Genomic DNA, 288,358 nt, shown 5'->3' with positions numbered 1-288,358 from the left:
AATAATTTAGTAAAAATTAACAATGGATATATCCACATAGGAAAAATAATATTGCAATCTGTTTTAGTCAACTTTTAATTGCTATGATCTGAACACCTGACAGTACAAAGTAGAGGAGGAAAAGTTTATTTTGTCTTATGGTTAAGAGGTTTAGTCTATGGTTAGCTGAGTACATAACTCTGGACCTGAGGTGAGGTAGAACATCATGGTGGAAAGGTGTGGCAGAATAATCAGCTCAGAACATGGCAACAGGAAGCAGAGAGAGTTCCAGTTCTGCTGTCCAGGGAAAAAACATTAGCCCCCAAGACAAGTCTCAGTGACCTATCTCCTCCAACTACACTCAACTGTACAGTTACCACCAAGTTAATTATTATCAAGGGATAAGAATCCATCTCTCATAATCAAATAATTTAACATCTGACAATTCTTAGCATTGTGTCTCACGTTAGCTTTTGGGGAAATATCTCATATCTACATAATAACATTGCACCCCTTGCCCCCAAAGCTCATGCCCATCTCACAATACACAATACATTTAGTCCATTCCCAAGTGTCTCCATAGTCATAATCTTTTTTTTTTTTTTAAGAGAGAGTGAGAGAGGGGAGAGAGAGAGAGACAGAGAGAGAGAGAGGAGAGAGAGAATTTTTAACATTTATTTTTTAGTTCTCGGCGGACACAACATCTTTGTTGGTATGTGGTGCTGAGGATCGAACCTGGGCCGCACGCATGCCAGGCGAGCGCGCTACCGCTTGAGCCAAATCCCCAGCCCATAGTCATAATCTTAATAGTTTCAGTGTTGCCCAAAATTTCAAGTTCAAAGTTTATTCTGAGTCTCAAGGCACATTGTTAGCAGGAGCTCCTATAAAACATCAAAAAGAAAATTATATATATATATCCTGTATATAATGGCACAATATAAACATTTCCATTAAACAAGAGAGAAACAGGGGCATAGAAAGCAGAGATATGACCAAAGCAAGACCAAAATCCAGCTGGGCAAATAAGTCAAATAGGTCCACATGCATCTCATGGAGCAAAGGTCTTATCCAGCTCCAACTCAATGACCTTACTGATTGCAGCCCACATGGTCTTTATCTCTTGATTCTCTCTGCTTGATTCCTGCAGTTTTTTAATAGTACATTTCCCATGTTACTGGCATCTCTTAATCTTGGGCATCTGTACTAGATGTTTGGCTTCCTTCTCACATTTTCATGCCTTACTCACTCAGGGAAAGTCCATAAGTTCTCTGAACCTGAAACATTTTTCTCAGCCTCTCAGGTCTTTCTTTGAAAGCTCAGTGGATGAGTCTTTCTTTGGAAGGTCAGCCTTTCACGATCTCTAATTGCAGTGTTCTGTAGTCCTGTAGAACCAGCACCAAATTGTTGAAACCAAGGTTTGCCAACACCTTGAACAGTATCCAAGTTTCCTGGGATCAGGAAGCAGGAGACTGAGTACCTGGGTGGCTGTGCATAGTGAAACAACTTCTGTGGAAGCAGAGTGCCCCCATGGCCTCTTTTCAAATAATTTTTACTTTTACACACTTAAGCCTAAGATAGGCATTGTCTTGCCAATTCCTAAGATGCCCACAAGTCATATTTTCTATTCTTTCTTATAAAGTACTTAGTATCTGTTTAGTGGCTATAAGGTCTTTAACGACCACAACTTCCTTAACACCCATTTTACTTACACTTTTCTGGATAAACTTCAAGTTTTTCTAAACTTTATGCTCTATTTTCTGCTCCTGACTATTACAGTAACTTTAAACACTGCCAACAATATTCATGTCACTGCCTAAATGCTGTGCTGCATTTCTCAGACAAATTAATTATTCCATCACATTTAAATTGAACTTCATAAAAAGTCTCAGTAAATGGACAAAATGTAGACAGATTCTTTAACAGAACATACAATGAATGACCTCTAGTTCAATTTCCAATAGAATCCTCTTGTCTGAAACATCATGAGCCCAGTCTTTACTGTCCACAGTCCTATTGGCATCCTGGTCTTCTGAGCTCCCACCAGAATTGCCCAATTAAAGTCTGCTTATGTAATTATAAAGCTTTTCCAACTTGCATCCCTAAACTTTTCAAAATTCCCCACTCCCAAGAAAGCAATTGAATAATGGGTTTGACTACAAAAGTAGGGCAATGAAACTTGTCATTATGTGATGGAACTGTTCTATATCTTGATTGTGGTGGTGCTAGTAACACAAATTCCTGAATTTGTCAAAACTGATAGAACTTTATAAAAAAAAATACTTTCTGTGTATAAATAGAAAATCCTCTGGTGAATATTTGTTTTAGCAAGCAATCAATGCAATAATGTAGACAGAAAGTCTTGTCTCATTTGTGGGTAGAAGTACCAATATTAAGCTTCATTATAAAAGCCTTTGTTTATGCTGCTTTGGATCTCTCCCAAATATGTGCTGTTCACAAAAGATCTTAGGGCTTTTGCAGATTCTTTCACAGTATTAGGGAATCCCTCTTCAACTCTGTCTGTTAGGAAACATCTCTCTCAATATATATATAATCTGTATTGGGCTTTGTTGTTGTTGTTCTTTAGACATGAAGGCAGTGTTTCTCTCAGTTTTAGATGACTGAGATTTGTTCAGGATATTCTTCAAGTGGGGTTCCTTATTTGACTCAAAGTTAGAATAAAAAATAGAAAATGCAGGTAATTCATCATGTATGGATCATTTCTGGACTTTGACACTCCCTATTCTGCCTCCTTTTTTTTTGCTTTACAGAGTATTCATGCTATTGATTTTTGTTGTTGATGTTCTGAATTTTACTTATAATCAGCAGGATAAATAGATTTTATTGGATTTATGTTTGAAAATTCTGACAATTTTATTTATCATATATATATATATATATATATATATATATATATATATATATATCTCCTTCTATGTCCAGTTGTTTTTTCTCAATGTCTAGTAGGTTTATTAAAATATGTATTGATATTTCTCACACTTGGATTTTTCTCCCAACTACATACATACATCATGTGGCTCTTTGAATACAGTCAAGTGCCACATGATGATGTTTTGTTCAATGATGGACCACATATATGGCAGTAGTTATATGATTATCTCCCCTCATAGCATAATAGACATTTTTGATGCAATAATAACACATTTCTCAGAAAGTATCCCTTTATTAAGTGATGCATGACTATATAGAGTTTCACATTTTGTTTGTTTGTTTTCCAAAATAGTATACTTGATTTTTTTTCAATACTCGGAATCAAATACATTACCTAATGTGTGTTAGGCAAGCAATCCACCACTGAACTATACTCCAGTCTTTTAATGATTGATATTACCATTTTATACTTTTTTATCTTTGATGTTTCCCCCTTTGTTACTCCTTTTATACATATGTAAGATAATTCTTGTACATCTCTTTATGTCACTTTCTCTTAAAACTTTTTTTTTATTCTTTTATTATTCAGAATTTGTTCCTTACTGAAATTCTTACTTGTATATTTTTAAAAAGAAGTATCCAGACACTACTTTATGAATTTAGGATGACTTCTCAGGACCAGCTACTATATCATGTGGTGAGGACACAATGGAATATGAGAGCCTGGAGTGTGTCATTAGTGCCACCCTGGAGGCCAAGCAGGTACTACTTTCCTTCACTCCCCCACCAGTCAGAAGGAGAGCCCAGAGCTCCAGGTGCTGGAGGTAGACTTGGTTTCCCTGAACCTCTACTTAGAGGATGTTCCACAGAATATGCAGCTGTTGGCATGCCAGGGCAAAGGCAGCTTTCTGTTTAAGACAGTGAGTATGTTGCTGTGGGGAGAGGTTGGACTCAACCTGAAGCTGTATATCTGCACTGTGGTGGAGATGCTGCTGCACTGACATTATTACCTTCAGAGCATGATTGACTCTAAGGTGATACTGCAGATTGTGTACTATAACTTGAGCTCTCAGAAGTTCCCACAAGATGACCAGCTTGCCACCTGCTATGCTGGAAACCATCTTTTATGTGGACGTCAATGTCACCTGCTTCTCTAACAGCTTTTCCAATTTATAGAACTTGTATGTCATTGCCTCCATCCTTCAGAGCAACATATACACCATGTAAACTAGGAAAAACCTCACAATTTGGCCCTACTTTAACCATGTTGTCTGTCCCCCTTGCTGTGACAAAATGTCCTCTACACTGCACATCATGTGGTCTGACCATTCTCTCACTAGAACTAAGGTGCTTCCAGCCTGGCCCCCATCTCCCATCCTTGGCACTGCTGCCATCACTGGCCAAGATCTGAAGCTACTCAGTGGTGACAGTGACTTCAGCTACTCTTACCTCTGTGAGTGCTACATTATTATCAAGAGAATCTTCTACCATTGGCGGTGGCAGTTCCAAGAGCATGAGCAGAAGTTAGCCACCAGCTTCTGCTTCCTGTAGGATAGCTTCCAATGTGGGGGGCATTTTGTGGTTAAAGCATAAAAAAGTTCCTTGGGCCATTCTCACAAGATCTCCCGTTCCACCTACTATGAATGGAAGGGCAAGTTGCTGGTCTCTGGTGCTTGCTCAGCCCCAGCCACAGCCCTGAGTGAGTCCCTAGCCATAGAGGCACTGGAAAAGCTGCCAGCAGAGAGGACTGCTGAGGGGCTGAGGCTCTCCTTACTGATAGTATCAAGTCCAAGTTGTACCTAGAACATTGCATATTTCTGAACACTCTGGTATCAGATCGCTGCTTCAAACACAGGTTTCCTGGCATCTCAAGGTCCACTTATTAAAACTGGTGGCAAAAGAATTATTGGAGGAACCCCAGTTTCAGGACTGCTCCAGCTCTCACAACTATGGAACACCACAGCTAGTGTCTGTCGGGGAAGGACCCCTACTTCATTGGAAGCATAAGATAGGAGAAGGAGCAAGAAAAGGAACAAGTGAGGAACACCCTTCCCTGCTGGACAACTATTGCCTCTTAGGTGCCCTTTTGTCATTAGCAGAGGTACCTGCACAGGGCTATGACAAAGCAGGTGCTGCATGGGCAACTGTCCTTCTGTCACACCCCTCTCTGATACCCCACACCTTTTGCATCTGGAAGAGTCTTTCCTGGAGCTGGCCCAGAGACCTGTCCAAACTTCAAATTCAGACCCCTTCCTTGGGCAGTGAGGGGCAAAGGCTAAGGAGAAAAAGAAAGAATCTGACAGGAATATGACAGCTCTAGTGGCCCTATATACAGGAACTCTACCAATGGAGGCTTATTCAGAAAATGACCTAGAGGAGGCCCAGAGAGGAGTCCCTGAGAGAGGAAGGACTGGCTCCATAGTAGAAGTGTATGGCCTGTCACCCACTACGGCCACTAGTTTTTCTACCAATCAATTCCAGTAGGATGGCTTCCACTGTGGGCTGGTGGCAGGGGTGGCCACAAGCTGATGATCAACACACTTGCCACCAAAACTTTCAAGGCCAGGCCTTGAAAGCTGTTCTTTTAGCAAGATTCCATTCCAAGAGCTTCCCCTCTTACAAGGAGTTCAGAGCCTGGTTCTCCTTCATTGTCCTCTCCACTTATCTTACTTGGGTTCCATAGTGTGTACCCTGACTCAAAGTGTATATTTTTATTATTTTCTAGTTCCAGGTCAGAGAAACTCAGAAATCAGCCATATAGTTTACTTTAGAAAGCTGCAGAAATAAAGATGTTCTCTTTGGTTGTTTGCTGGTTTGCTGGTTCTATTTTTATTTTTGTGTTTTAGGTTTTTAAAATTTTTAATGGGTTGACTAGGACTGCTTGCCAGTGTTGGAAGCTATAAAACTGTATGCTTGTGAGGGATATAGAAAGACTGGTAAGTTAAAGTTGATTTAAGTTTTACCTGGGGACAAGTGGAGTATTAGAACATGGCCATCTGTTCTAGTGGGCAGAATATATATCCTCAGTGATCCATAGGAGGAACCATGGATAAATTCAAATGCAAGGCCTTAAGATACCCGAGGCCACCTTAAAAGGCTAGCCTGTTCCATGAAAGAAGTGTGGAAATGGGTGGTAAGAATACGTGATCCATCCACTGGGTACCCCCAAGGCCTCTGCCAGACTGGATAGTTGTTGAGTACCCTACTTTTTTACTGAGCCTGAGCCCCATTTTCAGTGAGGGACAGCAGGGTGGCCAAGCAGATGGAGGACTGAAATTGCTTTGCAATAGTGAAGTTGGAAACCAAAGAAATAAAGTGATGTTGTACCAATCAATATAATTAATTAATTAAAATAGAGATTGCAGGGCTGGGTATGTGGCCCAATGGTGCAGTTTTTATCTAGCATGTGAAACAACTGAGTTCAATCCCCAATGTACAAAATAAAATTAAAAATTAAAAAGTGTTTATAGATTTAATATTTATTTTCTTGTTAGAGCATTAAGGAACCCTTTAACTTTTAGAAATCTATAATGATTTAAAGCAGTGTGCAGAAAATAATGGTGATCATAAAATTTTGAATAGCATATAAGGCAATGACGTTTTAAGAACTATGTTGCTTGATATGAGTCTAATGTATTTACTAACCATTTTTTAAAATTGTGCTGTATAATCCAAACCACATAAATGTTTAGTAAATCATGATGGCATTGGGATACATATTCATGACTATTCTACCTATTCTTGGAGAAAATAGTGAGTTCTAATTTTCTTTGAAAATTTAAAACCTGAATGAAATAAAAATATCTCTTCATCTTTTATTTCTGAATATTATAGCTATGTTTCTTCTGATTTTAAATTTATTATGTAATAACTTTTTGATTAATTTCTAATTCTTTCCTGAGTTCTATTGTCTCATTTTCTGAGTTCTTAGCTTCTTACACTAAAAACTGAGCATGTTATATATTTTTTAAAAACTGATATATTATATAGTTAAATATTGGTTTCATTGTGGTATATTGATGATGTATAGTCTTATTTATGTCATTTCATATTTTCTATTATTTACTTAATTTATTTGAAGTTCTTTTGAAATATCAGGGTTTTTGAGTGGAAATGTCATTATGGAGTATTTTTTGTTGTATACAAGGTACTTAGTCTGTTTTTTTTTAAACTTTCGCTTTAGCAGTTTGGATGGAATTAAACCCCAATAATTTTCTTTTGATTATTTTAATATATAATTGTTTTTCTGAGTATTTGGTAGGAAGGGTGGGTTAGGAGAGATTTTCCAGCTTGTGGCTCTGGAGCTCCTTCTTATTGTTTTCACAAAGAGATCTTTAAAACTATGGCTTTCTCTCTGATATATACTGTTTGTATTATCCAATTTCACTTTTATCTGGATCTTTTTCACACTTACTCCATTTGTAGATTCTACAATCTTGCAAAAATCTCATGCTCAATTTGAGAATTTTGTTCAATATGGGGTCTTGTCTAAGAAAGGTTTTTCAGATTGCTACTTTGATAACTTCACAGGGCACAGATTCAACCCTTTCAACCTTTCTTTGGATTACTTTATTCTTCTGTAAATTAAAAACATTTCCACTTTCTCCTGTTATTCTCAAATTGGACTAATGCAATTATCATGGAGTGAATGCTGGTTATTTTAGGTCTTTCCAGTTCTCACTTGTTAGATGATCTGTCACTTCCCTCTTCACACTTACTAATACCATATGGATGTATCTACATGTTGGTGCTTTTTTTTCCCAATCTTGAATTTTCAGATTAGTAATACTTTCTTTTCTAGTTTTTAAAAGATGATGTATATGTTTTTTGCTTGTCTGTCTGTTTACTTTCCTAGTCTATCTGTTTTTATAGGTGATTTTGGAAAGTATCTAAAAACTGTCCTGCTGCTATCATAATCACCAAAACAATTTTATTTTTATATATAATTTTATGACTACTTGGATTAGTTAAAAATTATATTTGAAAAAATATTGAGGGAAAAATGAAACAAGTAAACAAAAGTCAATATAAAGTTTTCTTTGAAGAATAAAAAATTCTACCAAATAAATAGTAGTTTAATGAATGTCATAGATTATATATAGTAACAAATTTTTTTCCCATTATATACACCTTAGCAATGAATTACTCCTTAAGGGGTTTCATCTCTGTCATTCTCTATGTCTCTAAAGCATATTCTGTTATGTGTTTCAAACTTCTATTTTAATTGAATTATTAGTTTTGCAGATATTTTCATTTCATCTGTAATATTTATTCTGTATATAAATATACTCAACTTCAGTGTAATTACTTCTGGAGCTATTTTTCAAGAAAATGGCTCCATGTTTTCAATATATATTAATGTACATCAGAACAATACATGATATTTTCAAGATGTAAATATGAAATAAAATAAATTCTTAGCCCATAATTTTCAAAGTGACATTTCACAAACATATTAAGGATATCTTTTCTAGACTATTTAGATGAAGTCTAGGGTCTAATATTATTTCATTAGCAAAACACTATAGATATTTGGTAATAGAACTAAAGAGTAAAGTCAATAAGAAGTGGACCAGACTAATATGTCTTTACAAGGTGTTTTACTTAGATTGGAATCACCATTTCTTTGTTTCAGCCAGGATTTCATGGCTAAAATTGCAGGAAGTTTTTTTTTAAATTTTTTTGGTGGTGTTGGATATCAATTCAAGAGGTTTGTGCATGCTTAGGATGCACTTTGCCCCTCAACTACATCCTTAGCCCATGGTAATTTTATAAGTTCTTTTTTTTCTCCATAAGGATATAAGTAGATTGAGTCTTTTGAAATAAGTTTTAAATTATTTGCTTTTCTTTTTTCTGGTTTGTTCAGTTATGAGATTTTAATTGCATTGTGAATAGTTTTTCAGGGGCAAAAAGACAACATTTATAAAACTAACAACACGGACTGATGTTCTTAGAGATTCTAAGAAGTTCCTCCAAATGTCTTTCATATCTTTAGCAAAAGGGAATGGGTAACTGAATAACAAGGCAGACTGATATTTTGTGAAGATTATCTACAATACCTAAATATATAAGAGGGAACAAGATTGGCATTCAAATCTGGGGTAAAGTGGAAATAGATTTTTTTTGGAATAATGCAGCAACCTAAATGAAAAATGATACAAGACACACAAAACCAAGTACTTATTATATCCAGGAAAATAAATCATATAAGGTCTATGAAGCTAGTTAAAAGGGGCCTGTTGTTAACTTGAATTTGAATTAAAGGTGCCTATGATTAACTAGAAATGGAATTTCTTGTCTAAAATCATTGACATTCAAAAGGTTAAAATGTGTTTGTCATATCAACATTATCTGACTTCTGTCAAATTCAGCATTATAGTTTGTGGATTCTTAGAAAATGACCAGTATCTGAAACATTCACTTAAAGCTTTTAGAGGATTATGAAGAGAATATAAGTGTGAGCTCTGGGTAATCAAAAGATCAGAGAAAGAAGTTTGAACTATTGAATTCAAATTTTACCAGCTTTATAAGTCTGCCTGTTGAGAGCCACAGCCGAAGGGGCCCCAGCAAACTTTCAGACTGCCAGCTGATGATTGGCTCACAGCGGCCCCAGCAACATCTAGCTGATTGGCTCCTCTGTGGTGATGCTCATTGGGCTGTTTCCCCGCCCTTTCAGACTGCCAGCTGATGATTGGCTCACAGCGGCCCCAGCAACATCTAGCTGATTGGCTCCTCTGTGGTGATGCTCATTGGGCTGTTTCCCTGCCCTTTCAGACCACGGAGCTGCTCATTGGGGGACTATTTTGGCTCCGCCCACGCGACCCAGCCAATCGGCCTCAAGAGCAGGAGGATTGAGGGAGGTGGAGAGGCTTGTGGAGGAGAGAGGCTTGTGGGAAGCCGGTGGTGGCAGTTGGGCTCTGAAGGTTTTTCCTGAGGAGCTGTTTTGTTTGGCGTGTGTGGTTCTAAAAATAAAGTTTGTTTCTTTTGACAAGTTGCTCCTGAATTGTGCCCAGCCAGACTGCGGCACAACGTCAAACAAAACACAAAACAGGAAATTACTAAATGCTTTATAAAGCAGCATATCAGCAAGTAAAAATTAATATATGCTAAGAGGTTGCTGAGTATATTTGTGATCAGAATCAGAACAGATTAGTTCAGAAGAGTATGTATAGATAGTGAATATTGAGGCTAGTTATGAAGGAAATAATGAGCACAATGAATGATATATTGAGAGAGCATTGGTAGTAAAAACTTATCCAGATACAGAAAAAAGCAACACCATGCAGTGGAAATAAACTTTGAGTTAATGGTCAAAAATATTTACTTTAGTATTATTTTGCTACCAACTTTCTTTATGGTGATGGGTAATTCAGTTTCACTCTCTAATTTTCAATTACAATATGGAATTCAACCAATCCACGGGTCATAAATGCAAAGTCCTATATTAGCTAAGTAGATAAATAAGTGAAATGTAGGTGGGAACCTGTCAGACTAAAGCATATATGCCATGTCTAAACAGATAGAAATAAATTAACATAAGCTGCTTGTGGCCAGCTGGAAATGGAGTTTCAATAATTGCATTATAATAACACATAATAGTAGAATTCATTATGCCATATTTATAGAGGCACATAGTATAATTTGATCAATCTTATTCCCCAATGCGTTATTACCCTCCTTTCTCCTGATCTGCTTGTTTTAATTTGTTGAACTCCCTTCAATTATTATTATTCTGTTTAGAGTATTATAATGACATAATTTTATATATATATATATATATACACACACACACACACACACACACACACACATATGGGGGGGAGAGAGAGATGGGGAGAGAGACACAGAGGAGGAGAGTGTGGAGGTTCAACATGTTATATTTTTTCTATACCTGGACAGCACAATTTGGTAGAATTCATCCTCTAATACTTCCTCATGCACTCCCTTTCTCCCTTATTGATCCCTTTCCTCTACTCTATTGGTCTCCCTTCTATTTTCTTTTTTTAATATTTATTTTTTAGCTGTAGAGAGACACAACACAATGCCTTTATTTTATGTGGTGCTGAGGATCGAACCCAGGTCCCGCCAGTGCTAGGTGAGCGCTATACCACTTAGCCACAATCCCAGTCCCCTTCTATTTTCAGATTATCTTTTTTCTTCCCTTTTTTCTCTCTCTAGATTCCTCATGAGAGACAACATTCAACCTTTGACATTCTGAGTCTAGTTTATTTCACACAACATGATATTCTTTAGTTTCATCCATTAACCAGCAAATGACACAATTTTATTTTTATGGTTGAATAAAACTCTATTGAATATATACACAATATTTTCCTTACTCTTTTGTCTGTTTTTGAGCACCTAGGCTGGTTCCATAATTTAACTATCATGAATTGCATTGCTAACAACCCAAGTATGTGTGTGTGTGTGTATGTGTGTGTGTGTGTGTGTATGTGTGTGTGTGTGTATGTGTGTGTGTGTGTGTAGGTGTGTGTGTGTGTGTATGTGTGTGTGTGTGTGTATGTGTGTGTGTGTGTATGTGTGTGTGTGTATGTGTGTGTGTGTGTGTGTATATATATATATATATATATATATGTATATCACTATAGTATGCTGAGGAAATAAAACCAAGAATCAATAAATGGGAGGGTATCAAACTAAAAAAAAAGTGTGTGGCCTAGAACAAATTATATAGCTTTCTAAGGTGTGTGTATTCTTGAAGAAATTATATAGCTTCTCTGCACATCAGCTTCCTGTTCTATAAAATGGAGATAATAACAATTATACTGTTGTGAGGATTAACTGATATGATGCATGCAAATCACTTAAAATAGTGCCCAAAGAGGGGTAAGATAAAGCAGTAGAGGAGGTTACTTCCCAAACTACTCCACGGCATGAGACTATGAAAGCAGATAAATAGCTTCTTAGTGAAATGGGTGAAAAGAATGATTTTACTGGAATTAAATTCTGGATACCCAGAACAACTAGGGGACTCAGAAGCCTGGATACAATAAAATAAAATTTTAAAAACCCACCAATACCACTGGTGACTGCAGGAGTTAATACACCATAGGGAAATCAGGCAGGGGGACCAAGAAAACCTACATTTCTGTTGGCACCATGACATGTCTTGGTATAGAGAAATCAGACATCAGGGATACCGTCAGACTGATTCAGAGGGTGAGCTACACTATATCCACGTGTGAGAAAGATGCCCCATGTCTCTTAATTGTCTGTGGAGAGCCAAAGCAGAAGCCATATACCCACTGTGTTGCATAGTGGCTGTGGGATCAAGCTCAGGAGCCCAATCTGTGTAATTGGGACTGGGTCTAGAAATCATACAAGGTAGAGGACCACCACATAACTGAGAGTGTGCTTAGGAAAACAGGAGAAGTTTATGTGTGGAGAGGATAGTGATTTCCCAAGGGAATACTGGCCATTGAGACCCAAGAGATCCCAAGCTCCTCTCACCCTTTGACTGAGGCAGCTTGCAGGACCAGATGTGCTGGGCCAGGAATTTTATCTGGTGGGTGGGAGTGACAGTGCACTTGGGAACAGAGCCCAGGAGCCTGGGAAGGACAGGATATGCAGGTGGTAGAGGGGGAGGGATTGGCTCTTCCTTCACAGGAGTGGAACAAATGGAAGTCTCCTGGGGTGCAGACTTCCAGCAAGGTTTGGCAGCTGCTGGAATCTGGAGATGCACCAAATCAAAATCCTCAGACCAATCACAATTTAATGAAACACCTGGGGCCTAAAGAGAACTAAACCATACCCTCAGAAGTTCCACATCCAGGAACTCCTCTCACAGAATTCTCCAATGACTGCAACTGAGAGTGGAGAAGACAATTCTCCAGATCTCCCCACTCCATACTGCTGAGAATGGAAGCCAAGAATTTTTGAACACAAACTGTCAACTTGACAAGCAACACAAAAAGAAGAAGGTCTTCAGAGCCTGCAGCTACTACTCTTGTGTGCAGTACATACCTCAAGAAAAAATTGAAAGAAAGACATTTGGGAACAGAGAATGAATGTATGTGGTGATTGACAATTTTTGAACCCTGATAATGGAAAAAATTTCTTAATTTATCATCAAGAATCTTTTTCTTTAAATTAAAAAAAATACATTTAAAAAAATTTTGTAGTAGTAGATAGACTGTATTCTTTTATTTTTTATATGTTTTTTTTATGCAGTTCTAAGGATTGAACCCAGTGCCTCAAGCATGGTAGGTAAGCACTCTGCCACTGAGCTACAACCCCAGCCCCCAGAATATTTGAAAATCTTTTAGTTGTAATTTTTCTCACTTTTATTTATCCTTTATCTCTCTCCATTTTTTATTGTTTGGATCCACACACACACGTATCACTTTTTTCATTTCTAGCATTTTTGAAGGCAATTATTTTTTATGACCGTCTTTTCAGGGCTATGGTGTTTGATTAGAATATTTAGATTTTATTTGGCATTATTTTAAACTTGTCTATTTCTCTTTTTTGATGCAATACCTTTGTTTTATTCATTAATTTATTATTATGCCGTGCTGAGAATAAAACCCAGTGCCTCACATGTGCTAGGTAACCACCTTATCATTAAGCTATTATCCCAATCATTGTCTATTTCTCTTGATTCTCTTTCTATATTTCTATATTTTCTTTTGATAACAGCCAAAATTTATTCTCTCATTTCACTCACCCTTTAATTTTTTACTTCTTCTTTCTCACCTCCTCCCTCATAACCATCACATCCTATAGATCTTCACCTTTTGCAAAAGCAAACCCTTTTGCAAACTTACTATCTTAACTGTTGGCTATTGTTCATCATACCATTTTGGTTCATTGTGCCAATTAACATTATATATGTCATAAGTAGTTTATGCTGCATATTGTTTGCATTGGATGGTGTTATTGTTTGTCTCTCTGAAACCATGAGATCCTAGAAATCTTCAGGGACACTACAAGTACATGGGTAGAAGCTCTGCTGCCTCAGATTCATACTAAAAAATGAGAAGACACAAACAATTGAAAATGCAAAGGAAATAAACCATCCCAAACACACCAAAAACCTATTGACAACACAGTGGAGGAAATGTCAGAGAAGGAATTTAGAAAGTTCATAGATAAAACAATCTGTGAGGTAAAATATTATGTAAAGAGTGAAATCAGAGAGAAAATACAGGAAGTAAAAGAAAGAAGTTTGGAGATTCCTTGAAAAACTGGGAATGGAACCACCATTTGACCCAGCTATCCCACTCCTTGGTCTATACCCAAAGGATTTAAAAAACAGCATACTGCAGGGACACAGCCACATCAGTGTTTATAGCAGCAAAATTCACAATAGCTAAACTGTGGAGCCAACCTAGATGCACTTCAGTAGATGAATGGATAAAGGAAATGTGTTATATGTACACAATGGAATATTATTCAGCATTAAAAGAGAATAAAATCATGGCATTTGCAGGTAAATAGATGAAGCTGGAGAATATAATGTTAAGTGAAATTAGTCAATCCCCCAAATCCAAATGCTGAATAATTTCTCTGATTTAAGGATGCTGATCCATAATATGCTGGGGTAATGGGAGGATTAAATGAACTCTAGATAGAGCAAAGGGGAAAAGGGGAGGGGGGCATAAGGGTAGGCAAGATGGTGGAATGCAATGGTCATTATTACCCTAAGTACATGTAAGAAGACATGTAGGATGTGACTCTACTTTGTGTACAGTCAAATATATGAAAAATTGTGTTTTATATGTGAAATGTGAATTTTACTGTATTTTTGTCATATATAACAAATAAAACTTTTTTAAAAAATGAAATATCTATAAGGGAATCTCCTCAGTCAAAAAAAGAGACAAAGATCACTTCAATAAACAGAGATTCTGAAAAAGAACCAAACAGAAATCCTTGAAATGAAGGAATTCATAAACAAAATTAAAAGTTCAATGGGAAGGATCACCAACAGGCTATATCACTTGGAAGACAGAGTTTCAGGCAATGAAGATGAAATATATAATTTTGAAAATATAGTTGACTATGGAGAAAAGAGGTTAAGAGACAATGAACAGAAATTTCACAAAATCTGGGATAACATGAAAAGGCCACATTTAAGATTCATCAGGATAAATGAAGGCTCAGAAATAAAAACTACAGAAAGTCACAATCTTTCCAATAAAATGATTGGAGAAAGTTTCCTAAACTTTAAAAATAAAATGAAAATTTAAATACATTGCATTGAGCTCATTCACTAAAAGAATAGAAAGTCCCCAAATAAATAACCTAATATTACATCTCAAAGCCCTAGTAAAAGAATGAATCAACCCCCAAAAGCAGAAGATAGGAAATAATTAAAACAAGAGCAAAATCAATGAAAGTGAAACAAACAAAAAAACAATTCAAAAATAAATAAAACAAAAAGTTGGTTATTGAAAAAATCAATAAAATTGATTAACCCTTGGCTAAGCTAATTAAGAGAAAGAAGGAAAAAATAAAACCCCAATTACTAAAATTTATGATGAAAAAAGATATATCACCGCAGACACTACTGAAATACAGAGGATAATTAGAAATTATTTTGGAAATTTATAAGAATTAGGAAACCGTGAAGACAATGACAAATTTCAAGAGATATATGACCTAAATTGAATCAGGAGGACACAGAAAATTTAAACAGATCAAATTCAAGTGATGAAATTGAAAATAACATTAAAATACCTTCAAAAAAGGAAAGCTTAACACTGGATAATTTTTTAGTCAAGTTCTATCAGATATTCAAGAAGAAATTACACCAATTCTCCTCAAATTATTCCATGAAATAGAAAATGAGCAAACCCTCATTATCACCCATGTACTAAAACCAGACAAAGACACATCAAGCAAAGAAAACTTCAAATCAATATTCCTGATATATATATATATATATATATATATATATATAATTCTTAGCAAAATATTAGCAAATCACATATAAAAACATATCAAAATGATAGTGCACCATGATCAAGTGGGGTTCATCCAGAGAGGCAAAGTTTGTTTAACATACAGAAACCAATAAATGTAACTCACTACATAAATAGATTTAAAGACAAGAATCACATGATTATCTCAATAGATACAGAAAAAGCATTTGACAAATAGAGCATTCATTGGTATTCAAAATGCTAGAAAAACTAGGCTGAGTAGCAAAATACCTCAACTTTGTAAAAGCTATATACATCAAATCCAAGGCCAACATCATTCTAAATAGAAAAAAAAATTGCAAAGCATTCCTTCTAAAAACTGGTTCAAGACAGGGATGCCCTCTTTCACCATCTCTATTCAAAATAGTTTTTGAAACTCTAGCCAGAGATATCAGGCAAAAGAAAGAAATTATCACATCCATAGACCTAAAGACAATAATCATATGATAATCTTATTAGATGTAGAAAAACTATTTGATAAAGTACAGCACCCCTTCATGTTCAAAACACTAGAAAAACTAAGGAGAGTAGAAACATAACTCAACATTGTAAAAGTTATATATGCTAAATCCAAGGCCAACATCATTCTAAATGGAGAAAAATTGAGAGCATTTCCTCTTAGAACTGGAACAAGACAAGGATGCCCTCTTTGAATATTTCTGTACAATACCATCCTTGAAACTCTAACCAGAGAGATGAGAAAAAAAGAAAGAAATTAAGTGTGCAGAAGCAAGGAAAGAAGAACTCAAACTATTCCTATTTACTGACCACATGATTTGATATTTAGAAGATTCAAAAAATTCAACCAGAAAACTTATAAACTCATAAAATAATAAAGTAGCAGGAAATAAAATTAACACCCCACCCATAAATTAAATGCATTCTTATATACCAACAATTAATTCACTGAAAGAGAAATTAGGAAAACAACCCCATTCAGAATAGCTTCAAAAATTACATATTTGGAAATCAATCTAACGAAAGAGGGGAAAAACTTCTATGATGAAAACTACAGGACACTAAAAAAAGAAATTGAAAAGACCTTAGAAGATGGAAATATTTTTCATGCTCTAGTATAGGCAGAATTAACATTGCCAAAATGGTCATACTACCAAAAAAAGCATTATACAGATTCAATGCAATTCCTATCAAAATCCCAATGACATTCTTAATAGAAATGGAAAAAGCAATTATGAAATTCATTTGGCAAAATAAGAGACCCAAGAATAGTGAAAACAATACTTAGCAAGAAAAAATGAAGCAGAAGGCATCACAATATCAGACCTTAAATTATACTACAGAGCTATAGTAACAAAAAAGTCATAGTATTGGCACAAAAAAAAAAGATATGTAGACCAACGGTACAGAATAGAAGGCATGGAGACAAACCCACAAAAATACAGTTTTCACATGCTTGACAAAGGTGCCAAAAACATACATTGGAGAAAAAGTAGCCTTTTCAACAAATGGTGCTTGGAAAACTGGAAATCCATATGAACCAAAATGAAATTAAACCCCTGTGTTTCAACCTGCATGAAACTCAATTGAAAGTGGATCATGAACTTAGGCATTATACCACAGACCCTGAACCTAATACAAGAATTAGTAGGCCAAAATCGCACCATGTCTGCTTAAGAACTGACTTCCTTAAACAAGACTCCTAAAGCACACAAAGTAAAATCAAGAATCAATAAATGGGAAGAAATCAAACTAAAAGCTTCTTCTCAGCAAAGAAAACAATCAAATATGTGAAGAGAGAATCTAAAAGAAGGGGGGAAAATTCATTACCACAGCCACCTCAGATAGAGCAGTAATCTCCAGAATATATAAAATACTTAAAAAACCTTAACACCAAAAAATCAAATAACCCAATCATTAAATGGTCTAAGGAATGGAATAGACATTTAACAGAAGAAGAAATACAATCAGTCAACAAATATATGGAAAAATGTTCAACATATCTAGCAATTAGAGTAATGAAAATGAAAAATACACTGAGATTTTATCTCACTCCAGTCAGAATCACAATTAACAAGAATATAACCATGAATAAATGTTGGTGAAGATGCTGGGGAAAAGGTGCATTCATATATTGATTATAGGACTTCAAATTGGGGCAAATACTATGGAAAGCAGTATGGAGATTTATCAGAAAACTTGGAATGGAACCACCATTTGTTTATTCCACTCCTCAGTTTATACACAAAGGACTTAAAATCAGCATGCTACAGTGATATAGCCACATCAATGTGTACAACAGCTCAATTTACAATAGCCAAACATGGGACCAACCTAGGTGCCCTTCAACAGATGAATAGATAAATAAATTGTGGCTTATAGACACAATGGAATATTATTCAGCCTTAGAGAAAAATGAAATTATGGCCTTATCCGGTAAACAAATGGAACTGGAGAATATTATGCTAAGCGAAATAGGCCAACCCCAAGAACCAAAGGCAACATGTTTTCTATGATATTTGGATGTTAATTAATAATTAGGGGTTGGAGAATAGAAGTTCTTTGGATTGTGCAGAGGAGATTGAAGAGAAGGGAGGGTGTATGGGATAAGAATGATAGTAGAATGAATTGGACATTATTAACTTTGTGCATAAATGTGTAACTCTACATCATGTACAACCAGAAGAATAAAAAAGCTTCATTTATGTATGTGGTGTCAATATACATTCTACTATCATTTATAATTAATTAGAACAAATAAAATGTCTTTTAAAAAGGAAGAAATTAAAGGGAAACAAATAGAAAAAGTAGAGCTCAACTTATCTCTGTTTGCTGACAACATTTTTCATTTAGAAGTGAAAGTCCACCAGAAACTTCTAGAACTCATTAGCAATTCAGTAAAGTAGCAGGTTCCAAAACTAACACATATAATCAATTTTATTCCTAAAATAACTAGGAATGGAATCCATTATACACTCATGATGAATCAGCTGATACAGAAATTAGGAAAATCATCTCATTCACAATTTAGCCTAAAAATAATATTTGGGAATCAAACTAACAAAATAGGTGAAAGACCTCTACAATGAAAACTCTAGAACACTAATAAATGTTGTGGACGTTGGGGAAAAGGCACGCTTAATATTGTTGATGGGAGAGCAAATTAGTACAACCACTCTGGAAAGCAATATGGAGATTCTTTGAAAAACTAGGAATGGATCTACCACATAATACAGTTATCCATTTCTTCAATATAGATCTTAACACATCATACTATAGTGATACAGCCACTTCAATGTTTATAGAAGCACACTTCACAATAGATAAATTATGGCATCAATCCAGATGCTCTTCAATACATATATAGACCAAGAAAATGTGGTATGTATACACATTGGAGTTTTACTTAGCCATAAAGAAGAACAAAATAATGGTATTTTCTGGTAAATGAATGGAAATGGAGAAAATCATGCAAAGTGTAATAATCCAGACTCAGAAAATCAAGGTTTAAATGGTTTCTCTGAAATATGGAAGCTAGAACAAAATAAAGGAAGGTGGTTCGGGGGATCAGAAAACATTAAGATAAAGGGAAGCTCGGTGGAGAAAAATTGAGAGTGAGGAAGAAAAAAAACAAAATGGGAAGAAAAATGAAATGAATTTAACAAATCATGTTATATTCATATATAAAGGTACCAGTGAGAATTTCACCTTTATGTATATGTAGAAGAAAATCAGTTTATTAGACAAGGGAGAGTAGGGGGTGGAGAAATGGAGGAAAATGGAGTAGAAAAAATTGAAATCAAATTCCTTATATGTATAATTTTGTCAAAATGAATTCAAATATGTAAAATTATAATGCTTAATTTTAAAAACAAAACATTGGTCCAAAAACTTTTCACCTACAGGAGTTGTGTGGTAATAAAAGTTCAAATATTACTTGCATTTTAAATATAACCTCTTTTCTAAGGACAACCAATTCATACTCACAAAACTACAGACCCTGAAGTGCACAGAAAACAGGATGCAGTTCAGAATCTTACAGTATTAATATAAAAAGTGACTTGAATCATACTGTTCATGGAGGAAATGGCATAATTTGCCTTACCTTCATTTTAATTTTACTGGTACTGATCCATGGGAAACTCTGATGAAGCCTGAGATTAGAAATTAAAATAGCATAATAATGTTTTGGAATCTGAACCTTGCTTTTGATTCACTTGCCCTCCAATAGCTTTGTTTCTCACTGGTTACACATGTCAGTAATATTGCCTCCCCGCCCCCCTCCCCCTCTGTGTGTGTGTGTGTGTGTGTGTGTGTGTGTGTGTATGTGTGTGTGTGTATGTTTGTGTGTCTTTTTGTCTGTCTCTGTTTCTCTGTCTCTATCTCCGTCTCTATTACTCTCTCTTTCTTCCTCTTCCATGGAAAAATCATGACCTTTGGGCAAATTTTGCTTTCTACACTGCATTAGGAGTTAATGTTTTTGCAATTAGAAAGAACATTTCCTTGAACAAAAGTAAAAATGAATGAAATATAGCCTTGTTTAATACATACACACAATCACTCAACCCAGACATCTGTGGATAATTTTTTTGCTCCAAATGGGTGATGTAATTAGTTTTGTCTGCCAATGTCATGATGAAAAAAAAATTGGACCCTAGAGACATCCAGTCTTTGGATTTAACTTACTGAATTTGGGATTTAAACAGTTGTACAATTGAGCCATATTTCAAATTTTACCTTATAAGGTATGGCATTTAGAAGGAATAAATTTACCTGAATTGAAAATCATTAAGTCTTTAAACATCCTTCTGTCATTCACATTCATTCACTGAAAAATACAATAATATTTAGTAACCCAAATCTTACAATTCTAATTCCCCAAACTCTCTTGCAATTTATTTTAGCCATTTGATATTTGTTTGATTGAGTTTGGTAGGAAATATTTTCCAAAGGTTTTGTTAGAGAATGTGGTAGGATAGGTCAATTCTTATAGTTATAAATGTTTGTATTCAGGTCATGTAAATTAAATGACTTTGTTCTGAAGATATGTTAATGTTTAAGGCAATGCACAGAGCATGGTGGTGATAAGGGTATGTAGATGGCAATTACTATTTTTTTCATAAATACACAATTCTATATGCTATTTTCAGGGGAAACTTAGGATTAAATGGTAAGCTGATAAAACATGAACTACTGTATATTTTTATTAGGGAAATTTATTTTACAGAGCTGCATGCACATCATTTTTTTAAAAGTCTTTTTTTTAAGAGAGAGTGAGAGAGGAGAGAGAGAGAGAGAGAGAGAGAGAGAGAGAGAGAATTTTATTTATTTATTTTTTAGTTCTCTGCGGACACAACATCTTTGTTGGTATGTGGTGCTGAGGATCGAACCCGGGTCGCACGCATACCAGGTGAGCGCGCTACCGCTTGAGCCACATCCCCAGCCCATGCACATCATTTTTGCTCATAAAATATAGTTTTCTTATATGTATTTCCTACTAAAAGCATGGTTTGAAAGAAAACAATCATATTTGGCTTCTTGTTTATTCAGTCTTAGCCATTAATTTTTCAACCACAGTTTATATAACCACTTATAATTTGTTATTACAATATACTAAAATTAGTATTTATACCTTTTGTCCTCAAGGATTGAGAGGAGATTGTACCAGCTGAATACCAAGCCTTCTAAGCTACAGTTTCCTTATTTTTTCTTAAATGGAGAAAACAATGTCCAGAAAGCTACAACTGATATTTGAAAAATACATGGGTTTGTCATGAAAGCACATGCCATAGTCCAGAGTAGCTTACACCCTGAACAATTTCTTTGATACCAGATGTGTAAAATATCAAAGAAATGGTTCAGACTGGCTTCTTTTGATACCTTCAGCATTCAGGAAAAATAAAAAAGTCCTTCTCCAAAATCCAAAAGAAAAATTTTAAATATGAGTTTCCCTGGACCTTAAGTATGGTATCTAATAAAGAAATTGACCTTGGCTGGGGATATGGCTCAAGTGGTAGCGCGCTCGCCTGGCATGCGTGCGGCCTGGGTTCAATCCTCGGCACCACACACAAAGATGTCCGCTGAAAACTAAAAAAAAAAAAAAAAAAAAAAAAAAAAAAAAAAAAAAAAAAAATTGAAATTCTCTCTCTCTTTTAAAAAAAGAAATTGACCCAAATAATATAACAATACACTATTCTACTTGACAGATGATTGTCAGTCCAGTAAAGTTTATGAATTGTATGCCTCACACTTTTATTTTTAAGTGTACTGTAATAAATATTCCATTTAAATACCTTTTTAAGGTATTGTAGACAATTAGATTTCAAAGATAGCTCAAATATGGAGAATGGGTCAAAATGTGAGTTGATGAAAATAAGAACTACATGTAATTCACAATTCATATCCATAACATCTATTATAAGGCTAGCTTATAGCAAGAACAAAATAAAAATGATAGTGATCTTCAGTAAATATCCCCTTCCTCTGTTCCACATTTTCCTCATTCATAAATAGGAAAAACTATGTTTTAACTCTTCATTTAAATAGATGTAATATAATCTCCTTTCCAATGTTTTTTTTTTCTTCAGCCTGTTCAGAAATATTTTTCTATCCCATATGTGATTAACTAATTATCAACAATGCTAACCAACAGGACATATTCTGTCCAGAAGGAAGTATAATACAGATGAGATATTTAGAACTTTGTAAGGGAAAATATCAAATTAAAAAGATGAAATCTTAAAAAATGCTTAGATACTAAAATATTCTGCTATGGACTGAGTGAAGACCTTTGACAGAACCAAACCATGCTGATACACTGAGTTGGATTTTATAACCCACTGGAGTGTGAAAAATGAATGTTGTATAACCACCCAGTTTACAATATTCTTGTTATAGAGGTCTGAATTTACTGATACCAGCTCATTTATTGAGTCTCTGCTATATTCTAAGTAGTGGCCATTGTAGACAAAATGTTGGAAAACATAGTTATCATGCCTAATTTCATGGACTTTACATTCTGATGGTGAATAAATCCAAAAGGAACAAATAAATGTTTGTAAAACAGTTACTAATGATATTAGTCTGATGAAGAATACAAAAGAGAGAGAGAGAAACATTATGCAAAATGTTGAGAACTGCTCTTAATAGCCTGACCTGGAAAGACATGAGAAGTTGACCTGAAGAAATGTTGACAAACAATTAAAAAGTAGAGAGAAACAGGGTTCTAGGTCTGGTAGGTGCAGAGACCACAAGGGAGTGGGAGGAAGGGGTTTTATTTTGTATACTGAAGGAAACATGAAGAATATCACTGGAGAAGAAGAAGAGATATATTGGATAAGAATAAAAAAGTAAAAGTTATATATGCATATTAGCAGATCATATTACCACATATAGGTGTATGAAAGTATTTTAGGAATTGGAAGAAGGAAAAACAGACAGGAAGAAATTCTTGATCTCTGCACAACACAGAAAGGAGGCAGTGAATGAACAGCTGACCAGAGAGATGGGTGATGGAATAAACTTTCTAAGATCCATTATTAGTCCGAGACCTGGAGATGTTTAAAGATCAGTTGTTGGAGCAGAAAATAAGAGCAGAGATCCCTAACCTTGAACCCGGACCTAGGTCTGAGAAATGGGGAGTGAACATAAAGAGAAAAAGGGAAAGGAAAGACACATAATCTCATTCCCTTAGTTTTAAAGAAAATCAGAATGAATTAAAATGTGACAGGAGCAGAGTGGTCATTGAAGAAGATCAAGTAGATGAACCCAAATTGTAACCAGAAAGTCATACTGGGCATAGCAGCCATTTTGTGGAACCCACAACAGACCAATCACCTAAGAAGGAATTAAATCAACACAGCATCTTCACAGCTCCATATAGCAACAAATTTACCCAGAGGGAGTACTCCTACATTTGGATCTCTTAAGAATCCATCTAGAATGAACACATACAGGGATGGCTACTAGCTTAAAGTTGCTAAAACACTCTTCCTCACGCTACCCACAAAGGAAGTGGGGTGGAGCAGACCCACGTTAGGAAATGCTAGCTTAACCTGGTGCTCTGCATAGGGTGGAGGCAGAACAGACACCTCCAATTCAAAGCAGTAGGAAGTACGAGCTCAGATCCAAGCAGTAAGTCAGTTTCAGTCCCAGACAGAGGAAAGGAAAGGCATCCAGATCATGGCTGTAACTGGCAGGAGGCCCATCAGGACAGGAAACTTCCTGTATCATGGGCAACATTGTGATGTGGTCCCTGGATAGAGACCACAGTTGGTGGGAAGCCAGTCACAGTGGGAAGTGTCTGTGTCCTGGGAAATCTAGGGGGATTGATGGATAATGGCCACAGCTGGTGGGTGTTTTGACATGGGCTGGATCATGCCTTAGTCCAAGTAAATAGAGAGTAAAAAACAGCAGCTGTCTTTGACAACCTCAGGCAATTGAAGCAAGAACCCAAGCCAATTGACTGTCTTTACCCAGTAGTAGGGACAGTACTTCAGTGAGCTTTGTCAGACAAGGGCAACACTTCTGCACCACAAATCATTCACAAAATATCCACAACCAGAGTATCTGTATTTGTAGACAATCACCAGGCTCTATGACACATTGAAAAGGATCCTGTGGAGGGGAGTGGATTCATGGTAACCATTGCAATCAGAGCCATAGCCCAGAGCCCTGCATCCTGATATACTGAATGTGATAGAAACAACCAATGGACATAATGTCATCCTCTGAGTAGTCATCCTCAGGCCCCTGGGCTGAAAAATGAGAACCAGCTGCAGGGTGGCGGTTCCTGGTGTCCCAGAACTTCTGGAGGAATTTGAAACCAAAGAATGATGGGCATATTCTAAAGGTCCCAAATCATAAAAAAAAAAATCCAATATAAGACTCAACACAAATTTTCTCCAACTTGGCATAGTGTGCCATAAATACCTCTAACATCAACTTTGATCACATATATATCAATTTTCATTTGATTTGATAGTTGTTACTCTAATAGTCAACATTTGCTTTCAAACAATTTTATTGTATTTCCTCTAGTGTTTTAATGTATTAATTGAAATCATTCTTTCTTTGTTATCCTAGCTCTTTATACTTGTGATTATTACCCCTCTTTTCCCTCTTACATTGCTTTATACTGCTGCATATCCTCCATCATCTTTTTCTTCCTTTTGCCTAGAGTATGTTATTCTTTTCTATCTTTTCTTTCTTTTTTCCCTGTTTTGCCCAATTTTTATCTCTTCCCCCTTTCAGCCCCTATATAATGTTATAGCATTTTTGCTATATTTAATAACTTATTTTTAATCTATTCCAGAATTTGAACAAGTTTGAACCTGAATCAGAGGAATTCTGGAAAACAAAATCAACAGATTTTTTCATGTTTTATGAGTTAGAATAATGTTGCTTGCCTCTGAAGTGATTGTAGTTAATAGGGTTCAGTGGTTTCTCTCAAAATGGTGCTGATAAAGAGAATAGCAGAGGACACATATTGAGTTACAGTATCAATATCTGGATATCTCCTAGTCCCAGACTTTTAAGAGAATGATATTCATGAAATAGCCTCTTGTATAAAAAAATAAGTTGTATATATCTCAATAGATAGGTACACATACAAGCATCATGAAAAAACAAGAGAACAAACTACCCAAACAGTCCATATCACTTCAACAACTGACTCCATCAGCACCACAGTGGAAGAAATGTCAGAGAAACAATTTGGAAAGATAGTTAAAATATTCAACAAGCTAGAGTTTTTCAAGATGGTAGAATAGATATGGTTGCTTTCCTGGCTGGTCTGTGGTGTGAAACCAAGAAAACAGATAGGCAGCTTCTCAGCAAGGTGGGTGAAAAACAATGGGGTCTTTACTGGGATTTAAGAGTAACACAATTTATCCTAACCTCTGGGACACTGTGTAGGCAGTTCTAAGAGAAAAGTTAATTGCAATAAGCTCACTCACTAAAATAATAGAAAGTCACCAAATAATTAACCTATCATTACATCTCAAATCCCCAGAAAAAGAGGAATAAATCAACACCAAAAGCAGTAGAAGAAGGAAATAATTAAAATTAGAGCTGAAGGGGCTGGGGTTGTGGCTCAGTGGTAGAGTGCTTGCCTCACATGTGTGAGGCACTTGGTTTGTTCCTCAGCACCACATAAAAATAAATAAACAAAACAAAGTTATTAAAAAATTAGAGCTGAAAATAATGAAATTGAAAAAAAAATTAAAAATTGACAATACAAAAAGTTGGTTCTATGAAAAATGTTTTTAAAAATTGATAAAACTCTAGCCCCAAAGACTTCAGTTATCACATGGAGGTGATAGTTCTCTTTATCTCACTACATTATGAGGATTTTATGAGATACATGCAGGTGGAAAGAGATAAAAAACTATTTTTACAGGCACAGCCTTGATACCCCATCAGAGCCTGGTATGATACTACTTCCCTTGGTTAGATCACCAGAAACTCTATACTTGTTAGCAGTTGATATAATGATACAATCTGTCTCTAGTGAAACAGATCCAAACAGATCAAAATGCATGGATATTTAAATGATGTTTTAAAATTACTTACAACCAGAATCATCTATCCTAAAAAGATAGTCATCATGTTGTCTAATATATGTAGTCACTAACTTTAATTCTACAACCACTACTACTGCTAGGATTAGTATATTTACTACTTAGTAAGCTCCAGGCACTGTGCAAGATATATATATATATATATAGTGTTATTATGATTTTTATAATAAAGCCAGAACAAAATTTGTGAAGTTCAAGGAGATTAAACACATTTTCCAAGTTACACAGCTAGCAGATAATAGAACTAACATTCAGATACTAGTCTTATTTTACTCCAAATGTTGTGCTTTTTTATTTTTTATTCTTTTCTGTCCAAAGTACGTTAGGCTAGAAAATACTCAGTCCTAGATACTTAAGGGCAAGGACATGCACATTGTACCTAAAGGGTCATTGTTCCAATTTCATGAATGTCTGAAATCTTACATGATGCAATGGAGAGTCTCCACCAAATTTTTTTAAATAATATTACTTTAGAATGGGTAAACAATATATTGAATAATTTTAAGTAGTGTTGAGGATATTAATGAGCACCTCACATAGGTGAGGCAAGTACTTTAGCACTGAGTAATAGAGGTAGCTCAGCAAATTCCTAAAGTGATTCTCCTGAGGCTTCACAAAAGAGAGCCCTGAGACAAAAAAAAAAAAAAAAAAAAAAAAAAACAAACTTCTTCACTTGAAGAGAGCAGAACAATAGCAAATAATAAAAGCTCTTAAAGAGTTGTTTACAGGACCAAAGGTAGGGCAATGAATTTCTTCTACTGCTTGAATATCTATGTATCCAGACAGGGTTCTTCTCTGAAAACCTTAGCTTCCACAGTTATATCTGAGTTTCACAGTGATGCTCATGAGTCTCTTCCTCAAGCCCATAGATGGCCATTTCAGAAAACTTGGAGATGGTAAACATCTTTCATAGGAATCCACCAGCACCTTCTCTTTAGTGGCCAAATTTCAGGAGGAATACATGAACAAATAAACATAGTAGGTCTTCCCCATCCACAAGGCATGCAGCTGTCTATTCATTAATTTGCCAGCAAGACTGCTGGGAATGTTTTCATTAGGCAGGACACCTCCACAGTTGTATTCTTCTCTCTTCTTCCTGTAACACCACAGAACTGTGGGTATTGCTGGTAAACATGCATGTGGTTCTCGCCTTGAAAGATTATATTGGGAAGAGAGGCCCATTTCACTGCTTCCAAGGGATAATTTCATGTGTTGGTCTTCCTCTTCCACAAGAGATCTGGCAGCTGAGCTCCAGGTGGCCTTTGCACGCAGGTCCTCTGCGCTTTGTCAAAATGCTGAGGTCGGGTGGTTCACCATCTGTTGGCCATATTCAGGTAGCCACTGTCCTTAGGTTCTCGAGTCCCTGCTGGGAGCCGCATCTCTGGTCATCACCTGTCTTCACAGAGGTGCTGATGCCACAGGCCACACTTCCAGCACTGCAGAGAAAGATGCCCACCCTGGGTGAGTCCTCCTCTAGTGTGGCGACTCCCGTCTCCAAAGAGTACCTCTCCAGAAGCTGCTGTCCTCAAACCCAAGGCGTCTGCATCTTTCCTGAGGGGCTCCCAGCACCTATCTCCTTCGGCTTGGGTCCCATAGCAGGCGGCTCTGAGCTCTGGTGGCAGCATTGGCTCCTGCACTCCAGCAGCTCCGATGTTCTGTTGGCGGCATTGGGGGAATCCTGAATTCTGGACGCTATCAAAAAGGTGGTGTTGGGTACGACGCTCTGGTGGCAACGTCATTGGCTCCTACATTCTTATTTAGTTGGTTATTTGGTGCAATTCATCCCTATGCTGCTTTTCATTTTTTATTGCTAATAATAATCTTGCTTTGAAGTTTTTTTGGCATTTTTACCTATTTTGTTTACATATAATTTTGAATAATCATATCCCAGCAAACACAAGCAGAAAAAAATCTTTGATGCTCTACTATATCTTTGTTCAAGGAATGGTACGAATCTGCAAATGAAGATGTAAACCAGAATGTTTAAGTTGAGAGACAACTTCTGCTTTTGGCTGTTGCTTTCCATCAATTTGAGTGGTGAGGTAATTCATTGGCAAGATGAAATAGGACAGCTGCAAAGACTTGAACTAGAGGTCAGGTAGAAGTTCAATAGACAGTATTTTCCAGTTTTGCCTCATTGTTTGATTTGAAATAAATTTCCGGTGCACCAGAGGCATATGTATTTAAATGTAAGACTGATATGTCTCCCAAAACTAAGTAGAAATCATTTTTGAATGATTATTCATGAATGAAGATTATTCATTATTCCTGAATGAAGATTATTCATGCCCATTGTGGCATATGTAGAAGCTTATTCAAAATAGTACTTTTTGGCTTAAAATTTTTTCATTTATAATTTAGAAGTATTTTAATTTTGTGTGAATTAAATTAATTTAATTTAATGATTTTGCAAGACCTGGTACTAGGGAGATGATAAAGGTATTAAGTTTGCTCACCAGTATGCTTTAGTCAATCTTCATTGTATTCCTTCCATATTGAGCACAAAGAGCTTGGTTGTGAGGTATCTTCTCTAAAGTCTCTCTTGGATCTGCTATAGAGCCTACATGTTTGAGTTTTAAAGATCCTACCTGTGAGGATGGAACCTGACAACAAACTAAAAACAAGGAGAAAGTAGATGTGGAAAGAAAAACAGAAATTAATAAACATCAAATAAAACACAAGGTCACCAAATTCCAGAATTGGTAGGAATATTAAGAGTCAATATGATATAATTCTCTACACTATTCTGAAATACTATTACTATATTCTGACAAGTGACAACATAATCTTTGCTTGAATGCTTCCATTAATGTAGAATTGCAATCTGTACAAAGCACTTAAGGTCTCATGACTAATTAGGACTGCTTCTACATTTAAAAAGTCTAAAATCTCATTTTTTCATTCACACATGAGTAAATAGAAGGTGATAAGTTATCAGCTACTATGGTACCCAATTAGTCAAGCAACTATAAAGAGACTGTTTTCTCTACATCCTTAGCAAAGAGTCCATCAACTCTAGAGATTTGGTCTAGCTGACTGGGGATGTCATGAGAGAAGTACACTAGCTGATAAAATTTGCAAATTCACTTGCAGTGAGTTTTCCCACAATACAAAATTTCCCTACCTTTCCAAAGTAGAAGGTTAGGTATTTTGTTAATATGATTATCTGCCTATTATTTGCTTCCTTCATAAGACCTCATCCTACACTCTCTTCATGGAACACATAGAACTTTAAGCCGAGTGGTGGTCAAAATTTTGAAATGTCAGTTTTTAAAAGATGGATACTGAATGTGGAGGCAGTTCCTTAACAGGATTTCTGAAACTGCTTAGAGCAGTGAAGAAGAGTATTTCATATTTTTTAAAAATACTGTCATATATGACTAAAAAATAAATAAAAATTTTAAAAATATCTATTTTTTAGTTGGACACAATATCATTTTTATTTCATTTATTTATTTTTTTTTGTGGTGCTGAGGTTTGAACCCAGGGCCTCACACATGCCCCCAGCCCCAGCCCGAGTATTTCACATTTCAAGGCAAAATTTTGAAGGGATTGACTCTCATTAGATACAAAATTCTGGTTTTTAAAACATCCATAGTTTATTTTAGTCCAAGAAGGAACATTTCTGTGATACTATCACCCTAAGTTCTCTGATATGATGTGAGGTTTGTTTAAGATGTATGGATTGAACTGTTAAATGTCTACTTTGATTAAGCCTGCTCAAAACCCATGCTGAATTAATCTGACCTATTCAGTTTCTTGATTATATGTCACTATAGGTTAAGCTATCTTGGTTTATACCAAAAAATACTTCATAATTTTATATATTTGAAAAATTATATATATATATATATATATGTGTGTATATACATACATATAATATATATACATATATATATATATTTATAACATGTACTGAATACAAACTTTCAATTTTATTACTTTAAATATAAATTTGATTAGTGCTGATATAGTCTATGAACAGCATGATAACTACATCCCATATCAAACATTCTATTTTGATTATTTATTTTTTTCATATTTTATTAGTGCACTATCTTTGTACATAATGGTGGAAGTCATTGTTACATATTCATACATTAACACGATATAACAATATAATTTGGAAAATAACATTTCCCAGTATTTCCCCTTTCCCTCCATTCTCCCTACACCCTAGTCCGTTTTCTATATTCTACTAATCTTCCTCAATTTTCATGTGATCCCCCAAATTTATTTTCCATTTTCCTCTCTAGCTTTCACACATGAAAAAAAGAGAAAACTTTCTGAGCTTGGCTTATTTTGCTTAATATAATGATTTCAAATTCCATTCATTTTCCTATAAATGACATAATTTCATTCCTCTTTATGGCTAAGGAAAACTTTGTTGTATATGCATACCATATTTTCTTCATCTATTCATCTCATGAAGTATACCTGGGCTCGTTTTATAGTATGACTCTTGTCAATTGTGTTGCTATAAACATGGGTATGCATTTGTCACTATTGTATGATTAATTCATTAAGATACATACCAAGCAGTGATATACATAAGTCATATGGCAGTTTCATTCCTAGGCTATTGAGGAACCTTTATACTGATTCCCATAGTAGTTACAGCAATTTACCATCCCCGTGTGTACAATCCATATCATTTCTCCCTTTTCTAACATTTATTATTTTTTGTATTCTTAATAACTGCCATTCTAACTGGTGTGAGATGAAACATCCGTGTAGTTTTGATTTGCATTTCCCTAATTGCTAATGATTTTGAAGATTTTAAAATATGTATTTTTTTAACATTTATATTTCTTCTTTTTAAAAGTGTCAGTTTCATTCATTTGCCCATTTAATAATTGGGTTATTTGGAGTTTTGGTGTTAAGTGTTTATAGTTTTCCATATTAATCCTCTTTCAGAAGAATAGCAAGAAAAGATTTTTCTCCCATTTTTCAGATTCACCTTTCATGTACTTCATTGTTTCCTTTGCAGAAGCTTTATAATTTGGTACCATCTGAATTATCAACTCTCTGCATTATTTCCTGAGGATCCTATTCATTAGGGTCCTATTTAGAAAGTTGTTGGTTACATTTATATTTTAGAAAATTGACCACATGTTGTTGGGGACCACAAATCAAGTCAAGATGGTGCCTGGCAGTTTTCCAGGAGGAGTGGTTTGTGAGGCAACGCCACCGAGCCATCAAGATGGTAGGGATTCCTTATTGGCTGATTGCTGTAACTGGATGATGCTAATTGAGTCAAGCTGTGTGTAATCAGTTAGGTATATATATCTCTGCTGCTTTGCAATAAGGCGGCTCCTGCTACCTTGGGTGCCCGCTACCTTGAGTTCCTGCTCAGTTCCCGCTGAGTTTCCCCGCAATAAAGCAGTTCCCTGCTTCAACCTTCAAGTTACTTGTCACCTCCAGGTTATTTTGCCCAGCCGGACTATGGCAACGTGTTTTCTTCTAGGAGTTGCATACTTTCTGGCCTAATTCCTGGGTCTTTCAATCATTTTAAGTTTGAATATTTTACTTTTTCATATTTTATTTGTGTATTATCTTTGGTGGGAGTCATTGTTACATCATACATTAACACAATATAATTTGGAAAATATTTTTTGAGTGAGAGATAAAGTTCTAGTCTCATTATTCTACATATGGATAACTGGTTTCCCCACACCATTTGTTTAAAAATGGTTATATTTTATCCAACATATGTTTATGGCACCTTTGTCAAGATTGGAAGTCTGTATCTGGGTGGGTTTGTCTCTGTGTTTTCTATTCTATACCATTGGTCTTTTATGCAAGTGCCATGCAGGATTTGTTACTATAGCTATGTAGTATAAGTTGGAGTCAGGTATTGTGATGCCACCACCTTTGCTTTTTTGGCTTAAAAGCGCTTTGGGCTATTTTTTTTTTTTTTTAGTTCTATGAAGAATGTTATTTGTATTTTGATGGCAATTGCATTCAATCTTTAGATTGTTTTTGGTTCTGCCTTCCAAGAACATGAGAGTTCTTTCCATGTTTTTGTGCCTATTTAATTTCCTTTCTTCAGAGTTCAATCATTTTCATTGATGAGGTATTTCACTTTTTGTTTAGATTTATTTTATTTTATATTTTAGGAGAGAGAGAGACAGACAGACAGAATTTTTTAATATTTATTTTTAAGTTTTTGGTGGACACAACATCTTTATTTTATTTTTATGTGGTGCTGAGGATCAAACCCAGTGCCCCGCGCATGCCAGGTGAGAGCATTACCGCTTGAGCCACATCCCCAGCCGTGTTTAGATTTATTATTAGGTATTTTTTCAGGTTATTGTGAATGAGATTGTTGTCCTGTTTTTCTTTTTTTCTCAGCAGATTCATTGTTGGCACATTTTGTAACCTGTTACTTTGCTGAATTTTTATTAGCTATAGAAATCTTTTGATGAAATTTTTTGGATCTTCTAAGTATAGGATTATATCATCTGCAAACAGTGATCATTTGACTTCTTCCTTTCTGATTTGTATCTCTTTTATTTCTTTCTCTTGCTTAATTACTCTGGCTAGAATTTCTAGTGATATATCAAATAAAGAGGTGAGAGTGGGCAACCTTGATTATTATTTTTTTATATTTTAAAGGAAGTGCTTTCAATTTTTCCCTATTCACTATGATGTTGACTTGGCATTTGTCATATGTAACCTTGATAATGTTGAGGTACGTGTCTTTCCTTGCTAGTTTCTTCAGTGTTTTTACCAGGAATGGTTGCTGAATATTGTCAAAGGTTTTCTCTGCATCTCTTTATGTGTGAATTACAGTTTTTAATTTGCATATTGTAAACCATTCTTGCATTTCTTGAATAAATCCAATTTGGTCATGGTGTACAATCTTCTTAATATGTTGCTGTACATGATTTGCTGGTATTTTATTAAGAACTTTTATGTAAGCCTGGCATGGTGGTGCACACCTGTAATCTCAGCAACTTGGGAGACTGAGTTAGGAGGATCACAATTTTCAGATCTGGTTCAGAAACTTAAGAGACTCTGTCCCAAAATAAAAAATAAAAAGAACTGAGGATGAGGATGAGAGGTTAAATTCTCCTGGTTCAGTTAACCCCGAAAAAAACAAACAAACAAACAAAAAAACCCCACAATTTTTCACCTAATTTAATCATGGATATTGGTCTGTTCTTTCTTTCCTTGATGTGTCCATATCTGGTCTGGGTATTTGTGTGATATTTGCTTCATAGAAGTATTTAATGGGATAATTTGAGTAGCATTGAGAGTAATTCTTCTTTAAAATCTCGTAGAATTTAGCTGAGAATTCACATGGTCCTGAGCTTTTCTTCGTACAAAGACTTTCCATTATTGTTTCCATATCATTACTAGTTATTTGACTCTTTAGGTATTCTATGTTATCTTATTTAATTTTTGCAGGTTATATGTATTTAGAAATGTATTCATTTCTTCTAGCATTTCAATTTATTGAAGTAAAAGCTTTTAAAATAATCTTAAATGATCCTCTAGATTTCTAGGATATTTGTAGTGATTTTGCTTTTTACATTCCTAATTTTATTAATTTTGGTCATCTCTGGTTTTCTTTTTATTGGTTTCACTAAAGACTAATCAATCTTGTTCATCTTTCAAAGAACTGACATTACATTTAATTGATCCTTTCTATATTTTTATGTTCAATTTCATTGATTTTGGATTTGATCTTTTATTATTTCTTTCCTTCCACTTGTTTTGGAATCAGTTTATTATTCTTTTTCAAAGGCCTTTGAGATGCATTGCTAGATTGTTCTCTGGGGGGGGTGTTTTATTTTTTATGTGGGTACTTATTGCTATAAATTCTTTTTCTAGAAATGCTTTCACAGTGTCCTCAAAAGTCTGGCATGTTCTAACACTATTCTCTTTTGAATCTAATAATTTTTAATTTATCCCCTGATTTCTATAACCAATTTAATAATTTAAAGTGTATTGATCATTCTCCATGTGTTTCTATAGTTGATTTCTAGTTTCATTCCATTATGATCACATAAGATGCAAGGAATTTAACTTTTCCTCCATGAGACAGGATCAAACAATCCCTCCGGCCTTATCTCTGACTCAGATAAAATCCCCTTTCACCCCTATGATACTATCAAAGATATCCTCGGGGTCCTTCTCCTTATTCTAATCCTAATAATTTGCAGTCAAAAATGTGGTTATTTTGCAGAAGATTCCATGAGTTACTGAGATTAAAGTGTAGTCCACTGTCATTGGATGAAATATCCTATAGACATTTGTTAAGTGCATTTGATTTATAATACTTTTTTAGATCTATAGTCTTTCCTGAGTTTATACATGCATGACCTATCTATTGGTGAGAGAAGTTTACTGAAATCACCCATTATCAGAGTCTCTTGTGTAATTAGGTGCACCAGTGTTTAGGGCTTAAATATTACTATTGTTATATCTTTGTGTTGGATTTTTCCTTTCAACAATATAAAGTGACCTTCTTACTCTCTTCTGATTAATTTTGGTTTGAAGTCTGCTTCATCAGATATGACTGTAGCTCTTCCCCCTTCTTCTGGGACTCTATACTCATGATGTATTTCACAATCAGCCTATGGCTGTCTTTGCCAGTAAGGTGAGTCTTTTGCAAAGAACAATCAGATGTTTTTTGTTTGTTAATCCATTGGGCCAGAGTCCATATTTTATTTACATTCAACATCATTTTAGATAGGTATTTATTAATTCCTGCCAATTTGATTTATTTATACTGTTTAATATGGTCCTATTTTTCATTTGCTTAGCTAATCTTCAGTTAGGATTTGTTCATTTATGAGATCTGGGTTTCTTTTGATTTTTTTTCCATGTAGAGTAATTCTTTAAGTTCTTTGTGCTAGCTTGTTAGTCATGAATTATTTTAGTTTTTGCTTCTCTTGGATATTTTTTAGTTCCTCTTTGATTGTGAAAGATATCTTTGCTGGATATAGCAATCTTGGTTCATGATTGTTTACTCAAAGGACTTGGAAAAAATCATTCCTAGTCCTACTAGATTTTGTACTTTGTGCACAGAAATCAGAAGTAATTCATTTTTATTTTTTTATGTGTTTTCATTAGTTATACAATACCATAGAATATATTTGGACATATTATACATATAAAGAGTATTATTTACCATTCTTGTGGTTGTACATAATGTGGAATTACATTGATCATGTATTCATATATGCCCACAGGAATGTGATGTCTGATTCATTCTACTCTTTCCTATTCTCATCCCCGCTCCCTTCTGTTCATTCCCCTTTGTCTGACCCAAAGTACTTCTAATTTTCCCTTCACCCCCTTATGTGATCTAGCATCCACATATCAGAGAAAACATTCAGCCTTTGCTTCTTTGGGATTGGCTTATTTCACTTACCATAATATTCTCCAGCTCCATCCATTTATCGGTAAATGCCATAATTTCATTCTTCTTTAAGGCTGAGTAATATTCCTTTGTCAATATATACCAAAATTTCTTTATCCATTATTCTGTTACAGGGCACCTTGTTTGGTTCCATAGTTCAGCTATTGTGAGTTGAGCTGCTTTAAATATTGATGTGGCTACATCACTGTAGTGTGCTGATTTTTTAATATTTATTTTTTAAGTTGTAGTTGGACACAATATCTTTATTTTATTTTTATGTGGTGCTAAGGATCGAACCCAGATACTAGGCGAGTGCTCTACCGCTGAGCCACAATCCCAGCCCCTGATTTTAAGTCTTTTGGATGTAATCTGAGGAGAGGGATAACTGGGTAAAATGGTGGTTTCATTCCAAGAGTTCTGAGGAAACTCCACACTGCTTTTCAGAGTGATTGCACTAATTTGCAGTCCAACCAGCAATGTGTGAGTGTACATTTTCCCCACATCTTTGCCAGAATTTATTGTTACTTGTATTTTTGAAAATTACAATTATGGCTGGAGTGAAATGGAATCTAAATGTAGCTTTAATTTGCATTTCTTGAACATTTTTTCATATATTTGTTGACCAATCATAAGAAATCAGAAGTAATTCTGATTGGCATGCTTCTAAATGGAAACTGACTTTTTTTCTTTTTTTAAATTTATTTTTATTTGTTTTTTAGATGTATAAGACAGTAGAGTGTATTTGGACATATTACACATACATGGAGTATAACTTCTTGTAATTACAATCCCATTCTTGTGGTTGTACATGAATTGGAATTTCACTGGTCGTGTATTCATATATCAACATATGAAAATTATATTGAATTCATTCTACTGTCTCCTATTCCCATCTCCTATCCCTTTCCTCCATTCCCCTTTGCCAAATCTAATAAACTCTATTTTTCCCTTCACCAACCTTAATATGTGTTGCTGCAGAGATATAGTGACAATATTATGTTATTGGCATAAAAACAGACATGAAGATCAATGGATCAGAATAGAAGACACAGAGAGAAACCCACATAAGTACAGTTATCTCATACTAGACAAAGGCACCATAAACATATATTTGAGGAAAGATAGCCTCTTCAACAAATGCTGCTGGGAATACTGGAAATCCATATGTAGTAGAATGAAGTTGAACCCCTATCTCTTATCCTACACAAAACTCAACTCAAATTGGATCAAGGACCTAGGTATCAGACCAGAGGCTGAATTTACTAGAAGAAAAATAAGCCCATTTCTCCATCAATTCAGCTTAGGAACTGATTTCTTCAATATGAATTTGTTCTCTTGAGGGTTTTAAAATTCTAATCTTGTTCTGTCTGTTAGGCATCATGGAGAGATGCATCATGGAGATGAACCTGGAGAGATTCTTTTGGATGTTGTCCATTTGAAGTTCTGAATACTTCTGTAATAGATGTTCACCTGATTCTTAAGGTTCGAATTTTTTCTGTACTTATTTACCTGAGGAGGTAATCCTTGAATTAACCTGCATCTCTTAACTCTCCTCAATTCCAACGATTTTTAAATGTGTTCTCTTAACTTTGTCCCAGAGCTCTTATATAGTCTAGTCATGGTTACTTATTTTCTCACTTTTAATAATGTCTGAATGTTCAAGGCCAGCCACTTTGTCTTCCAGCTCTCTGATTCTGTCACCAGCATGGTCTACTCTATCAGAGACTTTTAGCTGAACATTTTATTTGAATTATTATGTCTATCCTTTCCCAGATTCCTGTTTGGTAGTTTTTCAATATCTCCATTCTCATATTGAATTTCTCAGTCATATGCTGTACTGACATCTTTAATTCATTTAGTTATTTTTCTGTGTTCTCTTGTGTTCACTGATCATTTTTATAATCATTCTTTTGAACTATTTATCTGTTTTTTATCTACTTCAATATCTTTGTGGGTTAGTTGGTGGTGAATTATGAACTCTAAATTTTATCATGTTGACTTGTTTTTTCATATTTCTCCTATTCCTGTTTTGGAATTGGGTTTTATGCATGTATTTGGATGGATTTCCTTTTCATTCTTATTTGTAGTCCATTTGAAGCCACAGGCTTCTCTTTCCAAAGTGTTCTATAATGATTTAGACTGAGACATGCTCATAGATGTGGTACCCATAGTATTTGCATTAATTGTTTCTTTCTTTGCTGTATCTTTGGTTTTCCAAGGGTGGGGCCTGATTTTGTTTGGGCTTTTGTCCCTTTTATCACTTATATTAACATATAGCTGATGTTTGAGTGTCATTAGTTTGTATGTGGAGCAAGGTCCAATATCTTTTTCTTGAATTTAGTTCAGCAGTAGAGTCTCTAAACTGTGAACTTGTAATGTCCCTATACTTATACAGCATCTCAAGGAAAGGGGGATGGAACAATAGCAACAACCAAAGCAAATAATATACAATACTAAATAAATGCCCAGTGCGTACATCCCATCTACAACATGTGATTCCAAACTCAAGGGAAAGCAAGTTGCACACCCCTCTATATTTATGTCTTGAATCATCTTCTATGCACATTTTCACTCATTTTCTTCTAGGTACACCATAAGCCACATAGTAGGTCCTTACTAGGCCAGTATGGCAATGTTTACTTGATCTCCTAGACTCCCACAACAGCCCTCCATTGCTAATTGAGAAATACAAAGTATATTTCAAACATCAGTTTATTTTGCAGCCTCTAGATCAGCTAAGTTCAGTCTACTTTTCTTATTTACATTCCATTCCAAATTTGAGCACTCTGTTTCTCACTCTGTGCCATCCTTCACCTCTGTGGTTAACCAGTGCTGCTGCCACTACCACCATGGGCTTTACACTGTTGTACTTTTTCCTGTTTTTTTTTTTTCTTTTTATTTCCATGAACCCAATTTTAGTATCTAAGAGACACTGATTGTCTGATATCTGATTTCAGTGAATTCCCTCTTAAATCCACTGAATTGAGAAGCAGTATTCCTACTGCTTGAATCCCAGGCCATAGAGCAACTGGAAATGCAGCCTTCCTCTAATCTGCTATCTTGAATATCCACTGATTACTTTTTGATGTGTGAAGAGTTTGAATATGGAATGGTTATTTGCTTGCAGAAGTATTAACACTATTACTTAGGTTTGATTTTGCTCAGTGTATTACTGCATTTAGGTTGTAATCGGAGATATGGATATCTCTTATATGGCCATTCCTTGATTATTAATACTAGTGCAGGGAAGTAGTGGCTTACAATCAGAAAAATAATTTCCATATACTTTTGTGGTGTAATTTTAAAATTTCCATTTAATTATAGGTACATGATGTTTAAGCAATATTTGAAAATATTTAAATCAAGGATCTCTATTTTACTCTGTTATTGGCATCCCTTTGCTAGTTCAAATATGATTAATAGCAGAGAAATCCTTTAATTTCAGTTCCTGTCATCAAATAAAATAACTGATCAGGCAGAATGAATATTTGTGCTTCTATAAGAAAATACCTGAAACAAGGTAATTCATACAAAATAGAAATTTATTTCTCAGGTTTTGAGGCTTCAAAGTTCAAGATCAAAGTACCATTAGGTTTTGTATGGGGGAAAGGTCTCTTTCTCATAGATAGTGCCATCTACATGTCCTCACATGGCAACAAGGACAACAAGGATTAAAGAGCAAAAATGGCATAAACTAATTATTTCCAGGCTTTTTGAAAGGCACTAATCCATTCATGATTACAGGACCTTCATAATGTCATCAGTTCCCTAAAAACCATATGTCTTAATTCCACTACAAGGGAAATTAAGTTTCAACATGAATTTTTTAATTTTTAAAATTATTAAAATATCTTCTAATTAGTTATACATGACAGTTGAATGCATTTTGACACATTGTACACAAATGGAGCATAACTTCTCATTCCTCTGGCTGTACATGATGCTGAGTCACACCAGTAGTGTAATCATACATGTATATAGGATAATAATATCTGCCTTATTCTACCATCCTTCCTATTCCCATCCTCCTCATCCCTGTCTGCATAATCAAAAATTCCTTCATTTTTCCCTAAGCCCCCACTCACTGTGGATCAGCATCCACTTATCAGAGAAAACATTTGGTCTTTGGTTTTTTGAAATTGGCTTACTTTGCTTACATGATACTCTCCAACTGTACCCATTTACCTGCAAATACCATAATTTCATTCTTTTTTAAGGCTTAGTACTATTCCATTGTGTAAATCTACCACATTTTCTTTATCCATTCATCTATTGAAGGGCATCTAGGTTTGTTCCATAGTTTAGCTACTGTAAATTTTAAGTTATTTGAGTATAAACTGTGAAGTGGAATAGCTGGGTTAAATGGTTGTTCCATTTAAAGTTTTCTGAGGAATCTCCATATTCTCTTCCATAGTGGTTGCACCAATTTGCACTTCCACCAACAATGTATGAGTGTACCTTTTCCCACAGCCTCCCCAACATTTATTATTCTTGTATTCTAGACAATTGCCCTTTTGATTGGAGTGAGATGAAATCCTAGTTTTGAATTGCATTTCTCTAATTGCTAGAGATGATGAACATTTTTCATATGTTGTCGATCAATTATATTTCTTCTTCTGTGAAGTATCTGTTCAGTTCCTTAGCCCATTTATTAATTGGGTTATTTTTCTTTTCTTGGTGTTAAGTGTTTTGAGTTCTTTATATATCCTTGAAATTAATACTGTAGCTGATGTACATGTGGTAAAGATTTTTTTCCCATTCTGTAGGCTCTCTCTTCAAGTTAATGATTGTTTCCTTTGCTGAGAAGAAGATTTTTAGTTTGAGTCCATCCCATTTATTTATTCTTAATTTTATTTCTTGCACTTTAGGAGTCTTGTTAAGGAAGACAGGTCCAGGGGCTGGGATTGTGGCTCAGTGGTAGAGCGCTTGCCTAGCACAGGTGAGACCTGGGTTCGATCCTCAGCACCACATGAAAATAAAAGGCATTGTGTTGTGTCCATCTACACCTAAAAATAAATATTTAAAAAAGAAAAAAGAAGAAGAAGACAGGTCCTAAGCTGTCAAGAAGAAAATTTGTGCCTACTTTTTCTTCTATTAGGCACAGGGTCTCTGTTCTAGTGCCTAAGTCTTTGATCTACTTTGAGTTGAATTTTATGCAGGGCAAGAAATATAGGTTTAATTTCATTTTGCTACATATGGATTTCCAGTTTTTCCAGCAGCATTTTCAACATAAAATTTGTGGGGACACATTCAAATCAGAGCACCAACTTTAGAAAATATAGTCAAATAGGAAAGTCAAGGCATTTAAACAAAGATCTATAACTTGACAATGTATAGATGTACAACAAAAATGCATAAGATATGATTTTAATTTTAGTTAGCATTGAAGGTATCAGAGAAAGACATTTAAATAGAATTCTGTAATATTATAAATAGTGAATGATATGAAAGAAAGTGCATTCCAGAATGGGGAATATTTGAGGTATGTTGGAGATGTGATTGTATAATCACAAAAGTGTTGATATATAACTTTGAAAGGATCAATAAGAAACTGCTCATTAATGATGACAACTAGAACAGGGTAAAATTTTAGTTAAGTCTGTGAATGAGAGTTAAATATTCAAATATTCTTTTACATGTTGTCAAATATTCTTTTGTATGTTGTCAGGTATAAATATATTTCCAGGTGCCTTAATATTTTATTTCCATCTTTTATGTGAGATTTGACATTCAAGAGAGATGTAATTTGAAATCAGACAATAAAGACCTGAGGAGGGTTGCTGGCATGCACATTGGATTTAATACAAAACAGCAATCTAGACAAATCAGTGGGAACACTTTCATTACTCCTTAAAAAGAAGTCATTGTTTTGCAGGTATTTAATTTGAATGCAAAATTTAATTTAGCAGCGCTGAGTTCTTAAAATCCTAGCTAAATTGATAGATTTATTAATTTATATCAAGTAACAATGTGAAACCTGCTTCTCTGAATGAATTGCTGGTCTGACAAAACTCTTGCTGCTGATGCTCAAGTGGCCAGTTTTCTTCCAAGATAAATATTTGACTTATTGGGCTTTTAGCCTTCAGTTCTGAATCTAAGCACACTCCAATATAGAACATGCTGAATGACCAGAGTTTGAGGGAGTATTTGGCCATGTTTCAGCTCATGTAGAATTATACCCCTGGCTGTGTATATATAAAGACTTTGGATCAAAGTAGGACCATGAATTTCAATGCCACATAATACAATGCCAGATAAATCAAGTTAAGGAAAATATTTTCCAAAAATGTACAAAATAGAAGATAAAATATGTTATGAAAATGGTGGAGATAATGTTGACATGTAACTCAGCTCTTAGAACAGTTGCATAAGCTATCACATTTAATAGTAGCAAGCTGTGTTCTTTTGAAGGAAAAAAATTTCTAACCTAAATTTACCTCACATTTGCTTTTAGAAATCTTTGCATTTTTACCTAAGTTAAATTATGCCTACATTATAAATGATAACTCTAAAATAGATGTAAACTGTAACTTAAAGTTTGAATACATCAAATAAATGAACTTAATGTTCTCACTTGAATACCCCACCTCTTCAGTCAAGTGACATGATTCCTTCTATACAATATACTTATAAAGCTAAAGTTAAAGTGAAAAAAATATTCTTAGGACTTTGGTGTAGCTTAGTGGAATAGTGTTTGCCTAGTATGCACAAGGGTCTAAGTTCAATCCCCAGAACCAACAAAATGAACAACATATTCCTCATAGAGAATACAAATGTGAAGACAAACAATTTTGGAATTATTTATTCCTATGAATGAAATAATCATCAGAGAATATAATATACATGTGTATACATACCAACAGTCCATGGAGTATTTGTACATCAATTTTACTCTTTTAAAATTGTTTTTAATTTGTTAACTTCTATTGAAATATCATTATTCATATTTATGAGACACATAATGATATTCCAATACCTATAAATAATGTAAAATGATCAAATAAGAGTAATTAGTGGACTGGGGTTGTGGCTCAGCAATACAGTGCTCACCTAGCATGTATGAGGCCCCTGGATTTGATCTTTAGCACCAAATTAAAAAAATAAATAAACAAAATAAAAGTATTGTGTGCAACTAAAAATATTTTTTTAAAAAAAGAGTAATTAGTATTACTAAATAGCAATTAGTATTTACATCAACATTTTGCTCTCAGATATTTTGAAATATAAGAAAATTGTGATTAATTATAATCACTGTACTATGTTATCAAACACTATAACTTATTCTTCATATTTCATCAATTTTGTATGTGTTAACTTGAAACACATATAAAACAATGTCTTTTCTTTTTTAGTAGTTACACAATCAATTCTTATCTGGCTTATTCTTTGTAACCTATGGCAATACTGTTCTACTCCTCATTTCAATTAAGTCAACTTTTTGGCTTCCATATATAATTGCCTACCTTATTTCACTTAACATGATATTCTCCAGGTTTATACATTTGCCTTCAAATAACAGAATTTATTTATTTATTAGTTTATTTATTTATTTCTGAAGAATAGCTCATATGTATCTTATTCTCTTAATTCATTCACTGATGGGCACTTTCAATATCTTGGCCATTGTAAACGGCACTTCAATAAATACATGAGTATAGATATATCTTCACCAAACTGATTCATTTCCTTTCAGTGTAAACACAATAATGGTATTGTTGGATCATATGACATTTCTATGTTCAGTTTTTGTAAAGAACTTCCACAATGTTTTATGTAATAATTTTACTAATTTACATTCCCATCAACAGTGAGCAATAGTTTGCTTTTTTCCATATCATTGTCAGCACTTATTATCTTTAATAATTTTGTTAATAGGTATTCAAACTGAATGAGATACGATTGCATCATGATTATGATATGCATTTGATTGATGCTTGGTGATGTGAGAAGTTTTTTCATAGGTCTTTTGCATATTTGTGTGTCCTTTGAACAATTTACATTCAGATCCTTTGACCCCATGCTGTAGTATTTTTTTTATTATTTTGCTGTTGAGGTTTTTTGAGATTCTTATATATTCCAAATATTTATCCCTTATTGGATAAAAATTTTGCAAACATGTTCTCCCATTCTGCATGTTGCTTCTTTACTCTGTGTTTAACTTGATATTCAGAAGTTTTTCTGTTTTATGTCATCTGATTTGTCTATTTTTGCTTTTAATGCCTTTACTTTTTAACTCTTATCTAAAAATTTTTGCCCAAATGACCTAAATATTTAACAGTTTTCTTCCAGTGCTTTCATTATTTATGGTCTTACATTAAAACTTTAATCCATTTTGAATTGATTTTTGTATATGGTGACAGATGGTTCTATTCTTATGCATATAGAGATATCCAATTTCAAGCACCATTTTTCTAAGAGATTGTCCTTTATCCAATGTATGTTATTAGTACCTTTGTTGAATATCAGTTAAGTATAAATGCATAGATTCATTTCTGGCTTCCCCATTCTATTGGTTTATGAGTCTGGTTATATTACTGATTTTTACATCAATACTATTGCTGCTCTGCTTACTATTAGAAGACTATTTTTAAATCAGGTAGGGTGATGCCTCCAGCTATATTCTTTTTTCTTGGGATTGTTCTGGTATTTGAGGTCTTTTGTGGCACATATGAAGTAAGATGCCTCACTATTCACTTCTCAAAGGAATTTTTACTTTTACACCCTTGAGCCTCAGATGGGTAAGATCTTGCCAATTTCTGGGATGTCTTCAAGCCATATTTACTATTTTTAGTAAAGTATTTATTATTTCTTTAGTGACTGTAATGTGTTTAACAACCTTACCTTCCCTAGTTCCAGTTTTACTGACAGTTTTTTGCCCAAACTGTGGGTTTTTCAAATCTGTCTGGTTTGCTTAATGCTTCTGATTATCACAATTATCATGTGGCTAAAAGCATCTAGAAATACTCAGGCTTACCACTTGAAGGCTCTGCTGTCTTGAAATTTCCTCTGCCAGATTAATTATTCCTTCACTTTTAAATTCAGTCTCACAGACTGTCTTGGGACACAAGCAACTGTGTCAACACAACATGAATGACCTTTACTTCAATTTAACTAGAGTCCTTTTTCTCCTCTGAAACCTTCTAAGTCCACTCTTCATTATATACAATCTTATCAGCATTCTGGTCATCTAAGCTCCCAAAGGAATTGCCTGTTAAGCTCCACTTACAATAATCTAAAGCTTTTCTAGCTTGCATTTCTAAACTTTCCAGATTTCTTCCCACAAACTACAAAAATCTCCAAAACCTTCTGAATCACATGGACAGGTTATTTACAGCAATGTCCCCATTTCTCAGTACCAATTTCAGTTTTAGTTAGCATTTCACCACTCTGACCCAAAGACTGACAAGAAAATTTTCTTTAAATATTGTTTTAGTTGTTGATAGACCTTTATTTTGTTTATTTATATGCAGTGCTGAGAATCAAACCCAGCGCCTCATACATGTCAAGCAAGTGCACTACCACTGAGCCACAGCCACAGCCCCTGACAAGAACAATTTTAAGGGGAAAAAGTTTATTTTGGGGTTCATGATTTTGGAAGTCTCTATCCATAGAAGGCCAGTTCCATTCCTTGGTGCTCAAGGTGAGGCAGAATTTCATGGTGGCAAAGTGGTGGAGTAAACCAACCCAAGTCATCACACCAAGAATCAGATAAAGAGCTCTGCTCACCAACAACAAAGGTTGTACTCCAAAGGTATGCCTCAAGGACTCACCTCCTCCACCCACATTCCACTTATCACCTAGTTAATCCCTATCATGGAATTAACCCACTGATTAGGATTAGGTTCTCATAACTCAATCCTTTCACCTCTAAACTTCCTTGTATTATCTCACACATGAAACTTTGGGAGATGTCTCATATTGAAAACAGCACTATTCTTGTATCACTGGGATAAAACCAACTTGGTCATGATGTACTATCTTCTTAGTATGTTATTGAATATAATTTGCTAATGTTTTATTAAAGATTTGTGCATCTAAATTTTTCAGAGATGTTGGCCTATGGTTTTTTTTTTTCTTGACAAGTTCTTATACTGTTTTTGGGTGAATGTGATATTGGTTTCATAGAATTTGAAAATGGTCCAATTCCTTTTATGTCAGGAAATCATTTGGGGAGCATTGGTATTAGTTCTTCTTTAAAGGTCTGGTAGAATTTATCTAAGATTCTTGGACTTTCTTGGTTGGAGTTCTTTTAATTACTGTTTCTATTTCATCACTAATTATTGGTTTGTTTAGATTTTCTATGTTCAAATTTGGTCGGTAATATGTGTGTTGAAATGTATTGCTTTCTTCTAGGTTTTCCAATTTACTGCAATATAAGTTTTCAAAATAGTTCCCAATGATCCTCTGGATTTCTTTGTTGATTTCTCCTTTTTCTTTCTAATTACAATAATTTGGGTCCTCTCTTTTTTCTTTTGGTTAGCCTAAGGACTTATCAATCTTGTTCATCTTTTCAAGGAATCATGTGTTCACCTCATTGATCCTCATATTTTCCACACAAATTCATTGATTTCTGCTCTGATCTTAATTATCCTTCCTTGTACCAGTTTTGAAATTGTGATGCATCATCAGGTTATTTTTGGAAGTCTTTTGATTTGCTTATATAGGTGCTGATAATTTTTCTTTTAGAATTGCTTTTGTAGTGTCCCAAAAGATCTTGTGTGTTATATCACTATTCTAATTTCAGTCTAAAATTTCTTCCCTGATATCTCCTATCATGCAATCACTATTCAAAAATGTATTGTTCAATATTCATGTGCTTACATAATTTCAGTTTTTAGTTTTTGGTGATTTCTAATTTCATTCCACCATGGTCAGATACAATAAAATTAATTATATATTTTTATATATTGTTAATATATATATATATATATATATATATGATTTGCTTTTTGGCATAAAATACAGTCTATTTTGGAGAAGGTTCCAAGAGTCACTGAGAATAAAGTGTATTCAGCTGTTAGATGAAATATTCAATGTGTGTGTGTGTGTGTGTGTGTGTGTGTGTGTGTGTGAAAATTCCATTTGATATTTTTAGGTCCAAAGAGTCCTTACTGAGTTTATATCTGGATGATCTACCTAATAGTGAGAAAGATGTTTTGAAATCACCTAGTACTATTGTACTGGGGTCTATCAGAGGCTTTAATTGGAGTAGTACTTATTTTATTTAGTTAATTGCATCCACATTTGGGGCATAAATATTTGTTATTGTTTTACCTTCTTATTGAATTTTTCCCTTTACCCATATAAGGTGAAGTTTCTTTGTCTCTTCTGATCAATTTTGGTTTGAAGTCTGCATTTTCGGATATGAGAGTAGTTACTCCTTTTTCTTTTGGACTCCATACTCATAGTATATTAATTTCCATTCCTTCACTCTTGGTCTGTGGCTGTCTTTGCCAGTAAGGTGCATCTTTTGCAAAGAACAAATAGATGTCTTTTTAAAATAAATTTTGCCAGTGTGTGTCTTTTATTTGAAGAGTTGAGGCCATTTACATTCAATGCTATATTAGATAGATATTTATTAATTCCTACCAATTTGATTATTTATAATTTTTAATTTGGTTCTGCATGAGATTTACTCACTTTGTGAGATCTGGGGTTTGTTTCTGATTTCTTGCATGTAGAGTAATTCTTTAAGTAAGTTCTTTGTGCTAGCTTATTAGTCATGAATTATTTTAGTTTTCACTTCTCTTAGAAGGTTTTTATTTTGGTTTTAATTTTGAAAGATAAATTTGCTGGATATAGCAATCTGGATTGACATTTATTTTCTCAAAGGACTTGGAAAACATCATTCCTAGTCTTATTGGATTTTACACTTTGTGCTCAGAAATCAGAAGAAACTCTAAATAGGAACTGACCTTGTTTTCTTGAGGTTTTTAAAATTCTATCCTTGTTCTGTATGTTAGGCATTTTAATTATTATGTATAATGAAAAGATTTCTTTTGGATGTTGTCTATTGGGAGTTCTGAATATTTTATATACATATATATAAGGATGTTCACCTTATTTTTTAGGTTTTGATTTTTTTTCTGTTATTTCCCTGAAGAGGTTATCCTTGAATTAACCTGCATCTATTAGCCCTCCTCAATTCCAATGATTCTTAAATTTGTTCTCTTAACTTTGTCCCAGATTTCTTACATATTACAGTCATAGTTACTTATTTTCTCATATTTAATACTGTCTGAATGTTCAAGGCCAGCCACTTTGTCTTCTAGCTTTCTGATTCTGTGTGTCATTAGCATGGTCTACTCTGAGACTTTTAACTGAATATTTTATTTGAATTATTGTGTCTTTCCTTTCCAAGATTTCTGTTTGATAGTTTTTCAATATCTTTATCCCCATATTGAATTTCCCAATCATATACTGTACTTTTAATTCATTTAGTTATTTTTCTGTATTCTCTTGAAGTTCATTGACCATTTTTATAATCATCATTTTGAACTCTTTATTTGGTATCTTATATCTGAGGGTTAGTTGCTGTTGAATTTTGAACTTTAGGAGTCATCCATGTTACCTTAATTTTTAAAATATATATTTTTTTGTGTTCCTGTATTGGAATTGGGTTTTAGTTTTATGCGTCTGTTGCTATATACTTCTCTTTCACTTTTGTATGTGAGCTTTTGAAAGTAAGACACATTCTTCTCTTGCCAAAATGTCCTAGAATAATCTAAATTGAGACCCCATTGCAGGTGTGATATTTATAGCCTTTGTTAATTCTTTCTGTGTTTGCTGTAGCAGTGGATATCCATAAGTGCAACCTTAGGGCCCTTCCCTAGCTATTCTCACTTGGGACCTGATAATTAATTGAGCTTTTTGTCTCTTTTGTTCTTTGTATTAAAATATACCTGAATGTTGAGTGCCATTAATTTTGTGTGAGGTGAGGTGCATTGCATTTTAGCTGGGGTTAGTTCATCAGCAGAGTCTGTAATCTGTTTGTAGCATTCATGTAGGTTCACATTACCTACATGAATAGGGGTAACCAATTATAGGGGTAACCAATAAAACAACTGTTGCAAATAACATTCAGCATTAAAATAAATACCGAGTTCCTTCTATGGCATCTACAACATTAGTTACCACACACACACACAAAAAAAAAAAAAAACACAAAAAAACAGGAATTTGGTCAATAATTGCCAACAGCAAAAACAAGAAATAACTATGTACTAAATCTGGCATTAAAGCAAACAGCAGATGTCAACTATATCATCCACAGCAGTAATAATTGTGACAACATCAAAGATGATAGCAGGAGTGGTATAAACAAATTGATTCTGAAGGATGGTAAAAATAGTTTAATAAGAGAAAATAAAATGTGATAAAGTGATAGCAGAGAGATTAGAATGTTCAAAATTTGAACAGAGAGAATGCAGAATAGACATAGCAGGTGATCTTTATAAGGACAGGGAAGGAAAAGAAGAAAATAGTAGAGAGAAAAAAAGAGAGAACATGAAAATTTGACTATTAGAGGGAGAATAAATGAGAAAAATAAATAAGAGAAGCAAATAAACAAAAACAAAGCAAAATAAAATGACAATAAGCAAACATTAACCCTCAAAAATGAAGAAAAATACCTATATTTTTTAAATGATAAAATCGGCAAATAGAGATGAATATGTGTATTTGTCCATGAACCAATCAGCAGAGCAAGAACACATATACACAAAGAAATAAAGAAAAGAAGGAAGGAAGGAAGGAAGGAAGGAAGGTAGGAAGGAAGGAAGGAAGGAAGGAAGGATTGTCAATGAAAAATATAGGAATCATCTCCATTGAGGAAGTAAAAGAGTCAGAGACTGGATGGTTACTGACTTTCCAAAACTGTCCTTCTTTCCATTTCTAGAAGAAAATGAAAATGGGCTATGTATAGAGAGAGCAAGATAGTGAGAGAGAGAGAATGCACAGGGACTGAGGTTTGTTTCCTGTTTTGGGTTGCTCAACAAGCTGCCTGCCACTTGGGGTGGCCTAAGAGTGAAGATGATTACAATGGCTCTCCTTATCCCTTCTCACTAGTATCAGGTATGATATAATGAGAAGTATTGTTGATTGGAATTTTGTCTACCCAGACCAGATCAATGCATTACCATAGTGGGGATGCTGCAGAGTTCTGGGGTGGGGGAGTTCCACTTTCTGGGGCTTAGGTATAAGCCTAAGGGGTTTTGTTAAGTAGTATCTGCTCTGGAGAGATTTGTTCAATACAATCCTAAAGCCTGACAGTTGTGGATCTCTTCTGTGAGTCTGAACCTTAGAAGCTTCCAAAGAAAATAACTCATAGGCTAAGGGAATAATTTTCTCACCTATTTTCTCCCATTCTGATGCTCATGGATGCTGCCTTCCCAGACTTATTCTGATGTCACACCTGCCTGTTCAGATTTCTGACATTTTTCAGCTGATCACATGAGCCACCAGATTCAAAGAAAAAGAGAGTTGAGCTCTCCTTCCCTTTCCAATTTGAATTCTTCTCTATATAATCTTCTCTGTGCCTGTTTCACTCACTAAAAAGGTGCAACATGGGCCACATGGAAGGCACTCATGTGGCCCATCATGCTGCTGGTGCAATGTGACCTACTCAAGATTTCTTTCACCTCAGCTCTACATTATCTGTTTAAAAACTACAGAGGATGTTTTCAAACACCAGTTCATGGTACAGCCTCTGGATCAATTAAGTTCAGGTTGCTTTTCTGATAAATAGGATTTTTCATACCAAATGTTTTCATTGTGTTTCTCTCTGTGTATTATCCCTCCCTTCTGTGGTGAATCAGCCCTGCTGCTGTTGCCAGAAATGACTTCAGTGTACACTTTCTTCCTAGTTTAATACACTCAAATTTCTGAGACTCTAAGACACTCAGACTGTCCAAATTGAATTTAAGTGAAATGTCTTTTTACCCACCTCACTGAGAAGGAGTATTTCTACTTCTTGAACCTTGAACCATGGAGCAACTAGGAATCAGTTATTATTTTTGATAATAGCCATTGTGACAGAGGTGAAGTGGAATCTCAATGCAGATTTGATTTGAATTTATTTACCCAATGGCTAATGATATCAATCATTTTTTTCATGTTTATTAGTCATTTTTCCTTCTTGTAAGAGCTGTGTGATCATTTGCCCATTTCTTGATTTCATTACTTGTAATTTTTTAATTCCTTATATATTTTGGATATTAATCTTCTGTCAGGTGAATAACTCACAAATGTTCTTTGCATTCTGTAGGCTCTCTCTTCATTATTTTCATAGTTTTCCTTGCTGTGCAGATTTTAATTTTGTATAATCTTATTTGTTGAATCTTGCTTTTATTATCTGATCTATTGGAGACCTATTTAAAAAATTGTTGCTTGTGCCAATATCTTAAATTGTTTCTCCTATGTTTTCTTCCAGTTCTTTCAAAGTTTCAGGTACATTGAGGTCTTGAATTTATTTTGAGTTTTTTACAATGTGTGTGAGAAAGAATCTTTTACATGTGGTTATCCAGTTCTCCCCTCATTTTTTGAAGAATCTGTTTTGTCTCTAACATATGTATTTTGTCATTCTGTCATGAATCAGATGAGAGTAGATTCATGGGTTTAAGTCTGTGTCTTCTGTTTCATTCAGCTATATGTCTGTTTTTATGTCAAAATCATGAAGCTTTTGCTACTATGGCTCTACAGTACATTTTGAAATCAGTGATTGTGATGTCTCCAGTATTGCTGTTTTTGTTCATGTTTGCTTGGACTATTTCGCTTATTTTGTGTTTCCACATAATGTCTCAGATTTTCTCAATTTCTATACAGAATGTAATTGGTATTTTGATGTAGGTATTGAATCTGTAAATTGTTTGGTAGTATGACCATTTTAATAATAATTCTCCAAATCTATGAGATTGGGTGATCTTTTCATCTCCTGGTATATTCTTCAATTTTTTTCTACAGTGTATTATAATATTCAATGTAGAAACCTTTCACTTCCTTTGGTGAAAGATTTATTCACAGGTAATTTTTGAGGCTATCGTTAATGAAATTGCTTTCCTGATTTCTTTCTCAGTAAATTTATTATTGATGTAGAAAGAGGCTTCCCAATTTTGTATGTTGTTTTTGTATTCTGCTATTTTTCTATATTTGATTATCAGTTTTAAGATTTTTTGCAGGAGCTTCTATGGTTTTTCACGTATAGAATAATATCATTTTCAAACAAAGATCATTGCACTTCTTTCTTTTAAATTTGCATCCCTTTTATTTCTTTATCTTACCTGATTGCTCTGGCTAAAATTTCATATGATGTCACACATTTCTCATTCCTGAGCTTGGAGGAAATGCTTTCAATTTTTCCCCACTCATTGTGATGTTGGCTATGTATTTGTCATATAGCCTTTATTATGGTGAGGTATGATAATTTTATCCTTGGTTTCCTCAGGATATTTATCATTAGTGGATGTTGAATTTTGTCACAGTTCTTTTCTGAATCTATTGGGATGATCATGTGATGTTTATCTTTGATTTTATTTATATGTTGTATTTCACTTATTAGCATATGTTGAAATATTCTTGTATCCCAGGAATGAAACTAATTATGATGTACCATTTCCTTTATGTGTTGTTGAATTTTATTAGCAAGTATTTTATTGATGATTTTTGCCTATGTTTATATCAAGGCTATTGATTTCTGGTTCTCTCTCTCTTTCTCAATTTTTCATTGTTGTTGTTTTTCTCTTATCTGAATTTGGTAACGGGTTAATATTGGCTTCATAAAATGTGTTTGTAAGTGTTCCATTTCTATTGAACAGTTTAAAGATCATTGGTATTAGCATTTCTTTAAAATTCTTGGCAAAATTCAGCAATGATTCCATCCAGTATTGGGCTTTACCTTGTGTGGAGACATTTTATTAATGCTTTAATCTCATGGATTGTTATTTCTTGATTTAGGGGCTTTAAATCCTCTTTGTTCAATCATGACAGATCATATATGTCTATATTGTTTTTTATATTTCTTTCAGATTTTCCAATTTATTGAAATATAATTTTCAAAATAATCCCTAATGTCCATTTGAACAATATATATTTTAGAATTACCTAGTCTAGGCTGGGGTTGTAGCTCAGCAATAGAGTGCTAGCTTAGCACATGCAAGGCCCTGGGTTCGATCCTCAGCACCACATAAAAATAAATAAATAAATAAAGGTATTGTGTCAAACTACAACTAAAACATAAATAACTCACAAAAAGAGAGAATTACTTAGTCTATTTTACCTTTAAAAGAAAGTTGGGGGGCTGGGGTTGGGGCTCATGGTAGAGTGCTCACCTAGCACATGTGAGGCCCTGGGTTCGATCCTCAGCACCACATAAACATAAATAAAATAAAAGTATTGTGTCCAACTACAACTAAAAAATAAATATTAAACAAAAGAAAGTTGGGCATTTTATTGTACCTATTCACCAAAGTATAGGATTGAAGATTTTACAATGTTAAAATTCTAAAGGAAGTTTTATATTTTTTGCCACAAAAATAATCCATATGTTTATTAACTTTACTTCTGTGTGTTTTTATAACATTTATTTCTTCATATTTTACTTTTTGGACATAGCTAAAAGTGTTTCTTTTTTATTTTGTTCAGTAATTTTATAGAATAAAATAATTTGGTTGACTTCAATTGCTTCATTTCATTTCCATAAGCTTTATTAAACTTTTCTATTAATAGTGCCAGTATAAATATATATTCTTGTCAGGCATGGTGGCACATTCCTATAATCTCAGTGGCTCAGGAAGCTGAGACAGGAAGACTGCAACTCGAAGCCAATCTCAGCAACTTAGTGAGGCCCTAAGAAACTTAGCTAGACTCTGTCTCAAAATAAAACATAAAAAATACTTGGGATGTGGCTCACTGTTAAAGTGCCCTTGAGTTCAAAGCCTGGTATCAAATATATTATATATATATTTGATAATATATGATCAATATATTATATACCATATATTACATAGTATTATATACCATATATTACATAGTATATGTTATGGTATATAGGCTAAACATATTATAATATATGTGAATACATTATATGTAAGAAATATGTTACACAGGTTATCAATATATAATTTATATAATACATATCATATATATAATATATAATGTGAGATATAATGCATTTCGTATTATGTATTATATAAATATATCTGTTATATAATATATAAATATATAATAAATATATTTAATATATAAATATGTATATATTTATAATATGTAGTTATAATATATTATATATGTTTACATACTTATATATGTTTACATTTTTAATATTTTATATATATGTTTACATATATACATATGTATGTTTCAAAATATACATGTATATCCTTTTGAATCTTCTACATACACAATTGTACTATGAACAAATAACTAGTGTTTTATTTTTTAGTGCTCTTACATTTTCATATTTTTCTATTCTTAATGAGAGACAAGTGCTTTTCTATATTATGCTGACTTTAAAATACAAGGGACCTGTCAATGAGTACGAATAGTAAGATGAGAAGAAGGAGTCAGAAGAGATTTATACATATATTTCTTGCTTTGAAACATTTCCTATATAGTGTGAAAATATGGAAACAAACTATGAAAATAATCATTGCTTTCCTTCATTCATCATATAACATTTTTCTAGAATGATCATCACCACTTTCTTCCTTGAGTATTCACTAATTAGCTTAAGTCTTTTTAAGAATAATGTCCTGAAATGAGCAATGGAATGTACTAGTTTTGATCCTTATAGAATCATGAACTCTAAAAGTGGAATATATATTTAAATCTTTTCATGAAGTGTTCTTAACACATTCAAATAGATTTTTTTTAAAAGAACTCTAATTAAGATCTAAAACAAAAGAGTAAATTTAAGCACAATCTGTCACTTAAACCAGCTCTACAAATACTACATCATATGAAAAATGATTCCAATCACAGTAGCAATGAATAATAGCACTGAATTTTACTTCTTGTACAAAATGCTGATTTCCCAATTTGAGGACAGAATTAAAATTGTTACAAGGGACATATTCTTACTATTCTTTATTTAGTTAAATTCAGGAAATCTAAATGCAACTATTTAGAATATTTAATGCAACTTTAAATTTTAATTTAAATGTAACTACTTAGAATATTTAGTAAAAATTATTTAGCTGTAGTGATCATGGCACATTTAGATTGGAACATTAATTTTTAATCTTTTTGAAATTTAATGGATGGAATGCAAGATGAGTATATGCTGTCACAGGTTTTAATTTATTTCTGGTGTTTAGAATGACAAGGAACTTACGAGGAAATAATTTCAAATAAATAAATTTAATACAACATGGTGTTTTATATTTTTATTTATGGAAAAATTATTAGTTTCATAGACACAATAAAAATAATATCAACAACAATTTAGAATGAAAAGTTATATACTGTTTAATTTATGTAATTATATAAACATTCAATGATTTTTTTTATTGAGGATAAAAATTTATCTTAAGTAGTTATCTAGAATGAGTGAAATGTGAGAATGGCTTTTTAAAAAAAGAATAAAAATAACAAGTGCTGGCAAAGATGTGAAGAAAAATTAATGCTTGCACACTGTGGAATGGAAATTATACTATCCATTGTGGAAAACAGTATGTCAATTCTGTAAAAAATAAAATAGAACACCATATAATCCAGCAATTCCACTACTGGGCATATTTCCAAAGGAAATGAGGTTAGTATGTAAGAGGGACATCTGAACTGTCCTCTAAGTACATTACAACACTATTCACAATAGACATAAAAATAGAAATAACTTAAGTGTGCATCAATTGACAAATGTATAAAACAAATCTGGTACATTCACACTATAAAATACTATTCACCATGTAATACTATTCAGTCATAGAAAGAATAAAATATTCAATTTTTTAACATCATGGATAGAATTAGAGTTCATCAGGTTAAATGAAGTAAGCAAGGCACAGAAATACAAGTACTGCATGATCTTACTTAATGTGGAATACAAATATCTGATCTTGGTGAAATTGATAGTAGAACATTGGCTATCAGAGGCTGGGGAGAGTCAGGGGAAGTGAGAGTTAGGGTAAGGTTTATCAGTGGGACTCAGTTACAGTTAAATAAGAGCAAGAAGTTCTAGTGATTAATTGCATATTAGGGGGACTATAAATAGCAATCATGTGCCAAACACTTCAAAAATGTAAAAAAATGATTTAAAAAGTTTTCACCATAAACAAAGATATGTTTAGATATGTTTAATCTTATTTTGACATTATGCAATATATACATGTATTAAATCATCATATGGCATTCCACTTTTATCTTCCATTTAAAAAATAAATGATTTTGCCAGGTGCAGTGGCACAAGCCTGTAATCCCAGCGGCTAGGGAGGCTGAGACAAAAGAATCACGAGTTCAAAGCCAGCCTCAGCAAAGACAAGGCACTAAGCAACTCAGTGAGATACTGTCTCTAAATAAAATACAAACAAAATAGGGCTGGAAATATGACTCAGTGGTTGAGTACCCCTGAGTTCAATCCCCAATACCCCCTGAAAACATGTATTTAGCAAAAATTTTTGAAAACATATATATGCTAAGGGGTAAATATTACAAAATATAAAAGAAATATGAATAACTCAATAGCCTGAAAGCAAATAACACAATTCAAATATGACAAAGGACTTGAAGAGACATTTATGAGGAGACATAAAAATATCCAATAGGTATACACACAATAAAAAGTTGCACATCATTGATCATTAGGGGGATAAAAAATAAAATCACACTGATATATCACTTTGAACCTATCCAAATTGCTTGTCTCAAATATATGATTAATAATTGTTAATATTCAGAGGAAAGGAACGCATACACATTGTTCATTGGAATGTAAACTAGTACAATCATTATGGAAAACAATATGAGGTTTCTAAAAAAATAATATGACTACAATACAACTAGTCAATCACACTTTGGGACATATACCCAAAGGAAATAAATCCGATATATTGAAGGGATATCTGCTGTCCATGTTCATTGCTTCACTATTCACATTTGCCAAGAAATGGAAACAACCTAAGTGTTCATCAACTATTGAACGAATAAAGAAAATATGTTATATATACACACAATGTTCAACCATAAAATAGAATAAAATCTTGTGATTTGCAGCAATACAAGTGGAACTAGAAATCATTATGTTAAGTGAAATAAGCCAGGAAGAGAAATACAAAAACATAATATCACTCTTATGTGGGAGCTAAACATTTGATCTCATAGATGGGCATGGTGGAGCATCCCTGTAATTGCAGTGACTCAGAAGGCTGAGGCAGGAGGATCACAAGTTAAAGGCCAGCATTAGCAATGTAGGCCCTAACCAACTTAGTGACACCCTTCCTCAAAAAAAAAAAAAAAAAAAAAAAAAAAAAAAAAAAAAGCGAGCGGGTTGGGGAAAGATGTAGCTGAGTGGCAAAATGCTCCTGGAGCTAATCCCCAGTTTCAAAAGACAAATTTATATTGTAGAAATTGGGCATAGAATGGTGGTTACCAGAGGATGGGGAGAGTACAGAATAGTAAGAGAGGGAGAGGTTCATCAATGGGTACTAAGGTATAGTTAGATAATTGAAAGAAGTTCTGTTGTGCTATTGAACAATGGGGTGACTATAAATAACAATAATGTACTATACATTTTGAAAAGCTAGAAGAAAGGATTTTGAAAGATTTCATCATGAGAAATTTTTGAGGAGATAAATAATCCTTTATCCTGATTTGAACATTGTCTGGTTATACATATATCAAAACATTACATGAAAAAAATGTTCCATATCACTGGTCTTTAGGGAACACAAATTAAAATCACAATGAGAAATTACTTTACACCTGTCAAAACAGCTTTTGTCAAATAGATGAAGGATAAACGTTGGAATGCAGAGAAAAGGAACTCTTGCATATTCTTTGTGGAATAAACAATGATATGTAAACTAGTACAATCATTATGGAAAACAGTTTGAACAGTAACATGTGCAATTCTTATGTTTTTTTATATTAATTAAAATAAATTAACATAAAAGAAATATAGGAGCACGATAAAATTTGAGGAAATGATGAATATGTTCAGTATCTTGATTATATTAATTGTTTCATCATTATATACCTTCATAAAGGCTTACCATATATTGTACTTGAAATATATACGATTCATTGTATGTAAATTATTTTAAAAGAAAAAACTTTAAATGAAAAAAAGTGTGGTCAAAGTTCAAATGACAAACACTGGTTTTATTTGTGGAAGTAAAAGAACTATTTATCCTAAGGAAAAGACTAAGCTAATAGTTTCATAAGCATCTGCTCTACATGTCACTTTTTTCCTCATCCAAAATAATTCCTTTGTCTCAAGTTGTACTATTGAATAAAGTTTGTATGCCATTTAAATGATTGAGGACAATGTCAACCACACATTTGTACAAGAATTATCTGAAATATATGTTTAATAAAAGAAAATGCTGACTCCTCAGATATTCTTGGGACAGGAACTTTTACATTATATACTATGCAATGTTGCTAATATAGTCTTCCTATATACATAGCCTTCCAGGAATGTTTCATAAAGGAAGGAAGACCTTAGAGAAAATTATAATGAACTTTTCAATATTTATATCAAGGTTAAATCAGATGAAAATATGTATCTATCATGCTAAGTGAAATAATCAGTCCCAAAAAACCAAAGACTGATATATGGATGCTAACACACAATAAGGGGAGAACAGAAATTCATTGGATTAGACAAAAAGGAATGAAGGGAAGGGAGAGAGGATGGGAATGGGAAAGACAGTAGAATGAGTCTTACATAACTTTCCTGTGTTCTTATATGAATACACCACCAGTGTAAATTCACATCTTGTACAATCACCAGAATGGGATCCTAATTAGAATAAATTATAGTTCTTATATGTATAATATGTCAAAATACAATATTCTGTCATATAACAAACATTAAAAGTAAAAAAGACAAATTAAATGGGGAAAACAAATTTATAAAGCGTAGTGCAGTCTGTACAGAGAATATTGGAGCAGAGAAAAGAGCAAGCCCACTGCAATTTAACATTATGGAAAACATTAATAACCAGAAACTCTGACAAGGGTTTTCATACATATTATTTTATTCTCACAACAATGCTGTGTTCAATCTTATTATCTCAATTTTACACATGAGACAACCAACTTAACCACTTGATCATGATTATTTCCACTAGTTGCTATAAGAGAAAATGAGGTAAATGTGTTATAAGATAACCTGTAATGTGTGCAAACATTTATAATCCTTTATGATGAATTCAAAATAAATCTGACTTGTTTCAATCACTAGAATATGGCAAAAGTGAAGAGCCTTTGCAGATGGAATTAATGTTCCATATCAGTTGATTCTGAGGTAATTAAAAGTAGTTTATCCTGGGTAGACCTGACGTAAATAAAAACTTTAAAAGAGGCTCTGGGACCTTCACTGAGTTGGAGAGGTTGGAGGCTCTTTTCTGTAGACCTTAAAGGAGAAAACAAACATGTTTCTACAGCCAGAAGGAAATGTTTCTGCCAATGTCCTCAAGAAGCTTGGAAGTAGATCTTTCCATCATCAAACCTCTGATGAAAATGAAGCCTGGCCAACACCTTAATTGCAGTCTTGTGAGACCTGGAGCAGAGGATTTATCTAAATCCACGTCTGGATTTACTGATCTATGGAAACTGTGAGATAATGTGTGTTGTTTGAAACTGCTGCTACTTCATTAAGAGGAAATAGAAAAATAATGCAGCCAATATTGTGTATCCAAGTGGTATATGAGCAATTAAATTGTTTTGTTTTGTTTTACAAGCACTAGCTGGCAGACTTGTGTCTTTTCACAACAATCAGCCTTTTTTTAAGCTTTGGAATATTATTTTTGTTTATAATATTTATTTGTCTTTATGAGAGGGGGAATACAGAAAAATTCAATAAAGGGAGCCCTTCTTGATTGTTTGCCACATATTTGTAGTGCAAAAGCATTGAGCAAGTGGTTTAATGTTCAGATTCCTTGTGGTCCTGAGAGAGCATTAGACAGAGCCACTAAAAAGGATCATATTCAGGCATAATAAAATTACATTAAAAAGAACAACATCCAATACTCTGCTACTGGATTTAAAAGCAAGAGAGAAAAAAATAGTTTAAGAATTCACTAATGATAATGATAAAACTTACGGCAGAGATTCTAAATAAAGAACTGTGGAAAAGTAATTATTATTACCCAAATTAAGCAAGATTGATAAACTTACTTAGAAGCACTGATAGGACCATGGACTTTAATAATTTTTCCTTAAAGAACATAAAATATTTATGGTTCTTTAGTATAGTGGTCAATTTTCACATATTAGCTTATGAATTTTCTGTTTACCCTACACATAATAATCAAATAAGCAAATGATCAATCAACATCCATTTGGTGGATTTCTGCAAGTTTCTTAGAACAAACACACTTCTAACATTTTTCTCACAATCTGAACACATAATCAGAAGCAGACTGTATCTGGATGGATGTCTATTGGCATGGAGAGTTAGGGTCTTTTCCATCTCTGAAAAAATCTTACAAACAAATCTTTCCTTGGCAACATTTTAGAAAAAAAAATAAAGTCCTAGAAGAGTAACATTGTGTTCCAGCTTGTAATTGAGGGACTGTGGTTTACATTGTACTATACTTATGAACAAATATCTTACCACTGACACATTAGTCTCCTTTTTATCCTGAATTGCCTCTAGAATAGCAGGAATGAATTCTGCACAATGTTGACTGTGTCTCTACCAATTCATCATAACTTTCTGGCCCCAAGTATCCATGACAATCTGACCAAATGCATCTGTGAAAAGACTAGGTTAGGTTAAGAGTTCAGTTGTGCCTCAAGAATGAAACAAATTTAACTCATCTAATCACGAATAGAGCCAAAGGTTTTGGCTTTATAATAATTGTTCTATCTCACTGTGCTAGCCATTATATGACTTGATTTTATCTCCTTGTTATCTTATTAGCTGTAACTCTTTGCTTTGCTGTTTTATTGGTTGCAGAATTTATAGTTTGCTTCTTGAACCTACCACAATCTACTTTCAAGTGTTATACCACTTCATATATAAGAATTTTATCTGTGTACTTTTATTTTCCCTCCACAGTCTGAGTTATTTTTTGTCATGAAACATGGTATATTTAGAGATATGTGTATTTACATATGTATATTCATTGTATATTAAACATATGCACTAACATATGTTCTAAATTCCATACTACTTTATTGCTATTTTTATTTATATATGGAATTTTCTAAGAACAAGATTTCAATAATTCACAGTACTGCACAACTATGATCACAATCAATGTAATAATATTTTAATCTCTTCAAAGGGGATGGCTGTGCCTATAAGGAACCATTTTCCATTTCTCCCAAACTTCCCTAGGCTTGATAACCACTAACTCACTTTCTGTTTTTATAGATTTGTCTATATTGAATATTTCATATAAATTGAATCATATGACATGAAGTCTGATGAGTTTGGCTGCTTTAACCTAGCAAAATGATATAAAGTTTCATGTTTAGTGTATACCAGGACTACATTATTTTATGGATGAGTGATATTCTTTATATGGATGTAGTATATCCTATCTTTCCAATAATAATTAATGAATATTTGGGTTGTTAATACTTTGAACATTCATGTATAAGTGTTTTTGTGGATGTTTTCATTTTGGGGGGGTAATATTCCCAGGAGTAGAAATGCCAAATCATCTGGCAATGTTATATCTAACGTTTTGAGTAAATATATAACTTGTCAAGGGAGGTTCAATAAGCAAAAAGTTTTCAATGTAACTTACTATATTATATAGAATAAAGTTACAGAAAATGTACATGATCATCACATTAGACACTGTAAAAAGTATTTGAAAATTCCAATAGACTCTAATGATAATAACATTCCACAAACAGCATAGAAGGAAAATTCCTCAACTTAATGTCATCTATGAAAAACTCAGCATCATATTTAATGGCAAGAGACTGAAACATTTCTCCTCTAAGATTAAGAAAAAGATAACATTGTTTGTAATCACCACTTCTAGTTAATATTGTAACAGGTATTCTCGCTGGTACAATGCAAGAAAAATGGCATTATGATTAGAAAGGAAGAAATAAAACTGATTTTACTTGAAAATGACATTATCATCTATTTTGAAATGTCTATAGGAACTAACAAAATTATTATTATTAAAATATGAGTTAAATGGAGTATCATAATATAATATCAATATATAAAAAATCAACAGTGAGGATTCTAATAACAGACTAAAGGAACCCATCAGCTGATTGGTAGAAAAGCTACCAAAAAGCAGCTATATTGGGTAGCTGCTTTTTGACACTGAATCAAAATAACAGTTTCATGGTGGCACATTGAGGTAGGAAGGCTGTGGTTACCCACAAACTGGGTAGTAATTAAGAGAACTAGACAACCAGATGAAAATCAGAAACATTGGTTTTTAGAATAGAGAATTAATAAAATGACTAAATTGTAGAAGCACCAGGCACACCATGGCTGATTTGGGGAGGGGAAGCTCCCCCACTGTGAGCTGAAAGAAAATGTTCCCATAAATTCAAGAAAAGCAGGCTCCACTGTCCAGCAAGTTCACAGTATGAGGAGAGAAAAAAAAGAGATATTGTAAAGTGAGATAACACAGGAGGGAGATTCCTGGCACTTCCCGGTGGAGTTAATGAAAGTAGAGAATTGTCACCAGTTTAAAAAGACTCTTCATTTGCACTCATTGAGTAAGGTATTAGAAATCCCTGCAATTTTCCTTTGCTTTTCATTTTTTCCCCTCTACTTTTTTAATATTGTTTTATGTCTTGTTCTAGGTATGGCTTCTTTTTGAATGCATAGGACCCAAAGCTTCTTATGTTTTTATTTTCATCAGAGTGGTGGGTGCCCAAGTCATGTGTCAATATGGGTATAAAAGTGAGTCTGTGGGACAGAATTGGGGAAAGCTCAGGGTAGCAATGAGGGCCACAGCTGCCAGTCAGTGGATCTATAGACTGGAGAAAATTGAAGGATATTTTAATTTTCAACTTAGAGTCTGAACTCTTTGATAAGCAGTGAGGTCAAAAGGGAGTGGATCTGTGGTGGATAAATGTTGGGTGGATAGCAGCAATCCACAGCAACCTACTGTGGGCCCCACTCAGAAAGGTAAGGAGGATCTCCTGCTATGACCTGTCAACAAATAAATGACCTAACACTACATCTTAAAACCTAGAAAAAGAAGAATAAATCAACACCAAAAGCAGAAGACAGGAAATAATTACAATCAGAGCTGAAATTAATGAAATCAAAACAAAAGAAACAATTGATAAAATTTACAAATCAAAAAGTAGATTCTTTGGAAAGATAAATGAAATAAAATAGATAAACCTCTGGCTGTGTTAAAGAAGATAAAGAGAGAGAAAACTCAAATTGTGAAAATACAAGATGAAGACGGAAACAGCAAATTCAACACCTCTGAAATACAGAAGATAATTAGAAACTATTTTGAAAATTTATACTTTATTAAAATAGAAAATATCAAAGACATTGGCAAGTTTCTAGAGACATATGACTTACCCAAAGTGAATGAGGAGGAAATACATGCTTTCAACAGATCAATTTCAAATAATGAAATAGAAAATGTCATCAAAAGCCTACCAACCAAGAAAAGCCAGGACAAGATGGATTCTCAGCCAACTTCTACAAAACTTTCAAAGAATAACTAACACCAATACTCCTCAAAGTATTCCATGAAATAGAAAAGGAGGGAACCCTTCCAAACTCATTCTATAAGATTGATATCACTCTGATACCAAAATAAGATAAAGACACATCAAGGAAAGAAAAGTTCAGACCAATATCCCTGATGAACATAAATGCAAAAATCCTCAATAAAACTCTAGCAAATTGCATATCAAAACATATTAAAAAGATAGTGCACCACGATCAAGTGAATATCCCAGGGATGCAAGGTTGCTTCAACATATGGAGATCAATGGACATAATCCATTTACATGATATTCTCCAACTTCATCCATTTACTAGCAAATGTCATAATTTCATTCTTCTGTAAAGCTGAGCAATATTCCTTTGAATATATGTACAACATTTTCTTTATCCATTCATTTATTGAAAGATACCTAGGTTTGTTCCTAAATAGCTAAAATCGTTTAACTATTGTGAATTGATCTGCTAAAAACATTGAGGTAGCTGCATTACTATAATATGTTGATTTTAAGTCCTTTGAGTATAAACTGAGGAATGAGAGAGCTGGGACGAATGGTGATTCCATTCCAAGTTTTCTGAGGAATCCCATACTGTTTTCCATAGTGGTTGTACTAATTTGAAGTCCCACCAGCAATGTATAAGTGTACCTTTTCCCCCACATCCTTACCAACATTTATTGTTGTCTGTATTCTTTTTTTTTAAAGAGAGAGTGAGAGAGGAGAGAGAGAGAGAGAGAGAGAGAGAGAGAGAGAGAGAGAGAGAGAATTTTTAATATTTATTTTTTAGTTCTCGGCGGACACAACATTTTTGTTGGTATGTGGTGCTGAGGATCGAACCCGGGCCGCTCGCATGCCAGGCGAGCGCGCTACCGCTTGAGCCACATCCCCAGCCCAGTTGTCTGTATTCTTGATGATTGCAATTCTGAAAGGAATGCTCTAAAAGACTTTAAAAGAAGAATTGACATTAATACTTCTCAAAGTATTCCATGAAATAGAAAATGAAGAAACCTTTCCAAACTCATCCTATGAGAATAATGTCACCCTGATACCAAAACTAGTCAAAGACACATCAAGGAAAGAAACTTCAAACCAATATCTGTGGTGAACATAGATGCAAAAATTCTCAGTAAAATTCTGGCAAATTGCACACAAAAACATTAAAAAGATAGTGCACCATGATCAAGTGGGGTTCATTCCAGGGATGCAGGGTTGGTTCAACATACAGAAATCAATAAATGTAATTCATCATATTAATAGACTTAAAAACAAGAATCATATGATCATCTCAATAGATGCAGAAAAAGCATTTGACAAAATACAGCACACCTTCATGTTCAAAACACTAGAAAAACTAGGGATAGCAGAAACATACCTCAACATTTTTAAAGCTATATATGCTAAACCCAAGGCCAGTATCATTCTAAATGGGGAAAATTAAAAGCATTCCCACTAAAAAATGAAACAAGACAATGATGTCCTCTTTCACCACTTCTATTCCACATCATCTTTGAAACTCTAGACAAAGCAATTAGACAAAAGAAAGAAATTAAGGGGATACAAATAGGTAAAAAAAAGAACTTAAACTATCATTATTTGCTGATGATATAATTCTATATCTAGAAGATCCAAAAATTCGACCAGAAAACTTCTAGAACAAATAAATGAATTCATCAAAGTACCAGGATAAAATATCAACAGCCATAAATAAAATGCATTCCTATACATCAGTGAAGGATCCACTGAAAGAGAAATTAGGAAAACTATTCCATTCACAATAGCCTCAAAATAAATAAAATATAATACCTGGGAATCAATCTAACAAAAGAGGTGAAAGACCTCTACAATGAAAACTACAGAACATTAAAGAAATTGAAGGAAACCTCAGAAGATGGAAAGATCTCTCATACTCCTGGATAGGCAGAATTAATATTGTAAAAATGGCCATACTGCTAAAGGTGTTATAAAGATTTAATGCAATTCCTATTAAAATCCCAATGACATTCTTCATAGAAATAGAAAAAAAACAATAATGAAATTTATTTGGAAACAGTAAGAGACCCAGAATACTTAAAGCAATCCTTAGCAAGAAAAGTGAAGCAGGAAGCATCACGATACCAGAGCTTAAGCTATACTACAGAGGTATAGTAACAAAAATGGCATGGTATTGGCACAAAAATAGACTTGTAGACCAATGGTACAGAATAGAGTACACAGGGACAAACCCACATAAATATATATAAAAGGATGCCAAAAATATTCACTGGAGAAAAGACAGCCTATTCAACAAATGGTGCTGGCAAAACTGGAAATCTATATAACAAAATGAAAGTAAACCTCTATCTCTCACCCTGCACAAAAATCAACTCAAAGTGGATCAAAGACTTAGGCAATAGAACAGAGACCCTGTGCCTTATAGAAGAAAAAAATGGGCCCAAATCTTTACCACTTTGGCCTAAGATCTCACTTCTTTAACAAGGCTCCTAAAGCACAAGAAGTAAAATCAAGAATCAATAAATAGGATGGATTCAAATTACAAAGCTTCTTCTCAGCAAAGGAAACAATAATGTTGGGCTGGGGTTGTGGCTTAGTGGTAGAGCGCTCACTTAGCACCTTCAAGGCCTAGGTTCGATCCTCAGCACCACATATAAATAAAAAAATTAATAATATGAAGTGAGAGCCTATAGATTGGAAGAAAATCTTTATCACATGCCCATCTGATAAACCATTAATCCCTAGGATATACAAAGATCTCAAAAAACACCAAAAAAAAAAATCAATAAATGGGCTAAGGAACTGAATAGACACTTCACAAAATAAGAAATACAATTGATCAACAAATATATGAAAAAATGTTCAACATCTCTAGCAACTAGAGAAATGCAAATCAGAACTACTCTAAGATTTCATCTCACTCCTGTCAGAATGCCAGTCATCAAGAATAGAGGCAACAATAAATGCTGGCAAGGATGTGGTTGAAAAAGGAACACTCTATTGCTGGTGGGACTGCAAATTGGTGCAGCCACTATGGAAACAGTATTGAGATTCCTCAGAAAATTGGGAATGGAACCACCATTTGACCCAGCTATCCCACTCCTTGATTTATAACCAAAGGAATTAAAATCAGCATACTATAATGAAACAGCCACATCATTGTTTATAGCAGCTTAATTCAAAATAGCTAGATTATGGAACCAACCTAGGTGTCCTTCAGTAGATGAATGGATAAAGAAAATGTGGTAAAAATATTCAATGGAATATTACTCAGCTTTAAAGAAGAGTAAAATTATGGCATTTGCCAGTAAATGGTTGGAGTTGGAGAATATTGTGCTAAGCAAAATAAGCCAATCCCACAAAACCAAAGGCCAAATGTCTTCTCTAATATGCAGATGTTAATTCACAATGAGGTGGGGGAGGGGGCACTAGGGAAGAATAGTGTTACCTTAGATTAGGTAGAAGGAAGTGATGTGAGGGTATGGCTGGGAATGTGATGATAGGAAATATAGTAGAATGAAACAGGCATTATTACTGTATGTATATATGTGAGTACATGACCAATATGATTCTGCAACATGTATGCTCAGAAAAATGAGAAATTACATCCCATCTATGTATGATATATCAAAGTGCATAAATGCATTCTATTGTTATGTATAATTAATTAAAATAAATAAAAAATTTTAAAAATTAAAAATAAAAGAAGATCTAACAAATAAACTAAAGGAGAAAACACAGGATACGAAAGACTTTCAACAAAGATAGAATGTGAAAAAAAAAATTAGAAATCTTTGAAACAAAAGATGTGTGGGCTCTCTCTCATCCAGTGAGGAGGTCAACAGAATAGGGTGGGGGAGAGTGTGGCTGTAGAGTTGCTAATCAAGACCTCCAGAGATCAAGCAGGAAGCAGGTCTGATTTTATTGCACAGTTACCATGAGTGTATACTCAGGCTGTAGCTAAACAGATTACAAGCAGCCACCAATGCAATTTCTGCTAACTGTCCTTGCAGGGACTCATTGAAGAGTGGGCTATGGAGCAAGCACAGGGACTGTAACACATGGCCTCACACCAGGGCTGTGCCTATGGGGAAAGTGGCCTGCTGCTCATGCTCATAGCACGAGTGGAGTGGCCTGCCATTCAGATGCCCTTAACATATACCATGTATGCAGTTCTTCATGCACTTGTTCCCACAGAAAAGTTCAATAAATGAAAAATTCATGCAGGGCTGGGGATGTGGCTCAAGTGGTAGCGCGCTCGCCTGGCATGCGTGTGGCCCAGGTTCGATCCTCAGCACCACATACCAACAAAGATGTTGTGTCCGCCGAGAACTAAAAAATAAATATTAAAAATTCTCTCTCTCTCTCTCCTCTCTCACTCTCCTCTCTCACTCTCTCTCTAAAAAAAAATTCATGCAAAAATGTCTCCAATAAATTACATCAAGTGGAAGACAGAATTTCAGAACCTGAAGAGAAGGTATCCCACCCTGAACATTCAAATATTATTTTTTAAAAATAAGAAGCTATGATCAGAATATACAAAAAACGTCTGGAAAACACTAAGAGATCAAATGTAAGACTCAGAGGCATTGAGGAAGTAGCATAGATTCAGGCTATTAGCATTGATTACAAATTCAGTGGAATAAAAACAGAAGATTTAACAAACCTTGGGAACAAATTTTGCCTCCAGATACTGTAGACATTTGGAAATTCAAACAAAAAAGACCAAAAGAATGTATGCACAACACATTGTAAGTAAAATGCAAAAAATCAACGTGTAGCAGGGGAAAAAATATAGACTACAAGAAAGAGACAACAGACACCATATTTAAAGAAAATCCAATCATAATAGCAACAAATTTCTCAACATACAACCTTCAATCCTGGAAGTCTTGAAGCAATATATTTCAGGTCCTGAAAAAATGAATGCTAGGAGAGATTGCTATATCTGGCAAATATATCCTTCAGAATGGAAAGAAAAGAGGCCTTTCAACATAAATATAAACAAACAGAATCCATGCTTATTAAGCCAAAATTGCAAATGATTATGAAAGAAAACTTACAAACAGAAGTAGACAATAATAACAACAAAGAATTTTGGGGAAAATATTAAGATTTATCAGAATAATAGAAAATAAAATAAGAATGAGGGTCAAATCAAAAGTGAGAAATAAATAAAAATTGCAGGAAATAACAAACAACTTATAATTACACTGACTGTTAGTGTCAGCTCTTTAATTAAAAGAAATATACTGGCAGATTAGACAAAACAAATCGACAAGTAAACAAACAAGATACAACAATGTGTTGCCTGGAAGAAAGGTACCTCATAGAAAAGATATCCACAGGCTGAAATTTCAATATCAGAAAATGATATGCTATGAAAAAGAATCAGAAAGTAAACAGAAGTAACTATCCTTTCATTAAAAGGAAAAAAAAAACAGAATTCAAGCCAAAATTAGTCTGAAGAGATGAATAAAGTTACCAAATAATGGTAAAAGAAATAATCCAACAAGAAGATAAAGGTGAAGTAAATATGCCCCAAAATATTTGTGTCCCTAATTACATAAAAATACAACTCTACATAAAGGCTTAGATATATGCTAATGAAATCTAACAGTTGGTTTCAATACACCTCTTCTACCAATTGATAGGTCATCCATACATAAAAGCAGCAAAACACATAAGACATAAAACATATTATAAACAAATGGATTTAACAGATATACAGGTTATTTCATTCACCAACAGGTGAATATACTTTGTTCTCAGATACTCATGTGGCTTGCTTCAAAATAGATCATATTTTAGGCTACAAAGCAAGTCTTATCAAAGACAAGAATTAATTATAAATTAATATAATTCATTGCATTTTATAAGAACATATGGAAAGAAATTAGAAGTCAACAGCATGAAAAAACCTACAGAAACTTCCTACTCTCATGGAGATTGACCAATACACTTTTGAATGATGAGTGGGTCATCAAAGAAATTAAGGTATCAGGTTTAAAATTCTTAGAATCAAAGAATACAGATACAGCATACCAGAATCTTTAAAATTAATGATCAATAAAATATAAAAGTTGCCAAATAGATAAGACTATCATGCTAGGTGAAATAAGCCAATCCCCCAAACACAAATGAATGTTCTCTCTGAGATGTGGATCCTAGCACATTACAAGGGGGGAGGGGAAGAATAGATTTTCAGTGGATTAAAGAAAAGAGAATGAAGAGAAGTGAGGGGGATAGAAATAGGAAAGACAGTAGAATGAATCTGACATAACTCTCCTAAGTACATTTATGAATACATCACAGTGAAAATCTACATCATGTACACCTCCAATACTGTGTACATGATTAGAATTAGATATACTTCATGTGTGTATAAATATGTCAAAATTTACTCTACTGCCCTGTATAACTAAAAACAACAAATATAAAATAAATGGAAACAAACAAATTCTGAAAATATGAGGAAGAAAATAATTAAAATTATCACCAATATTAATGAAATAGAGAAGAAAAAACAACACAAAGAATCACTGTTACAATAAGATGATGTTTGAAAGGATAAAAAAGTTACAAACCCTTAGCCAATCTAACTAAAAAAAAAAGAAAAAGAAGTCCCAAATAAATGAAAGTAGAATCAAAAAATGATATATCACTACAGACAGCACTGACATTCATAAAATTATTAGGGACTAATTTGAAAATTTATATTCCAATAAATTGTAAAATGTAGAAGGGATTGATAAGTTTCCAGGTACATACAACCTACCAAAATTGAAGAACAATATCTAGAAAACTTAGATCAATGATAAACAATGAGATTAAAGCATTATAGATTCTCTCCCCTGAGAAATACCAAGACCAGATGGATTCACAACTGAATTCTATCAGAATTTAAATAAGAAGTAAAACCAATGCTCTTCAAATTACTCTATGAAAGAAAAATGGAAGGGATGCTTTCAATCTACTCCATAAAGTCAATATCACACTGATACCAAAACCAGATACCAACACTTCAAGGAAGGAAAACTATAGACCAGTATCTTTGATGGGAATAAATGTAAAAATCATTTAAAATACTAGCAAATCAAATTCAGCCACACATTACAAAGGATATATGCTATGATTAAACTGGTTTCATTTCAGGGGTATAAAGATATTTCAACATACACAAATCATTAATCATAATACAGCATATAATAGAACCAAGGACAAATCTCAAATGATTATTTCAACAGATGCAGAAAAAGCCTTTGACAATATTTAGCACCCTTTCATGACAAAAATCCAACAAAAAAATATGGATATGAAGAATATACTTCAATGTTATCAACATCTTGATGAATGGGAAGAAGATAAAGCATTTCCTGTATAATCAGCAACAAGTTAAGGATTTCCTATCCCATCCTTCTTACTCAATATAGGAGTTGAAATTGCAGCCCATAAAAAATCTTTGACCAAAAATAAAACAAATGGGATGTGAATAGAAAGAATGAAGTCAAATTATTACTGTTGATAGATATGATTCTACGCTTAAAAGATGCTAATATTTTGACACAAAGACTTCTGAAGCTAATAAACAAATTCATCAAAACAGCAGGATCTGCGGGCTGGGGATATAGCTCAGTTGGTAGAGAGCTTGCCTTGCATGCACAAGGCCCTGGGTTCAATCCCCAGCATAATACACAAATATAGCAGGATCTAAAAATAATGTAGCTTTTCATTACACTAATGATGACTTCGCTAAGAAAGAGATCTGAAAACCAAGTCCATTTGCAATATCCTCAAAAATTACTCAGGTATGAATCTAACTAAAGAGGTGAAAGTCCTGCACAATAACAATTACAGAGTCCAAAAGAGTTATTCAAGGACTGGGCTGTAGCTCAGTGGCAGAGCACTTGCCTAGTATGCATGAGGCACTGGGTTGGATCCTCAGAACCACGTAAAAATAAACAAATAAATTAAAGGCATTCTGTCCATTTACATCTACTAAAATAAGTTATTAAAATAAAATAAATTATTAGAAGATGGAAAGTATCCACCCGTTTGTGAATAGGAAGAAATAATATTGTTAAGTCATATTAACAAAGGTGATCCACAGATTCAATGCCACTACCAACAAAATAAAAATGGCATTCTTCACAGAACATGAAAAAAAGTCCTAAAATTAAAATGGAATAATGAAATATCCAGAATAGTCTTTTACTCAAAGGAATTCTTAGCAATAGGAGAAAAGCTGGAAGCATAACAGTACACAGTTTCAAAGTATATTACAGAGCTATAGTAATAAAAACAGCATGGTAGTGGCATAAGAACAGACATGTAGACCAATGGAATAGAATACAAGATAGACAAACCCATCCACATATAAACACGTAATCATTGGTAAAGGTGCCAAAAACATGTTGAAGAATATAGTCTTTTTAACAAATGGTACTCGGAAAACTGGATATACATGTTTACAGAGGATAAATATTTAGAATATATAATATACTGAAAAAATCAACACCAAAAAAGCAATCTAATTGATAAATGGGCAAATAAATTAAATAGTTTTCAAAAGAATAGACAAAAATATATGAAAATAGATTCTCAGTAGAATTTTACTGATCTTTGAAAAAAAAAAAAACTAATGACAGTCCTCCACAAATTATTCTATGAAATACACAGGGAGGAAACACTCTTAAAATTATTCTACACAGCCAGTATCACACTGATACCAAAATCAGATAAAGACATTTTAAAGAAGGAAAATTAGACTGTTATGGTTTAGATATCAGGTTTCCCAAAAAGCTCAAGTGTGAGATAATGCAAGAATGTTTAGAGGTGAACTTATTTGTTTATGAGAGTCTTAACCTAATCAGTGCACTTATCCACTTGATTGGATTTACTGGGTGCTAAGTGTAGGATGGTAGGGTATTGCTAGATGTAGGTCAATGGGGATGTGGCTTTGGGGTATATATTTTGTTCCTGGTGAGCAGAACTCTCTGCTTCCTGATTGCCATGTTCTGAGCTGTTTTCTTCTGCCATGAAGTTTAGCTTTATCTTGGGTCCAGTGCAGTTGAGTGAGATATCTAAGGATTGAGACCTCTAAAATCATGAGCTCTAAATAAATTCTTTTTCTCTAAAATTGTTCTTGTCAGGTCTTTTGGTCACAGCAGTGAAAAATTTGACTAAAGCACAGATCCCTGAATAACAAAGATGCCAAAATCCCTTATAATGTAAAAGACTGCATCCAAAAACACATTAAGGACATTGTATAGTGTGATCAAATTACTTTCATCTCAGGTGGGGTTTTTTTGGTGTTAATTTTTTTGAATTTTTAAAAATATTTTATTTTGAGTTTTAGGTGGACACAATATGTTTATTTTTTTTTTTTATGTGGTGGTGAGAATCAAAGCTAGGTGAGCATGATACCACTTGAGCCACATCCCCAGCCCCTTTTGAGTTCTTTATATATTCTAGATATTAATCCTCTGTCAGAAGAGTAGCTAGCAAACATTTTCTCCTATTATGTAGTTTCTTTCTTTACCAATTGCTTTCTTTCCTGTGAAGAAGCTTTTTAATTCAATGTCATCCCATTTATTAACTCTTGGCATTATTTCCTTGGTTTTAGTGTCCTATTGAGAATGTTTCTGCCTGTGTCTATATGCTGGAGTGTTGACCCTAGATTCTCTTCCAGGAGTTGCATAGATCCTTGTCTAATTCCTACATCTTTGATTCATTTGGGGTTGATTTTTGTGCAGGGTGAGTGATAGATCCATTGGTTAAAAAGGCTGTCTTTTCTGCAATGTATGTTTTTGGTAACTTTATCAAGCATCAGATGCCTGTAGATGTGTGGGTTTGTCTCTGTGTCTTCTGTTTTATGCCATTAGTCTATATGTCTGTTTCTATGCCAGTATCATGCAGTTTTGTTAATATAGCACTGTATGTATTAAAATATGAATTCAGGTATTATGATGCCCCTAGCATTGCTGTTTTGGCTTAAAATTGCTTTGGCTATTCTGAGAATTTAACTCTTCAAAATGAATTTTAGGACTTTTTTTTCTAGTTTGGTGAGGAATGTCATGTATTTTGGCAGAAATTGCATTGAATCTGTACATTGCTTTGGGTAGTATGGCCATTTTAACAATATTAATTCTGCTTATCCATGAACATGGAAGCTCTTTAACCTTCTCAAGTCTTCTTCAATTTATTTCTTCAATTTTCTATGGTTTTCATTGTAGAGGTCTTTCACCTACTTGGTTAGATTTCTTAGATATTTCTTTGAGGGTATTGTGAATGTAATTGTTTGACTTCTTTCTTTCTCAGCAGGTTTGTTGTTGGTATATAGGAAAGCTATTCCTTTTTGTATGTTGATTTTGTAATGCGCTACTTTGCCAAATTTATTTATTAGCACTAGCAATCTTTGTTTTTTTAATTGAATCTTCTAAATATAGGATCATATCATCTTCAAACAGTGATAATTTGACATTTCCTTCCTCTTTTTATCCCCTTTCTTTTCTTTTCTTCCCTAAGAATATTGTAAAAATCTTTAATTTCTTGTTCCATCTTTGTAGAATCAGCCCTAGAAATCCTAGATAATAATTATGTTGTTTTATATAAACTAAACTAAAACCACACTGTGATCCTATTTTCACTGTTCAAATGAGAAAAACTTGAGTTTGAGTCATTCTGTGATGATGATGGTGCCAGAAATAGGCTGTCTTGAATGATGCTCTGGACTGCCCATGGTAATGACATCTAAAGATGTCAGATCACATCTATCAAAGTTACAAATGCACACACTTCTGATCCAGTATATGCAGCATATTCACACCCTGCCACATATGTGGTTTACTGCTACATTTCTTAAAATGGCAACAGGTTGGGCACAGTCTAGAGAATTGGTCACATAAATTATGGTTTATCCTTGCCGGAGAGAACTATGTGGCAAAAGAACAAGGATTCTCTTTAGAAGCTGACATAGAAGACATACTGTAAAGTGAAGAATAAAGGTATAAAAGGACATGTGAAATATACATGCACATACATTTCCTGGGGCATACATAAAATATCTCCTGGGAGAACATACAAGAAGGACATTAGCCACCTCTGGTAGAATAAAGCTTTTGTCTGCATACCACTTCCTTCCTTGTGAACATGGACAAGAATGCTAGCTTGTCTAAAGATGAATAAATACTTTAAAAGAAAAAGAAAGTCTTTTTCTCTACAGCAAAATACTGGCAAATGAATGAACTTTTGTATATTTTTATTAAGATATATTTGTATATGGTTTTTAGTTGTACTAAAAAATACTTTCTAAAATATTATCAACCAACTGTTAGGAGTCAAATTTATTGAATAAGAGATTTTCTACTAGAGTTGTTTAAATATTTATTCTCCTGCTACAATGAAAACTTTTAGGGAAAGTTCTATACCCAACCACTTCATTTCTCATTTTCAAGTATATATGTTTGCATGCACACACATAATTATGAGAACCTAGTCCTTATCAGGCCCTTGGCTAGTATTGAACACAGAAAGATAAATTAGGCATATTTCTCTTTCTCATGAAGTTTATAATCTACTGCAGGTGACAGCAAATCTTTCTGGAAAGCATCAGATAGTAAATATTTTAGAATTTGTGAACCACATATGGTCTGTATTCCATGCATTGTTTATTTTTTTACAAACACTGAATAGTGCAAAAAACATTTTTAGTTCCTGGCAGCCCATGAACTAGATGTGGTTGAACCCTGCTGTGGTAAGTAAGGCATACAAGCAAATTAACAGTTACTCTAATTTTGCAAGTTATGACACAGGTACATACAGGATGATGGGAAACAGAGGAACAACTCCTAGCCTCAAATTGGAGAAATGAGAAGTGGAAAATGAGAGGTAAAGCATAAAATGAAGATTAAAGCATGAATAAGGAAGGATTATGTAAGATGGGATAGGGAATCACCTTTCTGATAAATGTAATAATACCGGATGGAAATGTTTGAAAGAGTATAATTTTGAGAATAAATTATATAAATGATGACCTTGTTGATTACTAGATACGTAAATTGGGCAGTACTGAAATGATACCAGCATCAATTTCCTCATGCACAAAATGAAAATCTTAATGCTTATGTAGAATTATGTGAAAGATCATGTACATTTTCTGGTAAATGCTATTCATGCTATAAATGATACATAGTGTTAATATCACTGTTCTGTGTTATTCACAAAATAAGGCTAAACATATAGAACAAAATTATGAAGGGCTTGTGTGTATTAAATAATTTAGATACTATATTTGAAATACTATTCAAAGAACTGAGGATATATCAATGAGCAAAATGCCCTCCTGACATAAAAGATAAATGATAAGAAAACCAAGAGGGTTTGAAGATTGTTTGCATATAAGACTTAGAGACAAGAGTCTAGAATGACCAAAAGATTCTATTGGGTAACTAAAACAATGTTATTACCATTCACAAAGAAAGGATTTAGAAAGTCTGAGAAAAGAGAGCAGGACATTTATTCAATGAAAGAATAATGAAAATAACATAATATATTAAGTCAAAATAAAGAATTTTACAAAAAACCAACACCATGAGAACATCCTGGAAATATTTCAGTAGTAGCATATTTTTGGATCTCTCAAATTTCTACCATTACAAAAGACAACTGGAAATCAAATTAAAACCCCATGGAAAACATATACATTTAAACTAAGTAACATGATAATTCTAAGAACCTCATAATGTTACCAGGAAGAATAACTCACTAACAGCCATAAGACCTGAATAGTATAATTATTTGTATATGAGAAAGCAGAGGTAAGCACCAGGGCATCTGACATATGTGAAACAGGAAAATGACTCACAGGTGTTTATGGGAAAGCACACTGAGCCAAATTGAAAACAGCAGCTGAAAGTTGGAACAATTGTCCCAAATCCAACAGCAAATGAGTACAAAGGTCCATGGAGGGGTCTAAATTAGTCCAGCATTTAAGCTGCTATGAATTTTTAAAAATGAGTAACTTCTTGTCCCCACTTTAAGGAGAAATTCCTGTGAATGAAACTGAATGAAGGAAAAAAAGAAGGAAAATCTTTTAGTCAGTTTATCATCATTGTAAACAAATTATCTATTAAGAGCAGCTTAGAGGAGGAATATTTTATTTTGGCTCGTGGATCCAGAGGTTTAGCCCATGGTTTTCTTGAGTCCATTGCTGCAGGCCCAAGGCAAAGACGAACATCATGGTGGAAGGGTGGAGTGGGAAAGTACTGTTCCTTTCATGGAAGCCAGGAATCTGAGAAGGCAGAAAGGAGGAAGGGACCTAAAGGTAGAGTCACCCTTCCACCCTGCCCCCATTGACCTAACTTCTCCAGCCATGCCCTACTTGCATACAGTTACAACCCAGTCAGTCCATTCAAACTAGAATGGACTAATTAGGTTGTAGCTCTAATAATAGAATTATCTCACCTCTGGATAGTCCCACATTAACACTGGAGCTTTTGGGGGAATGCCTCATATCCTCATCTAATAACAGAAAAAAAAATCTCCAGATAAATGTGACTAAGGAGTACAGAACCAGAAAATTTCAAAAAGAAAGCCAATAAACTTTTGAACATTACACAAAAAAGAGAATGTCTAAGAAGTTAGAAAAGTTACATTAACCATATTTCCTTCTAAATGCTTAGAAAAACAAACTAATCCAGGTCTGGTGGCACAAACCTGTAATTCCAGCTACTCAGGAGACTAAGGCAGGAAGATCTCAAGGTTGAGAGCAGTCTGAGCAACTTAGCAAGACTCCACCTAAAAATAAAATTTAAAAAAAGAAGAAAAAAATCACATCACTCTTACTACAAAAAATTCCACATAAACTCACTATAACAAAAAGGATGAAAATATGCCAAACAACATCCTTGTAGAAATTCTTGGAAAAGAATAAAAACAAATATTCAACTTATGACAATCTCTGAGACAGTTTGAAAGCAGTTCTGAGGCAAATTTATAGCACTGAGTACCTACATTAAAAATTAGAGGCTGGAGTTTTAGCTCAGTGATAGAGTTCTTGCCTAGCTTGGGTCAAGCACTGTGCTCAATCCTCGGCACCACAAAAATAAATAAATCAATAAAATGATTTATTAAAATTAGAGATATACCAAATAAATGAGCTATGTTCCTCCCTCAAGGCCCTTGAAAAAGAAGAACAAAATAACTCACAAATCAGTAGAAGACAGAAAATAATTAAAATCATAGCCAAAATAAATGAAATTAAGAATAAGAAAACAATACACAAGATCAATGCAATGAAGAGTTGTTTCTTTGAAAAGAAACGAGATTTACAAACCCTTAGCCAAGCTAACAAAAAAATAAAAGAGTGAGAAGAAGCAAATCAATAAGATCAGAGATGAAACAAGAGATATCACCCAGACCTTTCTGAAATCTACATGATGATCATAACCTATTTTGAAAATTTATACTCCAAAAAACTGGAAAATTTGGAAGACAATGACAAATATATAGACACATATGACCTGCCCATACTGAATCAAGAAGATATAGAAGACCTAAACAGACCAATATTGAAACAAAAGTTTTGAGATGAAGCTTGATTCACTCTTCTGCTGGCAGGTGTGGTCTGCACAAGCTGCAGGCCTCTATAGCCAAGAAGTGTTACAGCTCTTAATGGTGGGCCATGCTGTCCAGTGTTGCAGCAGATCCCAGCATCTCACCATCAATTTCTTCTTTCAGGGTTCTTGTGAATTTGAAAAATGGAAATTACAGAAAAGAATGAATGAATATAAGAGTAGAATTTATTGAATAGAAACAAAAACAGAACTTTGGCAATGCAAGAGGGGACCTGAGAGCAGTTTTTTTCCACCCATGTGTGATAATCTAGGGGTTTATACAGCACTTGAGTCACTGCTATTGGCCCAAATATATGCTAATTAAAGTTTGAAAAATGCACCAACACTATTGGTTCAAACTTATGCTAATCAGAATTTGGATACATACTAATGCTACTGGTCCAAATCTATGTTAATTAGGGTGTGGAAACTTACTAAAGTTATTGGTCAAATCTGAAGTCCTGGCTTTCATTTAGGTCTGTCCTACTTGCATTTTCTTGTTGCTAGTCAGGAAATGAGAGGTTGAGGTGGTCAGATGAGGCAGCAGTGCTGCACCGAGTAGGCTTCTATAGCAGGCATTCATACCTTGTGTAGGCCTGTCCACCAGAAGATGACAGGTTGTGGCACTCTGGCTAGCCTACTTGATGATCACCTTGCCTCTGGCCCGCTGCACCTGTATGTCCAGTTCCATGTGTTGGGTTATGCTTGCCACCTGCACTCAAACCCATTCAGGCAGCCACTCCACTGCTGTACCCCTCCACTGCTTTGCTGTTGCTTCTCGGCAGGGACCACAGCTGGCTGCACAGCTTGGCAGCTGGGGAGCCATGTCATTATATTAAGTAATAAAATTAAAACAGAAATTAAAAGCCTTCCAAAAAAGAGAAATCCAGACCTGATGGATTATTGGCTGAGTTGTACAAGAACTTTACAGAAAAACTAACACCAGTCTTCCTCAAATTATTCCATGAAATTGAAAGACAGGGAACACTCCCAAATAAATGTTATAAAGCCAACATAACCCTGATATAAAAACAGACAAAATGCATCAAGGAACGAAAGCTATAGATGAATATCTCTGATGAACATAAAAGCAAAAATCCTTAATAAAATATTAGCAAACGAGATTCAAAAACACATCAAAAAGATAAATGCAACATGATCAAATAAATGAGCTTTAGTCCAGGGATGCAAGATTGTTAAACATAAGCAAATCAATAAATGTAATTCATAAGTTAAGTAGAATTAAGGACAAAAATCACGTGATTATCTCAATAGATGAAGAAAAGGCCTTTGATAAAATTCAACATCCATTAATGTTAAAAATGCTAGAGAACATAGGGATCAAAGAACTTACCTCAACATCATAAAAGCCATTTTTGACAAATTCAAAACCAACATCATACTAAATGTGGAAAAACTCAAAGGCTTTCTTCTAAAATCAGGAACAAAACAAGGGTTTCCACTCTCATCACTCCTATTCAATATAGTCCTCAAAATATTAGCCAGAGAGATCAGGCAAGAAAAAAAATCAAACAGATTCAAACAGGAAAAGAAGGTAAATTAACTCTGTTTTCCAGTGAAATGATCCTATAAGACCCAAAAACCTCTGTTAGAAGACTTTCAGAACTTATAAATGAGATTAGAAAAGTAGCAGGATACAAGATCAACACCCATAAGTCAATCGCATTCCTATACTCCAAAAGTGATTCAGTTAAGAAATCAGGAAAACCACCCCATTCACAATAACCTAAAAAAATTAATTCTTAAGAAATAATCAAAGGAAATAAGAGAGCTCTACAAAAAATATAGAACACTGAAGAAAGAAATTGAAAAAGACCTTAGAATATGTGATGACATCTTGTGATCTTGGATAGGCAGAATCAGTATTGTCAAATGGTTATACTACCAAAAGCAATATACAAATTCAACACAACCCCCATCAAAGTACCAATGACATTCTTCACAAAATTAGAAGAAAAGCCAATTCTTAAATTCATTTAGATGAATAAGAGATCCAAAGTAGCCAATGCAAGTAAGAAAAGTTAAGCATCATGATACCTAATCTGGAATTATACTATAGAGCTGTAGTAACAATAACAGCATGGTATTGATATTAAAATAGACATGAAGGCCAATGGAACAGAATAGAAGACACAGAGACAAATCCATGTACTTGTAGATGCCTGGTTTTTGACAAAGGCACCAAACTATATATTTAGAGAAAAGACAACAAGTGCTTCTTAAAAGAAAAAAATATCAATGGCCACAAGTATATGAAACAATGTTCAACATCATTAGCAATCAGGGAAATGAAAATCAAAACCACACTGAGATTTCTTCTAACACTAAAAAGAATGGCAATAATCATGAATACAAATAATAATAATAATAATAATAATAATAATAATAATAATAAATGCTGGAGGGGATGTTGAGAAGAAGCAACAATTTTATATTGTTGGTTGCATTGCAAGTTAGTACAGCTACCCTGAAAATCAGTATGGAGGTTCCTCAAAAGACTAGCTATACCACTCCTCAGTATTTATCCTGAAGAACTAAAGTCTTCATACTATTGAGTATATAAATGCCCACATTTATAGCAGCACAATTCAAAATAGCCAAACTATGGAATCAGCCTAGGTGTTCATCAATAGATGAATAAATGAATAAAAAATGTGGTATACATACACAATGTAGTTTAAGTCATCCATAAAAAATGAAATTATGTCATTTTGGGGACAATGGATGGAACAAGAGACCATCATGTTAAGTGAAATAAGTTAAACTCAGAAGATCAAAAGTTATATGATTTTTCTCATATGTGGAATCTTGAGAGGGAAAAGGCAAAGAAAGGTTGGGACAGGTTTCAGGGAAATCAAAGGGAACTCAGTAGAGGAAAAGAACCAAGTGGAGAAAAGTGGGGAGGGAGGGAGCAAATGCTGGGGAGTGATATTGAACAAATTATATTTTTATATTGTGTTTCTGTACTAATATGTAAAAACAAATCCTATAATTATGTACAACTAAAATGCACCAATTTTTTTTAAATTTGGGAAATAAATAAACAAAAATGAAAAAAATCAAAACAAAGGGAAATAATGAAGGGTAATAACAAATCCTTATAACTATAGTATTAAAGAATATCTCAGAAATGAAAACATAAATTCAGATTGATCATCACCAAGACACATACTTAGAGAATTACTGAACTATTAAGAAAATAAATTTTTCTTCAGAAATTTATATCACAATGGTTTGTAACTAATGTTAATTTTGTCCCACAGGAACACATTATGATGTATGGAGATATTTTTGGTTGTTACAATTTGAGTGCTATTGCATCTACACATAAAGACCATGAATTCTGCTAAATATTTCTGGAAACACAGGACACAACCCCACCACCACACTCACTCACTGATGAACTAGTGTGTGTGTGTGTGTGTGTGTGTGTGTGTGTGTGTGTGTGCATGCTTAGAGGGGGGACATTCAAACTGAATCCTTAGAGATAAGGCAGCTAGCTATGGGAAGTTTATCCAACACAAAATATTAATAGTGCTGACATTTAGAAACCTCTTTTCTAAGCTGTGTTCAGTGACACATGCCTTGTAGGCCCAGATATTCAGGAGCTTGATGCAGAAGAAAACTTGAACCTGGGTGTCTAAGACCAGCCTGAATAACAATGTGATATATCCAATAAAAAGATCTAGACAAAAACAGTGACTTACAAAGAAAAGAAAAATGAGATAATCATAATCCTTTCTAAGAGGAAACTTTCAAGCCAGGAGAAAATAGACACATTTATGATGTGCAAAGAAAATATAAGCCCAGTTGTTAAAACTGGTAGTGAGGATTAAATGTATAGAACAATGTATTTACTGTAGGAGTAATACCAAATGCAAATTTAAAATAAAGAAAATATAAAATTTGAAGACTCAAACACTATAGATACTGTGATATACCATGCCTGAATATTTTTTCCTTTTCATAATTTTTAATCCAAAATGGATTAACAAGAACAATCAACAAGGATGGGGGTGCCAGATGGAGGCAATAAGGTAACTAGAAAATATGCTTAAGGAATGTTAGGAAGTCTCATTACTATCTTATTTTACAAACTATAAGCATTGATTAGCTTTTTCTGCCATATCTACAAACTTCCATAGCTAGCTGCCTTGTCTCTAAGGATTCAGTTTGAATGTCCCCCCTCTAAGCATGCATACACACACACACACACACACACACACACATACACACACACACACACACACACACACACACACACACACTAGTTCATCAGTAATCTCAGTTAGATGGATCTCATAACTATATGGTCTCATTCTATGTTCATGTCCATGACTGACTACATTCATTGTTGTGTGAAATGGATTCATCCCCTGAAAAGATGAGAACTTTAGGCAAAATGAAAAATACTCATTCACAAGGAACAGTCAATTGTCCTAATTGTCCTAACCTCTTTTAAAAGCAGTCAGGAAAAAATGACAGACTAGGAACAGAACATTGCTAACTTTGTACTGTTGGAATTATTGTCCATTAATTGATTATTAACTAATTGTCACTAAAATTAAATACAGAGAAATTAAAAGCAGAATACTCTAAAAACATAATAAAAAACAGAAATTTGTCTTTTTATGCTCAGGAAGTCCCTCCCATTCCCAAGTTTCATAGTATGTTGTCCTTTTAACTCCAAAATTTGCTTTCTACTAGAAATGTCCTCTTGTTGATCTTTCTTTTGTTCCAGAGCCATCTTGCTCAAATGTTATCTTTCTGTAGTCATTTAAAAAGCCTTTTAAAAAAAGCTTCAATAATACCTGTTGATGAGAGGCTGCTGCCTAATGTTTTCTCCTGTTCTGTTGTCTTTATAAGCCAGGAATTTCCATTTTAAATCTCCTTTCAATTTTCATGAGGTCCATCACATCTTTCTTCAACTTTTTCATCTCTAGCTTCCAAATATGAGACAAAACATACAACCCTTAACTGACTGAGTTTGACTTATTTTGCTTAATGTCCTCAACTCCCATTCTTTTTACTATAAATGACAAGATGCTACTTTTCTTTATGGCTAAAAAAAGTCCATTGTGTATATATACCACATTTTTTTTTTATCCATTCAACTATTGATGGACGCTTAGACTGGTTCCACAGTTTGGATATTCTAAATGATGCTGCTATAAGCATGGGTATGAAAGTGTTGCTATATTAGGCTGACATTAGTTTTTAGGATAATTTGGTCAATTTCATTCTAAAATTACTCCACTTTCCTATTCCTCCTCAGAAATAGTGAGTAGTGTAGAGTGTAGCTGGTTCATATGGTAGTTCCATTCCTAGTCTTTTCAGGAAACTCCATACTGATTTACATGTGGTAGTTCTAATTTACAATCCTACCAACAGTGTAAAAGAGTTCCTTTTCCTCTATATCTTCTCTAGCATTTATTATTTGTATTCTAGATGGCTGCAATTCTAAGTGGAGTGAGATGAAATTTCAGTGTGGTTTGCATTTGCATTCCCCTAAATGCTATTGATTATTAAACCTTTTTCATATATTTTTTGGACATTTACATTTCTTCTTTTGAGAAGTTTCTGTTCAGTCCATTTGATTATTTATTAACTGGGTTATTTGTTTTTATGGTTGTTGTTGTTTTGGTATTAACTTCCTTATGTATTCTAGATATTATATAAATATACCACAGTGAATTACATCTTTATATTTGCCTATGAAGCACCAGTTGAAAAAAATAAATAGAAAGAAGATCAGTAAAGTAGAGGAAGGGTATCAGGGGGAGGGAGAAAAAGTGGGCAAGTGATAGTACTAGGAATTGTAATGGAGCAAATTATATTTCAATCATGTAAGAATGTGCCAAAAGAACCCCATTATTATGTATAACTACAATGTACTAATAATAACATAAAAAGATAGAATGAATTTCAGATTCTTTTTTGCCCTTTCCAACATTTTATGTTATAAGACTTTAATTTTTAAATATTTATTTAGTTGTAGATGAACACACATTATCTTTATTTTTTTTATTGATTGTTCCATACATTACAGAGCTCTTGATAAATCATCTTTCATACATTTGACTCCATTGGGTTTTGAACTCCCATTTCTACCCAAAATACAGATAGCAGAATCACATCTGTTACATACTCACATTTTTACCTAATGGCATATTAGTGACTGTTTTAATCTGCTACCTTTCCTATCCCCTACTATCCCCCCTCCCCTCCCCTCCCACCTTCCCTCTCTGCCTCCTCAGCTGTTGTTCAATTCTCTCCCTTTTTTTCCCCCTCCTCCTTGCCCATCATAACCTCTTATACCTTTGTGTATCATTGAAGGTCTCCTACCATTTGCATATCCTTTCCCTTCTCTCTCCCTTTCTCTCCCCCCATTCGTCTTTGTTTACTGTTAGACTTTTCCTCATGCTCTTCCTTCCTGTTCTGTTCTTAGTTGCTCTCTTTATATCAAAGAAGACATTTGGCATTTTTTTTTAGGGCTTGGCTAGCTTCACTTAGCATAATCTGCTCTAATGCCATCCATTTCCCTGCAAATTCTATGATTTTGTCATTTCTTAGTGCTGCATAATACTCCATTGTATATAGATGCCACATTTTTTTTTTATCCATTCATCTATTGAAGGGCATCTAGGTTAGGAAAAAACCCAGTGCCTCACACATGTGAGGAAAGCGCTTTACCACTGAGCTACAGCCCCAGCCCCCAAACTTCAATTTTAGACATTCTTGTGTGTTAGATTGCTATCTCATTTTGGTATTTTTTTCATTTTTGATGAAGTTTGTGAATTTTTTCATATGCTTATTGGTAATTAACCTATCACCTTCTGTGAAGTGTCTATTCAAATATTTTTTTAAATGGAGTCTTTTGTGATTGAGTTTGAGGACTTCTTTATACATTCTAGACTCCATCCTGTCTCACTTATATTTTGTAATTACTCTTATTTTGTGGTTTGGTTATTCATTTTCTTAATGATGTCTTTTGATGTGTATTTTTATATTTTAGATGTAATCTAATTTATGTTTTTCAGCACAATGCCACTATGGGTCAAGAGGCAGGGATTAGCTGTCAACAGATTATATCATGCTATCAGTAGGAATAAGAAAGTACCAGCAATGATGAGGCATCATTTTGCCACTTTGGCGAATGATACCACTAAAATTCTATGTTTAAATATTTGCTCACAACTGCAGAAATAAAAGGGCATGTATTAGATGGGGGAGAGTGTTGTGGATGTTTAAGTCCTTTAATAGGCACACAATCATCCAGAGAAACTTATTATCTAATTATGTTCTTACAACTGAAATTTTAGTTTTTATATGTCTCTATAGCACATCAGAAGTTCTCTACTTTTGCTTAATAACTTCATATGTAGGCAGCCAATTGGAAGTATGGATTTTTGTTCATATATCAACATTATGCACAGATTGAGATAAGCCTTGCTAGTCACTTGTTAATAGATAATGATATGAGATTTTTCTGCTTGTTGAATGAACTGATGTCACAGAGCAGAAGCAAAATAGTAAGTCCATAAATGGTAAAAATAGTACATTTCTGTTTTATTGATATAAAAATGTTCAAAATTTTGTACGCACATAAACTTGAAAAAGACCACTAGGAGTCCACAGAATCATCCAAGGGATCTATGAGGTAAAAAAATTTCTAAAAAATACTGAGAAGTCAGCCTAAAGAATAATGAAGTTATGGCATTTGCAGATAAATGGATAAAGCCTGAGAATATCATATTAAGTGAAATAAGTCAACCCCCCCAAAAAATGCCAAATATTTTATCTGATAAATGAATGCTAATCCATAATGGCAGGATGAAGGCACTTTAGATTGTGCAGAGGGAATAAGGAGAGGGATGGAGTGTGGGGTTTGGAAGGATGATAGAATGAGTTGGATATTATTACCCTATATGCATGTATGATTACACTACTAGTGTGATTACACCATGTTCAACCAGAGGAAGAAGTTGTGCTCCATTTGTATGCAATGTGTCAAAATCTGCTGTCATGTATGACTAATTAGGACAAATTAAAAAATAAAAGCAAAAAGAAAAAATTACTGAGAAGTTATTTGCCAATTTCTTTCCTATTGTCTTCTTAGAGTACAAAAGAGTTTTCCAAACGTAACAAAACATATGGTTCTGCAACAGATTGAAAGTACAGATTAAAGAACCAAATTATCTCCAATTATTAAGATAAATTCTAAAGAAATTTGCAAATATGTAAACCAACATCATGCTTAAAATTTTACTTTTCTTTCTGGAATATTTATCTATTCCATTATTACCATGTAATGGTTCTATTATTTCAATTTTAAATGCATTGATATATAGTTATTTTAAACAATTCTCATCACTTTTTCTTTCACTTTTGTAATGGAGCAAAGCTTAGTATTTTTCTTTTTTTTAATACATGACAGTGGAATGCATTATAATTCTTATTACACATATATACCACAATTTTTCATATCTCTGTATATAAAGTAGGTTGACACCCAATTTGTGTCTTCATACATGTACTTTGTATAATAATGTCCATCACAATCCACTATCCTTGCTAATCCCCTACCTCCTCCAATTCCCTTCCTCCCCTTTTCCCTATCTAGAGTTCATCTATTTCTCCCATGTTCCCCCTCCCTACCCCACTATGAGTCAGCCTCCTTATATCAGAGAAAAGATTTGGCATTTGTTTTGGGGGGATTGGCTAACTTAGCATTATCTTCTCCAGTGCCATCTGTTTACCTGCAAATGTCATGATTTTATTTCTTTTATTGCTGAGTAATATTCCATTGTTTATATATACCACATTTTTAAAATCCATTCACCCACTGAAGGGCATCTAGATTGGCTCCACAGTTTAGCTATTGTGAATTGTGCTGCTATAAACATTGATGTGGTTGTGTTCCTGTAGTATGCTGTTTTTAAATCCTTTGGGTATAGTCCAAGGAGAGGGATAGCTGGGTCAAATGGAGATTTCATTCCCAGATTTCCAAAGAATCTCCATACTACTTTCCATATTGGTTGCACCAATTTGCAGTCCCACCAGCAATGTATAAGGGTACCTTTTTCCCCACATCCTCGCCAACACTTATTGTTGTTTGTCTTCATAATAGCTGCCATTCTGACTGGAGTGAGATGATATCTTAGAGTAGTTTTGATTTGCATTTCTCTGATTGCTAGAGATGATGAACATTTGTTCATATATTTGTTGATTGATTGTATATCCTCTTTTGAGAGTTTCTGTTCAGGTCCTTTGCCCATTTGTTGATTGGGTTATTTGTTTTTTTGGTGCTTAGCTTTTTGAGTTCTTTATGTACTCTAGAGATTAGTGCTCTATCTGATGTGTGAGGGGTAAAGATTTGCTCCCAGGATGTAGGCTCTCTGTTAACTTCACAGATTGTTTTTTTTTACTGAGAAAATCTTTTTAGTTTGATTCCATCCCATTTATTGATTCTTGGTTTTAATTCTTGCTCTATAGGAGTCTTATTATGGAAGTTGGGGCCTAATCCCACATGATGAAAATTAGGTTTAATTCCTAGATCCTTGATCCATTTTGAGTTAAATTTTGTGCATGTGGAAAGATATGGGTTTAATTTCACTTGTTGCATATGGATTTCCAGTCCCCAGCACCATTTTTTGAAGATGCTATCTTTTCTTCAGTGCATGTTTTTGGCAGCTTTGTGTAGTATAAGATAATTGTAATTTTGTGGGTTAGTCTCTGTGTCCTCTAGATCATCTTAATAGACATAGAAAAGCGTTTGACAAAATACAGCACCCCTTTATGTTCAAAGCACTAAAAAAACTAGGGATAACAGGAACATATCTCAACATCATAAAGGCTCTCTACGCTAAGCTCAAGGCCAACATCATTATAAATGGAGAAAAATTGAAGGCATTCCCTCTAAAAACTGGAACAAGACAGGGGTGCCCTCTTTCATCACTTCTGGTCAACATAGTTCTTGAAACATTGGCCAGAGCAATTAGATGAAAGAAATCAAAGGGATATGTATAGAAAAAGAAGAACTTAAATTAGCACTATTTGCTGACAATATGATTCTATACCTAGAAGATCCAAAAAACTCCACCAGAAAACTTCTAGAACTAGTAAATGAATTCAGCAAAGTATCAGGATATAAAATCCACCCATAAATCACAGGCATTTCTGTATATTAGTGACAAAGCCTCTGAGAAGGAAATGAGGAAAACTACCCCATTCACAATTACCTCAAAAAAAATAAGATACTTGGGAATCAACTTAACAAAAGATATGAAAGATCTACATAATCAAAATTACAGAACTATAAAGAGAGAAACCAAAGAAGACCTTAGAAGATGGAACGACCTACCTTGCTCTTGGATAGGCAGAATTGATATTATCAAAATGACCATACTTCCAAAAGCACTATACAGATTTAATGCAATTTCAATCAAAATTCCAATTACATTCCTCATAGAAATAGAAAAAGCAATCATGAAATTTATCTGGAAAAATAAGAGACCTAGAATAGCTAAAGCAATCCTTAGCAGGAAGAGCAAAGCAGTTGGCATCACTATACCAGACCTTAAACTATACTACAGAGCAATTCTCATCATTTTTAAACAATGTTCTTTGAGTGCCTCAATAATTTTTAATGTGAAGAAGACTGAAAACAAAAGTTTTAAGAACCACTAGACTAGATCATCTTGTAATTCCTATCCAGCTCAAATGTTCTGTGACCTCTGAGTTGAACATAATAGAATACTGTGTTAAGCTGATAAATATATTATTATTCCAATTATAGCTTTTTCTTCTGTGACCATCAATTTTCAAAAAGCTCAAAGATACTGTATAAAGGAAATGCTCTTAGTTCTATCTGTAGAAATGAAAATTGACTATACTGATAGTCTTTTAAAGGCCTTCTAGTTACTCTATATTTCCAACTCTCTCTCAGTTAAGCCTCCTTTCTCCATTTTCTTCTACCCTGAGTATGTGATTGCTTCCTTGTTTAACATTTAAGGGCTGCATGTTTGTTTAACTAAAATCTAAACCCACATAGAATGATTGTGCCTAAAGAAAGGACAAGTATGGAAAAGAGGCAACTTCTGGATCTTGGTCATTAAAACTCTTCAGAATTGGTAGGTTTTCTAGATACCTCCAAGGAGAAAAGCACTGTCAGAAAGAATTTGTTTAAAAATACCTTTTATTTCTTTTAGATACATGAATATTCAATATATAATATTTGTAACTATGACTTGATGAATGAAAAAATGGTATTTATGACTTGTGAGTTCATATGCATTAAACATACCGTATCCACTATGATGGCCTATCTTACTACAACATCTGTGAAATTTCCTGAGATATGTATGTGAATACAGTGTGCTTGGTGACTGTGTCCAATGAATATGCATGCATGTATATTCAAAGAGATAGTCATGCTGGTTTCTTCTATCATGACACTTCTCTCAGTTTTTTATATATCCTACAATTCTTGCCTGGCAGAACCAAATTAGTAACCAAATTAAAGTCATAAAGATATAGGTATAGTCAGACATGATCACCACCAACAGGCAGCATATTAAATTACTAAACTTAGTTTTAAACAACAATGACATAATTCAGGATATATTTGGCTACCACTAAGTCAAGAGGTATATAAAGAGGTTCACAAGACAAATGAAAAATTTGTTTTATGGCCTTGATATGGTGATATCATTCTAAAATACTATAAGAAAGAACAAATTATAGTAAGCCTATAGTCTAACAAAATTCATATGTGAATCCCTTTAACAACATTCACTGTCAACATTTACCAATAACCATTATAAATTATACTTAGAATGTCAGTAATTCTTTGCATCTAATGATATAATAGCTTATCTTTTCTCTATACATTATCATGTAGAGGTCATCAAATTGAAAAATGACTACTCAGGAGTGGGTATTATTACTAAGTAGATTTTTAGCACTCAAAATTCAAAGAACATTGAGAACGAAGTTTTTTAGTGTGAATCACATACCTTCATATCAAAAGTGGGAGTGAAATAATCTACTGAGAAGAGACTAACATCACCTTGGTAGAAAAAAAAACAAACATTTCATCTGTTTTTGGCACATTTGTCACTCCTGTTTATCTTTAAGAAACCCATATAGAAAAAATGTCAATTTCAACGTAGAAGAGTGATGATGAGGAAAGGAAAGGTGCTGGGGGACAGGGGAAGTGGGTGGAAGGTTGGATGTATATAATCAGTGCAGGCTATATGCATGTGTAAATATATCACATTGAATCCCACTAATCTGTAAAATTAATATGTATTAATTTTAAGATGAAATCTATAAAGAAACAACATAATAGCACCAAGATATTTTGTTTGGAATGTGTTTGCTAACACTGAATTTTCCACAGTGTGCCAAGCACCATGCAAAGTACATTTCTTAATTTGTCTAATTCAATCCTTGAATAGATCTAAATATTTGGTAGTCCTGTTTTACAGTTAATAGAGCTAAGATTCAGAATGGCTACTGAATGACTTGTACGAGGCCACTTAGTTAGTAAGGGCCAAACAGAGATCTAAATCCATTCTCTTTGACTAACAGGAGAAAATTGTCTTCATATCACTTGTATTCAGCTTTTTTTACATGATATTATTTATACAAATGTGCCCAAATACCCTATGCAATATATGGTACATGATAGATGCTATTTTAAGAATGAATCAATGTATGCATAATTATTTACTACATTATTTATGTTTCCCTTATGACATATTTTTATGAGTTTATTCACATAAGCACAGTGGAGAAGGATGGCTTTAAATTGTGTTGGAAAAGGTGAAATCCTCTTTAGAATTTTGGAATGAGATTGATGTGCAATTTCACTTTCTAAGTGAAGCTGATAGTTGGAAGAGTAGTCTCCAATTACATTTGCTCCCATTTGGTACACTTCCTATTTGCTTAATCATAATGTAATTCTGCTTGGATACAAACATAGCAACAGTAATCATGCTTCACTTCTAACTTCTAATTGAGTGTAAAGCAATAATGACATGCTTTAACTGAACAATTCCCAATTGCATATGTAACATATCATAGCATTCCATTCCTCTTATCAGTGGTTTTGTACTTACTCTTATCACTGAAGCCAATTTTATTATCATATACTGTACTTGCAGTTTTACTTGTAGGTCAACCTATTCTCACATATAGTCCTAAAACACTGTGTGAATTTTTTCCCCTTTCCCACCGGGGTTACCAGCCTTGAAATTATTAAGTGCATTCTGCTCCTTTTCTCTTTTCCATGTAGGTTGCCAAGGATTTTAAAAATGCTATGAATTAAGGCATATGGCAGATAACTGAAATCTGTCCATACATGCCCTATTCAAAACCTACTTGTGGTTGGTTGAACAAATATTAAGAATCATTGGGGCTGGGGTTGTGGCTCAGTGGTAGAGCACTTGCCCAGCACATGTGAGGCACTGGGTTCAATCCTTAGTACCACATAAAAATAAATACATAAAAAGGTATTGTGCCCATCAAAAAATATAAAAATATTTTTTAAAAAATCATTAGAAGTACTCTGAGTGGCAGGAAAGAATATTATACTTATCAGTGGAAACAGAATGCTATACCAGATTCTGACTTGTACAATTTCTGTTACCTTGGACAGGTCTCTAAATTCTTTGAGCTTCAGTTTGCTTGTCTAAAAATGAATATGTTAAATTCTCTAAATTCCATGTCCCTCAGAAGACATTTTATCACTGGTTTGGTGATAAAGATGTTGAAGATGATGATGTTAATGATAATGATGTTGATGATGATATGGATGTGTGTATATAATTATTTACTTAATAGTTGTTGGATTTGGTTTCCTCCCCCTAATACTCACTTGATAAAACACTTGTAACAAGTAGAGTTGTAAAGAAATCATACATAATTTAAGACAGACCTAAAGCCACAGTTCACAGTAAATGAAAAAAAATAAAAATAAGATAAGAAGTACTTCTGTGGTTTTACTAATACCAGGGGATGTGAAACAGTAGTAGCATGCTACGAATAACATGTTTTCTAGTATTGTGGGGAAATTCAATAGGACAGTGATTCTTAGAAACTTAAAATATTCAGTAAAACAGTCCTTAGTAATTCATAAAGAATGTACTTATTTTTATCAAGCTGTCTTTTCATCTTTTGAAGATTTCTAAGGCTAGAGAAGTTTAATTTACTTCTCTATAAAATTTTTGAAATCAGAAAAAATGCACACTTCTCAGATAATAAGATGTTAGTTCAAATTCAAGTACTGGTATTCTTTCAAGCCTGAAAGTTATATTTAAATGTTTTGTTAATGGATTTTTTTCAATACTGAAAAGTCATTTCATCTTCATAAAGCATTGTGTCACAGTGGCTACCCAGCATGATATTAATTAAAATTACTAAGTGAGAAAAGTCTGTGAAATATCCATATAAATAAAATTATGTCTATATAACAAATTTCAAACTTATTACTCAGGTAGATGGCATATTATCTCATTTGCTGTTTGAAGAAGACCCATCAAATTATTATTGGAACAAGTGATACTCATGGGAATCCAGACTTGCATAAGTGACAAGAAGTGGGTCATTATAGTAATTGACCACTTGGGATTGGGAGGAATGCTTGCCTTAATTATCCAACTATTTTATATAAAGGATTTCCTTTGAATAAGTAAAAAAATTACTGCATTTTTATTCTTTAATGTGAAAGTAGAGAATAGTTCTATCTGAAATTTAAACTGTTCAACTATCTGGGATATGATAAATTAAAACCCAATATGCCTATTCTATGAAAATTCTAGTTTGTAACCTCTCACACTTTAGTGAACCTGGCCAACTATTGAATCAAATGGATTGCATGATACATCCAGATGTGAGGGAAATTATTGTTTAGATGAACTATACAAAGATATGGTTCAATAATTGCTTAAACATTTGTTGGTCACATTTGTAGTAGTGGAGAACATGGTGTATAGACTGGGAGACTGCATCAAGTTAGATCTTTGAGCTTTAAAAGCTGCAGAATCCATTATTTTTTAAAAAAATGGTAAAATCTTGAATAATATAATTACTTTCTGAGGAGTCAATTTCCTTATCTAAGTAACTGTGTTTATTGAATGCCTTTTATTTTCTTTATATCTCTAAGTTTATCTCTGCATATACAATGAAGTCAAGCAAATTTATTTGGAATTGGTGAAACTTTAAAATTTAGGTTGTATTCTCACACTTATTTTATTCTCAAAGCTCTTTAAAATATCATATTCAGGCTGAGTACTGTGGCACGCACCTGTAATCCCAGGAGCTTGGGCAGCTGAGGCAGAAGAACCACGAGTTCTAAGATAGCTCAACTACTTAGCAAGGCCCTAAGGAACTTAGCAAGACCTTGTCTCTAAATAAAATATAAAATAGGCTAGAGATGTGGCTCAGTGGTTAAGCACCCCTGGATTCAAACACTGGAACCAAAAAAATATCATATTCAATCAGTTCAAAATTTACATATAGAAAAGAATCATTGAGTGACTATTTTGATGCATAGTCAATTTTTCCTACATATTTGGGTACTTTAAGAATAATTGTCACTAAAGCTATTAATTTCAAATTTACTCATCAGTGAAAACAAACCCACCTATAATTTTGTCTTGTAAAATAAATAATCACAAATGTTTTAAAATTAAATGATGAATATGAAAAGAACATTAATTTTCGTTATGCACATCTAAGCAAATTTATTGTAGGCATAATTAGCTGTGAAGAGGTAAAATTATTTGCAAATGTTTAACTCTGTTAGCATGTATCTTATGGAAAAATGTGAAATTTCCCAGAGTACATTTATATTCTAGTAGGAACAACTTTTTCTCAAATTCTTTTCCATTTGTCTTTTGCATAAAAATATGAAATGTTTAAGCAAATGACGTAATAATGCTAGATAATGTCAGTACAACTGCAGTGGTGCCCTCCAATTTGATCAAATTCTAGGCATCAAAGTATGGTGCATTGAAATGATATCACATGATTGTTTCAAAGGAGATTATCTCTACTAGCAATAAACATGGAAACTGAAATTAAATACAATATTGTTTACATTCACTTCAAAAACCAAAAACCTAAGTACTAGTCTATTAAAATAGGTACAGAATCTGAATCCTGAAAATAACAAAATGCTGGTGAAAGCAATAAGATAAATGGAGGGATGCCAGCAAGTTTACAGAATAGGAGAGTTCCCTTACTTGTATTCTCTCACAATTCTGCACCCATCCACAGACAAAAGTCTCTTTGTTGGAGCTTTGTTATTTAAGTAGGAAGTTGAAAAATCCAAGTGATGCCCAGGTTGTTTTGAGAGTAAAGACCAACACTGAAAAGGCAGACCTACTAATTATATCTGCAGCTTCAAACTCAGAAATGGCCTGCTCTCAGATGAACTAGGCTACAATTCTGTTTGTCCTTAAGCCTACAAGTGAAACCATTTTTCAATGGGCCCATAAAGAGTCACACATATTAGTGCCTTGGTACACATATTTATCTTCCCAATTATATGGATCTCAGCAATAGACTCAAAAGTGACTATTTGACTTCAGCATCCTTCAGCTGTGGTCCCAACTTAGTAATACTTACACCAGAATCCAGAGGGAGACTTGCCCATCAGAGCCAATGAGACTGTTTTTCTGGCCTATGTCACACAGCAAGATCCATAAGGTTCCCTGTCTTGGTTCCAGCCCCTCTCCATCATGAGAATGATCCCATCCACATAAATACCTGCTGGTAACTCACATATCTGAACATGACAAGCTTGCCAGCCTCTATCCCACATATATCCTAAATAGGTCCTGGAGCTCAACTCCAACCCTTCTAGGGTATAGTCAGGGAGAAATTCTGACAGCATAGGAACCTGTTCAGAGTTGCATCCATTTGTGAAAACTGGGGAGGCTTGATGCCTTTCATCACACAACAGATCCTGAAAGGGGCCCTGATTCTAGCAGCTATTGAGAAACTGATGTGACTCCATTTTTTGAAAAATAAATGAGTAACAGCAGCTTCTACCTCAAGGCCTGTCCTAAGTAAGGAGGCGTGACCCTTGTCCTTGGGAAAAACTCACAGAGCACTCCTAAGCACATACCCACCCAGCTGAGTTGTTTGTCTGTAAATAACAGAAGAGGTCTGCTTCGCCAGGTGTCCCTGACTCAGTCAGACTAGGTGGGGACCCATAGCAACCCCCTAGCAACCACCAATCAGCATAAGACAGGGAAAATACCTGGGATGCCAGATGACTCCCAGGTAGTTTATGGTGGTTGATAATAAGTTGGGAAACCATGCACGTACACCCCTCGTGGCCTAAACCAATCAGTTCAAACGAATCCCCTTCTTGTACTAACCAATCACCCCTACCCAACTTGTTCCCTCCAGTGAATGTGCTAATCAGTGTTAAGAGTTGTTTGATTTTCCAGTGGTATGGAATGATTTGCTGTGTGATGTAGTGACACATAGAGTATCCCCCCAAAACCTATAAAATCTCACTGAACAAAGGACCGGGACTCACTCCCTGAGACTGCTGCATCAGGAACGGTTGTGAGTCCAGGATGGAACTTGCAATATAGACTCTGTGTGATTACATCGGATTCAGCTCCTGGAGGTCTATTGGGGTCCCACGAATCTGGCATAACACTATAAGCAAACAAATAACAGGGAGAATGAAGATGGCAGGACAGAGCTAGACAGCAATTCCAAATCACACCCCACCCCCACCACCAACAAAAAAAAGGAGGCAGTGAAGAAACAACAGATCTTAGAGGTAAGTAATAAAATAAATGCTCTAAAACTCAATATTACAAAGTTTGAGACCTGGGGAGACTTGAAAATTGAATACCAAAGTAGAAAATTAGCACAGTTTCCCAACCCCAACAGATAAATGGATAAAAAAATGTGATACATATACACAATGGAATATTAAGTCATAAAAAGAATGACTTTTGCAGGTAAAATGCTAAGTGAAATAAACCAGTCCCAGGAAAACCAAAGGCCAGATGTTCTCTCTGGGAACAGAGGGTGGAGAATAGAAGTTCACTGGATTAGACAAAGGGGAGTGAAAGGAAGGTGGGTGATGAAAATAGGAAAGACAGTAGAATGAATCAGACATAACTTTTATATGTTCACATATGAATAAATTTTTAAAATTAAAAAAAAACTTTGTCGAATCTGGATGAGGATGGAGGAAAAAGGAAAGAGACAATAGAAAAAGAGAGAGAAAGATGGAGCAGAAAAACAAATATTATCACCCCCCCAACAGCATTTGGGAAAAAAAAAAAGAAAAAATTAAAACATGAAAAAAAGCAGCTTTTCTGAGGAAGATCAAGCAATATAGAACCAAATCATGAATATAAAACCCTGTTGGACTTCTCAGCCATTTTGTGAGGCCCACAGATTATCAGTGAACCTGCTAAATCAATAGGGTATCTCTTCAATTCCAGAGATCAACAAATTAAACCAGAGCACCAAAGGAGTGGGTTCTCTTAAGAATCTGGTAGAAATAATTTGTAGAGGGATCACTACTAGCTGAAAGTCATTGAAACCTCATCTCCCTCACTATGAGTAAGGGGAACAAAGTGGAGCAGCTGGGCCCAGAGAAGGGCTTGACCAACCCAGCTCTTAGCACAGCTGTTTAGAAAACAATAGCAGAGACGGAGCTGACACCCACAATTAGGGTTGGTGCAAGTCAGAACTCAAGTTTGAGCTACAATGAAGTTTGGGCACTGAACAAAGGAAAGAGGAAAGGGGAACCATTAGAACCACTGCCACCCCTATTGACACTGAGGGCAGGTATGGTGGGAATTTGCTTGAGTACTAAGAAACTTAGAGGAACTTTCCCCCTGATCACAGTCCACAGTCTTCATGGGGAAAACACTAAGGGAATCTTTCTGAATATGCAGCAACTTTGACATAGAGGGGTGGTTCTCCAGATCGTGGCAGCAGGTGGTGGAAGACTGTAATAACCAAAGGGAATGGATAGATGAGAATGGTGGGAACATGAGCTTAAAATAATACTTCTATAAAATGAGCCCACTGTGCTGATGACCTATATGCTTTCTTTGCCAGAAAAACAATCTGTTTACAGCACCTCCTGGCCTGATTGGACAGGATATGTCACATTCCTCAGCAAACAGACAGGGGCTAAGGTCAGGCAGTCAGTGTGGGTAATGAATGACGGGATCTAGAGAGAATGACGACTGGTTATCACTGGTTATCAAACAGAACAATGGATTGTTAACCTCTGTGCTGGTGCTTCTGGGCATTCTGGGTTGCTAACAATTAACCTCCACATCCCTGCTCCCAGGCACGTAGTGGGAAAGAAAAGAGAAGGAAATTATTAAAAACAGTATTCTGCAACCTGTACACTCAGAAAAAGGAGAAATTATACCCCATCTGATTCAAATGTATGATGTCATGATTATTATACTGTCACGTGTAAACAAAATAGAATAAATATTTAAAAAATTAAAATTAAAAAAAATAAAAACAGAGTAATTCTAGAGTCTATAAAGAACTAGACACACCCCCTCCCAGGGACACCAAGCTCTGGGACCCCTTCTCTTTGGAGAAGTCTGTCACTATCACTTTCTTAAATAAAACTTGCTTTCTATACTTCCCTTCATGTTTCCTGGTGTTTAATCTTCTAACACTGGGAGAACAAGGACCCTTTCCTGATCTCCAAGACCCTTATCAACGGGGGATTCTCCTTGAACCATCACTCACTAAGGCAAGCTCCTCTGCACCTTACATTTTTCTGAGTTGCATCTTTCTGTTTCTCTTCTTTCTGGAGGACAATTCTGGATTCCCATCAGCCATTTAAATATAATCAGTATAGGCTGCCAAACTTAAAACTCAGGTAAAAAGCCTTCATGGCTTTTTGTGGCTCCTAATCACCTGCTCTGCATGTCAGACATTTTTTTCTCTAATAAAGCCCATTTCCTCTTCTCCTATCTTGGCTTGGAGCATGTCTGATGCTAGTATACAGCAGCCCCTAACCCCAGTCTGCCTTTGGATGCAAGGATTTGGACAAAGTTAGGAAACAATTATTAGGCAGTGCTTGAGGCCACTCCTAAGTGGCCTCAAAGTTTCCCTCTCTGACCTCATCTTCCAATAGCCCTCTGGGTATCCTGTGGTGACTGGTTGACTAAGTGGTGCTGAGTGAATGCCCCAGCAACATATACACTTCCATATGAGCCTACCACACTTTCCTCTCTCTGCATGCACCCCCCAAGCTCCCCCACTTCCTGTATCAATCAGACTAGCCATTGAGAAAGAGATATTGTACTTGGAGTGGTTCATAAGGAAAAGCCTGGGTCTTTCAATTGACCTCTTTAGATTCTTCCAGGAAAAGGGTGTTAAATGTTCAACAACCACTAGGTGTCCTCCTTCCCTCTGGAGATTACTTTAGCCCACAGCATGCATAAACTCTTTAGTCCAGCCTTTACCTCTAATGACTCTGGCCTTTCAGAGACTTCTTGGACCTTGCTTAATAGAAGGAGATTTGGGGCATCTCATTTTGAATTTTTATAGTGGCCAGGTGGATACCAGTAAGCGCCAATAAGTCTGGATCCTCCCTGATCTTTGGCATGTGGCAAAGCAGAGACCCTCAAATTCTTCCTGGTGATGCAGCAATAAATCCAGCAGAAAATGGGAAATGAGAGTTGGGTTTGCCGACCATGACAAGCTCATTAAGGTAACATCCTTAACAGAATGGACAGTTTCTCCGCCTGAGTTCTGTTATCTCATATTCAGATAAGAGCTTCAATCTCAACAGTTATGCAAGGTTTGCCACTAGCCCACATACTGAAAACTTAGGACAAGGTTGACCCACAGATGCCCAAGAAAAAGCACTTTATTTTCTTCTGCTGCCAAGCAGGGACTCAATACAAATGCTCTGATGGGGAATCATGGCCATCATAGGAAAATATACATTTTAATACAATTCTGTAGTTTAGCCCGTTTTATAAAAATGAAGGAAAATAGTCCAAGCTTCCCTATCTATATGTAAGGATAATGGAGAAACCCAAATTATGCCCCCTAAAATATAGACTAGATTCAGCTATGATTCTTCATTCTGAGTGAGCCTCCTACCAAAAAGTTCATTGACTAATGGTAGGCTCAGCACAGAAAGACCAGGATTTATTGCAAGAAAGGCATCCAAGGGTTTCATGGTCTCCCAACATAATAAGTCACATGATAAGGGTGGATAATACAGAGGCTTGAACCTTTTTCATGGCCATCAGTGAAGGAGGAGATAAATTATGACCATACTGGTAAGGCACCAATTAAATCCAGAGGTCATATAAGGAGGGGCAGAAATTGTTGATCACTAGAGGCTTCTGTATCACAGAGATGTCCCCTAGCATGTTTCCTCCAAGCAGGCACCCATGTTCTGTTATCTTTTGTTTGTTTTATTTATTTTTTGTTAAGAAGGGAGCCCTGTCCTCAAAAGTAATAATAAAAGATGACCTAATCAGAGTTGAGAAAAAGGAGATGCCTTATATATTTCTACTTTCAAACCTGGCCAGATTACCAACTGGGGGAATGGAAAAATGGTCTCCAGAGAAAACCTTAAGAGACTGGTTTTACAAAAGGGAGAAGAAGAAAAAATGTCAAAAGTGCCCTATGTATGAGGTTTTGACTTTCAAGTTCAAAACAGTAGTTTTCCTTACTTGGTAGCTTTCTGCCAGGTCTCTATCTCTCCAAGGCTTCCATCTGGAATGTAAGCTACAGAGGCAATTGTCCAAAGCTGGTTTGGGACTAAAGGGAAAAAAACTGTCACTTTTAAATTCAAGCTACTGAGAGACCTAAATGGCTATTTTATATGCTCTTCCATTCTGTGACTCTGCTCTCTCAACAAGTTCCTCCCTAAATACTACAGCCCAGGGAGGGAAAATGGAACAATCTCATATATACAAGACATCTTTACCTAGAGAAGTTTTATCTGAGGATGTCAGGGCTCCCACATTCTTTAAATATCTGGACTAACTCTAATCTGAACCCAAAGTGCATTCTGGTTGGATAAAGATGTTCTGCATGATTACTCCTTTGCTAGAGTAATTATGCTCATATCATTTTTTAGAACTATTTTATTTTTTTGATTTCAAAAAATTTTTATTTTTTGAGCTTATGGTTTTGTGGTAAATTCACATTTGAAACCTGCATGCCTAAATTAATATATTTTGTTGTGATCAGTGTTGTTTCACATGACAAAAGAGATTTTTTCCATTCTCTGTGTTTATTGAGAAGTCAATTATGCAAGGAAAATCTCAAAAATCCTATTTTCTGATGCTTATCTTATGTATAGTTGTGTGCACCTGTGTATTGTATCTCTCTCTCTCTCTCTCTCTCTCTATATATATATATATATATATATATATATATATATATATATGTATGTAATTTGCATGGAACCAAAATTGACATATAGACAAGTGAGCACACATAAATTGAAATTTAAGGAAAAGGAATGGATCCAAATATTTTTTAGTTCATGTGACTTAAACCTTTAAGTAAAATTTCAATTTAAATAAACATATGAGAGTAAAGAGGTCTTTAAATTTAATAATCCACAAGTTTTTTTAGGTGGTCACACAGTAGAGTATTGTTTTCTTTTTTAATATTTTTGTTGTAAATGGACATAATAACTTTATTTTATTTATTTATTTTATGTGGTGCTGAGGATTGAATCTAGTACCTCTTATGTGCTAGGAAAGCTCTCTATCACTGACACACAATCCCAATTCTACAGTGTTGGTTTCTATAGAATGTCTAGAATGCAATATTCATTGCTTCTAAGATCTTTCTTCAACAGGGAAGAGAAGGCTAGTGCTGTTAACTCCAATCGTCTGAAATCTTTGTAATTAACAGTTAAAGTGAGTAAAACAGATTTAAAATAAGTGGGATTAATATTAATAAATGTATTTATTAATGAGACACCTGATTAATTTACAAAGTTAAAATGCTAAAACATCAACTGCTATAAAATTAAGAACTCTTGACTTCTTGAATTCCATGAGGAAATATATATATATTAAATGCTTTTAGTAAATGGGGGGAAAACAGCTTAAGATTGCTTTGTTTCTGTGTCTTCACTAAAAGCAAAGTTACTAAGGGTTAAAATTCAATCAGGTGTAATTCTATATGCAAAGACTACAAAATGTTTCTGTTGTGTTTCAGTTAAAATACTGTGGAACAAAGTATTTTATCTTTTTGAAATGGAATAATTTGTCTAGATTCAGAAATTTTATAATACTTGTTTCAGATTGTTGTAAATTTAAAAAATGATCAGCAACTAGGAAAGAAATATAATTTCTAGGTATGGAAATATATTTTACTATGAAAAATAAATGTTTCTGGAGGAGAAAGTCTTTTTATGAAAAGGTAAACAAGTTGTACAGTGTCTAAGTTATACAAGATTAGTGAAGGATAAATTTCAAAACAGGTTTGTGTGAGATTAAGGTAGTTATAATTAACACAATCAGTTGAAGTTATTTAAGGTTTTTTCCTAAGCTGAAATATTAAGATACTGATATAAACCAGAATTTAATTCTCTATGTGTTGAAATAACAACTGTTTCTTAAAACCTTCATCTGCTCTTATATATCAAGATAAGTTCTTATGTCTGTTAGGTTCTAACTAGTCTTAAAGGAATTAGAGTTTGAACAACTCTGTTTAAACAAACAACTGTTACTGATTTCTTTTTATATCAGATGTATTCATGTCCTCCAAGTATGCAAGTCTTTAGAATACTTATAATTTCTTTAGAAAACTTAGAATTTCTCTTAAGGAGAAATTGTCCCAAGCTGATGTTCTTCAAACTAAAGTTTTCTGTAGCAGTGATCTCTTTCAGACTTATATAAAAATAACACATTTAGTTGGGAATTCATTTATATCATTTAAAGTTTTGTAATTGAATAAAAATAATGTGTCATCCATAAGTTATGTATAACATTTGTGTTATTTTTTACACTAGGATGGGATCTTAAATGTAATTTTGGAAGGTAATAAGGACAGCCTGATTTATTTAAAGGTTCACAATATGGAACATGAAAACATTTTGTCACTTCCCCCCCCACACACAAAAATAATGGGTTAAAATATCTCTTGTTTGATTCATGTTTCAGATGTAATGTTAGATTATGTTAATTGATATTAAATGTAGACTCAGCAAAAAATATATATGAGAACTTTATAATATAATATTTTAAAAGGAGATAAACATCAGCTTCAGAAATAAAACACTTTACCTAATATTTTTCAAGAGGCCACCACCTGAGTTAGGACTCTGCCTCTTTTCTTATTACATGTTAGGACTAATAAGTTCCAAAGATAGACTTTTTGTAAATGGATGTGGTAAGTAACTATAAGATTATAGACACTAGAGTTAAAATCTGGTACTCCTAATTTAAGACAGGTGAAACTGGCCTGCTAGATGTTTAAAACCCAAACTTGGAAACTAAAGTTAAGAAATAAAAGGGCTGGGGCTGGGGTTGTGGCTCAGTGGCAGAGTGCTTGCCTAGCATGTGTGAGGCACTGAGTTTGATTCTCAGCACCACATATAAATGAATAAAACGAAGGTTCATTGACAACTAAAAAAAATTAAATTTTAAAAACAGAAATAAAGAGGCCAAGAAGGAAAATAGCCAATATTTGGCTCTTTCCTTCTGAAGTCAGTGTGGACCCAGGGAACAATGGTACTTCTCTAAGGGCTTTGCATCTCTGGGCCACATGACCTCCTGATCAGGGGAATCAATGGGACCCTGGAGAACCAGTGCTCTTGCTGCAAAGAGGAGGATCTTTGGGGAGGGAAATGTCACTTATACTTCAAGGAAAGCCTCACATGGTCAGTAAGATCTTGAATGGTCCTGGCAAATGGCCCTAGAGGAATCTCAAGAGTGATCCCTGAGGAATCTCATCTGATAGGAATGAGGTCAATTTATCCAAGTTGGTCTTAAACACATGGCAAGAGAGTTTTGACCAAACACAGCCAACATGGACATTTAAAAGGAAAAAAATAGTTCTTTGAATGTAACCTAAGATGTACACTGTGTCAGCCCCACCAACAGGAAGTAAATCTGGAGGCTGAAGGAAGGATTCTTATACAGGTTTGCCTGGTACTTATCAAAAGAGACTGTCAGCATCACAAAATTTTTTTGAATCAATTTGAAATCTACAAATCTTCCTAACATCCTATATAGGCAAGCTTGATCTGTGTTTGCTTGTATGATTATCTAGCCCTAAGTCACAGAGATAAAGGAATCTCTACTAAACACAAAAGTAACAACAATAGAAAGGTATTTTACAAAACTCAGATGGCATTAGATATCTTAACTACAGCTCGTTGAAACATATGTGACATTAGAAAAACTTAGTGTGGTATATATGTTTCTAAGAACTCTGCTAATGTTTATAAAGCCTTAGCTTTAATGAGTTACCATCTTCATGGTTTTGGAGAACAGCCAATAACACTGATTGCTTCCATGCTAATTGTTCACAAAAAACAATGCTTTGCTGTTTTATTTATTGTTGTCTTAGCATGATCTCTTCCCTATGTACACTTTATCCAGTCACCCACCAGCTTCCAACATGGACCACTGGACTGCCCTGATGCTAAATACCCTTAACTCTCTCTGCCCCTTTTGTTGGAGAACAAGCACTTTGGGTTTCCTTCCAATGATGTCACCCATTTTCAGCAGGAAGTAGAGAGAAATGTCAACACCCAAATAGCCTAAAATGACTTAGGGTTCCAAAGTTTGGAGGGGGGAATATAAGGGGACAGAGAGATGAGAATAGTGGGAACACTAAATTAAGAGAATACTTCTATAAAATGAGTTCACTGTGCTGACCTCATCACATGCTTTCTTTTTTTTAAAAAAAATATTTCTTTGTTATACATGGACAGAATATCTTTATTTTGTTTATTTATTTATTTATTTTTAAATATTTATTTTTAGTTGTAGTTGGACACAATATCTTTATTTTATTTATTTATTTTTATATGGTGCTAAGGATCAAACCCAGGGCCTCGCACATGCTACACGAGCACTCTACTGCTGAGCCTCACTCAACCCCAGCCCATTGTTTATTTATTTTTATGTGGTGCTGAGGATCGAAGCCAGTGCCTCACATATGTGAGGCAAGTACTCTGCCACTGAGCCACAACCACAGGCCTCCACATGCTTTCTTTACACAAAACAATCTGCCTACAGCCCTGCCTGGCTAGATTGGACAGGATATGTCACATTCTTCAGCAAACTGAGGCAGGAACAAATGTCAGACAGTCAGTATAGGTAATGAATGATGGGGGTCTAGGGAGGATGATGACTAGTTTTCATTGGTTATCAAACAGAATAATGAGTTGATATGTGATCATATTTCTGGGCACTCTGGGTTGCAAACAATTAAACCTGAATCCCTGCTACCAGGAATGTACATAAAGAAAAAGGAAAGGCAGTGATTAAAAAGAGGAGATCTGGAGTTTATAAAAGAGCAAGTCACAGCTAAGCACCTAATAATAATAATAATAATAATAATAACCCAATCAATAAATGGACCAAGGAACTGGACAGACCCTTCTCAGAAGATGATATACAATGAAAAAATATATGAAAAAATGTTAATCGTCACTAGCAATTAGAGAAATGCAAATCAAAACCACTGTAAGATTTCATTTCACTCCAGTCAGAATGGCAGCTATTATGAAGACAAACAACATATAAGTGTTGACAAGGATGTGGTGAAAAAGGTACACTCATGCATTACTGGTGGGACAGCAAATTGGTGCAGCCAATATGGAAAGCAGTATGGAGATTCCTTGGAAATCTGGGAATGGAACCACCATTTGACCCAGCAATCCCTCTTCTTGGTCTATACCCAAAGGACCTAAAAATAGCATACTACAGGGACACAGCCACATCAATGTTTATAGCAGCACAATTCACAATAGCTAAACTATGGAACCAAGCTAGATGCCCTTCAATAGATGAATGGAAAAAAATGTGGCATATACACAATGGAATATTACTCAGCAATAAAAGAGAAAAAAATCATGGCATTTGCAGGTCAATGGATGGCATTAGACAAGATAATGCTAAGTGAAGTTTGCCAATCCCGAGAAACCAAATGCCAAATGTTTTCTTTGATATAAGGAGGCTGATTCTTAGTGGGATAGGGAAAGGGGGCATGGGAGGAATAGACGAATTCTAGATAGGGCAGAGGGGTTGGAGGGGGGCATGGGGTTATTAATGACAGTAGAATGTGATGATCATTATCATCCAAAGTACATGTATGAAGACAGGAATTGGTGTGAATATACTTTGTATACAGCTAGAGATATGAAAAATTGTGCTCTTTATGTGTAATAAGGATTGTAATGCATTCCACTGTCATATATAAAAATAAATAAATAGATATATAGATAAATAAATAAATAAAGCAAGACACACCCCTTCCCAGGGACACCAAACTCTGGGATCCCTTCTCTTTGGAGAAGTCTGTCACTATCACTTTCTTAAATAAAACTTACTTTCTACACTTACCTTGATGTTTCCTGGGTGTTTGGTCTTCAATACCGGGAGAACACTGTGGGCCGAGGAACTGAACAGACACTTCTCAGACCACACTCACACACACACAAAACACAATGTGTAAGCTAAATGAAGATGTAAGAAGTGAAATTAGAGATAAAATTCAGGAAGAAAAAAATCACTTCAGTAATGAGATGGCAATTCTGAAAATGTACCAAACAGAAATCCTGGAAATGACTCCAAAAAATTAAAAATTCAATGAAAAACATCATCAATAAATTAGACCAACTTGAAGACAGGTTCTCAGGCCTTGAAAACAAAGTATATAATCTTTAAAATAAAGTCAATCATAAAGAAAATATATTGAGGCAATGATAAGAATATTCAAAAAATCTGGGATAACATCAAGAGAACAAATTTAAGAATCATTGGGTAGATGAAGTTTCTGAAATACAAACTAAAGGGATACACAAACTTTCCAAAATAATAGAAAAATTTTGAAATCTTAGCGATGAGATGGAAACTCAAACACAAGATGTGCATATAATTTCATATATACAGACTCATTAGACTTACTCAAAAAAATTATAAAGAAAAATAAGGATAAAATTTAATACAATGAAGATAAAACTTTCAAACTGCAAGAGAAAATTGCCTGATTATATTTAGAGGTAAATAAATCTGGATTTCAACTGATTTCTCAACCCAGACCACAAAAGCTGGGATGGCTTTGAGTAATATATACTAAGCTCTAAAAGAAAATGAGTGTCAATCAAGATTACTATTGCCTGCAAAATTATATTTTCAAAGATGAAATAAAAACCTCCATGATAAAAAGAAACTAACAGAGAGCCTGAACTACAAAACATATTCAATGAAATATTTCATTAAGAAGAAATAAAATATAAAATTAAAAACCAGAACAGGAATGCATTACACTAGGAAAATAGTCAATTAAAGCAGAACCAAGTCTGAATTAAGCATCATAAGTAAACAAAATGGCAGTAAATAAAAAGTATCTTTCTATAATAACATTGAATGTAAATGGTCATACATCTGCAATTAAAAGACATATATTGGCGTGTTAGACTAAAAATAAGACCCAATATTATGCTCAATGCAAAAGACTCACCTCAAAGACAAACAAATCCACAGACTGAAGTTGAAAAATGGGAGAAAAACATACCATTAACATGGGTATCATAAATAAGATGGGTTACTATTTTCATATGAAAGTGGACTTCAAGCCAAAATTAATCAGAAGAGACAAAGAAGGTAACTTCATACTTCTTATGGGAATAATTCAACAACAAAATATAATTATTTTAAATATTTATTCACCAAACAATGGTGCATCTATGTACATAAAGCAAACTTTTCTCAATATTAAGAATCAAATAAGGAAGTGTGGTTGTGGCTCAGTGGTAGAGTACTTGCCTTGCCTGTGTGAGTCACTGAGTTCAAGTCTCAGCATCACATACAAATGAATGAATAAAACAAAGGTCTATCAACAACTAAATTTTTTTTTAAAAAAAGAATCAAATAGACCACAGTAAAATAATACTGGGTGACTTCAACACACATCTCTTACCACTAGGTAGATTAGCCAGCCATAAACTATAATTCTTCAGATCTAAAAGATTCTATTAACCAAATGAACCTAACTGATACCTGTAAAATATTTCATCCATTGAGGACTGGATTTGCCTTCTCAACAGTGCAAGGAACATTTTCTAAAGTAGATCATATTTTAGGTCACAAAGCAAATCTTCCCAGATACAAATAGAGATAATTGCTTGCATTATATCAGATCATAATGAAGTCAAATTAGAAATTGATGACAAGAAAAAAATAACACCTGGAGGATAAATAATAAATAAAAAACCTTTGAATGATGAATAGAAAGCAGAAAAAAATCAGGGGAAAATAAAAAAATCTTAGAAACAAATGAGAATAGTTATAGAAAACATTGAAATCTCTGGGACAGTATGAAAGAAGATGTAAGAGGAAAGTTTATAGTACTGAATTCATACATTAAAAATTAGAAATATACCAAATAAATAATCTAACATTAAAGCTCAGTGCCCTATAAAATTAATAACAAACCAACACCAAAGCCAGTAGAGGACAAGACTAATTAAAATCAAAGCTGAAACCAATGAAATTAAGAACAACAACAACAAAAAAAACCCAACAGAAATGATCAATCAAAGTTTTGAAAGGATAAGCATGATTGATAAATCCTCAGGAAAATTAATCAAAATAATGAGAGAGAAGACTCAAATAAAATTAGAGCTTAAAAATGAAATATCACCACAGACACTATTGAAATCCAGAGGAGTACCAGAAACTAATTTGAAGCTTTATACTCAAATAAGCAAGAAAATCTTGAAGATATTTGCAGATTCCTAGAGACATGTGTCCTACCCAAATTTAAACATGAGGACAAATAAAAACTAAACAGACTAATAACAATGAAATTGAAGCAGCTATCAAAAGCCTTCAAACAAAGAAAAGCCTAGGAACAGAGATTCTCAGCTGAGTTCTACCAGAACTTAAAAAAAAAAAGTCCATCTCAAATTCTCCCATAAAGTAGAACAGGAAGAAACACTGCCAAATTCATTCTATGAAGTCGTTATCACCCTGATACCTAAAACAAAGATACATCAAGGAAAGAAAACTTCAGGCCATATTTTTTTTAACATTTTACTTTTTAGTTGTAGTTGGACAACAGTGGTCTGGGTTGTAGCTCATTGGTAGAGCACTTGCCTAGCACACATGAGGCACTGAGTTTGATCCTCAGCACCATATTAAAATAAATAAATAAAATAAAGGTATTGTGTCCATCTACAAGTAAATATCCATCTATCCTAATATATATGAATCCTTTGTCAGAAGAGTAATTACAAATGTTTTTCTCCCATTCTGTCATCTCTCTGTCCACACACTTAATTGCTTTCTTTGATGTCATTCCATTTATTGTTTCTCGGTATAATTTCCTGTGTTTTAAGAGTCTTGCTGAGGAAGTTTGTGTCTGTGCCAATATGTTGAAGTGTTGTTGACTTTATGTTTTCTTATAGAAGTTGCAACATTTCTTATCTAATTACTATACTTTTATCCATTTTGTATTGACTTTTGTTCAGGGTGAAAGATAGGGTTCTAGTTTCATTCTTCTATATATGTATATTCAATTCTCCCAGCTCCATTTGTTAAAAAGGCTGTTTTTTTCCCAAAATATATTTTTGGAATCTTTGTCAAAAATCTGATTAATGTATTCTTGTGTGTTTGACTTTGTATCTTCTCTTCCATTTGGTTACATGTCTATTCTTATGCCAGCATTATGATTTTTTCAACACATCTCGGTTCTACAATTTGAGATTAAGGACTGTGATGCCTCCAACCATGTTCTTATTGCCCACAATTACTTTGGGCAATTGGGTCTTTTATTCTTCCTTCTGAATTTTAGGGCTGATTTTATACTTCTGTGAAAAATGTCATTAGTATTTTTATTTTTATGTTTATGTTTATTTACATTAATTGTATCAATCTATTTGATAACATAATATCCTAATAATATTAATTCTACCTGTCAATAAATGAGAGAGGTCTTTCCATCTTCTATTGTTTTCTTTAATTTCTTTCTTTAGTGTTCTATCATTTTTGTTGTAGATATATTTCACTTCCTTAATTATATCCATTACTTGTTATTTGGGGTAGCTATTTTGAACAGAATTGTTTTCCTATTTTCCCCCAGTAGATTTATTATTAGTGTGTACAAAAGCTGTAACTGTTTGCATGTTGATTTTGTATCCTGCTACTTTGCTGAATTTATTTGCCATCTTGAAATGTCTTTTGGCATGTTATTTTGAATCTTCTAGGTATAAGATCATATAATCTTTTAACAGTGATAATTTAACTTCTTCCATTCCTATTTGTATCCCTTGTTCCCTTCCCTTGCCTAATTGTATGGTTACATTGTCAAGAATTAGATTGAATAGGAGATGAAAGGATGAATATTTTTCCTTGTTCCTTATTTTAAAGTGAATAATTTGTTTTTACTTATTGAATATGTTGTTGACTTTGGATTTGTCATATATAAGCTTTATGATGTTGAGGTAAATTCCTTCTATTCCTAATTTCTCTAGTATATTTAACATGAATGGGTGCTGAATTTTTTGGTAAGGCTTTTCTGCATCTACTGATATTATCAGATGATTTTTTCCTTGATTCTATTTATCTGATTAATTATGTGTATTTATTTGTGTATGTTGAACCACCCTTTTATTCCTGTTATGAAACCCAATTGTTGGGGAGGCTGACTCATAGTGGAGTAGGGAGGGAGAGCATGGGAAGATTAGATTAATTCTAGATAGGGAAGAGGGGTGGGAGGGAAAGGGAGGGGGAAGGGGATTAACAAGGATGGTGGAATGTGATGGGAATCATTATTCAAAGTACATGTATGAAGATTTGAACTGGGTGTCAACATACTTTATATACAAAAAGAGATGTGAAAAATTGTGGTATATATGTGTAATAAGAATTGTAATGTGGGCTGAGGTTGTGGCTCAGCAGTAGAGCACTCGCCTAGCATGTGCACAGCTGGGTTCAATCCTCAGCATCACATAAAAATAAATAAATAAAATAAAGATATTGTGTTCAATTACAACTAAAAAATAAATATTTTTTTAAAAAAGAATTGTAATGCAAAAAAGAGAGTACATGTATAATGTCATAATATTAGCATGAGCATACTGTATGTACAGAGATACAAAAATAGTACTCTTGAGAAACTGATGTGATTCCATTTTTGAGAAACCAACTTCTACCTCAAGGCCTGTCCAGGAGGGGGCGTGACCCTTGTCCTTGGAAAAGCCGACAGAACCTCCTAGGCACCTACCCACCCTGCTAAGTTGTTTAATGGAAGGAATCTTCCAAAGGGATCTGCTGCACCAGGTGTCCCTGACTCAGTTAGGCTAGGTAAGGATCTATGCAATCCCCCAGCAACTACCAATCAGCATGAGACAGGGAAAATACCTGAAATGCCAAGCAACCTTCCCAATTGGTGATCGATACCGTGTTAGGAAACTGGGTAGTTTAGCACGCACACCTCTTGCGGCTTAAACCAATCAGTTCAAATGTATCCACCTCTTAAACTAACCAATCACCCTTACCCTACATATTTCCACCAGTGAATGTGCTAATCAATGCTAATAGTTGTTGTTTGATTTTCCTGCCATGTGGAATGATTTGCTGTGTGATGTTGTGATGCATAGAGTATCCCCCCAAAACCTATAAATCCTCACTGAACTAAGGGCCTGGACTCACTCTTCAGGACCGCTGCATTGGAAACTGTAGTGAGTCCAGACTCAAGCCTGCAATAAAGACTCTTGTGTAATTGCATCGGATTTGGCTCCTGGAGGTCTATTGGGTTCCCAGGAATCTGGCATTACACTTTATATGTGTAATAAGGATTGTAATGAAAAAAAAAAGAAACCCAATTGATCATGTTTTACAATTGATGTGTTTTTGAACATGAATTGCTAATATTTTATTAAGGATTTTTGCATCTATGTTAATTAAGGATATTGGTTTGTATTTTCCCTTCCTTGAATCATCTTTATCTGATTTTGGTATCAGGATGATTGTGGCATTGTAGCATGAATTTGAAAGTGTTTCCTCTTTCTATTCTATGGAATAATTTGAGGATCATTGGTGTTCATTCTTTATTTAAGGTCTGGTAATATTCTGCTGAGAATCTATCTGGTTCTGGACTTTTCTTAGTCGGAAATTTTTAGTAGTTCTTCAAACCCGTGGCTGGTCAGTTTAAGTTTTGCATATCCTCTATATTCAATGTTGGTAGGTCATATGTATCTTGAAAGTTTTTAATATCTTCCAGATTTTCCAATTTATTGTAATACATTTTCTTTTCTTAAAATATTTATTTTTTAGTTGTAGTTGGACACAATACATTTACCTTAATGTGATGCTGAGTATTGAACCCAGGGTCTCACACATGTTTGGTGAGCGCTCTACCGCTGAATCACAACCCCAAACCCTGGAATATATTTTCAAAAGAGAGAATATATTTTCAAATCATATGTCTATATTTCAATAATGCCTCTATTTTCATATCTAATTTTATTAATTTGGATTTTATCTTTCTTTGTTTTCACTAGTTTTTCTAAGGGTTTATTAATCTTGTTTATCTTTTCAAAGAACCAACTCTTAATTTCATTGATTCTTTGTACGTTTATTTATTCTCTTTTCATTAATCTAAGCTCTGATCTTAAGTTTTTTCTTTCCTCTATTACTTTTATTTTTTTTATTTTTTAAAAACAATGATCTTTATTTATTTTTTTAAAGACAGAGAGAGAGAGAGAGAGAGAGAGAGAGAGAGAGAATTTTAATATTTATTTTTTAGTTATCGGCAGACACAACATCTTGGTTTGTATGTGGTGCTGAGGATCGAACCAGGGCTGCATGCATGCCAGGCGAGTGCGCTACCGCTTGAGCCACATCCCCAGCCCTCCTCTATTACTTTTAGAATTGGTTAATTTTTGTTTTTGTAGGAGTAGAGATGTATTATCTGGTTGATTATTTTGGATCTTTCTGACTTTTTACTGTAGGAACTCATAACTATAAACTTTCTGCTTAGAGCTGCCTTCATTGTGTCCCAGAGATTCTGGTACATTTTCTTTCTATTCTAATCTGTTTCTAATGGTATTTTAATTGTTGCACTGGCTTCTTCAATGTACCATTTATTCAAACTTCATATGCTTATACAGTTACTATAGTTTTTTTCTTCATGATGATTTCTAATTTTATTCCATTATGATCTATAAGATGCAATGAATTATATTGACTATTTTGTATTTGCTCAGACTTGCTTTATGAACTAAAATACGGTCTATGTTTTGAAGAAGTTCCATAGGCATCTGAACAGGAAATATATTCAAGTGTTGTTGGATGAAATATTCTGTAGAAGTTTGTCAGGTCCTTTTGAATTATAGTAGTTTTCAGATGTGATTGTCTTTGCTGATTTCTTCTGAATGACCCATAATAAGAGACAGAGGTGCAGAAATTGCCTAGTATTATTGTATTGGGCTCTATCTGAGTATTTGTGTTGAATGGTGTTTGTTTTCTGTAATTAGGTGCACCAATATTTGTGACATCTATATTTATACACATTATATCTTCTTGTTTATCCTTTCTACCCTAATGAAGTGAACTTCTTTGTCTCTGATGATTAATTTTGTTTAAAATCTGCTTTGCTGGTTATGAAAATAGCTTCTCTTTCTTGCTTTTGAGGTTTGTTTTCATGAAATGTAATTTTCCATTCTTTCACATTCAGCTTATAGATGTTTATGCCTGTGAAGTGTGTCTCTTGTAAGCAATATACATTTAGATCTTTTTTTCCCAATCTGCCACTCCATTCATTTTATTTTTATTATTTTATTATTTTTTGTTTCTTTTGGGAGGTGTTCTAGGGATTTAACTGAGAGACAATTTACTACTGGGCTACATTTCCACCTGTTTTTATTTTTTATTTTGAAACATGGTCTTACTAAATTGCTTAAGGTCCCGCTAAATTGCTGATGCTGGCCTTGAACTTGCAATCCTCCTGCCTCAGCCCCCCATATCTCTAAGATTATAGGCATATGCCACTATGCCTGCCTATTTTTAAATTTTATCTCCATTCATTCTGAAAACAAGATGGTATTAAATAAAGCCCAGGGTGTGTTGGGCTTCTCCTTGTTTGTTGCCTTTGCTTCTGGTGAGGCAGAACTTAACCCCAAGGATACAAGGGATACAAGATCATCACTTCACAAAGCTAGTATCAGTTACTGTGCAAAGATCAAAGGCCTACATCCAACCATAAGCATATCCACAATGGTGGTAGGTCATGGGTTATAGCTATTGCAGAAGAATGGAGATGGCAAAAGCTGCTTTGAGAAGACAACTGAGCAAGAGAACTGATACCATAAATGGGAGAAAGTGGGGAAGGCAAAGGTTTCTGTTACTATTGCAGGTGTACATGACCCAAGAAAAGGGCCTAAGAGAGTAGGGGGTGTTTAGATCCCATCATGGGTCAAAACCACTCATCTGGCATTGTCAGGATGTGGAATGTTGGCCTAAAAACCAGAACAAACTGTTCTGGTTCTGTGCAGCTTCTTTCCCAACCTAAAGTACTTCCTTGTGATTGGTCTTATCCAGGTTTTCCTAATCCATGATAACATAGTTAGTATTGAATGAGAAGCCAAAGAATCCAAGCCCACACTGCTGTGTAATTTTGACATCTGGTAATATGCTCTTGCCAACAGCATCTACTCCCAGATTCTGCAGCACATGAGACTTCCATAGTCTCAAAGTTGGGACCTGCCATCATCACGTATTTGTCTTCCTAAATCTCTTGCTGCTCCCCCATTCATTCCCTGGCACTAAGAGCTTTCTCCTTCATATTCTGGTGACAAGCATAGGACATAGCAGGGAAGCAAATTCCAAGCCTGCCATCTTTAGGCCCTATGAAATGGTCATGACCATAGAAACCATACATGTTGGCGTGATCATGGATTAGGATAATATCTCCATTCTCACACTTGAGTTTGAGGCCTCATGCTGCATTGCTGACCCTCAAGGTATCTGTATCCAGAGAAAAAGTATAAATGTGAGCAAGGAGAAAAATCCAATTAATTGTATAAAACATAAGAAGAATTACATAAAATTGGATTAAGGAGTGAAATATTAAATAATAAGGGCAAATCTATCAAATTAATAGAGCAGATAATATCTTTGAAATTAAAATTGACATTATAGAGATTTATATTTCATGAATACCTGTTTGAGATGGAGAGGCTGCTAATATTGGGTCTTCCAGAATTGGATTACATCAGGTCTTGGGAAGTTAAGTGGATACCCACATCTCCTCAGGTTTACCTCTAGGTTTCTCTTGGTATGGAAATGGAAATCTCACCAGCCCACATATGATGTAAATCTAGGAGGTTCCCTCTATTCTCTGATATGTTCAAGTACCTAATAACTTTCTGGTGGGTTAGAGGAAACAACCCCAAATTCTTTGTGGCCTACCATCCAGGTATCTCCCTGGCTGGGTATGTAGTCTTGTGTGGCCAGTTGTAGAAATTTTTCATGTGTCTGGAGCTTTCAAAACAAGTGTGAACTTGCCCATGTACATTTAAGGATGTACAGGGTGTGACAGCCTAAGGCAAGGTGCAAAGGATCTGTGGTAGTAGGCTGGGTGGCCTAAAGGAAGTGCAAAACCACTGTCCCCTGGGGCACACATATTTATGAGCCTATATATAGGAACATTGGTAGTGGTCAGTGTCTGTGATATGCTCATCTGCAAGCCAATTCTGTGGGATTTTCTGCAATATTGGTGGGCACGATGTCTCTGCTGGTTTCCATGAATTATGGGGCTTCTAACCAACACTAGGGTTTATATCTGCATACATTGAGCAGGGACTGACATCTCTGGGGCCCACATGTGCATGCCTTCTCTGAGGCTTATGGCACTGATGGGGCACACTGTAAGTGGACCACATTTGCACATGTTAAGGAGTGGCAGTGTCTGTAGGGAGAAGTTCTACAGGCACCTTCATGCAGAGAATGATATTACCAGATTGAGGAGATGCTTCTGTTGGGCTACTGGGATAAGAGTATTCTGTCTAGCACCTAGGCCACTTGCTGCTTCCCAGGTGCTACACTCTCTGAGAGTGACTTGCTCTTTTTCCTGGTCCTCCTCACTCCTCTTATCAGCAGGGGAATAGGTGTTTGGCAACCTTCAGTTAGGAGTAATTCCTTTACATGTATGACTAGGACAGCCCATTTCAAAGGCATTCCCTGTGAGAATATTTGCTGCTGTCTGTAGAGGGGATGAAACTATATAAATTAATTCCTTATAGAGAGACAGGCTTAGTTGTACTCTCTGCAAGATATTTGCCCAACAGTTTTCTGTCTGCAATTTGAAATAAATTGTGCATTTTCCCCTCATTTGCAGGTTTTGCCCCTGACCTAACTTAACTTGGTTTTTCTTTTGCACCAGTTTTATTTTAGTTTATTGGATTTACCTCTCTTTTCTCTCTTGGCTACCACCTTACTCTTGACCTGCTGTAGTTGGGGTTAAGGGTTAATAAATTGTTTCCTGTTTTCTGTTCCTGTAACCAGAATTTCATATATATATATATATATATATATATATATATATATATATATATTATTGATTTTTAAAAAAATGACAGCAGAATGCATTATAATTCTTATTACACATATAATGTAACCAGAATTTTTAACTCCTTCCAAATCTCTCTGTGTTCAATACTGTATCTGCATATTCCTTCTGACATCTACCACTACAATTAGCTGTTCTCTCACTGCTTTTATTACAGACTGAGCATGAGTCTACATGTGATGCCTAGTTCCACTCTGCCACCTTCACAAACCATAGTCAATTAATTTTTGAAAAAAGTGTCATTAACACAAAATGGAGAAAGGATAATTTATTCAATAAATGCTGAAGATAATAAATTGGACCCTTACCTCACACCATCTATGAAAGTAATGTAAAATGGGCTAAAGACTTAAGCATTTAAGTCCTTAAAATTTCAAACTACTAGAAGAAAACAGGGGAAATGCACTCAACATTGGTCTGAGCAAACATTTTTTGGCTCTAACCCCCCAAACAGGGGCAACAAAAGCAAAAGTAAACTCATGGGACTGCAGCAAACTAAAATGCTTCTTCTTCTCAACAAAGGAAACAATTGATAAAGTGAGATAAACCATAAATTGAAAGAGAATATTAGCAAAGCACATATCTCATAAGAGGTTAATATATAAAATATATAAGGGAAACAAAAAATGTCATAACAAATAAACAAGTAAATAATAAATAAATGTCAAATCTTGATAACATATGGGCAAATCACAAGAAAAAAACACAGTAAGAAGATAGTGCACCACAATTAAGTTATTCTTTATTCCAGGAATGCAAGGATGCTTCAACATACACAAATAAATAAATGTAAATCAGTACAAAAATTCAGTAGACAAAAATCACATAATTTTATCAATAGCTGCATAAAAAGCATTTGAAAAAGTTCAGCACAAAGTTCATATTTAAATTACTAGAGAAACTAGGGGTAGATGTAACATTCCTCAACATTTGTAAAGGGTATATATGACAAACCCAAGGCCAACATCATACTTAAGAAAGAAAAATTGAAATTATTTTCTCTAAAATCAGGAACAAGACACCAGTGTCCACTCTCACCAATTGTGTTCAACAGAGTCCTTGAAATTCTAGCCAAGTTCTTCAAAGTCTAGCCAGAAAAATCAGGCTAGAGAAGGAAATTAAGGGGAAGAAGAAAAATTAGCTCAGTGTACCAATATCCATAAAATTCCAACACAAGACTTCTCTATCTGATAAACAAATTCATTAAAGTAACAGGATACAAGATCAACGTATATAAATCAAATCCTTTTTATATTCCATTAATGAATCTGGTACTAAAGAAATCAGGAGAACAATCCCATTCACAATAAACACAAAATAGATGGAAATAAATCTAACCAAGGAGGTGAAAGACATCTATAATGAAAACTATGGGGCACTGAAGAAAGAAATTGAAGAAGACCTTAGAAGATAGAAAAACCACCCATGTATTTGAATAGACAGAAATATTATTGTCAAAATGATCATATTGCCAAAAGTGTTATACAGACTCAATGCAATCCCCATCAAAATACCAATAACTTTTTTCACAGAACTAGAAAAAAACAGTTCTATCCTCATTTGGAAGAATAAGAGACCCAAAAGAATCAAAGTAATCCTCAGTAAGAAGAGCAATGCTGGAGACATCACAGTATCAGACCTCAAATTATTCTATGTAGCTATAGTAATAAAAACAGCATGGCATTGGCATCAAAACAGAATGAAGAACAATGGAATAGAACAGAAGACATAGAGACAAACCCACAGACACAGTCATCTGATACTTAACAATGGTGCCAAAAGCATTAGAGAAAAAAACTGTCTTTTTAATACTGGTGCTGGAAATACTGGGTATTCAAGTATTGAAGAATAAAACTTTATCCTTATCTCTTGCCTTGAACAAATTTCAACTCAAAATGAACCAAGGACCTAGAAATTAGACCAGAAAATTACCACTGCTAGAAGAAAATATAGGTTCAATACTCCAACACTCCATATTTGCACAGGCTCTGAGTTATTTAAAAATATGCCTAAAGCACAAGAAATAAAACAAATAATCAATGAACTGGATGGTGTCAAATTAAAAAGATTCTGCACAGAAAAGGAAACAAGAATAAAAAAAAGAGCTTACAAAATGGGATATTTTTGCCACTTGCTCCTCAGACAGGGGATAATGTCTGGAATATGTAAGCAGTTTAAAAACCAAATAAACCAATTAATAAATAAGCATAAGAAGTAAACAGACAAGTCTTAAAAGAATAAATACAAATGACAAACAAATATATGAAAAAAGTTCAACATCTATATCAGGGAAGTGCAAATCAAAATTACATGAAGTTTTCATCTCACTCCAGTCAGAATAGCAATTTTCAAGATTACAAGTAATGATAAATGCTGGGGAGAATGTAGGGTAAAAAAGTACACTGATACATTGTTGGTGGGACTGCAACTTAGTACAACAACTATGGAAAGTAGTATGGTGATTCCTCAAAAACCTAGGAATGGAACCACCATATGACTCAGCTATCTCAATCCTAGGTGCTTATTCAAAAGACCAAAAATTGGCATACTACAAGGATATAGACACATCAAATTTATAGCACCAAAATTCACAGTAAAAAAGTTATGGAATGATCCCAGATGCTCATCAATAGAGTAATGGATAAAGAAGATGCAGTCTATATTCAAAATGGAGTTTTACTTAGCCATAAAGAAGAACAACATTATGGATTGACGGTATGGATGGAAATGAAGAATTATATTTTAGGTGAAATAGTGTTACCCATAAAGTGTCTAATGTTTTTTCTCATATGAGGTACTTAGAACAAAATAAGTGGGATGGAGGAATTCTATGAAATCAGAAAAGGGATCAGTGGCACAGTAGTTCGGGAAGGGAACTGAGAGGGAGAAAGCAGGGATGGTAAAAATGGATGAATTGTTGAATGAAATGTAGCAAGATATCCTATGTACATATACAAATATATCACAGTGAATCTAATCTTTATTTATATCTATAAAGCAAGAATTAAAAAAAACATAAATAAATTGAATGAAGACCAGTATATTAGAGGAAAGGGATGAGACAGAGGGAAGGGGAGAGAAAGAGGATGTACTAGTCACTGAATAGGAGCAAATTACATCTCATAGTGGCATTATTATGTCAAAATCAACCCATATATTACATACAACTCTAGTAAACCAATAAAATATAAAAATAAATATAGTAATTTCTACCGAAAATATTGAAGTTCTTTCAGTGTTAACCATTTTGGCATTTTGCACAAAATGATTTGTTTTGTTTTAAGTAATACCTTTTAACATTTTCTCACTTGAACTCTGAAACTATTATCAATGAGACCTCAAAACCTTCAAGTTCCTATTAATCACTTAGATACTTCTTCCAGTTTCATGACATTGTCCTAAAGTACACCAGTGTTTGGAGTGAAATGGCTGCACCAGAATGAGCAATCGCTGAGCAACTAATAGGCTGGTGCATATTTTCTATATTACCAACATAGTTACAATTGCTATAATTATAAGTTGACCCTAGTGTGATTTGTCCTAAGGATGCCCATTCTTCTCAGTTTTCCCCCATGTCCTCTGTCCTTCTCCATATTGGATGGCTGAAGATTATGTCTTTATCTAAGAACTCTTTGTGTATCTGAAGTAACTTTAATCACTTGTGAACACACAGATATTTCATGTCCTTAAAACTCTTTTCCATATTGCTGTCTCAAGGCATAAATGTTAATCTGACATTGAATGAATCTATATTCAAGATTGCTCCAGTTATGTTTTCATAAACACTTGAGCTCTATTTATTGTTGTTGTCTTAGCTCTTGTCTTCAGGCTGGTTAACTTATCCACTTTTAGGGAATAGCTTATTATTTATATTTTGAAATATAGAAAATGAAACATGAAAATTAAAACCAAAAAGTCTTTTCTTCAGATATTAATAAGTGAGCATTAACAAAAATATGTAAGAAATCTAATTACCTATATCAACCCAAACCTAAGAGGATCTTTGACTCAAAACTTAGAGTCTACTTCCATAAAAATCACTTGTCTTTGATCTCATCATGAAATAATTTCTATGAACGACCAATTAAAAAAAAAAAAAAAAAAAAAAAGAAATAATTTCTATGGATAGAAAGTAAAGCTAAACATATTTTTGATAAAATAACATTTCCATACTTAACAAAATTAAACCATTCCATTCTCCTCTGTTATCTTTCCAGTAGAATGTATAGGAGACGCAATTCTTGAGACATTATATATAAGAAAAAGGTTCTAATTGTACTCTCATACTTGATTGATAAATTGTCTAGATACAGAAATCTAGGTTTGAAATTATATTATCACATAATTTAGAAGGCATGACTCATTGTCTTCCAGTTTTCAGTTTTGTTTTGTTATTGGGAAGTGCTTTTCTATTCTGTTTCATCTGATATGATTTTCTGTGGTTTTTGATTGTGTGTGTGTGAGAGTGTGTGTGTGTGTGTGTGTGTGTGTGTGTGTGTGAGAGAGAGAGAGAGAGAGAGAGAGAGAGAGAGAGAGAGAGAGAGAGAGAGAGAGAATATATGAGCTTTTAGATTTTCCTTTAAATACATGATGTTCTAAAATCTCTGGACGATATCTACTGACATGATTCTTTAAAAAAAATGTTGTGCTAAGCACTTGGATCATTTAATTTAGAATTTCAGGTGATTTAATTTGAAAAGTGTTCTTGCTTTATTTCTTTTGCAATTTCTCTTCTATTAACTTATTTTAAAACAAACTAGTTTTTCCAAAATTTTGTAACATTTTTTTAAAAAAAACCAAAGCCTTTTAAAATATTTTTTTAGTTGTAAAGGGTCACACAATGTATTTGTTTATTAATTTATTTTTAATGGGGTGCTGAGGATTGAACCAGTGCCTCACACATGCGCAGCAAGCACTCTGCCACTGAAGTATAGCCCCAGCCAGACATCTCTAGCAATTAGAGAAATGCAAATTAAAACTACACTTAGATTCCATCTCACTCTAGTCAGAATGGCAATTATCAAGAATACACGTAGCAATAACTGTTGGCAAGGATGAGAGGAAATAGGTTCACTCATACATTGCTGGTGGGAATGGAAATTAGTGCAACCACTGTGGAAAGCAGTATAAGAGATTGCTCAGGGAACTGGGAATGGAACCACCATTTGACTCAGTTATTCCACTACTCAGTATATACCTAAAGGACTTAAAATCAGCAAACAACAAGGATGCAGCCACATCAATGTTTATAGCAGCTCAATTCACAATAGCTAAGCTATGGAACCAACCTAGGTGCCCTTGAACAGACAAATAAAGAAAATGTGGTATATATATACACTATAAAATATTACTCAGCCATAAAAAAAAGAATGACCTTATGACTTTTGCTGGTAAATGATGGATCTAGAGACTATCATGCTAAGTGAAATAAGCCATTCCCCCCAAAATTAAGGCCAAGTATTCTTTCTGATATGTGGATGTTTACACACAATAAAGGGTAATGGGAAGAACAGAAGTTCTTAATGATAGATATTATTAATGATAGACACAGGGGAATGAAGGAAAGGGAAGGGCATGGGAATAGGAAAGATAGTAGAATGACTCGAATAGAACTTTCCTATATCCATATAAGAATACACAACCAGGGAAAGTTCAAATCATGTACAATCACAAGAATGGAATCCTATTTAGAATAAGTTATACTTCATGTATATATAATATGTCAAAATACACTCTACTGTCATGTGTATATAAAAATAATTTAAAATGCAAATGTGTTTTCTTAATATATGTGTAATAAATGCAAACTGCTTAGAACAGGGTCTGGCACAAAAACACTTCCTAAATGTTAAATATTTGAAGAAATTAACCCTTTATCATAATTTCTAATATATAGGAAAAGGTCATTTTTTTAAACAAGTAATACTAAAATATTTCAAAGTCATCCATCTCACTTCACATTTTTGTTCTTGCAGAAAACACAGAGATGCAGACATCCATCCTTTTCTCCATTGTAAGATCTGAAACTCAACTTCTACAAACCATGAAGTTCCTTTATGTTATTGAGCAAATTCCATCATGTCCAGACTACCTGATCCAGTTACTAGGATATTGAAGTAATATATTGCCATATAACATTTACTAAATAATAATCTTGGTTCTTAAGCACTACATAATTTTTAATGTTTAACTTTTTCCCTGTATTTTATTTTTAATACCTTTATTTTTATGTGGTGAAGATAATTGAACCTATGGACTCACATGTGAGAGGCAAGTGCTCTACCACTGAGCTACAACCCCAGCCCTTCCCTGTGTTTATTGATGCATTATAATTATACATAAAGATGAGATTTGTTGTTACATATTCATATACACACAATATAATTTTGTCAATATTTTCCCCCAGTATTCTCCTTTCCCCCTTTCCTCTGCCTAGCCCCTTTCTTCTAATCCACTGATTTCCCTTGAATTTTCATGTGATCCTCCACACCATTTTTCTATGTCCTCTTTAGCATTCATATATGATAGAATACATAATGCCCTTGCTTTTCTGAGTAATAATTAAATTAAAGAAAGGAAAACCATTTTGATCTACACTATTATGTGATACTTGATATAAATATGTTAAGGATGTGTTTATGGTAAACACAAATTTTAAAGAAAACATATTATGAAAATCCTTAATAAATATCCATAATTAAAGAAGTCCAGTTATAGGCATAACATTTGTGAAACAGTCATCATTACTTTATATAAAATTCAGCTTTTGCCTAACTTAATTTTCTGTCCTAAACAGATCAATATAATCTGAAAAACTATTGAGAGAAAATGAACTATTATTAATGATAGATTATATTCTTAAATATGTCTATTTTAAGACTTAAAACAACATATATATTGTATAAATATCATAGTAATAAACTTCTTCTGCATTATGGGAATGCATTCTCACCCAAGTCATTTACCTATTTCCTGGTTTAGATTTAACTTAATTTTAGTACAGGAGACTCTAAACCACAGCAAATTTGAGAAGTTTATTCTCTGTTCCTTATGGTAAACAATTTTTTTTGAATTTCAAATTTTTATTGATGTACATATTTGTACCTATTTAAACCATTTGTTAAGCGCAGTATTTTTTATTTCTGGAGAATTTCTGCTGTAATATATTAAAAAAATAAAGTCTCTTAAGGGCAAAACACTACTGTTTTAGGATTATCAAAACCTTATTTTTTAAAAAATGATGTCACGATTTGTCTTTGTCATCTCATCATGGTTTATGAGAACGGATTCCAGCTCTAATATGCACTTGCTGTTTCCCTTTGTTCACATCATTCCAAAAATGAAGTTTTTATAAAATTCTTAATAATCAGCCCAGAATGATTTAAATATTATCAGGGGAAATATTAAGGGCAGGCATTACTTACACAGCAGATATTCCCAAGAATAATTATGAATAAGTATTTTGTTTTTCAAGGTAACACAATAAACTAGACTATTATCTTCCACCCAATTATGATAGTTTCAAAAGTTATTCCTATTAGAAAAATTGTGATTCTGATGTATGCTCCCTTCTCAGTCAAAACCATGCTTACTAATGGGGAACTCTAAAGTCACACCAAAAATTTTTACAAAAAATTTCAGCATTATATACTAAAGAAATCAATTATTTTTCTGAATCAGTATTATATGCCGATAATTTATGTTGCAAATTAGATAAAGAAATATGGCTCATATTATTTAAAAAGCTCCAAATGCCATCCTTGAACTATTTGCGTATTTCCCTATAGATATTTTGTACTCTTGATTATTTCTCCATATCTTTAGCAAAGATTGTTCTCTAGATTTGCAATTTATCTTCACATTTACTTCCAGTGATGATGTATTTTGCCTATTAATTGATACCCCTTCTTTCTTTATACCTTGAAATTATTGAGATTTCTAGGAGAGAATTATGGGAAACAATTTTTAAAAATTATTTTTTTAAGAGGATAGGAAAGGCAGCAGAATACAACAGTTACTAATATGACATTGTGTAAAAATGTGGATGTGTAACCGATGTGATTCTGCAGTCTGTATTTGGGGTAAAAATGGAAGTTCATAACCCACTTGAATCTAATGTATGAAATATGATATGTCAAGAGCTTTGTAATGTTTTGAACAACCAATAAAAAAGTAAAAAAAATAAAAAATAAAGTATGAAATATTATATGTTAAGAGCTTTGTAATGTTTTGAACAACCAATAAAAAATTATTTTTTAGTTGTCAATGAATCTTTATTTTTATTTTTTTATGTATGTATGTATGTGCAGTGCTGAGAATCGAACTCAGCACCACTCACATGCTAGGCAAGCACTCAATCACCGAGCTATAGCCCCAGCCAAGGAAAACAAAATTCTGATGGAAAATGTCAAGTAAGATCCAACTAAATCCTCAAGAAAGAAAATTAGACAAGACCTGAGGATGAAAGTTCACTTTAGTAACATATTGTGGAAAAATATACTTCCTGTCATATGCCATGACATTCTTGTCATATCTTTTAATATGCATTTTAAATAAAGTTTTAAAGAAGCTAGCTACCTTCATTACGTAGAGGACAGGGTTTCACATGAAAAGTTAAGATTATCCATTACCACCATTCTACTATTAACCTGGAATACGTTTCTAAGGTGGAAACCAGAATTGTTAGTTTTATTTTAGCAATGAAAATGAAGAGGATTAAGGTGCTTAAGAGACAACTTCAGTGTTGGATGTTTTGGCAATGCATTCTCTATAGTTGCAGAATATAGTTTTGAAGCAGATCAAGGGGAGTGCCTAGCAGTTTAGCCAGTCTTTTTAGATTGGTTTTAATTACTGTAGCTATTGTAGCAATGCAGCAAGTGTATAAAATGGTACAGTAACTAATAGCCCTAGGAAATGTTATGACAGGGGCTTATGCTTTGAAAACTGGGCTTCCTGAATTTTGTGTAGCTTCTTTTGTATTCTTATTATTTGTGAAGTCTTTTAAAATCCAGGGCAGTTAGACAAAAAATAGGAAGGAAGAAGTAAATCACTGCAAATGACACAATTTTATAACAAAAACTGTGAAGAATCCAAAAATGTCTAGTAGAGCTAAACAAATTAGTTCAGCGCATTTTGATAATACAAGTTAAATGTACAAAATCAGTTATACTTCTATACATCAGCAAAAAACAATATGAAACAGAAGTCAATTTATCATTCCATTTATAGGATGTAAAGAATAAAATATTGAGAAATAAATTTAACCAAGGAAGTGATGTAAGATTTATATAGTGAAAACAACAACATAAGTGCTAAGAGAAATTAAAGAGAAACTAAATAAATGGAAAGACACCTTGTGCTTATGGAATGAAAAACTTATTAATTTTAATCTGGTAATATTATCCAACTTTATATGCATGCATATTTACTGAAATCTTTACGAAAACTCTTGACTACATTTGTTTACAGAAATGGACAAACTGGTCCTAAAATTCATATGCAATTGCAAGGAACTATGAATGATCAAGAACAAATTTGGAGTACTGATACTTTTAGATGTTAAAGCTTACAATGCTCTGGTAATCAAATGTGTGATAATAACATAAAGGTAGAGATCAATGATACAGAATTGAGAATCAAAGACATAAATCAATGTATCTGTTATATATTGCTTTCCATACAGTAGCTATGATCAATAAAGTGAAAACCACAGAGTATGGAAATTTTTCACAAATAATCTGACAATGTACTTATATAAAAATTAGAGAAATTCCTTAAAAGTTAATGCTAAAATGAAAACTCAACAAACAAATGAACAAATAATTTGAATAGCAAACAAGCCACATGAGGAGATGAAAACATCACTAGAGAAAAACAAATCAAAATCACATGAGTTTTATCTTCCCAAATCACCCTAAAGAGATGGCTATGATAAATGACAAAGAATAACATTGTTGGCAAATATGTGGAGAAATTTTTACCTTCATACATTGATGATGGGGATATAAAATGTTGAAAGCACTTTGAAAACAGTCTGAAGGTTTTCTAAAGTTAGACAATTATTATAAGACCTAGTGGTTTTACTGTTAAATGTATACTCAGAAGAAATGAAAACATGCATCTGCATTAAAACTTGTACAGGAATATTCATAGCAGCATTGTTGATGACTGACAAAATGTGGAGATAATCCTAATGTCCATTAAAAAACAAAATGTCTTATTTTGATGAAATGGAATATTATTCAGCCATAAAAGTTAATGAAGTAATGATGCATGTTATGATATAGATGATCCTAAAAACATTGTGCTAAGTTAACGAAGCCAAACACAAAATGGCATATGCATATTGCATGATTCCATTTACATGAAGTGTCCATAGTTGGCAAAAATTTCATAGAAGAAACCATTACCTGGGGCTGGAGAATGGCATGTGGGTTAGAAGGAAATTGGGGAAGACTGCTAAGTGGTACTTTTTATTTGGGTGGTTAAAAATGCAATGGAATTACATAGTGTGATTATGATTATCCAACATTATGAACATACTTAATATTTGAATTGTACACTTTAAATGATTAAAACTGAGTTTTATATTAATGGTAGTTCAGTGGAAAAAGTTTTACTGCTTTCATGAATATCACAATAGAAAAAATAAAGTATTATAACATTTCACTAACAACAGTTTTGGAGATATAACAAACCATGATCATCTCTGAAATCTTTTTATTTAGATAAATCCAGTAAAATTTTGTGCACACACATGTACTTAAAACTGCCCTTCGAAGTAAACATTTATATTTCTTTGAAAATGTGATTACAGTTTTATTTATACTTTTCCCAAGCTACTAATAAAATTATCTTTGGGAAACATAACTAAGCATTACATGAAAATAGTTCACATTTTTATAAAAGCCACCTAAAGAACCATAAGAATGTTGGATGAAACTCCTTTTGGAATTCTTCTATTTTGTGAAATTATCATATGTAGGAATAAAATTCAATTCAAAGATTTTAACACATAATTTACACAAAACAAATAGGGTATTTTTATACATTCCCCTACTATAATCATGAAATTTATAGATGAAGTTTTCATGTTAGGCATTTTGTAACTAATAATCAGTATGAAGACGTTCTGAAATTAAATGGTGCTAAAGAAAAGCAGTGTTTATAAAATATCTGATAAAAATATTTATCTCTATTATCATTACAACACAAAGGTACATGTTAACAAATTATGAAAGTATATAGGGCAGTGTTAAACAGTACTCAGAGACTCCTCTTTTTTTCCCTCTTCTTTTTTGATCTCATTGTTTTCAGCTTCTTTTCCAACTTCAGCCTTGTTTTCCTTTTCCTTTTCATCTCCTCCATTTTTCCCATCCCCTTTTCCATTTTCTTCTTTTCCTTCTTCTTCCTCTTTTCCTTCTTTTTCCTCTTTTCCTTCTTCTTCTTTTCCTACTTTTTCTTCTTCTTCTTTTCCTACTTTTTCCTCTTTTCCTTCTTTTCCCTCTTTTCCTTCTTCTTCCTCTTTTTCTTCTTCTTTTGCTTCTTCTTCTTTTCCTCCTTCCTCATCTTTTCTATCTTCTTCACTGTCCTTTCCATTTTCTTCCTCATTTTTACCTTCATCTTCATTTCTATCTTCCTCCTCTTCATCTTCTTTGCCTTTTCCATCTTCCTCCTCTGTTTCATCTTTCTCTTTATCATCTTTTTCTTGTCTATCTTCTTCCTTTTCACCATCTTCATCATCTTTTCCATCTCCTTTATCTTTTCTGTCTTCTCCCTCTCTATCATCTCCTTTGCTTATTCCATCTTTGTCCTCCTTTCCATCTTCTTTTTTCCCTTTTCCTTCTTCACCCTCTTGCTCTTTACCCTCTTGTTCTTTTTGGTCTTCCTTTGTTCCATCTTCTCCTTTCTCATTTGTATCTTTGTCCTCATTTCTATCTTGTTCTTTCTCTTTTTCATCTTGGTCTTCTTTTCCATCTTCTCCTTTTTCTTCTTTATTTTGATCTTCATTTTTTGGATCTTTTTCATCTTTTTTTCCTTCTGCTGCCACTGTTTCTTTCTCTTCTTCGTCTTCTTTGATATTTTCTTCTTTTATTTCCCCAAGGTCTTTTGCAGGAACTGGTACCTAAATTTGTAGTAAAGAAAAAAAAAATAGTATTTTGGAACTGTTTCTCCCACCTACTTAAATCAGATTGTATCTATATCATGGAATAACTAATACTTATTTTATAACAAAGTAATTGACCTATAGAAAATCACAACATAGGCAAATATTCTAAGAAATAAGATTAAAGCCACACAAACACCCACAAATAAAAATCTGCAACAGTAAATTTGGGAAGGCTTATTCATATAAATATTTCTCATTACAAATATGAAGAACAAAATAAACACAGGATTACAGAGTCATTCTGTGTTAGTAATTCTCACTGAGTAGCATACATGTAAACAAATTATAGTCCTTGGGAAAATGATACATTTTGTTTTTATAAAGAGGAAATTTGTGCTTTTTTAAAATAAAGATTATTGCAAAATCCTATACACTTACAGAAGATACTCCACATATATGTTTGTTTTGTAGATTTGATCATTATATCCCATTTTCAGTATTTTACTACAGTATCTGAAAATTAATGATGCATTAAATATGCAAAAAAACTATTAAAACACTTATATAATGTCTTAATTTGCAATCTATAAGGAAAATAAAGGGATTTACAGGAAGGGGATTTTTTGGAAAGGAATTTACATATAGTCCATATGCTGACAAAAGCAAGAGAGGATTGGCCTGCATTTAATAAGAGAGTCATTATATTAGTATCAAGTCATGATCACTAGCATTTTCCAAGTAATACCAATACTAGGCCACTTCTCCCATTGCCAGTACCTTTAAATTCTCATATTTTAAATTATCATTTCTCTTTAGTTACTATTAATTGTAGAATCATTATTCATTCAATGTTTCTGAACTTTTAATATAAAAGGCAAATAATATTTCTTTCCATTGCATCCATTTTCAAGCTTTCAAGTGGATAAATTTGTTAACATTGTAAGATACCTCTATAATTTTGGCTTCTCCATTTTCAGCATTTTCATTTTTCTTTTCTTCAACAACTTCATCTTGTTTGTCTTCAATAACTGCTTTGGCATTTGTATCTGTGTTTTTTCCCATCATATCATTTTCGGTAATTTTCTGTGCAATGACACAAAAAGAATAAAAATAAATAAATACATAATTTAATCAGAATGTTGATTAATTGGTCAAATTTCCTTCATCAGCTGTAGTGGTAATTTAGGGAAAATCTTTACAATGCTACATATAAGCCCAAAGTCAACGAAATTAATATAACACACTTTGTTTTATTGAAAACGTAAAGTAGCATATATTTTTTAAATTACTTAAATCAGGAATGCGTTATCAAGAATGTTCTATGCCTGGCTATATAAGTAGTAGAAAGACCACTGGGTTAAAGGGCCAGAACACCTGTGCTTGAATTGTAGATATGTCACTTATGTGATGGGACCTTGAACAAAAGCATACATCACTTTGAGGTTGTTTTATCATTTGTACAAAGAGCAATACCACCCAAGTCATAGTTACCTTATAAGAGGCAAATATAAAATTACTTTAGAAATTGTAAATTACAATATAGATATGCTATTGTTTTTTAACAAGTGAGAAACTAAAAGCTAAGAAAGGTAAATAATTTTAATATCTATAATTTTATAGTATATCATTTAATCTAGCATTATTTTCTCCCCCTCCCCCCTCCTCCTCTCCCTCCTCCTCCTCCTCCTCCTCCTCCTCCTCCTCCTCCTCCTCCTTCTTCTTCTTCTCTCTCTCTCTCTCTCTCTGTAATACTGAAGATCAAACCTAGGGCCTTGTTTGTGCTAGGCAAGTGCTCAAACACTGAACTATACCTCCAGCCCAATCTCCTCTTTTTAAAAGAAAATAAAATGTATTTACTGTTTTAATAAGTTATAAATTGAGTAGTTAACTTTATAAAATAGTGAGCTTGAAAAGTATAATGGAGAAAAATTAAGAACAAATTCTTAATACATGTTTTTATTATCACTTTTTCTTATTATGTGTGTATTTATTTGTATATCCTAAGAATTAAAAGTAGAACTTGTAGAAGAACAATCCTATAACTATTGTATCAATATACAAATTAACTGTGATTAATATCATTAAAAGGCATAGACACTATAAAATAAAAATAAACACTTTTCTGTTGTCACTGATATGAATAGATCAATTATTACTTAATAAAACTTTACTTTCCCTAGTTTTAGCAATACCTTCCAATCAAAGATTTCATAGCACTTTATAAACATGACAACAATTTGCGATATCTTCAACTATAAAATGATAGGATTAGATGATTTCTAATGTTCCTCAAATTTCTATGACTTTAGTAATTTAACAAATCCTTAAAATAGGTGTGAAGCAATTAAAAGTGAATTTAATATTGAGGTTATTGCTCTCTCTACATGACTTTAGCCACAACATCTCAGCATAGAAATCTATATAGAATCAATTATGTCCACAGAAAAATTATGTGTATGAAAATATTTTACAACCTGTATATATTATCAAATGCTAATTACTACTATTTTTACAAATCACTAGTTTGGTTACTGCAATTTACACCCTTTGTTCTCCTAGGGATTTGGTATTGTGACTAAAAAACCTCAAAGGCATACACATTTAATGAATCTATTTAACTAAAATTTTGTCCTTACCCAATAAAAATACCAAAACCGGGTGGATCATTATGAAACAGGAAAAAAATTCCCCACCTAAATATTTTATATGTACTACATAGTAAAATATATTGTTAATTGAACAAAATGCAAAAAGCAAAATAATCAGATATATGCATTTTCATAAGTTATTTCTTAAGAAAAACAATATTCTTTCAACATTTGAAGTTGAATATTTACCCTTGAAGTTGATGATCTTTTGGGTTTCAACTCTGGTATAATGGGCACAGGCATCTGCATTTAAAAAAAATTAAGTCATGTAAAAAGAGGGAAAAATGAAGAAATTATACTGAAGAAAGGACCTTAAAAATCAAATCCTGCCTCTGAATTAAAATAAATGTGTATGATATAAATTGTGTATTAGGGGAAAAAGTGTAGCTCCTAAGTGTGAAATTTTTTTCTTAAAACTTCAAAACTCATCTTACATCAAATATAATATTATTCAGAATTCCCTATATTTTAAAATTAGTTTTCACAATACATGGGCTGCTTTTTCAAAGGACTACTTACAGCAGACAATCTGGCTGATCTTCTCTTTGGCTATAAGTGAAAAAAAATATCAGATAAGAGAATTATTATTACACAAAACTAGAATTATTTTTATTGTAGTGACAGTATTTGATGAAACACTACATAAATATTGTCATTAAAGAGGCAATTGTGAAATTGGTTAGAATATAAATGTAGAAATTTAAGGTTTCATTTTTCCCTTTCTCTAGACCCTCCATAGGCTAAGGGGAAAAATCCCAAATTAAGCTTCACTTCCTAAGATAAAGGACCATGATGACTAGTAACAAGGGTCATATTTAAAAATGAAAATGTAGTCCCTTCTTTCTAACTGACAAAGCATTTCTTATTTTTTAAGATGTTCTTTTCCAATCTTAACAGGCACACAGTCCTAGATTTCAAGAAGCTTGGAGTTTTTATTATTGTATTTATGAAAGAGCTCACTGGCATATCATATTGCTACTCATATGGTACAAATATACCAACCAGCATGTATGTTTAGATCCTTATTCTACCTCAAGTCTATACAATAAGTGTATTTTTTTCAGGCAGATTCTAAAATTAAAGACACTCACCTCTTGCTTCACATCACTTTGACCTGCAGCCTATACAGAGAACAATATTACACAGAAATAAGGTTATCAATGTAAGCATATAAATAAAAAATACTACCTATGGATTATAGTTGCAATATACCACTTATGATGTTTTCCTGGGTTCCCTCTCAAGTAGCCATGTAATGTTTCCTAGGAACTATATTCTACATACTGCTGTCTACCAAAGTGCAAGCAAGCACAGATTCATGAGCATACTGAAGACATACGTTTACACAACTGATAGTCAATGCCATTTTCTTGTGTAAACAGTATCTAAGAAACAAACCATTTTCTTTTTGAAATTAACCTGCAGTACAGTCTTAAAGCCAAAATAAGGGTGGGGGAGGGAAAAACGAAGGTGTCCTTTCATGCAACATCCCAGTCTGTTTTGTATGTGCTGTGCAAATATATGTACCTATCGGACCCTCTCTATTGATTCTGGACTTATTCTCTTCAAGTTTTGCATACAAGAACTACAACCCCCACAATGCCTTAGAGAGCAAACCTCTTTGTTAACAACGTTAATGCTTTACTCTGGAAATCCAGCCACGGATTTAAAAACTTCCCGCCACTACCTGCTCCAAGGTTGCTGTCAGCTCTCTAAAATAGCAAGACTCATTTCACAAGCCTAGAAAAGCATAGCGGCAGAACGGCGGGAATATGAGGAAGGGGGATGGTGATTAGAAACGATTGCTTTCCATATCTGAATATCGCTTCAGCCTAGGAGTTATCAAGCTATTGCATGATTCATGCAGCCCTAGAGCACTGGGGAATTTCAGCCTTATTCTTAGGCTCTAGGAGCAGGGAAGGTGGGCAGATTAATAGGACTAATATAAAAACAATCATAATGTCTTATATTAGGACTGTGTTTTATGGCTTTATCAAACAACGAAATAGCATTCCATTTCCCTTAGAAGATACTGATGAAAAATAAACAAGGAAAAAATAAAACCAAGCGTGTACTTATTTCCCTTCTGAAAGGAGCCAGGAATTTTGAAGTGAGCTTTGGCAGAAGATCTGAACAATTCAGATCAACTATGTATGTCTAAAGTGAACAAATCCCACTCTTCCCCAACATAGGCAATAGTTTATCGGCCACGGCTCTCTTATCACCTTTTCACCTTTAGCTAGACATCTTGCAGTGTGCCAGATCTCCCAGCCCTGAAGTTTCTAATTACATCTGTGAATCTCTCCCTTTGCTAGGATAGTTTGAAGTCTGCGCCGCCTAATGGCACAGAGTTACCATTGCACAGCCATCTGGCATGACAAGAAGTGGAGGAGGGAAGAGAAAAAAAAGGGGGGGAAAAGAAAACGGAAAGAACAAAGGCAAATATAGGAGAAAGCTGTAGTTTTCCTTTCCCCAAAGGTGATCGTGCCCCAAGAAAACCCGGAGGCAGAGTAGGAAACTGTTCCCTGGAAGTGTGGTTGGGAGAAGTGTTCTCCAATAGGGTAAGCGAAGGGAGGGGGGTGGGGTAGGAAGCGACAGCACAGCGCTATGGCTGTTTGTAATTCAGCATGGAGACACCTCTCTAGCGATTCTTCTCCTTAAACAAAACACGCCAAAAGTGAACTACCAGTTGCATGCGAGATCATCTTAAACCTTACACCGACAGCTCTTTGCCCTTCCCTCCCTGTCCTTTCAGTACATCATAAAATCAAACTAGAAGCTGAAATGCTTTTTAAAAATTATCTGCCTTAGGAAATTTGTATTACACCAGTTAATCTCCCCTTCGGTCTTCCCATTTCACTTACCTTTCTTTTGGGCATTGTTGCAGCTCTCTATAGAAGATCTTAATAGCAGAAAAGAAGCCTAGACTAGAGCACTCTCTGTCTGACCGCTGGGACAGCAACTGAGTTTTCAATGAACTAATTGCCGCACGACCTGTACTCGCCTCAAAAAAAAAAAAAAAAAAGAAAAGAAAAAAAGAAAAAAAAAGGAAAAAAAAAAAAAAGCTCTCGTTATTGGCAACCTTAAACACACCAAGACGCAACCAAACTACGTGAATGGTTAGAAGAAATGTGAGCCAGGTTGGAGTGACAGGCTGTCAAGCCAATAAGAGGAGGTGGCCAGTGGGAGGCGTGGCCCGCGGACTTTCCCGAAGCCCTTCTACGCTGCTGGCTGACTGCGGGTGGGGTGGAGGAGCACGCGGACTTCGTAGGCGCGTAGCGCTCGGACATGACCTGAAGGAAAACCAGAGTTGTCTTCATTTCTTTTCTTTTATGCTGTAATGACAAGCAAATGCCCCAACTGTTGCTTTCTCTAGTTTCCAAAACCCCCGCCATTCCCATTTCACAGGAGAAAAATTGCTCTTGAGACCTGGTTGAGTTTGAGGCACAGTTTTCCTTACACATTGGCAAGAAGGTAGAGATGAAGTGACAGCACTCATTCAGAGAGTGAAAAAGCGTGGGAATCTTTATTTAACTGCGGGAACTTCCCACCAAAGAAGCATAAGGGTCCTGGCATGAGGTGGGTGGGTGCCCAAATGGCATGCCTCCCACAGGCGGAGAGTATAAACAAAACTGGGAACTGGAAGAGAGAAAGGCTTCTGGGGGCGGGGATACCCGTTAAAATACCGTTATCCCATTTGGAGGGAATCCACTAAGAATTCAATGTAACCCTGAAGGAAATTTATAATAGCATAATATAGCAGAGGAAAAACACTGGTGGAATGGATTTTTAATCCTAAAGTAGATTTAGTGAAGGTACTCAGGAAGGTGCCTTGCACTTTTAGGACTCACAGTTTGGATTACCATAAGGCCATGGAGGCACTCACCACGGCCACAAAATTTAAGGTTGTGGCAAAAACTCAGGAGATTAGGTTGAGGTGAGTTATGCAGGATAAGATTCTATCTTTATTTAAATTTTTGATATTTTGTTCATCAGATTTTTTGCACTAAATCTGATCTTTTAAATATTGCATTAAAATATTTGTCAGGACTATGGTTGTAGCTCAGTGGTAGAATGCTTGCCTAGCATGTGTGAGGCAGTGGGTTCAGTCCTCAGCACCACATAAATAAATAAATAAACAAACAAACAAACAAACAGGTATTGTTTCATCTACAACTAAAAAAATTTAAAGAAAAAGAAAATTACCAACATGTTATTTTTTAAAATATCATTTGTTTTCAATATTGAATTTTGGGGTAACCCCTTAAAGTTTTTGCCCAAGGAGAGTTCTCCCTAGCTTTACGCAAGTCCCAATCTAGTTTAGGGAATGTTTTTTGTAAGAGATACTTCTAGCTTCCTTCCAGTATCAGTTCCTGAGACCTAAAGGTTTTTGGTCTCTGTGTGGAGATTACATAAAGTACTTGGTACCAGTAATGGTTAAAAGGGGTGGGGGACTCAGATCCTTGCAGCCCTTTTTCAGTTTGCCTTGCTTTGGCTGTTGTTAAGAGATAATTATGTTAGAAAGTGCCCCAACAATACTCCACATTCCTAATCTGGAAGTTTAATAGAAAGGAAAAGTTAATCTTTTAAATAGTTACTTTAAGGAAGAATTACATTTGTGTTCATGTGGATTAAAAATTGTAATTATCATTTTAAAAGATGAATACCATATCTACTACAGAATGCCCAAAACCCATCCCTTCAAAATAAAATGAAGCCTCAAGAGAAGACCACATCATTTTGGGGTTTGCCCCTTCTTTTCCAACAGCTACAGTGTAGCATTAAACAAATAAGTTAAAATAAGACTGATCTCAGCTCAGTTTCCTTCCCACAACACATATTGTATTCTTGTTTAAGTACATAAATCAGAAAGACATTTAATTGCTTCCTTTGCTCCACAGTTATTGGGACCATTCCTTCATGGTCTGATACTTCTTTTTAAATTCTTATTTTTAATTTGCTTTTTTAAATTTTTGTGGTGCTGGGAATCAAAGTCAGCATCTTGAGCATGCTGAGTACTTTACCACTGAGCCACATTCCCAACCCTCTGATGCCTCTTTTTATCCTTATGGTGAAAGTATTTTGGGGTGAACACAGATATGTTTCAATCATTTTACTGTCCCAGAGTTAGAAGGTAAGAATAAAAAATGGACTCAATATAATGATTGCTCCATAAGAATAAGGAGAAAAATGAAGGGAATAAAAATGTGTCAGTGGAATGCATTCATTCAACAAAATTTTATTTAGCATTATTTTGTGAATCGGGTTTTGCTTTTGTAGACCAGCTTATGAAAATGAAAAATCATGTGGTATGCAAAAATTGTATTATGCAGTTTCTGCCCTTGAGGAATTTTATAATTCTGTAGGATTCAGTAAACAAATGCATACATATTTACAACTTTAGGTTATTTGTATCATTTGAGTGGTGCAATCTGAACTCAATAATAGAACAGGAGGGAAGGATCTTCTAGAACTGAGATAATTAGAGAGGGCTTTGGATGAGGAGGTGGTATTTCACTTGGCTCTGAACTATTGGGTAGACTGTTATAATATAGCAAATACAGAGGCAGGGAAAGTTTGTACTTGCTCAAAGAACAGAATGCCTAGTCCCAGTAGATTGAAACAAATGATCATGATGAGCTTTGGGAGGTAAATCTTGGAAGTTGGACGGAAGGCAAAACATGCAGAACAGTGAGCTCTAAAATTCCTCTTAAGTTTGTCAAAACTTTTCTTTTTTGTCAGTTTTTCTCCTTTCAGTCTAATCTGTTGCAATTGTGATTTATGTCTTCTAAAATTGCAAACATAGTCATGTATGCTTAAGAAAAATTTAAAGTGTGAAGCATTTGTTTCTTGACTCCCATTCCCCATTCACCCTGTTCTTTTTAAGCAGTTTTTAGGGTGGTCCTTTGTACCAGCCATTTTGATTTAAGCTCTTTGCCTTTGCTTTATTGTCACTGAAATTCTATTTTCTTATATCTTCACTTATCAGATGTCTATCCCAGTGTTCATACCCAATCCAAATATCACCTCTTTGACAAAAGCCTTCATTTCAGCCCTATAAGATCTTTTCCTCCTGTTACAGTGTAGATTTTAGATCGTACCACTTACATGACAAAGGCAAGCTTGATTTTTTTTAAAAAAATATATTTACTCAAACATTTGGTCCTACTTCTTCACATCAGTTCAAACTTCTCTATACTACTTTTTTTTGCCTAAATATTTTTAAGCATATGACACTACAGATCTCCTGTAGAATTTACTATCTATACAAATTATTTTTTTCTAAAATTGATAAATTATTTCAAAGTAAGAGTTTCATTTTTGTATAATTGCCAAATAGATACTTTTCACTAGATCATTTTTTTTCTAAAATTACATTGGTTTGTTTCTCTTTTACTTATTAATAACTATGAATGTTGATTGCCTGACAGTTCTCCACAGGATTTGCTAATTTCCCCTGGCTGTTAAGCTTATACACTGCAACTCTCAAAATTTACAGGATCTGTAGCATATCCATTCAGTAACTGGTAGGAAATGACACATGAAGATGTAAAAAAATTATAGATTAAATGTATCTACATTAAAATGTTTGATATAAAGGACACAAATTATTAAGGTTATGTGCTTATGAGAAAAAAAGATACTAGACAGTCTATAATGAGCCAAATACATCAATGTGCTTATTTCTGAACCTCACAGGTGATTGATATGAGGAAGTTACTTAGATTGATAATGGCACTTAGCTGAAACTGACTCTTGAAAAACTTTAATCTGGAGAACCCAAAGTTTCAAATATCTTATGTTTATTCACAGCAGGCCTGAGAGTAATAAAATATTGAATTATGAGTGACCCCTGATATGATGGGTCTGTAAGGTATGTTTAAAAAATGAGACTGCTTTCTAGAGGTAAAAGGTACACAATAAATTTTATGTTTCAAATTGCAAAATTTCTACCTACGTTTAAAGTAGTAATTTAAAAGAATGCTGTGTTTAGAATCTCAAACATTAAAATTTAGAGGAGATACTGGATAATGCCTAGTTCAATAACCTCAGAATACAGATGAATAAACTCAACACCACAGAGTTTAAATAATTTGTCCAGGATCATGTATTAAAAGTGGAGCAATTTTTTCATTTTTATATTAAAATTTTCAGCTATGGTTAAGATCTTAACAATTAGATAACTTAAAGAAAAATTTAATAACTGTATGGCATATTTGGTAAACAATTTTTTTTTCAATTTTAGTGATTGAAACTCCAGAGCAAACTTTGACCATCAACCCACTTCATATATATCTTCCTTTCATCTAAGATCTTAAACTAGAATCCTCTTGTAATATTAACTATCTCAAGAAATAGAAAATTTATAGAAGAGAAGCTTCACATTCAAAATTTTCATTTGGTCTAAGGCAAGTGAATGAGGGTTTTTAAGCTTGACATTGTCAAATACTTGCCTATCTTTTTCTGTGTTTGCCAACAGAGAGGTGTTCAAATAAAAGAGGTGTTCTCATTGGCCATAAGTTATTTAAAGATCTCTGAATTTCAGTAGGTGTCCTCATTTACTTGAAAAGCATTTCAAACTCTTTCACTTTAGCTATGAGGACTTCTGCGTCCCTTAAGTTTTTTTCATTTATTTTAAATGCATAATTATTCTTTCAAACTAAAAAATAGTCATATGTTTAAGGCATACATGATATTTGTATGTGTACACACACAGTGACATTATTACTATAGTCAAGCAAATTAGCACTCCATCAATAAAATAGTTACTTTTTTGTTGGATGCACATCTATTTTCTTAGCAAATATCCAGTACATTTACTAAATTCTGCCTATTAAATTTAATTTGTAATTTTGGTACAGTTCATGCCTATGTTTCTGCATGAAATACTAAACTTTTTAAATCTATATATTTTTATGTTTTACTTTAAGCCTTATCTCACAAAAGCACAGATATTAATCCCTGGCTTATAAAATAGTAAGATGTAGATTGGAACACTTTTATAAGTCATGTGAATACTGTGCTGCACCGAGATAATGGCATCTTTAATTTAAAGTAATTATATTTTGGCTTTATGTATTTTAATGTGCTTTAATGCTCCAGGCTTTTTCAATGTCCTTAAAAAGCTTACTAATGCTGGTTACTCTTCTAAAGACAAAACAGAACAAGAATTGAAAAATGGCCCAGGCTTCCTAGGTAAGACTAGGTCCTATTTTCAAGGAAAAATCCGTTTTTCCAAGTAGTTCAACTGTCCATCTGTGAAAGTTGGTTAGGTACATCCTCGGGGGTGGGGATTTAGCCTAGTGGAAGAGCACTTGTCTCAAGGCCCTGGGTTCAGTCCTCCACCTTGGAAGAATAACAAGATACAGGCATTATCCACTGAGAAAATAGTATCAACTGTTGAAATAAATTGTGTTTGAAACCAGTGTCCTCACTGAAAAAATATTCAATCTTCACATGTATCATGCTAGAATTTTGTTTTTTCCTTTTTTCAGTATTTGGCTTTCACCCACTCACTTAGAGCTTAACTTATCTGGTCATTTTATATTAAGCTCTGTGTACCCATACAAACTTTTTATTTTATTATTATTCAAATAATATTTTTATATTACTTGAAACACAGTGGTTATCATTTGAAGATTATTTTAATTTAGATATGCTTAAAATAAGACAAGGTTAAAACTACCTTTCTTCAATACTTAAACTATAGATATGAACACTCTGAAGAAAGTAGTAGAAGATAAGCAAATTCTTTTTGGGGAAATTGGCAATCTATGCTATTTTTAACACTGATTGTCTGTTAATTCAAGAGGATAAACAGACAAACAGCTGTTTAACAAATGTGTTAAATCTTAAAATACTCCAGTGTTCATAGGAAGAGTACAGGAAGATAGAAAGGAAGATTTCCCCAGGGAAGAATTACTAATCATTTTATGGAGGATCATATATATGCATTCCTGTGTTCTTACATTCTAAAAACACAACAGAAAACATTATTATCTTTCAAGAAATCATTTTTTGTTTATTTTGTCTTATTTTTAAAAAATCATTTCATGTTCAATTCCTTTGTTAAATATAGTTGAGATACTTCATTTTCCACGTACTTAAAAATTGGAAAATAAATTATATTTTGTGTTGAAATGAGTAACTATTCAAACAAAGGTACATACTCAATTTTAAACATTTTAATGACAATAATATAAATCTGCATCTGTACATTTTCATTATTTTCAGCAAACTAAGCATGTCTTTGGAATTACTTCTTTGGTTTCAGGGTTAAATTGCATAAATGGAAATATGACAATATTTTTTAAATATGCTCATTAAATAGTTTAATTGTTTCTTTATAGTCTACTTCATATATGCAAACTTGGTTGACTCAGGTTGTTGCAACGTTATAATTACTCCTTCAGTTTCCTTTTTGTTTTTATGTTCTAGTTCACTTCTAAATTTATTTAAGATTAGATTTCATTCATCATTTAATTTCTCCTGGATAAGGCCTATGCTGGAAATTTTTAAAAAGGAATAAATATAAATGGTGTTTACTATTTTGCTCCATGATGTATGTTTTGTTTTGTAAAAAATTTTAATAATTGAGTAGTGTTTGAAAACAAAAACATTATTTCATGAGTTTATGCTAATTTTTGCTCATTTTAAAAGATAGTGTATTTTTATTTTTGGTCATCTTAATTTCTTCCTTAAAATAACTGTGGCAGGATGATTTCTTACACATTATATATTTTGTTTACATTTCAAGAATTTGTATAAGTCTTTGTTTTTTTCCCCTCAGTCAGTTATTGTTGGGGAAAATTATAATGCCCAGGTTTCTGGAATTTGGGGAACTAAAGTATCAAAGAATGGAGGCAGGACCAGGGAATATCACTCACTACCTTTCATTTGTATGGCTGGAGGGACAATCCCCATTATTGGGATGGGGGATGTCTCCAAGGAATAGAAAAAAATAGCCATACTGAAAGATACTTGGAGCATTCTTTTCCATAAGGCAGAAGAGGGGACTGGGGTTGGAATGGTGAGACTATTGTTCCTATTTGCACATAGCATCCTAGAGTAAAATGTGGATGTGTGATGACAAATCATATAATAAGAACAATATGAAAAGGTCATGTTTGAAGGTGGAACAGAAGTGACTCATAGACAGGTGGAAAGAACCAGCACTAGTAAGCAGCACGAATTTACCAATTTAGAAGCATGTCCACTTTCCTTACCTTAGTCAACATTCAGTATTTTTAAATGTATTATGTTTTATGAATTGAATGAGTTAAGATGTCTTCTTGTAATATACATGTATTAATTATGAGTGAAAAGTAGTACTATTTTCTAAAGTTTTATGGCCATTTGTTTCATTTGTGTCAATTATTTGACCATATCCTTTATTTTTCTATTTGATTTTTTCCCCTTCATCTTTTAAGCTTTGTAAGATTTTTAACTCACATATGATCTTTATATATATTTACATGGTAAACTTTTTCTTTATGATTTTTGTGTTGCATTTTCTCCTACAAGAATTTCACCATTCCAAAAGCATACACATCCATTCACACTTCTCTGTGGAAATTATAGTTTCACTTTTCATAATTAAATGTGTGTTCAGTCCTTTAGAAAACCTATTTAAGGAGTAGTGGGGATACATCTTCATTTTTTTTTGCAAAATATGAGCTAATATCTCAGCATAGAGCTTATCATCTACAGGTGAAGAAATTGAGGCCTAAAGCAATGAGGCCAATGAAGAGTTATTAGCAGCATTGAGGCTAGAAATTGGGTCTCTTACTTCAACTTTTGGCCTGTAATTTTTCAGCAAAGTACACTGACTCATTGTCACTTTTTCTGCTTAATTAAGTACTTTCCTGGTTTGACAGCATTGTGACTTACTCTAACCCAGTAGAAATTGGATGAAAAAGCTTTTTAATTATAAACAATTATCTGCTTGCCACCAGAAAAGTGTGAATTAAAAAATGATTTATTTCCTTGTATTGAAAAGATCTATACTAGGAACTTGAGAGAGAGGGAGAGACCAGCTGTGCTTTAGGCTGTTTTTTGGCATAAATTGCGAAGGTAATGATCATAATGCTCTCATAAGAGGGAGTTGAGATAAGAATGGGAATGAGGTAAGAGGGGAAAACTAGATTTCATTGTATTTTTCTCTTATGTCAGACCTTACACAATCATTACTAGAAAATTATTAGTGTTGTACTTCCTAGTTTTCATCTGATTAAATTAATAATGATAGCATCCATTTGTCAGGAGCTTACTATGTGTCAGGTACTATATTAAACTTTACATGAATTACCTCTGGTCCTCAGTTTATAGATGATCCAGCTGGTAATTGTTGAAACAATTGAAACTCACATAGGTTTCACTCCAGAAAGTCTGCACTTTTAATTACATTTCAGTTCTTTTAATTTTTTTCAGTATGTCTGCCTTTGAATCTTACTTCAGAAATCCATTATTATTAGAATATTGAGCATATAAAACTTTGCTAACATAATTAATTTGATAGAGAATTAATTATGTTTGGTTTCCTGTCTAGCAGTTTTAAAATTTTAGTTCTCTCTAGGACACAGTGCCATCTTGCCTCCAACTGAGAAATAGCTACTAGATCAATGCTTATAGAATGTAATTATCCTGACCACAGTTGTAATTCATTTCCATTCATTCCATAAGTATTCAATGAGCACTTATCATAGCCCAGCCATTGCATTAAGCACTGAAATACAAAATTTGACACTGATTCTTGAGGAGTTCACAGTCTAGTAGATATGGGCATGCCTACAAAAATTGTAATCAATCTAAATTGTGATATAATAGATACATGTGCAAAATACTATGGAACAAAGAGCAAGATACAGCTATTGTTATCTAGGAGTGGGGTCAGGGAAGGATTTACTGAGGAAGTAAAGACAAAATAAGAAATCTAGGAATTCCAAGTAAAGAAATTATTAATAATTCTATACATTTTACTCATTGTAAAAAGTAATATTTGTTAAGACAGTTTTGATGTGATAGTTATTTTTATAATACACATGAAGACAAATGCATAACTAATGACAAACTTGCCAGCTTACCCTCCTAAATTTTCTTGTGAACCAACAGTGGTGTTGCGACCATACTTTGAAAAACATTACTCTATTAGTGCCACTAGCATTGTTCTTAGGGCTCAGTGCTGCTGCTGGGCACATTTACATAAGTGAAGAATTTGTTACCCATTTGTATTATGCATTTCTCACAGGTGAGACTGAAAATATGTGGCATGTATAATGTTATATTTATACCACATAATTTTACTGATATATGAAAAGATAATCATTACATTTTTAACTTAGTACTGCTCTTTTTGCTTTAATTTTCAATTCACATCAATGTTTCAGTAACAATTTTAAATACAAAAAGGTTTGTAATTTTTATAAATATAATTTCCATAACATTTTTATTATAATGAGCATGAAAATACATGTTTGCTTTTAATGAGTATCAAGATGAATAAAGCTATCAATGATGAATCTGAGTGGATTCACATTTAACAAAAAATAGTGACACTGAAAAAACATAGTTGTTTATGCATGTTACAAAACTTGTCCAATATAAACAAAAAAATCTGACTACATATTGAACTTCAGAAACCTGTTAGAAATCATGTTATGTGATATGCTATATTTCTGTTTTCAACTGTGTTATTTTGCTCTTTGATTATAAGCATTTATTACAGCCCATTAGGGAACTTTCCTAAGTGTTTGCACACCATCATTTGATTTTGTATTGAACTTGAATGTGGTAATAAGTTTTGGATTCTTCAGTATGAAGGTTCCTCAGGAAACTTGGAATGGAACCACCATTTGACTCAGTTATCCCAATCCTCAGTATATGCCCAAAGGACTTAAAATCAGCATACTACAGTGACACAGCCACATACAAATTTATAGCAGCTCCATTCACAATAGCTAAGCTATAGAACCAACCTAGATGCCTTTCAACAGATGAATGGATAAATAAAATATAGTATATATACACAATGAAATATTATTCAGCGATAAAGAAGAATTAAGTTATGGCATTTGCTGGTTAATGGATGGAATGGAGACTATCATGCTAAGTGAAATAAGCCAATCCCCAAAACCAAAGGCTCAGTGTTCTCTCTGATATATGTATACCGACACACAGTAAGGTGGGAAGGGAAGAATACAAGTTCATTGGATTAGACAAAGTGAAAGAAGGGAAGGGAAGGAGAATCACAATAGGGAAGACAGTAAAAGGAATCAGACATAACTTTCCAATGTTCATATATGAATACATGATTAGTAAAATCCCACATCATGTACAACAAGAAGAATGGGACAAATTAGAATAAGTTATAGAATAAGTTATAGTCCATGTATGTATAATATGTCAAAATACACTATACTGTCATGTATATATAAAAAGAACCAACAATTTTTTAAAAAATTGACTTTGTTAATAATTTAATTATTTTAATTTTTTGATATTAGAACTCCACATTTCTTCACTAGATTTATTTTTATTTCACTAAAAACTATATTGAGATATAATTCATAAACCATGCAATTAATGCATTTCAAGTGTATAATTCATTTTTTTTAATTTACAGAATTGTACAACCATCATAAATCAAATTTAGAGCATTTAAATCATTCCCCAAAGAAAACCATTATCCATTAGCAGTCTTTCCCCATTCTCCCTTAATTTCCTCCACCAATTGATCTGCACATTCAACACAATTTCTGAATTCATACAGAAATTAAAGGACCCAGAGTAGCCAAAGTAATTTTGGAAAACAAAAATAAGGTTGAAGGATTCACAGTTTCCAATTTTAAAACTCATTTCAAAATGATATTAATTATAACAGTGGCATAAAGATTGACATATAGATCAATGGAACAGAATTGTGATTTCAGAAACCATTACATTTATTGTAACATGGTTTTCAAGAAGGATGAAGAAAGAATTCAATAGGAAAAATGTACTCTTTTCAAGAAGTAGCACTGGAAAATGAATATCCACATGTAAACAAATGAAACTGAACAACTTCTTTACAACATAAGCAACAAATTAAATCAAATAAAACCCAAAAGAGATATATCAGGGCTGAGACTGTGGCTCAGAGGAAGAGTATTCCCCTACCATGTGTGAGGCTCTGGGTTTGATCCTCAGCACTACATAAAAATAAAATAAAGGTATTGTATCCAATCTACAACTAAAAAATAAATGTTTTTTAAAAGAAAAATATCATGAAAATATTAATTTCCAAAAGTAGGCATTACTGCAATAGAGTCCAGAGCAAATAAATTACTAAAGATAGAAGCACATTAAATAATAATAAAAGGATTAATTCACCAGGAAGACATAATGATTCTAAATGCATCAAACCAAACAGCCCCAAAATAAAAACATGAAGTAATACCTAATAGAGCTATGGGAGAAGACACAAATCTCAAGTAGAGTTGAGGCTTTCTGCATGTTCTTATTTTTTAAATTTAATTTAATTTTTTTATTAGTTACACATGACAGTACAATGATCCTGACAATTCATACATTTGAATCAAATGGGATATAATTTCTCATTTTTCTGATTGTACAGGTTGCAGAATCGCATGCATGCTCTTATTAACAACTGATAAAACTACTGGACAGAAAGTCATGAAAAATAGACAAACGAAACAGTATAGTAGTCCCTAGTTATCTGTGGCTTTATTTGTTATGACTTCAGTTACTTGTAGTCAACTGAGGTCTAAAATTTTTCAATTAAAAATTCTGGAAATAAACAATTCTTAAGGTTTTAGTTGCCTATCATTCTGAGTATTATGATGAAGTCTTGGGCTGTCCTGTTCTCTCCTACCCAGGACATGAACCAACCCTTTGTCTAACATATCAACACTGTATCACCATCTTGGTATCATATGAACTGTAGTGGTATTCCAGTGTTTGTATTTAAGTAACTTTTATTTTACTTAATGGTCACAAAATGCAAGATTGGTGATGCTGGAAAGTTGAATATGCTAAAGAGAAACTACAAAGTGCTTTTTTGAAATGAAAAGGTGAAACTTTTGACTTAATAAAGAAAAAAAATATGTTGCAATTTATAAGATCTACAGTAAGAAATTGTAATGTGAAGAAGGAAAAATACATTTCTGCTATTTTTGCAGTCACACCTCAAACTCCAAAAGTTACAGCCATAGTGAATGATAAATGTTTTGTTAAGATGAAGAAGGCTTTTTGGGAAAAAAGGCATTCATTTGTATACGTATGTATAGAAAAAATTATAGAACATAATGGGCTCAATACAATCTGTGGTTTCAGGCATCCAATGGGGATGTAATCCCAGGCAGATAAGTAGCAACTACTATACACAAACCTAGACATGTGATAAAAGTGCATATAATTTAATACACACACACACACACACACACACACACACACGAGTGAATAAAATTTTGGGGAAATTCAAATAAAATCAATGGATTGTATAATACCAATAGCTTGTTTATGATATAATTTTGAGAGAATTCCCTTAGGGGAAACTGGTTAAGGCTACACCAGTTCTTTATTATTTCACATATCTCATGTGAATCTATAATTCTCAACAAAAATTCAGTTAAAAATATACAGTGGATGACATTTGTTCTGTGAACTGTAGTTGGGTCAACTTCTCCTCTAAAGAATACTCACTGAAATATAACCCCCCCCCAGGAATTAAATAATCATAGTTGAATGGCTGGTATCTTTCCGCAGTAAGTTTGCCTCCACTGTAGTATTCAAAGCAGATATGTGTACTATGTGAATGTCAATCTATATTAGGATAAGTCAAGGGATATCCAGAAGTGATAAAGTCAGTGCTAACACATATCAGCGACAGCTACCATCATGCTGGTTCCTTCTTTTTTTAATAGCAATGATGAAGCAACACTCCAAAATTTAAATCAAGAGTTGAAATTCAAAATTCTGAGTCCCTCTTTCTATACCTGTTTTCCCCTTCCCCCAAGTTCCTTCAAGTCTTTTGTTAAATATCAAATTTTCAGTGAGACCTTTCCTGATGATCATATTTAAAACTTATCTTCTTATCTCCTTTTCTTGCTTTATTTCCTTAGAATCTATAACTTTCTAATATACTATTTAATTAATTTATTTATTTGATTCATTTTCTGTCTCCTTCTCTAGAATGGATGCTCCATGGAATAAGGATTAATGTTTGCATGGCAGGTGCTCTACGTCAAAGAAAGTGCTCAATAATTACGTATTTAATTTCTTGCCTTTTGTTCAAATAAGGTCTTTCAGTAGATTGAATTCTCATCTGGCACTCTGTATGTCAGTGGGGTTGACAAAGCAGTCACAGCTTAATAACATAAAATCATCAATATTGTCAGTAGGCCAACATCAAGCTCATATTTTGGGATGCTCTTTGATAATAGTTCAGCCATGTATTTAGAACAATTGAGTTCAAGTATCAACATAAGTGTGCAAGCTCCATCTAATTCCTTATACTAAGTTATTATGAATGGTGACTCTTTTTTTTTTCAGTGTTAAGTCACTGAGATTTGGGAGTTTATTGTTGGCACAGGATAACCCATACTGTCTTTTCTTATGTTTTCTTTTTTATTAGTACACTTGAGGGGTACAGATTAATGGGTTTCACTATGACAGTTCTACACACCCATGTATTGACCATGTCTACCCTCTCTACCCTATAATGTCAAAACATTACTTGTTTTGTTGCTGTTGTTGTTCTTCTTCTTCTTGTTAAGCTTTATGAGTTCCTAATATATTCTGGATATTAATCTTCTGTCAAATGAATGAATTTCTGGAAAAGTTTTTCACCCATTGTTCAGGTTGTCTCTTCACTCTGTTCATTGTTTCCTTTGCTGTGTAGAAGTTTTTTAATTGGATGCAATCCCCTTTGTCAGTTATTTTTTAAAGTTTATTTCCTATTTTTATTTGTTTTTTAGTTATACATGACAGTAGAATGCATTTTGACACATTATACATATATAGAATATAACTTCTCTTTCTTCTCATTGTATATGATGTAGAATTACATTGGTCATGTTAATATATTTATACATAGAAGAGTAATGTCTGATTCATTCTACTGTCTTTTCTTTTCCCATTCCCCCGTGCTTCCCTTCATTCCCCTTTGTCCAATCCAAAGTATTTTTGTTCTTCCCTATCCCACCAGTTTATTATGAGTTCACATCTACATATCAGAGAGAACATTTGGCCGTTGTTTTTTCTGCAGTGGGGGGAGGATTTGTTTATTTTACTTAGCATGATAGTCTCCAGTTCCATTCATTTAGTGAAAAAAATGCCCTGATTTCATTTTTCTTTATGGATAAGTAGTATTCCATTATATTTATCACATTTCATTTATCTATTCATCTATTGAAGGACACCTAGGCTGGTTCTATAGTTTAGCTCTCTTAGCAGCAGTTTGCTATTACAAATGCTAACTAAGTCTGGCAGAGGCTTGGAATGAGTCTAGGTCAATTGAACCAGTATTAAGTTTCCCAATGCCCTGAAATCTGTCTCTGTGTGGCTATATAGGCAGGGTATAAAGGGAACTAAGATTCATTTAAGTTAAGATAAAGCTAAAAGAAGGGAGAAAAGCCTGTCTTATTTTTGCCATTATTGGGTAGCTGAATTATTTCTTTCTTTTTTTTAGGGGGGGAGGGGGAGGGAGGGAGGAGAGAGAGAGAATTTTTAATATTTATTTTTCATTTTTTGGTGGACACAACACCTTTGTTTTATTTTTATGTGGTGCTGATGATCGAACCCAGCGCCCAGTGCATGCCAGGCGAGTGTGTTACCGCTTGAGCCACATCCCCAGTCCCTAGCTGAACTATTTCTTGCTGGCAGTCTTATACATCAAATGGTTGAACACTTTACAATAAGGTATTTTATGTTGGTGTATTTACTGAGTCATGGCTGGTGCTAGACTAAAATACAGTGGCTAGATGATGGGTCCCAATGTCAATGTAGCCTTTTAGCTATACATGTAGGTCCCAGGCTGCCAGTGTTGGCTGTCTACATCAGTATTTCCTGTGAAAAACCATTTTTGGAATGTCATGTTTAGGGTAGCATCATTCTATAGCACATTCTTTCTAACAACTGGAACTCTTGTACAGTGTCTATCTCCTGCCTTGAAAGTATTGGTATTTGTTCATGAATATGAAGTTACTTACACTATGAATTACTAGTACGGATACAACATAGGTTTGGCATAGGAAACCATGTGCAGAATGACACATATCTGTACCTTTTCAATTATATATGATATCTGTTATTCCTTGTCCAGAAGTGTGAGGATTGAATGTCCATGACAAAATATAAAGAAGTCAACAACTGACCCTGATAAAGGAAATGTTTTTGAAAAGCATTAAGTACTTGAACAAATATGCATATGTGGTGCCTGGAAATGTAGGTGTAAGACCATTGATTACAGAGCCAATAGTTTTTCTAAATATTTTTTTATGAGTTAAAAACTCTATCCTGTTCTTTTTTTGATTTTTTTATTGGTTGTTCAAAACATTACAAAGCTCTTGACATATCATATTTCATACATTAGATTCAAGTGGGTTATGAACTCCCATTTTTACCCCAAATACAGATTACAGAATCAAATCGGTTACACATCCACATTTTTACATAATGCCATATTAGTAACTGTTGTTACTAATAGGAAAGGTAGCAGGATAGGAAAGGTAGTAGAATACAACAGTTTTCTAAATATTTTTAACTTGATTTCAATAATGTCTTTGGGGTGTGAATTGGGGATCAAACCCAGGGTCTTCCACATACAAAGCAGGCAATTTACAACTCAGTTACAACCCCTTGTAGTAATATCTTAATGAAAGGACTGCAGGATTGATACTAGCTCATCTATGTCCATATGTATAATGCTTCTGAAAGTTTTACGGGTTTCATAATATGATTCTCATGTTCTACACTAGGCTATTCAGAGTTAGGTAGAATTCTATGTAGAAGACTGTAGGTAATAGGATGGGCCAAGGGTGACCTGATCCAGAATGAAAATTCAAACAGTAGCCACATAATTAAGTGCTATATCAGAATAATTTTGTCTCTCTTGGTTACTATTTAAGTCACCTGTGAAATTTTAGCAGTTTTTAATAAACATATTTATGATAAAGGCACAACTTCTAACATTTTGAAAAAAGTGAGACTTTTCCTTTGCTTCAAATATAATTGTTTATATAGATTTGAAATGTAAACATAATTTATCAGTATACTTGAGTATTTTGTCACTAGGATATGTTTTATGCAAACTAACCTTCATGGACTGTATGGGAACCATTGAATTTGAATACTTCCAGCTATGAAGACAATACAATTATGTAGAAAATGCTTCTGATATAGTCATAGATTGAGAGAACTCATTGGAAATTGTTTTTTCTGGATGTAGTGGCATACACCTCTAATCCCAGTGGCTCAAGAGGCTGAGACAGGAGGACTGCAAGTTCAAAGCCAGCCTCAGCAAAAGTGAGGTGCTAAGCAACTCAGTAAAATCCAGTCTCTAAATAAAATATAATAAGGCTTGGGATGTGGCTCAGTGGTAGAGTAGCCCTGAGTTCAATCCCCAGTACCAAAAAAAAAAAAGAAAGAAAATTGTTTTTATAGTATGATTTCAACTCTCAATCATATATCAACCTTGTTAAAGACAACATCTTTGGGAGTTGTCTGAGTTTTCCTGATTTAAGAATATTTGTAGTTACTGAAGAACATTATTTCAGATAAGAGATCAATAGAAATCTTATAAAATTTACTATCAGTGATTTTAGATGGCCGTGTGCAGCATCTTAGGAGAAATAACTTGTGTATAGAGTTTTTCTGCTGACAACTCCAGCTAATCATTCTGTAGAATGGGTTTTCTGTTGAGACTGCAATTTTGGTGTCTTTCACATTATGCTTCACATAAGGTTATATGTAACTATTGCTATTTATTCATATCTAATTACTTATTTCCTACTGCTGATGGAACTTTAACTTTTCCAAGGTAGAGGTTCTCTTGAGTTTACAAGGCTCCAGCCACTCAATTTCTTCCAGACTTGCATGACAATATGCCCACTCAGAGTTTCTGACTACATGTATATTTTGAACTTGAATTGCCACAAGAATAATGTCCATTGCATCAGACATGAGCCATGTTTTTGGATTGGACTAATTATTCTATATTGTGATGACTGATCCCTTGGATACAGAATAAAAGTTGCTCTCAGTCTAATCTCTCTAAATGAAAATATGTACCTATGAAGCCATATAGAGAAGCCACATATGAGTTCTGGACAACAGCCCTTGCTGAATCTAGCCAAAGCCAGTCCCAGCCAAAGCCCCAGCCAATGACTTGCATCAACTTCCAGATATATGAATGAATAAGCCTTCAAATGGTTTTACTATGCATTTGAGTATTTCCAGCTTAGGTCTTAGATATTTTGGAACAAAAACAAGAAAATTCTGTTGTGTCCTTTCCAAATTTGTAACCCACAGAATCTGTGAGCATAAAATGGTTGTTGTTTTGTGCCTCTAAGTTTGGAAAGTTGTGTCACCCAGTAATAATTAACTGGAATAGAATGGAAGTAGAGTGCTGCTATAACAAAGCCTGCAAATATGCCATTGACTTTAGGACCTGGCAGCAGATGGAAGATGGAAGAGAACAGAAAAGGACTGCAGGGCCTCAAAGAGGCTGTTGGTGAGCGATTAAAGAAATTTAAGGGAAATTGGAAGCTCTTCAGAGAGTCTCTGTCACTGTAGGAGTAGAAATCCAGTAATGCATTTTTGTAGTAACATGGAAAAGAGGATATGTACCTACTAAACTTCATTATTAAAACCTTAAAAGGATGTAAGCCAGTTCCTCCTGAAACCTTTCAGACATGCAGAAAGCCTTCTAAGGATTTAAGCACTTAAATTTCAGGTAATTTTGCTAAATAGTGGGGCTTCTAAAAAGTTTAAGGGGAATTATCCCACAGCAATTGCTTAGGGAACCCAAGCTAATGAAACCTATAGAACTCTACTTTCCTTATGGCTTTTGTGTAGTGGAGTAGATTATAAATTGGTACACAGAAGGCCCACAAAGGTTTCCAAGGAATTTTATATACTAGGTTAGACTGAAAGAAATATAGATTTTAAAAAATGGAATACTTTGGACTTCAGACCATTCCTGGAGAAAGCAGGCTGAGGAAACTACTCAACTGCAAATATGAGCTATGTTTTTAGTGAAAAATTATGAGTCAGAGGGTGAGACAAAGATATTATAGGCAGAGTAAGAAATGATGGAGAATAACTCTCAAGCAGTAGAACAGAACAAGGAACTGTCAACATGTGCTTAGTTAGATTTCAGAATTGTTATGAACCAGTAAATACTGCCTTCTTTCCGTGCCTCCATCCTGCTTTCCATGGGGGAGTTTATAGCAGTTATTCTAGACTTTCCTCTACAGTTGTATGTTGAATGTATAGAGATCAGATGTAGCTTTAGTTTGTCTACAGGTCAAGATCGGCTCAAAGAACTATACTCAAAGAATTAAACTTTAGGATCTTCATCTATACTTGGACCCCATTTAGATAATGGGATCTGTCAATTGGACTGCTGTCATAATATCTTTGAACTTTAGGTTTTATTTTGCATAAGGGAAGGGTCTTATATTTTTATCCAGTGCACAGATTGTGGCAGGTTGTATTTTCTGGGATGACAAAAACCATATATCCAATACTACACCTGCTTCTTAAACTAAGATCTTGACATTTCATTCATCAAGAAGTTGTGTATGTTCCTTCTTCAATTGTAGGGCAATTGTGATAATGGCTAAGTGATACTATGTACTTTCTGACTCATAAACGATAATAAAGCTTCCACATCATGATTCTTTGGACACTTGCTTATGAAAACTAGTTGCTATGCTGTAAGATGTTCCAAGTAGCTACTTGTAAAGGGCACATGCACATATTCTACCTGACAGGTCTAGCTGAGGTCATAGCTAATAGTCAGCATCAACTGACAGACATGGGAGGGAGATAACACTATCATTTAGATTTTGAGTCTTTCCAGATGAGGCCCTAGTCACTGGAATAAATTCCCTAATTCAGAACAAATCAGTTGTTGTATGTCACTATATTTCGGTGGTGAGTTATATAGAAATAGCGACTGGAGTGGCAAATGATAACCAGTACCTTTTATTCCTAAATTAGGTTCTAGCCAGACAAGTAGAATGTACTATTAGATGGCACTGGCAGAGGAATACCATTTTTAGATTTTGGTTGATTTTGTTTTAGTTTGAAAGTTGTTTTGCTATGGAAAACTCATTGTTGCTTGACTGGCAGTTTTTCAGAAAGATGTATCTGATTAATATATTTAAAATGCCAAATATTTCAGTCTTTTTCAAAATCTCTACCTTTCTAGAATGCCCTAAGTTTTTAAACCATTTCTAATAAATAACAGTGCTTCACTATAGTGGTGATCTTAGGGGAAAGAAGAGGAATATGTATTATTATCTGCAAGGGATTGGAGAGGGGAATGTGTTTTTTGAAGAAGGACGTAAATCCTGGAGATTGTTATGAGGTCTCCATTTGAGATTTGCTGATCAGTAAGCTAATATCCTCCTAAGACCCGAGACAGGATTTTGTACAGATTTCCAATTCTCATCATCCAAGGACATTGAAAAGAACTAAGGAAAGCTTTAGGAACTGAAATTATTTCACAAGTATACTTGGTTTGACAATAAAACTTTTGTGTTTAACAACTGCTTAAAAGTGGCCCTTAGGTCAGTATAAAATATCAGGGATATACAACAGCAGATAGAGGCCAAATATAATCAAAGCTACATTAGGGAATAACAGACAAGTTGTCTTTAAAGTGTTACTGGCTCTTAAAACATCAGTGATCCACTTCCACTCAAATAACAAACTTTTTCAAAAGTGCTGAACAAGTCTAAATTTTATTACCAAATTTTAGCTGAATGTTTTTATTATGTGGTCTGACTCACATCAATTTGTTACATGTTGGGAGTACAACTAAGTCCAAGATAAGACAAGATGAAAGATGCAGAATCTGAAGGATGACTGTGTGAGTTTATCTCCCTTCTAATTCTTCCTTTCCTAGTGCATGCTGGCATTTTACAACCAGGGCCCTTACTCCCTTCAACATTGTGTAGCTATATTGTCCCCTCTCTTTTATATTTTGTTAATCTAGGACTGAGATTACTTTGTCCACTTATCTTGAGCCTATAATGTTATTTATTTCATTGTGAATGCTTCTCGTTCCTTTTACTGTGACATTCTTTCTCCTTACTTTGGCCCAAGGTCACTGCCTCCCTAATTTCTGGATTGCTCTATTTTTTTTATTTCACTTATTCAAGGTGAAAACTAAAGTCACATGTGACACTGGACAAAGAAGCTAGAGTATGGGAAGTGGGATAATAAAGTGACATCTAGGTTTTAATTATAATATTAAAGGTAGTGCATTTGAGGTCTTGGAAGAACCAGAGGCTTTATTGAAGGGAAGACTTCTGGCAACTGTTTAGTTATATAACCCCTAAATTCCAATTGACCAGTCAAGCTATTGAAGTGTGGCATTGTTTCATTACAAAGAAATACACTAGACTATAAGCTCTTCTAAGGTCTGGAATTTTTGTCAGTTTTGTTTACTGGCGTGGCCCAAGTGTCTACAGTACTCCCTGACATATCATGGGTGCTTAATACAAATTTTTATTGAATTATTAAAAGCAACTCACTTTCTGTCTGTGGGATAGCTTGATATTGTGGAAAATCACTGGTTTGGATTGATCTTTCATCTGACATCAAATGTTAGAGTTACCTAAAATTTCAATGTGGACTTCTTTCTCTTAAGCCTGTACTTTTTTCCTTTGCTGATTCAGTACACTCCCGTGTACTGAATCAGCTATAAGCTGATGATGCCCAAATTTCTATTTCTACCTCTAATTCCATATATTCAATTACCTACTTGACATCTCTGCTTGAATGAGTCACGGGCAGCTAAAACTCATCATATTTGAAATTGAACTCATTATATTTCCTGCATATCAGTCATTGAGATGATCTGAATCAACCTTGATGTGGTGTATATAACATTGATTGAGGATAATTTTAGCCTTCTTAAGTCTTAGTATAATATTTCCTGCAGCAGACTGATGATAAGTCCTTAACAAAATTTATCTTACTTTTTTCTATATACTATCTCACCAGAAGTTAGAAATAAACAATTCTCAATCTCTATTCCTTCCTTGTGAGCATCATTCCAGAAAATTCCAAACTTAAGACCTAAGTTAACTAAATTTTAAGTTTTGGGTCTTTCCAAGCTCTGAGCAGTAGAATATGAAGTTGAGAAAAAATATCAGGGTTAGGTCCATGGTGCAGTCTCCATATAAATAGAGGCATATATAAAAGGAAGAGTTCACTGTAAGTGTGAATGACTTAAGTGTCAGTATCAAAAGATAATATGGATTTTTTTCCAATATTAACACCATTAACATTTTGGGTCAAATAATTCTGCCAGGTAGGAGAGGTGAAAACTGACCCGTACATTGTATGATGTTTACCAGCATCCTTGACCTCTATCCACTCAATGCCAGTAGCATCATCATCCCAGTTGTGACAAATATTTTGCAGACATTGCTAAATGTCTCTTCAGTGGAAAGATTGCTCTCATTTGATACCCACTGATTTAAGAGCAGTTCATTATCATAGATTGGCAATCTAAGAACTCATATTAAAAATTGTATTATATTATTTCTAAGCCTTCAACCCATATATGTCACTTATTGTGGGAATGAATAAAAATATTCAGAAAAGTTTGAATGGACATGGATTATACTCACAGTGACCAGATAGAAGATGTACAGTATGGCTTGTCAAAAAAGCTAGTAATAACTACATTATATTTATAGAACATGAATCACCAAATTGTAAGAACTGAAATAGATGAAAGAAAAGAATGATCTTTATTAGTTTAAAACTAAACTTCAAGCTGGGTGCAGTGGTGCAGGCCTATAATCCCAGCAGCTTGGGAGGCTAAGACAGGAGGATCAAGAGTTCAAAGCTAGACTCAGCAACTAAGCAAGGCCCTAAGCAATTCAGTGAGACCCTGTCTCTAAATAAAATACGGAAAAAAGGGCTGGGGATGTGGCTCATAGGATAAGTGCTCCTGGGTTCAACACCAGGTCTCAAAAAAAGTATACTTCAGAGGAAAACAAGAATTTCTACTTCATTATACCTAATGTAAAGGCAACAGGTTGTATGAACTTTCTTAAAGGTAGTAGTAGTCCTAAATGACAGTATTGCCTTTGTCAGGGCAATGGAAGAATATAAATAGTGACTAAAGTCTCAAGTTACCTACATATAGCCAATTTGAAAAGATCTATATACTACTTCCATGGTAAATATATTCAAGAAAGATACATGCAAAAGACTTCAGAGAAGTCCAGACAAAGGCTCACATGTTCTTGGCCTCAGTCAGAACAATATAGCTCAGTCAGCCCAACTATATTGCCAACAAAGTTCCAAATAACCATGTCTGTATCATTGCTGCCATTTAGTTCCAGGATATCATATGCCGTGGTCTTCAATTGCTTCTTGGAGAGGGAATTGAATATAATTTTCAGATTAAATGTGACTAGGAATGAGTTGGTAGGGATGATTTCTGATTATAATTTAGTGGCTTAAATAAATGCTACATGGTCAATATCAACAACAAATATATATGTATGTCATCTCCAGTCTGCCACCAAAAGGTTATGGAAACTATCCTATGGGTAAAATTAGGTTTATTTGGAATTCCCACGTACTCTGAGAAGGCAAAAATGTTTGAAAACATAGGCCTACCTATAGACATTATCTATAGTATCTGTCAACTATGTTGCCTTTTGTAAATCCTTGCTGCCTCAACATGTGGCGAATAGAGTATGATGAGCTAAAAGAAAGGGTTTTCTATATCTTTGGGATTGTTGACTCTTCTATGTTAGTGCATTTCAAAAGTGTTTTTACTACTATCCATAGATAGAATATATTTTATGGTTCTAATCAATAAACATAGAAGCAAACACACATATGTGTACACACATAAGTATGTAACTCAGAATGGGTTCATAAAACAATTATTTTTCTTTTACAAATGGCAGATATTATTTTATTTCTTATTCTATCCTTTATACATCATTTTATAATGACCCACAGAATTGATTTCATAACAATGTTTTATTGTCTGAAGCTTTAAAATATTTTTCCAGTGATTAGATTTTATCTTAAGAATGACATAATTTGGAAGTAGTAAATCAGGTATTGTGTCAGGCTTTTCACTAGTCGGTGTAAAGGAAATAGAAACATTTGATTTTTTCAGAATATATCAGCATGTATTAGTGAGATCATTCAACTATAACTGTGACTATAAAAAAAGAAAAGAATCTAGAATTTGGAACTGTGTTTCATTTCCTCTCTTCTTTTCTCCTTTCCTCTCCCTCCCTCCTTTCTTTCCTTCCTTCCTTCCTTCCTTTCTTTTTTTTCTATTTGCCAAAAGTAATAGAAGACATTAAATTCACTGTAAAACTTCTGCATACTGCATAAAACCTCCAAACTGGCAGCATATTTGGAAACAAACCTTAATGGCAACTCCATAGAATTAATGAACAGAGACTTCTTGTTTGTAAAACCAGATAGCAGAACTCATGGTAACAGATTCCTAGAAACCAATTCTTTCATTCACTGTGCCCCATTAAAGGGTTCTCATCATATTTACCTAGATTTTATGGAATAAATATGTCTCTTTATATAGGCTATTATGCAAGGTATTCCAGGTAACCTCTATATATGGACTATTATACAAAGTACACAAGGTGATGGTGCACATAAAAATCCAGAACCACCCCAACTAGACTCTCATGATATTCACAATGTAAAAGATTTTACTGGATATTGCTGAATCTAGTAGTATACAAGGAGTATTGACAGGGCAAAAAGTCAGTAGAACCAGGACATGACATTCTTAGCATGTAAGAACACTGGTTGTCCACAGACCGCAAATTTGGAGTGGCTGTTGAGAATGGATACACAATAAGTTTGGCATAACATTTGGCTGTATGAAAGTGAGAAACTACAGGGAATGCCCAGATGAAATAATACTGTGTCAGACAGCAGTATTGTCAGTATTGAAGCCTGGTTCCATGGACTTTAAAATGAGTACACTAATAGACCTTGGACATCCCATTCAGTGTAAAATGAATAACAAATGCACATTTATACCCCATTTACTGGGACTAAAGTCTGAGGCCACTGCCTGCATAAAAGGACCCAACAGAAAATGGGATTCATCTAATATGTAAGGTTTATGTATATAAGACCTTGCCCATAGATGGATTTGGGAAATATTTTCCTAATTATGTGAGCCTGGTGCTTTGTAATTGAGGCTTAACGACCTTGTAAAAATCTTTGTAGTACACATTAAAGTTTTATCTTCACTCTGAAATAAATTATTGTAAGAAAGGTAAAATAAGCTTTTTTTCACTTATATACTGTAAGCTTGAGGCTTTAATAATGCACAGTGAATGAACAGTGGTATTTGAACATGTCACCTTTAGAGAGGCTGGATGTCTACTTCTTTGAAGTGAGAGGGAGCAGGAATTGAAGGAAAAATCCTCATCTTAAACAAGAGTGCTAATTCCCAAAAGAACTAACTTGAAATCTAGATAATATCCCAAATTCGTCCTATTACCCTAGTTGTGCCAGGGGAGGATGTCACATAGTTCTGGGCTATTTGTTATGTGACAATTTGGGCTTTTGAATCAAACTTAAGAGTGCTTAGATAAAGAACTGCTTATTTTCCTATTCCTCCAATAATTGATTCCTCAGTGAAGATACAAAAGATAGTACATACTACAAAGTTTTTTTTAAAAAAAAGAAGATAAAGTTTCAGGGGGGGCCTCAGCATGCCCCCAAGGTCTATTCCATTTAGGTTTTTGATATGTGTGAGCATACTTAGAGATTTGGTGGGATAGACAAGCAGTGCCAGGGCCTAGCTACCTGAAGGGCTGATTATCAACTAACTGGTAATATATACTGAGAAATGCTAATATATCTCAAATTCTTCAAATGTACCATTAATAATGCATTAAATACCACAATAAAATGTAAAAAGAAAACTCTGGAAATTGATTCTTCCTTAGGGAAGGAAATGTCAAAAATTCAAGATAAGTTCAAAGATTATAGGTCAGTCCCATTAGGGTGATTCCAGTTATAGCATAGGTGTATATCACCCAGTTAGATTATTTAGTACCTTAGCTCATTCATAGGGACTTATATTTTAATAATAAAGAGATAACACAAAAGAAAAGGAGTGAAGAAAGAGGAAAATGTAATGAACCGTTTCACCAATGTTCTTTTTTAATATTTTTAGTTGAAGATGGACACAATTCCTTTGTTTATTTTTTATGTGGTCTGAGCATCAAACCCAGTGCCTCAAACGTGCTAGGCAAGTACTCTACCATTGAGCTACAGCCCCAGCCCACACCAATGTTTTCAGGAAATATTAAGTGTTCAAACCTGACACAGATTTATCAAGAGCATGAATACTAGTAATCTCAGGTGGGAGATGGCATCTTCAGTCCATATAGCTCTCCCAGGCAAGGACATCAGCAGCCTTAATATTAAAATGTCTAGAAGTACTACTAGCAGCAAGAAACATCAATCATGAGTAGTAAGTGGTAACTTAAGAGGCAGTGGATCCTATGCCTTCTTTTGGCATAGAAGGCATTTCTACATTAAATAGAGGGAAAAAATAAGAGAAATCATGTAGCATCTAAGAGAACTGGTTCACATAGCATCTGAGAAATGCTACCTTAGTACTCTCAAACCTGTTGTGATGCACTGGGTCCATGAGTGCAGTGAAACAAAGCAGGCATTAATTTCTTAGAGCAAGTGTGTCCACCTTAATAGAAATATTATTTGATGATTGTTAGCATAACTCAATTGCATTCATGATGGTGTTGCCTGAGAAATGAAAATCATTTATGGTAATATTGTTTTTAAGTATAAAATAAATATATAGCAGAAAAAGAACAGAATATATTAGAATGACGCAAAACTAGACATGATCACTTTGTCTAGAAATTTTGATTATGTAATTTATAAAAATATATGTGGATTCACTAAGGGCACAAATAATAAAATCAATGATCTCTCAAATACTATCAATGAGAGATTATCACTGAGATATATCACTGATGACCTATATTAATTATCAATGAAAAGTTGATTATCAACAAACTGCAAATATATACTGAGAAATGCTAATATATCTCAAATTTCTCAAATGTACCATTAATAGTGTATTAAAAACCACAATAGGGGCTGGGGATGTGGCTCAAGTAGTAATGTGCTCGCCTGGCATGCGCGGGGCACTGGGTTCGATCCTCAGCACCACTTAAAATAAAAAAATAAGGATGTTGTGTCCACTGAAAATTGAAAAATAAATATTAAAAAAATTATCTCTCTCTTCTCTCTCTCTCTTTAAAAAAACACATTAGAGCATCATAATTATACTGAACAAGTCATTTGTGTTTTGATAAGTGATCTCACTCATGCTAACTGAAACTCTATATATTAGGCACAACTGTTTACATTTTATAGATGGTTCTGAGAAGCTGGCTCTCTGCGATATACTACAAATGCATAGCAGAATTGAGTTTGCAATTCTATTCTGGTTGACTTCAATTCTGGTATTCTCTCTGTTTCAACATGCTTGAAGAAGGTTGATTTTGAGCAATTGAAACAACCATGGAAAAATGTATACAGCTGCCACAAGAATAGCACATCATTAATGTGATTCACTAGAAATCTACTTTTATTTTAACATCTAATTTGTCTACTATAAGCTCGTTAATTCTCATTTGGTGATTATTAAATGATAAAATGCACGTTGGAGATCAGCATATGAGGAAATGGAATTCTAAAAATAGATCAACAAGAATGAAATTGCAGCTTTCATCACAGAGAAAATACACATCTTGTGTAAGTAGGAAGGCAAATGAATGGCACTGAAAATAACATCTGAAATGATAATGACTGCATTAATTTTCTTTTTTCAAAATACAACATTTTCTTCAAGTAGAAATTTTTGAATCCTGAATGATTATATGTCAGGTAGCAAGTCAGTTCTAGTTCTGAGTAAGTTTTGGGAGTTAGTGGAAATGTGGACAGAAAGGTAACAGCATATTTCCTTCCTTGACAACAAAATTTATTTAGTTTTCAAAAAATTCACTCAGTGTAACTCACATATTAGTGGATGAGAACCAAATATTATATGTATTTTATGTAAGCTGCTTAATTACACATAGAAATATTCATAATTTTTGAGTTCAAGGTGTATAACTGCAAAATTAAAACTTTTCAATGACTTCCTTTGTTATCAGGATGAAACATTAATCTTTACTGTCCCTAGGAAGCCTTGCATGGTTTAGCATCTGCTTTCTTTTTTTTGATTTTTTAGTTATACATGACAGTAAAATCTGTTTTGATAAAATTATACATGCAAATTAATATATTAATTAGGACCCCATTCTTGTGGATGTACATGATGGTGGGATTCACTTAGGTTTTTACAAAAATATATTTACATAGGAAAAATTATGTTAGATTCATTCCACTGTCTTTCCTATTCCTGTCTCCCCTCCCTTCTGTCCATTCTCCTTTGTCAAATGAACTGAACTTCTTCACCTGCACCCTTATTATGGTTTGGCTTCCCCATATCATCAAAAACATTCAACCTTTGATCTTTTGAGATTGGCTTATTTCACTTAGCATGATAGTCTCCAGAACCATCCATTTACTAGTAAATGTCATAAAGTCATTCTTCTTTATGGATAAGATATATATATATATATATATATATATATATATATATATATATCTCCCTATTTTTGATCCATTCATCTGTTGAATGACACCCAGGTTTGCCTCACAGCTCAGTTACTGTAAAGTGAAATGCTTATAAACACTGATTTCACAGTGTCACTGTGGCATGCTGATTTTAAATCCTTTGGATATACAGCATCTGCCTTCCTTTTTGAACTTTATCTCAAGTACTCCAAGCTTTGATCACTGCATTTCAGACACATTGGTTCAGGGGCACTGTACATACTGTACTTAAAATATGGCAAATTCCCAAAATGAGTTTGTTCTCCTTTAAGAAAATATTTCCAACATAACAATAAGTATACAAAATGAGAACAGATAAGTATGTTCACAAGGAACTATTTGAAGTTCCTAAGATTAATGCCATCAAGTTCATATTTATCAAAAAATTACTTTTTTATGAATCACATCTTGATATTCTGGGCTAACCTAAATGCTATTGTTTGTATAAATCTTTTTTATTTTAGCAAAAAATTTAAGAAGGCTTTAAATCCAATTTGAAACAGTGACACTGCTATCCTATGTCTACTTCTTAAATTTTTGTAAATAATAGAGAGAAACAATTAGATAAAGAAAAAATTGAGATATATCAACCAAATCAGTGATATGTAGACCTTGTTTCCATACAATAATAAAAATGTTGTGAAAAACACATCTTTGAGATAACTATGAAAAATTTAACCTAGTCTGTTAGATTGTATTAAGGAATTATTGTCGGTTTGGGGTATGATAATGATGTGGCAATCATGTGAAAAAACAGTTCCTCTTAGTCAGATAAGCATACTGCAGTAATAAAGAATAAACTGGTATGATGTTTGCAATTTCCTTTAAAATATTCCAGTAAAAAGCAAAGACAGGAGTAGATGTAAAGAGATTATTGTAATATATACTGTATACACAGAATGAACACCAAAATTTAAAAAATAAAGCTATTAAAGAACATGGAGAAAACACCAATGAATTTCTTTATAATAGAGGGATAAGAAAAGCCTTTTCATAATGGTTTAAACTTCAGATGAAAGAAAACATTGATAATGTTAACTTATTTTAGAATAATAAAATCATCTGCATGACAAAAAACTGCCATCATAATTTTTTATGACAAAACAAAAACTGGAAAAATACTTGCAACTAGAATCACAGACAAGAGCTAATTTCATTGTTTGTATAGGAATTATAGAAATTGATAAGGAAAAGACAAGCAATCTAAGAAAAAATGTGCAAAGATCATGAAACCACAGTTCACCCAAATAAGGTACAAATTCCTCATATGTGTGATAAATGCAACATTAATCATAAAAAGGGAAATACACACTAAACTATAGTGCCTGGAGTTGTAGCTCAATGGTAGAGCACTTACCTGGCACATATGAGGCTCTGGGTTTGATCCTCAGCACCACATAAAAATAAAGGTATTGTGTGCATCTACAACTAAAAAAAAAAACCTTTAAAAAACTACAGTGAGAGTGAACTTTAACCAATCAACATCAGGAAATAGTCATATATTTTGTTATTACAATTCTCATAAAATGCAATTTGGCAATAAAAAAATTGAATTTTTCCTTTGACTCAGCAATTCTACTGAGAATGTGTATTTAGAGCTATACCTACATATGTATATAAAGCCATTTATTGGTGCACTGTTTGTACCAATACAATACTGTAAATAATTCAAATGTCTATCACTCTGTTAAAAATTATGGTTCATCCTTTCAGTGGAGTGCTGTACGTCTCTTTAATAAACAAAAAATGAGGACATGGAAAGATTCCAAGATATAAAATCAAGTGAAAACAGAAGAGTATCTTAAAGTATGCTACCTTTGAACAAATGAAGGAATGAGGGAAATGATAACGACAGACCTTCATTTTGTTGTATTTACATAAAGAAATACTCTAAGTATCCTAAATAGAGGATAAAAGCAGTTAATAGTCTAGTAGTATATGGAAGGAAGGGATAGGAACACGACTCAATATAAACCTAGTTATATTGCTTTATTTTGAACAATGTGATTACATGTTCAAAACAATACAAATATCATTTTAAGAGAAACAAGTTAGTGTCTCAGCAAACTTCTCCCAATTTTCCCAAGACTTGTTTTTTACTTTTACTGTACTCCCACACTATTTTACCCATTTGATATATACTGTTCTCTATAACACTTTTCAATTAGCACTATATATTTTTTCTCATCAGTCTTTTTAAAAATCTCTTTAATTTTATTTATTTATTTATTTATTCATTTATTTTTATGTGGTGCTGAGGATTAAACCCAGGGCCTCATACGTGCAAGGCAAGCATTCTATCACTGAGCTACAAACCCAGCCCTCATCAGTCTTTCCTCCAAACTTTGAACCTCTTAACTGTGGAAGTCCTGTGTAAATGCATTCCTGTCTTTCTCATAACCAGCATAATGCCTGACATGTGGTAATTCACCAGTAAATTGTCTTTTGAATGAAAGTAACTTTACCAGATCCATCTTGTCTTAATAAATCTCTTCCCATAAATTCTATTTTTACCATATTATTTTTATTTGTTCTTTTTAGTTATATATGACAATAGAGTATATTTTGACAAATTCATATAAATATGGAGTATATCTTATTCTAGTTGGGATCCCAGTCTTATGGTTAAACATAATGTGGAGATTCACTGTGGTTCATATGTGTATATAAGAAAGTTATGTCTGATTCATTCCACTGACTTTCCTATTCCTATCCCCCCTCCCTTCCCTCATTCCTCTTTGTCTAATCCAATGAACTTTTATTCTTCCCCTTCTCTCCTCCTTTGTGTTAGCATCCACATATCAGATTCTTGTTTATTTTTATTTTACTGCATTTATCACAAACATGTGTTACATATATTTACTTAGATTTGTTTTGTCTTGTGACATTTAAACTCCTGGAAATACGGTAGGTATTCTATGGTTGGTAAATTGACAAAGAAAAGTTAGAAGTAATTTTCCGTAGTTCCCTTCTAATTTAGCAAATAGTGCCAATACTATCATATCTAAGATGATCACTCTCTAGTAAATTAATAGATTCTCATTAGAAAATCAAACCTTAAAAATGACTTTGTTGGTCACATGGATGGATTTATCCATACAGACCTCACACCATATAGTCCTTTATTCAAGGGTATGTAGAAATCTGTTAAGCTGTTTTTAAAATCTCCTTTTGTTTAATTTCCAGAATTTTAAGGATTAATTATGAAAGACATTAATGGTATTTATACCTATTTTCATGAACTGATAAATGTAGAACAGCATTAATAAACAGGAATCAAATTCTAAGACTGATAGAGATATTTTCCAAAAGCTCATAAATTATTTCAATGCATGAAAACCCTTTGGCCCAAGTGAAATGTATTCATTCATTCATTCATTCATTCATTCAGCAGTTTTTGAGAAACTACTATCTTAGGCTTTCTAAGGAACTAAGAAATTAGTTAAATATGATCTTTGTCCTCAGGGAGGCAGTATAGTATAGCAGTTAAAATATATAGATTTAAATATATCATATTTGGAACATTGCTTCTCTCTTTACTACTTACATGGCCTTGAGCAAGTTACTTAAATATTATGCCCTTTTTTATGCTCTGTCAAGTATGGATATTAAAAGCTATTTCAATGACAATGAATTACATACAACTTGGGACATAATAAAATTGGCAAAAATGTTTATCATCTTGCAGTGTAGGATTAGAAATGTTCTTTTCTATAATATATCTTTTTGTAAAATAGTAATTTATCTTTGTATGGTATATGACCCCATTTCACATACTTAACAGATAAACTGTATTCACACATGGTACTCTTAGACTAATTCTCAGGCTCTACAAGGCAAGGGGGAACAATTTCTTAGAAGAGTAAGAAAATTAGCAAATAAAATTTATGAATAATTAATAGTAATCTTAATAAGAATAAAACTGATTCCATAAAACAAATAATGAAAAGTATCATTTATTTATTTTAATGAAACAATGGAATCCTAAGAAAGATTCTAAATATATTAAGACACCTTTGAATGGATATGGTGATCATAAAAAGTCAGTATGTATTCACTAGGAATGTATCAAGCTAGAACAGTGTTACCTAAACTGGTGTCCCTCAGAATGTTGAATGCTATTTTGTTGTTGTTGTTGTTCTTTTTAGATATGCATGACAGTAGAGTGCCTTTTGGCATATTGTACATACATCAAATATAATTTACTCTAATTAGGTTCCTATTCTTGTGGTTGTACATGATGTGGAGTTACCCTGGATATGTATTCACATACAAGGATAGGAAAGTTATGTCTGATTAATTCTATTCCTATTCTGCTCCTCCTCCCTTCATTCCCCTTTGTCTAATCCAGTGGACTTCTATTCTTCCTCTTCCTACTCTTCCTTGTTGTGGGTTAGTATCTACATATCAGAGAGAATAATCAGCCTTTGTTTTTTGGGGAATGGCTTATTTCACTTAGCATGATATTCTCCAGTTCCATCTATTTACCAGCAAATGCCATAATTTCATTCTGCTTTACGGCAGAGTAATATTCCATTGTGTGTATATACCACATTTTCGTTATCCATTCCTCTTTTGAAGGACACCTAAGTTGTTTCTATAGCTTGGCTATTGTGAATTGAGCTGCTATAAACATTGATGTGTTGAATGTTAATAGGAAAATGTGTTTTATGACTAAATAAAATTGAAATCATGAGATTAAGCAAAGTTAAATATATATCATCACATATCTCTTCTGCAGAAATTAGCAGAGATTTCAGTACACCAAAGTATATTTTTTTCAATAGGGTATAATGAATTGCATCCTTTTAAAATATATTTGAACACTGAATAATTGTGTGGGTTATCAGCACTACACAAAACTAATATGGGGTCTTGCTAAGTTGCTTAGGTCCTCAGTAAGTTGCTGAGGCTGGCTTTGAACTCGTGACCCTCCTGACTTAGCCTCCCAACCTGGTGGGATTATAGGCATGTGCCACTATGCCCAACATGATCTTATGTGTGAACTACACTACTAGTTATGTGTTTTCTAAATCAATTTTTACAATGTAACAAATACATGTAAATCTACACTTAAAAGAAAATCTAGTCCTCGATAGAAATTTCAAATTTAACCACATATTTCCTCCCACAATTCCATTCTTCAAGCTCACCTACTCCGAATCATTTATCATGCCCTGGCTTCCTGTTTTATTTAGCATTATTGCATTTAAGAATATATTGTTACATGGACACACACACACACACAATATTAGGCATTTTTAACTTTATACAAAGGATTCATGGCTATATATATCTTCTATGACTTATAATTTTCACTTAACATTATATTGTTAAGATTCATTCATTTTATATGTCTCTGGGCTTATTATTATAAAAGAAATGTTTTATTAAAGTATATAACATCTATATATAACATATACAAAATGTTTGCAAATCATCGATACAGTTCAATAATTTGTCATGAAGTAAACACACCTATGTAACTAGTACTGACATTAAAAAATACATTTATTTTTATGTATTTGATATTGTGTTGGCGCTTTCTACCACTGTGACAAAACACTTGAGATAATTATAGTGATAAAAGGTTTATTTCAGATCACAGTTTTGGAGTTTTTTTTTTAAAAAAAATTTGTAGTTGTAGATGGACAAAATACCTTTATATATTTATCTTTATGTGGTACTGAGGATTGAACCCATGCTAGAGGAGTGATCTAACATAGTGCCACAGCCCTAGCCCTAAGGTTTTTGAGGTTTTAATACATGATTTCTTGGCTGATTGCTTTTGGGTCTGTGATGAGGCAGTACATTATGGCAGGATCACATTAAGCTTTCACCTAATGCTAGCCAGGAAGCAAAGAGATGGAGAGGAAGGAAATGGGTTCCCAACACCTCCTGCAAGGGCATGACCCAAATATCCTAAATTTCTTTTACTAGGCCTCACCTCCTAATGGTTCTATCATTTCCCAACATAACTCCATGGAATGGGCACCAAAACTTTAACACATGGCCTTTGGGGGCCCTGGAAGCCACTGACTAAGTTTCAAACTATAGCAAATATTTTTTGTTATTTTTATATGCCTTATTTTAGGGCAGTTTTCAGTTCACAGCAAAATATAGCAGAGGTTATGGAGATTTATCCCTTATAATATATATATATATATATATATATATATATATATATATATATATATCTCCTCATTATTATCAGCACACACCAGAAAAGCACATTTGTTAAAATTGATGAATCTACATTGATGTGTTATCATCCAAAGTACACATTTTTCACTAGGGTTCTCTAGTGTTGTACCTTCTTGGGTTTCAACAGATTTATAATTATATATGTCTACCATAATAGTATAAGCCATAGTAGTTTTGCTGCTCTAAAAGTTCTTTTTGTTCCTCCCATTCATCCTCCCCTCCCCTCTAATCCTTGGAAGCCACTGACCATAAACATAGTTTTGCCTTTTCCCAAATGTTATAGTTGTCATCATGCAGTATGTACCTTTTTCATACTGGCTTCTTTACTTCATATCATGAATTTAAGTTTCTTCCATGTTTTTTCATGGCTCAATTCCTCATTTCTCTTCAGTGCTAGTAATATTCTACTTCCAGATGCACTGCAGTTTATCCATTGACATACTGAAAGACATCTTGGTAGCTTTTAAGTGCTGGAAACTATGACTAAAACTTCTATAAACATCCATGTGCAGGTTTCTGTGGATATAAGTTTAGGTAAATTGCAAGGAGCATGATTGCTGGATCATATGTTGAGTGTGTCTTATTTTTAAGAAAATGTCCACTGTTTTCCAAAGTAGCTGTACCATTCATTTTTTACTCCCACACACAATGAATGACAGTTCCTGTTTTTCCTCATCCTCACCAGTAATTGGTATTGGATTTGGTCATTCTAATAGGTGTGTGGTAATGTCTCATTGTTTTTATTTGCATCTGATGACATATGTCCTGGGACATCTTTTCATATGCTTATTTGCTATCTCTATATATTTGTTTGGTGAGGGGTCTGTTAAGATATTTGGGCAATTTTTAAAGTGAATTGTGTTTTATTGTTAGATTTTAAGAGTTGTTTTTTATATTTTGTGTAAATAACAGTCCTTTATAGGATATGTCTATTGCAAATATTTCTCCCAGTCTGTGGATTCTTTTTTGTCCCTTAACAGTGTTTTTTTAAATCATGCCCAGAATATCAATTTTTTCTTACATGGATTGTGCCTTTGGTGGTGTATATAAAAAGTTATCACCAAATCTGAGGTGTTCTTGACTTTCTCTTATCATTTAGCAGTTTTGTACTTTTGTGTTTTGCATCTTGGTTTGTGATCCATTTTAAGTTAATTTTTGTGAGGGGTATAGCATCTGTGTCTGGATTTTTTTTTAATGTGGAAGTCTAATTGTTCCAGCACATTTTGTAGAAAAGACAGTCTTCTCCATTGTATTCACCTTGCTCCTTTGACACAGTTGATGGTGCTTATTTGGGTATATTTCTATGGTCTCTATTCTGTTCCATTAATCTAGTAGTCTACTCTTTCACAAATACCACACTGTATTGATTACTGTAGTTTATCATAAGTCTTGGAATTGTGTAGTGTTAGTCTGCCAGCTTTGTTCTTCTCCTTCAATATGGTTTTTATGTTATTTTAAATATGATTAAGTTTTTAAAAGATTTTCTATATCCATTATGTGTTGGAGAACCTTTTAACTATTTTAAATAATAAATTTAATAATACAACAGTACTGTTTACAGTTGTTATTAAATTTATTATTTGAATAATATTTTAAAAAATAATATTAAAATATTATTTAAAATAGTTTATCTAGAGATTTTTGTATTTGTATGTGCATAAATATAATGAAATTTCTTCCCTTCCAATCACTATGCCTTTTTTACTTTCTTTTATGTTAATATTCTTGTACTGTTTGGAATAGCTAGCACAATATTAAATAGAAGAGGTAATAGTAGGTGTTCATGTTCTATTCTCAGAAACAACAAAAAAAATGCAGTATTGTGTTCACTTTAGGTCTTTGTACACATCTTTGATCATATTAAAGCAGGTCTATTTTATTTCTAGCTTGCTATTTTTTAATCTTGAAGGGTTGTTGGATTTATCAAATTATATTTCTCCTATTGAGATGATCATATGATTTTTCTCCTTCCTTTGGTTAATGAGACAATGATACTTTTAAATATTGAACCAACCATAAATTATTAGTTTTGGAAAAGACAATCACTTTTCTGCAATCTTTTGACCCCCCCATTCAGTTAATAAAAATGAGTCTTGACAGTAGAATGAATCAGACATTACTTTATCCCATGTTCATATATGAATACATGACCAGTGTAACTCTATATCATGTACAACCACAAGAATAGGAAGTTACACTCCATGCTTTTAGAATGTTTCAGAATAAATTCTCTTGTTATATATAATTAAAAGAACAAATAATTTAAAAAAATATGGATCTTGAGGAGAAAGTATTTCCTTACTTAGAGATAAAGTGACCACATGGCCTGTGTCAAGTTTATTGCCTGGTATGGCAATGTTTCCCTGTCTCATACTCAATGAATGTTCCTTTGTTCTGCTAAATATATGTATCAATGGTCTTCAGGCATGCCTCCAGCTTTCAGTATGGTCATTCAGACTCCTGGGTTGTCCTTCTTCCTCTGAGGCACAAAAGTATGTACTTAACCAACTATCCTATTTAGGCTGGGGAGGATATGCTAGCCATGGGGGGAACAAACACACATTGAAGCTGATCTTTGTTTCTTCTATGCTTGACTGCATTGAATTTTCCTTGTTGACTTCAAAATAAAGATAAAGTGGGCATAAATTATTAGAGTCCTCCCCTGGGATTAGTAACTGGTGCACAGTGCTCGGCTTAACATTTAGAATAATTAAACTTGCTCAGAAAGAATTACCCTTCACACATTATTGAATTTGGTTTGATAGTATTTTGTTTAGCAACTTTGCTTCTGTTTTTCAAGAGTACCACTGTCCTGGATTCCTTTTCTTGTAATATATTCATTAAACTTTAGAATTAATATTAAGCTGATTTTGAAGTGATTGGGAACTATCTCTCTTCTATTATCTGAAAGAATATGGGCAAAATTGTTATTATTTATTCCATAAACATTTTGTAGAATTTTTCAAAGAAATAATCTGGGTCTATGGTTTACTTCATGGGAAGGTTGTCATTACACATATAACTTATAATTTTTATCAATTCTGTTAGTTGTATACATATTTAAAGCTGCAAGATATTATCATTGTTTTACAAAGTCATTCTTCACTTCAGATTTATTGAAATATTTATAATTCTGTTGGCTCTTCAGTACTTGCCGCATCTCAGCTTTCATTTATAATCTTTATTTTCCATGAAATGCTTCCTTTACTATTTCAATTCGTGTGGGAGTTATAGTGAAAAATTCTGTGTTGTTTATCTGAAAATGTCTTTTCTTTTTTTAAAATATTTTATTAGTTGTTGATGGGCCTTCATTTATTTATATGTTGTGTTGAGAATCGAACTCAGTTCCTCATACATCCTAGGCAAACGCTCTACTACGGAGCCCTAGCCCCAGCCCTGAAAATGACTTAATTGTTTGAAAAAATATTTTTAATTGTAGATGGATGCAATACCTTTACTTATTTATTTTTAAGTGGTACTGAGGATCAAACTCAGTGCCTCACATACACTAGGCAAGTGCTCTACCACTGAACTAAAAATTCAGCATCTCTTTATTTCATATTAATATATAAGGAACTTTTGTGTTGGCTTTAGACTCTATGTTGATTAACTGTCTCTTTCAGCAAATTGACATTAGCTTTCTATGGTCTCTATCTCCTTTTTTCTAATTAGTAAGCAGTAATACTATTTGTGCTCCTCTGATGGTAATATGTATATTTGGGCTGGTTTAGTTTTATTGTTTTCTATACTGGAGACTGGACCTAGGGGCACTGTACCACTGAGCTAAATCCTCATCACTTTTTAATTTTTTAAATTTGAAATGAGGTATTCCTAAGTTGCTGATTATGGCCTCAAATTTGTGTTCTTCCTATCTCAATCTCTCAAACTGCTGGGATTACAGGCATAAGCCACCTAGCCCAAACGTATCTTAGCTGTTTTTTAACTATTTTCATTCACATCTTTTCTCCTTTAAATAGGATGTTTAAAGGAGACTATTTTATATTTAATGTTACACAGTAAACTCAACAACATTTTTCTAATATAAATATCAAAATTAGCCAAGAACTGTGATATCTGCATGACTCATGTATTTTGAAGGGCATGGTCCTTTGAAATGAATGGACAATTATAAAAGGCAACATGTAATTTACACAAAATATACACATGTAGATCAAACCTGTAATTATTATTATAATTTTTTTTTGGTATCATGGATTGGACCCAGAGGTGCTTAACCCCTGGGCTACATCCCCAGCCTTTTTTATACTATTTCTAGTTTGAGACTGGGTCTAACTAAGTCCTTAGGGCCTCTCTAAGTTGCTGAGGTTGGCTTTGAACTTCTGATCCTTCTGTCTCAGCATCCTGAGCCTCTGGGATTATAGTTGTGTACCACACCCCTGCCAATAATTATTTTATACTATATAAAATCTATAAGATAAAATAATATTAGGATAGTAGGAAATTAACTTCTTTTTAAAAAAACTTTTTTTCCTTTAAGCTTTTTTCTTTTTTAATTTGTTCTTTGTAGTTTATACATGACAGTAGAGTCTATTTTGATATATTTTACAAACATGGAATACATCTTATTTGAATTGGAATCCCAGTCCTGTGGATGTACCCAATATTGAGATTCACTGTGGTGTATTTATATATATACATAAGAAAGTTATGTCACATTCATTGCACTGTCTTTCTTATTCTTTCCCTTCTCCCTTCCCTTAATTCCCCTTTGTCTAATCCACTGAATTTCTTTTTTAATTTGTTTTAATTAGTTACACATGACAGACAGTACAATGATCTTGACATATCATATATTTGAATCAGATTAATCCACTGAATTTCTGTTCCTCCTCTCCCCGCACCCTTGTTGTGTGTTAGCATCCACATATCAGAGAGAACAGTTGACCTTTAGTTTTTTGGGATTGGCTTATATCACTTAGCATGATAATCTCTCAAATTTCATATTAATATATAAGGGACTTATATAATGGATAATCTATAAGGGATAATCTCATGAGATTATCATGCTAAGTGAAATAAATAAGATTATTTTGGATTGAGTGGCTGAATCAAGATGTAACTACTGTACTCACAATGAGACTTCAAATGATGTTATCTTATTTCAATAATAAATTACCTTTGCCTTTGAAGCAATCCTACATCATCTTAAAAGTAACTTTGTGGTCTCTTTAAGTCTTGTTTCCCTTGTTTCTTCAGTATAGCTCTTTGGAGAAGTGATGCTATGATATTACTGAGGTAGAGTCATAAAAACAGTTTCTGTCTTGTGTGCTGGGCTCTGAGCTGAGATATGAGAAGAAAAGATATCAGAGGCTATTATGTCATAAGAAAGCCTAAGTGACATAGTAAGACTACATGTGGGCACTCCAGTCAACATTTACAGCTGAGCTTACTGTTTAAAATATCTCAGCACAGGCACCAGATACATGAATAAATGAGTCTACAGAAGGTTTCAACCTCCAGCTATTAGGCTTTGAAGGTTTTCCAGCTGAGGTCCTACTTACAGTAGAGACAAGTCAAATGGTTACTATTGTGCCCTGGCTGAATTACTGAATCACATAATCTGGAACATAATAATATTGTTATTTCATTCCACTAAGCTTTGGAATTGTTTGTACACAACAATAGTAAGAGGAATAATTGTTCTGCAGGTGTTACTATAACAAAGAAATTAAAATAAATAAAAGGTATGATGTTCAAAATGAAAAAAACAGAACTGCCATTTTTTGTGAGAAATGTAACTGTAAATAGAAAATACTAAAGAATATATAATAAATTATTAGTATTAACATGAGTTTAGAAAATCGCTGATACAAGGTCACTCTAAAAATTAATAATATTTGTATATTGAAGTTTTATATACTAACTTTAAAAAATACGAACTTTATTTATTTATTCATTTATTTATTTTTATGTGGTGCTTAGGATTTAACCTAGGGCCTCACATGTGCTAGGCAAGCGCTCTACCACTGAGCCACAACTCCAGCCCACATACTGACTTTTTAAAAGGAACTACAAAGAGTATGAACAGTCATGACACTTTATGAAACATAACAAAGTATTGGAATTTTCTGTAACAGATTTCAAGATATTTAAATTTGTGGTAATTACTATAGTGTGGCAATGGCAGAAAAATAGATACATAGACAAATAGAACAGAGCAGAAGCCAGAAAGAGACTTATGCATGTATAATCACTTCATTCTGACAGAGAGGGTATTGCAAAGTAGTGAGAAATGGATTTTTCTTTCAATTACTAGTGCTAAAATAATGGAGTATCTACTTGGATAAAACAAAACAGAGCTTGACCCATATTTCAAATCTTACACAGAAATCAATTGTAGATGGATTGCAGATCTCAAAATAAAAAGTACCACAATAAAACTTTTATGAAAGAATATAAATAAAATATCTTCATATCTTCAGAGTCTGGAAAGACATTTTAAACAATTCACAAAAGGAACTAATCATAATGGAAAAGATTTATATATTTAACTATTCTGAAATTAAGAACCACCATTCGTAAAATGATTTCATTAAAAAAGTATGAGGACCAACCTGAGGCTTGAAGAACTTACCTGAAGCACATAAATGAGAAAAGGCCTCTATTAGGAATGGAGATGAAGAAAGACAACAAATAGAAAAATACACAAAGAGTTCTGAGACAATATTCTAAAAAAGAAAATATTCAAACAAAAATATGTATGTGTGTATATGAGTGAAAAGGTGCACATTGCATGTACTAATATCTTGAAATATATCCTCAATGCTTTCTTCTAGTAGTTTCGGAACATCGGGCTTTACATTTAGGCTTTTGATCCATTTTAAGTTGATTTTTTTTTGTGTTTGGTGAAAGATAGCAGTCATTTCAATCTTCTCCAAATAGATATACAATTTTCTAGGCATCATTTATTGACTATTCATTCTCAAATGCATGTTTCCAGTCCTTTTGTTGAAAATTAGTTGGCTAGGTCTAGGGATGTGGCTTAGTGGTAGAGCACTTGCCTAGCATGTGTAAGGTGTAAGGTCCTGAGTTCTATTCCCAGCACCAAAAAAAAAAAAAAATAGACAGAAAGAAAGAAAAATAAAGAAATTGAAGGAATATCAGTTTGCTAAAGATACATGGGTATTTTTCTGGGATCTCTGCCCTATGTCATTTGGTCTATGTGTCTGTTTATTCTATAATACCATGCTATTTTAGTTACAATGTTTGTGATATTGGTACAGACATGATTTTTTATAAGACCGCCAAAAGCACAGAAAACAAAACAAAAGTTGAAAATGGGATTACATCAAACTAAAATATTAGCAGAATAAAGAGATAACCTATGGAATGGGAAAAAATATCTGTCAACTGGTCATCCAACAGTGGGATAATATCCAGAATATATAAATAACTCAAAAAAATTAATAACAATGATAAAGTAATCCAATTAAAAATGGGCAGATGGGGCTGGGGTTGTGGCTCAGTGGCAGAGTGCTTGCCTAGAATGTGTGAGGCAATGGGTTCAATTCTCAGCACCACATATAAATAAATAAAATAAAGGTATATTGAGAACTAAAATAATATTTTTTAAAAAAGGCATATGACCTGGATAGATATTTCTCAAAAGAAATGCAAGTGGACAACAAATATATGAAAAAAATCTCAATATAATTACCCATCAGGATAATTCAAATCAAATCACAATACTTACTACAGTAAGAATGACTATTATTTTAAAAATTCTGATGAGGATTTGGAGAAAAAGGAACTCTTCTTTACTACTGATGGTAATATAAATCATTACTGCTATTAGAGAGAACAGTGTATATGGAGGGTCGTCAAAACTAAAACTAGATCTAATTTATGATAAAGTTATTATGGTTTGGACTTGGAATATACACCATAGGCTCATTTGTTGAAGTGTTGGTCCCAAATGCAGCAATGTTCAAAGGTGGGGCTCTTAGGAAGTGATTGGATCATGAGGGTTCTGACCTCATCAATGGATTAATGGCATTATGGTGGTGGAAATTATAAAGGTGGGTGTCTAGTTGTGAGAAGTAGGTGACTGGGGGACATGCCTAGAAGTATATGTTCTATCCCAGGACTCTCCCTTCCTCTCAGTGATGAAGTGAGCAGCTTTCTTCCACCATTCCTTTCTGCCTCATTTCAGACCCCAGGCAATGGAACCAGCTGACCTGAACTGAAACCTCTGAAATCTTGAGCCAAAATAGATAAAATCTTACCTCATTTAGGTTGTTTTTATCATGCATTTTGTCACAGTGACAAAAATCTAATGAACATACCACTTATCCTACTTGTGTGTATATATGCAAAGAAATGAAATCAGCATACCAAAGATCTCTATGCCCATGTTTTTTTTTTTCTGCAGCTATTCACAATAGCTAGGATGTGAATCAGACTAGGTGCCCATTAATGGATGAATGGATAAAGAATGTGTGGTATTTATACACCAGTGGGGTATTTTTCAACTATAAATAAGAATGGAATCCTGTCATTTGCAGCAAAATGTATGATACTACTGATCATTATAGTACCACATTTCCTTTCATATGTAGAAGCTAAAAAAGTCAACTTATAAGTAGAATGGGGATTACTGGAAATTGGAAAAGTTGTTGGGGGGAAGTTGTGAAAATGATGTTTGAATTTGATCAGTGTATGCTATATACATGTATTGGAATATCACACTGAACACAATTAATATGCTCAACTAATGCTTGCCAATAAAACTTTTAAAATATATAATTAGACAGGAGGATCATAAGTTCAAGACCAGCCTCAGCAATTTAGTGAGGCCCTACACAAGTTAGTGAGACTCTGTTGTGAAACAACAACAACAACAACAAAAAAAATATGATTGAAGGAAAAAAGAAAATGTGCACAGATTTTTGATGATTAGGGAAATATAAAATAAAATCACAAAGAAATACTATTCCACACCAAATGGGGTGCTAAAAGAGAAGCACAAGACTTAGAGAGAGAATCCCATACATGATGCTAGTCACACTATATTTCTAGGGACCACACCTTGTAGAAGAGAGAAAAGTAAAAACTGAAACATATTGAGAAGAAAGATCTGTAGATATAAACACATCTGAAAAATAGAGAAGCTGGAAATTTTAAATTGGAGCCCAGAAGTTTCCCACACAAATATAGAGATAAGTTATAACTAGGAATTATTAGTATCAAAAAGACATAAGGAAATAGATCTCAGCTTAACTTTAGGAAAACCTTTTCACATATTTAGATCTGATTTTAAAAAATGGAGCACAAATGCCTCAGAAATTGTGAGTTGAGTGTAACTGGAGGTGTTCTCAGGCATTAACTTTAAAAAATTTCTTTTGGTTGTTGTTGATAGATCTTTATTTTACTTATTTATATGCAGTGCTGAGAATCAAACCCAGTGCTCACACATGCCAGGCAAGTGTACTACCGCTAAGCCCCAGCCCTAGCCTCAGGTATTAACTTTTTTAAAAATATTTTTTAGTTGTAGATGGACATAACACCTTTATTTTACTTATTTATTTTTATATGGTGCTAAGGATTGAAGCCAGTGTCTCACATGTGCTAGGTGAGCACTCTACCACTAAGCCACAACCCCAGCCTGGTATTTATCTTTGGATGCCCACTTGATGGTGTTATTATTGGTAGGGTTTTGTGGAAAATTAAATGGTTAGATGGAATGACCTTTTAGGTACCTTTTGGTTTATCATGTGTGCATGTGTGTGTATGTATTTGAGAAAGAGGTCTCAAAACAAACCTTTGTTGGAAAGAAATAATACCCAAGAAATTTTCTTTCACCATAGCCCCATTTCATCTTTTCCTAACTAGAACTGAATTTACTCACTCTTTTTCTGTAATCAGTGATACCTAAAGAAAGAAAAGTGGGTCAAGGCCCTTACTCTAAGCACCAGAAGATTTTATAAATAGTCATTATTCCCTGAGATATTAGAACTTATCAGGGATAACGTACGAAATGACATTTTATTCCTCTGTTGGTATTCTGTACAGAACTGTTAAAATTCCTGTCTTGCTTTGTCAAACACAGCAATTTATTTTCCATGGGTGAATTGTACCCTCTAGTGGCCTTAACAATGAACACAGAGCTTTGGATATGATCAGAACTCAGAACACCATACTTGTAAGATATCTTCTGGCACAGAATCCTAAAGTTGCTTCTTTCTGATGCACTTTACCATATAGCAGGTAACAGAGACAGGGTGAGAACTCTTAAGCACGACTTTCTGGTATTTAGTTTACACTAGGTCCATCACAGATAATGCCTTTCTGTTGACTCTTGGGATGAACAAAAGGAAGGTTTCAAAATGCAGTATATTTTAAGTGTGTATAATTTAGATACCTATATGTTAATGTGTTTTGTGTTATATTCCTTATCTACAGTCTGTCAGAGAAAGAAGAAAGGTAGGAACCAGGGAATCATTGACTGAGATTTTTGGTGGCTCATCCAACAATCAAGGCTCTGAAGAGGATCAAGACTCCAGGCATTCATGTTTGGAATTACCACTCCACAGTGTATAAACATAAGAAAATGCAAATATGCTCACAATCTTACTTAAATATAAATAGTAAGTTGTTAACATTTATTAACATTATTAACATTTTTATAATTTCGTTTTTCAATTTAAAATTATTCAGACATAGCAATTCACTTAAATAATGCTTAACAGTGATTTCTCTACAGCCATTATGGGTACCTGGGAATACTGCTGATGTGGAAACAAAGTTTTAAAGTTTTAAATCTAATTTTTTTTTTAAATTAAATGAAATGTTTGTGAATACTAAATTTAGTATCTTATGAAGTTGACATGGTAATGTTTTGTAGATATTTCATTAAACATTTCTTAATTGTAATCTTGTAGTCTTTTTGTATTGTGAGATAAATACAATTTTTATTTTCTCATAAGTTTAAACAGAGAAATTTCTTGCCTAGTATGTGCAAGGTCCTGTGTTCGATCCTCAGCACAACATACAAATAAATGAATAAATAAATAAATAAAAATATATTGTGTCCACATACAACTAGAAAATAAATATTTTTTCAAAAGTAAGTAATGATGGGTAGGTAAAGTGGACCACTGTTGCATATTGTCAACATCTAGGATAGACATATTGGTAAAGTTCCTTTGAACAAACTGCTTTCCAAGTCTATTAACAAGGACCACCAAACTTTATAAATTAATAATAATTTATAAATCAATAATAATTTAATAATAATTTAATTAATAATTTAATAATAATAATTTATAAATCAATTTATTGGGGACTATTCACTTAGATTCATACATCTTTATTTAAAAGAAATATATTCATGCCAGGCATGGTAGTGCATGTCTGTAATCCCAGCAATTTGGGAGGCTGAGTCAGGAGGATCACAAGTTCAAAGTCACCCTGAGCAACTTAATGAGGCACTAAGCAACTTAGCAAGACCCTGTCACAAAATAAAAAAATAAAAATCGCTTGGGATGTGGCTCAGTGGTTGAGTGTCCCTGGGTTCAATTCCCCATGGAAAAATAAATAAATAAAAGGAAAGAAAAGAAAAATTCAGAAATCATCTTCCCATTCCTCAATGACCCAGGCATGGCCTACCAGACTCCCTGCTAATTCTGCCATTCAATTCTCTGAATATAATTTCATGTTGTAGTTTGTAGAATTAATAGAAAGAGTTTTCTTTCTTTCTCTATTTTTTCATCTTTAAAAGAGACTACAGGTCCAAAGAGAGCACATGTGGTCCATTGAAGGGAGTCAGGTTGTAATGTGGTAGCATCAGACAAATTATGTCTATTTTGCCAATTTAAAACCAGAAGGAAGATTTTCCTGTCTTGTGGGCTAGGAAGCAATGAGGAGGGTGATTATAGTACCCTGAATTGTCTGATTATAAAGATTTTGAATTATGTCTAAAAAAGGTTGAGGTGGATAGGTGGAGAGGTCAGAAAAGGTTATGAGGGTATGAGAAGATGAAGGAGATAAATAAAAGGATAGACAGTAAGTGCATGAAAGTGAAAATGAGAAAGATGATTATAGTAAAAGGTCAACAATGATTATATAAGAAAGATTTGTGTGAGCAGTGGGTAAGGTTTTGTGAATAGTGTAGTGTCAGATTATGATAGGAGCTCTCTCAAAATACAATTTAGGTTTTGTTATTCACTGGAGAGCAATATTAAGTAGTCCAACGTACATTGTTTTCTGAGATATATAAAAGTTGTATTTTAGGAAGAAAATATGCTAAAATGTTTTGAATACTTTTCTTGTTCCAGGCAGTGTGTGACAATGAGTTGGAGTTGCCAGATATATGACTCTGGAAAAGTAAATTGTTTTCCTGAGTTTCGGTTTCTTAACTCTAAAATTAATAAAATAGTACCTATCTCTCAAGGTTTTGATATGGACCATATGTAAACATTAATGTGGAATTAATATTTTAAGTAGTATGGAGAAGGAAGAACCAGTGGAAGGGAACAGTTAAGAAGCTAAGAAGCGACTACAATTTTTTTCCTTTCTTTTTTTTTTTTTTTTTTTTTTTTTTTTTGGAGCTGGGGATTGAACCAAGGGCCTTGTGCATGCAAGGCATGCACTGTACCAACTGAGTTCTGTCCCCAGAGCTACTGCAATTTTTGAGCCTGGCAAAAGGTGGTATACCACTAGAATGGACAGGAAGAAAAAATTGCAAAGAAAAAGTAAAAAAAAAATTAGGACAGGTGACTGATTACCTCTCTCCACTGTAATTCATCTTGCACATTTCTTTCTTCATTAGACATAATCTGGGAATTCAAAACTATATTTTTTACCATCCTCCTTGGATGTTAGCAATTGTTTGCTCATTTCCCTAGAGATACAAATAACCATCTCTCTTCACCATTTCAGCATCTCCATCAATATATGCTTCAAATTCTTTTTCATTAGTCAATTGAAAAGTAAAACAAAACACTTTCTTACACATTATTTTCTTTCCTTTTTTTTTTTTTTTTTTTAGTTTTGCAATTTACTCCTTTGTTTGGGGGTTTGCCAATCAAGCCTCCTGCAAATTCCCACAAGATCCCCTATTTTTTACAAAACACAAAACTGAAAAAGGAAACCAATCCTGCTTTTCCCGGGCTTAAGAAAACTGAAACTTCTCTTTAACCCTCTGTGGACATCGTCCAAGTACTTCAGTGCCCAATACCTGCAACCAGCTAACAACAAAAACAAATCACTACATGATAGAAGTTTTAAAATCAGCAAACCTTTGAGAGCATGGATTTTCTTACTAGTGTTTGGATTCAACACAGCTTACTTTCTTAAGGAAGATCTACCTTCTGATTTGCGTACATTTCTGAGCAGGAAGTTACGCGTAAAACTTTTAGTCTTCACAGGAAAACGTCCTTCATTTTCGTGGAATTCAAGTGATCCCTTTTTCTGTTCCTTTTTTTTTCTCTCTCTTTCTTCTCCCCTCTTCGCGGAGAGGGAATAGTAAAAAACCAAAAAACAAACAAACAAACAAACAAAAACCCCAGCAACAATGGTTTCGACAGATCTCGCGGTGCTATTCGAGATTCCCTATTTAAAAAAAAAAATAGAAATGAGGCGAACGGCGTGCCTTCCGGGGTTTGGGGCTGGGACAGCAGTGCTCTGAGCCCATTGAAAGCAGCTAAGGGTGGAGGCGGGGCTCTGTCGAATTCCCCTTCCACCTTCCCCCACCCTCCTCTTTCAACCTCTGTTTGGCCCCTAGCTGGATTTCAGCCTTTGCTGCAGCTGCTCCGCAGCTCATTCCAGGACCCAAACAACCGCCAGCCGCTGTTCCCAGGATGGTGATTCGTGTATACATTGCATCTTCTTCTGGCTCTACGGCGGTAAGGAGAGTGGGGAACCCACCTTTCTTGTTTTCTTACACACCAGACCTCTTCTGCCCCAGAACCGTTAAATTGCAGAAGTTCTTCAGGCAGCTTCTCCTTTGGAAGACACACGCATCCCCCATCTCACCCCCCCCCCTTCTTCCATTTCTTCCTTTGTTGCATCGACTTCATTTTTCCGTGGAGTTCAGCTTTGTTTGCGTTGGGGCTACATTTCTCCTCTTAAAAAAAAAAAAAAAAAAAAAAGAAAGAAAGAAAGAAACCGACCGAGTTTTGGAAATGGGAGATATGGTGGTATAGGGTCTTTAGGATTAGGCAAAGAAGTCAAGTGAAATCACACTCATGAGTTTCAGGCATGAGATATTTAACAAATATGGTACTAAGACAAGGGTAGGACTGCAGCTCTGTAAAGGATGGGGGTACATATGCTGTTAATGATGGGGATTGAATGGAGGCCTATGGAGACATTAGGATTATTTTGAGAGTGAGACCCCTATAATAGAGTTATTTTGAGAGTGTGTAGAGGATATTTAACTTCACTTTAAGGCCTGCTAGAATTAGACAAAATGGGGGAGGCAGTTGGGGACAATAATACAAAGTTGTTTATTTTTTAACTTAAAAAAAAACGGAGCATGGAGTTGGGTCCCTTGTCTTATGAATTTGAACAATAAAATCCATGGAACACAAGGGTGAGAGCAAAGTAACAGGATTGATTAGAGTGATAGCAGAGTTCACAAAAAGGGAGGGGGTCCCAAGAATGGAATACCTAAGAGTGGCTATTGTCTATGGGTTTATATAGATATATAGGTTTAAGAAAGTCTGCCCCCTACCCAATCCTGGGTGAGATATTCAGTGTCCATGAGGCATTCTTGCATCCTCTAGTCCAATCAAAACATCAGTCAGGCATTTTTTCTTCTTTAGAAAGCCTTTTGGTAAGTTTCTTAGCAAACATCTGAAGGTGCTCTTTGTGCTCTACTGCCCAGGAAGCCCATCTCCCTATCCTCCCATACTTCTCTTCCTCCCCACATCAATGTGACATGGAACATGATGTCCAATATTGTTTCTTGTTTTGACTTTTTTTTCTTTCAAAAGATTATATATCTAATATTTCATAACTGCTTTAAATATATTCAGAACTGGAAATGGAACTAACAAGTGGCTTCTTCTGAAGTGGCAAGCTGAGTTGCTGCCTTTCAGATGATATGATATTTCCCCAAAATCCATTTGCTAATTACTTAGAATAACAACTTTCAGCAGCTCTGGGAAGAACAGTCTAAAATAAGAGGAAAGCTGAATATTTATGCACATTAAAAGAATGTCTCTCTTTTTTGTAACTCAAGAGAAAAGCCAAAAGTGGGAGTAGCAGATATGGGGATTCTGGATGTAGGAGGTAGGTAACTTCTCCCTCTCCTTGAGCTTTAGAGCAACTGTTTGATTCTGAGTTGTGATTATTTGGTTTTTGTTCTGTATATATTAATATCTAAAGGAGGCTGAATAGAACTGAAGGATATGTAGAATCCAAGAACCTTGAACTTTGTCATCTCCAGCTACTATGTGTGGGTGTGTTTAGATAGTTTTGAAATATCAGAAAACTTAATCATATATTTTGAGCAAGGTTCAGGCGAATAAAAAGAAAATTTTGTATTTCCTTTGTACCCATTTTAGAAGCCTCTTGCTTTACTGGTATTGTAAAGTAAAATTTGAATTGCTTAGAGTCTCAATCTAATAGAATAATTAGACCAGCTTAATGCCTTTAGTTAATCCCTAATTAGATTGAGCAGATCAGGCAGTTAGTCTGGGGTCATACAGCTTCAACAATGCTATTTCTTCTTTGTTTTCTCTCTCTTCTACCCCTCCCTCAGAAGTAGATTGAGGAAGAAAGTGTTTTCAGAATTTCATTTCAAATAAGAACAACTGTCTCTTTCTTAAGTTTTAAATGTCTGAGAGCCTTAGAAGTGACTGACACTTAAATTTCCTTTATTGGACTCCTTTCTAGAGGAGTACGCAAAAGATAGTTTTTGTTGTTTGTGTTTAGTTCTTTATTTTTCTCATGGATAATTAAATATTTGTTCATTTTGCTCTAATTACAGTTAATGTGAACTTGCTATCAAAATTATATTGCATATTGCCAAAATAATCATTGCTTTGTTATAATCTTACAGAACTATTAAATTATACTAAAATGTACATAAACATAAATGGAATGTTGATTATTTACTTCAGAAAGAGATTCCTCATTTTGCAATACTGAAGTTTTCTTTAAGATTGAGACATTGCTGTTTTTAACAAATGACTTGGAAAATTTGAGGCAAATATCCTGGTGGAACAAAATAATTGCATAAAATGAGATACTCCTATAAGTGACTGAGTGTAGTTGTCTGAAGAATATTTAATAGTCTTTTAGCTATGGATTGTTAATATCTGATTGTTCTCTAACTCTTCCTGCTGGATGTCATAAAATAACCAATATTATATCTTTAATTGAGCACAGGTAAATATGGATCTGTGGTAATTAATAAGATGATATTAACTTAATTTGAGTGGTAGCCCAAGACTTCCTGTACCTCATAGCCCAGTGTGAAAAATAGAACAATTTTTCAAACATGTACCTGATTCTGCCCCAGTAGAGAGGAGTAGTACTTATCAGAAGTTTAGAAATGAATGTAAGTACATTGGTCTTTGCAATTAATTCTTGATAGATAATAACAATATCCAGTTGGAACACTTGTGTGTTGGGCACATATTGTATTTTATTGACAGTAGTCTTATGATTATCTCTATTTTTCCAAGAAGGAAATGCAGCTTCAGAGAGGTTAAACAACTTTCTCAACATCATACAGCTTATAAGTCACAAAGATTGATTAAAATGCAAGCTGTTTGAATCCAAAGAGCATGTGCTTACACATCATAAATATGTGGCAGGTAGTAGGCATGAGGAGATAAATGTGAGCATGAGATAAGAGGTAAGGGAAGGAGTAAGCCTATAGGGAGAAGGGTGGTGTAGGCCTATTCATACAGGGAAATGGTAAAATGGGAGCTAGTATACAGGAGGGATAGTGTGTCTAAAGGTGAATGCAAGTAAGTGAGGGTGAGGGTGGGGGTAAACAGCTGTTCACTCAAAGCCAAGAAGATAGAAAAGACATGAATTCTTTGGAAAACCTAAACTGGTATTTTATAATTTTAGATGTGAAAATTCAAGCCTTAATGGTGTTTCTCTTGATGGGAACCATTTAGCAGGAGTGTAGTTCTCAAGTTGTCTGTCCATGTGAAGTGATTTCTGCCTGTTCCAAATTGTTCATGTTTATATTTGACTGTACACAGTAGTAGTATATGTCCCAATTTGTATTTTGTTATTTTTTAAAAATAACATATTTTTCAATATCTTTATTCATTTATTTTTATGTGGTACCGAGGATCAACTCCAGTGCCTCACATGTGCAAGGCAAGAGCTCTACCACTGAGCCACAGCCACAGCCCCTGTAATTTTGAGATTTTAATGCCTTGTAAATTTATACTTTAAGGGGAAAGGAATAGAAAGCCCAATGCCTATGTAACTTAATAAACTGTTGTAACTTTTAGCAAAAACCAACACTGACCTTTGGTTAGGATTACTGGAGTGATGATGTATTGAAGAATTTTATTGGCCTTGGAGTTTTTTTCTCCCATCCTTCTTTCATCTAGATGCATAATGATCTCTAACTTATGTCTATGCTTTCTATGTGTGACTTGGTATGGAAATTTTAAGATTGTGGTAGATAGATCATTTCAGAGGATTGTATTTATGGAGTAGATGATCTATTTTGTAACTGATAAAACAAAATCTAGCTGTAGCTTGATAGTCCATATGTTACATTAAACAAATAATTTTCTTCTATGATGCACAAATTATTAAAAAATTGAATAAAAATGAACGCACTTAATCATAGAATTGTGAGTCACTAGTCATCATTTTCTTCATTTGAGTAATATGGTTATAGAACAGGAAGTCATAGTTTTTCATTATGTGATTCTCAAGAAGTTGTGTCTTAGGGGACATAATGTTTTGTTGTTCTGTCTCTGTTTTTATAAATTGATCAGTGATTCATTTGCGTGTGCTTTGGTTTTTGTCATAGCTGCAAAGCTTTGTTTGAATGCTATATAAAGGTATTCATAAATTACTAAGAAGACCAAAATAAGAAATGTTTTACCAAATGAATAGACATAGTTTTTGCATGCCTCAGATAGTGGAGAATGATAGCTTGCCTGTGACAAATCAGACTGAAGATCAGTACCTTCAGTTTGGTGCCCATTGTTGATGGTTGAATTCCTATATTTCATATTAACAATGGCAGAACCACTTGAATAATGTAACCCAATTTAAAGACTCTTGGGAAACACTGGTATCAATGATAGTTATTATTGGGCATTGAAAAAAATGTTTAAAAGTCAAATGGCTCTAGGGAAAAATGTATTGTAGTAGTATAGTAAAATATTCCTAATCTGTAGGAGAAAAGGGTAAAGTAGATTAATCTCTAGCAAAATATTAGTTACTTTGTTGACAAAGGGCTGTGATCAATAAACCTTAGGGTGAACCCTCCCCCTAGATTGGCTTGGGGAAAAATAAAAGCTCTGACACAATGAGATTGAAAGTTCTAATCCTTTGTGGCTAATCTCTAACATCTTTTCTAAAAAAAAAATGTATTACACAATCAGCTATGTATCTTTGTAGGAATATTTTCTGCTTTAACTGAATTATGATAGGTGAATTATGTATTCCATTTCTTCCTGATAAATAGATTTAAGAGAGAATCTGATAGTAACTATCTGACCATCTATTTGCTTTTAGTTCTACTTTGCTATCCACCAAGAGTTCTTTTAAATCTGGAACTTAATTATGTACTCTAGTCAGACTAAGACATTAAATGTCTTCAGGTAATTGGAAATACAACTGCCATTTACCTTGGAATGATACTTAAATCTGCAAATGTGTTCTCAAACTATAATCTATATTTGAGAGTGAGGTGGGGGGAATAAGGAAGTTAATAACACCATTTGCATTTATAACCTAGTTTTTTAACATATAAAATGACTTTACGAAGGTCATAAATTTAAGTAATCTTTGTCCTTTTTTAAAAAAATCTTTATTTTATTTATTTGTTTTTATGTGGTGCTGAGGATCGAACTCAGGGCCTTGCACGTGCTAGGTGAGCGCTCTACCACTGAGCCACAATCCCAGCCTTGTCCTTTTTAAAATATTTATTTTTTAGTTGTAGTTGGACACATACCTTTATTTTGTTTATTTATTTTTATTGGTACTGAGGATCAAACCCAGGGCCCCACACATGCTAGGTGAACACTCTACTGCTGAGCCACAACCTCAGCCCCTTTCCTTTTTTTTTGGTTGCCTTTGCTGCATATGGAACTTTTATGACTTTCATTTGTTTCTCTAAAAAGTGTCTTTCTGTGGCTCTATATCAACATGATTTAAAGAAAGCTTTTTATGATTCTATAAATCTTCTAAATTGGAAGGTGTTACTGCTGTAACTTATAAACTCTGGTTTTAGACTCTAGTCTTTGAGATCTGTTTCTTTTACTTAGTCCTTCCTGGAAATAACACCCTTTTAAAGAGTTGAGATGGAGTCAAACATTTCTGCTTGGGGGATTTCCAACAATGAGTCAAGACAAACAGAACTTTACCTTTTAAAAACCAGAGAATATTCATCCAAGTAACAATTGCTACATGATAAATTTTTGCCTATTTCATCATCACCTTTCACACAGTTGTTTATCACATGTGTGGCATATTTCTAAATGTTAAAATTACAATAGTAAGAGATGGCGATATAGCTCAGTGGTAAAGTGTTAGGTTGGCATGCATGAGGCCCCGTAATCTCAAGGAAAGAATTTATAATAATAAATACATATTTAATAGTAGTTACATGGTACTGGAAACCATTTTTTCCAGTGTGATACATGATTTAAAAGAAATGCAAGGATAATTAATTAATATGGTAAATCATGTCACTTTAATTTCTCATGCCAATAATTTGTTAGCTTTAGTTGATAATAATTTTTAAGAGCTATCATACATGGGGTACTTACAAGAGCTATCCACATATTTTGCCATTGAATTCTGACAATTTAATGAAGTCAGTATTCTTACTATCCCTTTTTATTAATACTAAGCAAGCTAAGAAGGGTAAAAAGGTCACAAAGTTAGTGAAACACTTTATTCCACATTTGTCTTGATTCTGCAGCTCATGATCTTAACCTCTATGCTAGCTTACCTATTGATTTGATATTTAATGATTACCTACTTTGAATGTGGTTCTAAAACTAATTTTTAAGTAATTGCAATACTGCTTTTCTGACAAACTTGGAAAATCATGTAAAATATTTCTTTATTAGCTGATTTTTCACCCATACCAAGGATAATTCTAGTGGTCTGTTATATCAAGTACAGAACTTAGAATTCTTCAGTGCAGAAAATCAAAGTTATGCTGATCATGGTGGTCCATGCCTGTAATCCCAGCTGCTTGGGAGGCTGAAGCTGTAGGATTGCGAGTTCAAAGCCAGCCTCAGCAAAAATGAGATATTAAGCAACTCAGTGAGATCCTATGTCTAACTAAATAACAAAATGGGGCTGGGGATATGGTTCAGTGGTTGAATGCTCCTGAGTTCAATCCCTGGTACCCCTTCCTCATAAAAGAAAATCAAAATTATGATAGTTCAGTATATACTAGTAGTTAGAATGCAGAACATGCACCTTTATCCCAATATAATTGATCCTGTAAGATAATCTAACAAAAAGAAGGTAGGACAGGTTGTTTTTAGAAGGAATTTTAAGCAAAGCATATACCTTTAAGGAGGAGGTATGTATTATTGGCTCTTGCCCTTGTACTTTGAGTAGCTCACTAAAAGCTTTACTTGCATTTCATCATTCTCATAAGCCAAATATAAATGAATTGTTTCAGTCACTTTTTTTTTCCTGTTGTTACCAAAAGACCTGACAAGAACAATTATAGGAGGAGAAGTTTATTTGGGGGCTCAGTGTTTCAGATGTCTTAGTCTATACATAGATAGCCTACTCCATTCTTTGGGGACTGAGGTGAGGCAGGACATCATGCCAGAAGTGTATGGCAGAGGAAAGCAGCTGGGGACATGGTACCAGAAAACAGAGAGAACTAGCTTTCCTCAACGAGGACAAAATATGTATGCCAAAGGCATGCCTCCATTGACCCACATCCTCTAACCATATCCTACCTATATACAGGTATCACCCAGGTATTCCATATCAGGGATTGATACACTGATTAAGTTAATGTTCTCATAACTCAATCATTTCACTTCTGAACTTTCTTGCTTTGTCTCACACATGAGCTTTTGTGGGATATCTAATATCCAAACCATATCAGACAATATGAATGGTGTAATAGAAGGAAACTTCTACAAGTATTGTCATAAAATTCATTACTGAAAATTATGGAACCTGATGAGTTTTAAAAGGAATAAATATGAAGTGTGCCAACACTGAGAGTAAGACCAAACATATACCAGACTTTGAATTCATGTTATGTTTTTTTAAAGGATGTTGAAAGGCAGATATAAAAATATCATGAAGAAATGTGACAAAGCATTTACTTATTGTCCAGTCTGATTATGACATATGATTTAATTTTTAAGTGGAAATTAAAGAATGAGTTTCATTTGGTGTATTGTTGTATCCATTTTGAAATTGTGTGGCTGTGATTAAGCTCCATATGGGGACCTTAAGAGAGAAGTATATATCTCACTTGGGATTTAATTTGTCTCTACCAAAAAGTTGAACTTGAGAACTAAGCTCTGCATCCCAGGGGATCCTTAACATTGTCCAATTATCAGAGACCGCTTGAGAGAAGTTGTACCAGTCACATGGCAGGTATGAACTTTCAAAAGTCAGTCACTCCTAGGTTTTATGAAAACTCAAAGCATCTAATACAATGTTGTATAAATAATTCATGTCTAGATGTCATAAATCAGTATCTAATTATTCATTGAAAATAATTATTCTTATTTACAGAGATGGATTTGATTTTTATTTCCTTGAATAATATGGTTCCATAGAGAAGTCTTAGAAGTATACTTTAAGGTTAATGAAGAAAAAACGGAGAAATTGTGTAAGTCTATTGCTTAGAATAGAGAAAGTGCATCCAAAAAGGGGCTATTGGCACAAAAAATGAGATGCCACATTGTGAAATAGCTCTAAGAGAAAAGATTATAGAAGGAAAAAAGCAAAATCTGACTCCTTGGATTATGAAAACTTAGACTTCTCTGAAAAAAATTATGAGGAAAAGTATTTAGATTCTCTTGCAGGATTTGAGGTAACTGGCTGAATTCTATATGCATACTTTCAAAAAGGACCACAATTTGATGTTATAAGATTTTACGGAAATATTTGAAGTTGGATGTTAATTATTAATTTTTGTCTATGATTTAGCAAAAGCATATTGCAATTTTGTTTCTTGTGATTGATGGTGAGTCATCATTCTTTGTTAAAAGCTTATGATGAAAGGACAGATGGCATGTTCTAGATAATATCATTGAACTTTTTTTTAAACATTTCTCAAGCTACAGAGATTGTCCCTACTATAGTAACTGTTTAAGGTCATATAAGTAAGATTTCTGTATCTAACAGGATGGATTTTTGAGGCCAAGTTGAAATATTTACAGTTTTATTTCTAAATTGCCCCCCTCACTTATTGATGGACCTGTCAGAAGTCAAAGATACTTTTACAGCTCCGTTTTAGAATAGAACTATTTCAAAATTTATACAAAGCAATGGGTAATAATTTATCTACCTTCTCTAATTCTTACTATCCAGAATAAAGTTATAATGTAGTGGCTTTTTAAATAAATAAATATTTTTGGTGCATGAGTGGATATTATGTTTGAATTCTAGTGCAAAAGTGTGACTAAGAGTTTGAGAAAATGATGGCTAGAAAGTAATAAAACATGGGAATCATTCTCATAGAGTACTTGAAACTATGCCAAATAATAAGTTCACTCAGAGGGCTTAAATATAGAATGGGATGAGAAGAGCACTGAGGACAAGGTCAGGACTTTGGTGAATGTTCACATTTAGAAGGGTATAGAATAAATAGGAGCAGAAGGAAACAGGAAGATTCATTTAAAAAGATCAGAGTAGTGTCATTTAATGGGAACCACGTTAGAGAAATTTTCAGATTGGATGAACATTGTTTGTTAGTGCCATATAGGCATCATGAAAATTCATGAAAGGTCATCAAATTCAAAATAAGGAAATTATAAATGACCTTAGTAATAGCAGTTCCAGTGGTATGGTGAAGACAATAGCCCAGTTGGAAGGGTCAAGAAATACAGTGCATAGTGAGGAAGATAATTAAAAAGAATTAAAATGGAGGCGGATGCAGTGGTGCACGTCTGTAATCCCAGCAGCTTGGGGGATTGAGGCAGGAGGATCGAGTTCAAAGCCAGGCTCAGCAATGGTGAGGCGCTAAGCAACTCATTGAGACCCTGTCTCTAAATAAAATAGGGCTGGGGATGTGGCTCAGTGGTCGAGTGCCCCTGAGTTCAATCCCTGGTACCCTCCCCCCAAAAAGAATTAAAATAGTGTTATTTGAGAGCTGTTAAAAAATAACAAAACTGGTCTTAGGTTGTAGCTCAGTGGCAGAGCATATGCCTTGCATATGCAAGGCCTAGGATTCAATCCTCATTTTACCATATAGTCAGTCTACTTAAAACTAACTCAAAAACTAGTGGCTGAAATGTTCAAAATTTTGGAAATTGTTTTGGAAATTATTTTGCAAACTGTTACTGAAGAACAGTATTTATGATATAAAATAATGAAATAAATAGCTCTGTATTATTCTATTTGAGATGTCCAATGAATAACTATTATCAAGACATATGCAAGTATTGTCAGAAGATTCTGTCTTTAAAGTATAAAAACATTTACTTATTTTAGTTACTGCATAAATCTGTGTTGACCATGTAGCAAAATGTCGTTATTTTTAGTGGTAAATTTAAGTAACTCTTGTAAGAAAATAAACAGGAAATTCATAGTTCTTTTATATGCAGTATGAGCAGCTGTACAGTTTCCATTACCCCTTCTTGACACACTTCAGTAAAGGGCAATTTGATTTTTTAGGAAAAAAAAAAAAAAACGTTTTCCACACTTCAACTTTGTGCTATGAAATGGATTTATTTTAGTCCCAAGAAAGTATAGCTAATGTAATCTTGTTCAGTCTTTTTACATTTACTCCTCCTTCCCTCTATAATCTAGCTTTCAGAAGACCAGGATGTTTTAGTCAGATAATCATCCTTAAGATTTTGGGGCTGATTTGGTATTTGTTGATTGCAATTCAAGAAAGAAGACAAAGATAAATGGAATTAAATTAGAAAATTGGAGCTGTGTATAAATAAAATTATCAAATTCCAGATTAAAGAGTTTTATGGAGGGAGGCGAAGGGCATGAGGGCAGGAAAGATGGAAGAATGAGATGGACATCATTACCCTAGGTATATGTACAATTGCACAAATGGTGCAATTCTACATTGTGTACAACCAGAGAAATGAAAATTTGTGCTCCATTTGTATAATGAATTGAAATGCATTCTGCTGTCATATATAACTAATTAGAACAAATTTTAAAAAATGAAAAAAAAAAAGATTTTATGGAGCTCTCGTTTAATACTTCTGCATTGAACTAACCTGATGGTATATGCACACACATACAATGCCATATAAATAATTGACAGAAATGTTCAATTGAAGAATCTTGTACAGAGGGAAAAACTTGAACAGTTTATAGAGATCAGGTTCCTCCTGATACTGGATCTATGATTTGTGCTGTGGATTCTCTTAATTGCACATGCAAATTCACTCATTCCTTCAGAAAATACTTACTGCCAGTCAGTGGACTAGCTTCTGGACCTAGGTTTTCAAAGGCAATAAGGGATTAGAGATTCCTCAGCCTTAATCCTGAGCCAGTTTTAGAGAGAAAGTATGGAAATGTTAGTTTGGGGGTTAAATGATATGGTCTTAAAATAAAGAGTCAGCTATGGAAGGGTTCAAAGACAAGAGATACTTTAGGACTAAGAACCACTAAGAACCACTTGCATGTTAGTAAACTGTCTCATGGAAGTAAGCATTCTCCTGACATCCAGCAGATATCCACATATGTTTTGCGTACCCTTTCCATAGACTTTGGCAATGATCTCCTTAAGCAACAATTCTGGAAACAATAAAAATTTATTACCTAATTGAACCTTTACCCAGTTTTCTGCTGTTTCACTAGAGAGAAGTATGGGTAGTAATTCTGAAGCTCAATTTGTACATTTTTCACTACTTGAACATACACTGAGGCATAATTATTATACATTTCTGGTTAGACACAAATGTAGTAATTTCAAGTCAAAGATTTGTAGCACTGCCTAGGTATTTTCACCAGTTACCATGGGATTCTGGGAAAAAAAAAACACTTACTAAACACTTTTTTCATTATCTGAAAAATGCCTTTTAGGCTTATCTATAATCCTTTCATCATGGGATCAGCATGGCCTTGATCTTTTGTGTAAAAAGTTATTCCTTTGGGCTGCGGTTGTGGCTCAGCTTGTGGCTCAGTGGAAGAGTGCTCGCCTAGCAGGTGCAGGGCCCTGGGTTTGATCCTCAGCATCACTTAAAAATAAATAAGTAAAGGTATTGTGTCTATCTACAGCTAAAAAAAGTTATTCCTTACAAAAATTTAAGGTGTATTCATTAACTTCATTATTAATAACACTCCAGCTATCTTATGTTTGACACTTCCTGCTCTTCTTGGCTCTTTCCTTCTCTTTTTCAAGTGTTGTAGGATTTCCTAACTTTTTGTTTGAAGTTTAGTTCAGGGTTCAGCATATCAGTCTGCTTTATTTACTTCTCATTTAGTTCATACCACTGGTACAATTAAATTTGATAAGGATCACCTCGTGAACCAGAATTTCCAGTGTGGGGACTGTTAGGTATGTTTGCCTTTGACCTAAATTGCAAAAAAGAAAAATGCTGAGATAATTTATATTTTTTTAGATTTCCACCAAATAACTAGGTAAGTAAAGGTAATTTTAGTTCCTCCTTCCTCCTTTCCCCTTACCCTATCCCCTAACATATTTTTTGACTACAACAGACATTTGAATTCTGACAAAAATGGTTAATAAGCATCAATATCCAGTTGCACTTGGTTGTTCTACTGGATAAATTTTCTCCCATCACCCAGGTTATTCTTTTTAACATGGCATTACTGCTTCCAAATTTTTTATGATCATACTTTAGGTGGACTAAAACAGTGATAATGGTCATGTATTAAAATTATTTTTGATATTATATCACTTGTTACTAAGAAACCTTAAACATAACACTGAAAGTCTTGTCCCCTTTGTATAGAAATTAACTTTCAGTCTCTTTTGTAGTTTTTAATCAGCATCAAACATACAGGAAGTAAAATTTTATTTTATTTTATTTTTTTTATTGGTTGTTCAAAACCTTACAAAGCTCTTGACATATCATATTTCAAACATTAGTTTCAAGTGAGTTATGAACTCCCATTTTTACCCCAAATACAGATTGCAGAATCACATCGGTTACACATTCACCTTTTTACATAATGCCATACTAGTAACTGTTGTATTCTGCTACCTTTCCTATCCTCTACTATCCCCCTCCCCCACCCCATCTTCTCTTTCTATCCCATCTACTGTAATTCATTTCTCTCCTTGTTTTTCCTTCCAATTCCCCTCACAACGGAAGTAAAATTTTAAAAGCATATAGTTAGAAGGGACCATGAGATGCCATCTTCTCCATCAACATTAACAACTACCTATTAACTGTTAATTGTTTATAATCAGGTTTCTCTTAGTAAATTCTCCAAAAAGGAAATACCCACTCACCCTTGGTAATATCCTATAGTACTACTTTCTGTTCCTTATTGTCCGAGACTCTGGACTAAGACTGTGGAAATCTGGGTAAACAATGAAGGATATTTTTTATCTCTTTTTATGTGGTGGAAGAGGGAGATCAGATTGAAACTGTGAAAGCAGAGGAAGTAAAGCACTATGCAATATTTACAGAGTTACCAGGTGTTGATCTAACATATATTTCTTATGTACCCATTGATAAAATACTAAATTCTGTAGGGGACAAATCCTTTGTCCTGAAAGAGCTTACAATATCTATTTTGGAGAACTTAAAGTAAGTCTGATGATTTTTAGCTCTTCTGTCTTTTTTGTCTATTTAGGAAACATTCTAGGTATTCCTCATTCCTGTGAGTCAGTATTCCATAAGATACTCCCATAAGAGAATATTCCCATATGCTGTTGCTTATTTCATGAGATTTGTAATTTATTGAACTTAAAAACATTTTAACTCAGTGTTTTAAATATTTTAAAATCAATAATTCCCTAAAGCTGAGTATTGGGCATAGTTTATTTATTATAGTTGATGGAGTTTTTAATGAAGAAAATCACTTGACATGGCTCACTGAAGACCCAGTACAGTGCCTTTAACAGGTTCAGTGTCCAGGAAAGACAAGTCATACAAATTTCAATTAACTGCTTGGTGTTGTAGAGAAAATGCAGCTGTTTAAGAACTCTAAACTGAAGTCTACGACTACTTAATGTTGTTTAATGATAATTTGTTAGGAATCCTTCCCATCATCAGTGTACTAATAAACCAGGGAGCTCTGGATTGGGGCATAAAGGACCTTAAGGAAGTGATTTAGCCTTTCTGCTACCTGCTTCTATGTAATAGAAGAAATAACCTTATCCCTCCTTCCTAGGAGTGTTAGGTTTTTAAAAATTTGATCAATAGCCAGTACTTTGAGTTCCTTTAAAAGAAAGGAATCTTCCATTGGCATTCCAAAATAATTTATTAAAACTTTACTGTTTTTCATTAGTAGTCCCAGAGAACATGTTATTTCTGCTCCTTACAATGGAATATCCTTCCTACTGCTCTTTATAAAATTGTGCTTGCTTTTAGTAGTTTTAGATGCAGTTTCAAGGGAACCTCAGCTTTATATTTTCTTTGGCACAGAAAAGAGTCTGGTTATTCCTTTTCCATTGAAAATGAACTTCTCCTAAGGTGAAATACTATAGATTCTTAGGTTCATTCCTTTGTGTCTGTCTCTTTTACTTCATTATCCTTTCTTATTGCCTCTTTCTCTCTTACTCTGGTTCTTTTCTGTACCCTTGTAAGAATATATTGTAATTTCCAGTTTACAGTGTGACATTTAATAACAAGTTTGTCCTCCAAAAACATTATATTTTAAGCAGGAAAAACATACTAAAAACAGAAACTGCAATTTCAGAAAATAGGCTGCTCTGCTGCTTGTGACGTTCACATTTCTAAATTAGAGTTATCATATATAAAAATTGTTGTCTGTTGTTTTCTGGAAAAAAGAATCCTATACTATTGAAAATAACTATATTATTTTCATTACTAGTCTTTTTTATTGATTTTATTGTTTTTTAATACATGACAACAGTGGAATGCATTACAATTATTATTACACATATAGAGCACAATTTTTCGTATCTCTGTATATAAAGTATGTTCACAACAATTTATGCCATTATACATGTACTATTATTTTTTGCATTATTAGTCTTTTTATAGATGATTTCTTTGCTATCCTCGGTTTCTCCTGAATCAATTCGTTAGTGTTTTGTCTCTGAAATATTAAAAATTCTGCTCTTGTTGAATACTTATCAACTATTTCAAGCATATTTGCAATAGGTGTGAATCTCTAGACCATCCTAAAATTATAAATTAATTTTGTGAATCCTTAATGTATATACCCTAAATATGGCTTTTCTACCCTCATGCTGGGAATTAAACCCAGAACCTTGCATGTGCTAGGCAAGAACTATACCACTAAGTTATACCCCAAAGGCCATGGTTTCTTTCATGTATAAACCAAGAAGGCAAATGGAGACACAAGTTATATGCTTAACCAAAACCACATAGTTAGAGACAAGACTGATAATGAATCAAAGATAGATATTAAAAGACATTATATAACCACATTATATAAGATTACAGTTAAGCTGCAAGATTAGGATGGCTTGTATTTACTACTTAATTTTATACAAAAAGTGTTATTAGGAGTCTGAATTATGATCCCACTGCAAGTTGCTTAAACTCCATTTTATGACATAAAATTATAAACTGACCACTATTCATCCTTTGTTCAGTCATTTTTTTGTCAACAGTCTTTTTCCCTTTTTCACTCAACTCTAGAATTAGAAACATTTTTTTTGTACCAGGGATTAAACCAGAGTGCTTAAATACTGAGCTACATCCCTAGCCCTTTTTATTTATTTAATTTTTATTTTGAGACTGGGTCTCACTGAGTTGCTGAGGCTGGCTTTGCACTTATGATCCTCCTACCTTAGCCTCTTTAACTGCTGGTATTCAAAGCATTCACCACCATGCCTGGCAGGAACAAAGCTATTAAACAAGAGTCCTTACTAGAAAAACTGTCAGTGGGTATTATTACAGTCTCTTCCTGTAGATTGCTGATTTATAGTCGACTCAACTTCACTCTTTTCTAAAGAAGATGATAGATCAGATAATGGCCTGATGAATGATATCCAAAGCTAAGAAAAACTGGCTTCTTCATAAAACCCCTGTACAAGTTGAGATTATATTTCATTCAACACTCAGGCCTTCTTTCAAGCCTTCCAAGCCTGAGGTAAGTTCTGCATCCTAAAGTATTAATTCTAATAATTTTATTTTTAAATTTAAAAAAGTTCTATAAATTTTATACAATTAAAACTAAGGAAACACAATGATATTGGTCAAAGTGTTTAATATTATGGGTAACTACCAGTTATGTTGTAAACAGTGAAGGCATCAATATTCAGTTGGACTGGTTTTGCAAAAATTAGAATGTTGCTCCTCTCATAGTTAATATTTTTAAAAAAATAATGAGTGGGTTTATATTGATAATGTTAAATTTAAGAAGTAGGAAGGCAAGGCTTATCCTTCTGAGAAGTATAGGCTGAATCCCAGCTGAATTAAATTGGTACTTAATTGAACCATTTTCTGAATTCTCTTCCTAAAATCCATTTTCCCTAGAATAACCATATAAATCTTCCTATAATACTTTAATCACCTCCAGAAAATTCCCTAACCTAGATTCTTTTTTATACTTCAGTAACATCTTTGCTTTTTTCCCTTTTGTCATTGAACATAATTTTTTGCTTATTATGTCTTCCCCACTAGACCGTAAACTTTTAGAGGTCATGGATTGTGTTTTGTTAACTTCTGTTTTATCCTCAGACTGCAACACATTACCTAGTTCTCAGTAAGTATGTAATGAATACATGATTCTGGGATCAGGGATGTGTACATGAGTTAAATTACTTGATTAATCCTAAATCCTAATATCTGTGAAATCATAGATTTTATGAACTAATTGCCTATTTTCTATTATACATTAGCATAAACATATTCAATTAAATAAAAGTGTTCAGTCATGTACTAATGATTACCTTATGTGCCATCTCTCAAAGCACTAGATGCACTCTTTGGTCCAGATGTTGGGTTTACTTCTTTTTCATATGCCAGGTACATACACATCTCTGTTGTTTTGCTGACAGATTCTGTTCTAAATGGATTATCCCCACTCCCCCTATTCTATAGGCCTTGGTCTTATCCATTGTTAAACTCTATTCAGTGATGAAAACTTTCCTGATATCTTCACATAATGTCATTCTTTCTACCTGTAAACTCATTATTGTTTGTGTCTTTCAAAAGGAATTCTTACCGTATTGTTGCACGCACGTGGAAAGGGGGAGAAGTTTCTGAGAATATAAAATCATATGAAGACAAATGCTGTACTTGCATTTTCCTTATGATTGAGAGAGACTATGATGTTAGTAACACCTGGAATAAACATATTAGTGAAGAACTATGCTTCTTTTTTATAGTTAAATGAAAAAAAATGATTTTCAAACCCCAACTCTCTATTATGACAAATTGGGAAGGGATAGTTTTCGTGATCACTGACTACTCTGGCTGCATTCATTGGTGAATTTATTGAATAAATTTCAGTAGATTCCTTATTAGTGTTGGGTCCAATTGTGGTAGGCAGAATCATGACCTTCTAAAGATGTCCATATCCTAATTCCTGGAGCCTGTTTGTGATTATATTAATTTGCATGGCAAAAGGAATTTTTCCCATATGATTAAATGGAGTTTTAGATGAGAGTCTATTTTGGATTACTCAGGACTGTTCCATGTCATCACAAGATTCATTATAAGTTCAAGATGGAGAGGGGAGTGTCATTGTCAGAGTGATACTCTATGATAACGATTCTGTAGACATTTCTGCTCTGAAGATGGACGAAGGAGACCATGAGCCAAGATATTGATAGCTTTAGAAACTGTAAAGAACAAGGAAAATATCTTCCCCTAGAGCCTCTAGAAAACAATCCATTCCTGCCAATACATTGATTTTAGCACAGTGAGACCCATAATGGGCTTCTGACCTTAAGAAGATAAATTTTTGTTGTTTTAAGACACTAAGTTTGTGGTGATTTGTTGTAGAAACAATAGGGAACTAATACATGAACATTCAGATTAGCATAAATTTCTCTGACATACTACAGGGAATTTGCAAACCGGAGGTTGTAGAATATTACTAGTAATGAAGGGGAATTATGGGATTCCTGTAGGAAACAAATGAGAATTTTTCCAATGATCCACTTATTTTGTAGTTGTCTGTATGGAACTGTGATCAAAGCTCTGAAATATCTAATCTGGTATCACAACAGTTGTGCCTGTCTGCCTGTTTTTGTGAGACACATCACAATAGGCAGTCAGTATTTTGTAGATTGTCAGTATCACTTAATCTCCTTATAAATATTTTTCCAGAGACATCTTGGCAGGAGGGACAAAACACAAGTTTCCCTGAAAGTTTAATCTTAATGTATTTCTGCCTCAAAGGAAAGTTTAAGCAAGTTTTGCTTTTTTATACCTAATATCTTTGTGAATAAAATCATGTGTCATACCTGACATATGTGAGGCAATTAGCATGCTAAGTAATAATTGTCTTCTTAAGTCCTCTCAAAGTTTTATGAAGAACATAAGTCATGGGAAATTTAGTTTATATGAAGGTAGTTGAACTTCAGTGAATGGCAGATATTAAATGACTGGTCTTGGAATTCTACTTGTAGTAGCAGAATGAGGATTAGAATTTTGCTGATTTAAATAAATATAATTAGATTGTGTTTTCTTACATTACAATAAGGAAATTTATTCCTTGATGATTTATGTCATTCATAGTAATAACTTCAGTCTGAAAGGAACTTTTAATATCATTTTCTACTGAACTCATCATACATAAAATTGAGGTTCAGAGAGAAAGGACTTTATCAATGTCACACAACACTATGGGGAGAATATGCAGTTTCACATAAATTCCTGATATGAAAACTAATCTTCATAATTCAGTCAAAATGTCTAGAATTATTTTATATACAGAGTTAAAGATATTTGGAGGGTGCAGTGGGTTAGGGAAATGTAATTATTTGGTTTATATAGATTTTTGTAAGTTGCAATAAGTGAATTCACTAGATAATTACCAGACCCGCTCTTCACTTTTTAGTATATGGGCTTATCCTTAGCTTTTACTCTGTCTTGGTTTATGATGGCCATATTGAAGCTAGAATTCAAAAATTATTATTTTTTTGCTGTGAAAACATTTTCATCTATTGCAAATTTACTCAAATACATCTTTTCCCATATTTTCATTATTAGTATGTTTTTCCAAATACAACTTTTTAAAGTCACATAAATACTCTGCTTTAACTGTGTGTGTGTGTGTGTGAGAGAGAGAGAGAGAGAGAGAGAGAGAGAGAGAGAGAAAGAGAGAGAGAGAGAGAGAATGAACTATTTCTTTTTTAAGAATTCCAGTCACATAAAAATCCAGTAATAACATATAGTCATAACTGCTATCACACTGTTGGTGAATCACTCTTGGCTTAGTGGATGAATCATGAATGTGTATGGATTCAGACCTATTTCTAGATTAAGCATCCAGGTCCCAATCTATGGAAACTCTTCCTTATATGACAAGATTCAACAATACCTTATCTGGATGGGCCCAAAATGTAATAAAAATGTTCTTATAAGAGAGATGCAGAGGGAGATTTGTGTAATGGACATAAAAGAGTAGAGTGATGTGTGTAAGGGATCATGAGCCAAGGAATGTAGGTGGTCTTTAGAAACTAAAAAAGAAAAAAACAATGGAATCTCCCTTAGAACTTGCAAAAGGAACTCTGACTTCCAGAATTGTAATGGAATAAGTTTGTGTTATTTTAAGCTGCTAGATTTGTGGTAACTTGCTATGGTGGCTATAGGAACCATAATAGATTTACTAGCTCTGTCATTGATAACTTATGTATCCTTGGTCAGTTCACTTAACAGTCACATTTGTTCCTTTGTCACATTTTTCCCCTTAACTAATATTGGAATTTACATTGTCTATGTTAACAGATTTCAAGACTGTCATGAAGAAATTGGTAAAGTTGTACCTGAAATAAATATCTTGGGCTATTCAAAAAAATGTTGTCATAGTGAAAAATATAGTGTCCATGACCAAATATTAGTCTGAGTTATTAGATACTATAAGCATTATAGAAATTTTTCAGTTATTTCATAGATTTAAAAGTGACACATTTTATTTTGATCTGAAGGAGATAACCAGAGTCACTGCTAAACCAATCAGTAAGCCTCTCAATTAAGAGTTCTATTTAATTTTTCTGCTTAAAAACAACCCAAATCTTCTCTTTTACACGTTTCCCACTTCATATGCCCTATTATTCTGCAGGGCCTAATTCAGAACACAGTGTCTTATTGCTTGCAAAACCCTTGGGGTTGGAGTCTATGTGAAGAATGCACTAAAATTTTAGAACAGACTACCAGATGGGCATGCTGAAAGATTCCTAGACTTAAGGAAACCAGTTGTCTGTGTTTTTATTTTTGCTTTAGACTTTTTTTTTACTTGCTATTGTTTTATATTTGTATCTTTTTAGTTATACATGACAGTAGATTTTATTTTGACATATCATATACACATGGAGTATAACTTCCCATTTTTGTGATTGTACATGATGTAGGATATTTTGATAAGTCTCTAAAAGACAATGATTTCATTTGCATTTTAATCTTTAAATGATAATAACCTGTTACTTATAAATATTTTTGAGTCATATCATTTTATATATTAATATTTATTGTTGTTGTTTTTTAAATTCTTTTATTTATTTTATTTATTTATTTTTATGTGGTGCTGAGGGATCAAACCCAGGGCCTTGCACGTGCGAGGTGAGCACTCTACTGCTGAGCCCCAGCCTCAGCCCCTGTTTTTTAATTCTTGAAAGATGGACATACTGATAAATAGCCTAAGCCAAGAGTGCGCGAAGCATTCTAACTCATATGACAAAACACTTCCTTTCTTTCATGGATTTATATATCCTCTAGCAAATTTACAAAAGTTATTACAAAATAAATTATTACATGTGGCTTCTTATATTCGCAACTACTACTTGCTATAGAAAGTAAAGAATTTTAGATATCTAGAAATCTAGAAAATATTAGTATAATGGCTATGTATAAATATGTATAGGTCTTTCCCAGTGATTGTTGGCATTAAGGTATTTCCATGGAAGAGTAGTTTAAGTGTATAATACATCTGTGTTATTTTGTCCATATGTTTTGGGTATACTATCTAAGTTCCACTTCTCAAAAGAATAATATTACGAGCCTCGTGGCAACTGATGCTTTATGGATATACCACAAGAGTTCTAGCTTGTAAGTTATGTAGAGAAGCTTGAGGTCATGGTTACAGTTATTACTGAAGTTTGAGAATCTTGTGTGGCCTGCATAGATTTGCATCATTTTTTGAGAATAGCACAGACCATTGGGTACTTTTTATTTTATTTTTTCCTTTTTACAGGTGTGTTATAATTATATATAACACTGGGATTTGCTATAATATATTCATATGTGCACACAATAAAACATATAATTTGATCAATTTCATTCCCCACTACCTCACCTTCCCCTCCCTTCCATCCCCCTGACCTCCTTCTATTCTACTGGTTTCCCTTCTATTTTTTAAAATTTGTTCCACTAAGTTATACATCACAGTAGAATGCATTTTGACACATCACACACAAATGGAGCACAAGTTCTCATTCCTCTGGCTGTACATGGTGTAGAGTCACACCAGTAGTGTAATCATACATACATATATATATAGAGAGAGAGTAATAATGTCTTTCACTCTACCTTCCTTCCCATCTCCACAGCCCCACCCCTCCTTTCCTCCCCTCTATACAATCCAAAGTTCCTTACTGACTGGGTAATTTTTTAAAGGAAATCTGTAATCTGTATTCATCTATGCTGCCTAGAATTCACTGCCATGGATAATAGAGAAGGTGTCTGTGATTAAATGACACAAAGTTACTTGTAGTTAGTGAGATTCTAGTCGTAGTGTAGTAGAAAGAGCTCTGGGCTGGGTTTGAAAGTTCAGTGGTTGAGTTTCAGTTCCATCATTCATACCATTGTTACAGGTTCTTTCAATTCTACTAATCATCATGACTTCAACTTGAAAATAAGTATACTAGTTTTGGACAGTCTTTTTGTAATCAATTTCACTTGCACTTAGGGATCTAAACAAAGTAGTATATTTTAGTATGTATGTATGTATGTATGTATTTGGTCTTTGTGCCTGGCTATTAGCACAGAGTAACTAAAACTCTTGGAATTGACAGAGTGATAGTATTGAGCAGTGTTTCTTTCAGTTGCACCAAAGTTTATTCTAATGACTCTTGGGGGTGGGGGTGGAGTTAGATAGCTTGAGGATAGAGGCTAGTCTGCAGAAGGGAAACCTCATGGAAATCCCTAAATACCAAGTTTGGAGATCTTTTGTGCTAGGTGAATGTATACACATGTCAAGAGGGTGGTACACCATGACTCTACAGGCTCCTATGTGTGGGACCCATCCAGACCTAGTCTTCTGTACCTATTCATATGGTTTTTGATTTGTATCCTTCATAGCAAACTGAAATAGTAAGTAGAACATTTTCCTAAATTCTACGTGTTATTCTAGGAATTATCAATCTGGGGAGTGGGGAGCCATAGAAACTGTTGGTTTGTAGTAGACAAAGCAGAAGTGTGTGTTGCAAGGGGATCCCACTATTGGCTGGGCTGGTGTCCTAAGTGGGGATACAGTCTTTTAGGACTGAGCCTTTAAGCTTGTGTTATCTGATGGTGACTCCAGGTAAATAATGTCAGATATGAATTGTTGAATCTATCCAGGTAGTGGCAGAGAATGGAGAATTGGTTGTTTGGAAAAATAACACATTCAGTTAAAACCACACAACCATGCCGATCATTTTGCTTTGAGATTAAAATGTATTTTATAGGGAGGTAGGAGGGGAGGGAAAACAGGCAAATGTGAACTGAAATCAAATTCCATTTATGTATGATTTTGTCAGAATGAACCCAACTACTATGTATACCTATAATACTCTAATAAGAAAATAAAATGCATTATCTCTTGAAATTCAAATAGTGTTCTTCATTTCTGGTTATGTTGCTTTAGTAACTTCCGAATGCTATAGTGGTGATATTTTTGAAGATAACTTTGCCAGAGCCTTATAGTGTATGCACTTCAGTCAGAGAAAGACTAATGTCAATCTGTGAGAAGATCCTAATTGTAAAACTAGGAGGTTTGAGTATAAAGGTGATGGTAGTAATATTCTCTGGGATCTCTCAAGTGAAATTAAACAACATAATGCATATGGTACATAGCATAATCCCTGTAAAGTAGTAGATGCTACATAAATTATGGATGCATGCTTATCTATGTATATTTTTCTCTGTATATGTTCTACACACACAACTCTAAGCCTTGGTAAAAATGAGGGGAATACTTTGCCTGACTGTAAAAAATTTAAATGAGATAATATGCTTAGCACCGTGATTATAATAGTAACACTTCAATAATGCTATTTAATATCATTGTTGTTTTTGTTATTATTATTATACATATATCTGAATACATTATTATTTTCCCTGAAATCTTGTACTGGATATAGCATCTTATACAAGTCATTTAATTCCCTATGAAATGCAATTAATAAAATATAGACAACAGTAGTACATATTCATCACAGGTTTTTTGTGATAATTAAAGAAGATAAGTTCTGTGTAGTTCTTGGCATACAAGTAAGCAATCAATAAATAACAGTGATGATGACAATGATAAAGAAGATAATATGCTTGTCAGCCTTTCTTAAAAACAAGATTTTACTACTTAGTTAATACTGAGTCTGAACTGCTATTATTATGAAATTCAGACTTTAAACATGCATATATTTGCTCTCCTTCCTGATACTCCCCCCACCCTTTCTGGTTGTCATCCTCACTCTCATTCTCACCCTTGCCTGCCAAAGGTAATTTTTTCTTTGTGAGAGCATCTGTGCCATAGATTACCTTACTGTTTTGGAGGTCTGGCTATATATTTTAATGAAACGTGTTTGCATTGTGAAATATGACCCAGAATTTCCCTCTTTAGGCATGCAAGATCAAATTCTTAATGAGCTTATAAATCAGGATAGAACCCTGCACTTGTGTGATTGACTGATAGCCTCACCCTAATCCTGGTCTGTCAGATCTTGTCTTTATTTAAGATTTTGTTATTTTGTTCTTCAGATAGTTTTTCTTTAATTTTTAATTTAAAACTATTTCTGCTGTGAGTTGAATATTTGTCTTCTCCCAAATACTTGTTGAAATTTAATTACCATTATGACATTATTAAGAACTGGGACCTTTAAGAGGCCCCTAGAACTCTATGCTTATGAATGGATTAATACCATTATTGCTGGGTTAATGGATCTATTATTGTGGGAATGGATTCCTTATAAAAAGATGAATTTGGCCTCCTTTTGTCTGATGGTTCTTCCTTGCTTTGATGTTATGTTTTCTGCAATAGAATGATGTAGAAGCAGCAAGAAGGTCCTCACCAGATGCCAGCACCTTGATCTTGGACTTCCTCATATCCAGAACTATGGAAAAATAAATTTCTATTGTTCAAAAATTATTCAGTCTGAGGCACATACTGAGCACAGACTGTGCTGCTTCTGAGCACAGAACAGGCTAAGACAATTGTTTAAAATGTTTTTTTAAACTTTATTACTGAGCTTTTTGTGCCCTCTGATATTTTGTGCTCAAAAGTACTGCCTCACTCCTCTCACTGGAGACCATTGTACAACTATAGAACCACTTGTAAAAGTGGGATCCACTTTTTCTGAGTATGAGTAAAATTTCCCACAATATAAGTTGATTTTTTTAAATTAGTTGTTAATGGACCTTTATTTTATTTATTTGTATATGGTTCTGAGAATGAAACCCAGTGCCTCACACATGCTAGGCAAGCGTGCTACCACTGAGCCACAACCCAACCCCTAGAAGTTGAATTTTTACTAAACACAAATTGAAAGGGTAAATAGTAACAAAAGACACCATGAATTTGGTAACACTTTAAAATTTGTATTTTAGTTTATATATAACATCTACACATATTAGAAAAAATAGTTGTATGCTTAAGTACAAAATTTATTCATTCTGAAGACAGTGTTTTGAACACATGGTGTTTTATAGGCCCCTTTGTTCCTTCCTCTCTTTTCCTCCTCACAGAGTTCTCTGGATCACTGTTCTATTAGAAACCACTGTTGTATTTCTCTAATTGTTTCATTTTAAACAAAATATATTATTAGATATTAAAATAAATTAATATTTTAAATAGATTTCAAAAGAAATAAATAAGACCAAGTTGTAAAGCAAGACCAATAAGCACTGAATAAAAATCCATGTGTGAAAAAAAAAGGAAGAGACCACTGTTGTAAGAATTCAGATATAAGGAAAATCAGTGTGCCTAAAATGTGTTCTAGAGAAGATAGGACTTTGTCTTCTGTTTGAAGAATGACTAGGATAAAAGAAATGAGAGTGGAATGGCTTCTGTTTACTGATTGTGTTATGGGTGCCAGACTGAAACCATGTACTTTGCATTTTTCCTCTTATGTAGTCTTTCCATCTCTGTGAAGTACCTGTATTATGCCCATTTCACATACAAGAAAACCAAATCTCAGAGCCTTTGATTTAAGGTTTCTGCTAGTCACAGCAGAGCCAGGATCCATATCCAGGATTTTACACTGTCATCATTCCAATAAGAATGGCAGAAGTCTGCCACTGTTAATGCTGATAAAATTGAACTGGTGAGTCTATTGTGCACACTAATTGGAGAAGTTGCTTACTTATGTATTTCCTCATTTGGCAGACTCATCCTAATTGCCTCAATATTTTGAATATCCTGTTGAGAAAGCTTCTCTTTTCCTCAGCCCATAATGTAGCAAATTATTTCATATTTCATTCAGTTTATTAATAATGTATATCTACTCATTAGATACCTTACATGTTCCCAAATATATTTTCCATAGTCCATGTCAAGCAGGTTGCAAAAGACACATGTGGTCCCTTGACTGGCTTTTCTAAATTCTTCCAATTACATTTGAAGAAGTAGGTTCTATTAAAAAGGCACTGCACCTATTGAGAAGTACCTTAATTTACTCTTTTGCTTGAAATAATAAGACAAACATCATAAATTTATTCCTGCATTATGCATTGATAAAATAGATGAATAAATGATTTCCTCATTTTCTCTTTAGTTGTTTTTTATGAGTTTTACAAAGTGCCTTTATGAACAGTTTGGTGAAACTTTTCATTTTTAAGAATTTAATAATTATTTTCTTTCAGTTATAGTATGATTATTTTACATCCAGATATGACCACTAGGTAAAGTAAATTACATTGCTTTATGATTTATGTTACAGAAAAATATTCTCGGGCTGGGGATGTGGCTCAAGCGGTAGCGCGCCATGCCTGGCATGCGTGTGGCCCGGGTTCGATCCTCAGCACCACATACAAAGATGTTGTGTCCGCCGAGAACTAAAAAATAAATATTAAAAATTCTCTCTCCTCTCTCTCTCTCTCTCTCTCTCTCTCTCTCTCTCTCTCTCTCCTTTCTCACTCTCTTTAAAAAAAAAAAGAAAAATATTCTCTTGATTTTTTTCCTTATAACATGTAAAACCTTTTTTCCGTTGTGAAAGGATATATGATATTGAAAAGCAGTTAACTACAAAGAAATTGCAAAGTTCTTAGATGAGGCTTTACTGGAACACTTTATTTTTGCAATTCTGTCTCCTTTAAAATCGTTAAAGCTCTCTAAGTCTTGAGGCATATGTACTACTTGACCAAGATTGTATGTGCCTGGTCGTACAGGTTCATAAGGCTTATTCAAATATAATGAAAGATTGTAATTCTGGGTTTTGAGCTATGTCTCTTTGCCCTACCTTTTAGATTTTTATTGTGGTGTCTTAGACTCATGACAGTTGTTATTGTGGATATTTATGAGCTGGCAAGTGATCATGGGACATCTGGGTTTCCACAGCTTGTAGAGTTGAGTAATTAAGAGGACAGACATTGGATTCAGACTGCATGGATACAAATCCTATGCAATGGTTTAAACTGCTATTTACTAGTGGTTATCTTAAGCAGATTACTTAACTTTTCTCTCCCAGAGACTCTTTCTTTATCTATCAGATAAAGATAATAATACAAACCTTATAGATTTCTTTTAAGAACTGAGAGATAATTTGACATGCTTCACAATATGTTAGTGCATAGTAGACACTCAATAAATGTAAGGCTAACATCACTATAATGGATAGGACATTTAACTTTAGCCAAGTAAATGAGTGTATAATCTTGAGGGTTTAGGATCCAGTATGTCCCACAGAACTGTTTCTTTTGGGAAGTTTTAGGGGAGTTTCTAGTTTTTTTTTTCCAGAGCTTGTCATGATGTGGAAAAAAGAAAGAGGCATAGAATTTGTCCTTTAGATGCTTGGGCTTGCTAGGTAGTTGTCTATCTTAAAGGCTGACATGGAAACTTACTTCAGTTGATAGGAGTTATAGAATATAAGGATAGGGGAGAAAAACATTACCTCAAATGAACAGTGGGAAGCATTTCACTTTTTCAGATATGATTTATAGATTACCTTCCTAGACCTGGAGAAGTGTTGTAAAATGCATATTCTTAATAACAGGATCATACTTCTTGAATTATATTCCTTATCACACTAGGGTTTAAAAATCTATTGGTGTATTGAAAATAGGTTCAAATCATTATTTTGCTTCTTATTACCTGAGCCAAAGCTCCTGTTCTCATGTATCGTAGCCTAATCTGGTCTTGCCTCTCTTTCTCCTTACTTTTTTTCTTTCTTATTATGTAACCCACAGTCTATATTCAGTTAAGTAGTTGTGGGACCAGCTACTGTTTGCCTTTATACCAGTGGAGCATTATCTCCAACTACCCCTTCCTAAACTTGTACAGTTTTCTAGTTCAAAACTATTTTTGACTTCTTCTCAGTCTCTGGTTCTGACATGACTGCCAGTTCTTCTCTCCAGTTTGTATGTGGTCTGAGTTACTTCCCTTACCAAAAAGGTGCCCAGTATTGTTTCCTTTTTATTAATGTATTAAATTTAGAGCCTAAGTTTAAGTTTAAACTTAACAGCACAAACTCGGAAGCAAAAAGCCTAAAGACTCTAGAATCATTCAGTACTTCCTATACTCTAGAGACGATGACATTCTATGTTTTGTTCTGTACAAAAGAGCACAGCATATGCTGGGTGTGGTAGAAATGGGCTAGGAGGCTACACCGAAGCTAAAGCTGAAAATTTAAGTTTAAACATAACAGCACAATCTCGGAGGCATAAAGCCTAAAGACTCTAGAATCATTTAGTACTTCCTATACTCTAGAGACGATAACATTCCATGTTTTGTTCTGTACAAAAGAGCACAGCATATGCTGGGTGTGGGAGAAATGGGATAGTAGGCTACACTGAAGCTGAATCTGAAAATTGCACAATATTTTCATTACCATAGTGAAGGGAAGGTGAATTCTTGACACCAGTAATAATAAGAACAAATATATGACTAGTGGAGTGATAAGTGTTAGGCATCCTATTAACTTTCCATTGTTTTTTTTTTATTGGTTGTTCACAACATTACAAAGCACTTGACATATCATGTTTCATACATTAGACTGAAGTGGGTTATGAACTCCCAATTTTACCCCAAATGCAGATTGCAGAATCACGTCAGTTACACATCCACAATTTTACATAATGCCCTATTAGTAACTGTTGTATTCTGCTACCTTTCCTATCCCCTACTATCCCCCCTCCCCTTCCCTCACATCTTCTCTCTCTACCCCATGTACTGTAATTCATTTCTCTCCTTGTTTATTTTCCCATTCCCCTCACAACCTCTTATATGTAATTTTGTATAGCAATGAGGGTCTCCCTTCATTTCCATGCAATTTCCCTTTTCTCTCCCTTTCCCTCCCATCTCATGTCTCTGTTTAATGTTAATCTTTTCTTCCTGCTCTTCCTCCCTGCTCTGTTCATAGTTGCTCTCATTATATCAAAGAAGACATTTAGTATTTTTAGGGATTGGCTAGCTTCACTAAGCATAATCTGCTCTAGTGCCATCCATTTCCCTGCAAATTCCATGATTTTGTCATTTTTTAGTGCAGAGTAATACTCCATGGTGTATAAATGCCACATTTTTTTAATCCATTCATCTATTGAAGGGCATCTGGGTTGGTTCCACAGTCTAGCTATTGTGAATTGTGCTGCTATGAACATCGATGTGGCGGTATCTCTGTAGCATGCTCTTTTAAGGTCTTCAGGGAATAGTCCGAGAAGGGCAATAGTAGGGTCAAATGGTGATTCCATTCCCAGCTTTCCCAGGAATCTCCATACTGCTTTTCAAATTGGCCGCACCAATTTGCAGTCCCACCAGCAACGTACAAGAGTACCCTTTTCTCCACATCCTCGCCAGCACTTGTTGTTGTCATAGTGGCTGCCAATCTCACTGGAGTGAGATGGTATCTTAGGGTGGTTTTGATTTGCATTTCTCTGACTGCTAGAGATGGTGAGCATTTTTTCATGTACTTGTTGATTGATTGTATGTCCTGCTCTGAGAAGTGTCTGTTCAGGTCCTTGGACCATTTGTTGATTGGGTTATTTGTTATCTTATTGTCTAATTTTTTGAGTTCTTTGTATACTCTGGATATTGGGGCTCTATCTGAATTGTGAGGAGTAAAAATTTGTTCCCATGATATAGGCTCCCTATTTACCTCTCTTATTGTTTCTCTTGCTGAGAAAAAACTTTTTAGTTTAAGTAAGTCCCATTTGTTGATTCTTGTTATTAACTCTTGTGCTATGGGTGTCCATTGTTTTTAATGGTTGTAGTATCAAGATCGCCTGCTTCAGAAATCTTAGAGGGTGCCTGTTCAAAATTTTATTCATGGATGTTCTAGACCTGTTGAATCCATGGGAATGTGACTCAGCTATTTGCATTTTGAACTCAGGTGCACCATCAAGTTCTGATTCTGACATGGCTGCCAGAGAAAGAATATAAAATGACAGTGCAAATATAACAAAATCAAGTAGTTATATATATAACTGAGGATACAGAGCTAAGAACATTGGAAGACCAAGCCACGTCTCTTTTATTAGTTCTTTTTAGTTATACATAACAGTAGAATACATTTTGACATAATTATCCAAGCATATCTTATTGTACCTTTCCTCTCCCAACCCCTGCTCCCTTCGATTTATTGACCTTTCTGCCATTTGCCCATTGTTATTATTTCCTAATTAACTTCTTGAGGATTTACAGGATGGTGAGATTCACTATAGTGTATTCAAATATATGTACATAGTATGTCAGATTCATTCAGTGTCTTTCTTAAAGGGCTAAAAACTAGAGTTTGGAGAATGGATACTGACTTTCTAAAAGAAGTGAAAATGTTTGGAATTAGTCTCAGTTTAGGGAACCACTTGAGATATAGTACATAATTTTTAAGGAGAAAAGGAAAGAAATTGATCTGAAGTCTAGTAAGTTTTGTAGTGTGTGTTAATGTGTATGGGGAGAGGTGGTGGGGGAGAGAGAGAATTTAAATGACAATGCAAAGAGGCTCTGATATAATTTCAAAGTTCTAGGGGACCCCTGGAAGAAAGCATACGTGGCCTGGTAATTTGGAACTGTAAAAATTAGATTCAAGTGAAATGATGATAGAGTAAATATCAAGTGGTTTTATTGAATATAATCCTTAATTGTATCTATTCTGATATATTTGTACTAATATTCATAATAACTTATCATGGTAAGTACTCATGCTCCTCTTTTGGACAGTAGGAAATTGGGTCCCAGAAAATGTAAATGATATTCATATGATCATATTTCTATTAAGTGAAATAGATAATTTTAAATCCAGTTTTCTGACTCAGTCCGATATTATTACAATTGCTTCAAAACTGCCTCCCTCACCTATAGTAGCAATAATAATAATAATAACAACAACTAGCGTTAATTAAGTGCTTACTGTGTATAGCTTGGCATGGTGGCACATGCTGCTCAGTGGCACTGAAGGCTGAGGCAGGAGGATCGCAAGTTCAAAGCCAGCCTCAACAACTTAGCAAGGCCCTAAGCAACCTAGCAAGACCCTGTCTCAAAAAATAAAAAGGTGCTCAGTGGTTTAGAACCCCTGGATTCAATACCTGGTGTTTGTGTGTGTGTGTGTGTGTGTGTAGAGAGAGAGAGAGAGAGAGAGTACATAGAATGTATAAGCCAGTCATTTGTATTCTGAATGACACAAATATAAATCAGATATAGGATCTGTTCTTGAGGCAGTTATATATTTTTAGAGTTATTCCTTTCTACACATGGGCTAGATACGGCAAGCCTGCCCTAATGTGATAAGAGCTCTATAAAGGCATGAGCGCTTACACCAAATTAACTGTATGATAGAAAGCCAGAGAGAAACATATCAGCTTACCAACTGTTTATGTCTTGTTGTATATAACATCTAATGTTGATTATTACACTTGTGAAGACAGAATTTACTGAATCAACTTGTTTCGCTGTACCAATGTAGTTTGTTATGTTTTTCCTTAGTGTATATTTATTATTCAGTACTGTGGCATACTGTATATGCATATATTTTGAATATTTCCATCCCTGATTATCATACCCTTACCCCTTCCTCCTCCCCCATTCCTTTTTCATCTCAGTCTCCTTTTTACTTTTGTATCATCTTTTTTTTTGTTGTTGTTCTAAGTTCTACGTGTGAGATAAAACATGTATTTGTCTTTCTGAGTGTGGCTTATTTTACACCCTCTTCTGTGTATATCCAATATTTTCTTTGTCAATTCATCTGTTGACACCTAGGTTGATTCTATAACTTGGCTATTGTGAATTGTGCTGCAATAATTATGGGCATGTAAGTATCTCAATAATATATTGACTTTAAATTTTTTATATATACACCAAAGAATGGTATAGCTGGATCACACAGAAGTTCTATTTTTAGTATTTTGAGGGACCTCTATGAATTCTATAGTGTTTTTATTTATATTCTCAACAATAGTGTGTAAAAGTTTCTTTTTCCCCTGTATCCTCACCAGTATTTATTTTTAAAAAATTTTTGATGATAGCCATTCTTACTAGGGTGAGATTAAATCTCAATGCAGTTTTATTTTGCATTTCCCTGATGGCTAAATATACTGAAAATTTTTCCATATAGTTATTGGCCATTTGCACTTCTTTTGAGGAGTAACCGTTCCATTCATTTGTCCACTTATTGATTGGATTGTTTGGGGTATTGAGTTTTTTTAAGTTCTTTATTTATTCGGAATATTAATCCTCTGATGACAGAGTAGCTGGCAAACATTTTGTACCATTCTGTAGTTTCTCTTTTCACTCTGTTTTTCCTTTTATACTGAAGTTTTTTTTTTAATTTGATGCAGTCCCAGTTCTTGATTCTTGCTATTATTTCTTGAACTATTAGAGTCTTGTTCTGGAAGTTGTTGCTTGTGCTTGTATCTTAAAGTGCTTCCATTATGTTTTCCTATAGTAGTTCCAGAGTTACAGATTTTACACTTATATCTTTGATTCATTTTGAATTGACTTTGTAGAGGGTGAGAAATAGGAATCATTTTTCTACATATGGATATCCAGTTTTCTCAGTGTCATTTCTAAAAGTGGCTGTCTTTTTTCCAAGTTAAGTTTTTAGGACCTTTGTCAAGAATCAGGTGGCTATGACTGTGTGCTTTTATTTCTGTGTCTTTTACTCTGTACACGTCTGTTTTTGTGCCAGTATCATACCGTTATTTTTTCTGTTGCTCTGTAGTATATTTTGAAATAGGGGATTGCAGTACCTCCAGAATTATTCTTTTTGCTTGGGATTTCTTTGGCAATTTTGAGTCTTTTGTTCTTCCATATGAATTTTAGGATTTTTTTTCTCTTCTGTGGAGTATGCCATTGGTATTTTGATGAGAATTAAATTGAATATGTAGAAAGTACCATCCGTTGTCATACTCATCCATTGATTTTTCTCCAGAATTACATTTAACTTAACTCAACATCTTTACCTGCTGTCCCTTTACTCACCATCCTTCCCATCTTAAGCATACCCCTTAACACACATTACACAGTATTTTTACATTTAGAAACTTCACTTTCCTAAATCCTGTTGCTGCCAGTTAAATTAAATATTTTGCTATAAAAACCCTAGTCTATAAATTAGCACATATGTAGTTCCCTCATACATGATAACACTCACAAATTAATTAAAATTAGAAGTGATTTTGTCTATTAATTTGTTTTCTAGTTTTTTGTTTTCTTACCATATTATGTGCTCCACGGGGTTAGGGACCTTCGTTGTCTGACTTTATTATTCTTTCTCTGATATCTAGGACAAGTGTGAGGAACAAAATAAGGCTCAGCTGAAGAATTACTTTTAAAGTGGATAATTAATTGAATAAATCCTAATTTTTAATCTTTCTCAATTATCAATCCATCAACAAATCTGGTCAGTTTTTCTATTAACAATGACCCTTCGATCGCCTACTTAATCTGCAATTTTATCAGTCATATTTTCCTCTTACCTCTTGTTCTTTCAGACCTCAGTTAAGCAGTAGTTTCTAAGTTATAATCTGTTTTTAACCCATCTTACGTACTATTCCTTTTATAATTTCCATCAGTGTTTCTCTGGTCTGTTTTCATTTTTTAAAACACTTCTCCAGGGCTGGGGTTGTGGCTCAGTGGTAGAGCACTTGCCTAGCACGTGCGAGGCCCTGGGTTCGATCCTCAGCATCACATACAAAAAATAAAATAAAGTTATATATATATATCCTTCTTCAGTGTGGTTTATATACACAATGGAGTTTTATTCAGCCATAAAGAAAAATGTAATTATTGCATTTGCAGGAAAATGGATGGAACTAGAGATCATCATATTAAATGAACTAAACCAAAGTCAGAAGGCCAATATTTTCTCTCATATGCAGAAGCTAGAGAGGAAAACAGTAAAGAAAGGTGGAGGTGGATCACATGGAAATCAAAGGAAAATCAGTAGAGGAAAGGGACCAAGGGATGAGAGACAGAGAGGGAAGGGGAAATGCTGGGGACTGCTATTGGCCAAATTACATAGTTAAATTGTGTGCATGTACAAATATATAACAACAAATCTCATTAATATGTACAACTATAATGCACCAATTAAAATGAGGAAATAAAAAAAGAACCTTCTTAGAATGGTTCTTGGTTCAAATATAAGAAAAGGATGTAAAAGCATAAAGTGCCATGTATGTTGAAGCTTAAGTCTTCCTGCTGCTTATTGAATCAAATCACAAGAATGCCGGGAAATATTTTCCACCCTTATCTCTCCATTCTTATTATTTTTTACTAGCTTCAGACCTTCCACTGTAGCAAGCCTTATAACCTGATGAAAGCTCAAGAATTTGGCTCTTGAAAGCTCTTTTTCCCATAGACATTTTAGGGGGCTCCTAGATCTTTAGTTAAAAACTCCTTTTATAGTATAAATCTTGCAATTAATCATTCCATTAGAGAATGTCTTGTATTTCTGCATTTTCACGAGCCTATAGTCTCCATTCAAATGTAGTACTTTTATCCAGTAGTTTCCAGGGTATATAGCACAATGGTGGGCCCAGAACTAATGCTTAATAACATACTTTCTATCCTGATATATAGACCCTTGTTCATTTGTGTTTCTATGAAAAAAATAAGCACTTATTCTGCAAAGTACCTGAGAGAAACAAACAAGTAATTGCAATAACAGTTAATATCAATGCCAAGCATCTTGGTGGCTTATGCCTGTAATCCCAGAGATTCCTGAGGCTTAGTCAGGCAGCTCACAAGTTCAAGTCCAGCCTCAGCAATTTACCAAACCCCTCAGCAACTTAGAGCAAGATCCCAGTCTCAAAATGTGAAAAGGACTTGAAATTGGCTCAGTAATAAAGTGCCACTGAATACAATTACGAATCTCCTTCTTAAAAGGAAGAATATCCTTTGGGTATAGACCAAGGAGAGGGATAGCTGGGTCAAATAGTGGTTCCATTCCCAGTTTTCAAGTAATCTCCATACTGCTTTTCATATGGGCTGCACCAATTTGCAGTCTCACTAGCAATGTATGAGTGGCCCTTTTACCCCACATCCTCACCAACACTTTCTGTTGTTTGTCTTCATAATAGCTGCCATACTGACACAAGAAACTTAAGAGTAGTTTCGATTTGCATTTTTCTAATTGCTAGAGATGATGAACATTTTTTCATATATTTGTTGATTGACTGTATATCCTCTTCTGAGAAGTGTCTGTTCAGGTCCTTGGCCCATTTATTGATTGGGTTATTTGTTTTTAATGGATTAAAAAATGTGGTATATTTATACAATGGAATGATACTCAGCAATAAAAAAGAATAAAATAATGGCATTTACAGGTAAATGGATGGTGTTGGAGAAGATAATGCTAAGTGAAGTTAGCCAATTCCACCCCCCAAAAAAAAAATGCTGAATGATTTCTCTGCTATAAGGAGGCTGATTCATAGTGGGGTAGGAAGGGGGAGCATGGGAGGAATAGACCAACTCTTATAGCAGAGGGGTGAGAGGGAAAGGGAGGGTGAAGGGGCTTAGAAATGGTGGAAGAATGTGATGAACATCATTATCCAAAGTACATTTATGAAGACATGAAAAAAAAAAGAATAGCACTGAGCTGAAATTTTAGTCATAAAGACTAATTAATGCTATGGATAGCAAAAGGGAATTTGGGGGGAGTGTTTTATATCTTTATAGTTTGCTTATGCTAGTGGTTACATATCTGCATTTTTCAAAGTTCTACAGTAAAACAAAAAAGCATAAGTTTCACAATATATAATTTTAATGTAATGGACATTTTTTTTATGGTACTGGGGATTGAACCCAAGGCCTTGTGCATGAAAGGCAAGCACTCTACCAACTGAGCTAAATTGCCATCCTGGAAGTTTTAACTCTGTTTGTTTTTTTATAGTTGTAGGTAGACACCTTTTATTTATTTATTTATTTTTATGTGGTGCTGAGAATCTAACACATTGCCTCACATGTGCTAGTCAAATGGTCCACTGCTAAGCTACAACCCCAGCCTTCTGTTTTTGTTTTGCTTTATTTTTACTTAGAAGATCAAGTGGCTTCTGGTTTCCATGTTACATAGTTATGAGATTGCTTTTTCTTACTTAAAATGGTCTCAATTTTAATGATAGTTGATTATTTCTCTTTACAAAGACACTAATACTTTATTATAACCCAAGTTTGATTTTGTGTTCCAATCTTTTTTCCCCTGCTTTTTAAAAGTGAATCATTCATTATAGATGGAGAAAGTATTCATTCATTGGTGTGCACTAGACTGATTTATATAAAGCCTACCAACTTCTATTTTTAATCTTTCCGAAAAAACTCAGAGCCAAATTCTTGTTCTCAATAGGGGAGTCATATGTGAATTTATTTAAATGCAGAATTTAGACCTTAATCCTTCCTTTTTCTCAGTCAATAGCATTTACAAACAGTAAGTAAACATGTTCATTTTCAATTATATTAGTAGCTTTATTGGCAATAGGCCTGCATCATATGTTTCCAAAATTGCCCCTTTTTTCTGTTTGATGAAACAGCTTGAGATATTCATTATCTTATCTGATGTCCTGATGAAAAAGCACAGACCATCGGTATCTCCTTTCAAAATCAGACCACTTTGTGGAAGTAAGTTCTAAGCTCTGAGAAAGAAGTTCCCTCTATTGTACTAAGGTAGATGGGAAAATTACTCTAATACATCAGACATCTTGATAGAAAATGTATTTTGTCAAATATAGGGCAAAATAATTGCAGCTGCCTTTAAATGGAAAATTTTAACAGTGAAAATAAATTTGATCTGACTGCACATGTAATAGTTACAAGAAATATTTCAGTCCTAACTTTTGGCCAAATTGGCTACACAGTAGTGCAATAAAAAGGATCAGAATTTCTAGATCATTACTGATCATACCTGCAAGTAAATGAATCCCACAATCATGTTGACCAGTTATGGTGAAAGGATCATTCTTTGAACTCTTGAAACAACTGTGTTGTTTATTTGGGAAATGAATGTATTCATTATAGTCTTAAGGAAAATATATTTAATAATTTACCACCAGGTAAAGTTTAGGGAAAAAAGTACTGTTTGATTATACCATATGCATGGCATTGTACACCTATAATCTCAGCTGCTTGGAAGTTTGAGGCAGGAGGATCACAAGTTTGAAGTCAGCCTCAGCAACTTAGTGAGACCCTGTCTCAAAAAAAGAATCCAAAAGGGCTGGGAATGTAGTTCAGTGGTAAAGCATCCTTGGGTTTAATCCTCAGTACTGGGAAAAAAAACCTAAACCTTGTGTTTCTGATATATTTTTTAAAAGCCTGCTGATTTTTTTTTTTGAGAGAGAGGGAGAGAGAGAGAGAGAGAGAGAGAGAGAGAGAGAGAGAGAGAGAGAGAGAATTTTTAATATTTATTTTTTAGTTCTCGGCGGACACAACATCTTTGTTGGTATGTGGTGCTGAGGATCGAACCCGGGCCGCACGCATGCCAGGCGAGCGCACTCCCACTTGAGCCACATCCCCAGCCCAGCCTGCTGATTTTTAATGAACAATACATAATTAAAGAAATTGAGATACTTAGGTCTCTTCTTTCCTATTCTCCTAATTGTCATAATGTGACTTGGGCAACCTTAAACATGAATATTACTTCTTTTTTGATGAATTTTATTTAATAGAAATTTAGATACATTTTTAGTTTCATTTCTGAACTTGAAAAGGAGCGAAAGCTGAAAGAATGTGTTTGCCAAAAATATATATTAAAATGGAAATAGCTATAGTGTGTTTTCTGAACCTTAAACGAAGATAATTTTATTTTAATCCTACAGTAGTTTTATTTTTCTCAGTTTAAAGCCACAGGTTTTTTTTCATTGTCTTAACTGTTTATCTTCCCCTTTCACAATCCTTATTATGATCTGGGTATGGTGATACATGCCTATAAACCCAGCCACTCCAGTGGATGAGGCAGGAGAACTAAAAGTTTGAGTCCAGTCTCAGCAACATAGAGAGATCTTGTCTCAAAATTTTAAAAATATAAAAAGGGCTGAGGATGTAGCACAGTGTAGAGCACTTGTGGTTCCTGAGAAGAAGAAATAAAAACAGAAAAAGAAAGAAAATCCCTTAGTATGAAAAATTACTAATTGTTTAAAAATTGCTAGCATTATTTCCTTATTTACAATTAATTTTTATTTATATAATTTGACAGTAAAGATTGTGGGTTCAGAGTTGATCTTCTGTACTTGAATTCTCTCTTCTACCATGTTCTAGCTGTGTCCTCTTGAACATGGGAATTATTGAACTATTGTGCAAACTGTTTTTTTTTTTAAATTTCATCAATTAAACCGATATCAGTATTTAAAAATATATAAATACCATAAATATTTTACTTAACTGTGAAAAATTGAATTTTAGTGTCCTAAATTTTAAACATTCCTAAAAAGAAATTGCATTTTATTCTTTTATGCTCATTGAAGGCCTAGGCTGTGGAATAAAAACTTACCTACAGGATTGGGTGGGTGATTTCTTTCTTGGATATTTCATATAAACATTAACTGAAGAAAATTTAAAAGATTATTATTTTCAAAGTTTTGTTTCACTTTATTATAGCAAAAAACCTCTTCAAATTATTTTTAAATACTACATCAAGTAAAATATAATTAGTTATAAGGAATTACACACATTCTGAAAGACTTGAAATACTTAGTGCTTTCTCCCTTTACCCTAAGTTAGTCAACGAAGTGTTAAGTGTTAAAAAGTTGGAGGAATCTATGATGAATAACCATTAACAAATATTTACATGCAGATATTTTTATCCATAAATGCTTAAGTAAACTGTGTATTTACAAACAAACAGAACCATTTCTGGGATGTTAATGCTGTGGTAGGTTTCATAGAGCATATCAGTAACATTCAAACTTTGATAAACAAGATCAATTTGTGATATAAGTCTTTGCTAGCCAGGGAGTCAGGTGATCAGGGCAATTTGGTATATCTCAATAAATTATCTATCCCTGGATCACCAGCTTATGACTTAGAAATAATGATTCCCCTTGTATTCATGAACATATCATCTTTGGGGGGGGGGTAATGGGGATTGAATTTAGGGGCATTCAACCACTAAGCCACATCCCCAACCCTGTTTTGTATTTTAGTTAGAGATGGGGGTCTCACTGAGTTGTTTAGCACCTCACTTTTGCTGAGGCTGGCTTTGAACTCACAATCCTCCTGCGTCAGCCTCCTGAGATGCTGGGATTTAGACGTGTGCCACTGTGTCCGGCTGAACATATCATCTTAATTGAGAATGTATCTTACTAGCTTTCTTAAAAAACTGGCCTATAATTGAGCCTTACTTTTTGATATAAGGACTCCCATTGAATCCAAAACAGATTTTGCCACATTTGCACTTATAAAAATTATGAGGTAAAATGAATATTTTATTATCTGCAATTTTATTCCCTATGATATGCTGACTCTTAATATTGATAAAAACATCAATTCTGTTTTCATAATGTCTTCATACTAACACCAGATATAAATATCCTTCTTTCACATTCTGTATTTGCAATGAGGATTGTGTGGTGATAACTGCCAGCTGTTTTTTTTTTTTTCTCTTTTTAAAACTTGAATAGAGTTAGATTAATTTCAATAAACCATTCCCTGAATCAGGATCAAAATGCTTAAGGCAAAAGCATTTTTCTAGTTAGAATAAATGCTTTGTAACTTGTCTAAGTTTTAAAATGAGGTCATGATTTACCTTTTGACTTTGGCACACACATGAACATTTTATTCATAAGTGAGAGAAGTTAAAGTTGTAACATTGATCATAAGAATTAATTCCACATTAATTCCACGGGCTGGGGCTGGGGCTTAGTGGTAGAGTGCTCGCGTATCACGTGTGAGGCCCTGGGTTCGATCCTGAGCACCACATAAAAATAAATAATAAAATATTATGTCCAACTATAACTAACAAAAAGAAAAGAATTGATTTCACAAATAAACAACCCACCTCTTAAGGAACTGTTTAATAAATTTGTTATGACTCGAGGTAGAAGAGTTCAGTCTGGCTTGATGCATTCTTGAAGAATCCATGACTTATGTTTTTAATTGAGTTTGCTCTACACCTTAACTTCCATGGTTTTTTGGTTCAACCAGGGGATAAAATTATAAGCTTTCATCACCCAATACTGTGTTTTTTGCTCAGATTTGCTTTTATAAACCTGTAAGATGAAAGCTAGGAGCTATATAAGAGCCAAAATGTGTTGTAAATGCTAGATGTTGACAGACAATTTCTATTGGTGTCTCACATTGTGCTTATCTTGTAAGTAAATGTGCTGACTGCCTTTGTTGTAAATTATGTTTACAAAGATACAAACAGCCTTGAAAGATTCAGTGTGTCCCTCCAGAGAAAAGCACATGTTTGATTATTTCCCAGTATAAAAGATTCATTGTCTGTGGACTGACCCTTTGTTACCCTATAGAAATTGAGGGTCAGGGAATCAGTACAAGAAAATTCTAAGACTCTGACTACTGCTGTGTCTATGGCCTGAGAGTTCCACGTTTTCTGCCAGCATCCTTAAAACAGTGGCAAAAAACTTGTTAGTTTACAAGCAGGATAAAATCTCAAGATTCCTCAACATTCTTTAGAGTTGACATGCTGTTGTTTTTAATTGGTATCATCCAAGTAACTGTGGTACCAATTAAATTGAACAGAAATTTGTAATTACATAACTCAAGTCTATTTTGATTTTGTAATCTTTGTTTACTAGTTGATTAAATTCCTGGCCCATTTGCTTCCAGTCTTATTCAACTAATTAGGTAATATATGGTGATTGTTTTCAGCTGAACAGTTTAGAGCATTCTTTATTGGTTTGAGTCTGGGAGTACATTTGTAGCATTCTTTGGAATTTTATCTGGGGCACATTGCTCAGCTAAGGCTTCAGAAGAGTTCTTTTTCCTGTGGAAAAATGGATTTTTTTTTTTTTGCCAGGATGCAGAATTTTCAGAGTTATCATGTTCTCTTAAAAGGCAAGTGTTTAATTTTCTTTGTAATGAAATCTTAACACCTTACTAACTAGAGGAAAAGCAAAACATTACTATAATGAAGGTAGTATGAAAATATAGTAATTTTTTGTATGTATCTTTTGTAGTCATGGGCATCCTTTCAGGTTTGAAGATTATGATATGGACCCACCATTGGCAGGATATGTTCAACAGTTACTTTCTAGAAAGGCCTAGAGAGAATGACCAAGGATTTATATTTTGTGTGTGTGAAAGTGACTGGACCAAGAATTATCACAACTGAGACTGTGTAATATTAAAAAATAATTGAAAGAAACATTTTTAGGATTTTAAGCAGTCTTTGTTAATATATGTTTGTGGAAATTTCTTACAAATTACTTTAAAAATCAAAACCAATTATAATTAATCATATGCTTGCATAAAACCATTTGAAATTCTTTTTTAATGGTATTGTACTAATATTAGTATCTCAGTTTTTATTAATTTATTTATTTTAATTAGGTATATATGGCAGAAAAATGCATTTTGATTCATTGTACACAATTGCAGCACAACTTTTCACTTCTCTAGTTGTACACGAAGTAGTGTCATACTGTATGTGCATTCATAACATGTACCTAGGTAGGGTAATGATGCCCATCTCATTCCACCATCTTTCCTGCCCTCATGGACCCTCTCTACCCTCCCTCCCCTTTGCCCAATCAAAGTTCCTCTATTTTTCCCATGCCTCCCCACTCCCTTTATGGATCAGCATCCACTTATCAGAGAGAACATTCAGCCTTTGTTTTGGGGGATTGGCTTACTTCACTTAGCATGATATTCTCCAACTCCATCTATTTACCTGGAAATATCATGCTAAGTGAAGTAAGCCAATTCCATTTGAACTTCTTTACCTTGAATAAACTGTTTCTGAGGATGAATTTTGAATTTGGAGGCTTTAATTTTTCAGTATGCAAAAAATAAAGCCAGACCTATTGTCTCTCTATATGAAGTTAATAAAGCATGCTTTTTAGTTAGACTAAGTTTTCATTGTTTAGAAGACTAAACCCTTAATCTAGAAATGTGAAAGAATCATCTGTGAAAATTACTCAGTTATATAATGTATATAAAATTTTATATATCTCATTATTTGTACATTTAATAGAATAGTAATAATTAAGAGTAGATATATTTACTGGATTTAAATAAGTTGAATTGGGGCATTGTTTACTAATTTCCTTGAGTTGGATCAGTATGCCTAGAGACTATGATTCTTTTCTGCATTTGATTATTTGCTTCACAGTGGATGTGAAGACTTTCAAGAAGACTTACCTATTACTAAGGATACTACTGAATTCAGTAGTATCCTTAGTTAATAGATAAATCTTCCTGAAACATTCTCTGTTTTCCTCTTTTTCTGTTGCCACTATAATATCACTCTCAAGTTTCAAAAAGCCATCACCTTAAAATATTTTTATTGTATTGAGGAAAAATATGTTCTTAACAAAGAGACATTTTACTAGGCTAAAAATGCTACAGCAAGACGTGTAAAAACAGCTTCCTTTTCCCATGAAAAACATGAAGGGAAGTGGATAAATAATTTTCTTTCAATCTAAAATCATTAAGAATTGCATTTCTGAGAATATACACATGTCTTTGGTTGTTGCTGGTCTTATTCATGGAATGATTTGAGGGACTTTCAGTGGTTAAGTCCATGATTTCCTTACTCCTTATTGTTTCATAAAAGTTTTGGTTTTCCCTTTTTCTCAGAAACAAATGGCCAATTTCTGTAGTGAAGATGAGCTGAATACTTTATTTTTTTTAGTATAAGGATTAAGGTTCAGATTAACTTAATTTTGGAATTTTTTCTACTGCTTCAGATTTATCTATATTCTAGGAGTAGCAATTCTTTTGCTCTTGAAACAAATAAATGACAAATAATGTAGCCAATTTAAGAAAAATAACAATTTTATAATGTGGCTGGATTTTTATGCAAATGACTATGAAATTCAAGAATTGTATTGTTTGATAATATTTAACTGCCAGTCATATTTCTGGTAGAACTCTTTTACATTAGAAGTAACTTATTATGGACGGTTATTATGATACAGTTTCTTACTTTGGTCATCTCTTTTTCTGAGCACAGCACTGATGATGGTTTACTATAATGCATTAAATAGTTGTGTCTTCCTAAATTTTTCAGAGAGAAATTTCTGGTTTCCTAGTTGTTCTTTGGACATTTACTGAATGTATTAGAAGCCCATTTTGTTTCTCAGAGGCCCATGATGTGAGCAAGGAAAGTCACTGTGCTTTTTGAATGCTCAAGCATCAGCTCAATATATTACAAACCACTTTTCTTATAGTTACTTTCTGGTAACTGCATTGTTTTCTTGAAAAACCTTATCACCCTGATGTGTGGTTAGTATTTATAGTGATAGTAGATAAGACAGGTTATATTGAATTATGCACAGAACCATTTTATTATGTTTGATTCCAAAGTCTGTTTCCTCATCTACATACATACCTTACGCCTCAAGCTGCTCCAGAAAAGTTTTTCTGTGTTGTGGTTGACACGCTATAGTGTTGTTCATTGTTTTTAATAACTTGTGGGCAGGGATTTTCTCTCAATTATGTATATCTATAATTTCTTTATGTATATTTACACTAGTGGAGAGTATTTTAATTGATTTGTTCATTCTGTACGTATTTATAGAATACTTGCTATCGGTCAAATGATAGTAAGCACAAATTAGCATAATGAGAAAGACTGAAAAGAATTCAGCCATGAGGGAGCTTATAATTTACAACCTAGCCTATTTTGTGAAAGGCAGTACAATAAGCGTATTGGTTATCTATAATTTTCTGTGCTGTAATTAGGTGGGTATTATTTTTCTCCACTAATAGATGATGAATTTGAGACTCAGAGGTTCATCAACTGGCTCATTCACACATAATAAGTGAAAGATGTGAGATTTAAATCCCAGTCCATTTGGTTCTGCATTAGTTTTCTATGCTTTTTATAAATTACTAAATTTTTTGTTGCTTGAAACAACACACATCTTTTATATTTGTGTCTGTGGGTCAGGGGTCCTGGCATAACTTAACTGAATTTTCTAAAAGATGGGTATCAGCATGTCTATTGGGACTGACTTCTTACCTGGATGCTCCTCTATCAAAAATATATATTTTGAAGTGGTTGTTGACAGAATTCCTTTTCCTCAGATTCTGGTACTTGTAGCAACTTGCTTCTTAGTAAACATAGGAGAGAAAGGTTCTAGCATGAGTCTTTGCAAAACAAAAATTGTTATATAACATAATACCATCATTAGAATGGCATACCATAACCTTTGTCATATTATATTGGTTGTAACCAAGAAACAGGTCCTACACACAAAGTGAGATTACACAAGGAAGTAAATACCAAGAGGTAGGGACCATGGGGAGGGGTCACATTAGAGTTTGCCACAGATTCTACAGTTCAGATTCTTTTCCACTATAACATGCTGTCTCTAGTAAGAGCTTAATATGTATGAATTTATTTTTTAGTTATAAAGCAATATATTACTACTAGAAAGTTTAAGGGTAAAATTCCCATAATCTCATGATCTTAGTACAGCTCAGTTGGTCTGTTGAGCAAGGTACTAAATACTCATTTCTGTTGTCTTTAAATTTGTTGTGTTCAAATTCCTATTAGTCTTTTAAAATTAGGCTTCTCCTTTTCAAAGTTGAAATAAGAGAAAATACATGATTCTATAGACTTCCTTTTCTGCTTTTGAGGTCTTAAACAATTTTCCTTGTTGCTACATAGTCTTATGACAGTTTCAGTGTGTACTTATTTTTTTCAGATGGACACATCACATATTTTTTTAGCCAAATGGGAATGCAGTCACTATTATTATTAACACAGTATGATGAGGTTTTTATAGATTGCAATCTTGTTTGGAAAAACTTTGTCATAATAGAATCAAGGGAATTTCATTATACAGGCCATTAAAAACTTCAATGAGGTACTGAAAAACGAATCAACAACAAACACACTAAAATGTTGCATAACCTCTTCAAACACATAATTCTGCTCTAATGTGGACTATTTACTTAAAATAGGAATCTAGAATTGAAATTACTAGATCAAGGACTTTATATGTTTTCATGGCTCTTGCTGCGCACTATGAAATTGCTTCTGATTTTAACTCAATTAACAACCAGCAAAATTGCCAAGGCATACGATAATACTAGCAGGAACTGTATGAACACGAGAATAAAGACAGTATCTTTATCTTCTCATAACACTCTGGGTTTTTCATAGAGAGAAGTGGGGGAAATTATGTTCTCTTTATGACCATGGGCCAACCCTCAGCATTTCTACTTCTACCCTGTAGTTCAAGTAAAGGGCACAGATCTCATCTGGGTTTTTCCTTCTTACTAAATGTTATATCTGGATATTTTTCTAGGTCACAGTGTGCCTTTTCTTCAATGAGGCAAAGGCTATTCTTGTGGGACACTTGGGAAATCCATTTCCTTTGCAATACACTGCTGTTACATTAGCAGCATGTTTCACTAGTTTTTTTTTTTTTTTTCTGATGTAGAAAAGGAAAAGGGATAAAAAGGCAGGACTATTGTAACATACAGCAGACTGCCTAATATTTGTCATCTGGTGAATACCAATGAGAACAGATTAATTGCTCATTGCTTTTCTTGTGATTCAAGAACTGAGAGTTTAGAGTTGGTGGTTACAGCCTTCCTTTTTTTTTTTTTTAAAAAAAACGTATCTGTTGTGAGCTGGAGAATTTAGTTACCATATTTGGTTCTCATATGCCTGCCCTGTGACCTCACTTCAGCCTGTTGAAGATTTGTGTGTTTTTGCCTATCCTTATATGGGAAGACAGCCTAGAGAATCTGTCTGACCGGAATTAGAAGCCCTGTAGCATTTGCAGGAAGTGTGACTTTCGGACATGGTTTGTTTAAGTTTCCTGTCAGAATGTGTTGCATAAAGAAGGTAGTGGTTGGAAAGCATGTTTATTGATTATAAAATCACAAACATTTTATAGTTTTTAATGGTCTGAATAGTGAATTCCCCTTGATTCTATTATGACAAAGTTTTTCCAAACATTATTGCAATCTATGAAAACCTCATCATTCTATGTTAATAATAACAGTGATTGCAGCAAGGAGGTGGGGGCTTGAATGTATTGGCTTATTTTTAAATTCTTAGTATAACTTTTTTTTCAAAAACTTTTTTTGTAATACTGGGGATTGAACCCATTGGTATCTACCATTGAGCTATATCTCTAGCCATTTTTTAAAAAATGTAGTTGTAAATGGACACAATACCTTTATTTATTTATTTATAGGTGGTGCTGAGGATTGAACTCAGTATCTCACATGTGCAAGGCAAGCACACTACCACTGAGCCACAACCCAGCCCCTCCAGCCAGTTTTCTTTTGAGACAGCATCTCACTAAGTTGTCCAGGCCGGGCTGAAACTTGTGATCCTCCTGTCTCAGCCTCCAAAATATCTGGAATTAAAGGCCTGCACCTCTGCACCAGGCTCTGATTGGAACTTTGAAAACGGAAATTCTGCATATGTTAGACTAGCTCTTGTCACAAATATTTTGCTGTGGAACTTGATTTGTAAAAGTGTGAATTGTTTCAAGGAAATCTTTTTCTTTTTTTAACTTTTTTATTTGTTCTTTTTAGTTATACATGGCAGGCTATATTTTGACATATGTTTATACAAACATGCAGTATATCTTTTTCTAATTAGGATCCTAGTCTTGTAGTTGTACATGATGTGGAGATGCACTATGATATATTCATATATGTACAGAAAAGTTATGTCAGATTTATTCTACTGTCTTTCCCTATCCCATCCCTCCTGCCCTCTCTTCATTCCCCTTTGTCTAATCCACTGAACTTCTATTCTTTTCCTCCCCACCCCCTTGTTGTATCTTAGCATTCAGATATCAGAGAGAATATTTGACCTTTGGTTTTGGGGTATTGGCTTATTTCACTTAGCACAATAGTCTTTAAATTCATCCATTTACAGGCAATTGTCATAAAAGTCATTTTTGGCTGAGTAATATTCCATTTTGTATATATGGCACATTTTCATTATCCATTCACCTGTCAAAGAGCGCCTACTTTGGTTTCATAGCTTAGCTATTGTGAATAGTCTTTTTCTTCATGGGCATTTCCAAAGCTGTCAGGGCAGCCTGAGTTACCCTGTTTTCTTTTTAGCACTCATTTCCTGTTGCCAGTTGTGGTCAAAAGCCACTGACACTATTATGAAAGCACTTTGCAATGTTCTTAATTTTATACTTTTTTTTCATCTAAGTTAAAAGCATTTCAGATTCTATACTTTGGTTTGTCTGAATACATTAAAACCACTTCAAATACATAACTTTTTTATAAAGTCTGTGTAATTCATATGAATTATTATTTTTCACAACTTTTTCTTAAAGTTCCATGAGGCTTCTACTAATTTGGGCATGTTTATTTCATCATCACAGAATGTTGGACTCAGGAAAGAAGGAATCATCTAAGAAAACCTTCTACTCTATGTATAAAACTCTTAAGTCAACAAGATTTCTTGCTAGACTTTGGATTTAAGAATGGTGCAAGAACATCTTGAATCATATCTTCACTTAAGAAGACTTCATTAAGTTGACATTCTATTAGCATGGGACAACCCATATGGTAGTACATTATTTTGTTATTCTTCATGCTTAGTGTTTAAGTGGTGCTTTTTACTCCAACAGAACTTGGGCACATGCATGATTTGGTAGCTTTTTTGTTTTTTGGTGGTGGTGGTGCTAGAGATTAAACCCAGGGCCTTGTGCATGTGAGGCTAGCACTCTACTAACTGAGTCATATCCCCAGTATTAAGTGTGTGATTTGGAATATGTTTTCTAATCCGTCTGAGTATTAGTTCCTTTGCAAATCTGGAATGAAAATATTAGCATCTTTCTCATAAGATTATTGTGAGAATTCAATAAAATAGGCAAATAAAGAACTTAGCACATAGGGAGAACTTAATAAATAATAATTATTACATTATAATTTACAGTGTGATTACATATAGTGCACTGCAAAAAGAACCTAGTACATATAGGATTCCGTATCCCATTGTTAGCACACTCCATGGGTCTTTGCCCATGTTTTTTATTATTCCAGCTCTAATCCACATAATTCCCTGCACCAAGAAGAGACCAGACTTAGATTAGGATTTCATTAGCTCCCATCATTTTAATTATCTACTAGTTTGGCATTTACAACCCTAGAATTATATGTTCCATGAGCCCATACACAATATATTTATTTTTACTTGTATTGGTATAAGAACAGTGACATTGAAGCCCAGTTCGTACTAAGGAACTAATTCTTTATTGAATGGTATTATAAGACAGCAGTTGAGCACTGATACTTTCCTAGCAACAGAGGAGTCTAGATTTTGAATTGTGAATATCAGTTATTTTGTCTTCATATGACATGGACATTCAATTCTGTACATACTTATTTGGATAATAAAGGAAGTAAAATCATAGCAAGAACACACCAAACAGTGATGTTATAGTACTTTTTTTTTCCTTTTGATATGGAATTTTCACTGTGATGCCCAGGTTGGTGTCAAACATCTGGGTTCAAATGACCTTCTTACCTCAACCTCCTGAGTAGCTGGAACTATAGGCATGTGCCACCACACTTGGCAATATTCCTCTTTGTAAGAGGTCATTGGCCTTATATTAAAAAAAATCTTAAGGAAAAAAAATCCATAGAATTATTATGAGGCTACACTGGGAAATGTAGTGGAATGAATAAAATATGAAGGTAGGAATATCCAAATTTGAATTTCAGCCCTTCTACCCACTAGTGTTGGGATGAGATGAGGGGGGTATGGACATGCTGGGCTCTCCTGTGGTCTCTTTCAGAGAATTCTTCTTTTAGAAGATGAAAGAAGAAGAATTAGTTTTGTGACTGAGTAAATTTCCTTAACCTATCTGAGTCTCAGTATTCTAATTTTTAAAATGGAAGTAATATAATTTATAGGACTTATGAATATTAACTGAAATGATATATGTAATGCACTAACTATAGCTACTGTCACTTAGTTGGTATATGCAAATGATACCTATTATGGAAATGAATGGTAAGGGCAATATTTGACTCCCAGTCTTTTCAGAACACAACTGGAATGTAAGGGTTCCATGAATTTGGAAATAATTTACTGAGCACTTTCTAATACTCCAAAGTGTCTTTTATTTGGGGTGAGCAATAACTTCTGTAAGATACAGAGCTCCGTAACTTGTGAAAACCTTGAGCTTCATTCTTCTGTGTTTTGCTTAGAGCAGGTGCTATCTCCCTGTTATTGAATAAGCTAGCATTTAGGTACCCAGTAGAGTTGTGGAGATGTCTGAGTGCTCTATTTTTGATCTGCTTTGTTCTAGGATTTACAAGTGTTATTTAGGAAGATAAGGGGATGCATGAAAACATCTGTGCAAACAATCATTAACACCATTGGCCTGAATTCAAATGCTAGGTAAAAGAAATGTATGTAGGCAGAGTATACATTCTACAGGCATTAATACCTTAGGAGTGGCAGGAATATAACTAAACTTCTGGCTAAAACATAACTAAGCCTCTCTAATAAAGAGAGTTTTCTCTAATCTAGTTTGGAGAATCCATCAATATAATTTGATACATGAGGTTTTTAACTCAGGGAAATTCTTTTGAAGACATATTTCCAAATGAAGGTTGAACTATGAGAAATCCAGCCAAGTTAGCCTCAGAGATAGATGTATATTACTTTAAAAAATCCCCATAGGGGCTGGGGATGTGGCTCAGGCGGTAGCGCGCTCGCCTGGCATGCGTGTGGCCCGGGTTCGATCCTCAGCACCACATACAAACAAAGATGTTGTGTCCGCGGAAAACTAAAAAAAAATAAATATTAAAATTCTCTCTCTTGGGGCTGGGGATGTGGCTCAAGCGGTAGCGCGCTCGCCTGGCATGCGTGCGGCCCGGGTTCGATCCCCAGCACCACATACCAACAAAGATGTTGTGTCCGCCGAGAACTAAGAAATAAATATTGAAAATTCTCTCTCTCTCTCTCTCTCTCTCTCTCTCTCTCTCTCTCTCTCTCTCTTTTAAAAAAAAATTCTCTCTCTCTCCCTCTCTCACTCTCTCTTTTTTTAAAAGAAAAATCCCCATAGGAGGCTGATTATAGCCATCTGACTTTTCTCAAATTTCCTAGGAACTCTAAATTAAAAGTATTTTCAGATTCATAGTATAAAGTAGGAGTTCTAAAAATAGCCCTTTTCTTTTTAAATGTTTTATTTGTTCTTTTTATTTATACATGAAAGTAGAATTTATTTTGACATATTATACATGCATGGAGTATAGCTTCTCATTCTTGTGGTTGTACACGATGTGGAGTTACACTGCTCACATATTCATCATGAAAATAGAAAAGTTAATGTACAATTCATTCTACTGACTTTCCTTTTCCCATCCTCCCTCTGTCTTCTTCATTCCCCTTTGTCTAATCCAGTGAACTTATATTCTTCCCTCTCCCCTCCCTTATTGTGTGTTAGCATCCACATATCAGAGAGAACATTGGGCCTTTGGTTTTTTGGGATTGCCTTATTTTACTTAGCAGTCTCTAGTTCCATCATTTACCAGCAAATGCCATAATTTCATTTTTCTTTATAGCTGATTAATATTACATTTTGTATATATACCACATTTTCTTTATCTATTCATCTATTGGAGAGCACCTAAGTTGGTTGCATAGCTTAACCATTTGTGAATTGAGCTGCTATAAGTATTTTTAAATATTTCTTTTGGTTGTTGATAAACCTTTATTTTATTTATTTGTGATGTTGAGGATTGAACCCAGTGCCTCACACATGGTAGGTAAGTGCTCTACCACTGTGCTACAACCACCAGCCCTGCTATAAACACTGATGTGGCTGCGTCACGATAGTATGCTAATTTTAAGTCCTTTGGATATATGCCGAGGAATGGGATAACTCGGTCAAATGGTTGTTCCACTCCAAGTTTTCTGAGGCATCTCCATACTGCTTTCCATAATGGTTGCCCCAATTTGTAGTCCCACTAGCAATGTAAGAGTATACCTTTCCCCCTCATTCTTGCCAATATTTATTGTTACTTGTATTTTTGATAATTGGCATTCTGACTGGAATGAGATAAAATCTCAGTGTAGTTTTAATTTGCATTTATCTAATTACTAGAGATGCTCAGCATTTTTTCCTATATTTGTTGATCGATTGTATGTCTTCTTCTGTCAAGTACCTGCTCAGTTCCTTTGCCCATTTATTGATTGGGTAATTTGTGGGGATTTTTTGGTGTTAATTTTTTGAGTACTTTATATATCCTGGAGATTAATGCTCTGAGGTGCAGATAAAAAAGATTTTTTCTCATTCTGTAGGCTCTCTCTTTATGTTCTTGATTGTTTCCTTTGCAAAACAGCCATTTTGTTGAGTGTAGGCAAGACATACTGACTTACTCCCAAATATACTATGTGGAAAGGGGAGAAACAATACAGAAACATGATAGATATTCCCCTTACGAAGTAGACAAGCTTAATATCATCATTAATAACTCATGTTGCTATCATACGCTCTCTGATATGATGAGAAAGGCACTTATTTTGCTTTCTGGTATTTATCCCACAAGTACACAACCCTACTCCAAATCATCAGAAAAACTGACAAGCCTGACTAGAGAGGCATTATAAAATACCTTACCAGTACTCCTCAAAGTGTCAGGGTCATGGAAAACAAGTCTGAGATACTGTCACAGACCAGATGAAACTAAGGAGACATGATGACTAAAAGTAATATGGTATCCTGAAAGGGAACAAAAAGGAGAAATGTTGGAAAAACTTGTGAAATTTGAATAGGCTGAGGTTTAGTTAATAGTATTATACCAATGTTGATTTCATTGTTTTGACAGTTGTACCACTGGGAGGTAATATGTCAATAGGGAAAACTGGGTAAGGGATATTTGGGAACTCTGAATTGTATTTGCAAATTTTCTGTAGATCAAAACTTATTCCAAAGTTAACATTTATTCAAATTAAAAGCTAAATTAGGGCTGGGGATGTGGCTCAAGCGGTAGCGCGCTCGCCTGGCATGCGTGCGGCCCGGGTTCGATCCCCAGCACCACATACCAACAAAGATGTTGTGTCCGCCGAGAACTAAGAAATAAAAATATTAAAAATTCTCTCTCTCCCTCTCCTCTCTCACTCTCTCTTTAAAAAAAAAATTAAAAGCTAAATAAGAAGTTTAGTGGCACTAAATTTAAAACAAAATTGGGTACTTGGTAAGTATTAACTATTTACTTTGTGTCAAGCTCTGTGGAAAGGCAGAAGCCTAAAAAGTATGGCCCCTATATCCGGGTGGTTTATGAACAAACTGAAGAGATGCAACTTTGGCATGTGCAATCATTGGCAAACATTGTTACCTGTAGTCTTTTCTTATCCTCATTTTTATTTTCCATGGTTTTAATTACCTGTGGTCAGCTGTAGTCCAAAATGTTAATGGAAAAATCATAGAAATGATTCATAAGTTTTAAATTGCCATTCTGTACTGTGATGAAATCTCATGACATTCTGCTTATCCTATCCAGGATGTAAATTATTCCTTTGTTCTGCACATACATGTTGTAAGTACTACCTGCCCATGACAGTCAAAAGAGAGAGAGAACATATTCACATGTCTTTTATTTCAGGATATTGCTGTAATTGTTCAACAGTATTATTACTGTTGTTAATCTCTAACTTTACCTGATTTGTAGGCTAAACTCTATTATAATTTCATATGTATAAGAAAAAAAACTATGTGTATGTGTGTGTCTGTCTGTCTGTCTGTCTGTATGGTTTGATACTATCTGCAATTTTAGTCACCCACTGGGGACCTTCGAACATATCTCCTGTGGTTAAGTGGTTGCTGTTTTGTTATTTGATTAAAATCCAAACACAAGACATTGGAGGGAGAAGATGGAGTGGTCACTAAGGATATCATAGAAGGAACAGACCTGGATGAATAGATTAGAATGGCACTAGTGGAGAGAGGTACAGCATTAGTCATCCTTTCCCCTTAAACAAACATCTTTATTCTATACAAAGCTTAGTCAGTACTAACATAAATTTTGGAAATTTCCTCTTGGGATTTTCTGGGGAGGCTCTTTCTATCCCTTTATTATATGTTCTTATTTTAAAATGTACGTAGGAACAATTTTAGGCAAAATCTTAATAGTAGACAAAAAACTTCACTGTCTTCCTTACCTGTTTCTCTCTAGGCAGCCCTCCTTCCATACTCCGCCCTTTGTGTGAACTCCAAAGCACTGAATCAGTAATGGTTAGAACTTCTGGCTTCAGGCATTTTAGGTATTTTAGGGCAGAATGGTACTCTAAATGTTCCTTATTTCACTGTGTATGTGTGTGTATGAATGAATATATATATATATATATATATATATATATATATATATAATCTCCACTTTGGAAGGAATGAGAGGTGGAGTAAAGTGCATTCTGATTCTGGAAAAAAGCATGTACAGATGTGAGTTCCAAATAAGAAACAGCTGGATGATTAAATTATTTCATAACTGATCTGTCATAGTTAAGAAAAGCCTTTTAATCCCAGAAACTGCACATAACCGTACTTTCTTTAATATGACCACTCTAAGACCCAGCTCTCCTTTATTTTTTCTTTCTATACTAGAACATATTTTTGAAATTACTTAGCCATTAACATCTATTTAGAAGTGGTATTGCAGATATGACTTTGGTAGAAGTGCAGTTAAAAAATAGGTAACAATAATGGGGAATCATTTTTCTTTTTGTGGAAATAAAATAGTGAACCTTAGTTGTTCTCATGCTGCCTCACCTTGGAACATCCATCAGGAAATTTCCAGAGATTTATAAGTGAAGGTGGGAGATGAGTAGGAAAATTCTGAATAGTCATCTTAACTCAGACCTGCTTGTAAGGAGGTATGAGTTACATGTTTGTGTGGCTTATTGTGACTAAAACACTTTAGAAAATGCTTCTGAACAGACAAACTGAAAATAAGTGTCTTTACTGTAGTTATGTATATAGATTAAAAATAGGAAGTCAGTGACTTAAGGATTCAGGGTAGTTTTTATTTAAATCTCTCTGACTACTAGAGGGCTTCACAAGTGGCAACATTTTACTGGTCTAGTGCCAGACATACTAAATAGGTTTTTAGATTTAATTTTCCTTTTAGGTGCTCTTTGTAAGTGGCTTATTAAAAGACTGAAAGGGCAGCTTTACGTGCTGTTTGTTCAATCTTCTTTCACCCTGCTGTTAAATCCTTAGGCACAAGCTAGACAAAAATAGACCTATTATTTTTCTAAAAAGTAAAATGGGCCCTTTCAGGGTAGCATTTGAAATAAACAGAAACAACAACAGGAAGTCTGTATATCTGCATATCTCCTTGAGGAAGTTGAGTCACAAATTATAACCTGTTCAAAGAAAAAAATATAGACCCATATAATCATTTATTAATTTATAGATTTCAATTATATGTGATGAGTTTAGTAGCAGAGATTATGAACATCAATTTAGAAACTTTCCAACTTTATTTTGGAAAACTACACATTATTGTTCTAGTACCTTATGCTGTCACCTTTATGAGCTCAGTATTCACATTTGAGCAGTTTTAGTAAGCTATGTGTGTAGCCAGGGGGTGCTAGGCATTGAACCTAGTACATGGTGCATGCTAAGCATGTTCTCTATCACCTAGCTATACCCCTAGCCCTTTCTTTAAAATTTAGTTTTGACACAAAGTTTCTCTGTTTCCCAGGGTGACTTTTAAATTTGCATCTTTTTGCCTTAGCCTTCTGGGTAGCTGGGTATTAATCTTTACTGAACATATTTACCTTTCACTTAAAGTATAGATTACTTGCAACATGGGTGGAGGATTAAGCATTTGTGCCATCATTTCTAAGCTTAGTCTAAGTCGCATTGCTAACAGCAATAAATACTTGCTCTCAGTTCTCTCATTGGCTTTGTTCTTCATTGGGCCCCTCTTATTTAATTATCTATTATTGTTACCTTAGCTACAATTTTAAATACCATGTTGTAATTGAACTTTTAAATATGTCTTAGTCTAATCTTACCCACCACATTGTAATATTGGGGAGATATAACTGATATTTTTCTTTAGACATTACAGGGTACCTAGTAAAAATTTTGGGGTACCACCAAAAAAGCACCCAAGAAATATTGTTAACTACTAAGTATAATTTCTGACTATCATTTAGAGAATAGTCATAACCTCTGTCATTATTTATTAAAGTGTCAGTAGAGAAATATAACAGGTAGATTATAAAACAAGGCAAAATCCTCACTTTGATTTGTTTTGTGGTAGGTTAGCACTTTTCTTTCATGCAAATTATCTCTTCTTTTTTCCTTTGAAGTATTATAGTAACTTTTTTTTCTTCCTTTAGTATTTGGAACATTAATACCAGTACCCTTCTGAAGCAGAAACCTTGTCAGTCTCTTATCTTTAAAAGAAACTTGACCCTTGGCATGAAAGACACAGATCTTATTGAAGCTTATTGGATGGTAGTTGTTTCATTCAAGCAACAATTTTTCAATATCCCAGCTCTTTATCTTTGGAGGAAAGAAAAATGGTTTTTTTCCATCTCATTCCACCATCTTTTCTACCCCCATGCCCCTTCCTTTCCCCTCCCTCCCTTTTGCCTTATCTAAAGTTTTAGAGGGGAGAATACTTTGAATTTCAAATCTGACATGTATATAGAAATGACTTGACATACTTTGGGTGGAGGTAAGGAGTGTGGTTTACTCTTTGAAAAAAGATTGCCTTAGATTCCTGGACAGTGCCATTGTACACTTTAAAATGCATTTGTATGCTAAAAAGTTTATCAAAAGCCTTTTACTCTAAAATCATTTTTTACTCATTCTTTTTAGATACACATGACAGTAAAGTTTGACATATTTATACAAACAGAGTATATCTTATTCTAATTGGGATCCCAGTCTTGTGGTTGTACATGATATAGAGATTCATTGTGGTGTATTTATATATGTATATAGGGAAGTTGTGTCAGATTTATTCCCCTGTCTTTTTTTTAATTTATACTAAGTGAAATAAGCCAAAGTTATTTTTGTAGGAAATTTAAATTATTCCTTAGCTAACCCTTATGGCATCCATTTTTATTCTTCATGGCAACATTTAGTTTTTATTCATATCTGTTCATTGTATATTTTATTTCAAGTTCCATTACAGAAATTAGACAACTACTTAGCATCAATAGATGCCTCCTGTCTACGGGAGTTTTGTGGAAAACATATATCTATAGATGTAGCAAAGAGGCAGCATCTTTTGGGGGTTGTGGGGGCGGTACCAGGGACTAAACTCAGGGGCACTCGACCACTGAGCCACATCCCCAGCCCTATTTTCTATTTTATTTAGAGACAGGGTCTCACTGAGATGCTTAGCACCTCACTTCTGCTGAGTCTGGCCTTGAGTTTGTGATCCTCCTGCCTTAGCCTCCCGAGTTGCTGGGATTACAGGAGTGTGCCACTGTGCAGTAAGTCTTTATAGATAGAATAACCCTTCTTGGAAAAAATAAATTTGTGAAATTTTGTACTTACATATATGATTAAGTTAAGAAACAGTTGTTTGTTTTTTAACATTCTATGAAGAGTCGAAGCTGAACAAATGTTCATGTTTGCCATGGCAGACATATTAACAAATTATGATTATGGCATATTCTGTTCAGCCTAGAGAGATTTAGAGTACTTTAGTAAGCATGTGTTATTGTAATCAGACAATCTCAGAGCATAGGAGAAATACCTGTGGTACAGAGCTTATGGATGGAAGGTAAAGATAACAGAGAAGGTATATAATCATGCTTATGATACCAGGTTAGGCCACCATCTTAACACCATATTCTCAACATAGCAAGCATTGAATAAAGTGGGAAAGGCCTCAAAGGGTCATTTATTATCTTAAAGGCCTTTTGCCCTTTCTTCACATAAACATGACAGATGGTATTCTCCCAGGTTCATATAGAATTCTTAGCACTTTAGCTATCTTAACTCTTAATCCTCCTAAAAATCTGTTGGAATGTTGGGTTCCTGAGTGTATCACATTAATGGGACATCTTTATATCTACTCAAATTTGTAAATATACTGATAATTGAAAATTACTTGACATATTACATAGACTGAATTCTCCTGCTCTTAAGGTTGAAAATCACCAATTTAACTGAACCTTTCATCAAGTATACTAGTTCAGTGGATACTGATTCTTTACACTGACTTTCTTCAAAGTGCAAAAGAAAATATATGTTATATTTAGGAATGAAAGTTTACTTTCATTTATATACGCCAGTGAGGAGATAACATTCCCATTAAGAATATTACCTAGTAGTAAATTATGATGAATTATTGCTTATCTTTTTTCCTTTTTATTTTTTTAAGATATAGATGACAGTGGAATGTATTTAGACATTCAATATTCATGGAGTATAACTTATTCTTTAGGATCCCATTCTTGTGGTTGAATATGACATGGAGTTACACTGCCACTTTATTCATATATGAACATAGGAATGTTATATGTGATTCATTCTTCTGTCTTTCCTATTCCCATACTTTCTCCCTTCCCTTCATTCCCCTTTTTCTAATCCAATGAACTTATATTGGCCCTCATTTTGTGTTGGGATCTGCATATCAGAGAGAACATTTGGCCTTTGGTTTGGGGGGATTGGCTTATTTTTAAAGAAGGTTATTCAGTATTCTTATCCAAATAATCTTTAGAAATTCCAGTTTCTGTTGGAAGAATTTGAGAATTTTTTTAACCTGGTGTTATGAGATGAGAAAGAGACTAATTATCCACAATCACATGCAACTTGTACAAAAATACAACCTCTATGTGCACATATACATGTGTGGGGGGAGTGGGAGGTGTAAATCGTAGAGAGGGGACTTGACTGTGAATTTCATTCATTCTTCTTTTCTTCAGTACTCTTGATTGAACCCAGAGGTGCTCTGCTCCTAAGCTACACCCACAGCTTTTTTTCTTTTTAAAGAAAGACTCTTGCTAAATTTATGAGGCTGGCCTTAAACTTGAAATTCTCCTGTCTCAGCCTCCTGAGTCATTAGAATTATAGGCCTGTGCTACCACACACCTGGCACCTGTGAGCTTTTTAATTTTGCATTTTGATTCCAATTGACAGGACCAATTCTTTATATATAATTTAATTTTTTTTTTGTACCAAGGATTGAACCCAGGGGTACTTAACCACTGAACCACAAACCCAGACCTTCTTATTTTTTTATTTTGAGACAGGGTCTTCCTAAGGCCTTGCTGAGGCTGGCTTTGAACTAGTGATTCTCTTACCTCAGCCTCCTGAGTTTCTGGGATTACAGATGTGCACACCATGCTGGGTTTACATTGATTTTTGATGCTTCTATCTCATGTGTCTTTTGTGTGACTCCATGAAGAAACTTACTGATTGTTCTCTGTGTCTTGATAATTTTAAGTAAGGATTTTTAATATGGGCAAACTATCATATATAGGTGAATCCAGGTTCTCCATGAATGGACATCAAAAGAGAAACCTAACTAAAAAGAATTGATTTTACTATTTTGAAAATTCTTTCCTAGGTATTTTTCAGTTAAAGAAATAACACAGATAAATATGAAAGTTATCTTAGCAGCCCATTTGGCTAATTAGTGGCATGGGTGTGTTCCAAACTTAGTCTACAGGCAGGCTTAATTCTTATATTTCTTATTTTATTTCTGTTCTGCACAATAAAATGAGACTTAGATAACTCTGAGGTTTGCGTTATTCTCAAGGAAAGATTCATTTCTGATGAGTATATGATGCTTGTTAAGATGGTAAGTAAACTGAGGTTATTTTTTGTAGACTTTTGACAAGGGCTAAAACTAAAAAATGCTTGTAGAAAATGAGAAAATATAGCTTCCCACTACACACACTTTTGAATCAACTGTACTTCTTACAGTTATTGATATGTACCAGCTATATATGTTTTAGCATTGTTATGGGAATTTTCAGTGGGAAAAAGAAAGTGAAACTAATGAAATGACCTGCTAAAAGGTACTCAAGCCACTTGTGAGATATCATTAACAAAAACAGTAAATAAAGCGGGGTGCAGTGGCACATATCTATAATCCTAGCAACTCAGGAGGCTGAGGCAGGAGGATTGCTAGTTCAAAGCCAGCCTCACCAATTTAGAAAGACCCTGAGCAGCTCAGCAAGACACTGTTTCTAGATTTAAAAATATACAAAAGAGGGCTGGGAATATGGCTTAGTGGTTAAGTACCCCTGGGTTCAATCCCCAGTACCCAAGGGAAAAAAAAAAAGAAACCACAGCAAAACTACTAAATAAAAAGGGAAAACCATATTTTCTGTGAAATCATAAATTTTGGTCCATGTTTGAATTCATTTCTGCTATTTCACAAACCAACTTTTGTCAAATTAGAAAAATAAAAACTACAAAAACTATTTGCTCAGAAGTATGATTTCTTGTCCTTTGTGTCCTAGATTAAGAAGAAACAGCAAGATGTGCTTGGTTTCTTAGAAGCCAACAAAATAGGATTTGAAGAAAAAGATATTGCGGCCAATGAAGAGAATCGGAAGTGGATGAGAGAAAATGTACCTGAAAATAGTCGACCAGCCACAGGATACCCCCTGCCACCTCAGATTTTCAATGAAAGCCAGTACCGTGGGGTAATGAAACAATTTAAATTATTGTTTATTAAAATAGATCACCTAAAATCTATACTATTCCTTTCACCATCATCTCCAAATCTGCGTGTGTATAGTCATTTCTCTCGCATGTAGTCATTTGCCCACTATATTAATACTAAGCAACTGTATTATTATGACTTCTAGTAAGAAGCAAATGTTTGAATCATCCACAGAAAATAGAAACTTTAGACATACAATTGACTTTATATTTCTGCAATCTTTTTTTGAGGGGGAGGGTTACTGATATTGAACTCTGGGGTACTTGGCCACTGAGCCACCTCCCCACCCTTATTTTGTATTTTATTTAGAGACAGGGTCTCACTAAGTTGCTTAGCATCTTGCTTTTGTTGAGTCTGGCTTTGAACTCACACTTCTCCTGCCACAGCCTCCCAAGCCACTGGGATTCAGGCATGTGCCACCACTCCCAGGTAGCTTTATATTTCTTCATCTTAATTCCAGCCAAAACAATTATATTGTTTCTGGTGTGTCTATGGCAATGTCTTTGAAAAGAAGTTAGCTGCTTTATTTATTTAGATTAAAATTAGTTGGAAAGAGAAATATCTTTTTTCTGCTTAAAGCTGGTAATGCTTGCCATTTTTATCATTAATGGATTTGCTTAAAATTTTAAATAAGTTCATTGAAATCATACAAGGAATGAGAAAAGCAAAATATTGAGTTTTTGCTCTTTTTCAGACTTTGAAGTATATCATCTCATTTATTTTTCACATTAAACACAGAGTAGTTGTATTCCACTTTATTTTCTCGTTCCCTATGAATTTAACTATTTTCCATAGCCTATAGCCATTCTAGGCACTGTGGCAAGTACAAGTATAAATAAAATAGTTTCTTTTTTTGAGGAGTTTTTGGGGAGTAGAATGTGGAAAAAAAAATGCAAAAACCAAAAAATTGTAATGGTTATGAAGCCACATACAAGTAATGGCATGGTACAAAAACATATAAAAGGGTTATAGGAACTTGCATTAAAGAAATGTTTATGTTGCTAGGTACTCATTTTTAGCATGTCTGAGGAACAAATGTTTTTAGAGACACCAGTCCAAATCTTCTACTTCTTAGATATGACTGAGAATGACACTTTTGGTAGAGAGACTTTTGTGTGCCACTTCAGAGCATATAGATGAGGAATATGACAAAAATGGAAAAATTCATTTTTGCAAAGTATTTTCTTTGTTAGTGAATTTGTCAGTTCTAAAAGTAGCATGGGAATTTCATTTGCTGCTATAAAAGAGAGCCTAGCTACAAAGATATACTCTACAGATAGTGATGGCACTTAGAATATTCTGTTGTATAATGAAATTTATATATATGTTCAATATGAATATACATTTTGAATATTTTTTTTGAAATTTCTGCAAATCATTGAAATTCAGGAACTAGAAGAGGCTTCAGAGTTCATCCAGTCCAATCCAAGCCAACTAGTTGTCTTGACCTCTCCATTTTTTAAATTTTAATATATTTTTTAAAAATTTACATGTAAATTTGTACATATTTATGGGGTACCATATGAGATTTTTGATACATAGTATGCATTATGTCACAATAAACTAGGGCATACATCTCTTTCTCCTCAATCAACTATCATTTATTTCTGTTGAAAACATTGAAAGTCACTTATTTTTTTAAAGAGAGAGAGAGAAAATTTTTTAATATTTAATTTTTAGTTTTTGGTGGACACAACACCTTTATTTTATTTTTATGTGGTGCTGAGGATCAAACCCAGCGCCCTGCACATGCTAGGTGAGCGTGTTACCGCTTGAGCCACATCCCCAGCCCAAATGTCACTTTTGTTGATCATGCAGTTTGTGTGTGTGTGTGTGTGTGTGTGTGTATTTATGCTTACCATAGTCCCTAAAATGAATGCATTGCTTGTGTCACTTTAAATTAATATTTAAATTACAGTTAATAGAGTTGGCTTTTGGTTTAAAGTTTTCTATGAATTTTAACACATGCATGGGTTTGTATAAACTGTGTTCTAATCAGGATATAGAATCATTATCCAAACTCTCTAATGTCATCCCTTTATAAAAGTTATATACTTTGCTCACTCCTAACCCCTGGCAAACACTGATATATTCCCATCACTATAATTTTATCCTTTTAACAAGGTCATAAATTGCCCAGGACTCACTCCTGGGCCATTCATTAATTCAGAAACCAGACCCTTGTTCACAATTGGGGCTGAAGAAAAGACAAATAGACACACATAGAAAGTAAATGGGAAGACCCAGAGCTAGCTCAGCACGTTTATTATATAGGTTTCATCAAATGGTAATTTGTGAGAAATTTCCAGCAAAGCAGGCAATCTGAAAGATGCAGGATTGACAAGATATTAGGGTCATCTTGTTTTGCTCAGAATTCTCTATTCCTGGGAATTGTTATCTGAACTCAAGGCCTCAGCTGACAACTGCTATGTGCCTTTGCACATAGCCTCCCTGTACCAGCATCACCATAGCAACTGAGCCATCTTGACCTGCGCTTTTGCACAAGCAGCTCCCAGCACAATGCAGCCAGGAGCGAATCAGAGGTCATGAATCAAATCACCACTCTCCACAATAAATGGATTCATAAAATGTGTATTTGAGAATGGCCCCTTGCAGTCAATTTAGTACATCTGAGATCCATCTAAGTTGTTACATTTATTAATAGTTTTTTTTCCTTTATATTGCTGACTAGCATATCATTTTACACATTTACCATAGTTAATTTTACCACTACTTTCAGATTTGGGCAATTATGACTACAGCTGCATTAAACATTTGCATTCTTTTTTGTAGGGGATATCAGGGATTGAATCCAGGAGTCCTTAACCACTGAGAAACATTTCCAGACCTTTTTAGTTTTTATTTTGAGACAGGGTCTTGCTAAGTTGCTTAGAACCTCAGTATATTGCTGAGGCTGATTTTGAACTTGTGATCCTTCTGCTCAGCCTCCCAAGTCACTGGGATTATAAACATGTACCACATGCTTGACATTTTTGTATGAATACTGATTTTCATTTGTCAAGGGTAAATTCCAAGGAATCTGCCTCATATGGTAATTGCATTTTTAAATTTTAAAACTGTCAAAATGATTTCAGATTGTCTGAGCCATTTTGCATTCTCACGTATGATCATTCCTGATACTCGGTAATACTCTCAGTATTTGGTTTTGTCAGAGTTTTTGTTGTTTTGTTGTTTTCAGTACTGAGGATCAAACTGAAGGCCTTATACATATTAGACAAATGCTATCTCACTGAGCTACATTTCCATCACTATTATCATTTTTTTAAATCAAAAGATATGTCTTGGTGTCTCTTGAAATTTTTTTTGCAATTAAATCACTTTAATTGATTTATTTTTATTTTTGCCACCAAAGGCATATATCTGTAATAGAGATAATTATAGGCATTTAAAGACTTAAAACAGGGGCTGGAGTTGTGTCTCAGTGGTAGAGCATTTGCCTAGCATATGTGAGGCCCTGGGTTCAATCCTCAGCACCACATAAAAATAAAAAAATAAAATAAATGTATTGTGTCCATCTACAACTAAAAAATATATATTTTTAAAAAATAAAGGCTTAAACATTTTAATATTTGATTCGCATATAACAAATAGTGGTAGCATTTCATTAGTTGCTTAGGAGTTGGAGAGAAGTAATCTTGAGCTGCCTCAATTGTTCAAGAACATAAAAAAACAGTAGCTAAAATATAGTATTATTTATTTTAGGTTACAATTCTTTAAAGAATTGATAGGATATTACTATTTCTATGTGAAAATAGTTTGACCTGAAAGCCAAAACCATTGTAATTACATTTTAAAAAGTTAGCCAGGCATGGTGGTGCATACCTGTAATCCCAGCAACTTAGGAGGCTCAGGCAGGAGGATCATGAGTTCAAAGCCAATCTCAGCAATGGCAAGGTGATAAGTAACTCAGTGAGACCCTGTCTCTAAATAAAATACAAAATTGGGATGCAGCTCAGTGAACCCCTGAGTTCAATCCCTCGTACCAAAAAAAAAAAAAGTAAAAATAAATAAAACCCATAATAATTGCCACGAACAGGTAGGATTTATTTTCATATTTCTAGGATATACATATCAAAATAATTATGTTGAGCAGCCAAGATGAATAATATGAATACCTCTTATGAAGAATCATAAAGGTAAGTTTTGGGATCCTTTTTTTCCTACCCGTGCTCAATATCAAACCCAGGGCCGTATGCATGCCAGTCAGATACTCCACCACTAAGCCACATCCCAGCCTTGAAGTCCACTTTTTTATTTATTGGTTCTTTTTAGTTATACATGACAATAGAATTTATTTTGATATAATTATAAAAGCATGGAATATAACTTGTTCTAATTCAGTCCCCAGTACTTCCCCTTCCCCTCCCCTGATTTTCCTCCCCCTGTTCCCTTCCCTCTATTCTACTGATGATTCTGCTGTTTACTTATAGTTATTTTTAAAATTAGTATCTTTTAGATATACTTTATGGTAAGATTCACTGTGATACACACACACACACACACACACATACACCACACACACACACACACACACACACACACATACATAGGAATGTTATGTCAGATTCATTCCACTGTCTTTCCCTATTCAATCCCTCCTCCCTTTCCTTCATTCCCCTCTTCTGCTCCATGGATCTTTCTTTTTATTCTTTTGTTTCCATCCCCCTTATTTTGAATTAGTGTCCATTTTATCAGAGAAAATATTCAACATTTGTCTTTTTGGAACTGGCTTATTTTAATTAGCATGATAGTCTCTAGTTCCATCCATTCACCAGCAAATGTCATGAAATCATTCTTCTTTATGGCTGAGTAGTACTCCATTGTGTATATATATATATATCCTACATTTTCTTAATCCATTCATCTGTTAAAAGGCACCTCAGTTGGTTCCATAGCTTAGCTATTGTGAATTGTATTGCTGTAAACATTGATGTGGTTTAATTTGCATTTTGCTTAATGGTTTATGGTATTGAGCATCCATTCAAGGGCTTATTTCCATCCTTATAGCCTGTTAAGTGTCTGTTCATTTAATTCACTTACTTTGAAATGGGCTATTTATTTTATTACTGTTCAAATTTGTGAGTTTTATTTATTCTGGATACAGTTTTTTTCCTATGTATGCATTTTGCGAATATTTTCCTACCTGTAACTCATCTTTTTATTCTCTCAGCAGTGATTTTCATAAAACATTTTTAAAGAAATTCTGATTGTTCTGAAAGAAATTCTGAATATGAGGAAAATTACTCTCTGATGGTTTCTTGGAGTAAGGTCCAAACGTTTAAGGGGTGTCATTGGCTTGAGAAGCTCTGAACTTCTCAGATCCTCCAAATGCCCAGAAAAAATAAAAAGTACTTAGAATTAACTTTACATTTGGTAATCTATTGGTGAGGCACTCTCTAGAGAAACCAGCAAATAATGAAATTTTTTAAGCTTTAATAAATCAGCTAAAATTCCAGGCTTCTTTCTATATGCTTAAATATCCAATTGTCCAGATGCAGACAATGACTGTTTCTGAGTATTTTTGCTATTGATTATAAGTCATCGTCAAATTTAGGCAAGTCTGCTTATTAATTTTGGAGAAATTAGTTTGGTATTTTACAGGGTGGTAGTGGGAAGCCTAACCAAACTCAGTTGCATGAGGCTTCTCTTGGATCCCAAAGGCAGAATCCTCTTAGTGTTTTTGTTGCTCTTGTGGTCATATTTCATGAACATCTCATTCCCCTCCCCAAAATATGGCACGGACTCACCATTCTTCTGGTCTTTGGCATTTAAAGATAATATTTGGTCTAGTGTAGAATCAGAAAAAATCTTCATCTCAATGAATAATGGAAGAGAAGTTTGGAGTACTGGCACAACAATCTCCCACCAGAAATATTCTCTTACTGGCAAATAGTTAACTACTTTGGGTAGTGGAGGAAGCTGCAAGCAGATATAAATTCTAAGTGATATAGAAAAAAAAAAAACATTCTGCAGTTTCGGCCCCAAAGACTAGAGATTGAAAAACCTGTCTCTTTACTATTCCTTCCAGAATTCTATCTTTATGGAAGTTAGCCTGTCTGCCCCCCATGACACAATTAATCAAACAGTTAGGTTGTTATGAATTAATCTCTTTCCTTTGTTAGTTTCACGGTGCTAATTATTATTGCCTTCTTTTCACCAAGGACTATGATGCCTTCTTTGAAGCTCGAGAAAATAATGCAGTCTATGCCTTTTTAGGCTTGACAGCACCACCTGGTTCAAAGGTATGATTTGATTTTCCCTGCTTTATAGATCATTTTATTGTTGCTAGGATTTTTTAAATTAGTAATATTCTGATATTTATTAAGCATGCAGATTGAGTCAAAGGCATTGCATCATTGCTAAAAGTCCCTATTCTGCATTCAATGAAGCCTTAGTAGGACAAATGTGTGTAATCATACACATAAAGCTATAAAATGTTTGTGTAAAAAGTATATGGTAGGTGGAGTGACCTCCCTATCAAGCTACCCAAGACCAATTTTATCATTAACCATTCAAAAATAAGTGATTAGCAGTTGCTAAAATTCCTACTAATCCAACTGTCTACAAGAACAACATGTCTTAGTTGTAATGGTAAGCTCTCTCCTTAGTGGACTCATTATATTTGTGTGAGAGCTAATGATATTTACTTGTTCAAGTTAAGTAAGACTTTTGAGTTACAAAACTGTTCACTAAATTGCTGGCTAAATTTGGGATATTTTTCCTGCCAAAACAAATTGACTTTTCCAGTGGCAGTGTTCCCAGGAGAGACCAAATAAAGAAAACAAAAAGGAAATCGCCTATCTAATGAAATGTCTTGAAGCTATGAATTCTAAATATACCTTTGCCTTTGCAATAGGGCCTTCTGTACACAAATTAGTTTAATCAAAATATAAAGCCCCTATTTTATCAATCTGACTTATGCTCTTAGCAATGGATTTCATGTTAAAAAGGTTATTTAAACTTCAGCTCCTTCTCCAATTTTGATCTTATGTTATTGTCTGTGTGTTCACTAGATATCATTTTATTAGCATTTTGTATTACTGTGAAATTGTTTCCTTGACAAACTTTATTTTCCCATGAATAAAATGTCACATTTTAGGCTTTGTATACTTTCAGTCATAACAAACTTTAGGTAAGGCACTTTGGCTTAATTAAATTAATAAGACCCAGGTTAAGTTGTTGTGTTAGTGCAGAGAAAGGAAGAATAAAAGAAAACATAATGTTTTCTGTGGTGGTTAACTTTCTCTCCTTCAGTTAAATTTGTCATTCACTCATTCATGCAACAAGTATTTATTGAGTGTCAAGCATGGACATTAATGGTGGGACATAGACATAGAACACAGCATAGTACCTCATCCTAAGTGTTTATAATCAAGTGGGGATATGTGCAAATAATTATGTAACAAAGATTGTGTAACAATAATTTCAATTCAAAGCATATTGTGCCAGGCATGGTGGTCCATGCCTGTAATCCCACAACTTGGGAGACTGATGCAGAAGGATAACAAGTTTGAGACTAGTCTCAGAAATTAAGTGAGATGCTGCATCAAAATAAAAAAAAAAAAATAGGTGCTGGAGACATAGCTCAGAGGTTGAATACCCTTAGGGTTCAATTGTCAATACTGCAAAAAATAAAGAGAAAAGAAAAAGAAAAAAGATACATGATTGTCTAAGATTGATATGACAGATTATTGTAGGAGTTAAGAAGAAATAATCATAAATTTCTACTAAGGAGATTAGGGAAGTTTTCACAGAGGAGGATGTCATGTTAACTACTGGTGATTCCAAAATAATGAAGGCACCATTCACAGGGTTAACAATAGAAACCACTGAATTGGGGGTGTAGTTTCACATGAGAATATGTTGAGGAAGCAGAGTGTAGTACAATATAACTTCACAATAGGTAATATTAAATAGAGAAGGTGAGACTGGCTAGGTAGATTGGGGCCAGATTATGATTGCTATACTAGGTAGTTTCACTTTTACCTCTGTGTATCCAAAAGGAATTGGAGAAAGCAGTGATGTTATTATTTCAGTATTTTAGCAATAATTGAGATGGTTGTGTATATAAGAATTGGAAGGGTTTGAAGCTACCAGTGTGGTGACTGGGAAATGAAACAAAAGCCATTAAGGAAGAGAGAGAGAGGGAGAGGGAGAGGGAGAGTCTTGGGAGAGAACATGTGATGTTCTGCAGAGATTGAAAGGAATGAGAAGAGGTGTATTAAAAAGAGAAATTTTAATATGTGGGAAGGTCAGGAAAGTTTAGGTTTGAAAGTATTCTAACTTCAGTGTGAAGCAGGAAGAGAAGCTACCTGTTAGGAGTGAGGGGAAATTTGCAACATTAGAATTTTGAAAAGAATGAAAGAATTCTCTTGTTGAGGATAGGCAAATATAGAAATAACTGAACGAGGGCCCAGTGAAAATTAAAATTGATGAACCCATGAGCCAGTCAGCTTGGTGATAGTTTTTGTTTGTTTGTTTGTTTGTTTGTTTGTTGTCTATCATAGTTTAAACCTGGGAGTAGGAATAGAGGAGAACAACAGGGTATGTTATAAAGGATTAGATAAAAGGAAGCTGATGCCAGGTGCAGTGGTGCAGACCTATAATCCTAGCAGCTCAGGAGGCTGAGGCAGGAAGATGTGATTTCACAGCCAGCCTCAGCAATTTAGAAAGGACCTAAGCAACTCAGTGAGACTCATCTCTAAATAAAAATATAAAAAAGGGCTGGAGATGTGGCTCAGAGCTTAAGTGCCCCTGTGTTCAATCCCCAATACAAAAGAAAAAAAAAAAGGGAGTTTATATCTTGGGTTAATAACAGCAGGTCTAGAATTGACAATGGACATAAAGGTTGGATTGATAATAGGGAGATTTCAAATGTTAGTATTTAATACATTGGATGGGGGTTGTAGCTCAGTGGTAGAGTGCTTGCCTAGAATGTGTGAGGCACTGGGTTCGATCCTCAGCACCACATAAAATCAAATAAAGATATTGTGTCCATCTATAACCAAAATATTTTAAAAATATTTAATATGTTTTGTCAAGACTAAAAGTGATAAGTTTTATATCAGAATATCATTTTCCATTCTTTAGCTCAATTTTAAAAGTCCTCCGCATTGAACAGGACAATGAGCCTTCAAGAAATAACTGTCTGAACATAAAGTATGCTAAGTAGGAAATACAAGTAATAGCCCACATTGGAAAAGTATTCTGAAAGTAAAAGAAATGTGGTAAAATGAAATGCAGTTGTCTTCTATGAAATCAGCAAAATTAAAACAAAATGATAATAATCTGTGCTGAGAAGAGTTCATTGAAACAAATATTCAATTCAGTACTGGAGGTAGTAAAAATTTGTGGGTGCCATTTAGAAAAAACAGAAGGGCAAAATACATATCAAATACTTCAAAAATGTTTATATTCTTCTATGGTTTAGATCATGAGGTCTTGTCAGAAGTTTATGTATGAGACAGTACAAGAAATGTTCAGATGTGAAATCATTAGATGATTAGGTATGTAACCTAATAAGCAGTTCAGTCCACCAATATAGATTAATTTGGTGGTAACTGTAGGTGGGTGGAGTTTGGCTGGAAGAAGTAGGTCTGGGGTGGGGGGGTGCTATCTTTAGGGTTTATATTTTGTCTATGGTAAGCAGAGATTCATTCTCTCTCTCTCTCTCTCTCTCTCTCTCTCTCCCCCCCCCCTCTCCTCCCTCCCTCCCTCTCCCTCTCTCTCTCTCCCCTTCCTGTTGCCGATTTCTGAGCTGCTTTCCTCTGCCATTCCCTTCTGTCATGATGTTCTCACCTTGGGCCCAAGGTATAGAATAGGCTATCTATGAATTGAACCTTTGATACCATGAGCCAAAATAAACTTATCCTCCTCTGCCTTATTCCTGTAACAGTGACAAAAAGCTGACTAAATCACACTTTAATGATTTCACATTGGGTATTATAGTCTAATGAATGTAGGAAAATCTTATGGATAAAACCACAAATCAACATGTAAAACTTAGCAAGTTACATGTTTAACAGAAGGGACAACCAAATTAATCCACCAAAATTCTAATACTTGAGAAAAAACATCTTAGTAAAGGACAGATTTATTTTGACTTATTGTTTTGGATGTTTCAGTCCATGACCACTTGTTCCCATTGCTTTGTGCCTTTGGTGAAGCAGCACATTATGGTGGGGAGCAGGTGGTAAAGCATATTGGCTTACCTAATGCAGGTCAAGAAAGAGAGAAAGCAAGGATGGAGCTGGGAACACAATATAAACTTCCAGAGCACATCTCCTATAGCATAGTTTCCTCCACCTCTAAAAGGTCCATTCCATTTAAAATATATCAGTGGATTAATCCATCAATGATATTGAATCCCTCATAAATGAATTACTTCCCAAAAGACCCATCTCTGAATATTGCTGCATTAAGGGATCAAACCTTTAACCAAAATAGTTTGGGGGACTTTCTAGATCTAAACCATAGCACCACCTAAATGAACTTTGTGGATAAAAATATGAATAAAAAGTGCTATATATATTTTGAACTTTGGAAACTAGTTAACTATCAAAAATATAGGGTCAACAAGATACTTAAATCTACTCAATGAACACATGCTGTCATTTTTTTAAAAATATATGCACTAGTCCCTCTTTACCTACAATCTCATTTTCTAGTTTTAGTTAACCTACAGCAGTTGTGATCTGAAAATAGTACTGGAAAATTCCAGATGTAATTCATTAATTATAAATTGCTGCTCAGAATACTGTGATAAAATCACTCACCATCTCACTTCATCCCACCCAGGAAATGAGTCATCCCTTTGTCCAACTCATCCACTCTGTATGCACTACCTTACCCCCATGTCAGTAGACAGAGGGACTACATTCATAACATATTATAGTATATTGTTATCATTGTTCTATTATTATGGATGTTAATCTCTGTGACTAATTTATTATAAGTTAAGCTTTATTGAAGATATGGTTGTATAGGAATATATATAATCATAGTATAGGGGAGTGTGGTACTCTGTGGTTTCAGGCACCTACTGGGAGTCTTGAAGTGTGTCCTATATGAATAAGAGGAAACAAGAGTAGTTTGAGGGAAAAAATATTAAAATTAGTTCAAGAATAATTTCTATAGTATAATTTTCTAGTTGAATTTATAGCCTATAAATAGGACAAAAGGTGTGATTTAAAGGAACCTTAGCCCATATGCATCTTTTTCTCTCATTCTTTATTTCCAAATAATTAATATGCATACTCTTTACATTTAAATATTTTTAAAAACTATTGTGCTTGAGAGTTTGATATTATTACCCTAAGTACATGTACGAAGACATGAATTGTGTGAAAATACTTTGTATACAATCAGTGACTTGAAAAATTGTGCTCTATATGTGTAATATGAAATGAATTACATTCTGCCATGATGCATAACAGATTAGAATAAATAATTTAATAAAATAAATAAAAACTCTTTCTGAGAAATATTTTCATAAAACAAGGATTTTTCTCTAGAAGACAAAATATTTTTACATACATTTGTATATTTGATGTTTTTAAAAGTTACATAAATACTATAAATTACTCTTTTATTAATTCAAAAAAATCTTAGCACTGAAGTTTCTTGTTTTGCAGTGAAGGTTATGGTTTTGAGATATGAAATAAAATAATTGATATTTTTGCTAAAAAACAAACCTAGTGATATTTGTGCTGAAAAGAAAATGACTACCTTGAAGAAGTATGTTTACCAGTGTGTTCAGGGAATAGAGAGTGCTCGTTAAGAGAAATGTTCTCATTAGCTTTGGTTGTATCATCATGCTCTAGGGAGGGACCATGGAGTGTTGCCTCTGCTGTGAAATTTGAAGGCAATCCTATTTCTGCTTAATTCATCATATTCTTACTGCCTCTTCAAGACAGATAATGCTAGCTAAGGACTTGGATTGGGTTACTAGGGGAAAAAATAGAGGGAAAAAGGAGGAATGGATGCTTGTAATGGGGTGAGCATTTAGCTACACTTAACACACATCTCATTCTATCCTTATATTAACCCTAAGAATTAAGTGACACTAATACCATTCTACACAGGAGAAAAATGAAACTCCAATCATTAAATTTGTCCATAGATACATAATAATTGAGTAGCAGTATAAGAATTTGAATCCGGGATTACCTGACTCAAAACCATGGTCTGATATTTACATTAGGAATAGGGGAGAGTGCACCTCATATTCTTGTTTCTAAAGATTGCTGGTTGTTTGGTTGACTTGTGATTCCATAAATATTGACTACTTTCTTTCAAGGAATAATAAAATTTGAATCAATTTACATGTTTTATTAATAAAATGTAAGTAGAAAAGTAAATAATTTATGATTTATTCTTAAGACTAATTACAAAGAATGTGATTTGCCTTTTAGTAATTTGTAATTAAGAAGTAAAATTGAAGAGCTGTGGAATTTATGACGAATTATAGCAAAGATTGATATAACTTTAAGAGGCTAAACTGGTCTAAAATACTGGTTACTCAGAGGTATTTCATGCTCATAGGAAGAAAGACTTATATTATTATTATATAACTGCTTATACAACTGCTCCCATGCTATATATTTTAGGCATTTGATGAATCTTGGTGTAAAATTTGTTTTCTGCTGGGACATTGTTGAAACTTGTTCTATAAAATGAAACAAGGCATATAATGTGAATAGAAGATCTATTCTTTTTTGAAGTTAGAAACTTCCCTTTCTTAATTCTGACTAGACATTTTAGAAAGTGATCAGTAGTATATTTCATCTGTTTTTTTAAAGATGTATTAAGGATGATTGGGCTGGCGATATAGCTTTGTTGGTAGAGTGCTTGCCTTGCGTTCACAAGTTCCTGGGTTCAATCCTTAGCACCACAAAAAAAAAAAAAAAAATCTATGGTGACCTTTCTTCTTCTGTTTTGCTTTTTTTGGAAGGGTGTAAAAGCCCATCATTTATTTTTGCTTTTCCCCCTTCTAGGTTCATTTTGAAATATTCAGCTGCTCCTGTTTCCACCTTAGATCAACTCATATTAAATTAATGACAGATTTTTCAGGATTGTTGTCTGGTATACTTGATTTCTGCAACCTAAGACTGATGTTACTTTTGCCAAAGCTACTTTTGCCACAAACCTTTTTTTTTTAAATAATAAAGTAACTTTAATACAATAAATAAAGAATTGTGTATATAGAAGTAAAGGGATAACTAAAAATTAATGAAAATATACCAACACTTGGACCAGGGATTCTCCCCCCCACCCTTTTTATTCTTTTTTTTATTAATTGTTCAAAACATTACAAAGTTCTTGACATATCATATTTTATACATTTGATTCAAGCGGATTATGAACTCCCATTTTTACCCTATATGCATATTGCAGATTCACATCGGTTACACATCCACTTTTTTACCTACTGCCATACTGGTGTATGTTGTATTCTGCTGCCTTTCCTATCCTCTACTATCCCCCCTCCCCTCCACTTCCCTCTCCTCCCCTCCCCTTCCTTCCCTTCTTCTCTCCCTACCCCATCTACTGTAATTCATTTTTCTCTCTTGTTTTTTTCTCCCTTTCCCCTCACTTCCTCTTATATGTAATTTTGTATAACAATGAGGGTCTCCTTCCTTTACCATGCAATTTCCCTTCTCTCTCTCTTTCCCTCCCACCTCTCGTATCTGTTTAGTGGTGATCTTCTTCTCATGCTCTTCTTCTCTATTCTGTTCTTAGTTGCTCTCCTTATATCAATGAAGACATTTGGCATTTATTTTTAAGGGATTGGCTAGCTTCACTTAGCATAATCTGCTCTATGCCATCCATTTCCCTGCAAATTCCATGATTTTGTCATTTTTTAGTGCAGAGTAATACTCCATGGTGTATAAATGCCACATTTTTTTTATCCATTCATCTATTGAAGGGCATACAAACCTTTTTTTAAAAAAAATATTTTATTTTGTTGTTGTAGTTGGACATAATACCTATTTTTTTTGTTTATTTATTTTTATGTGGTGTTAAGTATCAAACTGGAAGCCTCACACGTGCTAGGCGAGCACTCTACCGCTGAGCCACAACCCCAGCCCCTTGCCACAAATCTGTAGTTCAAAAAACTTGAAATTTATTTTGTTGAGCTAGAAAACGTATGTAGTTTGGTTTAGAGTTCCTTATGCTAGATTACCCACTGTCTAGAAGAGAAGGAAAACAATCTGATCTCTTCTGCCTACTGTCATGAAACATAAAAATCACAATCCTTGAGTGGATAACCACATTTTCTAAGTAATTTAATCCTTAATTAAACAAAACTTAACAAAACTTTAGTTAATAATTTTTTGAAAACTCAGCTATTGTGAAAAATCATAAAAAAAGAACCAGCTGACTCTTCTTAAATAAAATATCAATTATAAACTGTAAATCACTTACTGTTATGGAATTTTTCCAAACCAGTAGTAATGATTAGATAGTTTTTATGTATTTCCAGAAAGCTATTTCCACTTTATATTTTTTCTATTAGTAATTTTTTAAAGTATTAATTTTGGGGGAGTAATGACTGTTTTTGAATATCCTTGGTAGTGTAACAAAAATACACATGGATATCACTTTATGTTCAAACATATTCGTTTTGTTTTTCATTTCAGGAAGCAGAAGCCCAGGCAAAGCAGCAAGCATGAACCTTAAGCCATTCTGCCTTAAGCGTCTTGAAAAATGAGTCTCCATTGCGTTTGTTAAATAAAAAAAAAAAAAAAAAAAAATCTTGGCTTCAAAAGAAACAGGCTTAATGTTGAAATAAATAGTTTAGTTGGTGTTCTTGCATGCAAGCAATCAAAAGGAAAGCATAATTAAAATGTGAAAATGATGGTGAGGAGAATGGGAGATGAACATACATTTTGAAGTAGGTATCATAGGATAATATTGTATTGTGCCAAGGCATTTATGTGCTTCACTGATTTTTACAGAAAACACACTTCTTTTTAAACTATTTTTTATTGCAGGTTAAGAATATCTAAAGCTTAACATTGAGAGAATCTGTCTCTTGTTCCCAAATTGCCTCATTAATTTTGGTGAACAAGAATGTGTACCTTTTTAATGTGATTTTATTGTGATTCAAAGTACTTACAGGTAATGTTTGTGATATGTTAAACAATGTAATTTCCTGGCAATCAAAACATTCCCATTCTTTTGTAGAAGAAATTTCTATGTACTGAACCACAAGTTTTCCAAGCTTATAAATGTAGACTTTCATTGCATATTAGGAGATCAGAATAGGTGACTTCCCACAAAATCGAAGCCAAACAAGAAAATAATAAATGCTTTTAGTTGGCAAGTTTCTTCTTTAACTACACAGTTATGGAACCACATTTCTAAGTTGCTTGCTTCAGTGGAATGTTTATGTGTTTGTCATGGAAGTGGGATGACAAATAAATTTAAAATGGCATCCTCTTACAAAGAGCTTAGATACTTCCTTAACTCTTATAAAATATGTTGGTACTTATTGCCCAAGATTTGATTGTTTAGGGTTTTGATAAAAAAAAAATTAGTGATTTTTCTCCCTTTAACAAAACTTTTTAATCATGAAGGTCACTATCTCTTGATATATAACTTTTATGTTTCAATTTAGGCATATAGTATGTGAGTACATTAATCTAAGTAGAGAGATTTTTCCTATGGTTCTATCAAAAAGTACAAGTATCAAATAAGCAGAGCAACATTTAAAATATTTTTAACAACTTTAAAAGATGAGAATCATGGCCTAAATCACTTACCAAGAAGATATTCACATTGTATGCTAGTTCCATACTACTTTATTTCTACAAAAAACAAACACCTTTTACGTTAAAATACTTTATCATATCTGTTGTTTGCAAGTCTGTACTCTTTGCAAAAATCAACATATAAGAAGACATGGCTTTGTTGACTGAGATTCAAATTTAATGTGATGCTTTGAAATAAACTCACTACTTTTAGAAACATGATGTGTGTGTTCCTGGAGTTTCTAAGTAATATAAATTTTATTTAATATAATTTAATTTTAGGTGAGTCCTTATCTTTTTTAGAGGGTTGGGAAGGGAATAAAAGAGAAAATAATGGAAAGAAAACAATTTGAATGAAATTTCTAAGTTTTCTTTGTTTAATTGATTTTATTTTATAAATACATGACAGCAGAATGCAGTACAATTCTTATTATACATATAGGGCACAATTTTTCATATCTCTGTTTGTATATAAAGTATGTTCACACCAATTCATGTCTTCATACATGTACTTTAGATAATGATGTCCATCACATTCCACCATCATTGTTAACCCCCTTCCCCCTACCTTCCCCTCCCACCCCTCTGCCCTATTCGGCTAATTCTTCCCATGTTCCCCCTCCCTACCCCACTATGAGTCAGTCACCTTATATCAGAGAAAACATTCAGTATTTGCCTTTTTTTTTTTTTGTCCTGAATTTGGAATATACACCAGAGTCAAACTATCTTGATTATTGCTTACAAAAAAGCTGCATAGATCTCTAGAAAGTAGGGTGTTTTATAATGGATTTTGGGAAGTCCTAAAAGTTAGCTTGTCTTTTTCTAAGCTTTATTAAGTACTGCAGATGATATTTGGAATATTCTTCATGGAAAGAGTTTACCTTTAATTTTGTATCAAGAAATTTAACACTGTTATAAACAATAATTATTCAAAAATAGATGTATTTTAAGGTGTTTATGTGTATTAGCAGTACCCTATAATTAATGTTTCTGTGGATTTAAAGTAAAAGGTTAAATTGAGTCTTCCTAAATGGAACTCTGAGAAATGTATGTCTGGCAGATACAATAAAAGAAAAGCAAATACAATTCTGAATATTAAGGTGCATTTTATAAAAATTTTTCACAGTATTTGGGAAAATAATCCCTGCTACTTTTTATTTTATGTTTGGTATATTTATATTTGTAAATCAGATCTAAAAATTTGCTAATTTTGTATTTTAGAGCTGATTTGGTCTTTAAAATATCTGACCTTCAGTAAAGATTCCATTTTCACCAAACAATGCAAATTGGTTGTTGATTGTATTGTTAAATGTCAAGACTTCTTTGGGAATGTAAGTGTAGGGGGAAAGAGAATTTTAAAGCAAAGATTGTTAATTAATGCTTGGAAAGTCTAAATTCAGAGAATTTTGGTGATGCCAGGTTTCATTTAGATATTCTATTCATTCAGCAAAAAGTAAAATGGAAGGTTCACATAAATTTCATTACTCAGTCATAGATGTTAAAATATAGGAAGATTGAAATTGATCTAATCTTTTGCTCTGTAAAATAAATTTCTTTTGAAGAATCAAATAAAATTTATTAAGAGATATTTATATTTGATTAATTTGAATCTTCTGATCTTCTGCCCCATCCCACCACTCCTGTCACTGAATATTATCAGTCATCCCTTTATTTAGCAAATATAATTTTGAATTCCTATGTAAATAGTAACCATTCTGTTAATAAAATTGTTATTTTACCATGATAGCCTTTTAAACATCTTCATTTGATATAATTAATATACTATAAAATCCCAAACTTAAAATGTACAGTTCAGTGGGTTTTAGTTATATTCACAGAATTGTGCAACCCTTTAGAACATTCCATTACCCAACAAATAAACTCTATACCCATTAGCTCTCCTTATCTCCCCACTCTCTCAGCCCTATGCACCCAGTAACTTAGTTTTTGTCAATATGGGTTTACTATTACGGACATGTCATATAAATGGAATCATAAAAATACCTTGTCTTTGCTGATAGGTATCCCCCAGTTTCCACATAGTTTAGTTTCATCCATGTCAGTACTTACGCTTTTTTATTGTCAAACAATATTCCATCATGTAGATAGAATCATGCTTTTTAGTTTCTCCAGTAATTATTTGGTGGATATTTTGGTTGTTTGCACTTTTCGATTGTTACTGCTAATGCTGCTATAAATACAAGTGTACATTTTTTGTTTGAACACCTGTTTCAAATTTTTTTGAGTATATAGTAGGAGTGGATCACAAAGTTATTCTCTGTTTAATAAATTGAGTAAATGTCAAATTTCGCCAAATTTGCTTTACTATTTTATATACCACTAACACTGTTTGAATGATTTCTCTTAATTCCTGCAATTTTTTAAAATATTTTTGATTATACCCATTCTAGTGACTATTTTATCTCCCTGTAATTGTGATTTACATTTCTCTGATGTCTAAATAGGTGATGCATCTTTCGATATGATTATGACCATCTCTATATCTTGTTTGGAGAAATGTCTTTTCAAACCCTTTCTCCATTTTAAATTGAATTTTGTCTTATTATTGTTGAGTTGTAATAGTTCCTTATATATTTTCATTACTACTCTGTCATATATGTGATTTAGAAATATGTTCTTACAGTCAGTGGTTTGTCTTCATTTTCTTGAAGTTCTTTGAATTACCAAAGTTTTTAATTTTGACAGTGGACTTATATCTTTCTATTATTGCTTACGTTTTTTTTTTGTCATAGCTAGGAAAAATTTGCCTAATTCAAGGTCATGAATATTTACTCCAAATATATACTCTTATATATTTATATATGTGATCTATTTCGAGTTACATTTTATGTACGGTATAGTGTAAGGATTAAAGTTCATTCTTTTGCACGTGGATATCTAATTTACTGAAAGTACCATTTTATCCCTATTGAATTTTCCTGGCACATTTCTCAAAAATCAGATAACCATAAATGTAAGGGTATAATTCTTTTTTAACAAATTATATTCGTATATAATTTAGGCACATAAAGTGATGTAATATTATATTTATACAGTGTGGCATGAATGAATCAATCCAGTTGAAGTGTGGGCTCTCTCGTCCAGTGAGGAGGTCCACAGAACAGGGTAGAGAAGAGTGTGTACACAGAACAGAGTAGAGGAGAGTGTGTCCATGGAAAAGGGTAGAGGAGAGTTTGGCTGCGGAGTCACTAATTAAGACCTCCGGAGACCAAGTTGGAAGCAGGTCATGATTTTATTGCACAGTTACCACATATATATACTAAGGCAGTAGCTAAGCAGATTATAGGCAGCTACCAATACAATTTCTTGCCAACTGTCCTTGCAGTGACCAATTGAGGAGTGGGCCGTGGAGCAAGCATAGGGACTGCAACACATGGCCTCACTACCAGGGCTGTGCCTGTGGAGTAAGCAGTCTGCCGCTCACGCGCCTACCATGAGAGGAGTGGCCTGCCACTCAGATGCCAGTAACGTATGCCATGTATGCAGTACTCCATGCACTTGTCTCCACAAGTTAACATATTCATCACCTTAAAAACTTATTTCTTTCTCCTAACTATAACTTTGTACCATTTGACCATTATGTCTCACTCTCTTCACCTCCCAGCCCTGGTAACTATCATTGTACTAAGTGCTTCTGCAAGTTTGATTGCATCAGATCCCACGTGTAAGTGAGAACATGCATTATATGTTTTTCTGTGTTTGACTTATTTCACTTATTTTAACATGTTTTATCCATATTGTTGCAAATGGTAGAATTTTCTTCTTTTTGAAGTTGAATGGTATTCCATGGTGTGTGTGTGTGTGTGTGTGTGTGTGTGTGTGTGTGTGTGTAAACTGTATTCTCTTTATCCATTCATTCATTGCTGAATACTTTGGTTAACTCTGTTATTTGGCTATTATAAATAATTCTGCATGTCTGCATGTTAGGGTTATTTCTGAAAACCCAATTGTATTTGTGTTATCAATATGACAGTATGACACAGTTTAATGTCTAGTGTTTTATTATATTTTGAAACTTGACAGTGTGAGTCTTCCAACTTTGTTACCCCCTTTCAATTATTTTTCCTTCTCTGGGTGTTTTTTTGCACTTCCATGTGAATCATAGGAACAGCTTTATATATGAATTTTTTTTCTTTATAATACTGAAATGGAATTCCAGACTTTAGGCATGTTTGGTGAGTATTCTTCCTCTTAGCTACATATCTAAATCTTTTTATTTTTAACTTTTTATTTTTATTTTGACACAGGATCTGACAGAGTTGCCCAAATCAGCTCAAGTCTGTGATCCTCTGACTCAGCCTCACAGGTATCTGAGATTACAGGCTTGCTTGCAAAAGTTTTGATAGAGATTTTGTTGAATCTTGAGTTCAGTTTGGGAAACAATATTAAGTCTTCCTGTCTTAAAATATGGAAAGGTCAGGTGCAGTAATGCATGCCTGTAATCCAAGCTACTTGAAATCTCCTTTTAAATTCTTTTTACGCTGTGTTCAGCAATAGAGTTTTCAGTATCAGAGTATGTACTTTGCACTTTTGTTTATTAAGTTTATTCTTCAACATTTTATTCTTTTTTGTTATTATAAAAGAACTAATTTCTTAATTCCATTTTCAGATTATTCACATATTATTTTTCTTGCCTAATTATTTTTTCTTTGACACTGGGGATTGAACTCAGAGGCACTTTTCGACTCAGCCACATCATAAGCCATTTTTATTTTTTATTTTTGAGACACAGTCTTGCTAAGTTGCTTATAGCCTCACCACATTTCTGAGGCTGTTGAACTTGGTATCCTTCTGCCTCAGCCTCCTAGTTGCCGGGATTACAGGCATGTGCCACCATACCCAGCTTGCCTAATTGACCTGGCTAGAAGTTCCAGTACAGTGTTGAAAGGGAGTTTCTAGAAGAAAATTCTTTGTCTTGGTCTTGATTTAAAAGGAAAGCATTCAGTCTTTTGCCATTAAATAAAATGTTGGTTTGGGGTTAGTTTCTACTGTATTGAATTGAAAGGGTCTTGTATTTTGTCATATTTTTTTCTGCATTTATAGAAATAATCATGTTTTATATTTGTTTAATTAATATAGTTAAAGTTTGTGTTAATTCATTTTCATGTTTTGTAAACCTTGCATTCCTGGAATAAGTCCCACTTGGGGAGAGTGCATAATTCCTTTTATATGTTTTGTGGATTTGGTTTACTAGTAGTATTTTTCAAGATGTTTGTACCCATATTTATAAGGGTTATTTGTCATTTTTTGTGATGTCTGTTTAGCTTTGGTATCAGTGTAGTATTGGCCTCACAGAATCTGGTGTGAACTTTGTCCTCCTCTTCATTTTTTGGAAGCTTTTTGGAAGAATTTGATGTGAATTCTTTAAATGCTTTGTAGAATTTACTAGAAGAGGATTTTTATCCTAATTTTTTCTCTATGGGAAAGTCACTGGGTTACTAATTCAGCATCTTCACATGTTATAGTCTTGTTTATTCTATTTCTTTTTAATGTGTTTTGATTTTATTAATCTGTTCAAATACAGTTATTCACCCCATTCCTTTATTAATCATACTTATTTCTATATAGTCAGTAGTGATGTTCCCTTTTTCATTTCTGATTTTAGTAATTTGATGTTCTTTCTTTTTTCCTGGTCAGTCTATCTAAATATTTGTCATTTTTGTTGATCTTTCAAATAACTATGTTTTTCATTTTCTGTATTGTATTTCTATTTTCCATTGCATTAATTTACACTTTAACTTTTATCTTGCTTGGGTTTAGTTAGTTCTTCTAGTTGCTTGAGTGGAAGGTTAATTTTCTGATCAACTTTTTTTCAAAGTAGTATAGCTATAAAATTTTCACTAAGCCCTGGTTAAACTACATCCTATGAATTTTGACATGTTGTTTCTTCATTTTTGTTTATTTGCAAATATTTGCTAATTTTTTTTCTTTGTGATTTTTTTCTTTGATATTTGGTTAGCAGTAAGCTTTCAAATTACCACAATTTGGGAGTCTACCAAATTTCCTTCTGTTCTTTGTTTCTAATTGCATTCTGTTGTTGAGTAGAATATATGATTTCAGACTCTTCTGTATCATTACAAAGCACAGTATGATTGTCTTCACCCTCCATAAATTTAAGGTTTAACATAAATCATTTAACTGATTGAGATCTTTACTGTCTAATGTATGTTCTATCTAGATTATTTCATGTGTATTTACAAATGATGAATGAGTACCTTGGTACTGATTGCTGAAGTATTCTAAAGATGACTAATTGGGTTATAAAGTCGTTTTTATTGCTCAATGGTAATTCTCAATTCAATTCTCTCAGTTTTTTTAGATATTTAGTTTTTAATTTTAGATGGACAAAATATCTTTATTTTATTTTTATGTGGTGCTGATCATTGAAACCAGTGCCTCATGCATGCTAGGCGAGCACTCTACCACTGAGCCACAACCCCAGCCCAATTCTCTCAGTTTTTTTGTTTTACTTATTTGGGGGATCTCTATGTCTTTTTCATAAATTGACCATTTAAACATTATAAAATATTTTTTCTAATCAAATTTTTAAGTCTATTGTATGTGATATTAGTATAGTCACTCCTCATGGTGCTTTTCCATCCTTTGACTTTCAATCAATTATCTTTAAAGTGTGTGTCCCATAGGAAGTATAAAACCAAATCTTATTTTTTATCCAATTTGGTGTTATCTGCCTTTAGATTGGGTTGTTTAATCTGTTGTCATTAATATTATTGTTTATATACTTGAATTAAGTTGAACTGACACTGGTCATTTTTTTTTTGTTCCTCTACCCCTCTTTTACTCTCTCTTTTTTAAGTAATTGGATATTTTCTAATGTGATTATTTTGATCCCTTTGATAATTTTTAAATTGTTTTTAGTTACTTTCTTTTATCTGTCTACTTTTTATATTTGTTCTAATTAGTTATACATGACAGCAGAATGCATTTCAATTTATTGTACACAAATGGAGCACAACTTTTCATTTCTCTGGTTGTACACGATGCAGAATCACATCATTTGAGCAATCATGCACATACATAGGGTAATAATGTCTGTCTCATTCCACCATTTTTAAAAATATTTTATTGTTGATGGACATTTATTTATTTATTTATATGTGGTGCTGAGAATCAAACCTAGTGCCTCACATATGCTGGGCAATTGCTCTAACACTGAGCCACAACCCCAGCTCTCATTCCACCGTCTTTCCCCCCTATCCTCTTCACTCCCCTCACTCCCCTGTGCACAATCCAAAGTTCTTCCATTCTTCCCTTGCCGCCTCCTAACAGGGATTGGCATCCACTTACCAGAAAAAACATTTAATTTGGGGGGATTGACTTACTTCACTTAGCATGATATTCTCCAAATCTATCCATTTACATGAAAATGCCATAATTTTATTCTCCTTTAATGCTAAGTAATATTCCATTGTGTATATATACCACAGTTTATCCATTCATCTGCTGAGGAGCATCTAGGTTGGATCTACAGTTTAGCTATTTTGAATTGAGCTGCTATAAACATTGATGTGGCTGTGTCCCTATAGTATCTGAAGTTTAGTCCTTTGGGTATGAAACAAGGAGTGGGATAGCTGGATCAAATGATGGTTCTATTCCAAGTTTTCCAAGGAATCTCCATTATGCTTTTCATATTGGTTACACCAATTTGCAGTCCCACTAGCAGTGAATGAGAGTATCTTTTTCCCCACATCCTCGACAACATTGATCGTTGCTTGTGTTCTTGATAATTGCTATTCTGACTGGAGTGAGATGAAATTTAGAGTAGTTTTGATTTGCATTAATTTAATTACTAGAGATGTTGAACATTTTTCATATATTTGTTGATTTATTTTATATCTTCTTCTGTGAAGTGTTTGTACAGTTCCTTAGCCCAATTATTAATTTTTTTTGGTGTTAAGTTTTTGAGTTCTTTGTATATCCTGGAGATTAGTGCTCTATCTGATGTGTGTTTGGTATAGATTTTCTCCCATTCTGTAGGTTCTCTCTTCACTTTATTGATTGTTTCCTTTGCTTAGAAGAAGCTTTTTAGTTTGAATCAAACCCATTTATTGATTCTTGACTTTATTTCTTGTGCTTTAGGACTCTTGTTGATGAAGTCAGGTCCTCAGCTGACATGATGAAGATTTGGGCCTACTTTTTCTTCTATTAGGCACAGGTTCTCTGGTCTAATTCCTAGGTCCTTAATTCACTTTGAATTGAGTTTTGTTTAAGGTCTTACTATATGCATTTTTAAAAATACATTTTTAGTTGTGAAAGGATCTTTATTTAATTAATTAACTTATTTATTTATTTATATGCGGTGTTAAGACTTGAACCCATGCTAAGCAAGCACTCTACCACTGAGCCCTAGTTCTTACAGTATGCATTTTAATTTATCAAAATTGCATTCAGATCCATACTAAATTAATTCCACTAAGAAACTTTATCTCCATGTAGGTATATTCTGTCTTCCACTTTTTTGTTCTATTATTGATACACATATTACATCTGTATCCATTATAAATCCAGTAGTATATTTTTTTCATTCTAACTATAAAATTTTATGTCTTTTAAAGAGGCTATGAAAGAGAATACAAATATAAGAGCTTTTAAAAATATGTTTTTAACCTTATTTACCATTTCAATTCATTTTATTACTTCTTTTGGAATTGAGTTACCACCTAGTGTCATTTCCTTCCCTTAGTACTGCTGTATGCCCTAGAACAATTTCCAAATTCTTTAACTTACTTTTTAAATAATTTTAACTTTTCTTCAATTAAATTGTTCTGTTGGGGCAAGGTCTGCCATCCTTCTCACTGTACCATTAACAAAAGAATAGTATGACTATTTTTCATCCTCCATAATTCAAAAGTTTTAACAACTGAGATTTTTTTTAATCTTCAGTTATTTTGCATTACTGTGGTAGTACAGAAAAATAGTAATAGGCACCTATTTTTCACAACATTATTTTGTTTCCTCACCTTTTCAATAAAGTATAGTGACTCCAGAGCCCCATATATGTAGTGCTTTTTCAATTTTTTTTAATGTAAGTCCTACTGATTTTGAGATTGTGCTGGGGCATGGTGAAGGCCTGTGCATGTACTCTGGACACTCTACTATGGGTTTTGCCTAAGTTAATTCACAATAGCTCTAAGAAGTAGGTGTAATGTTTACTTTTACATATTTATTAGGATAAGCTATCATTCCTAGTAGTTTGATTAGACATCAGCTCTAATGCTTCTATAAATGTATTTTAAAGAGCTGATTAATATATAAATCAGTAAACTGAGCAAGAGGCAGTACCTTCCATAAACGTGGACAGACCCCATCAGTCAACTGAAGGGCTTAAGAAAAAAAGGTTGGAATATTTTTTTTTAATATTTATTTTTTAGTTTTCGGCGGACACAACATCTTCATTTGTATGTGGTGCTGAGGATCAAACCGGGCCGCACGCATGCCAGGCGAGTGCGCTACCGCTTGAGCCACATCCCCAGCCCGGTTGGAATATTTTAAGGAAGAAGGAATTTTGTCTTCAGACTTTCCTGAGAATGAAGGCTATAACCTCTACCTTCTTCTGGATTTTGAGGCTGCCCCATTCTCTGTAAATTTCAGACTTGATAGTTCCTACAATTGTGTGAGCCAATTCCTTAAAATAAATCTTTTAAATTCCTAAAATCTCTCTCTATAAAATAACTATCTAGAAAATACTTTTTATAGATATTTATATATCTATCAACCTAGATGTAGCTATATATAGTTAATTATATATAGAGCCTTATTTATCAGTAGATGCAGATATCTGTGTATATGTAGAAAGCTATAGCTACATATAGATAGATGTCTCTATAGGGGCTTGAGTTGTAGCTCAGTGGTAGAGCACTTACCTAGCACATGTGAGGCACTCAGTTCAATCCTCAACACCACGTAAAAATAAATAAAGATTAAAAAAAAACACACAATCAGGCTTAAAAACCACTAACCAGTGGTTGCTTCAGAACCTGGGGCTCACTCTTGAAAATGGAAATGGATATTAAAAACAACAACTAATGAGTACACTATGATTTTCCTGTTACTTCACAAAATACCTCTTTTTGAAAGTCCTTAAAAGAGTATAGTACAAATAGTACAAGATGAGCCAACTGGTAACTTACTCTTGCTTTGCAACTAAGCAGCTTTGTGTTCTGGAGTAAATCATTTGATTGGTTTAAAATGAATTTGTTTCTTCAAAATATACAGAGAAGTCTATTGTGGAAGACATACATTTTAGTCACCTTTATTTTGCCACTGTGACCAAAAGACCTGACAAGAACAATTTTATAGGAGGGAAAGTTTATTTGTGCCCCAGTTTTAGAAGTTTCAATAGAGATAGGGCCAACTCCTTTCTGTGTTAGAGGTGAGGCAGAACTGCATGATGAAAGAAAAAGCTTAGGTCATGGCAACAAGGAAGCAGACAGAGCTCTGCTTATCAGGGACAAAATATATGCCTTAAAGGCACACCCCCAGTGACCTATCCCCTCTAATCATACCCTATTTGCCTACAAGTTATGGCCCAGTTAATCCCTATGAGTAAATCAATGCACTTATTAGGTTTAGGCTGTCCCACCTCAATCATTTCACCTCTGAACTTTTCTTGCATTATCTGACTCAGAAGCTTTTGGGAGCTACCTCATATCTAAACCATAACAATATGAAAATGAAGCTTTTCAGATTAAATATACCAACTAACTCCAGGGGTCACTAAGAATAATATGAAAGCAACTGCACTTGAGGAACAAATATTTCTAGCTAAGGAACTAATTGTTTTTATGTATTCACTATTTAAAATATTTTACCATCTCAGAAAAAAACAACTTTCCTTTAAACATAAAGATTCATGGACATGTTTCAATTTCCCCACAAATTATCCCAATTAACTGGATGGATATCTATATATCCACACATATATATGTATATACATACATATGCGTATTTTTACATATATATATGTATACATACATATATACATATATTCATATATATGTATTTCATACATATATGAAATTAATGGCTCATCTTTTAATATAAATGAAACTAGTGACTCATATTTTAATGTACTTAATTAGCAGAATTCTTGTTTGATAATTAAATCAGGCAAATACTCCTGTAGGAGATTTTCTGTATAAGTAGGTCAGATTGTGAAAATATGTTGTACCTATCCTTTGCAATATTCCAATTAAAGTAATTCTTCATTGGATTTGTTACATATAGTGCTTCTATTCTTTTAACACTAACCTTCAATAAGCTCTAAACTCAGTATTATATACCTTTATTGAAGAGAGGGAGATAGAACTAGTTAGGTCCCAAATGTTTAGTCAGTAACTTCCCATGTAACACACAGTCTGTAAGGATGTAAAGAAACCCTAAATTTAGGTTTGAATAATTTTCTTCAAGTTTTCTGTCATGATCTCTAGTGAGAATGGAATTTTAAAACATGACCAAGTAAATATGCATAAACATGGATATGCATTCTTATCTTCATCAATATCTGTATATACATATATACATGTCTTCCCATCTGTATATATGTATGTATGTATTTGCTGGGGTGTTAGGGAATGAGCCCAGGATCACTTTACCACTGAGCTACATCTCCAGATATTTTCTATTTTTATTTTGATACAGGGCCATACTAAGTTATACATGGCCATACTAAGATTGTCTCAGTCTCTTCGAGTCTCTATGATTATAGGTGTCCAGAACATTTTTTTAAAGGGTCTAGCTAAGTTGCCCAGGCTGGCCTTCAACTTGCAATCCTCCTGCATCAGCATCCCAAGTAGCTAGAATTACAGGCATGTGCACCTGCACCTGATTTTGTTTTTTTAGTTGTTTATTTTTTAAAATTAATTTTAGAATAGTACATAAAATAAAATTCATACATTTTGGGGGTACCATGCAATATTTTGGTACATATATGCATTGTATAATGTTTAAGTCAGTATAACCGTACTTATATCCTCATGTCTTTATGGTAAAATCTTGACAAATACTTTGTTTAGTTTTTTTGAAATATATGATATATTATCACTATCTATAGAAACACTACTGTACAATACCACAGGAGAACTTCTTACTCCTAACTACAACTTAATACACTTTGATCCATGTCTCCATTTAACTCCCTTCCCATTCATTCTTCCCAATTCATTCTGTCATCAACTTCTATGAAATCATTTTTTTTTACCTACCACATATGAGTGAACTCATATGATACTTGTATTTTGTTTCCCCAGTTCCATCTACCTTGTTGCTAATTCCTGCTTTATGACTGGATACTATTCCTTTGTGTATATGTATCACTTTTATCTATCCATCAGTTGATGGACCTTTAGGTTGTTCACATTTTTTGGCTATTGAGGATAGTGCTCCAATAAATTAGATTATGAAGTTGTCTCTTCAACATACTGATTTAATTTCCTTTGTGTATATACCCCTAGTGAGACTGTTGGGTCATATGGAAGTTCTATTTTTAATTTTTTGAAGAATCTCCACAATGTTTTCCATAGTAGTTTTAATAATCTACATTCCAACAGACTGCAAAGGTTTCCTTTTCCCCACACCCTTGCCAGCACTTGTTATTTATCCTTCTTTTTGATTATAGCTATTTTTAAAGGGGTAAGGTGATATCTCATTTTGCATTTTTCTGATGAGTAGTGATGAGAACGTTTTCATGTATACTACTGACGATTTTTATGGCTTTTTTGAGAATACCTATTTAGATCTTTTTTTTTTACTTTTTAATTTTTTTCTTATAATTTTTTATATATGACAGCAAATGCATTACAATTCATATTACACATATAGAGCACATTTTTCCTATCGTTGGTTGTATACAAAGTAGAGTCACACCATTTGTGTCTTCATACATGTACTTAGGGTAATGATGTCCATCTCATTCCACCATCATTTCTACCCCCAAGCCCCCTCTCTTCCCTTTGCCCTATCTAGAATTTGTCTATTCCTCCCATGCTTCTGCTCCCTACCCCACTATGAATCAGCCTTCTTATATCAGAGAAAACATTCGGTATTTAGATCTATTGTCCATTTTTAATCAAATTTTTGTTCATGTGACCAAGATCTGCAGTTCCTGATATATTTTGGATATCAAATCTTTATAGATATATACATTGCAAATAATTTTTTTCCAGTCCAAGTGTTGTATTTTCACCCTGATATTTGTTTCCCTTGATGTATAAAAGCTTTTTAGTTGTACAATAACCCTATTTTCTATGTGTGCTCTTATTTAAAGTGCTTTGAGTATCTTTTCCAAAATAATCCCTGCCTATTCCAATGTCTTGAAACATTTCCCCTTTTTTTTTCCTTTTACGAGTTTCATAATTTCAAGTCCTATGTGTAAGTCTTTAATCCATTTTGAGGTAATTTCTGAAATTGTTGAGATACTGGGGTCTATTGACATTTTTCTGCATATAGATATCAACTTTTGCCAGCACCGTTTATCGAAAAGAATGTCCTTTATTGTGTGTTCCTAGCACCTTATCAAAAATTATTTGGCTGTAGATGTGTGGGTATACTTCTAGGATTTCTATGTTGTTCTCTCTCTCTATTGTTCTCTATTGTTCAGTTTGTCTGTTTGTATTCCAATGTCATGCTGTTTTGTTTACTATAGTTTCATAGCAGTGTATTTTGAAGGCAGGTAATATAATGTTTCCTACTTTATACTGTTTGCTTAACATGACTTGGTTGTTCAGTTTCTGTATTTCCACACAAATTTTAATATTGTTTTTTCTATTTCTGTGAAGAACATTGGAATTTTGATTGGGAGTTCATTGAATCTATTGATTACTTTGCATGTGACTAGGCATTTTATCAACATTGATTCTTCCAATACACGAGCATGAAATGTCATTCCAAATGTTTGTGTCTTTTCAATTTCTTTCATCAAAGTTTCATAGTTTTCATTGTACATATATTTCACTTCTTTGATTAAATTTATTCCTAAATGTTTAAATCTTATTTTGGAGGTGTTGTAACTGAGATTGCTTTCTGAGAACTGTTTCAGATGACACACTTTTAGCATATATTGATGCTATTGAATGCATGCTGATTTTGTATCCTGCAATTTTGCTGAATTCATTTATTAGGTCTAATAGGTTTTTTTGGTGGAATTTGGGGGGTTTCTTATATAAGATCATGTCATCTGCAAACAGTGACAATTTGGCTTCTTTTTTTTCTGATTTTGGATACCCTTTATTCCTTTCTCTAGGTTAATTACTCTGTCTAGAAATTTCAGAACTAAGTTGACTAAAAGTAGTGAACAGGGCATTTCTGTCTTCTTCCATTTCTTGAGAGAAAAATTTCAGTATTTCCTCATTGAATAGAATGTTAACTATAGGTTTATCATAAATGTTCTGTATTATATGGAGGTAATTTCCTTGTACAACTAATTAGTTCAGAATTTTTACCATGAAAGGATATTAAATTTTATCAAGTGGCTTTGGTGCATCTATTGAGATGTTCATGCTTTTGTGTCCCTAATTCTGCTGATGTAGTGTATCATTCATGATTTGTGTCTGCTGAACCTTCTGTGCATTTCTGGAATTAACTCCACTTGATCACAGTAAATAATATTTTAGATGTGTTGTTTGATTTGCATTGCTTGTATTTCACTGATGATTTTTAAATCCATGTTCATCAAGGATATTTGTTTGTAGTTTTCTTTTTGTTGTTTGTCTTTTTGTGATTTTGACATCAGGGTCATGCTGGCCTTGTTGAATGAGTTGAGAAATTTTCTTCAATTTATGGAACAATTTAAGAATATATATCAGTGTTTTGACTGTTAGAATTTATAAGTAAAGCCATTTGGTCCTGGACATTTCTTTAAGAAGAGAACTTTTGTCACTAATTCCTTCTCATAACCTATTGTTAGTCTGTTCAAGTTTCTATTTTTTCATAATTCAATCTTATAAAGTGCTTGGGTCTAGGAATTTCTTCATTTTTCTAGGTTATCCAAATTGTTGGCATATAGATGTTTATAACAATTTCTAACAATTTTTTATAATCATTTCTGATATTTCCCTTTACATCTCTGAATTGATTTGAGTCTTCTTCGTTTTTTTTTTCTTATTCTAGCTAAGTGCTAAGTGTATATTTTATCTTTTTGAGGAAGTAGCTCTTTTTTGAATCTTTTATAATTTTTAGATTCCATTTCATTTATTTCTACTCTGATGTTTACTATATTTCCTTTATGAATTTTGGTTTTATTTGTTCTTACTTGGCTAGTTACTTGACAAGCAGTGCTAGGTTGTTTGAAATCTTTCTGCTTTTTTAAAAATGTATATGTTGGGGCTGGGGATGTGGCTCAGTGGTAGCACACTCATCTGGCACATGCGAGGCACTGGGTTCTATCCTCGGCACCACAAAAAATAAATAAATAAAATAAAAGATAAATAAAGGTATTGTGTCCATCTACAACTAAAAGAAAATTTTAAAATTGTATATGTTGATTGCTATGTACCTCCTGCTTTGTACTTCTTTTGCTCCTATCCCATAAGATTTGGTAAGTTGGAAGCTGGGCACAGTGTTGCACACCTATAATCCCAGCAGCTTGAGAGGCTGAGACAGGAGAATCCAGCATTCAGAGCCAGCCTCAGCAACAGCGAGGCACTAAGCAACTCAGTGAGACCATCTCTAAATAAAATACAAAATAGGGCTGGGTATGTGGCTCAGTGGTCAAGTGCCCGTGAGTTCAATCCCCAGCACCAAAAAATAATAATAATAATGGTAATTTGGGCTTCCATTTGCTTTTGTTCCAAGAAGATTGTAAATTTCTTTCTTGATTTCTTCCTCAATCCATCAGTTATTCAAGAGTATGTTGTTTAATTTACATGCCTTTATAGTTTCAAAACATTTTTCTTGTTATTAGTTTCTCATTTTTCTTCATTATGGTCAGGAAAGATATTTGATATGTCTTCATTTTAAAAAATATGTTGAGACTTGTTTTGTGGCCTATCATAAGATCTATCATGGAGAATGACCTATGTGCTGATGAGAATAACGAGTATTTGGCAGCTGTCAGAAGGAATATGCTGTAGATGCCTGTCAGATTCATTTTGTCTAGGATGCAATTTAACACTGCTGTTTCTTTTTTTATTTTCTATCATTTGTCTGCTGCTGAAAATGTAAAGTCCCCAAGTCTTATTGAATTTCTTTCTATCTCTTAAGTTCTGTTAATATTTTCTTTATATATTTGAGTGATCTGATATTAGGTGCATATGTATTCAGTATTGTTATTTCTTCTTGCAGGATTGCCCCCTTTATCATTATGTAATGACTTTACTTGTTTCATTTTACTGCTTTTTCTTTAAAGTCTATTTTATCTAATAAAAACACGACTATACCTGCTTTATTTTTCATTCCATTTATATGGAATATCTTATTTCATTCCTTCATATTCAGTCTTTCTGTGTCCCTATAAATGTACTGAGTTTCTTGTAAGCAACATATAGTACACATAGTTGCATGTTTTGTTTATTTTTTTCATTCTACAGCTGCTAGAAAATTTATTTCAAATTATTCATACATAAGTTAATTATTGATAGATAAGGTGTTACTGTATCCATTTTGTAATGTGTTTTCTGCCTTTAGTTCCTTTCTCTCTCAGTCTTTTATTTGTGATTAATTGATTACTAGAGTACTTTGATTCTTTATTATTTTTAGTTTGATCATAGATTTTTGCTTTGTGATTACCAAGAGGCTTATAAAAACATCTTTCAATAATAACAAATTATGATGGTATCTTAACAGAATCATAAAGATAAGAATGGTAACAAATAAAAAAGAGAAAAAAATGTACTAATAAGGGCTGGGCACAGTGGTGCATATCTGTAATCCCAGCAATTTAGGAGGCTAAGACAGGAAGATCGCAAGTTCAAAGCCAGCCTCAGCAACAGTGAGGCACTAAGCAACTCAGTGAGACTCTGTCTCTAAATAAAATACAAGATACAGCTAGGTAAATGGCTCAGTAGTCAAGTATCCCTGAGTTCAATCCCCGTACACCCTCAAAAAATGTACCGATAAGAAAATTCTACACATATACTCTAATCCTTACCATATTTTGGATTTTTGATGCCCCATTTTTATCTTTCTGTATTACCTATATCTAAACACATTAACATAGTTCTTATTTTAATTTTTTTTTAGTTTTCATACTAGATATACGAATGCCTTATGCACCATGCCTTAGAAATTAGAGCATTCTGAATCTGTGCATATAGTTATTCTTACCAATGAGTTTTATACCTCCCTTCTTTTTTAAAAATTTTTTTAAAGGAGAGAGGTGGGGGGAATGAATCTTTTTTTTTTTTTTTTTTGTAGATGGACACAATACAATGCCTTTATTTTTATGTGGTGCTGAGAATCGAACCTGGGTCCAAGCCGTGCTAAGCGAGCACTCTACCGATGAGCCACAATCCCAGCCCATCCTCCCTTCTTCTTAGTAATCATCATTTCTTTAAGTTTGAAGAACTCTCATTTGCATTTCTTTTGGAACAGAAACAAAAAATTAGGACTTTAGTTTCATTGTGTACCTATCTTTCTTTTCACAATTTTTGCCTTGAGCAATTTATAAAAGATACTTGGGATGTGCAAGTGACTCTTGTCCTATTCTATAAGCTTTCTCACTCATATTGTGATTTGAGAAAGAGCCCAGTGTCCATCCTTTAGTAGTTAATCTAAAGGGTAACCTCTTCCTTCTTTGGCCTCACCCATTATCCCAGGTATTTTTATTCCCTTCTTTCTTTATTTTCAGATATTACATTTTGGGAATATAAGAATTTTCCATAAATCTCGTAAAAATGTACCCCAAACTGAATGTCTTAAGACAACAGACATTTATTCTGTATCTTCAGACACAGTTCTGGAGAGCAGAAATTCAAAACCAAGGTGTCAGCAACTGTTAATAGACCTCTAGGGAAAAATACATTCTTTGCCTATTTCAGTTTCCAGGCAGTCCTTGGCCAGTGACCACATCAATTTAGTCTTTTTTTTCCACCATCATAGTGCCTACTTCTCTCTCAAATGTCCATCTACCTCACTCTTATAAAGATACTTTTCATTGGATATATAGCTCACCCCTACAATTCAGGATGATTTCCTTATCTCAAAATTCTTAATTATATGTTCAAAACCCTTTTCCAAGAAAAGTAATATACATAGGTTACAGGGATTAAGATGTAGACATATTTTTTGGGGGGTCACCTATGGGAACTTTTCTTCTCAGTTGATGGCTATTGAGAATGTTGTACCTGAAAAATCAGTGTTTTGTACTACTCATATGAAAGATCCTATGGGTAGCTCCAGTGAATGTTATTCTGCTATGTAACAATCTGATGTTTTCTTCTTAAGTAACAATCTTCAGTTTTCTAAGTATATGCCTGAAGACTGGAAAAATAAGATGCTAAAGGCAGGGGGAACTTTTCACATGATATGTATTTTCTCTATTTTAAGGGAGAAATTGATTTTAAACTGTGATTATTATGTCGATATATATCCCTCTACTTACTGGTTACCTTGTTCACAATTATTTCTCACCATTAACTTCCTGAACCTGAAAGTTACTGTATATGCCAGTTCACATTGAGACACTTTCGTGCCTCTCTGGGAATGGAAGGACTAAATATACAGGCAGACAATTGCCAATTCTCATGTAAAAATAAAGCTCTGTTTTAAAAGCCGAACAAACCCATGAAGCCAAACCATAGCCTCTGTAGCAAACAATCCAGGGCAAACCACAGTCTCTGTAACACTTAGGGCTTGATTAATAACTGTCATTTTCCTAATTTCTGTCTTCAATAGGAGAAAGCCAAGTATGTTCCCCCTAACCAAGGAGGTTCCATTTCAAGTTAAGATGTTCCATTTCAAGTTAGCCTAACTTCAGCTTCCCTCAGCCAACAGCCTTCATCCAAGGCATACATAAAATACTCCCTCTGATTTCTACCTAGTTTTCCCATTCCTCTATCTTTGAGTTTCTGCAAAATATAAACGAGGTGGCTGATTTTGCTATAGCAAGCTCTGAATAAATAGGCTTTAATTACTCTTATGTGAGTAGTCTTGTATTTCCATAGCAGGCAAAGGAAATCTGAGCATGCTTTCTCAGTCATAATAGAGGTGTAGGGCTCCGTGAGGTTGGCTTTAGTTCCATTATCCTGAATTCTCATTAGGCACTGCCATTTTGCAGTTGTTTTGCAATGAGAGGCTGCCAGAGTTCTCTTGCTAGACTTTGGAAATAAGAGGTAGCAGTCCTTTCTGTTCCTGGTTTACCAACAACAAGCTTGCATTTTAAAGGAATCAATTCTCCCATCACACTAGAAGTTTTGACCTTAAGAAGGGCTAACCTGTGGATTTTTTTAGGAAACCTCACTACCAACTCATTTTACTGTTGCTTTCTCTCCTTTCAGATCCTCTTATCCCCTATCTAGTAAGTGCTTCATATTTACTTTCTGTAATAGGTTCAAATTCTGATGTGATCACTTATTAGCTATGTAGTCTTGTGCAGATCACTAATTAGAAACTCATTTTCCTCATCCACAGAATGGAAATTATAATAAATTGTACCCACTCCATAACATTGTGAAGATTAAATGAGGTTAACTCACACAAACATCTTAGAATATAATAGTGCCTTTCACATAGTGAATGTTCAAGAAGAGTTAGCTATTACTACTTTGAAGGGAGTCTTTAGTTCTAAACTGTTACTAGTGCTCTGATAGAGTAGGTAATGGGTAACATCTGTGTCATAAAGAAAAATGGAGTTATATTCTATTAGGGAGGAAGACATCATAGGGGAATTGTATGTGAAAGATCAGTAATTACTTGTTAAGCAGATGGGAGGAGGATGCAAGGAATATGTGGATAAAAGGTAAGAAAATGCACAACTGATGATTTATAGAGTTTAGTAGGGTTAATCAGGGAGAGTTGTTGTAACTGAGAGCTGGGATAGAATGGTCTATATATGCCTCTTTGAAAGAACAAATATGGAGTTTAGATTTTACCCTATAAATCAGCAATTCTCAAAATTATAGTACTTGAGTGTCACCCTGAAGCTGTTAATTTGAAATTCAAATATATTTGCTCCAGCTTTAAAAATCTGTGGAAAATTCAGGAATATAAATATTTAATAAGCACCCTAGATGATTGTGAGGAATGTGGTTTTCCTACATCACAGATGATAAACTTCGTGTTGCAGGCTGTGTAGACTCGTTTAAGCTTATGTTTTAGAAACATCATTCTAATGCTACTTATTTGCCCATTAAAATTACTAAGGGTGATATCTAGATATTATATTTTTTATTACTTAGGTGATTCCAATTTTTAGCCAAAAATAGCACAAATGTAGCAGTAGTGTGGAAGGCAGATATTTTAATAACAAAACTGGAAATAAGAGTTAATTAAGATATCATTAAAAGAATGTGGGCAAGAGTAATAAAGATATGAAAAAAATGGGTAGACAGCTGGAAAAGTGGAAGGTAACTGAAATATTAATACCAGTTCACCTAAGGGTTGATGGAGTGAGGGCATGAGTGATATTAAGGATGACATTTAAGTTTCTTAGTTGGATCTTGAGTGGATTGGTTTGCCTGTCAACAAGAAAAGAACTACTTGAGGAGAAAGAGTTTGCAAAAAAAAAAAAAAAATCTGCCATTTTATAGCAGAGGTGGGGGCAAAGGGGAGGTGACCTAAAATTGTTTTTAGTACTGGTGCCAGATTTTAGTGTGTAAAAAATTCATCTGCTAGGAATGCTGGTGCAAGCCTATAATCCCAGTGAACCAGTAGGCTAGGGCAGAAAAATCACAAGTTGCAGGACAGCCTCAGAAACTTAGCAAGATCTTGCCTAAAAATGAATACATATAAATAAAAATATCTGTGAATATAGCTCAGTGAAAAAAATTCCCCTGTCTTCAATCCCCAGTATAAAAATAATCACTTGAAGATATTTTTAATTATATAAATTCCTACTTCCTCTACTTCTTTTTAGGAAGACTTGGAATATTATTTGGTGCTTTTTTTTTCCTTTTTCCTTTTTTAAAAATCACATCAGTACAGTCTATAATCCTTTGCTAATTGTACTGATAAACATTTTAAAAATAAAGTTGAAAGCCAATTGAAAATTGTACTAAAATCTACTTCATGCTTATAAATGGATAACTACTAGTGACCTTTAAAATTTGATGCTAATAGATACTTATTTTTTTTCTTTTTTTAAAAATATTTGTTAGTTGTCAATGGACCTTTATTTTATTTATTTATATGTGGTGCTGAGGATCGAACCCAGAGCCTCACACATGCTAGGCAAGTGCTCTACCACTGAGTCACACCCCCAGCTCAATTTTTTATAGTTAAATAAATTGTTCACAGAGTAACAAAGAAATTATTTAATGCACCCTTGAAATGGAACCAGTCCATGTATTAAAGTGATTAATTAAACAGATCTATGAAGTATATGTAGAACCATCTTTGTAAACATATCAGCATAACTGCCCGTTCATTCCATCTTCAGGAATTTCAGAATCTCTTTGTTTTCCTTTGCCTTGTGGAACATTTCAAAATCCTAAAACCAAAACAAAACAAAAATAAAATTAACTTGTAACATCAGTGATAATAATTCTCAATTATGACCCCATTAAACTCAAGTGTCCACGTTAAGTCTGCCTAGGCTTTGAAAACCTCTGCTAGTTAAGTTAGATGAAAAATTTCTCCAGAATACGACTTATTTCATATTATGATGTATGATGAAAAATACTGATATAATTATCTTCAAACAAGCTTCATGATATATTTTCTTTTCTTGTTTTCTTTTGGAAGTACTAGTGATTGAATCCAGGGGTGCTTAGCAACTGAGCAACAGCCCCAACTCTTTTTTAAATTTTGAGACAAGGTCTCACTAAATTACTAAGGGCCTCACCACATTACTGACACTGGTCTCGAAATTGTGATTCTCCTGACTCAGCCTCCTGAGTTGCTGGGATTACAGGTGTACGCCACCCGCCCAGATGTTATTTTATTTTTGTTTCTTGATGATTACCATTCTGACTGGAGTGAGATAAATCTCAGTGTTGCTTTTTAAAATATTTATTGTTTAGATTTAGGTGAACACAATATTTTATTCTTATGTTGTGCTGAGGATTGAACCCAGTGCCTTATGCATGGTAGGCGAGCACATGAGCCACAACCCAGCCCTCAGTGTTGTTTCGATATGCATTTTCCCTTATTGCTAATAATGTTGAACAATTTTCATATATTTGTTGGTCATTTGCTGCAATTATAGGCATGTGCTACCATGCCCAGCTATATTTTCCTTTTGTAATAATCTTTTCTTCATAAAATAAAAATTGCCTTGCTTTCAGGAACTTAATTAAATTATTATATAGCTGGGGAAATCTAACCCTCTTACCCTGTACATGTACATTTTCTCTTGTATATGACTTTAAGATATGAAATGAAAATAGAATAAAAATGGATATTCACTCTTACTCCACAATAGTCTTGGCCATTGAATATTTGAGGTGGTAGAGCCTTGGGTGTGGAAACCTTCATCCTCATTTCTTGAAGTACTTTCAAACTGATAGAAATATCTATTAATTCATACTGTACTTTGTAAGCATCTAAAATTCTGATAACTTCTTCTTGTCTCTGCTTTACCTAGATAGAAATATAGAAAAAAAGATGTAAAAAAGATGTTAATAAGTCGAATCAATTGGTCCCAATATTTTTTCCCCTTCCTTGTCCATTATGTTATAGAATAGAAATAGGTATTAATGGTACAAAGCCTGATTGTGAAACAAGTTAGGGATTCTTGTAAATATTTTGAAACAAAGTTAAGTATTGTTCTTGTGAAGTTTATATGTTTGTATGTGTGTATGTGTATGTATATGTGTGTGTATATATATAAATAAATAAACACATTAAATATAGTATATATGTCATATAAACATTTAATATATGCATGTGTATACATGTGTATACACATGTTTGTGTATATGTATATACATAGATAGATGTGCAACAGACTGTACATGGCACCATTCACAGTTGCCAGAAGTGTAAACAGTGTACTGATGCAGTATTAAATCATAACTGTATAAAATTAGCCACAATACATTCCATACAACTATAGTAATTTTGTAGCCATCTACTGTTCCTATTTCAATGAGCTCTTATGTTTGGAGTATGTGCTTTAAAATCTAAGGTGAGTCTATGTGATGCTAATCATCTCTGCATGTGCAGTTCCTCTCTTCAGTTAATTGCACCATTCAGTAAAAAGTGATCTTTCCTGGTTCTCATGTACTTTCAACAAACATTTAAAATGTGTACTATTCAACTGTTTATTGGTAAGGTTTCTGGTCTTGAGGAATCAAAAGTTAAATTGCAGATTTTCAACTGTGGGGGTAAGACTGATCTCTGCTCTCCTAACACCTCCCAGCCTCCCAGAATTGTTCAAGTGTCAACTGTATATAAGAAAATTATAGTGTCTGTGGGGGTTGAAAATCTCTTATGGATTGTAAATATTTACCAGATTGATTTCACACTGTATTTCAAGCCGTTAAGAACATTCTGCTAATAGTTGAGGCAGGCTTTTGCACTCGTTAGTGCTTTAATTTATACTGGTATCTATGGCAGTTCTGGATAGGAAATGGACATGATACCACATTTTTAAAACTGAGGGAAACATACTACAAGTTACAAATCACAGAGACTAAATCAGAGAGGCAATCCAAAGGATGAAAATATAAATACATGAACGGATTACTATTTACAAGTAAGTGAGTATATCAAGGTGTTCACTTCTTACTCTGTCCTTTCATATGAACTGTTAAATTCGTATCATCTGCTAATAGGTAAAATTTCAAGAGTTGGTTATTTTTTAATATTTTTAGCTGTTTAATGGAGCTTTATTTATTGATTGATTGGTTTATTTTTAAAAAATATTTTTAGTTGTCAATGGACCTTTTTAAAATTTATTTATATGCAGTCTGAGAATCGAACCCAGTGCCTCACATGTGCTAGGCAAGACCTCTACCACTGAGCCACAATCCCAGCCCCAAAAGTTGGTTATTCTTTAAATGTATTTAATAGCCATATTAAAAAAAACCTACAGCATAAATCTTAGGTAAAGGTTAAGGTTACTACATTTTCATGTGACAAACTTGGTCAATTTTGTCAAATAAAATCTGTAATGAAAGAAAACATGTGAAAGCAATCTGACAAACCCAAACCCAGCTTATTCAAGTGGGATTTCTATGAAAGTGCATGTCAGTAGGCTTTTTGTTTGATGACTTGAAATGGTAATCCTGCCATGCTTAGAAAACTGTGACTATATCCAATGGATAATGGAGAAAATTCTGAAATTCTAAAATGCAGCATTTCTAATTTCTAAGGCTCATTAGTTTTTAAAACTGAGAAGTCATATTATATGAGATTTTGAGTCACATTTTTATATTAATTTTTCAAAACCTTTTCAGAGGAACCCATTAGAATAGGGTTGCCTAGAGCAGTGCTATTCTGTGTGTGATTCAGACTAGCAGCATCAGCATTAGTCCACCTCAAATCTACAGTGTCAGAATTTCTGGGGGTGGGTCCTAGGAAAAATTTATTTTAACAAACCCTCCAGATGATTGTAATCTACAGTATGTCATGGGACAAGAGTTCAGTGGGTGATCTACTGCATTCATTGTGGTTCTTACTCCAAATCATTCCCTCTTACAGTTACTAAACTCAACAACATTAATTACAATGCTAAAAAGAAAAACCTAGTAAAATAGCCCACAGGTTTCTTTTTTTAAGTCTGCTCATTTTTATTGTTGTGGGTTAGTACACAGGCAAAAACACTAAACTACCAGACCAGGTTTTATGCAAAATCAGCCTCCTCTTTCAAGACTGAATCAATCTCATTCCTCCTGCAAATATGGAGTTTGACACACAGAGTGATTGTGGTGAAGCTATGCCAACCATTTATAATCAATTTCAAATTCCTCAGTTTTCATTTTTGTCTAAAAATATCGGAGAAGGAGGTTTTTGGCCATATATCCGTCATTCTATAGTTGTGGTGCCTAATGTGATAACCACTAGTCACATGTGACTATCATGGAATGAAATGTGGCTACTCCAAAATGAGATGTACTATATGTAGTATTTGCACAATTCATAGTAAATTTGAAGACAATATAAAAAATAATATATAATATTTGCATTTCTTATATTGATTACATGTTGCAATAATGGTATTTGGATATTTTGTATTAAACATATTAAAGTTAATCTCACCTGTTTTTTAAATGGCTACTAAAATTTCAAGTTACATATATGGCTTTCATTATATTTCTGTTGCACAGTTCCTTTCTATAATATTTCCTACATTCTGGTTAAAAGAAATCATTTAAATTTCAATTCATCTAATAAACGTCTGATCTATGCAAATACATCTACTTATTAGAAATTGACAGTTTTTAGGGGAAGACAATGGAATGAATCTGACATAACTTTCTTATGTACTTATATGAATGTTGCACAGTGGATCTCACCATCTTGTACATCCACAAGTCTGGGGTCTTAATTAGAATAAGATATACTGAATGCTTGTATAATTATATTAAAAGGGACTCTACTGATATGTATAACTTAAAAAAAATAAGAAGTCTACATTTTGGCAGGGTGTAGTGGTGCACCCTGTAGTCCCAGCGACTGGGGAAGCTAAGGCAGGAGGTCACAAATTGGAGGTCTCTGTAATTTAGTGAGAACCACAGCAACTTAGTGAAACTCTGCCTCAAATTTTTTTAAAATATTTTTTTTAGTTATCAATAGACTTTTATTTTATTTGTTTACTTTTATGTGGTGCTGAGAATCGAACCCAGTGCCTCACACATGGTAGGCAAGCACTCTACCACTGAGACACCACCCCAGCCCCTGCGTCAAATTAAAAAAAAAGCAAAAAAAAAAAAAAAAGACTGGGGATACAGCTCAGTGGTAAAACACCCCTGAGTTCAATACCCAGTACCAAATAATAATAATAATAATAATAATAATAATAATAATAATGAGTTTGTCTCATTTGGGTTCTCTTCTCTGAGGAGTTTAGGTGTTCATTCACTGTCATTTTCCCTCTCCTTTCCTAAACAGAGTTCTTTATTTCTACCATTTGAAATACAGGTAAAATTATTGAAGGTCCTTGAGGTGGTTGAATTCAAGATACCAGTAACTTCCCATGTCAATCAGTTCTTAGAGCTCAATCTGTATGAGAGAGTTAATCACATTATCTGTCCTTCTGTGCATCGCCCATCTCCCAAAGCCTAGAGAGTATGGAGTTGAGAGGAAAGGCAGAAAGGTTATGTAAAGTATTAGCAAAATTTTGAAGTTCCCAACTAGAATGTCTTCACTCTAGTCTCTCCCGCTCCCGCCCTGGCGCTGAGGCCCTTTTCTTCCTACTCACCTCCCTAGAGCCTGACACGCTGGTATAATAGACTTTAATGGAATTCATTGTTTCCACGCAGGGTACTTTTGCAGGAATAATAAGCAGTTAACTACTTCACGGCTGCTTCGCTCCGCTCAGCTTGGCTTCAATAGTCCGAACACCCAGCTCTGCCCTCCTCCATGCGGGTTGCTAAGGGCCAGTAGCCCTTGGGCTCGGGATTGGCTGGAAAACAAGCGCCCCTGTGGCGCATGCTAGCTCCCATTCTGAGGAAAGCGGGTTCCTGGTGACCAGAGAGCGGAAGCCCCCACCGGCAGGCTGGGAGGAGGGCTGGACTCCCAGAAGTGATAAACACTAGCTAAGTCCTCTTTTATCTCCTCATTTGAGAGGCCCTGGAGAGGAGGAGCGGGAAGTGTAAAATGCATTCTCAGGCCCAGCATGCTGTCCATTTTCCCTCCGCCCTGCTTGGAAAAGGAGGCTAGGCAAGCGGGAACTTTTCTGTTGGCTACTAAAGCTTCTAAAAAATACGGAGTCACCTGAGACCGAAAGTACTGCGTTAAAAAAAAAAAAAAAAGAACACAAATAAAACTTGTGTTGCTTGAGTTTAAAGAGAAAGAACAAATGGTACTCGTCAGGAGGTGATCATCATATCAACATTATCTTTTCTCTTTGCCCAGGGAGCTTCCTCTTTTCTTTCTCCTGCCGCCCCGCGCCCCAGCCCTCCGCCCTTCTTGAGAACTTGATTTGCAGCCCTCCCTTTGCTTCTGGGACTCAAATTTTTAGTTTGTGCAATACCAGGTGCAATATTCCCTGGCTTTCCTAACACTTTTTCTCTTTTCCTCTTCTGTAAAAAGATGACCTCTTGCTTAAATGTTGGCTTCCTTTTCAATATATTCTTAACTCATTTTCCAGTTAATCTTTTTTCAGTAGTGGAATGTAGTGATATTTTGGGTGTTTCCCAAAAGTGGGTAGATGATAATGGAAATTAAGAGCAAAGGACCAAAGAACTGCTCAGCCCCAGCTTCCGAGTTAGGCAAATTCATATTCTATGTTTCTTCCACTTAATTACTATGGATTTGGGGGCAGATTACTTACTTCCTGTCAGTATCTCTGTGGTTAAAATGAGTATGGTCATACCTACCTACCAATATCCTTGTCAGGATCAAATGAATTAAGTATGTGAAAGTGTTTGGCACACCATTTAAATAGTAGTTCAGAAAATGGTAATAATAATTATTGATGATAATAATTGCTAGACATATTCAGAACACATCAGTGAACAAAAAAACCTACTTTTGCCTTCAAGTAACTCACAGAGTAAAACCTAACAAAAGTAGGTAAATATAGAGAAAACTAACCAAGACTAGTGGGTCAAGGCAGGCAGCCCTGAATAATTGAGAGCTAAACTACAACCTGAAGGATATATAGTCTGCAGGGAATTTAGAAGAACAAAGGACTTTTTGGTAGAGAGAGGAGTCATGAAAAAAAAATGGCAATTGTAGCTTTGGAAGCAAGTAGAGAAATAAAAGGGAGGCTGAGGAGGTAAACTGGGAAAATCAACAGAGGTTTTCAGATTTCATGTTGGATTTTAGTTTCATTTTATTTTTATATTATTTAATAATATTTTCAAAGTTGTTTCCTGTTATGTCAAATTATGGATAATCATAACTTGTAGATCTTCTGTGAAGATTAAATGTAAAATGTTTGTAAGAATCTTTCACTTTGAGGTATGTCATAAGTTGTATCAACTTGTATTAATCAATGGGTGATAGAAGCCTTTGAAAATTTTAGCAGTTTTTCATGAAAGGCAGACCAATTTAACATGTTAATTTGATTAGAAGAGGGCCAGACTGGAAGCATTTGCAGCAATCCAAGAACTAAAGATCATGGCAGTTGTGAAAGGCAGAGCTTTTAAAAGACAGGACATCCAGTACAACTTGGATCAGCTGGATGTAGGGGTCAGCAAGGCAAAAAAACAATGAAGGAGTATAATGTAGGAGGAATTAGACATCTCCATTTCCTTTTAATATTCCGTTGTAATACTATGGGTAAGAAATCAATTTTTAAAATTGTTTTTATTATCTTTCTCATGTGGATTGTAACATATTTCCTCAGTTCAAGATAAACCATTCCCTTGGTTCCAATTAATGCACTATTACTTGTAAGAGAATAACTTGACAGCTTAAAATAAAGAATTTGATTGGTATGGCCTACAAAGTTAAATGTAACCTACTCTGTAGCATGTTTTTTTGATAATTATTTAAAATGATAAAATACTATTAAACAAAAGCTATATTTATAATTGTAGCCCAAAATATTCTATATAAAATTTTTCTTTATGCTTCTCAGTCTACTTTAGCATTTTATATCTAGATTTACTTATGGCTTTGGAAAACCTTAATAGAGATAACAAATATTTTTCTTGTCATTTGTGTGAATTATTTATTTTTTCAATCATTCACATTGTTGGGTAGTAGCTAGCAATGAATAGTGAAATGCATGGCAAGGTCACAAATGTTCTTTAAATTACTTTAGGATCTGTAAACTACTTTCAAAGTGGAAGAGAAAGCAAAGGATAGCAGTTAATTTGTTGAAAACAAATAGCAGGTTAAAAAAAAAAAGAAGCAGTTGGCCAGTGTTGTGGCTCATGGTAGAGTACTCACCCAGGCCCTGGGTTTGATCCACAGCACCACATAAAAATTAATAAAATAAAGGTATTGTGCCCAACTACAACTAAAAAAAAATTTTAAAAAAAGAAACAAAGGGGCTAGTAGGAAAATGTGTTAAAATAAAAGTATTAATGGGAGTAACTCTTTATAGGATCTTTGAGGTTGGTGTGAAGCTAGGAATTATAGCCAGAGGTGTTTCTGTTTGTATGGGAAGTAAGATTCCCTTAGTTGTATGGGTGCAATAGGTAACTTCTGACCAGTTACTGACTCCAATGTCCACATTAGCATGGGATTGACTTGTAGATGAAGCCCACTAAATAGGATGGCCACCATGACAGTTCCAGAGAGGATCAACTAAGGTCAGAATCTCCACTGTCCTACATGAAGGAGGAGTTCAACACCTGATTGGTGAAGGTTGCTGAAGAGGACCCTAAACATCAAACGGTAATAAGGTTAGAGAAGCATTGTGTTGTATGTCATTCTCTGCTTGCAGACAGCCCATTCTCTCTATTGAGAATGCTCCCTGCTTGAGCCTTACTTTCCTTTCACCTCACTTTCACTTATAATAAAGTTCTCTTGCATGGCTTTTGGTGTCTGACTTGAAATTATCTTTCTGGGAATACAAAAAACAAGGTTTGGAGTTCCAGCTCCCTGCTTTCCTGTGACAAAATTATTATGAATACATGCTCATTATATAATAATTCAAATCATATAGAAATACAGGGTCTAAAAATAAAAATATCACTTTACCTGCTTCCTGACATTGAACAACAGTTGTTTTTTATCCTTTCCCACCAAAATGGTTGTATATATTAAGGCAATGAAAAGGGGGAGAAAGTCAACTCAGCAAGGAAGTTAAGCACACAGGCTTTGATATCAGGCTCTACCACTTACATTTGCCTAATATCGGGCAAGTTATCTAACTTCTCTGTGCTTGTTTTCTTATAGGTAAAATGGAAATAATAATATCTGTTTCATATATATATTATGGTAATTAAATTATTATGTATAAAGTATTTGTAAGTGTTGACACATAGCACAAGCAATTCATGATGGAATCATACTGCATATTCTATTCTGCAACGTGCATTCTATACAGATAACTAGGAAATATGGTATAGTGATTAACAGCATTGGATATGAATCCATTGCTTGATGCTAATCCTAGTTCTGTTATTTACCTGTTTATTACCTTCAGCAAGTATATAATCTTTTTCTCTGTTTTCTGTAAATGGGAATAATAATATCTTGTTTAAGTAGTGTACATATAATATGTAGAATAACTGGTAGTAATTATTTAATAGATACTTGCTATTAAATCATTAAAAATTCTCAGATATAAATTAAAGCCACACTGAGATTTCATCACGTTCCAGTTAGAATAGAAATCATCAACAATACAAATAAATTCTGGCAAGGATATGGAGAGAAAGGTGCACTCAGACATTGTTGGTGGGACTGCAGATTGGTTCAACTAGTTTGGAAAGCAATATGGAGCTACCTCAAAAGATTAGTAATGGAACTACCATAATACCCCATTATTTCACTCCTTGATATTTATCGAAAATAATGAAAATTAACATACTATAGTGATACAAGCACATAAATATTTGTAGCAGTACAATTCACAATAGCAAAATTATGGAACCAACACAGGTGTCTATCAAAAAATGAATGGATAAAGAAAATGTTATGAAATATATGAATTCATATGGAATATATGAATGGAATATATAAATGGAATTTGAACAGTCAAAAGGAGGAATGATATTTGGCATTTGCTGGTAAATGGATGGAACTGAAGAACATTATGCTAAGTGAAATAAGTCAGACTCAGAAAGGGAAGGTTTGAATGTTTTCTTTCATATGTAGAAGCTAGAGCAAAATAAGAGAAAAAGAGAAGGGGGCACCATGAAAATAAAAGGAACATCAGTGGAGTAGGGGAAGATTATTAAGGGAGAAGGAGAGGGGACAAGAAAAGGGAGGAATTGTAGAATGAAACTGACCAAATTTTGCTATGACTACACCATGTGAATTTCACTTTATCTATAAAGTACCAATTAAAAAACTGTAAATAATTAGAAGGAAGACCAGTAGTGTAGAGGAAGGGGAACAGAGGGAGGAGAAGTAGAGAGAAAGAGGAAGTACTGTAACGGAACAAATTGTATTCCATGCATGTGTGTATTATGTCAAAATGAACCCACTTCAATGTATAATTATGCTGCACTAATAAAAGCAGTTTAATATTTCATGTCCT

At 33.9% G+C, this 288,358-nt stretch overlaps 3 protein-coding genes and 2 pseudogenes across 10 annotated transcripts; 3 read left to right on the top strand and 2 right to left on the bottom strand.

The window, feature by feature from the left end:
* Positions 1-3,532: 3,532 nt before the first annotated feature.
* LOC144250679 (vertnin-like) lies at positions 3,533-4,419 on the top strand (annotated as a pseudogene).
* Positions 4,420-4,430: 11 nt separating this feature from the next.
* LOC144250678 (vertnin-like) lies at positions 4,431-5,551 on the top strand (annotated as a pseudogene).
* Positions 5,552-125,323: 119,772 nt separating this feature from the next.
* Hmgn5 (high mobility group nucleosome binding domain 5) lies at positions 125,324-181,476 on the bottom strand. Of its 7 annotated transcripts, none has more exons than XM_077793823.1 (8): positions 181,243-181,476; positions 173,052-173,215; positions 133,624-134,052; positions 131,851-131,880; positions 131,279-131,308; positions 130,949-131,002; positions 129,060-129,194; positions 125,324-128,126 (listed from the first exon to the last, which is right to left on the bottom strand). In XM_077793823.1, the coding sequence occupies exons 3-8, from the start codon at positions 133,636-133,638 to the stop codon at positions 127,257-127,259; spliced, it is 1,134 nt and encodes a 377-aa protein (XP_077649949.1). In that variant the 5' UTR covers positions 133,639-134,052; positions 173,052-173,215; positions 181,243-181,476; the 3' UTR covers positions 125,324-127,256. The 7 variants fall into 7 exon arrangements, with proteins under 7 accessions (XP_077649949.1, XP_077649953.1, XP_077649950.1 ...); XM_077793827.1 differs by having other exon boundaries at positions 133,624-133,753; XM_077793824.1 differs by having other exon boundaries at positions 181,174-181,247.
* A 53-nt stretch (positions 181,477-181,529) lies between these two features.
* Sh3bgrl (SH3 domain binding glutamate rich protein like) lies at positions 181,530-255,978 on the top strand. Its single transcript, XM_026414529.2, has 4 exons — positions 181,530-181,779; positions 240,975-241,160; positions 247,363-247,443; positions 255,844-255,978. Exons 1-4 carry the CDS (start codon positions 181,735-181,737, stop codon positions 255,874-255,876), a joined length of 345 nt encoding a protein of 114 aa, XP_026270314.1. The 5' UTR covers positions 181,530-181,734; the 3' UTR covers positions 255,877-255,978.
* A 22,510-nt stretch (positions 255,979-278,488) lies between these two features.
* Positions 278,489-283,501, bottom strand: Sh3bgrl3 (SH3 domain binding glutamate rich protein like 3). Of its 2 annotated transcripts, none has more exons than XM_077793570.1 (3): positions 283,454-283,501; positions 279,496-279,669; positions 278,489-278,578 (listed from the first exon to the last, which is right to left on the bottom strand). In XM_077793570.1, exons 1-3 carry the CDS (start codon positions 283,499-283,501, stop codon positions 278,513-278,515), a joined length of 288 nt encoding a protein of 95 aa, XP_077649696.1. In that variant the 3' UTR covers positions 278,489-278,512. The 2 variants fall into 2 exon arrangements, with proteins under 2 accessions (XP_077649696.1, XP_026270308.1); XM_026414523.1 differs by having other exon boundaries at positions 279,502-279,669.
* Between the last annotated feature and the right edge of the window lie 4,857 nt (positions 283,502-288,358).

This window comes from Urocitellus parryii, chromosome X (assembly GCF_045843805.1).
Source record: "Urocitellus parryii isolate mUroPar1 chromosome X, mUroPar1.hap1, whole genome shotgun sequence".
Classification (NCBI taxonomy): Eukaryota; Metazoa; Chordata; class Mammalia; order Rodentia; family Sciuridae; genus Urocitellus; species Urocitellus parryii.
Note: the sequence above shows the minus strand (reverse complement) of the source record. Positions and strands in the feature narration are given on the sequence as shown.

Bases quoted from the DNA above. Each gene is read 5' to 3' on its own strand.
- Hmgn5 (XM_077793823.1), bottom strand. The intron at 131,003-131,278 runs GTAAGTAGTCCT...TTTTAAATGCAG, and splicing joins GATCAGCCAGATTGTCTGCT to ATGCCTGTGCCCATTATACC. The intron at 128,127-129,059 runs GTATCTTACAAT...CTACAAATTTAG, and splicing joins GAGAAGCCAAAATTATAGAG to GTACCAGTTCCTGCAAAAGA.
- Sh3bgrl (XM_026414529.2), top strand. From the start codon at position 181,735: ATGGTGATTCGTGTATACATTGCATCTTCTTCTGGCTCTACGGCG. The intron at 181,780-240,974 runs GTAAGGAGAGTG...TTTGTGTCCTAG, and splicing joins CTTCTTCTGGCTCTACGGCG to ATTAAGAAGAAACAGCAAGA. The intron at 247,444-255,843 runs GTATGATTTGAT...TTTTCATTTCAG, and splicing joins CAGCACCACCTGGTTCAAAG to GAAGCAGAAGCCCAGGCAAA.
- Sh3bgrl3 (XM_077793570.1), bottom strand. From the start codon at position 283,501: ATGAATTCCATTAAAGTCTATTATACCAGCGTGTCAGGCTCTAGGGAG. The intron at 279,670-283,453 runs GTGAGTAGGAAG...ATTTCTATCTAG, and splicing joins GCGTGTCAGGCTCTAGGGAG to GTAAAGCAGAGACAAGAAGA. The intron at 278,579-279,495 runs GTGAATATCCAT...TTTTGGTTTTAG, and splicing joins AAGACTATTGTGGAGTAAGA to GATTTTGAAATGTTCCACAA.